The sequence below is a fragment of the Drosophila simulans genome, chromosome 2L, assembly GCF_016746395.2.
Source record: "Drosophila simulans strain w501 chromosome 2L, Prin_Dsim_3.1, whole genome shotgun sequence".
Taxonomy (NCBI): domain Eukaryota; kingdom Metazoa; phylum Arthropoda; class Insecta; order Diptera; family Drosophilidae; genus Drosophila; species Drosophila simulans.
In genome coordinates, this window is record NC_052520.2 from 9,023,819 (window position 1) to 9,240,261 (window position 216,443).

General features: G+C 40.3%; 11 protein-coding genes, 1 long non-coding RNA gene and 1 other non-coding gene across 28 annotated transcripts; 7 read left to right on the forward strand and 6 right to left on the reverse strand.

Moving 5' to 3' along the window:
• Positions 1 to 5,189: 5,189 nt before the first annotated feature.
• LOC6731602 (kunitz-type serine protease inhibitor PILP-2) lies at positions 5,190 to 5,810 on the forward strand. Its single transcript, XM_016179835.3, has 2 exons — positions 5,190 to 5,347; positions 5,404 to 5,810. Exons 1-2 carry the CDS (start codon positions 5,263 to 5,265, stop codon positions 5,688 to 5,690), a joined length of 372 nt encoding a protein of 123 aa, XP_016024277.1. The 5' UTR covers positions 5,190 to 5,262; the 3' UTR covers positions 5,691 to 5,810.
• Positions 5,811 to 14,373: 8,563 nt separating this feature from the next.
• Positions 14,374 to 21,400, forward strand: LOC6731603 (odorant receptor 30a). Of its 3 annotated transcripts, none has more exons than XM_039297106.2 (7): positions 14,374 to 14,547; positions 19,316 to 19,957; positions 20,011 to 20,281; positions 20,334 to 20,433; positions 20,493 to 20,594; positions 20,652 to 20,759; positions 20,821 to 21,400. In XM_039297106.2, exons 2-7 carry the CDS (start codon positions 19,408 to 19,410, stop codon positions 20,920 to 20,922), a joined length of 1,233 nt encoding a protein of 410 aa, XP_039153040.1. In that variant the 5' UTR covers positions 14,374 to 14,547; positions 19,316 to 19,407; the 3' UTR covers positions 20,923 to 21,400. The 3 variants fall into 3 exon arrangements, with proteins under 3 accessions (XP_039153040.1, XP_039153037.1, XP_039153042.1); XM_039297108.2 differs by lacking the exon at positions 14,374 to 14,547 and having other exon boundaries at positions 18,197 to 19,764; positions 19,819 to 19,957; XM_039297103.2 differs by lacking the exon at positions 14,374 to 14,547 and having other exon boundaries at positions 18,193 to 19,957.
• An 11,886-nt stretch (positions 21,401 to 33,286) lies between these two features.
• Positions 33,287 to 71,087, forward strand: LOC6739228. 10 transcript variants are annotated; one of them, XM_016169043.2, is made up of 10 exons: positions 33,287 to 33,519; positions 34,481 to 35,069; positions 42,630 to 42,896; positions 56,160 to 56,204; positions 61,968 to 62,074; positions 63,761 to 63,857; positions 68,457 to 68,594; positions 68,730 to 69,357; positions 69,439 to 70,071; positions 70,654 to 71,087. In XM_016169043.2, the coding sequence occupies exons 2-10, from the start codon at positions 34,626 to 34,628 to the stop codon at positions 70,806 to 70,808; spliced, it is 2,514 nt and encodes an 837-aa protein (XP_016024285.1). In that variant the 5' UTR covers positions 33,287 to 33,519; positions 34,481 to 34,625; the 3' UTR covers positions 70,809 to 71,087. The 10 variants fall into 10 exon arrangements, with proteins under 10 accessions (XP_016024285.1, XP_016024286.1, XP_016024283.1 ...); XM_016169044.3 differs by having other exon boundaries at positions 70,500 to 70,671; XM_016169041.3 differs by having other exon boundaries at positions 70,503 to 70,671.
• LOC123327300 lies at positions 47,335 to 47,949 on the reverse strand. The gene is made up of 2 exons (XR_006541947.1): positions 47,810 to 47,949; positions 47,335 to 47,749 (listed from the first exon to the last, which is right to left on the reverse strand). It is a non-coding gene; the product is annotated as an uncharacterized LOC123327300 (long non-coding RNA).
• A 446-nt stretch (positions 71,088 to 71,533) lies between the features above and the next one.
• Positions 71,534 to 72,749, forward strand: LOC6731607. Its single transcript, XM_002078712.4, has 2 exons — positions 71,534 to 72,154; positions 72,347 to 72,749. The coding sequence occupies exons 1-2, from the start codon at positions 71,654 to 71,656 to the stop codon at positions 72,557 to 72,559; spliced, it is 714 nt and encodes a 237-aa protein (XP_002078748.2). The 5' UTR covers positions 71,534 to 71,653; the 3' UTR covers positions 72,560 to 72,749.
• LOC6731608 (coiled-coil domain-containing protein 43) lies at positions 72,725 to 73,856 on the reverse strand. The gene is made up of 3 exons (XM_002078713.4): positions 73,541 to 73,856; positions 73,261 to 73,482; positions 72,725 to 73,161 (listed from the first exon to the last, which is right to left on the reverse strand). Exons 1-3 carry the CDS (start codon positions 73,700 to 73,702, stop codon positions 72,919 to 72,921), a joined length of 627 nt encoding a protein of 208 aa, XP_002078749.1. The 5' UTR covers positions 73,703 to 73,856; the 3' UTR covers positions 72,725 to 72,918.
• Positions 73,857 to 84,452: 10,596 nt separating this feature from the next.
• LOC6731609 (neurogenic protein mastermind) lies at positions 84,453 to 152,115 on the forward strand. 3 transcript variants are annotated; one of them, XM_039295195.2, is made up of 14 exons: positions 84,453 to 84,961; positions 98,818 to 99,016; positions 135,831 to 136,515; positions 136,958 to 137,119; positions 140,861 to 141,665; positions 141,725 to 143,163; positions 143,270 to 143,443; positions 143,500 to 144,817; positions 144,888 to 145,073; positions 145,136 to 145,446; positions 145,513 to 145,801; positions 146,163 to 146,477; positions 147,261 to 147,587; positions 147,650 to 152,115. In XM_039295195.2, the coding sequence occupies exons 2-14, from the start codon at positions 98,988 to 98,990 to the stop codon at positions 147,679 to 147,681; spliced, it is 6,072 nt and encodes a 2,023-aa protein (XP_039151129.1). In that variant the 5' UTR covers positions 84,453 to 84,961; positions 98,818 to 98,987; the 3' UTR covers positions 147,682 to 152,115. The 3 variants fall into 3 exon arrangements, with proteins under 3 accessions (XP_039151129.1, XP_039151130.1, XP_016024289.1); XM_039295196.2 differs by having other exon boundaries at positions 145,549 to 145,801; XM_016179838.3 differs by lacking the exon at positions 146,163 to 146,477.
• On the reverse strand, positions 138,396 to 138,469 carry Trnat-agu. Its single transcript has one exon. It is a non-coding gene; the product is annotated as a tRNA-Thr (tRNA).
• Positions 151,091 to 152,921, reverse strand: LOC6731611 (borealin). The gene is made up of 2 exons (XM_002078715.4): positions 152,610 to 152,921; positions 151,091 to 152,543 (listed from the first exon to the last, which is right to left on the reverse strand). Exons 1-2 carry the CDS (start codon positions 152,863 to 152,865, stop codon positions 152,149 to 152,151), a joined length of 651 nt encoding a protein of 216 aa, XP_002078751.1. The 5' UTR covers positions 152,866 to 152,921; the 3' UTR covers positions 151,091 to 152,148.
• Positions 152,922 to 152,985: 64 nt separating this feature from the next.
• Positions 152,986 to 155,094, reverse strand: LOC6731612 (borealin). 2 transcript variants are annotated; one of them, XM_016178592.3, is made up of 4 exons: positions 154,569 to 155,092; positions 153,866 to 154,274; positions 153,142 to 153,804; positions 152,986 to 153,084 (listed from the first exon to the last, which is right to left on the reverse strand). In XM_016178592.3, the coding sequence occupies exons 1-3, from the start codon at positions 154,918 to 154,920 to the stop codon at positions 153,606 to 153,608; spliced, it is 960 nt and encodes a 319-aa protein (XP_016024291.1). In that variant the 5' UTR covers positions 154,921 to 155,092; the 3' UTR covers positions 152,986 to 153,084; positions 153,142 to 153,605. The 2 variants fall into 2 exon arrangements, with proteins under 2 accessions (XP_016024291.1, XP_039151171.1); XM_039295237.2 differs by lacking the exon at positions 152,986 to 153,084 and having other exon boundaries at positions 153,428 to 153,804; positions 153,866 to 154,262; positions 154,569 to 155,094.
• Positions 155,095 to 156,098: 1,004 nt separating this feature from the next.
• LOC6731613 (accessory gland protein Acp29AB) lies at positions 156,099 to 156,920 on the reverse strand. The gene has a single exon (XM_002078717.4). The coding sequence runs from the start codon at positions 156,862 to 156,864 to the stop codon at positions 156,193 to 156,195; it is 672 nt and encodes a 223-aa protein (XP_002078753.1). The 5' UTR covers positions 156,865 to 156,920; the 3' UTR covers positions 156,099 to 156,192.
• Positions 156,921 to 158,634: 1,714 nt separating this feature from the next.
• Positions 158,635 to 193,947, forward strand: LOC123327026 (guanine nucleotide-binding protein subunit gamma-e). 2 transcript variants are annotated; one of them, XM_016182999.3, is made up of 3 exons: positions 158,635 to 158,775; positions 174,646 to 174,787; positions 193,215 to 193,947. In XM_016182999.3, exons 2-3 carry the CDS (start codon positions 174,675 to 174,677, stop codon positions 193,318 to 193,320), a joined length of 219 nt encoding a protein of 72 aa, XP_016024293.1. In that variant the 5' UTR covers positions 158,635 to 158,775; positions 174,646 to 174,674; the 3' UTR covers positions 193,321 to 193,947. The 2 variants fall into 2 exon arrangements, with proteins under 2 accessions (XP_016024293.1, XP_039151185.2); XM_039295251.2 differs by lacking the exon at positions 158,635 to 158,775 and adding an exon at positions 159,036 to 159,284.
• On the forward strand, positions 193,552 to 197,390 carry LOC27207278. The gene has a single exon (XM_044923346.1). It carries the CDS (start codon positions 193,552 to 193,554, stop codon positions 193,804 to 193,806), a length of 255 nt encoding a protein of 84 aa, XP_044779281.1. The 3' UTR covers positions 193,807 to 197,390.
• Positions 197,391 to 216,443: the final 19,053 nt, after the last annotated feature.

Genomic DNA, 216,443 nt, shown 5'->3' on the forward strand with positions numbered 1-216,443 from the left:
CATAAGTTGATATTTTTCGAGTTGTTTCACTTTGACATCCCTCCATCTAGACTTCGATTCGTGTTCGTGTTTTGTGTGCTCAGTTATTTGTCCGCCTGAATAAAGTCCTCGGAAGAATAGGATAGGGATGGTACGGTGTAGATTTACAACATGGAAAGCATTTTGATGCAGCGGAATCAGACTTGCATTCAGTCTGCCACTTTTCTCCCACTTCACATCTACTCTGGCCAGATTTCATTGCTTCGGGGAGGTAATGACAATTGTCTTCGGAGTCCTCTACTGAGTGGTTTATTAATTCCTGTAAGAGGAGCAGGACGAACATGTCTTGGAGCCGAACTGAAATGGAGAAGACAATAAGTCAAAGTTTAGAAGGAAAGTGAAAAGTGAAGGAATGAAGGAAGTAAGTGCATCAAACTGCGTTAGGTAAAAAAAAGTCACAGTCTAAATATATAGTAGATTCTTTATTCATTTTGCTTTGACAATTTTTAAACCCAATCTTTTAAACTCTCGTAATTGTAAAGTGATTAAATTAAACTTAAATCCTTTGGATTAGATTGCTTTAAGCCTTATTCGGGTTAATTAAATTTTAAAGTCATTTTCTAATAACATCCTGCTGTCAACATGTGGCGTAAACTCTCATTCCTGGCTTACCAAACTCATACCTCCGCCTTTCCGAATTTTCCCAAATTGCCCACGTAAAAAACAGAAAAACAGGATGCTCTTGGGCAATTGGTGAATGAAAATAGAAAAAGTGCCAAAACATTTGCCTTTGAAGAGGAGTCGTCCAATGCCGCACCGATTGGCCTTCCCATACTCCTTCAATCGAGCGTGTGCAGAAAATCAAAATAAAACGCTTTTCGTTTCATTTGCAATGAAATTTTCGCAAGTGCTGGCTGGGCCTGTCTTTGTTTTGTCTGCTCGCCTGCCATTGAATGGAAATTGTTTTCCAATACAGTATTGAATACAGTATACAGGATACTACTGTATGGTATATAGAGTCTACCACCCATAGCAGTTTTGGGTATTTCCTATGCACGTCATGTGGGCAATCAGCGCTCATGTCCATGGGATACTTTCTTCTGGTTTTAAGCCCCATTCCTTTCTGTTTGGGATATCTATTTCCAGTTTTATTTCTCACTCGGCTCATGAATATTTAACTGCCAACAATTGACTATGATTGTTATGTTTGTTGCTGCCTTGTGTTTTACAATTAGAGGGGATAGAGAGGAAAGAGGGGCTCGGGCGAAAGCCCACAGGGATTTTGGGGATCGGGATTGATTTTCTCAATGGCTTTATATTTTTCATTTATCAACTTACGTTTTCCTGCTTTGCCTGGCAAAGAAATTGCAATTTTAACGCATGACAGGACATTCTCAATGCGCTCCAAGCAAAAAATACAAAAAAATTCGCTTACAAGCAGTTCAGCCATTCTCTATTTTCCTACTTAGACATCGTCGCGTAATCGAATATAAATTGAATTTTTCACAACAAATGGATTTTCCTCAAGAGCTTTTCTTTACCAGGTTACCCCTCGTCAGCATTCAAATGAAATAAGCATAAGATTAATAATATGCATTAAATGTGAGCGGACTTTTATTTCGTTTTGCTGACAAAAAAAAAATAAAAATTGTGGCAAACTTATTATGACTGGAACATATAAAATGGAAATTGCAATAAATTTCAATTTTATAATTTCAATAAATATAAAATAAATAAATGAACCTGTAAGTTTTTTATACTTACCATATCTTTAAAGAACCTTATGATTTTTTTCATAGATATTGTATGTCTTGGGTTCAGTTAACTTATTTCTAAAAATATTTCGCAATTTTGCTCACGCATTTTTCTTCGTACATTTTTACTTTTTTGTGTCTGATTGAATATTTTGTTCGTTTTCCATTTTAAGCTGTCGCCAGTACTTGTAATTTTTCTCTCCACGGCGTGTTTTGCACTTGATGCATACATATACTTTGCATTTATTGTGGCCAGACCAAAAATAATGTAAGCTAGTCACGTCTAGCCACTTGTGTCCTGAGCCCAAGCTCCAGCCTTTTCCAGCTTTTCCCAGGTTTTCCCCTTCTAAGGACGCCATGCTCTCGTTTCCAGCTCGTGCCTTCACATTCACTTAGTGCAAGGCTGTGCCAAACCTCTTTTGCATATTGATATGGCTCCTGCGAACTCCGCTTACCTTGCACACATTTTTGGTGCCAAATTAAGACCTATTTTTGCAAGAATATATGAGTTAGTGTTTCGACTTATTACTGTCCCTGAAGAGAACATTTCGCATTAATTGTTACACACCTCAAGTATTTTTAGAGCTTCGTGCTCAAGCGCCGTGTCTAGACGAAAGTTTCGTCAGGTAACAGCCGAAAACAAATTAAAACAAACGAAAACATTTTGGAAAACTGACCAACCCCAAGCACCCGATGCCCAAATAAATGGTGCCCTTTGAAATGTTGTTGCAAATTGTTAGCTCGTGTCCCATAAAAGTGCACATAAAATCAAAAAGGGGAAAAATGTGCGGGCCTCCCCCTACCGATTCCCAAACATTTTCGCCTGGCACGCCAAGCAATTAAAGCGGCCCATCCAAAACTCCAACTCCCGGGTTGCATGTGGCAAACTTCTGGTTCCAAACTGGCGCCCAAATGGCGGACATGTCGACGGCGGCGCCTCAATGTCAGGCCATTAAAGTTTAGTGGGCGATTTTGCATAGCGTTCTGCTGAGCCACCCAAAATCGTGCCAAGTAAGAAGCCGGCGAAAGGATACCGAAAGTGCAGCAGACGTTTTGCTCATGCCACGCCCACACTCTTAGGCTCCCACCCATCCCCAAAAAGTTTGGCCGAAGCTCATCAAGCCGAAAAAGTTTTGCCAGCGATAAATCAAATTTTTTTGGGTGCTTGTTAACTCGTTCGTTTAAATTAAGTTGAACATTAGGGCGCAAACTGCTTGCTAAAATTTTATGTAATTTTAAGAATTTCCTGCTGGCAAAGAAAATTGTGTGGAAATGCGGCGTCGCGGCTGACAGCTAATGAAAATATTTGCCGGAAAGGGCGGTGAAAATTCTTGAGGGTTTTCTAATTAGCAGAGTGTTCAACTGGGCTTGACTGCGCATTAATAAATATTTCAAGCAATTGTTAATGGTTTCGGAAATCTTAAAGTTAGTGTTAATGAGGTATTTTCATTAATATTGGAGGGCCTTAATACTTATTTGTTTAGTTCACTTACCGTTGACAATGATGCAACTGAAACACAAGTAATGTATGCGTATTTGCAATTTAATCTAAAATCACATACTTGATCCCACATCTCAGCTCGTCTCGGATTTCCCCTTGACATCCATCAAATCCAAGCGACCCCACTGTGTGCAATCCCACATCAGTGCAGCCACTAACGGGTCAACAGTCCATTTCATGTGATTACTCACAAAACACAGCTCTGGGAGGATAACCTCTCCGATTCGCAGGACCCTTCCCCTAATCACAACGCCAACAAGTCCCTGGGCGCAGGACGCTTGTTATTGTCATTGTTATCAACGCTGTCACTGGAAATGGCGACACCAAAATAGCAACAGCCACAGGAGCAACTGCGACAGGACATTCTGGTCCTGCTGGTCCTGCAGTGTCTCATGTGGGCATATGTTAAACATTTTGACACTTTTGCGCACGGTTTAACCGAAAGCCTCCGACATCCGCTGAACTTTGACACTCTAATGGTAGTTGATGAGGGTTCTCCTGCCTCCGTGGAATTCCACACTTGGCAACTATTTAAATTTAGAAATGCTAGATCCGTATTCGGAAAATCGGTTACAGTTCGCCATAGTTGTAGTACACATTGTAATTTGTGTTGTCAGTGCGACGATAATCAGCGAACTGAAATCAACTGCCGACAGAGTTTTACATCGAATTTCCAAATTGTGGCTAGTGGACGGACTAAACCACTTTGGTGGTTCGCATCGAGCTTTGCCGTGGTTGCTGTTCGATGATTTTGGGGATAGCACACGGCATGAAGCTATATCGAGACTTAATTAAGTGCCGGGTCCAGAGGAACTAATTCAACTGGGTCCTGGAGCTGGAATGTAAAATGATTGTACGGCGGTTACTAACAAATTCTAACGTATATGGGTTTTGTGTAACAAACTCCTAGTTGATTTTTGGGTTTTACATTTAAATGGAAAGAAAAACAAAGAAAACAAATTTAGGTGCTGAAAAAATATATTTTAAGCACCACTCTGTGTAACCCAATGATTTCGATGGCTTTATCTACATCTCTGCCGCCTCACACCTAAAAATGATTAATTTTAAAATTTCAATGTACTTCGATATAATCTTGGCGTTACTCATCCTCCGCTAAATATCACCTTTAACGTGCAATAAAGAATTATATAGAGACAGTTAATACCCGCGAGACAAAAAGCGGCTGGCTTATCTTAGCCACCACCCCAAAATTCGTGTGCAAAACAATTTTCAACTCGCTTCCTTTTGGCTGACGACGAAATTTTCGGGATATACCCCTCCTATTCAGACATTTCCCCCACATTGTGTCTGCCAATTTACGTTATCGTTTTCAAATTGAAAATTTGCGTAATCACATTTTAAGTGAAAATCGCTTTGCAAATTAAATTAAATCGATTTCTTCAAGACGATAAAATCGGGCTGAGTGAAAATTGTTATACCAAGAGTTGCAGGGTTTGTAAATATACATTATGGCTTTCCTTTTATTTCCGGTTTCCGGTTTGGCACTTGAGCTTTAAGCTCTGAAATATGCATCTGCAGTTTTACTTTGGTGTCTGCATAGTCGCGACATTGCATCTCAAAGACCCATCAACGTCATCAAATCGTTAGTCAAATACGAGAAAAGAAAAAATATTTAAGTTCTTTGCTCTTCGCCCAAGTCTCTCGTGGCAATAAAAATGATGAAGTACTTTGAAAGTACTAGTAGGACTGGGCTGGAAAAAATAAGAGAAGAAGTTAGAAAAGCTTGCATTCCTGGCATATCCTTTAGTTTTTATGCATACCCAACAAAGGAAAAAAGGGTACATTGAGATTTCGAACGGATTGAATGATTGGGAGTAGTTTTGAATCTTATCACTTAAAATAAATAATAAATAAATTTAGAAAAATCATTTCTAGTAAATCAGATGAAATAAAATATTTAAATATCTCTATCATATTCGTCTTCTGGCATAATAGCCTTGAACTTTCATTCAATATAAAAAAAAAACCATTTATAACTTGTGTCCGTAATGTTCAAATAATTTTATCATGTATATTTATTTTCCAACAATCTTTCTCTTATTTTTGCATCCAGTGGCAGCAGTTAATCCTCAAGGATTCACAATTAAAGAACGTAGGTCTTAGAAGTACCGAAGCTTGCATATGAATCTAAATTGTATATATTCTTAGCAAAATGCTGGTATGTGGCGAACCCTGGACCCTGTGATGATTTTGTAAAAGTCTGGGGCTACGATTATTTGACTAATCGTTGCATTTTCTTCTACTATGGAGGCTGTGGTGGAAATCCAAATCGATTTTATACGAAAGAGGAATGCTTGAAAACATGCCGGGTGTACAGACCTCCAAATCGAAAGAAAAGGGAAGAAAATTTGGACGAAGAAGAGGAGGAAGAGTTTGAGGAAGATATTGATAACTGGGACAAATGGGACAGCGAATGGGACAGGATGGAGCTATGACCATATCAATAGTAAGGGTATTCAAGACCCGCCATGCCGAATAGACATTGGCTTCAAGTTAACTTTTGATTCGTTGTGCAAACGCATAATTTCAGTTTGAAAGAAAGAACTTCCCGTCGAGTTGGTTGTAATGCGTTTTCTTTTAGCCGTCTCCACTGCATTTTCCATCTTACTTACGACGGCTATATGTATATCTCTCTAGACGTCTGTTTGCTGCCAATCTGGGCGACGGCCATTAAGTCAAACCGTTTGAAGCAATTTGAAAGCTACCCAGACTATGCAACATATATATTTTTACAGACTCCCTGGGTTATTTATCAACAATTTTATGTGGATAGCGTTGCGATTCTGACAATTTTTGACATGCAATTTGCCATTTTCCATCTGCTACAGCCGTATTTTGGGTGTGGAATTTGGCATTTTTCCGCAGGCTGCAATAAGTTTTGGCAGCGAATGCAGATGAGGCTCATGATGAGATGAACTCGCTATTGTCGATGCCTTGCCCAAATCCCCAGGGAAAATTCGCAACTGTCTGAGGAAGTAAACTTTCTAGTTTCCAGCTCAAATTTATGCAGTGCCGGATAATAGTGACAAAAGAAAATGCCTTGCTAATTGGAAAGAATTTTGTTTGCCCATTCTGTCCTCTTTACATGGACACTGCTCGTTAGGCTTAATTAGCAATCATAAAAGTTGTTCCCAGTTAAATGTCGAACATTCCCATTTGGTCATGTGACACTTTCGTTGCCTGTGGTGTCGGCTAGCAGGACCTGATCCTGAATTGGAGGTGTTCCCAAGCTACCTATTTTACTTTCTGCTCACGTGGCTTTTCCGCTCCATCCCAACTTTGTCAGTCCCCCAAGACTTTTATGACTGATTATGTTGTGTTTCGGCCATTTAATTGCCACTTGGCTCTGGATGTGACTACTTTTATGGTTAATGAGCAACTTGTGGTAATTTAGGGGGCTCGGGAGCTACGGTGATCAGGTGTGCAGACAATGTCTGGGTTTGATGGTCGAGCCAATTAAATGGGTAATATAAGAAGGTGTCGGGTGGAGGACATATAAATTAAAAAGAATTGCGTTGAACTTGATCCAAAGGCGAGGACTTCGAAATAGTTTTGGTTTTATAAACGATGAAACGCAAAGTTATAATAATAATTTTACATATAAAGCTTAATTTTCCATAAAGTCAACTAGAAATGGTTTTTGGTTTATTTAACGTTTATCTTTTGATATGTAAATCAACAACATCCAACTCTGACATCATCTGTTGCTGGTGTCCAACATCATTTGACTGTTCTGTCAGTTCAACGATTTGAAAAATCGTTCACAATAAATTAAATTTCAGACAGACTTGTTTCCGTCTCGACACTCGAGCTGAAAATTTAAATAGGTCAAATATGCATTTAATTTCCGCACGAATGAAATGAATTTGTCTGGGGCTTTGTAAGCGCTCTGCCTCTCGTTTTTCCAGCCCCAGTGCCTCCAGCTGTCAAATACATAAAGCACAAGCAAAGTGTGCCTGGCTGACTGACTCGCAGCGAATGTCCTGCCCTCCTACCAGATCCTTGCCATTTCCCACTGCTCTCGAGCTCAAGAGAACACGTGTTCGGGCCACCTTCCGCCTCGACCATGGACTGCTCCGTACACTTAACTTATTTGGCTCCATTAAAATCTTGCTAAATAAATATTTAATGCGTGAACAACTGGAGAGGAGGTTGTGGGCTTGGAGGCACAGGGACCTCCCCGTGGAACCATCCATGGAGCAACAGCCTGGCCAGATGATTTATGACCTTCGCTCTTTTCCTGGCCTTTTGTTCAGCCTCTTCTTCTGGGCCCGACTAATGGTTCATAATTGATTTTTATGCCTATTGTGTTGGCCATCTTGCCCCAAGTCGACCATTGCTGGTCTCCTTCAAATGGCGCGTTCATAATGCGACGCACTGCACCAAGGCCCCATTACAGATGTTTTGTGTGGGTTGGGGGCGTATTAAAAACTTATAATTTCAGCCATTGGTGGTGCACATAAATTCCATTTATTGCCACAAAATGTTGGACTAAATGAAGCAGTGGCTTTCAAATGGCTTCCTGGTTAATGTTTTAATTTGGTGCTCAAAGTATACGCATAAATAATGAAATCGAAAATCAATGAACATGGCGAAAAGTAATGTTCTTTACTCCGCATTTAGGTTAATTTTTTTTAAATACACTATGAAACAATCAGGTCCGCCAAAATTTTTTTAAGGACTCAAATACACTATAACATAATATATGGTTTATAAAAATCGTAGCCATTTTTAGGAATTTAGATCTTGTATAATATTTTCGAACCCACCCTCAGTTCACTCACCTTCTTCCCCCCAATCCACTTGATTTAATAACACCAATAAGATGCCAAAGCCAAACACCCAGACCCCAACGTAATTCCTTCCATGTTGCCTTCAACTAAAATCTAAATAAATAAATGTCCATTTTGGACACCTACGAACGTGGCCAGTAGCAATTCCAGGGACAGGTGATGGGGCGGGCTACTTGGGGAAGCTGTCCATGTGGAGACTCCTTCTTACTAGGGGAGTTGGGACCCAGCATTCCGGGCATATCATGCGTTTACTTTAATAATGCGCATAAATTGGTAGTCGCATTCGGACCTTTTGACTGCTTCATTCCTCAGACACGAATTTAGAAATCGAGTGGGGAGCACGCCAGCGTTTCATTTAGCTTTTGTTTGACTTGGCACCCCCAGCTCCAGTGACTCCATCTGTCTGCCCGTCTAGTCAGACATTGTTTTCGCATCCCAGTCTGACCCCGAGAATATTTTTGCCAGCGTTTAATCTTTAATTTTCCGCCACTATGTGGGGATGCCCCACCATCTGTCTGTCTATCCAACTGTCGGACCGTCCCCCAAGCCCAAACTCAATTTATTTGTTTTAGCTTCTGGTCGTGGTGAATGGTAGTAAGGTATGCCGCATTAAATTAAATACTTAGCCGCTTCTCGGCAACGCTTGGCGTAAAAATTATGCCAGCATTTAAGTGTTTAATATCCGCCGGAGACTTCTGTGGGTCCTTTTTCCTTGGCTTTACTCTGTCGGTCCGCTGTGGATATTTATTAGTTGATTTTAATGGAAAAACCCCGGCGAACACTTGGCATACATAATTGTTGCGGGCGGAGACTTATGCCAAGACATAAAACTAGGGATTGTAGGGGTGGTAGGAAAGCTGATGTCATGCAAATTACTATGAGCTTAGAGCAAATATTTTTGGATGGCGAATATTTTGGTATTAAAGTGTGAGGATTATTAAAGCTCTTTTAAATCTTAAAAGACTTTCCATAAGTAGGAATTTTGCTGCACGGAGTGCAGAGTTGTGAATCGTTCGACAGCTAAGAAAGTTCGTATGATTTCTTTTTTTTTTTACTTTAAATTGTGCCCCTCCTTTCCATTTATCTCTGCTAAAACTGGCATGCATCCACACCCCATCCATATTCCGAACATAGTTCTCCTCATTGCCAACGCTAACCTGCAATTCGTAAGCCCCCTGGACAACTTTAACTATACCTCAAACGAGTCCCCACCCAATTCCTATAGACCACAATGCTTGCCTGCATTTGTTAACCAGAAAAACCCCCAAAGGAGCGACCAGCAACAAAGCTGCACTCAACACAAATGCAACCGGAGGAGGTATGCAGGACGAAAAGGACGAAGAACTCGCCCAGACCGAGGGCAAACCCAAAGTGGTATCCTATCCATTCGGCTGGACTTGCTTCTGTGGCCTGCTCCTGGCAGCAATTGTTAATAAGATTTGCACATCATTTCACGTGTCCCGGCCAACTGTCTGTCTGGGTGTTGTGCTGTATATTTGCATGCAATAAAGCCGCACGGAGTTTGGAGCTCCTTTCCCATCACCAGTATTCATTGTCTCACACTCCTCAGGGTCTATTGTCTGTTTGGCATTTTATGGCGTACATTTAAGCTGGCGACTGCAGCTGGCAAATATCAATAGGGATGGGCACCGAAACCCCATCCGAACCCTTGACTCGATTTCCGGCCGGGCTGCATGTGCAATGCCTGCTTCGGGTCTGACCATTATTGCATTTTTTATGGCATTTTTTTGACACATTTCTAATGGAATTTCCAAGGGCCAAAAGGAGTCTTGTGCCTCGAATGTCCTGGCCTTAAATATTGATAAGCAATTCGGGACGGCAACAACGTAATCGGGCAATTTGTTATAAATAAATAAGAGAGTTCTCAGTTGATTCGGATTTCCTACGTTTTTCATGTTTCTAACTCCCATTTTACTTATTTATTGCAGCAGAAAACAAAATTAAATTGCTATAAAACAATGATTTGCGTATTTCCCAAGTAGGGTGCAACCCCCGAAAAAAAGAAAGATAATAAAAGGCGAAGGTCTGGGAAGATAAAATGCGACAAATTAATTGGAATTTATGGCTTGGAAGCGTGTGAAAAACTTCGAGGAAGAGATGTGTTGGAACCCCGCAGAAGATGAATGTCGATGGGGCGTCAGAGGAGGATTTAATGAACAATTAGAGAGGATTAGAGGTATCTCCCTTTTTTCGAAACTGACACACGCTAAAGTCCCATAAAGCCGGAGGGAAAGTTGCGATATTTTTTATTTGCCCCTTTTTTCCATCGAGCTTAACTATCCATTCGTAGCTTTCACAGGCTGACAGAATTCACCGGCTGTTAACTTCATTCGAAATTCAAAAAGCCGAATTCAATGTGACAGCCTCCAGGCCACGGAAATTTTCTCGATAGCAAATCCATTAAAATATCAACAAAACTCAACGATGTAGGACATCAAAATGTAATTTTCGGCTTGGGCACAGCTTGTGCATAATAATGAGCTTGGGTCTGAGGTGGAAATGTGCTGAGATTTTCTTTTTTTGCCCCTAAGCCTTTTGCTTAACCGCAGGTGTTTTCTGCTGGGTTATTTTCATAATAATTATGCATAGATTAGATGTACTCAAGACAGCTTACATGGCATATAAACGAGCTTTAGCGCGGTCTAGACTTAAATTTATTTTAAAGAATAACAACTGTGCAGCATATTTTATTTATATTTCTCTGGTACTTGGCACGTTTCATCTGAAAACTCGATGACTCAATTTAGATCCAGACACATTTTTTCTACACGATGGAGAGAAAATGGAAAAGGAAAATTCGTTCATTGATTTTCATTAGCCAAACAGAATTTCCGTTTCCTTTCTCGATTCAATTCCAAGTCCAAAACCCGACATTTTACCAATGCCAGGGTTAAGCTAGACCGGAGCCCAAGTTCAAGGGGAAAGTGAAAAATCTCAGACACAAATAAAGCTTCCACTTGCATACCTGATGTCATTTTGTCCTCATACAATGTTTTTGGGTTTTTGACTTTAACTTTCCAGCAGCAGTATCTCCATAGCTTGCCACAGCCCCTGACATGAACTAATTGCAAGTTATTTTCCCCAACTCCGCCTGTGGCTGCCACTGCTGCTCCTGCAGCTCCTGTTGATGTCCTTGCATGCCTGTGGAGCAGTTTTACATTATTTTATTTCTGACCGGGTCTGCAGTGGTTTTGGCTTCCCTTTTCAGCTGCCGCGCGAATAATTTGCTGTCGTCGCTGCTGTCGACACTACCGAAAGGAGAAAATTAAAAATCAGTTGCGCATTATTTATAAATTCTTTGGTTAAAAGTCAACCGCGCTGTAGAAGTAGTTTTTTTAACCCTTTAACACACACGGCTTAAATGTTCGGCACTACGAGAACTATTGCCCACAGTGGTGCTTTTTGGTTTTGACTTAAAATATTTCAGAATATGTAGTTTCTGTATTTAAATCGTAACTTCAAAAAAAGAAACCCAAAAGAAAACAGAGCAATCTTCGTCATGTGGAGCGAAGCCAATAAGTTATTGCCGCCCTAAAGACGCGGCTTTAAGACATTAAGTATACGAGGCGTGTACGTGTTGCTGTTCCCATCCTCAAGTCTTCTGCCCGACTCTTACTCAATCTTTCGCTCTGTGAGCTGTCATTATTAATGCGTATAATTAGCGCACTTGATAAAGATTGATTGGGCAGGCTTTATATGGGGCAGAACGGGAAAAAGGAAACACGCCAGACATGAGACGCTCGCACACAGATGCAAACCGGAAACCACAGAGTAAGCAAATACACACACGCACAGATTGCGGCACTTGTTTATGTGGCACACGCATGACTTGAACTTAATTTCCTTATTTTAATATAAACAACAAGAGAGTTTATATCCCCACTTGTTTTTTCATCTCGGACTAGGACTCGGCTAGACAAAAACCAGGATGTACAGGCACTAAGAAAAGATTCACCGAAATAAAGCAATCATTGATATAAAGTATTCTCGAAGGTATCTACTCGGCTTATTTGCTGTTTATCTTTCGGTTTGCCCAGCAAACGTTTTCTTATGCTTCAGTTGCATATTTACGATTATTGTGCTCACACATTTCGTTTTATTCTCGAGCATATCTAGATTTAGTTGGAACTGCTTTGGACCAGCAGATCACTCTATATCCTGAGTTCATTATTAAACCACAGATTTAAGGCTAAGCTAGTTTCAGATACTCTACGGAGAAGCAGATGTGTTTTTTGAACTAAAAATTTGGGTTAGCAAAGTAAAAGCAATGGGAAAACTGGCTTGGTCTTTTGTGTTTCGGTAAAATAGATTAGTGTATTATAATATGGCAGGATATTTGTGAGTCCACGAAGCTTACTTCTTACACATTTGCTGTCTTAAGCGATTTTCTTTGTACCATTCCCCTAGTTATTTCTATAGGTTTCATTCAGTCCCACCATATGTCTCCTACTCATTTCGAGAGATTCGTTTACTTTTGGGCCTACACAAATAATCCCTGACCAGGCCAACACATGTGTTTGCTGCGGTTTAGTTGGGATGTTTTATGGCGAGGGCATTTACACTAATCATGCAATTCTTGTTACAATTTTATTGGCCTCTCCCAAAAGCCTAAGCGGGCTCATTAGCACGTTGAGTGCATAGCTAATGAGCGCCAGTTGACCAGCTTTGCGTGGGACTGTACTCAGCTCCTCAAAGTAATCCGTGGAATTTGGTGGAAAATTAGCATTTCCTGGTTAAACAAAATCAGAATGAGACCAAACAAAGCCAACGAAAGTGGCAAACAAAGGAGGACAAGAAATTGAGACAATTGGCTCAATTGTCTGGCTTGACAATTGTCTTTGCCTCGAGGCTAGTAAATTGCAGATTTTGTCAACTTTTTGTCGGAAGTGTTGAAGCTGCCAAAGTTCCAAGGAGAACTTTAAAGTTGCCTCTTTGTTTTGTGTGAGTGCCCGGGGAGAGTGCTTTGTTCTGAACTGAGTTTTTGCTTTCATTAGTCAATGCAAATTATTTGCAATCAAACAAAAGTCGGAGCTACCTAATATAAAGCCAGCCAGAACTCCTCATATAAATTAAATCACAGAGGTAAAGGCGAATCACCGAGCTCATTGCCAGTTTTGTGGCATTCAAATGCAAAAAAGTAAGCAAACCAAAGGCCACAGTACAGCTTCGTCCTTTGTTCCTCCCGACTACGGTGGCATTTCATCTAAATGTTAATAAGTCTTCTGGCCCGGTTGTCTATCTTCCCCTAACAAGGTGTCAGAGGGCGCTACGCCAAGGCATTTTCCACTTGGCCGCCCTGATTGAGGAGTGAAGTTGCTCGAGGGGACGCTAAATCCTGGCTACTGGCGCTCTCAAGCATACATCCTGTTTATTGGGCTGGCTTATTGATGAGTCTGCCTGGATTTTTTCCTCCCCGTCCCACTGATTCCCCTTCGGGTTTTCTTCGGTTTTTGTGTATTTTGTTTGTGGATTTAGGTTGACTAAATAGTGGCGAGCCCAAATATGCTAGAAAAGTGGGACAAAAGTTATTTAAGGCCAAACAAGTACTTGACACATTGAATGTATGCGAGTCCTCCTGGCTTGATATTGATTGATTGACTTATGGGGACAGATTTGAAGATATTTTTTTTAAAGCGAGCTGTGTATAAATAAATCAATGAGTTTGGTCCTTACACGGCTTTTTTAAATTGTACACACTTTATACCTCGTACTTCATCCATCAGTCAATATTAACGTTAAAATGTACATGTCAAAATATTAGCCTTGTCAACGTAAATTTTTTTGGGCATCATATAGGTAATAAAAAATTCATGTAACTAATTTAAATGCATGGAAAAACGGGCAAACATACTCACTCTCGCATCGAAATATTTTCACCGTGTCTGGTCATTTTATGCTGCTTTTATTATTTGTAAAACGTTTTTAATTAAATTATGCGCATTAAATATTTATCAATAATGGGTAAGTTTTGAAATTTTATTGAATTCCACTCGCGAGAAAATGCAAATGCAGCAAATCGCTGTATTGCTGCATCAACAACGCGACAAAACAAACAATTAGTCCACGAACTCGATTAAAATTAATTTATAATCAGTTTGATGAATAAAAAAATCAATAAATGGGCACACATTATGTTTATGGTTCCGTGAACTTTAGGCATATTCTTTGCGGTGAGTGCGGATGATTTAAATTTGATGTGAGAAAGGTTGCCTTCATCAATCTTAACCTTTGCCTCAAATGCGTAGAAAATCGACACGAAATCGAAATCGCTTTTGGCTTGGCCATGGAAAGTTTTCCCCTTTTAGGCAAATTTCCCTGTTTACGCCTACGAAAAGTGTGTCAAGGCGAGAAACAAAAAGGACGGAACTAAGCTGAAAATAAACACAATTTCCGAACTTGCTAATCAAGGATAGCTGTCTATCGATTGGTGGTCGGCGAAGGTAAAATGGATTGGGTAACCTAAATTATGCAAACATGGGTAAGTCATCTTGAAAATTGGGTACAAATGCCTTAAGGCCACATTTCTTTAAAATATAACACTTTAGTTTTTCATTATTTTACAACTACGGAAAGCGATATGAAACCAGGTCACCACATAAATTTTAGCTTACGTTTCGGCACTGTTCGTGCCAAAAATGCAGTCTCTTGGCATTAACATGGCAAATATTTGCCTAGTGGTATGCTGACAGTTTTATAGCAGGCCTGAGAGTCGGCCAAAAAAAGGGATACATTATCTGTATGGTAAAGAAAAAGTTGTTCAACGCCTGAACCACGACCTGGGCCAATTACAAGACAAGCGGCCATAAATTACGCACTCAAAAAAACATTCGCAGACTGCACTTGACCTCTTTGATTGTGGTCTGCTGGTCTCGACATTTGTAATAAGCGTCTGGGAGCCGACAAAACATGGAAACAACTTTTAATTGCATGGCAGATAGTACGGTAAGCCCTCGAGTTGATGGAGGGAGTGTGGCATACGAGGCTAGACACACACAGCAAATTGAAATTTTCAAGCCTTGGCGCCCAAAGTTATGCGGCAAAAACTTTTTGTTATTTTCCATATAGTACACACACATGGACTTGTACACACAGTTGTTTGTTGGTGTCGAGTTGAGCTGATTTGATGGCCACCCATCTGCATTAATGACTGGCCATGAAGAGTCTGCTTCGCCATCTCACCGCTGTGCCAAATTAAATGCATAATTACTTGGTAATTGGATTTGTGGCCGGCTCAACTGGCTGTGCAAAATTTTCTAATTAAAATGTTTAGTGGCAGCTCGCCGCCTCACGATCGTCCCTTCATTCGTTCCAATATTCAAGTCTGCGGAGAGCTCCTCGATTGCCACTTGATGGCGCCAAAGCCTCAGGCACGTTTTCCACTCGGGGGTTCCCCGCCAAGTAGCTCAAGTCCCGCCCGCTGTGAGGGGCACAAACTTCAGTTACCTGCGCAACGTGGAGTGTTTTGGCTGCCATGGACCATATTAGAAATTCATAGATTGAAATTGAACAAATTAAATAAATACCACACAGAGAATGGTATTGCTAGTTCTTACACAAAAATACGAATAGTTTTTTAAGGGATTTAATAAAATATTCTCGCGATTGAAAGCTTTTCACGATTACAGGGTATCCATTCTGCCACAAGATTCCATTACTTCTACCCGCTTCTCTTATCTCGGAAGAAGTGGTCTTGCTTCGCTCCGTGGGAGTTTTGGAGGTACTACCTTTGCTCTAAATAAGTAATAAACACCTTGACTGGGCCTCCTCCTGCACGTTTCGTAGTAATAAATTTCTATTTTCCTGTTGTTCTGGCTTGTAGTGGCTGCGGGTGGTAAAAAGGACACGGTTTGGTAAAACGGGCAGCCAGGATGGAAGCAATCACAGTCGGGTGCATAGTTTGGCGGCTTTTAAAATTTTCATAAGGAGCGCCGGGCGTCGCATTCGTAATACAACGAAATTTATTGCACACACTCAGGCGGCATTGCCTGCCTGCTTACTTATTCATATGAAATTGCCTGATTACCGTTGGCCAAATCGTTTTGCCCAGAACCATAGTGTGTACATAGCTCTGTATTGGTACGTGTTTGAATTATATGCCGGTCATGCTGGGAATCAGGATTTGGATCCCGAATTGGGGGACCCCCAATATAACTCCACCGTCGTAATGCGCCTGTTTGTATGGCAATTGCTGCTCTGGGCCGAATTTTTTATGAACTTGCCGGGTCATGACTTTTATGATTTGTAAGTCCATGGGTTCATAAAGCCTTTTGGTAAGTAAGCACTTACATGTCTGCAGTTTCACTCACAAGACTCATTGAATTAAGCAAAGTGAAGAAATGACTATCGCAAAAGACAGAAACTAACTGGAATGCTGTAGGCTTTTGATTTATTTATAATTTAATAACTCCAATACATAAGTAAAACACTTAAAGTTTTTTCTCTTTTAACATTAGTTTTCAAACTAACAATACTGCAATTCTATTTTCCTTAGTATATAGATTTCTTCTTTCCATTTTTCCAACGATTTCCTCTATTTTCCCACACAGCGAATTATCAACCAAATGTGTTTTCCTTGTCTCTCACAAACACTTCAGGCTGTATCAATATTTTTGTTCGAATGAAAATCTCCACTCGGCTTAAAAAAGCGAAAACACACAAAGTGTGAAAGCCTTAAGGACTAGCACGTGCTCAAAATCTCAGCAGGGAAAGCACACACTCTCAACTTGCTATAAACACCTTTGCCGAGCACTAAAATATAACTTAATCCTAACGAAATTGATATGAAATTTTACAGACACACCAGCGACACACGGGGCGTATGAGTAACAGACAAACACACACAGGGCCGCACGTCAAGAAAGTTCTGCGAGGCAGAAATTTAAATTCCACTCATGAGGTGTGAAAATGTTTGTTGTGCTTCGGCTTGTAAAAGTTTTTGCTGGTCTCCCTTTCATGTTGACAGTTTTTCCCCGTTTTTCTCTTTTCATGCTCTTCCCATTTTGCTAATTTGTTGACGCTTTTTACTGTTGTATCAACTTTGATGTTTGCTTTGATAATTTTAGATTGAAAAAGTTTGGTCCTATAACGTATCGGGTTTTTTAAAATAAACATAGGACTTTCACCACGAAAATCAATAAGACTATGCTTCTGTTTTGTACTCGGATTATGTTTTGGCCGCTTTTGAGGGGACAACTCAGGCTAATTACACACATGGAAAACTAATTCAACCTTGTTCCACATTTTCCGCTCACTGCCGCCTCCTTTGTATCTAGTGAGGACAAAACAACAAAAAGGAAACGCATCTCTTGAGGCTGTCAAGCCACGCCTCTTAGCATACTTTACAATTACTTTTAGCTACCACCGCCCTTCGTTTTCCGGGTAATTTTATCTCACTCATTGCCTCTCCCCCTAGCTGCTTAATTTTTACACTTGCCGCCTTCAAATGACATCCCCTGAGGTATATATATATATATATACATACATATAGGCGGAAAAGCGACAGCAACAATGCCAAGAAAAAGAAAAGTGGCACAAACATTCCTCTCTTACCCTGCCTTGAGGGTTGCTTGCCACCGTAGCCACGTGAAAGGCATAAAAATGGCTGAACAGAATTTAATAAAACCTATTTCCATTTATTAAATTCTTCTCTTCATCGTCGCCTCTAATTTTGTTTTGCCACAAACTTTTGCCGGTTTCCCTGACAGCCGTGGCAAATGTTTATCTTGCGCATCCACGACTACTGGCGCAATTCATAAAGCAAACCTCAAGAAATGCAAATATCTGTAGTTGGTCTGGCAAACGCAGCAAAGGCGTCTTAACCGCAACTAAACAAGTAATTTTGCGCACATTTCACTTGTCATATGACACGTAGTTTCCCGCCAAGCCCCTGCCCCTTTTCGTTTCCTTTTTTTGCTGCACTGTCTGGGAGCGATTTTCCTACTTAGCAGCTAGGAAAAGTTGCAAGCTCGTTGCATTTTCTCCAAAACCCCAACGGCGAGTCCTCATAACGCGTGTTAAGTGCTTCCCCGACGTAGATACAAGATACAAGATACTGCAAGTTCAACTGTTTCGTCCTTTTTGCTTGTTAGTTTCCGCTTTCGCAAAAAGGTGCGCCCTACAGCTTGCTTTTCTTGGATTTCCTCTACTCTTTTTCTATTTTTCGGAAACACTTAAAGCATATCGGTTAATATTAAGATATTTTTCCCAGCAAGTGGTGGTAATTTTCAGACATTGTCTTTATGCCTTTTATAGTTGCCTCTGTTAATGGCCACGTTCAACCAATTAAAATTATAATTGGCCAACGTAAAAGCTAACTGCCAAATACATACCGCCTTCCAGAGAAAATCTCTCTTTAAGCCCTGTTAAGTTTTCGCAGTGCACCCGACTAACTAAGTTTCATATTAAGACAGCTACCAGACTGAGAAACGCGGGGCAGGGGTGATCACATACATCATAAAGCAAATCAAGCGTAAGTAACACCTTGATATAAAGCTCAAGTGACGGCAAAACTCGGGACAAACAGGGCGTATACGCAATTTATATCTCTCAGCCAAGAAATGAAGTAATTAAGGTATGTCTGGTTCCTTTCTTTAATAACTTGTTTGATTGATCACATATTTTCTTTGCTTTGTCCACTCAAAAGTATTTCCAATTGCAACTCAATTAAGATTCCCTATCTCGGTAATAAAAGGAATTCCGGAGCCCCCGTCTTAATGACAAATGATTTGGTTTCCTTGCTGTTTATATGACCATAAATATAAAGTGAAAACGCCCAGTGTGAGTTCAAAGTTCAAAGAATGTAGAGGGTCTACAACTTGTAATTGGCACACAGATTGGGAGTCTGCAACATGTGTAGTGGGTGTTGTTGGGCTATAATGAAAAAGGTTGCTCTTTGAACGCCTTTTGTTGGCTTGAGGGTTTTGGGATTTCTATAGGTTCGTCCGGCTGGGAAACAGACAAATTGCCACCGATTAAGATTTTTTATCGGAGTACACAGGGACGGCCATGAAAAATGAAGATGTTGGGTTTTTTTTCTTGCAACTTGAGGTTAAATGAAGTCCTCGAAACTTCCCAAACCAATTACTCAAACTGACTTTAAGTTTAAGAAATTTAAGGACCTGTATTGCCTAAAAACTGAACATGTCCTTTATCCAATGACCTCAATATACAATTGTATTCTTTACACCTCTAATAATACCCTTTGGAGGGCTAATTAACACATTTGCTCCAACACAATCACGATGTAGCCCCATTAATTAAGTGCTAATTATGATGACATCACGACAAGACAGACAAATCCCACCCCTAATCATTTGAGCACCTATATAACGAAGCCGGAATGGGCTGTGAAATTCACAACATTGTGGATATTGACACAGACAATATGGAATTGAAATCGATGGATACGGTGGAGATGCCCATTTTTGGGAGCACTCTGAAGCTAATGAAGTTCTGGTCATATCTGTTCGTACACAACTGGCGCCGCTATGTCGCAATGGCTCCGTACATTATAATCAATTGTACTCAGTATGTGGATATATATCTGAGCACCGAATCCTTGGACTTTATCATCAGAAATGTATACCTGGCTGTATTGTTTACCAACACAGTGGTAAGAGGTGTATTGTTATGCGTACAGCGATTTAGCTACGAGCGTTTCATTAATGTTTTAAAAAGCTTTTACATTGAGTTGTTGGTGAGTACGAAAGATTATCTCAAAAATACATATTGCATAAATGCAGTTTTAAAGCAATCAGATGACCCCACCATCAACCTTTTGGTCGAGGAAACCACACGCCTATCAGTTTTCATTAGTAGGATTAATTTATTAATGGGCTGCTGCACGTGCATTGGCTTTGTTACATATCCCATTTTTGGTTCGGAAAGAGGTGGGCTATATAATTTCGTTGGATGAATTCATTGTCAATTTCTATTCTTGCAGTTCTGCCATATGGCATGTATTTGCCCACCATTGATGAATACAAATACGCATCACCCTACTACGAGATTTTCTTTGTGATTCAAGCCATTATGGCTCCAATGGGGTGTTGCATGTACATACCCTACACAAACATGGTTGTAACATTTACCCTTTTCGCCATTCTTATGTGTCGAGTATTGCAACATAAGTTGAGAAGCCTAGAAAAGCTGAAAATTGAACAAGTACGTGGTGAAATCATATGGTGCATAAAATATCAATTGAAATTATCAGGGTAAGCTTTTTAGGAATTGTTTTTAAAAGTCTTTTAACATTTTAAAAAACAGATTTGTGGACGCAATGAATGCCTTGAACACCCATCTTCATTTGGTTGAGTTCCTTTGCTTTGGTGCCATGCTATGTGTTCTTCTTTTCTCCTTGATAATTGTGAGTGATGGGGTTTTATAAAAAATTTAAGTTTTATTTTTATTTCCACCATCCAACAGGCTCAAACTATTGGTCAGACCGTCATAGTCATCGCATACATGGTAATGATATTTGCCAACAGTGTGGTCCTTTACTACGTGGCCAATGAACTATACTTCCAAGTAAGATTTTCCCACCCACTTTCTTTTAAATTTTTGTATAAGTATGGCATTTCGCAGAGCTTTGATATTGCCATTGCTGCCTATGAAAGCAATTGGATGGACTTTGATGTGGACACACAAAAGACTTTGAAGTTCCTCATCATGCGCTCACAAAAGCCTTTGGCGGTGAAGTCTTATAGACATTTACTCAGTTATGTCCTATTGCTAACCATTATTTTCTCTTCAGATTCTGGTTGGTGGCACCTATCCCATGAACTTGAAAATGCTTCAGTCACTACTGAACGCCATTTACTCCTTCTTCACCCTTCTGCGTCGCGTTTACGGCTAAAAAACACTCGCTTACAAGGTTATCCCCTCTTTGGTGGAACAATTGCCACAATTGATTGCATTTAAGCAGCAAATGTTCCTCTCAAAGGATATTGTGGAAGGGCAAATGCTGTGCAATTGGATTGTTGCAAATGCATTCGAGGCAACTGCAACACGTCTCCGAAATATTCGAAAGGAGCGACCAACGAAATAAACTATAATAAAATTGCTTCTGTTGGATCCTTTGTTGGCTTTTCGACCACATCTTGGCTGGCAGTTGACCACGAGCGCTTCCTTTTGTTGTTGGCTCATTGTTATGCCCGGCACGTGCCATTCAGATAACTTCTATTTAAGCAAATATAAATCTAAAGTGTGCTAAATTAGATTAAAATGTTCTCGTAAAATAAACGTTGTCCAGTCTGCCGCCAGCTGATACAGGGATTCCAGGACCACGGAGCCACCTAACATTATTGTGTCCGAAATTGCTTACAAATTCCCGCTCTGAGTGCCAAGTAAGCCAAATTGTTAATTAATGCTGGAAATTGGAAACTCCGTTATTTATCCCCAATGAGGTCATTGTATAGATGTGGGGGATGAGAAGTTTTGTTTCTTTGTTTCCGAGAGCTCGAAAAGGATTCTTTAAGTAAGGCAATCCACAATAATATATTATTTTATAAAAGATAATAAGAAGGCTTCTTTATAAGGTTTTTATATAATCATTGTAAAGTTCATTTGGTTATCTTCCACCTTGTTTAGTCTTACCAAATATTTGTCACGCCGTGTTTCTCCCTTCATTTAAATACCTTTACTTGAAGTGAAGCCCCCATAAGTTGCTAGCATTATCACTTCAATTTCCCTAATCAACATTAACTTTCACTTCAGAGTCAAGCCCCCTTTCCAAAACCTCCCGTCATCCACATCCGAATTCGACGCAAACTCGTCTTCGAATTGACTTTAATTTAAGAATTTTTTATATGCCCCTCAGAGATCCAAAGGCTAACTGAAGTCAGGAAGCAGAAGTCGCTGGCAGACCTACAAATGGAATCGCTTGACGAGCCTTCAGGCATTGTCTGCGTCTGTGTCTGAGTTGGTTGGTTTAATGGAATTTACCTCCTTCCCTTAATCCAACGAATCATGACTGGCGCGTTTTACTGCATACTTTTTGGCTCTGAGACTGAGGCGGAGGCCGGAAAAAATGCTGATGCGACAATTATAGTTATTGTCTGGCTGGTCTGGGGTGGATAAGATCAGCCAAGATTCCCCCTAATTCTGCCATCCATGAGTACGTGAGGTTGGCGAACACCTCAGGACCTACTCATTCCCTCTTTTATACGGAAGCCAGCTGGCTCATCTTGAATTTCAGATGGTTCTGCGCCTGTTTTATTGCTAATGTAAACATGTTGTTGCTCCGTCAATGTCTTTGACGCCAAATTGACACATTTCTAGGGCGGATATTCCCGCATCCCGCATCCCAAATAGTGTGCTAAAAAGTAGTACGTGCGAGCATGGAGCTTATCGACACTAACAGCAAAAGGCAGCAGAGATGACAGCTGTAGGTTACAAAAAAGTTACTTGCAGTAAAAATAGCAAAGCGTTGAACAAAAAAAAACCTTTTTTAAAATGCGTCTGAAAGCATTCTACGTTTTATTTAAAGTTGCTAAATCAAATAATCAAATACAAGCGGACGGCGCACTTCTTTTCTATCATAATTTTAAGTACTTAAATAAAAACTAGCCAACTTGGCAACACTTTTTGTCAGCCCAACGGAATCTTTAATTTCCCAGGCAGGTGGCAGCTGAAACAGCGCTCCCCAGGCATTCGAAATTTATCCGGCCTCAAATCAATTTACGTCCATTCTCGCCTCGGGCCAAGTTATGTGAGTAGAGTGCCTGAGTGGAAATCATGACTACTGGCAGGTTTAATGAGGCGACTCAGATATAACCCTTCCCCATCGAATTCTGCAACCCTCCGTTTCGTGAATGTTCTTTCATAGTTTTCGCCCTCCAAATTCCATGCTTGCTTTATGCGCATCATCCAGAAATTGCCTACGTGTTGGAATTTTTAAAACATTTCTCGTGTTTTCCTCCGCTTATTTTGTTGACATTTGACTTTTGACCGGGCCAAAAGGGACAGTCAACGAGTGTCGTTGATCCTGCTCTGGTTGGGAAATTTAGGTCAAGCGGTCAAGTGTTTTATGCTCTTTCTGTGAGTGTGCTAAAAAAAAAACCTTTCAAGGGTTTTATGATGTTTGCCTGCAGCGACAAAAAAAGTTTAATGGGAAGGGCAGGGAATCATGGGAATCATTTTGCTCAAACAAAACTCAAGTTGAGTTGTAATTTTTGCTACAAAACTAGATATTTCTTATGCTTTAAGTGGCTATAACAAATGTGTATCATGTTTTTGTCTTTACAATAGAAAGTTAAGAGAGCAAAAAGCATTTTAAGTTATTAAAAACCCAAAAAATAGAGCTTTTATCTAAGCCCAAAGCATACATTGAATATTCGTGTTAAATGCCAGGAGAAAACATAGAGATACAGGAAATGTCTTTAATTGGTTGCACTATCAGCCACAATCTATGTCAATCCTTTGGACATTAGATTCGATTTCTCCTTCCATTAGTTGCCTTGACCCGTGTCCAAATGACATCAATGCCAATAAATTATCTAAGGACCGAAGTTTTCCATTAGAGCATGCTCTGAATAATTAAGCGCAATTTCAGTTGCATTGCAAGGGTAATTGAAACTAAAAGCTCAACCTGCGATGTAGTTCCTCTTGCATAATTCAGGGCAAAGTGGCTTTTGTGTGTGGCCAAATCAAATTTAATTAACTGACTAAACAGCTGGCCGTCGTGTACGCGGCGGCGTTTGGCTTATGTGTATTTGCCAGGCTAATGAAATTAGTTTGGTCAAATGAATTCTAGGCATTTATGCATTTGCGGTTCGAAGACCGGCTCGAAATGACTGCCAATCAGAATCAAAGTTGCCAATTCTTCGATAAAAATCGCTTAGTTTGGACTAAGAATGCCGATTGCTCTCTGCTCGTTGCCTGTCTGGCAAATTGCTATTTACGTTCTGGACAGGTCGGCAGGATCTGCCGAATGCCATCAAAATTGCTGCACAAATCTGGTTAGGATTTTAGTTCGGTAAGCGATTTATGAATGCCAAACGAGTGTGCGTGACCAGTGCTGTTGCAGGAATGCCTCCTTTTTGGCCAGGTTTATTGAGGCGTTTGCCGCCCACTGAATGCTTCTCTGTTTGACTAGTGTCGTTTTGGGCTGCAGGCCAATTGCACTCTGAAAGCCTTTCACATCCTGGCAGAAACAAAGTGCAAGTCTCATAGTTTTTGGGATTGTGTCACATAAAATCTGAAAAAGAAAAGCTTCTGGCGTCAACATTGCTGTTATGTCCTGTAGACGTTAAGAACATTTCAAAGTGACAATAGTGTATTTACACATCTGAATCGGATTTTGTGTGTTTTACAAGGGATTTTATTTTAAATATTGCCAAACAGTGTCAAAAATATATGCTTTGAAAACGTTTATCAGTCAAACACTGCCTTGTACACAATTATTGAATGGTCCAGAAAACGAGGAACTTTATTAAAGTTTTTTCTAAGCCACTTTGTGGCTTTGTAAACCAAATCACTCAATTTAAGCTAATTTTCTTTCATTAACCAATTTCTATTGGCAATCATGCCTCAAGGACTATTTCTTTGTTGAAGTTTCTTTTCTCGTTGCCATTTTCAGTTGTATTGTAGTTTCTTTCGATTACTTTGTGTTATTCCAATTTGATTATCTTATTTTCACTTTATACTCATCCTATTTTATATACATTATAATACTTGCCACTTATTTATTATCCATTTCTCCTTACTGCAAGTTGTCTAACAAAATGTTGGCTGTTTTTGTAAAGCCGCTTGTCTGGTGGCTTTGACACTTTGTTGTGGTCTGTCGCTTTTTATTTTGCCCCTGTCTTCTCCATTTCCTCTTCCTTTCAGTCTACTCCATTTGGGCCTGTTTAGTCTCCTGGGTGGATTATCACCGTCATGGCCAATGGAGCTGGGTGCCGTTTGCTTTCCTTTTTGCCTTTTAAACATTTCAATTCTAATTTAAATATTATATTGGGAAAAGGAATAAAGCTATGCTCACACTTTTTCTTGAGTATAACTTTGAGAATTAAGGAATTTAAGCAGCTCGCATTTAAAGCCCTATTTTATCTGGCGGGTCATAAATAATTTTTACAACTTGGCCATGTTGACATTTGCCAACTCATTTAGTCACGCCATACTCAGCCAATTAGCTAATTTAACCTTGAATGCGACCAGCCCAGTTAAAGCCCCCATCACCATGTGAGTTGGATGTTAATTAACATTTCCCACTCTTATTTGCATGGCTGATTGGAATAGTTGGTCGAAACTTTTACCAAAATTATGATGCAGTCAACTTCTGGTGGCTGCCTTCTGTGTCCTTTGTTTCGATTTCAGTACTTTAGCTTTAGCTTTGTTTACATTTTATTTGTCTGGCTGTCACAGTCGCTGTCACATGTCAAATGTCAAGTTCGCTTTTTTGGTCACAGCTGCTGTTGGCAAACTATTTTGCATTCCGATTACTTTGCACTCTCCGTGGAAATTTCACTGCAGCAGTTGCCAAACACTTGACGTGACTTCTTATGATAATTCAGTTGCCATTTATACGGTATATATATATATTTACAATGACCAAAAGATATATACTGTAAAATCCCCCGACTCTTGACGTTTTTATTCTTGTTTAGAAGACAGTTTTCTTATTTTTACAGCTTTTTCCATTAAAGCACTATATCCACAGATAAGAACTACAAATAAATAAGAAACAATTTTAGTAGTCATAATCTAGTTTTTATATTTAAGATGACTGAAATTTAGGTGCAAATATGCTGCACAAGTGCTAATAAACATCTCACTCATAATTCTTCAGATGAGCCATAACTCTAGATTCGTCGATCATAAAAATATCACTCATACGCACCGTGGCTGAAGTGAAGCCTAGACAAGCCAAAAAGCACTAAACGAGCCTCGCCAAATGGCGCATAAAACGAGAATGAGCTGGGCATAAAAAATGAACAAGAACAATGTAAACAGGTAGAAGCAGTCCGTGGGTGCCCTTCCAAACTAAAAACCAAGAAATGTTGCCATAATAATGATTTAATATGCTTTTTATATGAGAAAAGTTTTGCAATTTTTGCACATTAAATGTCAGGCACTTACTTGACATTTGACGCTGCAGTGGACTTGTTAAAGTTTTCTTAAACTTTAAGACTGCGCATTCTTAGTTAATTATGCCCGACAACCTGAGTGAGTAAAACTTTGGTTCTGAAGTTTTGTTGCTCTCATCCCCTTGAAATTATTTCACTCCCTTTCGTTTTGGTTCACTGCAAAGTTGCGTAAATTAAATCTAATTGAATTTACAACTTCCATTTGAGTTTGCCCAAATGTGATTACAATAAGGGTACGGCTATGGATATGTTTGCCCAACCGACTTGGGAATTATTCATGTCACTTGCTTACTTGACACGCCCCCATTCCGAGAAGTAGGAGGTGCCAGAGGGATATCCAAGAAGCTACTTGGATAATCAGCGGCTTTGTTGCGACACTGAAAAGTTTCCCTTTGCTCTCTTGGCGTTTTATTGAATTTAGAAAAGTGCGGGAAATGTTTCGCTTGTTTATTGGAGACCGATCCTGGGAGATGGGCGGATAATGGGAGTGCATTGAAATTCCATTGCCAGCACTGAAATGTCCTTTGTCTAAGTCAGAATGGGCTGGATAAGGCAATAATGTGACATACATAAGCAATGCCAGCAACACAACAATGGACAGGAAATAAAGAAAGTTTTCAGCTGTCAATCGCAAATAGAATAAAACAAATAAACTGAAACCTATAAAAAATGGGCACCAGGGTCCAGTACAATAAGTTACGATGCTGTGCTTCAATTATCTTAAACAGCCAAACTTTTATGGAATTTAAGTAACTGTATTCTATTCTTCTGGATATAAAAGTAAACAATTTTCATATAATTTGTACTTTCCTGATTAATTTCACTTGCAACCTATTTCCAGCCAGTCATTTTCTACTTGATGTTTTGGTCATTTCCACAAAGCTCCCACAATATTTGGCAAGTTCATTTTCATGCTCATTAAATGCGTCTTCTCTGGCAAACAGTGAAACTCATCAAATAAATCAAATTTTCCTTGTTAACCCTTCATTGAGATTCTTTTCATTTGCTGTTCAGCCAACCAAAGGGAAAACTTTTTTCCTACTTTGGCCTAAAGGGTTTAACGGCCAAGTCAGAAGGGAAAAAGTTGCGCCAAAAATGGCGTTAAAATGTGTAATCAGAGAAGCGACACGAAAAGGGGATCAGCTCTTGGCTGGAGGTCAGAGGTGGATTGGGAAAAGGCAAGTCAGCAACTGTCGATGACGGCGACTGACTGTTAATGAAAATTGTTTTGGCTGCGTTGAAAAAATACGCGGGAATCCGTGAATTTTCCTCGGAGCTGGTGGAACGAAGAAAACGGGGTGCTGCTGTTGTAAATGATTGGTGAAAGTCACACGCCCGCAGCCTTGCCAAACTAATTAACGCCAAATGGGGCTGAGGCCTTTGAATGATGGCTGCAGGCTAGCTTATGAAAAGGGGTTGAAGACAAGTGGAAAAATTGGTAGAACGGGATTTTCTCAAGATGCCAGGCGATTTTTTTCCTTTCCACAATACTCTTCCCAAGTGAGCACAATCTTTTTTAGGCTATTCTTTATAAATTATATTTTATCGCTTTTATTATCTTTTTACTATATAATTAGATATTTATTTATATTATTTCTTTTTTCATAAACAGAAAGTGCATCCAGTGTCCAGTAATTTTTCATACATCAATCCTTCTATTTGCTTCTTTTGATTTGCTTCGTTAAATCCCAATGCAGTCAGGTCCAGACTCGAGGACTCCCTGAACGGTTTCTTTTGGTCCTTTAAGTTTTTCGCTTTTTCCACCAAAAATAAGCGACAACAAACAACAATGACTGACGTTTAGCAGTGGGCCATTCGCTTCCCTGGGAGCACTCCTGGAAAGCCTTTTCAATTACTCACTAATATTTACCTTGCTCGTTGCGGGGCGGATAGAAATTTATTTCATTTGACATTTGCTAGTTGAGCAGTCTAGACAAGCGGCACTTAGGCACGCGCCTTATCCCCTGCCACGCCCCCAAATAGTCGTTGCAACTATCACGTTCTAAAGTTTTCATTTTGGCTGATATCCGGCGGTGGAATATTTGTGCGGGTTGCCTAAAAGTGCATCTCTGCGACTGTTTGTCATCGAATATTTATGGCCACTTAAAAGTATGCTATGAAAATTTGGAATTTATAGTTGCTTTCCTCAAAAGTGGCAATTGAAACACCAATGAAATGCGAATTTGTAGCTTCCAAAATAAAAATTTCGGTTGCTTTTATACGAGGAATTAATCAGTCATTTATAAGGCCCCATCAATTTGTCCTGCTTGCTGTGTATCTTCAATGATCCCATCTTTATCGTTATATCTTCCACGAAACCGACATCATGACTCAGCCTCTCCTTTTGCACCTCTCACAAAAAGTCACTGGAGAGGCGATTTTTTTATGTTTCGTTGGCGGTTGAATAAAACCCGAATTATTATTGAAAAGATGCGATAGACAGGCGGGCGTCAATATCAGAGGCACAAAAGAAATACCGGCGAACATCGAAACCATTTTAATGAAATGCGTTGGCTGGAATGGGAAACCTTTTTCTCTTCGAATTCAAACGATTGCCGTGCCGCAATCGAATTCTAATAAGATTATGAGTTTTCGGCTACCTGTGAGCCAAAATGACCAGGTAGTCAGTCGGCCAAGGAATGTGTATTGGTATGCGAACTAGTTGCCGAGGATGAGTAGAAAAAGAGTTTCAATGAAGATAAAGTCAAGGCTGTATATGATTTAATATTATTGTGGTTAAAAATCAGTCAACTATAAAACAGTATAGAGTTGATATTGATATGTTGTGATTGAAATGGGATAAGGATGGCTTTGGATAAACAATAAAATGTTAAGCAAGTTTTTAGTTATGCATAGATTAATAAAATAGAAGCTGACATTGCTGTCGTTAAGATTGGTAATTTAAAGATAAACTTGATTCACAAATCCTTAAGTTTACTAATAAGTTTAATTGATAATGCCTGACTGCCCCCATATTAGTTTTCCTAATTTCTAAATGTTCCCTCATCTTAAATGCTCCACTATCCAATCCAATCTGTTCTCTTCACAATTTACAATCAAAGTCTAGTCTCCAGTTGATGGCCAATAAAGTTGTCAACGCCGATAAAGTTATTAACATCGCTTAGGCTAATTAATTTAATTTTCGTTGACCACTTTACACAGCTAATTAAAAGTACCCCCGGTCCGCTGAGGGGACGGCCTAATTGAAGTTGTTAGACGAGAATGCGTGTTTTCGGAATGCCTTTATGCGGAATGGGGATAGAAATAGGAATTGAAATGGTAGTGGCTATTAGTTTCTATTACAAGCGCCGCACGTTAACTAATTGCCCATGGTCAGTGCCTCGAAACGAACATTTCAGACAGAAATGCGCAATCAGTGGCTGCAGCAAAAGGCATATAAATTAATATAAATGAAATTGGTACTTGGTCATTTTATCAGTGATTTATGAGTGGTTGTTTTGAAAACAAGCCATCAGCGCAGCAAGATGAAATTTGCAATCGGAAAAATATGCAATCTGTCCATAAAATATAAATCAATGGGGGAATAAAAGTGTGCAAGTTTCTTGCAATGATGAAGAAAAAAAGAATATATTTATATGACTTATAAGCAGGAACTTACTAATCATGCGAGTTATTTGTAATATAAAATTCTTACTATTGGAAAGTAATGAAGCAGGAGATATACGCTTACTCCGGTTGATTTATATTATAATTATTTTGTTTGATTCGTGGTAATAAATTTTCTAAGGCAAATACTAATTTAATTTTTCGAAACCAACTTCTGCTATCCAATGAGGGTATTTCCGACACTATGAGAACATTTCGCAATCATCAATTGCAGCTCATCGACAATCGGCAATCGTCAGTTGGCAATCAGAGCGCAGTTTGCTCTTTTGACTCGGCAGTTATTTTGCTTATTATCACTTGGGTAGTGAGGCTTATCGAAAGTCCAGTCAGGCGATTGTAGGAGTATTAAAGACCAACTGACTGACAAGGCAGAAGTGGTGGAGCGGAGGCGGATTGGAAGTGGAATCAGCAATCGGCATCCGACAACCAGCATGTTGAGCAGAGCTCAGCCCAGCTGCTTTTTCTTCGCCAGCTGATAAGAGTGAAAGGCGAGTTGAGGAAATGTCACTTTTGCATTGTTTTATGCAGTGCATACAAATCACATGACAAATCTTCCCCTCATACACTCGAATAAAATTGAATAAAATATGAAAAAATGAGGAAAAAGACAGCAACGCCAAGTCCGAACGCGCCTTTTCCTGCCCTGCCAAAGTTTGCGATAAATGGAGAAAAAACTTCTCGAATGCGTCGAATGCATACTAAAGATATGGCCAAGCCGATATGCATAGAAAAGAATCGGGTAGATTGAGCAGGAGAAAGGGGGACGGAAACACACGGCGAAACAGAGAGGGAAGAACAAAGCCGTGGAAGAACAGAAGAAACTTTAGTCTTAAATGGCGGCCAGACGAAACGGCGTCGCCGGCATTTTGATAAACCATTGAAAATGATAGAACAAAAAAATCATTAAAACGAAGCTTTTTCCAATACGGAACGGAAATGCGGCACAGAACCAGAGAAGCAAAAACCCAAGAACGAGCACCGCCTTCTATGGAAGCTATTGAAAGACATGGAAGCACTTGAATGATTATGAGGAGACGCCACAAATGGCACACTTAGTGGTCTATTAAATGGGTATATATATTCTGATTAGATAAGCATTAGATTGATAATGAGATATTTTTAAGAATTACAACAAAACATAAGTAGAATACAACCTATGCGGCATACTATGTTTAGTTATAAGGTTAATGGTGCATGATATTTGGCAACGAAAATTAGATTTGATTTTAAGGCATTTGTTTATAAGACTTTTATTTAAATTCAATTAGTGAATGACTAATTAGATAAGGAATTCTGAGCAATTGGCAAAAACTATGTTAGTCATGAGACGTTATGAAATAATGATTTCACTTATTTACCAAGAAGATAAAGCTAAAGCAAATTAACGTTATAATTGCATGTTTTTTTGACATCCCGAGTTATATTTTTTACAATACCCCTCCATATACCCATGTTCTTCTAATCCCTCAATGATTAGATAGGGGCTGACACAATGGTCCCTCAATCATAATTTTGATATGTTAGCTCCAAATGGATTTCCAAATGTGTGTCTCTAAGGAACTTTTGTCTCCCACTCCACGATCACGTTTCTAAAACCCCCAATCATGATCCGATAATCACAACAAATTACAAGAACACAGGCCAGACAGGCGAGCATTGAGAACACAGCCAATAAAGTTATCAAACCACTTGTGACGGTCGCCAGACACAAAATCAAAAAATAAAATCCATTCGAAATCTACCCGAACAACACGTCAAATTCCGAGAATCCCCAAAAAACACCAAGCATATAAACATAAGAAGCGATGCGCGAGACACGACAAATTTTCATCGCATTTATATCCGAAATTAAAAAATTATGCCTGGCGCCAGACCAAAGAACCCATCCCAAAAAAGATTTCGAGACTCATGAATGGCGTGTCAATTTGGTAATTGGAAACTAAAATCGAGGAGTAGCCAAAAAGCTTAGATTGTCCAGAAGTGGCACGTTCCATCTTGGAGTTTGTCGCAAAATAAAGACAGATAGCGATTTAGCGATTCGCCGATGATTTGCATAATTGCGTGATTCGCATACCGCAAAATTTACATGTGTGCCAGTATGTGAAACTCACTGTGAATCATCTTTATGGAAGGCAAGATGGAATCCCAGACAACTCTTAGACCCGATGAGTCCACCGCTATTCCCAACTTATGGTAATTCAATGATACAATGAGTCAAGTGCTGGTCGCTTTCGCCTCCATTGTCGAGTGTTCGATTATTTCATTCGAAAAAAAAAAGAATGAACGCAATTCAAACGATTCACAATCCGATTCCGGGACGTCGAACTGGACCAGCATGCAACAATTTGTGGTTCGTCTGTAGGAGAGGCTGGTAAACCTCTTAGATCTCCAGTACACAGCGAAGGGAACAACCTGTTTTCCCACCACCATAACAATAATAAATCTTTCTACGGATGATGAGTTAAAAAAATAAATAATAAAAAGACATTTGAATTAAATTTAAGGTTTAAAATTAAAATACCAGAGATACATATGTATGTATTAATTGTTATGTATCAAACCGATCATAATAATGCAACTTAAGCTTAACTTTTATCTCACGAATTCGCATTCATCGCATTAATAATATTTTATTCCTGTTGTGTGAAGGAATTTCTCTACTGCGCGTTCGGGTTCAACATGCGTGATGTTGCAAGTCGGTTTGTTTTGGGAAATTAAATTTCCCAGAATGAAAATCGTAATATTCTTTCAAAACAAATCTATAAGAAAAAAGCAAACCATATAGAATTTAATTGTTTAACTTATATCCATATTAATATTGTAAGCATTATTTCACTTTATAAATTCTTTTAATTATACAATATAATTCACAAAAAAACATTCTTTAATAATCTAACCAAATCCAAATTTAGTTCTCAGTAAATATATTATACTTTTGTATAATTTCATATATTCTCATTCTCAAATTGAGCTTTCTATTAAAAGATATTATGCTTAAAAATTCCTGGAAGCAAAAGATTACTTTTTATTAATTTGGGGTGATGCACTGCTGACTAAACGAAGAAATCAAAATACAGGGAAATTTTCTACGCAACTCGAACGGCACACAGTGGGACAACTTATATATAGTAATAAATAAAATATAATATAAAGCAATGACATTTATCTCTAGCAAAATTAAGCTAACAAATTAATTTTTTATTTGTCAATTTTACTTGTACATTAGTAACCAACAAAGTATTAAAACGGATATATATCTAGGAAAAATATTCAAAAATTCTAGTTATCAAAAAAAAATTACCTTTTTTAAGATTGAACCTATTTCTAATTGTTTAAAAGTATTATTTCGGGCTTTGTAGCAGTTCTATAACAAAAGTTGGGAGCATAAGATATCCTCTTCAATGCTTAAATGATTATGATTAAAAACCCATAAATTTGCTGGTACTGAGAGACCCACTGTGCGCATTTCGAACATGTTCGAAGCGAGCCCCGCATGCCGATGCATGGGATTGGGTGGCAAACCAGTTTTCGTTGCGCCAGTCATCGACGGGCAGCTCGCGTGGATAGTTCGCCTTCGCTTCGGTCGCTCGTTTGCTTTGCGCGACCAACTCAATTTGAAAATAAAATTTTGGCCAATAACAAAATTGGTTTTTTCAATTTGCTAAGCCACAGCCGCACCGAGAAACCGCAAAGAAATGCGACGCGACACGCTGCCAACAAATTAAATTTAACCTAAAGAAGTATGTGCAATAAACCAACAAACCAATTACCAACGAAACCAAATTCAAGAATTAATATGTCAGCGGAAATATCAAAACAAACGTGTTTGGCATCCCATATGCGAAAGCAACGCGCCAAGAAAATATAAATAATAAGCCCCATCGACGTCAGCAAACAAACTCAACCGACCCGGCCAATAAACAGCTTGAAAAGTGCCCAAGAATCGTTGCGAATGCGAAAAGATACATTTGTATCTTTGGCCATGCACTTTGCAGTTACCCCTTCCATTTCCCTAAAAAAATACGCAGTGTTTTGTTGTGCGAAAGTAAAAACTACCTGCAACAGACTTTAGAGACAGACCTGCCCAGACCGAAAAACCCGAAAAAGAAAACCAGTTTTGTGAAAATTATTGACTGCGCTCTTGTGTTGGTTTTAGTTTAGTTTATATATCTCGTTATGCTTCTCTTTTTTTTTACTATTTCTTGGCTGCACTCCTTTGTGGATTGCTGAAAGGAAAATGGCAATAATAACAAGCCGAAATTGGCGGCTGCCAGCGAACAGATAGAGGAGTCATAAATAAAGTGAGCGGATGGATAGCATTGATAAGAAATGCAATTGAGGGAGACATAAATTACCGAAGGTGTCAAGGGGTTCTAGCATAAAATTGAGGTGTAAACATTTCATTGTGGATTGAGTGGTTACGGTTTTTCGTTAAATGCTGTTAGATTACGAACAAATTTATAGCGACGATTTTTTGTATCTTATTTTGATCCATTTGAAATATAGACAGACTGAATTATTCAACTAATTCTTAAATAGTTTGCTTATAAATTAAAGTCATTTAAAGATTCTTAAAATCAGACTACTCAGATACGCTTTGAGAACCAAACCAACCCAAGTGTGTAACAAGAGCCGCATTAAGTAATAATTAGCAAAAGTACAGAACCTAATGCAAGCCACTATTTAATTCTCCACCCACAGTCAACTCGAAAAGTGCAACATTCCCCCATAAATAATAAGCAAGCGTTGCAGTTAACTTACCGCTAAATTCAACGATCCAACAATCAAGCAAAAAAAAAAAAACAAAAGAAAAATCATCAACGTAGGCTAAGAAACAGAACGGAAAATGCTCATGCACACCACATCAATTTCCACAACGTCGACGGCCACCATGACCAACTCATCGTCCTCCGCCACGCCCACACCCGGGTCGACTTCCTCCAACAACAGTGCCACGCTCGACGCGCTGCACCAGCAACAACAGCAGCAGCAGCAGCAGCATCAGCTGCAGCAGCAACTGCAGCAGTTGCACACGAACGCCGCAAACAATTCACGGCCCCCCTCACGAGCCCCCTCCATCCTGGACAGTCCGACCCTGGCGCGCGTGGAGCGGGCTCGTCTGCGACTGGAGCAGCAGGAGCGGGAGCGGGAACGGGAGCGGAGCAGCCAGCGGGAGGTGGGCGGCAGCAGCGGAGGGGGCGGCGGCGGTGGTAGCAGCACTGGCACCGGCAGCACCGCCACAACCATGAATCGTGAGGATAGCCTGGAGCGCAGCATTTTGGATCCCAAGGTGAGCTTGCAGCAAAATCTGCACACAGAACAAAATAACAATCCTGAATCAACATAAGATAGTCTTAAAGTAATATTTCGAAATTCTTTTAAAATATCAAAGAAACTGAAGAAGGCAATAATTTTTTTCTGTGTGAGCCTCCACATACTCGTAGGATATAAATTACAATTAGGAGGGGGGATCGTGAAAAAACCTACGTGATAATGACGGCCCAAGTAACCGAATGTATTATCGCAGCGAGTCATCTGAAAACATCTCGGCAATCTGCTCAAAGCATATATTTTAATCTTTTAATTTATTGAAAATGTTCGTCAGATAATTCTCGCATACCTTGAGAGCTTGATAAATGTCTTCAATCGGCCCAAAGAAATTGTTTATATATGAGACAACTTTCAAAAGTTTACGCCATAGAAAATACAATCTTATAAATGGCTGAGAAGATTATTTTTTCCAGCTAGAGAAATTCTTTAAATTTCACGATTCTGATTCTTACGTCATCCCATACGAAATATTCTTAAGAAGTTTCTTAGTGGCATGTGATATATAAAATTACTAAAACACTATTGGACTTAATATTTTTAAATACCAAGATGCCACATTTTTAAAGTGTGCATTAAATACTTATTTTAAAATATATGAGATAAATAATTAGCCCAATCTCCGTATTATGTTGCCAAATCCAAGTACTCCCCATAGATACCCGATTCCTTCAATCTCATAAAGCTCTTATTAGATTTGGTCCATAACCGAAACAAATGCCTTCATGATGCTGCAAATTAGTGGCTACCTTCTACTAAAACCAAATGAAGCACGTTGAGAGAGGAAAAGGCAAATAGAACAGACATTAGGAGGAGGCAGTGAAAGACGAGGGCCTAAACCGAATAAGCCATACACACATTTTTTTGCTGGCCCAGCCGCAGTTCTTGACGGGGCCATTTCACTAATGGCCCAAGTCCTCCTTGCGGCCTAAAGTAGCCCCCTTTAAGCTATAGGTTACTGACTGCCTAGCCAGCTGAGGAGATGGCTACTTCTCGCTGTCCGAACACGACCTTCTGGCTATATGTAAATGCTTTTTATTTTGTTATTATTTTGTTAACGCTCTTATCGCTGCCAGTTTTTTATCTCGACTGTGCTGGGGTCTCATCATCTGGCAAAAGCCTCTTTAGGCTCTGCGCATTTTTATTTCTTTAAAGCTTACTGAGGACTACAACCGAGTTCCCTGGTACCTTTGCATACATGGAAATTGTCGGAGTTGGGTTGGCTGTGTGTCCAGGTAGCTTAGAACCTAGTTCTCAGGTAGCTGGCCTCACCTCATGGTTGAAAACATAAACTCAGATAATGAATTGCGAAATGTGGATATCTACCGGGTAGGCAATAACGATGTTATGCTCGTAGATAGCAATGAGCTAACATGTTAGATAGGATTTTGTGAACTCTTATCTCGTATATATAGATAGTATTTACCTAAGAATGAATGGAGGTGATTGAAAAGATAATATTTGCGAATAAACTTCCTTTATATTTCCCCCCACATTTGACGCTTTGATTATCCTGAGTAACTTCCTCTTAGTGCAGCCAAGGTTCAGTTCCTCAGCTCTTATGTCACATCATCAATTCTGTTTGGCCCTTTGCCAGCAGTCAAGTCAAGACTGATTACCTGATACAGGCTGAGCTTTTCCCTAGTCAACTTGTAACAAATTGTACGTAAGAGTTTTTGGGCCAAATTGCCTGCATAATTTCTGTGGGGTTAACCCCACCTTTTGAGAAACTGCAGCCAAAATATTTCGCCAGCTTACTTGGTTGAACTATTCCTTTGCACATATAGGCTCCTCTTGGTCTCCAAAATCTTTGCAGGATTTCCTCTTGCCACACGAAATCGATACAAATTGCGCAAGTGGCATGAAAAACGGTTTCGGGTCAACCCTTTTCTGCAGCGCCCGTTTGGGGCAGATCGTTGAACTCGCGGCAAGAAATAACACCTCAGCCGAGTCATAATTAGTCACACTTAAAAAGGCATTGGCCCAAAGACAACGCGGCCCGTTAGTTGGCCATGCGAAATATGAGCAAAAGTGAGGCAGACACCGCGAAGTGAAGACAAAACCCACTTCGGTAACCAGAGACCAAAAATAAAACCCGAGGAGTTGCGAGTGAAAAGCCAGAAAATGCTTTGCCATGTGCCGGACTTTGAGATACATAGGTAGCTGTGTAGGTATAGGTATGTTTGACCCAAAGTGGAAGTGGATAGAAAAGATACCCCCACCATTGTCCATCTTGCAGCGGCTCGTTGCACTCGGCTGCAATTGCAGAAGGGCCCAGTTGAGGGCGCATCTGGAGCAGAAAGGTGGTTCCAGTGAAAAGGCTTCGAGAGGAGAAATCTCTTTCATATTTCTATGGCGAAAAGTTTCTCATAGCGACACACGACCATGTCAGAGGACCCACTGCCACGTAAACCATTTCAATAAATTTTACATTCAATGTCAATTTATTTTCTGCTCTTTTTAGCGCGCTATTCAATTTAACGCGGCACACATTCCACACGAATATGTGAAAATGTTCTGCGGCGCAAAGTCTGCTTTTGCAAACAAATTACAAAAAAATCTGGCAAAAAAAATAGAATGATAAATGAAAAATACATGTTTTTGTATTTTACATGCCTGAATGCGCCGAGCGGCCTTAGAAATGGTCAGCAAATGCGAGTGTTTCGATGTTGAGTGGTCGAGTGTTTGTTTGGTTGAGTTGAGTTGGTCATTGGGCCTTGGGCGATGGATGAGTCAGTTCTTGGGGGCAGACAGGGAGTAAAAATGGTATATGGCGATCTCTTGGCATAATGTGAAAGCAAAGATTTAGCAAAATGTGGGATTTAAGGATTGGTCAAATGGCAAAAACAATAACGTGAGTCAGATACTGCACTCAAAATCGATTCACATAATCTTTTCTTTGCTAACTAATGCTTATCTATAACGCAATAGATTTTACTCAAATTGAACAAATTGAATATCGATGATTATTCATTGTTTTTGAGCCCAATGCCATTTATAAAATGAGTAAACATGGTTAATCTATTCCTATCTACACGTATAAATAGATCTGAACCCATTTCTTCAATTAGCCAGCTATAAATTGTTCCAAAAATACAAAAACCTCGAGAGAAAGGGGAGATTGTTGGGGAAGAATAAGAATAACAGTAAACCTAGTAACCGCCGAAAGGTAAATAAATAGAAAACAGAATTTCCGTGGGGTTAAGCCAAATGGTCGTTTGGCCATTTGCCGCTTGGAATTGCCTTCGCACACGCAAGGCCCCAAAATCGTGGAATAAATCGAGAGACAAGTGAGCGTAGCACACACAAACACACACATACATATATAACTCTTATCAGCGAAGAAAATAGAGCAAACCCCTCCGAAAAAAACCCTCGGATAAACTAAAAGTAAACTAAACAACTGAATTTTTTGGGAACCCAAAGAGACGAGAAAGACAAAAGCGTCGCAAAGACGACACGCAAGAAATGCGTAAAAATAAAAATGAGACGAAAAAAATAATACAGAGAAGAAAATCATTTCATTCAACCCCAACCCCCACCCACACCCTTCCCCACTGACAACCCCTCGATGTTTTCATTCATAAAGGCGAAAAGAGAGGAAAACTTTAGCGGAAAATATGCTCAACAATAAAATATACAAATAAATGGCCGAGCTTAATGCAAATAAAAGGGGGGATGGGTTGTTTGGGAGGCTGTGTAGCTTTGATAGGCTCTTCGCAATGGCTGGAAGGGGGAGGTGGGGGCAGTTGCTGTCGGGGCTACGCGAGGGAATTTTCCAGTCAAGGCGGAAAAACCAAATGGCACTCAGAAGTGCAATTTTCGTCGGCGAATTTGGGGTAAAAGGGGAGCAAATCACAAATGCAAAAAGGAAATGCCAATGGAAAAATGTTTTCCTTCTGCGGATTGGATTGGCAGCACCGCCTTAAAGCTAATTTTTCTGGGTTACATTTTTGGGGCCGAACAATTGCATTTAATATTTTGTGGCTTCTGGTTTTATTGGGTCTGTCGGAACGTTTTGAAGTTCCGTTCTTGTTTTTTGTTTTACATACATATCTCAATTTGGTTTCCCTCTTCGGTCGTGTAAAGTGATATATCACAATTAAGCTGCTACACAGTGACCCACTAAATTTCACAGCAACAACAGAAAAACCACAGAGAGAAAAATATGTATGTACTTTGCAGCTATTTAAAATTTTTTATAAATTTTGCCTTCTTATGAATATGTATTTCTTCGAATATTGATATTGTTTGTCCAAAAATTCCATTGCCTTCCAGTGCAAAACAGCTGCAATATTTCTTCCTCTTTACTTAATGCATTTTGATAGATTGCATTAAGTGCATGGAGATGGCATAATTTGGAGCAACTTTTAAATTGATTGCATTCGGGGACAAAAGGGAGGTAATGTGGGTGGGATGAGAAGTGAGTGTGAAAGGGCTGACCTCGAGCGAAGATCACAAAAATTTGTTAAGTAGCAAATGGTTCAATTTGTTTCAGGCTTTCATTTTAAGATTCTATAAAACATACGGAAGACGCATTAAAAAACATCTGGTAAACTTTCATTCTGCGTACATTGCATGCTGCTTATTAATAACATTTGTTGTAAACAAATGGTAAAGACCGCGTTATTTACAAAAAAAAAATGCAGTTAAAAATTAAAAACATTTTATGACAAATATGTTTTTTTTTTTTAAATTACTTTTTTTAAGCTAAAAACGTATTAATAGAATTTTCGTTGTTCAATTTATGTGTATAATTTAATCTAATTATTAGTAGAAGAATTTCTGACAGAGTTAATAGCCCTAACAATTTGTAGAACTCATTTATTTGCTGGTTTTTCATCAATTACGATGAGTTAGAACAGCATTTTCCGCGGATTTTCCCAGATCATCGGTCTGACAGTTACTTCCATGGCCGAAAGCTTCTGAGATCCCGCTTTTCCCAGCTTCCTCATTTTTCGCGACGACAGCAATGCGGCAGGAGGAGAAATGTTTCTTAGGAAATCTGACGAGACAATGGCAACTGCATACAATTTGCATATTACATCAACATGTTGCATGCCGGCACAGTCAAGATTGCAGTTTGTAGCAGCAGCGAAATGTTGCATATGCAATTGAGTTAAGCGCCCTGCACTCCCCCAGCTGCCACGCCCCTCGAAGTTAAACGAGGCGTGGCAACAAGATGCATCCAAAGCCGATGATGACGATGATGATGAAGACGATGTGGAAGACACAGCCGCATTGCAATCAGTTTTTGCTTTTGTTTTCGCTGCATTTTCTGTGGCAAGTCGAATGCGTGAGTCGGGCAAGCATTTGTTTCCCAAGTTTGTGCAACCAACTATGTGGGGGGCTCCATCGTGCACTTGCCACACTTAAAGCCTGTCTTCGCATTAAATATTCACAAAACACAGAGCGCACAAATAAGCAATATCTACTTAGGCCTCCGGGCGCCACGCCCCCTTCGCCCACCGTCGGAAACAGAAAAAAATTATTCATTGCTCTTTGTGTATAATTTCTTTATAATTGCCATTTCCCGTTTTAATGAATTGTTTATACTATAAAGAGAAATATACAGAGAGAACAGCCGTACAGACAGGGGTCATGGCAACAACAGCAACAATGCAAACACTCATGTGCCCCCGAATGGGGCAAACTAAAATACGGACCCAAACCCACTCACTCATACGAACACACGCATGGTGCACATAGCATGGTGCACATAGCACATAACAAAAATAAAAGTTATATGATAAATTGATGTAAATCAATAATATCTTTTAGGACCGATCTTCAAAATGATACTTTTCAACGAGACATATAACTTAACTTTTAAAATGCTTAATATACATATTTATCTAATTTTATACAAAATTCCAAATTTATTTCGGTGTACTGACAAAAACGAACTGAGGGGCAATAATGGGCTGACCATTTTCATTGCTTCCGTTCTCCACTTGCTATGGTTGCTGTTGCAGTTTACTCTTTTTTGGGGGTAGGTTGCTGCAACTGTTTGCATGACAAACGGAAATTGTTTTCATTTGATTAGTGCGAGTTGCGTGGAAGGTGGTACACATGTGAGTGTGTGTGTGAGAGGCACATAGGGGGCTTTTTTGTGGAAAAAAGGGTATGTTGGATACCCAGGGTGCGACCCCCAAACCATAACCACATTTCGCCACAAGGGCACGAACTCTTAATGCATTTGCCGACCGCATTGGGGGCTCCCAGCGTAAATTGCGTTGATCTAAGATAATGACCATGATGATGATGGGGATGAAGGTGTGTTGTCCAGCCCAGACTAGGTTTTTTACGAGCTTTTAATGGTATAATAGGACCAAGGAGTGCTGCACTCACACATCATTAAGCCAAGTCGCGTGGGGCGATGTTTTATGAGTGCTTGTGGATAACAGGCATTCATCCATCATGGTAGCCACACTCTAGTTACCCACTTTTAGCTTTTGTGCCGGAAAATGTTACCCGATAAAAAAGTCTTTATGTACGTGCAAGATATAACTATCAATTTCTTAAATGCATAATTTAAAGTATCAAATAAACTCCCTTTTGATTCAAACTCCCTCCACTCGAGAATGACTCATTTAAATGGATGGATTATTTCAACACTATTAATAGTTCACCTACCTCAACAACTGTGCTCATAAATTTTCTTAGGAATTTGATTTCTCTGTTCGTTCTCTTGGAGCGAATTAGTCAACGCTATCAGGAGAAATAGCTATATTCATTTCAAAAAACTTATCAATCGATGTCGTCTAATTTAGCGTCTTATCGGGGAATTCTTGATACTTTAAAACACGGCGCCGGCGACAATGGGCAGCTAAAAGTTGACATCATACCCTGGTATTTACAGCCGATGCAAAAAAAAAAAAACAAAATTAAACAACCAAGGCAAATAGAATTAAAATTGGTAGCGCGTTTGGCTTCGTATGACATCATAGTTCGGCGAATGTGTGGGGGAGGCAATAATTGTGGAGTGGAAAGGGGGTGCTGAGTGCCAAGTGGGTGTTAAGTGCGTGTGGCGCTTATATAACTTACCCTCTATTAAAAAAGACATACCCATGACAGAAAAAACTTGAATGTAACTTTATTCTAGTAAGTAAGTGCAGTACCGAACTTGGTTACAATTAAATTTAGCGTTACCAATATACTCGAAATATTTTCACAAAACATACAACTTCTTGATTCAAACCAAATATGTTTCCTCTTACCAAATACAAGTTTTATCAATTATCTAAACAATATACTATATATTTTAGTTATTCGAAAATTGGCAAACAATTTAATTGACAATAAAATTCCCATTTATTTCTGTTTTTTCGTTCCCACACAAAAACTGCAAACAAAACGATACCTCTCTCTTACATAAACGCAAACCCAATATGTTTACTCAATCCTGCTCCGCGTTTCTACCTTTCCCCCCCAAAACAAAAACAACCAAACACACCAACCACAACAACAACCAAATGAAAACCAATAAAAAACGATCGGGAAAATACGAAAAACAATTTAGAAAGAAACGGCGCCCTGGCATCAGATGTGGACGCACATGAAACGCCTCTCGCACGCCTCCAAAGTCAATTCGACGAGCAGTCTGACCGCCCAGAAAACCGATGTGGGCGTGGGCCATCATCCAAACATGACACCAAATGCAACAACAACAACAACGGCAACGGGAACAATGACATCAACGCCCGGAAAATGCATTCTATTTCCGGATAAGACGGCCTCCCTGAAAAGCTCTATGTATACGCAACAGGTGTACTTCAGGCCCGATATGGTACGAACTTTAGCTAATTCCTAGATAAAATAGAGTTTACTGGCATGGTTACGGATTGACTTGGTTTTGGTTCCTCTCTCAAACAAAGTAGATATTGCTAAATCTCGCTTATTGTTTATATCTTGATTTTATGGCACTCTCCATCCATCTCGCCAAAGTTATTTTTAGCGCTAATTTACGTTAATTTCCTTTCTTGCTAATGGTTTTATGGATCTTTGACTTTGGTTTCGTTACACAATAGCTTACGCGTTTCGTTACCCTAGCAAAATATTTTCAGCCCTGATTTTTCATTCCATGGCGAATTTTTTAATGCATCCAAGACTCGTTGAAGCTCAGCGTTGCATTAAGCGCAATGTCGAATGCAGTTATCGTAATCATAATAATAATCGTCATTAACCAGCGACATAGCAAAATGCCAGCAATTGACTTTGCCAAGGCAACCCCACACACAAAAACGCAAAAATAAAAAGGACAAGTGCACCACAAAATCAGTAAGCTCAACTTTATGGTGCATGCAAAGTTGAGCATTATGGGGGTTGGCATTATATATGACGTAACATGGTAATATGCAAGTGAACTACAGTAGAGATCGAGTACAGGAAAATAAATAGCACTAAGTTCGTTTAAACACACATTTGTGTGTTTAGTTAGGATTAAACTAAAGAAACTTAAACTTCAGCCATTTAAAATCTATTTTTGTAGGCAACACTTGTTCTTTAAATTAGGATGCCATTATTTTTAGATCAATGCAAATGTACTGCATACCATGCACTATTTTTCGTTATATAAGACAAAGGAAAAAGGTCTTTGGTAGCTTGACATTTCATAAAAATGTCGTATAGTTTTTACTGTGCACCACATCACCACGGTTCCCCAACTCCATCTACACATAAAAAGCTCCAAACACTTTCCACCCCATGGTTCAACCCCCGCTTTTGAAACGCACCGCACTTCTTTTACTATACATTATTTTACTATACAATATAAAAGTATTTTCATGCTGTGCCAGCAGCAGCACAACAAATTTAGTTTGACATTTTGCATGGCATTTTGTGCAACTTTAGGAAATGGCTTACAGAAAATATTTACAAGCCCTCCGCAGCGGACAGCCATTTAATGTCAGCTACGTGCGGTTGTCATAAGCTTTAAGATAAATCAGCTCAGGGTCAAAAGTATCTTTAGCCGCTGGAAACATAAACAACGCTCCAAACGAGAAAAGCTGCCAAGAAACGCCGAGGTTTTCTGAAAAGCGTGAAGGTGTCGTAGGCAAAGGTCGGCGTATGCAAATTGCATTTTAGGATCTTACTGGTTCTAGTCGATTGTGGTTCATTGTTAAGCAGCTGGCATTTAGGTGGACAAAGGAAAACCGGCTAAAAGCCAAGCCGGCCGTTATATTTTCGATGAAAAAAACCTGAACAACTCGGCGTTTTTTTATTTTTCAATATCAAGACACATTCGAAGCTTCATTAACATAATTGATGCGCCATTGGAAGACTCGGCGGCTGCGACTCTTCGAGCCATTATATTGTCTTCATGGCTTGGGGGCAGAGCGAATCGATGGACAGGTTTTCCGGCGCATGCGCACCGCCTAACCGGTTTTCGGTGGCCAGCTACAACCCAACGATCCGTGGTCCACCATCCCCAGCTTGGAGCTCTCATCTCCAATTCTGTCTGCCCCGATCCACACTGTAATTTTCAATTTCATTTCGAGATCTCCGGCTTGACGTTTGTTTTTTGGCCGCCAGCAAACGACTTGCTGTCAGCTTTTGAGCCAACATAATAGGAATTCAAGCTGCGTACTGAGGAAAAAATCACATACATCACATATCACATGGAAAACGATCGAGTTATCGAGTGGCTAGAGAGCTGGTGTTTATCTAAATAGAGTGAATAGGGGAAAAATTATGATTGATATGTGAATGTAGAACCGGCGAATGGCAATCGATATCTTAACTGGGCGATGCAAGTGGGTCATTTGAATGAGTGTGATGTCAGAATAACCAGATTGGATAATAAAGAAATATCAAGTAAATGTAAAGAAGTTATTTAGGATCCAAGACAGAAAGTCGGTGCGACTCATCTCCGATTAGCAATTCAGACACGCAAGTCCTGTAATTATAATTTTGCCAACGGCTCGCTGTCTATTATTTATATATTCGCCACTAAAACAGAAAGGAAAAAAAATTATAACCAACTCCGCCACATGGCTATTAATTATGGCATCTGCTGTTTGATATGCGGGCAGCTGCTGAAAGTTAATGAAATTTTGCGGTTCAAGCTTTTGACTTACATAAAACGGCTAAACGATATCAATCAAATTCCCTTCTTTTTATGTTATTACATGATTCGATTTATAGAGCAGAAGAAGGAGAGTGAAAAAGCCTGCAAGGCAAACAGGTTTGCCCCAGACAAACTCGGCCGCAGGAAAATAAATGGCTGTAAAAAAAAAAAAGGAAAGAAAACGTAGAGGAGATGGAGTATAGTCATATCCCACATAATGCAGTCGCGGCATCAGCAAAATCTATATAAAGCCAATTTATATTGGAGTGGCAAAGGAAGCGAGAGACCTGCGACATAAAACCGAATGCAATTCAAAGCCATTTTTCTCTGTGCCAGCTCGAAAATCATATTTGATATTGGTATATGTATGTATGGCCCTTCGGCGATTCGCTCTACAGATATGCCACATATAAATCAGCACCAAAAACCCGAATCTGGAGAGCGGAAGTAAAATTTTGAAAACACATTGGAATAGGAATGACAGAAATACACAATCTGACAGCTGCCGTTGGATGGAGAACAATGGATTGGACATGGCTATTGATATTGGTACTGGGTATTTCCACTTGATTTCTTTTGCACTTTTTTTCTCCGATTTTCCATTTGTTGACCCGAGTGCAATTGTCCCCGGGAATCGAGCTGAGGCCACAGATGAAGTTTTGTTGCATTTTGGGCCAGGGCAAGGGAATGTTTTCCTCATGCCCGGCGACATCTGACATTCGAATGGTGAACAGCAAACGAAGAGGAGTTGATTCAGCCACAACTCAACTGATATTAATTCTGTTTACCTTGATGACTTCAGTTGGAGGGGAAGCACAGAGCAGCAAACTGCATTGGAACTTTGGCCAGCCACATGTTTTTCGCTTGTAAATATTTAATTGAAATCGATACGGGGCGCCAGAACACAAAGTAGTTTGTCGGGGGAAAAACTGAACAAAATGGACAGATGACGAAATTCTAGTAAACTCCAGAGACCCCGACTATTTGGTTAAATTTAATTTGAGCTCCCACTGCAAACTTAGAAGCGGCACCTTTTATGCCACCCCAACTCACCCACTTTCGTTTATTGGTCTGCCAGCAAATTAGCGGCCTGACCTTAATCACTTAAGAGTTTACATAAAGCCAGCAGCTCCAGAACTGATACATATATACATATATAGCCGCGAGTTCGGTGACGCAATTAACACAGAATTCTGTATCTTTGAAAATTGCATCGAGAGAGTTTAAGTTACAAACGTTGCACCAGCTACGATAAGATAAAAACTCTAACGATAAGTTTGTGTTCGCAAGCCGAACCAAAATCAGCGGCAATCGAACACAAAAAAACAAATAAGCCAAAAACTTAAACAAATTTTTCTTAAAGTAGATCTCAGAGTTTTTATTTGGCCACGCGCTTAAACACTGAACAGTCACAAAAAATAGTTTAACCATTTTGGGACAGAGCAGCCAAATATGGAAAAATTACTCGACAAATATTTCAAGTTTGGTTTTATTTTTTATTTGTTTATTGATTTTTTTTTTGGATGTGGGCCGACTTTAGAGGCGACATTTAAAATGTTCGCCTGTCAGCTGGTATTATTTTGGAGTTATTTATGGCGATGATCAGACCTTGTGAACTGAAGACATGACTTCGGAGGTGGAGTGATGTGCCAACCTGCAGGTAGAATGGAGTAAATTCTTGTTCAGCCAACCACATTGGAAGTCCGCCACTTCCGCCTTTCGAAACTCATCTATTAATTAAGAAAGCCGCCATCGGATCGAAGCCCCCAACCAATTACAAACGCCACTCTCTCATCGGGCGCGAACAATGCAACGCTTTGTTGCCACTCCAGGGTCAATGTGTTGCACGTTATGGGTTATATATGCAGTATCTGTGTGCTTATGCCATACGTCTGACATCAGAAATCGAAGCTGACTGGGCGAAACTCTTTTCCCATCACACGCACAAAAGGATCCATCTTCAGATACTTTATTTTAATGCTAATTACCCCATTATGAGAGACAAGTGCAACGATCTCTATGGGTTCCATTTCTAGCATTTATTTGCCGGTTAATTAAGGCGCCTGTCCCGCTGAAAAGAGTTCGCTAACCTCGAATGAAAAATATAAATAATTTCGCACTCAATTAAATGTCCCACACTTATATACATATATAGATATTCTTGTTCCGCTTGGTGATCTGGCTGCATTTTTTATTATATCTCGCACTTGACTCATTTGCCAGCAAATTGACATTATTTTTTCCCGATTTCCTCTATTTCTAGGTAAGTTCTCGATTTGCTCGATCGACATTGATCTTCCGGTGACGTCAGTAAGTGGAAAGCTTTTATTAGAATCCAACACTCATCTTAAGTTCAGTTTGTACTTCAGTTTGGTACCTCGATTACGTTATCGCCGTGAGTAATGCCCCTTTAAAATTCCAAGAGATCGGTGAAAAAGCACTTTGGCTCATATCAATGGGATTCCATTACTCCTTAAGGTCTAAGATGTATCGCGTGAATGTGGCTCCCCACCCTCCAGTTTGTTGATGTTTTTCCAGTTTTGATTTTTGATTAATTGGGTGGGCTGAGATAACTATGCAGGAAGTAAATTTGTTCGCTCAGCAAGCATGCAAGGAAATATAAAACAAAATACCCCGTCGAAGGTGCTCCACATGTGAATGATGCACTCGAAAGCAGAAGCTTCACCGATCGTGAGAAATGAGGAAATTGGACAGTGTTGATGAGCCCTGATGGCAATTATTTCCTGTTCATAATTTAGAAAAGAACTAGATTTGATGGGAAAAACACAGTTTTATAAGAAGGCTATTAGAAATGTAACAGATTTTCCGATTTCACAGGTTGCTAAGGCTGGTAATAACGTTGTACAATTGTCTTGTGGAAAGCCAAATGATTTACACTTTAAAAATCATGTAAATTATTGTATAAACGCCTGGCTAATTGTGCAACAATGCACTGCAACTTTTTAAGTTTCTAAGCCACGTTCACCAAGTCCGCGACCTTATCTCAGATTAATTCGAGCATTTACCAGACTTAATCGGGAAATCGCCAAACTGGCTCCAAACTGGCTTCCTTATTTGTCAGGTTCTTATCTCAGTCTGTCTGTCACTGTGCACTCCTCAGCATTTCAATTAAGCGCCAACATTCGTCCCAATTTACCGGCTTCGCAATGAGACCAACCAAGCCAAGTCGGAGCTAATTTCATTAGCCATCTAGTCTGGTCTTTGGACACACTTTCGTTGAGACCCGGCCTCCACAACTGCGATCCGTTCCGATTGGATTCGATCCGATGCGACCCTCGGCGACTTTCACATACTAGTATCTGCACAGAGAAAAACTAAAAATGGCTTGTAAGCCCACAAGGCCTGATCATAATTCAAAATTGGTAGTTCTGGTTAATAGGTTGTTATAAAATTTGTAGTCATACAGTTAACTTTTAACAGAAAAATCTATAAGACACTCAGGAAACTACCTCTAGTTAACGACCACTTTGACTTGCCCAGATAGTTTACTCAAATAAATGAATAGTTATGATAAAAAAACAGCCATGAAAATATTATACCTATAAAATATTTTTTTAATGCATTGAAATTGCTAAATATGTAATCATAATATTTTTACTTTCTGTGCCTCTGCCTCATGCAACTCGTCTTCCATTGACCATCCGAGCACACGATCTCTTTGTGTTGATTAAAGAAGACGATTCGTGGCTTTTGCAAATTACTTTCATTTTCTGCACAAAAGTTGCTGGCTCGGCTTTTAGAAATTGCTGTGGCTGTGGAGAAAATGCCATGGCTAACAAGTCATTGACAAACTGCCAGCCAAAGTCGAAGTTGTGGACACACTGAGGATTAAAGCCACCCCTTCACCGCTCCCTCCAGAGTATTCAGTCTGAGTATCCGAGTATCTTAGTATCCGAGTATCTCGACTGGGCCTAAGTGTGTCATGCAAATTTTCCAGCTGCTCCGCTTGTAATTTGATATTGTCATTAGTTTGGTGTGTGCGCACTCGACTGTGGAACTCTCGGCACTCTAGGTTTAGCCTTACCCACTTGGACAAGGAAGTATCTTTGTATCTTTTCCTTCTCTTTTTTTTTTTTGCCCCATGCGAAGCGCTGCACTTGACAGCGGCGATTATGTTACTTGCGGTGGGTGGTGGGCTTTTGCATTATGCATGCCATGACGCTCATTAGTGCGGCTTGTTGAAGATGAGAAAGGGCAGTAAAGTGGTGAAAATGTGGGGGAAAAGCGGTGGAAAAGCGAGGAAAAGAACAATAGCACTAAATTGCCCTCAGGGCAAACTGCTCTCTTTCTCTTTAAATTAACTGGAAAAATCCGAGCTGGCTCACTTTCGGAATTCCATCAAATCTTTGGCACTTTATGTTCGCCATCGTCAATGACAAAACTTTTAAATGGTACACTTTTGAGCGATTGCAACAGTTTGCCAGTGGCACACCACTTAACTTAAATGTCAAATGTCAGTTTGTTATATTTCAAAAGAACGAAACTTTTATTCTAAATAAGTCCACACCCGCGGAATGATTTTGCAAAACCATTGAAATTAGCTCTTTAAATGAAGAATGACACTTTTAGTGCCCCCTCGCGGGTTAACTAAAAATACTGAAATATATATGCCATTTCGGGGGGATTTCGGAAGAGGAAATGGGGATAAAGGGGAAGTGAGACAAGTGTTGACAGTTGCTTGATGGCGTTGAAATGTGAAAGCCAAGTGGGGAAAGAGACTTTTTGACAGTTTCCTCACGGAGATCCCGTCTGATAGAGGATGGCAAGTGTGTGTTTGGTAATTAGTTTTCATTTCAGGCAATCCTGCTCCGAAATTATTATTCAGCACCAGAATTTGCAATTTAAAACTCTAAAGGGGTAATAAAAATGTTGTTGCTATATGTTTGCATTTCAAGTAAAAAGTACAAATTTGTATATGTTACTTATCTATATTTTCAAACCACAACCAATTTGTATTGCGTAACTTAAATAATTTGGTTGGGAAGCTGCAAATCATGCGTTGAGAAGAACCGTTAAAAACGACTGAAAAAACGACACAATAAACAATGGCAACGGCATCAAAACACGAATTTTACGATAAACTGACCTATCAGCCGCAACAACTCGACTATTTGTCCACTTTACGATTGGCCACATTAATGAAATTTATTCACTCCGGAGTCCGGAAGACCACAGCGAATGGCGCAAAGAAATCGAGGGGAGATGGGAAAACCATAAATACAAACCGCAGGCATTTTAATTTTTATGTTTTAACATGAAAAACGCTGTGCAATGTCACCCAGCATCAGCGCTACAGTAATTTGCATCCATCAGATACAGTTTATTTTGGTGGCCGCTTATTAAAAAATCACAAACAAAATGCGGCAAAAATACATTTAAAAGTTGCAATTTGCATACAAATCACGTTTCTGATACAAATTGTATTTTTGATTCGTAATAAGCAGAAATTTCTTGAATGAACTTGCGTCAGTTGTTTTGTTTCGGCTGACGGCGAACTTGCAGATACGTAGATACTATACGTAGATTTGCGTATTTGGGAAAGATCATCTGATGATTCACTTGTCGCTCGATCTGACCGGCAGACAACTGTGAATGAGTAAGCTCGCTTAGCTCGTTTTATGCAAATTTATGGCTTATAAAAGCACTCAAAAAGAGCGGCGAGAAAAACGAGATACTTTCGCTTAAGTGCTGGATGCTATTTTGCGCTGGAACTATATCTAAATTATCGAGCAGCCAAGTCAATTAGTCAGTGAGTGGGTAGGACTGCCATGTGCCTGGTAATTGTTTCAGATATATTTCGCAAGCAATAGATACGGGAATCAACGGGCTCAACTTGCTCGGGGGTTTATTTCTCAATCTGGTGCACAGTTTGGCCTCTGTGGAATTTCAACTTACATTCTTTTGTAAACGTTTCATTTTTTCGTTGAACAATTAATTTAATTAAAATTTACGCTTATGGCACATTTTAATTACTGATGAAAACAACTGTATGTTGTGGTTCCATTTTACGCCAAACAGCGCAATTTTCAACTTCAACGCATCTTTTAAACACCAAAGACTCGCTCCTGGCGACAATCTTCGGTACACAGAAAACAAATGCATTCATAATTTTTTGAAATTTATAACTTCTCCCAAAAATCCATCGTTGTTCCGTTGACTTTAAAGACTTTTCTTTCCGTCCCGTAATTATAAGAAAAACAACAATTGCATAAGTCTCAAATTTGAGCTCGAGTATACCGCACCCTTTACACCCATCTTCAAACTTTTTCTTGGGTAATCGTTGCTCAAGTAGTTCAAGATACACATTGTGATAAAGACCAACACTAATTTGGTTTTGTTTCTGTACCATTGCCATTGTGCTTTCGTGATTTCATTCATAATTTTCTGACTCTGACACATTTCCAGATAGCCCTCGAGAAACTTTCCCAAGATTTTGTTTTGTTTATATATTCCAAAATTTGGCAATGTCTTTGAACCCATTTTGAAACGTGTTAATGTGCAGTTGGGCTTCTCGCCCGCCGTCCATTACGAAATCGTATATAACTCTGAATTCAACTTCAAATCCGAGTCACAAATTCAGCTCTCTAGCTTTTCTCAGACCGCTTTCGCAAGTGAAATTGTTGGCACAGCCAACGAAAAGAAAACCGAGTTGAACACTCTGGCGTTTGGTTTATATACATTACATTTTTTGTTGCTCTTTAATGGGGAGTATAATTTATTTTTTTGTTTATTTAGTTTGCAGTGGATTACTTGAGTTTCTGTGTTAATTAGATGAGTCCACTTTTTCCGTAACTACTGTGAAGAGGGTCAGAGTGGAACTAAGCTGGGTTAATTACAAAACTTTAGAAAATACTAGGTGAAAGACTAGAAGTATAATTGGATCATCTGAGTGAACCTCCAGAGTCCCATTAAATTTGTTAAGTTTTTGAAGCGTCGCAGGAAACGACATTATTTTCCGATTGACAAAACAGCAAATTGCCATTGTATAGATTTGCTGACTAATGGATAAAACCCTCAATTCTTCGAAGAATGGTTTATTTCGGCTTACAAAAGTGTCAAACGGCATTTGTGTGGACCAATTCCGTTTCACTCTTGACATTGACACCAACATTCAACGAACAACAACTTTTCCCAACCTCAATTACAATCAATCACACATGGTGTCTGTTGGTCAGCTGGCCAAATAGCATTTCTGGCCAGAGTCCAACTGAAACCGAAGTCGTGCGTGTTTTGTTCGAAAATTACAATAATGATGGAGGCCATACATTCCCTCACTCCTTTTGGCCTTCTAACGGACAACAAAAGAGGACAAGTTAGGCAAAACCGCTTGGTGCAAAAATTTCATTTATCATAAACTTTCTGGCCCAGTCCAAGGACCTACCCCCCACTTTTGTGTGATAAAAATGACAAAGGACTGTCGTGGTTAATGATGATGATGCCGCCCGGCAGGAGGCCAACTGATAAATCTCTTGAGCCACATGCTCCAGCCACTTGTCTTGCTTTTCCCAGCCAAGATTTCACTCTCTAGGCGAGTTATTGAGCACAAAAGCGGTTGGGAGCTGCCAAAGCCGTTTTCGCCACATTTGAAAATGTCATTCACAAACGCTTGACCAGTTTTTCATTTTAATTTGGCGGAAAAGCAACGAGTTTTCTCGCCGCACAAGAAACCAAATATTTGTGTATCAATTATTAATTTGCTGCCAAGTGAGGCGGTTGAATTAGCAGCAGGTTTAGTTTTTTGATGGGCGTTGATTGCAAATTTATGATGCAGGAAGTCCTTATAAGTAAATAAAGTGACAATGTCCACTAAGCCATTTTACGAAAGTAAGACGTATGCTTTGTGTATTAAGCCATTCATCATTTGCCTTGCATGTCATTTGGCTTCTTCGTTCTACATGACCCACTTGAAGTATTTCCCCATACCCAAGCGAATGCATGAAAATCAATGAAGCTTACAAAATATTTACAGCCCATTAGCACATCATAAAAAGGGGGCGGGACAGTACGAAACCAGAGGGCCGTAGCTATATTTCCCACACAACCTTGCCCCTCGGATGACAAGGGTCCTTCAAGTACCTACGCTAATAAGCAAATGTTGGGAAATACGAGACTTCTTTACTTTGCTTATGACATATGTGACAGGCGGTAAAAACAAAAGCGCCCGAACAACACATGTAAGACTTCTGTTTGGCATACCAGGGAAGGGAGGAGGTAATATACATATATCTTCCTGAAGCGTAAGTAGTATGGCTTTGATTGGCGGAAGTGCTGGCAGTTTTAAGGCAAACCCTCTCAATGTTCCTGAGTTAGTCTTTTATGGGTCAGACCACCCTCAATGAATATGCCAGACCGTTGGGCGGCAAAAAACCACAGTTAATCTATTATTAGGCTGAAGATTGTAAAAATAAAAAAATCGAAACTAGCACTATATTTTAAGTACACAATCTTCTAGAAACTCCCTTTAAGAAATCAATAACAAACTACTGTCCAGAACTCGTTGCACTTTAATTATTTATAAATAGTTAAGAGCCCGAGCTCTGTGGAAAATCTTTTCCCTACCTGCAGGATATGGTAGCCGACAAATGAGGGTACATTTTCTTAAGAACTGCAGCAGGTGCTAGGCGACAGGCGTTCATTAAGAACGTATCCTGGCATCCCATAGATACGCAGATACTCGGATACATGTGGGTGTGCGCCAGTCTGGATCGCAAAATGTTTGTCAGACGGTGTGTCTCCCTTTTCAATCTTTTTGTTTCACCCACCTCCGTTCTTTTCTTCCTTTTTTTGGCATGCATTACCCTTAATGAACTCAGGACCTGGAGACAGTGTCTGGAGTAGGAACTTTACCTGCATCGAGGTAGCTACCCGGGCATTAATGTCTGAAACCGGGCGCTATTATAAATAATTGCACAAGAAAATAGGTAAAAATAGTGCAAAGTTTCCCTGCCACTGGCTGTTGACAATGGTCTGGATGAGATAGAGGTAGAGGCATATACACCTGGCACAGTTCTCACGGCCCGGGACAAAATCGCTGGGCTTGTGGGCAGGCCGACAAAGTGCGCCGACTTGCTTTTGTCTTTTGTCTGGCGAAGATTGGGATCGGATCGGATCGGAAAGTGGGCGGAAGAAGAAGTATGAGGCGACAAAGCCAGCGACAAAGGTGTAAATCGATGATAAATGGAAAGCAAAATATTCAAGATCAATAATCTTGAGCCGATCTATTTTAAAGAAACGGAAGTCCAAGCTGAAAACAGATGAGAACGGAATGAGAAAATGGAAATGAGTTTACTTTCCATGCCCTATAAAGTTATAGAACATAAGCATACAGAATCTAAAATGCAAGCACTTAAACAAAAGTCTTTCCACAATATTTCATTTTCTTAATCTCCTAATTAGTTATAACATACTCATAGCACTAAATTGATAAATCGATTTCCTAGAAAAATTCTCTGTTCTTTTCAACCCCTCACGTTGAAAAAAATCAAAATATCCCATTTAGCTGGCAGACACCTTTCAGTCATTTTCGCCTAATCAAAACAAGTCATAAAATTGTTCACGATTTTTTTAAACAAAAGTGTGAAGCTCGAAAAATGATTGACAGCGGGCTTAATTGAAGCGTTGAACCTGAGAGCAGGGAGCTGGCCAAAACATGATGGCCAAGTGGCGGTGGATGGAGGCAGGTTTCCTGGCCACTGATGCTTGGTAGTTGGATGACCTGGCAACAGCCGTGACAGAGATGTCTCTTGTCATCACAGCGCTCAATCAAACGAAAGTCTAGACGAGTGCGACAAAAGCGAGTACTGAAAGTTGGCTAACTAACGGCTGGCAGGCAAAGCTAATTTGACTGAACGGGCCAGGAAACGGAAGTGGAAAGCGTAGTGGTAGCTGGATGCATATCTGGACACATATGAAGATGAATGGACTTGTGGCCCAACTACCTGCCGATCCAACAACTTAACAGTTGACAACTGGCAGCCAATTTGGCTACAGTGCCACCAAAAGCTGTTCAAGTCGGTCGATGTTTTAGGAATTTAGTTTGCGGTTTAGACCAAGCCCCTGCTCAACCGAACATCTTGTTAATATTGACTGGCTAATGTACTTCACACCTTTGTTTGCCTTGTGAATCAGTTGAGAGTCGTGCCAAAAGTAGCCAAAAGATTCACTCTGCTTCAGTCGATGCGCACATTCACTTCCTCGTCGTGTGTATTTAAATTGCTCATCAGCGAGAGGCGGCAAAATAAAAAAATACAAAATTCTAATTTACATAAACAATTAAAGGCAGCGAAGCGAGCGAAAATAACAAGACCCGAAATAACAAGAGAAAATTGAAATGCAAACAAAAAAGATTATTGCACTTGAATGCCGCAGAGAGCGAGACCCATCCTGGATAATAGTGTATTTATAGAGCGCGCCGATCGTTAATTGTTTAACGCGACAATTATGAACTTATTACTCATACGCACTGGTGAACGCCTGACCTTAGCCAGACCGGGTGTTGACGGACCGCCAGAACGAGTGCTCAATCGCCCACACTCGATCGCGATCATAATAAACACAAAACAGCTCTAGTGACAAATAAGTCGCTGGCACACTTGACTGTCTGCGGGCCCAACTCGATTTTGTTTTATAAAACTCGTTTTTGTTGCTCAGATCCGATAAGCCGTGTCAGGTTGTGAGTGCATATATATATTCTCAAGCTGACTTGGAATTTTTGAACAAATTTATAACATAATTAGAAAATGCAGGTGGATTGAATAGAAGTTTCATTTTAGATTCCAACGAAATATTCTGGCAGCTCAGATTTTTAATCCCCCGATTATAAGTGCTCCAAGCATTTCTTTAACTAATCTGTGTGGTCTTTAATCTTTGTGTAATAGGATTTATAATTCTAATGGGGCTTCAAATAAGCCTAATCTTTAATTTTTACCAAATACACTACAAAATGTGTTTTTCTCTTTCCAGGTGAGTTGCAACAAACAAACCAATTGGCTGAATTTCAAACAAGACGTAAGCAATAACATTACTTTTTCCTGCCAATTCTCTGCCAACTCCCGTCCAGTTTTCTTTTCAACTACCAATTTAAGCCATGAATAGGTGCCACTAACTTCTCAAATGTGGGCAGCTTATTGCCAGGGCCAAAAGAACACTACAATGTGGGGGTAAAAGTAAAGAAAAGATGTGAAAAAATTCGCTGGATTGCAGTTTTCTTGGTTACTGCCAGGCGTGTCATGCTGTGACCGGCGAAAGAAATACCAAAAGACTGCGAAAAATACCAGAGCTGTCGCTCGCATGTGTTGCACTCGCTACGTGTTCATGTTAAATGTCATAATCAGGCATGGCAAACAACTACAGCTCGCACCGAGTTTATCTAGATACAAAGTTGACTTGGAGCAGCATGTGAAATGTTTTTTTAGGGGGCGGTCCCATGCTAGGCGTGACCTTACATAGTTGCGGCTAATAGATACACATAAGATACAGAAACATGTGAAGCCAGTTCAGTTCCTCCGCCGAGAGTTGGCCATCAATTGCAGTCCCCCCAGCATCTCGCACATCACCTCTGAGCGCTTTTGAAGTTGTCGGAATAAAAAGGAAACCTCATGATTTTCATCGAGCCCGCATGACGCCATAGTCCCCAAGAGGGAGATGGGGATACCACAAGAGTGGGATGGAGGGCTTGCAAAAATATGCATAGAATTTTAAAAATAAAACAGCCAACGAATTTTGCGGTCTGAAATATTGCGAGGTAGGAATACCCTTGGAATTTGGATTGAAGAGTTAGCATGGCCGTTCTTGCATTTAAACAGGCATGATAAAATATAATATTAAGTTCCCTAACATATAATATTTGTAATGGGTAAATTATTGTGCCGTATACTTTTTTCCAGCGCTAATTCATTTCAGAACAAACACCACATGTGTTGCAACTTCGAGGCACCCTGATCGTTTCCCTTTCCCCTCAGGATCAAAGAAAAAATACCATTTAGGCTGGCAGCCAATGGGCCAACACTTCCTGGGCCAAGTTCAAGGGCTGCTCTTGCTTCTCCTTCGCCTTCCTGTTCTCGTTTTCCCGCTGCACACATGGCACACCAAATTCTCAACACTTTTTGCGTTAGCATTTATATCATTTAATTTTTTTTTCTTGTTTTTGGCAGACCTAGAGTCGCCGGGCCAGGGACACATCTAAAATGATGCTGAAGATGATGGTGATGATGAATTTCTGAGAAGCCACCAGAAAACAACTGAATTTCTCGTTCTGGTTTCTGCTCTTTTATTCTTTTCATTTCTTAGTGTTGCGCGGCAGGATCTCGTCTTTTTTTTGTGTTTTTGGCCGTGTGAACATGGCTCGTTTTGAGGTTCTTCTTGGGCATAAAATGGGTTTTTCGGGCAGCCACCCCACTGAGAAACGGGCAGGCGCAATTTTCCATTTCCCGTTGGCAAATGCATTTCAAAAGAGCTAGGCAATTGGAATTGAAACGCAGCTTGCCATTCTGAGTGACTGACAGTCAGGCACCGAGAAAAATATAGAATGTACAATGCGGCTAGACCGGAGGGAGTCTGCTGAAGGTCGATAGGGTGAATTGGTTGAGGAGATTGTTAGTTATGGCTGCTGAGAGCTTAGTGGAAAAGTGCACAAGTAGTCAAACAAAAGTCACAAAATTTGAGTTTAATCGCAGGCACATAGGAACACTGACTATCGTTTAATATCTAATAATTGCAACATTTAAATTTATTTTGTAGGTCACTGAAAAATGTTTTTCATATTTGATTTCCTAAGACCTAAATAACACCCAACGCGAATTCTTGAGAAACTTGGCCATAAATATCTTTGATGTGGCAAGACAGATAGAAACTAATTTCTCATTTTTTATTCACTTACCACGCCCATTGCCACATTGGCAGCCAGTTGCGTTTGATTTTTTTTTCATTCCACCCAAAAAGCCAGAAAAATCTCAGCTTTGTGGTCATGAAGGTCGCCTTATTAACACATAAACCATAAAAGCCAAAAACCGTAGGCACATGTTTGGCCAAAACAAGAACGGCAATACAGCGCCGAAAATCTTCATGGCTTGCCTGCTTAGAATTGCCCACATGTGTGTCACGTCACGGCAGACGACAGTGCGCCGCAACATATACTTAGATACAAAGATACCCACAAACTCAGATGCTCGGGTATTCAGATACTTTTTGCATGTGCTCACGAGCATGTGTAGAACACACACAGCCAGACCCCTTGAACTGGGCTTGTTTTCGCCATATGTGATGGGGAAAAAATCAAATAAAATAAATGTTTAGGCGGACTCTGTCATGAAAATCTTTGCTCAACAGAATTTTGAATAGTCGTCAATGGAAGTTGGTACGTTTCGGTTCGAGCTGATCTTAGCCAAAGTATTGTGCAGTGTTGAGTGTCAGTGAAACTCCATCGAAATTCGAATAAAAACTAACCAATAACGAGTTATACTAACTGTTGAAAAGATTTCTTAATGAAATTTTCAATCAACAGAAAACGAAATTTATTTAAAGTTCAATTTACCTCAGCGCGAAATGATTTTTTCAACGGATTCGCATTGGGTAAGCAACTTTCAACTTTAGTTGACTTTCAATTAAAACGAAGCAGTTATTTGAACATCGAACATTTTAATTTTGGCCCTGCTTTTCCAATTGTTTCAACATGACTTGTTGGCAAATTGAATTTCATTTTCAACTACGGATTATATTTGACTTTTGCTCAACATTCAACGAAAAAAAGCGCACCATTGTTTTTCTTCAGTTTTTATTTTGTTGCCTTTTGATGTTAACTCATCCAACCAAAGTCATAAATACTTGCTGTGCTCTCAACTGGCAAAAGAGAAAAAAATATTTATTAAATAAAAAAGCAACTCCTGGCCCACCTTTTCATATGCCATTTGATGCCATTTTCCTTTTTCTTTATCGGGTTGCCGGGCCTAACTTCCCTCACATTTCCAGCTGTTGCACAAATTTTCACTTTGTGTGTTCTTTTCACTGAACCCGCCAACGCTGAAAGTAGTTTGTGTCTGTGGATGCGTGTGCATAATTAAATTAAAAAAGTTTTTTATTATTAAAGTCATTGACTCGCGGACTGCCTTTTAAAGCGGTAATTGTTTTAAAGAGCCGCCTTTGATAATGCCACTTTTTATGGCACTTTTAGTTTAAAGATATGGATTTGGTATTTTAAGAATTAGCTTAAAAGTTGACCAATAACGATGGGTGAATTGTGAATTACTCAATATACATATGCTGTTGGCGATGACACACATTTGGGCTTGTTGAGCGGAAATCAAAAGTCGTAGTGAAGACTTAACAATTTATACTTGTCTGAAGAGGCTGCATTGTCTGTGTTGGCGTATTGGTGTACAAAAAAATGAAACAGGGTGTGAATCCATCAAAATGATGATGTGTGGCAGAGATTTTCAGTCCTCATACTCGTCCAGTGCAACCTCAATTAAAAGCCCCCATAAATGGGGCGACGGGCAGACCAAGCCTGGTCAGGTAATTATATAAGCCCAGTTGAGTGCAATCAAAAAGAAATACCAGAAATATATATATTTTTTCACCACTGTCTGCCTGAATTGGCGGCAACAAACAGTGAAGCCCGCATAAATAATCAAAGTTGTTGTGGGGGAAATGAAATTTCTGCAATTGCAAAAGTTTTCACACACGAAAAAATGACATGAATTGCAACGAAAATGAGGGCATTAAGACACTGAAGTCATATGGGTTATATAATCACATCAGAGTTGCACAAAGACATCTTTTTGAATTATTTCAAAAAAAAAAAGTAACTTTTTTGCTTGGCTCACTCGACATTTAAACTTTTGTTCTCAGCTTAAGTTGATTTCTTTGTCTCGTGGGGCAGAGTAAAATAAACACCTATGATTGCTAATTAAAAATACATTTATTTATTTAAATGAGTGTTTAAAGAACGATAAGAAATGATAATTCATCTTTAAAAGTACATAAATACAAAACAAATAGGTAGCTGAGCAGGAAGATAATACCTGAATCAAAGGCAAATATAGGTAGGTCTCAGTGATGATAAAGAACTTCTTTGTGCTTAGCCAAAGTTGGATTTATCCAGTTATTCAGTTTACATTTCCGCTAATTGACAATTTTAGTTAAAAACTTTTAAGTTCTTACTTCGACTGCCACCCTATGCCATTGATTTGACACAGAATTGTATTTATTTTGGTACCATAAAACTTAAAAAGAAACTATTGTCTCTTAATTTTCGCCCACAGCAGTGGAAAAAAAAATGCTACAAAATTGGGGCCCCAATTGCGAAAAGGCAAAAGCAAACTCATTTTCCTCATTAACTGCAATGGCTGAAGCACGTTTCGTCCTTTCTCTTTCCCGCAGCATCAGTCGCTCTCTTTCCTTGGCATTCCGAGCGCACAATAGTTTTTAATGCGCCAAATTAAGTTTCAGCCGAGTTTTTTAGACCCTGCCTCCCTTCGCTGGGAATTATCCGCACAAACTCTTTCATTTTCCTCCGTTTTCCGCCATTTCAGCCAGCTTTCCTCTTGACCATATTGAGCTTGAAGTTGGCTTTTGTCTGCTCGTAGCTCGTGACTAACATTAATTTGACCAGAACTGGCTAAGAACTTCATTCCGTTTATAGGATAGATGGCTCGTAGCTGATAAAACAAGAAAAGTATCTTCAATTTCAGCGGCCAGAAGATTTATTGCCTCGTTTCGGGTATTTGCCAGATTTCGGCAGAAATTGTTTCTGCTACTTTGTAGCTACCCAATTCAGTCCGTCGCTCTTCATCTCAATTATAATTCGATTTTGGAATCCCGCTTTTGTCAATTCGCAAATAAAACGAACCGTTAGCATTTTGATAGATTTTCTCATTTATGTTTTTTTTTTTTGTTTGTTTCGACAGTGGCTTTTGCCTTTTGCCATTGGCATTTGAGCATCTCATTTTGAATCAATTCGTTTCAGATTCAGATAGCTTTGGTTTTATGACTTAAAAATGTTTGACATTTTTCGTTGGAGACGCAGCAGATAATTTGCCAAAGGGGTCTGTGAATAAAGTTCAAATTGAGTCATTAAAGCGAATATTTGAATATTTGCGAGCATCGAATGATGGACGATTTGTCTTTAATTTATTCTTCTTCGGTTAAAAAAGTACTATTCTAAAAAATGTATCTGTATACAGATAACCATATCCATCGATTGCGGATGGTAACAGCTAATTTAATCTTCAGCCGCAAAAAAACACATTCAGATACAGATACAAGATAATTACGGCAAATAAACCAGGACACGTCGGCCAACATTTGTTAATGTAAAATATTGTAACACTATGGTTGATAATAAATTGCCTTAATGCTCATAAAGCCAAAACAACAAACCGCACGGCAACAAACAGAATTTATGGCAGAGTAATGGTACAAGTCGAGAATGGGGATGCATAGGAAGGCGGTAGGCGGTGGGCGTGGCAGAGGGGCCAAAGGGCGTTTGGGGTTGAAATGCTGGGCGCAAGTGGCAGCGTTTTTAAAGCAACATTAATCATGAGCTCACGAGAGTGCCTCGCTTTCTCCCTGCCGCTTTCTCCGCTCCTCGTCTAGTGTGTGTGTGTGTGGGAAATTGGCTTTTCCATGCCGGGCTTTTTAATAATTTATAAAAGAATTTACGAGCAAAACAGCTGAGGCATAGAAGTGCGTTAACTACATGCACACAAAAATTCCCATAATTAAATTTGAAGAATGCACAATCAGCAACAATTTCCCGCTTCTCTTTCTCTGCAGCAATCCTTGCTGGCAGGACGCATTCCGGTGGCCTCCATGACAGGACCCATTAAACGCGGACTGCTCTGGCAGCAAAGGGATCGGCTCTTCTCTCGCTGGAAGGAGCGGTAAGTACACTGAAAGAAAATGCATTATTCTTAAAAACTTAATTACACCAAACATGTAGATCTATCTTATCTGCGAAATGTTAGATACTTCTTTAAACTAACATATGCTATGAATAATATATCATGCAACCTCTTAATTGTGATATATTAAAGTGATTAGCTGCTGATTAGAAACATATAATTTTTATCCATAGGAACTGTGTCCCAATCTTGTCCAATAATTTTCTATATTTTCATAAAATGCCATTTAAATTTGATGCCCAGTTTCTTCTGTGGTCGAGTGGGGATGCATAAATGTTAAGCGCTTTTAAATTTACCTCCACCGCAATCTGCATTGGCTGAAGGACCAGACATGAACGCACCCCCACTGCCCCGGAAAATATGCAAAAATATTTCACAACCAAGGGTTGTTAATTGCGAAAAAGGGCATAATTGACAGTGGCTGCATGCTGGCCCGTCCTTTTTCCAGATAATGCTAATAGGGGGAAAATGGGGCTTCGAAATCCAGGGGGTAGAGCATTCGACAGCTCTTTTGTTTTTGTTTCCCCCAAGCTGCATTTAATTGAAATTTAATTATGTTGCAATGCAATTCGGTGTTTTTGTTTCACTTTCGGCTTTTGCCCTTTCGAACCGATAATTACGTTTATCGCTTATCATTTAACGGCGCCATTTTAATTGACACTTAATGACCAACTAAGCCCGGTATTTCATTGGTCAACATTCGATTTGCTGTTTTGCATCAAGCTTAATACGATTTATTAAACAGCTCTGAAAATACATGCCACAACAAGCTTAGCAGCATGTTTTAAATAGCTCTGAATTATCATCACACAGTTGGTTATTTTTCATGTTCCTAATCGATTAATGGAAAATAATAGTGTAGACCTAAATTTCTATTTATATATATTTTTTAATCCGAATCATCTTCATTTTGTAGTATTCAGTTTACAAAAAGACTCCACTTATTGCATATCTTTGGCTTAGATCTCGGCATTCACCATTAAGTTGCATGCCTCCGACATTTAACAAGCTAAGCTAATAACAGAAGCGCTTATTATCCACGGCAAACAATCTTTCCCTCTTCTAAAAAGCCACCCACTGAAGAAAACCGAGAAACCCGCAAGCCATTTAACTCTTCCGCGGAATTGAACACCAATTTTCTTGGCTCAATTTACTTGACCACGGTAATAAGCCTAACAAAATGAGAACTTCCACCTAGGAAGTGAGCTATTAGGCGATCCGAAAATCAAACTAAAAACCGTTTATAATTTCTGTTCAGCTTGAGAACTTTTTGGCTTGTACGCTTCATACATAATAAACAAATGTGAAATTTATGTGCATCAAGAAAATGGCTGGCCACATTAATAAAGTCGATTTTCATTGCTGCAAAATAAAAAAAATAATACTATTATCGTTTGAGGAAGTCGTAAAGCTTGAAGTACTTAAAATCCGAGCAACGGCTTTGATTTTTTGGCGCATGATTTATGATTTATTAATAACATATCGAAATGCCATCATCGTTGGGGAAGGGCTCAAACATTTTATTGCCCGGCTTTTTGATGCCGGTTTTTGATTTGGAGTATCTGACCTTTAACTGAAGACTGTCGGCAGATATGCATGAATTTAAAGGTCACTCCACCAATTGTGAACGGATTCGTACTGACTAAAGCCAATCTCCTCTTGCAGATACTTTGTGCTCACTCGTGACTACTTGCACTGCTTCAAAAGAGCCTCGGGATCGGCCAATGAACGTGCCTCGGATATGGGACAGTTTATCTTCAAGGTAAGTGGATGCAAACTTTAAGATAATCTATAAAAAAAAAGTAGCATGCAAAAGCTTGACAAAGGGAGAGTTCCTTAAAAGTTTCGAGTCCGCGCTTATATCCCCTTTTCAAAACGCCTCTACTCCACCAAAGTGTCAAGCGAACTTTTATATTTACTGCGCATTGTGTTAAATTCTATTGCAGCCGGAAAGAGATTTATGCCCAGCATTATGAACAACCCATGAATAACCTGTTCGTGGTTAAGAGGGGGCTATTTTTTATAGAGTGGGGCCAGGACACACCCATATGCCTTAGAAATGAAGTCTTTTTCGGTTGACAATGCCCGACACATGAAGTCACGTTTTGCAATTGACTTCTCAGCCAGATAGATGAAAGATACCCGTCCATGTAGGGGACTCAATTGATAGGTAATCTTCAGTGGAAATCCGTATAAACTATGCCAATTGTCTGGGTATTATTCCTCTTTTTTAGTCAAACAAATCCTGATCGAAGGGGGAATAAAAACGAGCGTACAAACTTCAACTAAGCTCAACTAATTAGCTAAAACTTGCATCCACTGCATGTTAATTTGCCCAACCCCTCGCCCCGCCCGCCTTCTTGGGGCGCCACCTTTTCGAGTGCCCCCCGTTTCACTCACTTCGCACAACTTTTGCGATGAAAACAAGGCAAATAAGAGAAATACTAAAGGCAAACGGGCAAATATTGCACAGAGGCAACAACAAAACACAAACAGGAACAACTGCAATAGCAACAACAACTGTGAAAAGCACAAAAACAGGAAAATGCTAATCGCGAAAAGTCGATGTGTAAACACTCTAAAATAGAAATCATTGTGGTTTCTGTGAAATGTTTTGAAAAATCTTAAAAAAAACAGATCAAAACAAAATATTTCCAGTTCAAAAGCAAAAAATCTATAAGATATTTCTCGGAATTAATCATTTGAAAATGAGTTCATCGTGTAATATATTGTTATTATTAAATAACTTCAAAAATATTTAATTTTTTGCAAAACATTTAAATCTAAATTTTTAACTTCATTATTCGAAGATTCATTAATTAGTATCATATATATTTATTTATTTATATATACTTAACTTTTAACCTTTTAGAAATAGCAAGTGTTTAAGTGAGAGTATTAGATACACGATTGCCGTGAAATTGTTCATTACCTCAGCTACCGATGTGTTTTGTTGTTGCTGATGACATTATTGTTGTTGCTGCTTAAACAAATAAGGAAAATGCACATAAAACTGCAGCAAAACAACAATGGCAACGCCACTGCAAAGAGATCATGGGAAAATTACTTTAGCGCTTTTTCCCCCTCCTGAATTTAATTTTATTTTGTTTTAAATTTGTCTCGTTTTTTTTTTTATTGTTTGCTGGCACTTTTCTGCTAAAATCTCTCTCTTAAAAGCAGTGTCAATACACAACCAGCAGCAGGTTGTTGTTGTTTACAGTTTAATTTAAAATTAAAATACATTTTTTTTTCTCGCAAATAAAACAAAGTGAAAAACGCTCCGTTGCTGTGCGGGCAATTTTCCAAAGTAAATAAGCAAGAGTGGCAAGGGAAATGGGAAAAGCAGGCACGGGGGAAAATAATGACATAGGTGGAACTAAATGGTGAAAAATCCCGCACCATGCGGGAGATTAACTTATTTAATGTGAGGGAAAACATTTATAAACGAATTACGCGAAGAATTCGTTTGACTAGATACATATTACATAATACGATTTACAAAATTGGATGTTTCTTTTGAAAATTCCATACCATTTTCCGGAAATTTCAAATGAAATAAACACCGAACTGACCTTCAAGTTAAAGACCTTAATATTATAAATTCAACCATTTTTGGTCAGCGAAACCACATCAAAGACACCCACCCACCCACACTCGTGTGTAGCCAAGACGCGAACCTGGGATGTCAGCCGTGAACGAATCATTGAACAAAAAGGTGTGAAAGAGAGGCGAACGGCGCGGGTGTGAAAGAGACGAAAAATATCTGAAAATGTTTGACTCATTAATGAGGGAAGGCGGCATCTCATTTTATCGCTTCTTTGTGCTTTTCGCTTGTTCATTGATGTTTTACTGACACTACAATGATTCAATATTGCCTCGTCAAAGTAATCACCTTAATCAATTAGGCGAAAAGAGAAGCAACTGGGCTGAAAGACAGATGGTTTCAGACTAATTATTTAATTTGATTTTAACGCAATTTTCAGACTGTTTCAACCAGGCAGAAACTACGTTTACAAATATAAAAAACCACATATGCTTATAAAAAAGAACTAGATCTTAAATCCCTTAAACACTGAATAAATAATAAAAGGAACACATAGCTGGTTTTTGTTCTAAAATGTTCAATTAAAAGCTCTAAAATTCCTATCATCAATCAGAGATTCCAATTTGCATATAGAGGACACTAAACGTGGCAAAAGTGATGAAACTGAATTTGTCTGATTGTCTGACATCTGTGTACCTGGGGGAAATCAATCGGGCATAATTACAGGTGATGAAAGTGCAGGTGGGAGCTTGGGAAAATTGGTGGTATGGTTTTGGGGCTGGTGCCTCGATTCACCTGCCTGCGGGTGGATAAAGTTTTCCGCCTCAGAATCTGCAGTTTTGCACTCCGACAGTGATTGAAAGCTATATTGATTTTTGTCCTTGGGTGGGCGGAATGTGGATAATACAAAAAGGGGGCGGTGGCTGTGCCTGTCGGGAAATGCAATTTCCGCCTGTTCAACGTTAATGAGCATTATTAATTGGGTTGCACTGCAGAGATTGGATATCGATGCTGAAGTATTTAATTATGTTCAAAATGTGAGCACGCATAATTAAAAGTAGATGAAAGAAAGAAGGACAGAAATTCAAATTAATATTGAGAAGTTACAGTTCTGATAGGAAAAGATGAAGTTATACTGATGTTTTTAAAAATGTAAAGACACGCGCAAAAGTTGAATTTTACTTTCCCAAATTGCAATGCCAAAATTTGAACCAATGACCAGTTAAGCTTCTGTTAGTTTTGACAGTTCATGCTGTTAAACATGTCAAAATATAAAACGACATCAACAACAATGGGATTTGTTCATAAAACCCATAAATAACAATAATAAATAATAACAGGCGAGCCAACAAGCCGATCAATATCGACCTTGAGCACATTATTTGTGAACCAAAGGTAAAACGGAAATTTGGAAAATATTTAGCCATCGATTGTGGGTTGGCACACATTATGAAATAGTGAGGTCAGAGATTGGGCAGGGAAATAGAGGTCAAAGTGACTATATTTATACAAAATAAGCGCAAACGAAAACGGTGAAATTTGTAATAGTATTTGTTGTAATGTAAATTGTGTCATATTGAATTCATCTATATGATGTAAAAGCTTATATCTATATATCTTACTAAAAATCTACTATTAAATTTGATTTTATCTGGGTCATAAATATTTAAATTTGATATATTTCTTGCATGTCACCACCCACCACAGAGCACTTATGTGTACAACTCCCAAATGAGTTCTGATTTCGATCTTTGATCTCAGCACGAGCAGGCTCACTAAATCATCCATCAAACGAATGGAAGCTTTATGCAATTCTCCATCTGCTGCCGCCACTATTTATCATAAAAAACGATCCGAATACTTTAAGAACTTAATTATGTTGGCCATTAGAAGAAGAGAGATGGAACCAATGAGGGAAATGAATAAAGAAAGAAGGAGGCGAACTTACAGGGGCCGCATAACTTGGCTAATTGCCACACGCGGTGGCTACCAGTGACTCTCGGCCCAGCTTCTTGATTTTGCCCCTCTTTCTGGGCCTGCTGACATATTTGCCTAATGGCCTCGCATAGTTCTTGGCCATAAGCGAGCGACAGCACGATGAATCGGTCGCTGGCAGAGTTAAAGTTTTCCTCATAAACAAGAGCATCAGGCTAAAAAAAAAAAAAATTAAGTTCAATAAAAAGTTTAGCATGCTGAAAAGTTTGCGGTCCCTATAGGAAAAGCAGCAGATGTAGAGGTTGGTGGGGGACGAAGAGTAGAGACCTTCTGGCCTAATGACTTTTAACCGAGTTGCAAAATGCAAAAGGAAACGGGCCACGTACTAGAGTAAAAGGCTCTCGCTTAATTGGTGCATTATTTAGATAAAGTTGTAGGGTCCTAAGTTAGTGCTCGGCTTTTTTAAGCAGTCATTAATTTTACTTATTTCGGGAACTTTTATTCCAAAGAGACACATAGACACTTCAAATGATTTTTGTTATATTAACAGTCTTTTACATAAATCGTTCTATCGAAAACATCGAAATAACATTGATTGTTCTACAGTATTTCTTTGTACTGATTGGGATCTAAACATAAATCATACTTCAGAGTAATTAGTTATATTCAAACTCATACTTAACTTAACCATATAGACATGAAACTTAGCATTAAAAATGCAGACCCCTTTCCCAACCAACAATTGTGAACCATTCTCCCAGCGCCCCACTGAGTGTGACCCGGGCAAATCTTTTGTTGTTTTACATTCGGCGGAAAAACGTTTACATAACCTTTAACTTGATTGTTTAATGATTTGCATTGTCTTCTGCGGTTTCGCTTCAGGTCAAGCTGGTGGACGTGGAGAAGGTGGAGTGGCTGAATCGGCGCTCCTACAGCGCCATTGGACTGCTACTGGGTCGCGAGGGTCGTGTTCTCCTCCGCTGCGATGATGGCCTCGAGGATTGGTTCGAGCTGCTGGAGGTGAGTGGCCATGAAATGGATAAATAGTGGAACCAACTTGGCTCAGAACTAGACAAGAATTTTCATTAGTTGAAAAATGGATCCACATAAACTTTAAATAAATCTATATAACTAAACATTCGCTTTCCTTTATAGGAATGTACAATGACCTCCAAGGAGCGCAGACGAGCCCTGAAGATTGCCCAAGGACCCAGATCCCGAGCCTCCTTGGCTGCTCCCGTTTCGCATGCTTCGCTGCAGTTCCAGCACTTTGGACTGGGAGGCACTTACTCGAGTGCCCTGGACGACTGGCTGATGACGAATGGAACCGGTGGCCTGGCCCGCCACAAGATTGGAGCTGGCAGTCTGAACGGCTATGGCGGGGCCAATCCCTTCCTGTTCTCCGATTCGGTGCCGGATCTGAGTGCTCTTAACAACGAAAACCACAATCACCACCTGAGCGGCATCAGCACGAACCACTCGACGCCGCAAAAGATCCCGCACCACAGCAATGCGAATCTCAGTCGATACTCCAATGGATATGTGTCGGCCCAGAACAGTTTCACCCAGGCCGGAGCACTCTACGGATCGCCCAGGAGGATCTTCATCAACAGCAGCTTCGGTTCCAACCAGGTGGTGGATGAGGAGACCGAGGAGACGGAAGTTCAGCTGCGGAGGCCCAGACTGTTCCGGGGAGTTAGCGCTACTCCGGATAATGGCAACGAACTGGACCGCGATTGGCTGTATCGGAAGCCAAGGGCGCCCACTGATATGAGGCACTCAGGTGGGTTTTAGTCCATAAACCTTTACAACCTTTGCTTTGAATGAACATGATATTAATATTGGCTTATTTATTATTATTTAGTTCAACCAATGTTACCCACTGGCGGCGGCAGCAACATCGGGCTGGCCAAAACCGAACTGGACTGTTCGGCCCATGATAGTGGCCTGGACACGCCCCCATCGACGCACCGCCCCTCGAGCTACCGGGAGGCGAGCAGGGACAGCACGGAGACCAATGGCAGTTCGTCGAGGGGAACCCTGCTGAACAACTCATCGCCAGGTGGCAGTTTTCGAGCCAAGAAGCTGAGCACCCAAGTAAGCAATCTCAATCAGCTGAATTCCCTGAACGGATCGAGATACTCGGTGCAGGATCAGCGCATCCTGAAGATGCGCAACAACGAGGAGGATCGCTGTGCCTCCATCAAGATGGCCAATCGGCTCAATCAGAATCAGGAGCCGGCCACCTACGATCCCAACCAGAATCGTTACTATAAGAACGGAAATGCCACGCCCCCCACTTCACTGACGCCCCAGCATACGCCGCAGCACAAGCTGATGATGATGCACCATGGCAATGGGAACGGCAACATGGGCACCCTGAATGGCAACACCAACGGATCGGATCGCATGAACGGATCGGCCATTTTCCGAGAGCGCTACCAACATCCCGCCCTGGCCGCCATCATCAACGAAGCCCAGGGCCTTAAGTTTCGAGGTAGGTTTGAGGATTTGTACGGTTTTGCTTGCATTACTCATCGTTCATCTGGCATGGTTATGGGATGGCTTTAGGATCATATTTGGACTGGTTTCGGAAAACTTAATACCTGGAATGCTCATTAACTAGTTAAGATAGTTTTGTACCATTTTTAGTTTTAATGCATTTCATTATTTCTTATATTTTTATTTTTTACTTTTATTTTTATTATATGTTTTCCAATTTAAGGAGTTCCATTCTTAATCATGTTTAGAATTGTGTAAGCTTATTATTTAAACCCATCTTAAAGGAGATGATTAGGATTTTTGTATAAAGCCATTGTTTATTTTTTTTAAATAAATCATCCTCACTCCATTTTATCATTTGTTATCAAAGACAAACCTTCTTATAATGTAAACTTTTTACTTTTGCATGTTATCAATATAAAGAAGAATCAGAAAATATGTGGTAAACTTACCCAAAGCCCCAAATTGTGCATGTTACACAAAGTGTCCAGCCGACTGGCCCCATAGTGCATGAGAAGATCGGGAAGTTGAATGGACCAAAAGATATAGATAAAGCGATCCTTTCCCCAACTTGTAGAGCGGGCCTACTCGGACAGTCAGCAGCGTCGCCTCAACAACAACAATGGACCGACCCCCCAACCAGCCTCGCCCCTCGCCCAGCGCCGGAATAATGGTGGACTCGGATCCGGAGTCGGATCGGGGGCTATATATGGCACGCCCACGCGTGTATAGCGCCTAAAGGTCTAAACATAATCCAAATCGATGGAGAATTGATTGCTCCCCCACTAGTTTAATAATGATATAATGATTAATAATGATAAATTAGTCGACTTGATACAAAGTTTGGAAATTATTTGCATAGAAAATACTTCAACGAAGGTAGAGAATAGTAACTAAATCTTAACTATGTAGTAGTACTCGTAGTGTGTGTGCTCCAATGTCCAGCTTTATGTAAATGTTTAAATAAAATATACATTAGTAAAAAGCATCTTAATAAAAGATAAAATAAAATTGGATACTATTATTGGGAAGGATGGGTTTAACTATGAAGATATGCATTAGAAAACCATAAATAATAATTTGTGTCTAGAAATGATAATAAATCATTAGTGCATTATTATTGGGAATAGCAGAAAAACAACTGTTGATTAAAAATTAATTCATTTCGGAAAGATGCATAACGATGCTGAGCTTTGACCTAATTTGGACGTGGTCCGCAGATGCAGAGATCGAGCTTCTTGGGATTTGACAAAAAGCTTTCAGGATGTGCCGCAGGACTTCTTTCGATAAAGCTCGCTTTCGGAGAACTTTTCGGAAATGTCTTATAAAAGATGCAACACTAAAAAGCTCCACAGCGCAAAAGCTTCAGCCGAAAGAGAGGACGAGCTGCAACCCCTTTAAGGATAATTCCGGGAGACCCCCTTGTGCGGGCAATGGAATGGGCTTTTCGGAGTCAACAATAAAATTTTCAGTCAGCTTTGAGACGCAGCAGCCACAGCAGCAGCAGCAGCAGCCGCTGCAGGATTTAGCGGTCGGTTCAACCAGGAACAGCAGGAGTAGAGAATTTTCGCGTCAGGATGCGAAGTCGCACGGAACTGGTGACCACCACTTTCGAGGAGAGCGACGAGGATGACTTCAGTCCGGACGATTCTGACTCCGAGGAGGACTGGCGACCCACCAAGAAACGTCCGTCCAAGCCATCTGGCTCCGATGGCGGCAGGAAGCGGAAATCGGCGGCAGCCACTGCCTCGAAGGCCAAGCGCCGGATGGCCAAGGTGAGCGACGAGGAGTCCGACGAAGAGGATGACCTAGAAACCGATCCCAGCGACGACGACTTTGACTTCCCGTCGGCCAGCACTTCGAAGCGACCACAGAGTCTGCCGCCCAAGAAGCAATTTGTTAAGTTAAGCCAACTGGATTTGCTGGTAAAAAAGTCTGATCTTATGGAAAACGACTGGCTGAAGAACAATCGCTTGTGTCTGTGGCGCAAGGATGAACAGACGAATCTGCTCCAGAAGTATCTGCGGGTCAAGTCGGCTGCCGAGGAGGAGGAGCTGCTCTTCACCTCCAGTTCTGTAGTGAGTGGGATTATTTGTATGACAATGGTGGTCACAACTATGAGGTCTCAATGTATACTTAAGCAAAACTGCATATTGATTATGTCAATTCAAGTTATTTGCATCAATGTGATAATTTCAGTATACCTCCTGTGACAACCGTTTTATAAAGAATAATCAATAAGAATTCTATTAATATACTTAACTTTGCAGTATTCCAGTTGGGATGATCAGCAGACGAGCGACTTCATAGAGGTCAAAGTCAACTGCTTGGATCCCAACAACAGACGCATTAAACTGCACGATCTGGAGGCGGTTAAGAAAATCTCCGTGGAACTACAATCAGAGCGAAATAAGAAAGCGACATCGGACAGAGAAGACACTTCGGAGGCGGAGGAGGATAAGCCAAATGAAGCTGATTCTTAAAAAAACTACTAATTATACACGGAACTAACATTTTCATTAGTATTTACAACTAGTTGGCCAAGTTAGCGTTAAACAACAAATTTCCTTACAACAGCTATGTGAAAACCACTTTAAATTTAATTTAGAAAATTAAAGAAACTAAGAAAAAAGAAAATCAAAAGGAAAAACATTTGAGAATATCAAATTAAAACTTTGGCGTTTCAATTTAAATACATTTATATTCAACAGTTCGGTAAATCTCCTCAAAGTTTACTTCGCTTTATGCAAACATGCAAACATATAAGCGAAATGCACTTTGCAAAGTTGTTTGTTGTTTGTTGTTTATAGAAAGAGTCTAAAAAATATTCGCTTGGGGACGGTTATCGACGCCGTTCGCCTTTGACGGTTTTGCGTTTCTCCTTCTTTTCCTCGCGCAATTGCTTTTGCTTTTCCCGATCCTCCTTGTCCTTTTGCTTTTTGGCCGCACTATCCATTCGCGCCTGCTCCCGCTTCTCCTTGGCAAGCGCCTGGACATCCGATTTGTTGGTGTTCCTGGTGAGGGTCCCACTGTCATCCTCGCTCTCCTCCTCGGAATCCTCGTCGTCCTCGTTGGCAACGACAGTCTGCAAAAAGACAGGTATTAGATACTAGATACTCCTACTTTAAAGCTAGTAATAGATATCTGGACACAATGTGGACTGGTAACCAGAATGGATAGCAACCTGGGAGTATTGAGCTAGGATCTGCTGCTTGATGCGACGCTCCTCCTCGGTGTATTCACGCTCCTTGTTAACGGCGGGTTGTAGCTTCTGTTGCTCCAGCAACTTGGCCAACTGGGCATTCACATCGATGTCCAGACCCTTTTTGGGCGGATCATCGGCGCTGGGATGGCTCTGTAGCCACTTTTGGAGTATGGTGGCCACCAGTTCGTCAATATTGGCGGACTGCAAAGATCACGGACCTTGATTTATGTAGTTAGTGCTATTATTAAGCAAAACTTACACCTGTTTCGCTGAGGATTCCCTCGAGAGCTTCGGTTTTTTCATCTGTAGTTTCGTCGCCCTCCAAAATTCCAACGATATACGAGCCGAAAACGTTCTCGTCGGTGTTCAGTTTGCGCAGCTGCTCGTTGAGCCAGCTCTGGAACTCATCAGTGGCGCTCATGGTTGCTGGCTAATTGGTTTAAATATCATGTGTGGAGGGTTTTTACTTGTGGAATAAACGGGCAGTGACAAATCAGCCGCAAAAGGCAACAAAAAATTTTGTGGAGCATGTGGCGCAGTGTTGGTGAGCGTTGACAGAGGAACAGCTGCTGTTGTAGCACTGCCAACTGACTGGAAAAAGAAAGTTTAACAGAAAATACAATTATCTTACTAAAATAAAATATTTGTTAATATATTAAGCTTAAAGTATTTGGTAAATTTACAAGCTTATTAATTGGTATTCCTATTTTATAGTTTTTATTCACATTCATATTTTCAAAACTTGTTGCTGGCAACACTGCCACCTGAACACTACTGTTAGCCAACTGTTAACTGCCAGCGAACAGCTGTTGCCGCAGTGCTGGTAAATACCCGCACACCTTTTAGTTGTTTGCCGATTAAAAAATCTTTACGCTTTTTGTTTGAAAACGAAATATTAACTGCTGTGCTATTGAAACTCTGTCAGAATAATAAGATATGCTATTTGGCCTGCCATCTCTTATTGTTATACAACAACAAGTCTTGTGACGACGCAGCTAAGTGCGTCAAATGCAGCAATTAAACTTATAAACAAATTGTGTTTGTTTCTTGTGACTGGAATACTTGTACGGTTTTGTGCGTAAATGTGTGCTCGTGTGTGTTTGTGTTAACTATGTGTTTGTGTGTGTTGGTGATTTTCTGATAACTCACATCGCAGCAAACAGCGAAAGCAAAAGCAACAATAACAAATTGCAGCAACAACGTCACACGTCTGCGACACCTGCGTCGCTGTCGCCAAAGTTGTGTTGTTATTGTTACACTCGCTGCTGTCGTCGCCATCGGCTTTTGTTTATTTGTTGTTGCGTCGCGTCGTAAAGAAGGAAAAGCGCACACACACACACACAATCGCGCGTGTGCCGTTGGCAACAAGTGGAATATATACAAACGAATTTCATACGGGATTTATGTATGTTTGTGCGTGATTTACAAGTCGTCGAGAAATCCCTTCCATAATTTAATCTGAGGTTAGTGATATCCATTGGAAAATACATATGTACATATGTAAATATATATGTATGCCAGTTGTGGCAGGTCTGCGATTTCAATATTTGATTGATTGTCAAAATAAGACTTGCTAATTGATAACGATATAACAAAATAAGAATATATTTCTTCGAAAAATTTTTTAAAAAAATTGTTATTACCCTAGTATTAAAATACTGTATAATTTGTGTTAAGCATAATGCTAATGCTCTTTATAATTTTTTTTTTTTAAATAAATCTGAAAAAATTATTCATAAAAAACGACATGAGCTTAATTACAAAAACAAATAAGTTAAATAAAATTAACAATATACAAACATAGGTCATAGGTTTCACACAAAGAAATATTTTGAGATACCTTTATGTTTGCGCACTTTTGAAGTGCTCCTCCTGCAACATTGAGTTGCTCCTGCCACATTCTTGGCATCCTGCCGCCCACAAGGACCTCCGCCCTCTTTGCTCCTTCGCTTATCGACTTGCGGCCGCAACCCGAGAGTTGTGTTGACTGTTTTTTTAATGAGCCAGGTTTGTTTATGGGCTTGTAAATGTGAGTGTTTTACACTTTCCAATCCGTGTGCATATTCATGCGAGCTCCTCGGCGAACGCCTCTGTGTTTGTGTATGCATAATAAAGGCCATTAAAATTAAGTAATTGACGCAGGCAGCGAGCAGACGACACCAGTTAATGGGCCAAAGGGGGGGAGGGGTTTGGTCTTGACTGATTTAGCGGCAGCGGAAAGGTGAAAACCGGAAAATGAAAAGCACGGCAAAACGAAGAATGTTTCGGCCTGAAATGTATATAAAACATCAGCTTTTCTTCATCTATCTCGCTCTGTTCTGCAAGATTCGCGCTCTCTTTCGCCAACTGCAGAATTCGTCATTAAATTGGAGACCCATTTGAGTTTGAGCGAGCTCATAAAATTCACACGTTTCATTGCTTACGATTTTGCAATAAAGCACAGTGGGATAAAGGTTGACCATAAATATAACAAAAAAAAAAAAAAAAATAAAATGTTTAAGCCACTTTTATAATGTTGTTATGGGCTGTTATAACATTCAAAAATACTCATTACTGTTATGCTTTTGAATTCATTGTTATTTCATTTTCAGCCCACTGTGCGCATTCTTCATCTGGTGGTTCCTTGTGTTTTTACGGCTCTTTTCAACTGCCAGTTGGTAGTGGTGGACACGCCCTCGCCCATAAGAATTTCTTGTTCGCTGGTTTATGGCAGATTTGCTCGATGGCTCTGCTTTGGGCCGCTGCAGTGGGCCAAAGTCTTGGCCCTAATTGTGGGAATGAATTAAATTGATTTCCATATCATAAACCCAGGCTTGCGGCCGAGCGGCAATCAAATGGAAAACGCAACAAGTCAAAGGCAGAAACAAAACAATTTGGCAGGGAATTTATATGCACTTCACATCTTCACATAGCGAAATCAATTCAACAACGGGTGGGTGGGCTTTTCGAGGATGCCACGGGGCGCTTATCCTGCAAAGTGCTTTCCATTCTTGTGGCTCGTGGAATTTTCCAGGACCACCCACAGTGAAAGCGAGAGCTAATTCCGTATGGAGTGGTAATGGGTGGTGCTTTGTGGGGTGTGTGGCTGTGATCTCTATAATACCATTGCTTATTTAGTTGCCGCTGGTTCCGTGTTGTGTGACTGAAAACATATGCGTGCTTTTTGTTTTTCGAATTTAGTATTTGCTACATGCGCTTTAAATTAAGGTGAGCTATGGAAAAATGTGAAAAATTTATCTGATTATGGGATTTTTAATAAGAAAAAAGAGAAATGTATTGATGGAAAGTACTACAAATTGAAGATTTTTTCATATTTACAATTATTTAAGTGTTGAAAAGGACATATTAACCAGGCTCTATCTGTGTTGCTAACACCTATTTAAAATTAAGTTGTTCTCATTTTGCTGTAATTTCTTAAAACAATAAATTAAATAAAAACCATTAAGTTTATATCCTTATTTCACGGGAATTCATTAAAATATCTTTCCAAACTATAGAGCTGTGATAAAGGCCTCCTGTTATCTTAAGGAATCTATCTGTTACATTCCATTTGATTTTCGTGTCCTGAAGGGTTCGGCTCTTCCAGTTGGGATGCTAAGTAGCTCCCTGGGTTTCCGAACCCAGCCCATTCGCCCCGGAGGACATCGCCTGGCACTCAGTAATGTGATTGGAAAGGCTTCGTCGGCTGGGGCTGCCAGTTGGATACCATGGCGGTTGGGGGGGGGATCACCATGGGCGGTTGATGGATTCCATTCACTGTGCCCTCTCGTATCCACTTAACTATTTCGATGGATTGGGGCACGTCGTTGTTGTTGCTACTGCTGCTGCCGCTGCCGCTGACATTTTCATTTTGCTACAGTAGGGCTACTGTTTTTCCCGCTGTCGCTTTTCCTTGTGCTGTATCATTGCCATGTCGTTGACAAATTGTCTAGATGGGTGGAAGTGTGGGTTCGATCCCTGGGATCCTGGCAACTAACCGAGAGTGGGAGACGGAGATGCAGAATGGAGCCCTTAAATGTGTGTCAATAAATGTGTGTTAAAAATACCGTTAGGCAGTAGGGTCATGGTGATATATAAGGTTGCGAGCAAGCGAGACTCCTGTTGCGACCAACAATCCCAGGCGGTGGCCACCGCCTGCTCCTCGCATTCGCTTGTTCCGCGTCCAGATGCTGGCAAACAATTTTCAATTAAGCGCACAATCACGATAAATAAATCTCATTGTGCAAAAAGCCAGTTTCATCTACACGAGCTTAGCTTAACGTGGCTTTTCTCCCGATGTACAGCAATTTTCTGCGGTTTTTCATGCCACTGCCAGGGCGATTTTCCGTGGGCGGTGGGAGGCGTGCTGCCTGCAATAAAACTCCACCCAGGTAGCGACTTCATTGCAATCTTCACAAGCTTTTCCTCCAGCGATGCTAACACGCTTTTGCTTCTAGCTGATGGCTAATGCTCTGCCACACAAGCGGGTTGGTCGGTTTTAGCCAAGTGAGTTGGATGGTTGGTAACCCATGAATCAAACAATTAATTACTGGCTTATGGTGTGAACTCGCATAAATTAATTCAACATTTGCACAAGAGGTGAATGCAATTAAATGAAATCAAACTGAATAATTGTATTATATGGATAGGTAATATTAAAAATTAAATATGCATTTAAGTACAATTTTGAAAGACACTTTCACACAGTCAAAGAAATAGATATTTATTATATTTAAATATCCAAAACAGCAATAATAAATCATTAATACATGTTTTGTTATTATTTTGAGTTATTTGTCATAAGTGCATTTGTAATTCGCATTGTTTTAGCCACTTCCCCTGCTTGTTTACGTTTCATTTCCTAGCCATAAATTCTGCGGTTAAAATGGCAAGTATTGAGAGAAATTGAGAGAAGCGTAGCGTTAGTGAGCAATATGTTTTTATAATGCTTGCATCTCAATTTATGGGCTAGCCCACAAATATTCATCTAACCGATTGCTGCGTGTGGTCCAAATTGACAAAATACAAGCGCACATATAATGCTATAAAAGAGCGGTATAAATAAAATAAGAAAATGCAAGCGCAAATTCAATCAAGCGAAATTTAACAAGATTTCCGTGAAGCGTCTGCCATTTCCCCGCATCCCCCGCCCCTCACCCGTCTAATGGATAGAAGCTGCTCATCCCCGGCCACAAATTAAGCAAAAGTTTATACACCCCCTCCGAATTTCGGATCCTCATAGCTGCCCTATCAAAATATAAAGGCAGCCGTGAGCCAAACTTGATTTCGCTGCAGGAACATATCTTATAAAGTAAATAATAAATCAGCGACGAGACGATATATATATGAAAATGAAAGAAGTGTACATAATGCTGGGATTCGCACACATGCTTTTCGGGGATTGAGATGCTGCAAAGAGAGGCTCCTATAACCTACCCATAGAAGATTTAGTGGCTTCGTCTTCTGGCTCTCGTTGCTTAGGTAGCTCAAAAGGAAGTAAACAGGATTTGAGCTTTACCAGGAATCTTTTCTTTCTTATTTTCGTGTTTTTTTGATATATATATAAATTTTTTGTATTTTGTGTCGTGTTGCCTGTGTTTGTTGTGTCTTTAACCTCTCGGACATTAGGTACCAAATAGTTTGATATTTGGGGGTCTTCTGCTCCCTTTCGGTTAGGATGGGTCTTAGCTTTGCCTTCGCTGGTATTTACTTAAGGAAATTCGATATATTTAAATATGTATATTATTTTATGGGGTCTTTTCTGCTGCTGTTGGCGCTACTCGCCCGGGGGTTCTCTTAATAAATTCTGTGAATTTTAATAAATGATAAGACTCGTGTAATTTGAAGACATTGTACATAATTTCTGTCATTTTTTCCCCCACTGTTTATGTGCTTATGTGTGAGAAAATTTTAGAAGATTGGTTTGGATATTTATGCGAACGCTAATGTATATTATTTTGGTTTGTATACAAGAGACAGTCACTTGATGCCCTCGTTTCGGAGAATTTATTAGCACTAAAATCGGTTTGTAAAGGGGGTTTTTTATAAGCGGAAACCCTTAACTTTATTTATTCGGCTAAAAAACATGATAGAAATAAAGTTATTATTATTTGTTGTAGCTAGCATAAGTGATTTCCTTCAAGCCAACTTAAATTTAAGCTCCTTTTCCTGCTTTTATTTTGCCCTGTTAATCCATTTTGAATTTATAATCACATTTTATAGATACGAGAGAAAAAAACGCAATTTCCATAGGGGTGGCATTCCGCATTTGATAAATTATTCATTAAAATGCACTTTGGACTCGGTTTTTATGGGCATTTCCTATTTACACCTATCGTGTTGTTTTCGGTTTTCATTTGCCAGCCATCCATGCTTTTCTGCACAAGTGAGCAATTATTTGTGCAACATAATTAAAATTTTATTAATTCATAAACAAATGCGCAGAGAGCGTACACAACTGGGTTTCGAAGGGGGCAGGACTCCACATTGCAGTTGCCTTTCAGCACTTCATCAACGCCAAATGTTGCTGCACTTGCTGCTGTTGTTGCCTCTGCATCATTCATAAAAAATGCCATAAATGCAGACAGAGCAACAACATCAGCACGTAGAGTAGCCTCACCTCACCTCTTCAGGTGCGAATTTGCCACTCAACCCTTCGCCCGGCCCCTCCTCTCCTTGCCATCGGCCCCCAAAAGCCGCCTTATCCATCGGCCTCGTCACCTTGTCAATTTTACATGTAGAGCACGTGTCGCTGCTCGTGCTCAGTTGTTGCTGCTGCTGTTGCACTTGCTGCTGGCAATGGGAATTTCTTCCTCGACTCTAATTAAAGAGCTCTTCAGTGGAGCTCCTTGAACCTGCAACACCATCAAATGAGTAACTGCCATATAGAAACTTTTAATTTGATACGAAAAAAACAGCAAAATATATATAGAAAATATAAGAAGAAACGCTTAAGTCGATAATCTCGACTAAAAGATACTCGTTACTTATCTGAAGATAATAGTGAAATCTCGACTGCAATACGGACAAACATACGGACAGGATGGACACTCGTATATAGCTAGATCGCTAAACAGACTTATATCAACTCAAAAACTCAATAATATTTCATATTAAATGAAAGTACTTTTTTAGTATAAGATATAACGAGTACCTCGACTATCAGATACCTCTGACGTAGCAAAGGAGATTGAGATTTGCAAGCTTATACGTTTCTAGTACACCCTTTTACTCCACAAATTAAAAGCACAAGAAGACATAAATACGCTTTTTCTATCTTTCACGGTTGCAACACCTGTCGAATTGTGGACATCAGCATAAAATAGAATCCAAATAAAACAGAGCCGGAGGAAATATATATAGTATATGAATATATTAAATATAAAGCTCGCTGCGAGAGCAGACACAGAGAAAACCCAGCAAAAAACAAAAAATAAAATAAAAAGCAGCGAACACCGCAAATACGAGCCAGAAGAAATGCACACAGCACAATATTAAACAAACGGCACGAACAAAATATTAACAAAATATAACTCTCGAAAATAGGTGAGAAAAAAAAGGATAGAAAGTCGAAACAAAGCCATGTGTGCTGAAACTTAGACAAATACGAGTATAAGCAAATAGAGCGAGATTCAATATTTACTAAATGCCAAATGGAATTTTCTGTCAGCACGAATTTGATACGCGTGTGGGAAACAATCGTTTGAATAAATAATATAAAATAATTACATTTGACATTTGAAATGCAAGATTAAAACAACGTTCAATTGAAGAAAAGAAATATTGGTCATTTGCAGACTTAAAATTAAGAAAAGTTGAGTCTGCACTACTTTAAAACGGATATTTTGCTAGTTAAGTTAAATGCCATGTTTGATTATTGTACCTTTTTGTAAGTATGTGTCGATTTTTGCCATCTAATATCCATGAAAAAGTCCGTTCAATGTTTTCCGCAAACAAATTCAAGGCAAAGGCCCTGGCAAACAAACAATCAAAAAATAGAAACACAATCATTTTCGCATGAAGTTTGGCCAAAACGCCTTCGTTTTTTGGGTTCCCGGCTTTGATTTTAATTTTTTTTTGCTGGTCTATCGTGGCCAACTGAAGTTGTGGGTCTGCGAGGGGGGTTCAAAAGGGGGGAAATTTATGGCGTCACGTTAGCAACTACTGGTTTTGATTTTTATTTTTAGAGTTTGCCTTCTCCGGCGCTCCAACAATTTGCGGCTTTTTAATTGCTTTTTTCAAATTCACTTTTTTAGCTGCTCTTTTTTTCTGGCCATTTTATACTGGAGTCGAATCAGGTAAATGCTTAGATCAGGGCTAAGATCTACGAAAGCTTGGGGAAAACTAAACACACACCTTTCTGCACTCCATTATTGTTTTGAGTCATTTTGTATCTAATTGTTGGCCACATTAACAGAATAAAAAAGCCAACGTAGACATAAAGAAAATGGCAAGTATAAAGTTTTTAAAGAGTCAGCAATTAAAGTAGCTCTTCATGTTGCTGACAGTTTGGCAATGGTTGATATTGTTGGCCATTATGTGCATAAAATTATTATTAAACAACATTAGGAGGTACCAGCAAACACAAAACGTACAATTGTCATGCATAATTACGGCTCGGAAAAATCCAAGGAAAACCTCAAGTGTTGACAAAAAGAGTTAACGGGCACAAGCTTTGCAAGGGTTTTTCCAGAGGGCTAAATCTGAAACTCGGTTGCCATTTTCTCGGCTTATAGCTTCATTTCTAGAACTTTGGAGCTAGGGAATGCCAAAAAAAAAGTATCTAATGATGTCATTGGCAAGGGCAGTTAGCTCCATTTTCTGCTCGGTTTTGGCAGCGTTCTATTCACTTAAAAATATTATTTAAAAAGTTTACACATTTCTGAGATATGAATCTCAAAGATATTTACGGAATAGAAGTTTTACAAGACACGGAGGGGTATGGTAAATATAAATGCGAAAATGTCAATATATCACCTGTAAATATTTTAATCAAGAAACGTACATATGTATGTAAAAGTTAAAAAAATAAATAAGTTTAAAAAACAAATAAATAAACAAATCGTGTATCAAATCTCATAGACTTAAATAAAATGTAGGAAATAAACTAATATTTCCCAAATACATACATATCTATTTTGAAATAAATGATCTTATGATGTGTTTTAGTTGGCAAGATTAGGAATTACAAATGCGATATATTTTATTGACAGGATTTGTATACTTTGTTAAAATTTAGGAAATAAAAACCAATTTTTAAGTGAAACTAGGCACAAGAAATCCGTAAAAGAGCCGTAGAAGTAGCTAAGTATCTGCAATATATATAAGCTCGTTCGTGCAGATATACGTGGTCGGCAGTCGCAGAGCTATCTATATAGGTATTTGTGTAGGAACAGCTCTCTAGCACTGGCTGCTATTGAAATTGAAGGCGACAAGCTTTGCCATCTTTTTCTGTTTATTTTTGTGCTTAATTTTGTTTTGCGTTTTGCGCCGGCTACAAAGCTACAACTGAGAGTCCAAAATCGCCGCTCTTCGCTACTTTTTGTCTCTTCTTTGCGGTGAGCCCCAAACACAACATGTGTTTCGTCATCAAAATGGGTTTGTTGTGTTGCTAAAAAATCAATTTTTTATACGAATTTTATAGAAGTTGTAGGTGGTTCAAAACAGTCTTGTTAAAAATGAATAATTTAAAGATAGATTTTAGAACCAAATTTTGAAATATAATATATAGAAAAGATGGTCACTAAATTTCGTTAAGAAGTATTAAAAAAACATAAAATGTTAATAGCTATAGTTGTTACTTTGTATATATACTTATGTATCCACACATTATATTGATACTGAATAACAATTATTAAATCTTAAATAAAACAGTTAAGAAATTAATTACTGTTTTGTTACTTGTATAAGAAACAAGTTCAATAATTTAAAGACGTATAATGAAAGTTTAATTCTATTATGAATTATATATAAAACTGACATTATTTAAATGTTTTTACGAAATTTAGCACTTATGAATTTTGAGACAGAAACGTTTTTTAAAAAAATTCCAAAACTGGGATCGGTTGTGGTTTGATTTCGCCAATCCGCCATTAAAAGTCTAAGTTACTTTTGATTTTGTTTTTGTGTTTATTTGTGTTTTGTGTGTGTTGGGGAGCCCAAGCGAAAATGCCGGCAGTTGAAGAGCGCCAAAGAGCGCGGCCAGGGCCGAAGGCCCAACTAGCCGTCCCGTTCTATTGGGGCCGCTCCCCGTCGGCAGAGAGAATGGGCCGGCAACAGTGCGATACCATGGTCTCCCATCTTGACACTTGACACAGCGCAAAGAGAGGGCGAAGAGAGCGATAAGAGCCAATCGAAGAGAGGGCCAGGCACGTCACACAGCTGGTGGATATGGATGTGCGTATCGGTGAGATGCATTTCAGTTCGAGTTTGTATTTCGTTTGGTGAGGTTCACTGTTCGCTACAGTTCGTTTTGTCCACTGTCGACGTGTCTCTCTCTCTCTCTCTCCGTTCGCCTCTGTTCGCCGTGCGTGTCTGTCCCGACTTTATTTACCTTTTAACTCACGTTTCACAAAGAAAAAAGATCAACTCAATAGTTGTAGCCATAGAAAAGTGCGTAGAAAAGGCACCGAAACGCAGGGGAAGAGTTGGCACAGCCCAAAAAGAAAGAAGAAAAAAGCAATGCAAAGTGCGCGTGTGTGTTTACGTGTGCGTCCGTGTGTGTGAGTGCGTGTCTTATCCGTCGCTCCCATTGCAAAAACAAAAAAGTATCTTTCAGATACACGACAATTATCCAAGACCAAAACAGCAGAAATCTAATAATCAGCTTAGGTTCTCCCGTTTATTTTTTTAACAATTAGGGTTTTGAAGAAAATTTCCTCGTTTCGTTGCGGAATTTTTGTGTGGCGTTCCATTGCCCAAACGTTCCCCGAACTCTCTTTCGCGCTCGCTCTCTTCTTCTTGGCTCTCTCGTGTCGCTTTGCCGCTTTCGGGTTTCATAATTTTGTCGCTTTTCGCTTGCGTATCTTTATTTATATTTTGTTTCGTTTCCACTGCGTTTCGCTCAGTGTGAATCTTAATTGCCCACTTTTTGGAAAATTCAAAATACGAAATTCCCCCCACCACTGTCAAAAAATAGTTGAAAAAGCACACACAATATTAATAGTTTTACATTCTTCTCGTCCCCCAAGCAGTTTCTCTGACAAAATACTATATGATTTACCCGAGATCTTGGTGTATATATTTTGTGCAAAATAAATACAAATAAAAACCATAAATAAATTCAAGCTAGCCTTGGAGAAGTCATTGAAAAAAATATTAAAGAAAAAGAAAAAAATACGTAAAAAAAGAGATAAAAACCAAATCGATTTAAAGATATATTTATACACACAACGGTTTCACTTTGCGAGTTGTATACAGAGTAAATAATAATGTAAAGATAAAACAAAAAGCGATTTACAGTTATCGACGCAAATTGTTCAATTGTTTGCCTCACGGTCTTTAAAAACCTCTCAATATAAAGTATAATACACAAAGAAGTGCAAATCAATGTGCAAAATCAAATTATATATTCAATAATTAACACGTATAATGCCGCCTAAAAAACTAAACAAACATGGATTAACGCATTTATTGTAGATTGTTATCTATTGGATTGAAGTCAACGAGAAAGGTTTGATCAACGTAAATCATCAACTGAAAGGTATTAACTAATTTTGACCTTACCTTAAAGATTTATTTTAGAAATGTAGCAATATGTGTGGGAAGTGACATTAGCTTCTGAAAGCGAACCCAATTGTAAAGTCTGAAATACAAATATAAATAAGGTTTAAAACCCTATTGGATTAAGACAACGAAGACCCTATAAGATATTATTTTCAAATTAGATATTATTTTAATCCTTACTTCGCTTTATAGATTGGTTATATTTCCTTGAGTAAATTCATCTAAGAAACGCATTTGAATTGAAATCCAAAGCTTTTGTAGCTTTTAAAAGACTAATAACGAAATCATAATCAAACCGTAAGCGTGTCATTATCTGAAAGATTTTCTTGGTTCTCCGCTGACTCTGCAACTGCGATTAATTCTTTGGAAAGGTAGCCATTTGTCCATTTGAGTTTCCCAACATTTCGTCATGAATCGTCTTTTGCAAGAACACTTATCAGAACTCTGGTTCGAATGGTAGATCGCCAATGGAAATAATAGTCGCAGTGTACAGAAGTGTGGAAGTGCAGGCTGTTACATAAGAAAACGTGAGTCGAGTCGCGCTGCTCGGTTCAGTTAGAATTCTTTTGCTAATACACGAGCAAACATTGTAAACTGCCTCGGTGTTTGTCATTCATTCTCGTTCGGTGCGATCCGATCTCTCGGCGGCAAACAAACCCCAAACTCAGTGCCCAAACCCAAAAGCAAACGCAAACCAAAATCAAAACCGAGACCTAAGCCCAAAAGAAACTTATATCGCTATCACCGGGGAGCTGAGAAAACCGACTGAAAATCGGCTCACACGAATCGAAAAGGTTTATTTTATTCTCCGTTGCGTTCTTGGTTCTTAACTCTGGTTCTCTCTTTCAGCGCTACGTATCTCACAGATACATTTGTCAAGCGAGCGAGCGCGTGTCTGCTGTTTTATTTTTCTTCTTTATCAACGCCAAGTTTTGCATATGATATTGAAATATTTATTTTGAGAACATTTTATTTATACCGTCAATGAAAATCCTCAGCTATTTTTACCTAATCACTCTCTTACATGCGAGAGAAGCGAGCTCTTAGAACATTTTGCGACGTATTTTGGTTTGATTTAATTAGTTTATTGTTGCTAGACTTGGTGTTTTTGAGTTTAGCTATTAACTGGCTGTCCGCAATTTGGTGTTTTTGTTTTGTTTTTTTTTTTTAGACTGGTTAAACCAGTTTTCCTGTTTGGCGGCTCTACTCAAAATTAAGAAAAAAACAGAAAACACCTCAAACATGCCACATTATTTCATAGTTTTAGATTCGTTCGCTGTGTTTCTTTTGGTTTTTTGTATTTGATTTTTGGGCGCCCCTCAACCTAATCTTCGCTGCTCATAATTCAATAAAAGAATGAGGAAGAAACTAACTAAAATTGCTGCGCTTAGGCTTATCGCCGATGCCCCCACCGCTCACAAAAACCAGCAAAGAACCCCACACACACGCTGGCAGTAAAGCGGCGATTAGATAATGGCATTTTAAACGGTGTCTCTACTGTACAGTAGAGTCGCGAAACACACACGAGCAGTGACCAACCAACAATGGAAATGGACTTTGTTTTGAAAACTGAAAACGGCTGATAAGACAGCCCAATGCCCACAGAGACAGCCAAACTGAGAGAATCGGAGAAACCGAGAGAGAAATGGGTAATCAGTAGTGCGGACGAAAAAACCTAGACAGAAGTTTGACCAATTCTAATAGACTACGGAGAGGAAATAGATTTTTTTGACATGGTGTGGTTGGGCAAATGCAATCTTGATTACCTCCAAATGGATTGTTGTAATTTGGGAACTGCCAAATAATCATCGACTAATTTATTTGTGGTCAAATTATAGAGATTAGAGAGCGAGCTGGAATAAGGTTAAGTCTTAATTGGGATCAGTTTTGAATGTTAAACCTATAATAAATTTAAAGAAATTAAGAAAAATTAATGCAAATGTTAAATAAAAACATACATTTTCTATAAAGTATTATTATTTTTACTGCTCTTTATATCTCAAAACAGTAATTACTGCACATACTGGATCATATCCTGGAATATCTCAAATTTTCTGACTTTTTTTCCTGTGGGAAAAAGTCGCACGTTTTTTGGACATACTTGTGTTTCCCTCGCGCCAAAGTTCCTGTGAAGCGTAAATGAATTTGTCCCTTTGATGTTTTCCATGTTAATTGGGAAATTAAGCTTGACCATTCGTTCGCTTCACTCGAAATCTTCGTCGTGAATATAAGACATTTTTTTGTTCAACTTCTTTTTTATTCTTTTTGTATCTGTTTTTTGTTGTTTTGTATGTGCTGCACATGATTCTTGTTGGCCGGGACTACGTTTATAATTACGTTAACTTCAATTACTGCTTACGTACAATATCAGACCAATTTTTGTTTCTTTCCAGGTAAAACTGGTTTCTGAATGCCTCATTTTGTCCGTATTTTTTTTTTTAATTTTTTTTCTGTATCTGAACGTAGCGCTGCACGAGTTTTGCTATAATTTTAATTTCTTTTTGAAGTTGTGCGCAAATGTGCTGAAGATCTCTTAACTGCTATTTAAATAGTAGTTAAGAAATTGTTGCCATCTTGAAACTATTTCTGTTTTAAACTCATTACAGTTGGGATCAAAATGTATTTTGAAATACACTTTAAGTTTAAAATAAATACTCAATAAACCTAACAAAATAACACGTGATAATAGTTCAATCTCAAGAAATCACAATCAAACGAAAGATTAACAATTTTCTCGTGCAAACCTAACAACAAATACACTTTAAATTGTATATGATTTTCGATTGGAATTCACAAAAGTCTTTGGCAGTTTTCTTAGCATGTTAGTGCGATTGACATTGTTGGATATTTTGATATGTGGTTCTCTATTTCCTCCACACATCCACTTATCCACATTGTTGTGTTTTTTATTTGATTTTGCCTGCGCTTTTTTGTGTGCCTTATTTTGATTTGTTTGTTGTGTTGCTTTGCCGACTGCTCCTCTTTGGGGCGTTTGCCGCATTTGAATTTCATTTTTAGATTTCAATTTATTTTCGGCGTAGTTTATGCCAATTTGGTTTTTGGGTGCGATTTCTTTAATATTATGTATGCCATATATTGTTCCCCGCTTCTCAGTGTGTTGGTATCTGCGTATCTGTGTGTGAGTGCTTCTTCAAGCGAATTTGTTGAATTGATACTCATTTTTCTGTGCACCGTCGCTGGCCCCTGTATTTGTTGTATAATAGGTTAACCGGGGAACGCAAACAACAAAAAAATTAAATAAAATAAGCCCCATTAAATTGCATTTTTTTGAGCCATACTGTACTTGACCGAAAGAAACGTGTGATCATTATGGTCTCTATCTGAGTTTTCTTTTCTTGTCATGTGCTTGGTTGGCTTAGTCACAGTCAAAATAAAATACAGCGAAATATCGCTCTGCGGTTCCTTTTTTTAAAAGCATATTAACTAATTGACGTCTGTGTTTATCTATAGGCAAAAAAAAAGAAAAAGAAACGAGCTTCCTCGACCCACAAATATTTGACGGACTGACATTTGGGACAACAAATGTTTCAACTCATTTCGGGTATCCAACCATTCATTGAGGTCTGCACTCTTTTTCCCAACCAGATCGCGCATCACTTGCTCGAGACCAACTATAATTATCTTAATTAAAAATCTAAAGTCAAAGTTGGCCCAGTAGTCGAGAGTCGGAGTCAGAGTAACCCAGCCGGCGATTAGCTCATCTGGTTTTCTGGCGAATTGAGCAATCAACGTCGTTTAAATGGCATGGAAAAGCTTGAGACAATCTCGGCTTTTAGTCGAGAAAGAGCTCCTTGGTCCCCCCGGAAGCCCCTCTGACCACTCGTTACTTGCACATTGCTCTGTTGAAATTTGAATATACGAAATAAATAATTTTCAGCTGGCTTTTTTGGCCGAAATAATGTTGATGTCATAGGTTCGTTGGCTGGGCGTAAAAAATCGTTGGTAGGCATTCAGTTCGAAGCTGTGTGTGTGTTGTGTTTTGTGTTGTGTTTGTGTGTGCGGCTAATGCAAGCATCCAAAAGACGAAAAAAAAACAGCAACAACATTTGAAAACGACTCAGGAATGCCCATTATATATGCCAAATATTTGTTTTGTCAAAGTATTTTTCTGGTTTGTTTTATGGGTATTAGTTGATTTCGGAGTGATTGAATGGGCCAACAGGAAGGAGGGCAGTGGGAAGTACGAAAAGTAGTGCCTATAAACTATAGCTTCGACTGATTAGGAAGTATGAGTCACGGATTCGAAAGCAGATACCGAAACCGGGTCCCTTGTAAGCCAAGATAACTGCGCATTAGTTTGAAGAGTTTGCAAACTTTTAAGTAACAACAATGCCATAAGAGCTTAAGCTATAGCTATAAGCTATCGTGAAAAGTTCATTTAATATTAATTTATCTATCGCTATTGGATTCCCCAATATATATATTTGTAAGCTTAAATTGCCGAAGACAAGATAATTGTGAAATAAATAAATTTATGAGTCATGCTTTTGCATTTATTACTACCAAATGGTAGTATTTCTATTTCTAAGGGTTCGAGTTCCGGTTTTAACTGCATTGATATCACTCAGATAGGAAGCCCCCCGAAACGAGTACGTTTAACTTCTCACCCATCAACCTACCGACCTGTTGCCTAACCCCCAATCGAAAATCCACACACATAGCAATTTTGGGTTGCTTGGCCAAAGGCTTTGAACCAAAACTCTATTATTACCAACACAAAAAGAAACCGAAACCGAAACCAAAAAGATGCCATAAAGCGTGAAAACAAGAGCGGCGTTTGACCATCGGAGCGACCACCTTTTGCCCAGATACTCTCGCACACTCGCAGATACTTTGGGAACCTGGGGATCTAGAATAATTATTATGTGCGGTTAGCCCATGCTCGGGGTCTCCAGAGAGCCAAAGAGCGCGAGCGAACGAGCTCCAAGACTTTACCTAACGCGTTATAACGCTCGATTCTTAAAGCCCCCTACGTGTGTGTGTGTGTGTGTGAAATGTAGGGGAAACGCCAGCGAGCCTGTGTGTGTGTGAGTGTTTATAAAGTTGATTGCACTCGATTTTTAGATAAAGCTTTTCAAGGTCATCAACGAAAAAACGACGAAACGTACCCAAAAAAAAAAAAGGCAGCACCATCCGAAAAAACGCGGGAGATTCTTCCAGCAGAATGAAGAATCTTGATCCTTCGTCTCTTTCGCTCACAGCTAGGATGGCTTTTAATTGAAAACTATGGGCTGCTCTCTTCAATGCGACACATCTCACCAAGTTGTACAAATATATAAATCAAAACAAGATTTATGTCTGCGCTGCGCCGCTGTGTATTCAAATCTGACAGTCGAAAAAAAAATGAAAATAATGCCGAGGAAGCCCCACTACACACACACAATAATTTGAATCCCGAGACAATGAGAGACGCTGGGTTTCGGTTCTCCAGATCTGCAGATCTGCAGCCTCTTTACAAATTATTAGACGACGACGACGACTCGTTTGCTGGCTCCTCGTCTTGTTTTTGCCTCTTTTTGGCATATGCGAAAATAAAAACACACATTTTCGGAATGATTTTTTGATTGTGATGGGTTTGCAGCTGTTGGAAGTGAGCCGGTTTGTCTTTTCCTCTCCTTGGCATCGAATTATTTTCGGTTGTGGCACAAGGAACCTGAAGAGCTGGTCAGATATTAGTATCCTGTAAGTTGAGAGCAGTACTTCAAGTGTTGTATATGGATTTTTGAAACATTTCTTTCTAGAAGTATTATAGTTCTTGAAGTCATTACACATTTAGATTGCAAAAATGTGCTTATTTATAGATAGTTATTTATAGATATCTCTTTTTAAGCATAAATGACTCAAATTTAGTTTATTTATGTTTCGGCAACTAACGATTACTCATAAGCTTTAGCTCACTTTAGCTGAAGTTAGGTTGTGAAATTCCAAGAATAATGTTTTCTGCAGACAAATCAGTTTTTCGCATGACTTGAGTTCAATTTATTGATTTTGACGAGTGTCCATGTAATGGCGCCTCAAAGTATGCAATTAATGGTGCGTATTTTATTCTATTTCGCGTCATTTCATTTCGATAAAATCGCAATGCAGGACGTTGTATACGCCCTACTAATCCGCTTTGAGCACTGAGACTGAGATGTGTAATTAAATTCAGCAATGTCCAGAAATAGAACAATAAAGGTAGGGCAGCACAACACCTGTTTGATTGAGTGGTAGCTCGATTCATTTATTTACTTTTTCTTCTGGCCCACGATTTCAATCAAATTTTGGTCCGGAATTCCGCGTGCCAAAGTGATATTCAATTAAAAATGTATAACGCGCAATAAGCACTGAAAAAAGCGACTATCAAATTGTTAATACCTCGCAGATGAAACTTGCAAACTTTATTATTAAAACCAGACTTTACTCATTGAGTTTTAAAACCTGCACATTTAAAAGCGCTTTAACCCATTTAATTTTGGTAAATAGTGTTTTTTTTTCGCTTATTTGCATACAACTATGCCTTACAAAAAATATAGAGCAGATCGGCAAGCGAAAAGTATCTGTGCGCGAATAAATATTTCTGTGCGTCATCGCGCAGCTGAAGTAGAAAAAGAATTTGTTACTTTTTATTTTGATGACCATCCAACGTTTTTGAGAACTGGCGACGTGGTTCAGTTTAAGTCGAGTGCTCCATAAAATAAGTCCACACTTATGCAGCCATTGCAAATGGATTCGGATTCGTTTGCGTGCATATATATCTTGAATATGTACATAGTATATATAGTATATATACATATAAAGCATCCGCATTATGCAGAAAGAAACTGGCTAGAATCGAAAACAGTTTGGGCATGGAATTTTCTGCGCCATTTCGGGCACAAAACTAATTTGCATCCAAGTGTAAACAATGTGAAGATATATATATACGAATATGAAGAGATATATATGTAGACCGCAATTCGATTGCCTGATTAGTATCACAATATTGGCAATCTGAAATTTCCTTCGATATATTTTCATATTTTCTCACTGACCTGAGCTTTCCGCTTTAGTTGTTGTGAAATTGATTGTATCTTTAATAGAGACATCTGCAGTCTATAAACAAATGCCTACTTAGCTGCTCTTTGTGGTGGGCCTGTCTGTTATTTATTTAGCTTTTATGTAAATTTTATTCGATTGCTGAGTATTTTTTTTTTTTTTTTGTGTTTCTTGCTTACTTCATAAATTTACTTTTTGTTTGGTGTCCCATCTTGACGTTTAGCAGTTGGAGATGGCTCTTTTATCGAGGGCTTGCTGTTTTTGTGTGCTACTTGCTTGAAAAGTGAGTTATTTACGTTTTCAAAGAATGGCAATGGTTAAATGATGTCAGACCCGTGTAATTTATGATGAATGTATTCCTAGTTTCAGTGAGAAATATGGAAATATAGGACTGTGATTTCTTTGAAATAATTTGCGCAACATATTTACATTTAATCGTGTTTTATTGCTGTATATGCATTATAATTATCTGTGTTTCCTACCAACTCTAAAACTTCTGGGTCATTTCCTGTAAAATGCTCGCTTGACTTACCTTCTAAATGTTGCCCGAACTAATTAAGTTTTATGACTACAAGTTAGCTGGCTTTAACAACGTTTCCTGATCCTTTACGACATTATTGTTTATGACAATTTACACACTCATACGCCGGGAAACATACTTTAATGGCGAACTAATAAAAATTTCCCGCAATGTTTACTGAGGGAAAACCTATAAAAATGTCGCTGACAAATGAAAGTTTCAAGCGTATTCAGGACAGGGAAAATGCGTGACACCTAGACATAAGTATATATACATAGGAAAACTGTGCTTATTAAAGGGAAAAAAAAAAATGAGAAAAACGTGCATATGTATAAATATCAACACTTCGGTTTTGCTTCAATTTTCAATTTTAACGACCGAGACTAATTTTCACACCAGCAGCTAATGTCAACACAATCGTTGACATTTTGTCAGTGAGAGCAACTAGCCAATTTGAAAAAAAGAAAATACATTTCAATTGGCAAGCCAGCGAAACAGGAAGCAAAGTGCCCAAATGGAAAATGAGTAATGGAAAATTAGCAGACAGCTCCTAGGTGTATCGCAATCCCGCGCTCCCTCCTCTCGTTTGATTTGATTAATTACACAAATTTGACATTAACACGTTTCGGGGCGCAAATGAAGCAGAAGGCAGCGATATAAACAGCAGCCTCGCCAAAGAACAAAAAACTCTTGTCCAGATTCTCTGGACCAAGTGATTAATGAAATGATTGAAAACAAAACGCACAGCAGTAGAATCTCGCTCCGTTTTGTTCTTTCATTCTTTTTTTTTTTTGTTATCTCTGGACTTGGGCCGAACCGAAAATCTGACCACCAAGGAACTAAAACGCTTCCGGGCATTTGTTCTTGAGGAGTTTCGATGATGCTTTTCGTCTTTGCTTATCCAAATTTCTCTTGGGAAGACGGATGACAAAGGGAATAGAGAACCTAAGTTTCATTTGGTTAATTGATCATTTAAAGCCACTTTAGTAAAACATAAGTATGATTACCTAACTGGATTTTCAATGGTTTCATATATAGTTTTGTATGGGTTTGATGTTTCATACTCTAAATAAGAACATGAAAAGATATGTATCTATAATATTTGTTGTATTTCGATTTGTTTAAAGAGCATGCCCAAATTCGTCAAAGTTCTTTATATATTATATATTATTCTTGTCGGATTTTCTGTTCTGTTCGTTGGATGGTTAATGATTCTTGTAGCTATTCGGCTTGCATGCTAATAAGCAGTTTAGGCCCGAACGAAATATATGAAAATTAATGCTTCGGTTTTGCCTAATATACGACCTAATGTTCCACACCGTGTCGAGGGGAATTTTCGTGGCTTTAACCGTATTGATTTATGCCAACATTGTTGCTGTTGGATGGGTTAACCTAAATTGATCAGTTCGGTGGTGGCGGGTAATTCCCACATTTGTGTTTGCTCAACTTGAACGCACATTTGGCCAAGTGCTGAGGATAATCTCGAGCTACATATGTATGTATTTGGTGTCTTTCCGTCGATCGTCGAAATAATACCCATGTGTACATGTTTTCTTTCGTCTTGCTGGCTTATCAGTGGCATTTAAACAGCTGCGTGGTGTACCCTGGCAACTATGGAAAACGCTTAAAAACGGACTTCAAATGGTTCATTTTGCGGCTAATACATTCCAGGCACGTAAACCCGAGCATACGGATTTTGGCCACTTGTTGAAAAGACTCCACGGGCGGGTTTAACAGTACTGCTAGTCGAAGCTCTCTCCCTGCGATATGCAAAGCATGTGTCTGCGATTCAGATAGTTTCGGTTCGGTTTTATGTGGCTAGCCCCTATGGAACCTCCTCATTACTTCACGGCCCACAGCATTTGATAGCGGCACATTACACGGCAACATATACATATGTACATAAGTGGCTTCTTGTGCAATTCTCCCCAGGCGGAAGCACTTTCCCAAAATTGATAAACTTCATACCACTCCAAACTACATGTGAAGTTTCTTTCAGGGCTATGGTTATAAGCCCCATTCGCAAATAACTGATGAAAAATGTTTTTTCGGGATGAGATCTTTAGTTAAGCTCTACTTAAAACGCATAACTTTCCAATTTCCAAAGATTCTAGTTATCCCAAAACAAGTAGATATGAAAATATGATCATATGATCTCTGTTGATCTTAACTTAATACGAATCTTTTCGTATATGCCTATATTTCATTTGCCTTGACTGCCTATCGTGTGTTGATTTTATTTTCGTAAATTTCTCTATTTACTTAACTTTATTAATGTGTCATTGTTATTTTTGCTTTTAGCTTTATTTTTTTTGCTGTACTTGTATTCCTTATTTGGGCCACACATTTTTGTACGTCGTCTTGCGTACGCGACAATAAAATAATTTTTACGCCGAATGTTTCTTTTTTACTGTTTGTGTGCACAGCCACGAGCTCGGCAAAAAAAGAAAAAAAAAATACGAATAATGAGTTTATGTATTTTAAAACTGACCTCATTATGGAGCAAAATTGTTTTTGCACACACAGCGTGGAAGGAACAAGTTGTTAACAAATGGCACTTTATAGAAGTTTTGGATAGCCCAAAACCAGAATGCCTGACACACAAACGACCGAGTACAGTAATGTTAATAATTATTCAGGGCGATAAGCTAACAAAACAATCGGAACCAATAGCTGTAATTTAACTGGCTGATAAAGTGAGAATTTCGCTTATCGCGACACCCGATTCGAGGTCTTTTTTATCGTCAACTTCGATTTTATTCGGTTTCAGCAAACCGCATATCGGTTTTGCGCGTGGTATTTTTGCTCCTTAAAGCCCAGGAGAAACCAAAGACTCAATTAATCATGTGCTGAAAATCTGTTTATCTTTGAGCTGCAGAGTTCATAACTTACGCACGATTTACGGTACAAGTCTTTTCCGTTTGTACTTATATAAATAAATTTTATTTTCGTTTATTTATTTGTTTGTTCTGGTATCGGAAACGTTTGAAAAAAGTGTCACGTAATATTTGTGAAGTGAGTTGCAGGGAAAGAAGGTATTTTTGTGGTGTTAGGAGAAGGGGAGAGTCATAAATTAATCAATTATAATAAATTAAGAAACTGAATTACTGCACAATTGTTTTTTGAGTTTGAATGATAAATGTGTGACAGGAAATGTGGAAAAGTGTTTTTATTAGTGATGGAGTTGAAACTTTAATTTGATCTTGATTTAGCTACCTTTTGGAAATTGCGAAGCCGCGGCATTATCTCATCTCCATCGACTTTTGCCCCAACTTTTGGCACTCACTGTAATTTTAATTTAATTTAATTCTAAGCACGTCTGGGAAAAAATATAACCAACAACTGTAATTACGTTTTTGCAAAATGCGAAGCAGAGAAGAAAAAATGCTGAAAGAGACGAAGAAAAATTGGCAAGAACGAAGAAGCGAGGAGAATTCTTTTGAAATCTTTCCTTCCTTTTTTTTTTTTTGCCACGAGTTGGAGTCTTTCTTGGCCAAAACCCCGCTCACAACCACCCCCTCGCAGCTACAGCGTCATCTTGGCGGTTTTCTAAACGGTGATTTAGCCATTATGTTAACGGTAAAATGTGCAGAATCTCCTGGCCATGCGAAATGGAGTTTCTTGTCTTCTCTTCTCGCAATGTGGCTACAAAAAAAAAACCGGTCTTCAGGTAAAGGGGGCCTTTGGGCCGTTGGGGCTTTGGGCCTTTGTCGTCGTTTGCTTTGTGCAACTGATTCGCTTCTTTCGTGTGCGCGAGTGTGTATGTTGCATAACCCGCGTATTAAGTTGCCTCGTTGTCATCGCCATCGTCTTGGCCAAGTTATCGCGTCTCTGGGCTTCTGTTGTCACATTGTTGGAGCGCTTAGCACGGTTCTAAGCTGGTTTTCCAAGGCGAGGCGGCGGCTAATTTGCTACGCTGCACTCAATCACTTACACATTTCCAGCGACAGTTGCGGAAATACAAATAAATATACTGTTTACTTACAAAAATTTAAAGGCTATAAATAAAAATGTGGAAAGAAGAAAAAAAAGAAGGAACGCCAGGGAAGGAAATGAAGATAAGTGAGCCAAAAGGAACATTTACCATTATCACAAATTCATTATTTCTTGTTTACATTTCGCTCTCGCTCGCTCTCGACAGTTGTGTCCTTGTCTGCGCTGATAAAAATAAAGTCCAGTCCACAAACAGAAAGAATTTCAACGCGACGCGTCGACAATAAAGTAAACAAACTGAAATTGTTTTCCTTCGTCATATTTTCCTTTCTCTTGTCGCGTCTGCGACTTGTTGAAACTATTTCAAGCGCAGAAATCAACTTAAGCCGCAGCTCCCCAGCTCATCAATAACATGGCAACATCTCTGGCGTTCAATTAACATGCTTTTGTGAAAATTTATTGAATCCCTTCTTTAATGAAGTGCCGAATGTCCGAAGGCTGTTACTGCCCTTCCAGCCAAACGTGTTCATCGATTGGAAACACGGTTTATGGCTGTTTAGTTGGGTGCTGATAAACCTAGATTCAGAATCTTTAGAATTACACTTTCTTGTGTAATTGCATTTTCTAAATAGCTGCTGTTTTGTATTATTCTACTGCTCAAGTAATGGAAATTCCCAACAAAAACATGACGAAGGCAAGGATATTGCTTCCTTGTTTTAATCAATCAAACGGCAAGCGGACTGGAAGAAGTGATATCAGAAATTCTGTAAGTTGTTTTTGCGCTCGCAGTCGTCACTTGACGTAATCAGCAGATACATGTGTATCTATGCATCTGCTAGGCTCGCACAAAGCAACAATTATAAACAATGACAAGAGCAGCAAAGCCAGCAGCAACAACAATGAAATGCATTATTATTATCAGCAAAAATACATGACAAAAGAATGGGCAGGCGAGAGGGATTTTGATGGAGATATATGTACTCGTATAGGGAGAGAATAAGACGGGAAGATTATGCTGCTGCTGCTGGCTTTTGTGCCACGCGTACAGGAAATTATATAAACAAGTTTCTGGAGCCCGAAAGGGGCGACGGCGACGGGGGGGAAAAACAATGAGAAAAACGCAATGCAGTCGCAGTTGCTGCAGTTTTATCCACCTAAGTGTGTGTGTGTGTGTGCGTGTGCGTGTTTTACATACATATACATATACATCAACACATGCATATGCATGTACTTCGTATGGCAACAGAAAATGTTGTTGATGTTTAAAAAGCAAATACAATAAAGCATTCTCCTCATGCCACGAACACTTGCATACATGCATAAGTATTTCCCGGCCGAGAATGCTACATGCGTGTGGAAAACTCTTTTGGGTGGTGGCTGACGAGTTGAGTATACGACACGTTGGCCAAGTGAAGAATACGAACATAATAACAAAATAGCCGAGCGCAGAGAGAGGCAACAACTGAAAAATGAAACTTTAATTTGCGCAGAGTCTGCGGATTATATATCAGCTCATGGGCTTATAGCAGATAATTCTGTTTGTTTACAAGAAGCTTACGAAAAGAGTTCGCCAGGGGTAAATCGGATTTTGTCAAAGGATTTTCCAGATAGTTATTAACAGCTTTCAACTGTTATATAAAATGTCTAAAAAGATACATTTAAACATTGTTAGTAACAGTTACAGTACAAAAGTAATGAGCTATATTATTGGTTTATCTGTTGTTTAATATTCAACAACATATAATAGATACTTGTTATAACTGAAGAACGAATTTCGTTGTCTTCAGTCCCTCATTTAGGCTTAAACCGTAACCCTTGCTGGCCGAAAAAAGCTTGGGGGAAATGGTGAAGATAGGGAACTTACACTTTGCCCTCGGCAACACAAAAGGGGCCTCAGTACCTCCCTCGTTTTTTTGTAGCCCCATTTTCCCTTCACCTTGCACAGACACACACTTGGCGCCTTTTACTCATTTCATGTCTTGGGTTTTGCTAGGGTTTTCTTCACTTTTTTTTGGGGGTTTTCATCATCAGGCGGATGGAGGGTGATGATGATGATGATGACGATGATGGAGACGGAGAAAGGGGGCTCGGCTCGGCTTGGCCCTAAGTGTTTCTTGTAACTTGAGTCTTCAAGTGGCCAGCTGGCATTTGCTTTTGCCAGTTTTTCTTGTTTTCTCGGGGTCCCCCCTTTTCTCTCTGTGTGTGTGTTTCTTTCAAGTGCGGCAACTTATGTCAAGCCTAGCGTTTTGTTTGAAATAATACTGTAAAATGCCCGAACAAAGCGAGATGTACAAAAAATGTTAATAAAATTTTCTTTTATTTTCCCCTCTCTCTTTTTGCAGTGTTTCATTTACGTTTCGTGCGCGAATTTTATGTGTGTAGACATCAAATAAACGACAGCAAAACAAATTAGTAGCATCATCATCAGCGGCACCAGGAACAACAATAACCACTGCAACAACAACGAAGGGCACATCTAACGCTGCGGCTAACAGATGAGCCCCAACAACAGATGTCAATTGCTGCAGCCGAAAATGCAGGGTAAGTTTGGATGGAGGGAGGGGATACGGAGGTATCTGCATGGGGATCCCATTCCGAACTTCGTTCGAACTTGTGCCTTATGGCTAATGAGGTAGATTGGATGAAACAGAGGCAGTCGAATGTGGAAAGATCTAAGAGAGCTTTATTGGAAAGGGAAATCTTTAAGGAGAAAACTTCTCTTACTTTAAAAAATGTAATAATTGAAATTAAATATTCTAATTGTTTAAGACACATTTCCCCAAAGTTTCTTGTATTTTTGAAGACCCTCAAATGTTTAGTATTTGCAGACATGGCTGCTGGCATCCAGGTTTCAGTGCGCAAAGTGAAAAAAACAGCCATCATTTATCACAGAGGCGATAGCTTCTTACTTGCCCTGCCCCCCCTTCGGTCTGTCTGGGCTAGACATTTAATCTAAAGTGCTATAACTGGGGTCCTAACACTCATGTGCCAGTCATTAGGAGCTCATTGAATATTGCGACATCACGCCCCGACAAAATCATTAATTGCACGCTCCGGTCGGCGAATCTCTCGGATACAGATACAAATACAAAGATACAGATACAGAAACCAATATACCTCGAGGCATACCACGTAAAACTCGTGCTCTCCCCGAAGATTGCATTCTATCTCTAAGTGACCCCTATTTCCCCCCGGCATTCCCCGTATTTCCTATAATATTTGGCGCATATTTCGGCATTTGATTTATGGCCTCCCAATTTGCTGGCTGCTTCGTCTTTGGACTTTTTTGTGATGTCTCCGCTTTCGTTTCTTTGCTTCATAATTTCTCGCGTTTTTTCGGTGGTATTTATTTTACTTTGGTATTTTGATTGAAATTGATTTTATTACTCTTTTTATTAGTTTAACTTGACTCGAGTTGTGTGTGAGTGGGAATTATGTGGCTGGATTTTTATGCTTTTATTTTCGCCCTCGGCTCGAGTTTTACTGTCGTACGAACTTGTTTGGTTTTTGGATATCCGAAGTGGAATCTATGACAAGTGCCATTTGTGATTTCAAAAGCAGTTGGGTCTGTAGAAAGGGCGCCTGGCAACCATGGGTTAATAGTTGGTTTTATCGAAGCTTTGGGTTAAAATTCCAATGCAACTTACACATTTTTCACCCACGGGTTTCCAACTTTTCCCTCCAATTAAATCCAAATCAAGAAGCACTCATGCAAATCATATTATATGCAACCGTTCAGGCCCAATAACTAATTAAAAGTTTTCCATATTTAAGTACAGTTACTCTTCATTTTGGGGCCACAATTATTGTAACACTAAACAGCTGGTAAAAAAAAAAAACAATTAAAATTATATTATTCAAAGCTTTGGCTCGCAATTAAAATGAGAAACGTGAATCGCTGTGACTTCAGCTTGGTGTTTATGTTTTGTTGCCACTAATTGTCATTGAAAAAAAAGTGAAAGTGAGCAATAAGAGTGTCGGTGCGGTACTTTTTTATGTAGTCTAGTGTAGTCGCATCACTTGAGAGCGCAAAAATGGCCAGAAAAATGGGAAATCCATCAGTGACTACGTTGCGATGAGCAATCGCCAAACATTTTTCTTTGCCAACCTGGTCTAAAATTAACTTTTTGCCCATTGTTTTAGTTTTTCTTTGCAATAATTCGTAGGCCTATACAATATATAGGTTTTTTTTTTTTTTTTTTGTCTGTCAGTGCAGCAACCATGAAATGTGAAACAACTTTATTTCATTGTCAGTGGGTCTCTCACATCATGGCTCTCTGGAAAACCGGCTCAAAAACGCCTGAATATCAAAAAGAGAAAAACCAAAAATGATTACGCTTGTAAGCCGAAACTAGAAAATGAAAGTGAAAGTAGGCCAAACTCATCAGCATGCTCGATTCCCCGACTTTGACTCCGACTTGAGCTCATCGGGTCTCCGTGTCGGTAGGCCTATCTAATATCTCCATGTACATGGACGTCGAAAACAATGCAATCACTCCACACCATTCCAATCCCTCTACTCCACTCCGCGCTCCAGTCCACATCCATATCCACATCACTCCACTCCGGTAACGGTGGCTTCGATGGTCGCTGGGGATTTGACTTTGCTTCACTTTCGTTTTCATCGCGTCGGCCTATGAAGAAAAGTGAAAATAATTTAGTGAAAATCGTTTCTCTCTGCGCCGCAGCGGGAAAGCGAGTTTGGGTTTAAAGAGCGCGCTGGTTATGAAATTGGTCTGCTATGGGGAATAGTTATAAAGGGATGTATGCATAACACATATTTGGATAATAATAACGATTCTTTTGTTTTTATACCCGTTACTTGTCCATATCCGTCCGAGTGTCCGTATGTCCGTCCGTATGAACATCGTGAAACAACAAAAGCTAGAGAGCCGAGACTTAGCATACAGATTCCAAAGACATAAACTAAGCGCAAGTTTGTTTTCTGATGTTGCCACACCCACTGCAACGCCCACAATCCAACAAAATACCACTTGACCATCGGTAATTGCCTAAGTGACCCCAGTTTTCCCACCATACCCAGTGATTAGGTCTATGCTCTAACCCGGCTTAATCCATCCTCTTTTCCAAAAGAGATCCCAAACTTTTCTCACAGCCCAAGTGAATTTGTTACTTTGTCCACTGGCCACAGAATAGGACTAACTACGTGCGACAGGCAAATAAATGGGGGGGGACTCTACGATGGGCAAAAGGAAATGGCGCAGTGAGGACTGGACACACCATCTATAATTTACTTTTTAAGCGCCTGAAAACATACTTTTTCCATTTGGCAACAGCAATTTTCAGGGCAGCACAACAACAACAACGATGAGCCATAGTCCATAGCTGCCCACACACACAAACTTGACATGGGAAACGGCAATCGACACTTGGCTACGCCCGACAACAAAAATTAAATTCGTTTCCCCAACATCCGAAGACAGGCGCTCTCTCGCCGAGAAGAAATTATAAGCCGCTTACATAACAATCAATGCGACTAAGACTGCAGGCCCGCTTTTCCATATCTGCGGTGCTCCAGGGGCAGCGGCGTCCTCGAAAAGGGGTTAGGTACATATCACCTAAAAACATATGTAGATCTTGAGTTAAAACATTCAGTACAAAATATTAAATAGTTGAGATCCTATTGGAACATATTGGGTACACTGATTTCAACTAATAACCTAAACTTGTCTTATTTGTACAAACCTAAATTTGAACATGGTTCTTAAGCACAGTATCGATAAGTAAATCCCCCATGGATCACCTATGCGAACTACGCCCCTGTTTCGTAGGCCTCCAGTTGAGTGTGAGAATGTTGCGATGGTTTTTTGCTCGCCCTAATTGTGCTGGGCGTGGCAGGCAAATCAAATTTGTAAACAGATTTCGTTGCCACGGAAGGGGGCAATATATAAAGACCCTCACTGGGTTGTCTTGCTAAATTTTCCCTTGTTGGATGCAATCAGGCAACTGGCTTGAGGAAAATTCCTAACACACAAAAAGCGAAAATACCAAGAAAATGGGAGAGAGAGAGCGTTCGTCGTCTCGTTGACGCCTCATAGGAAACTTTTTTTATGACTTAAGCTTTGTTGTTGGCCAGATACTTTGTCATTCCGTAGCTGAAATTCTCTGGATCCCCCATAACCACTCGCTCCCCATCCCCAAACCCAAATGGCACCCACAAACTGTCCGTTCCATGAAAAGCATTGGCGCAAAAAGAGAAAAAAATTATCGCATTTTATTTTCATCCTTATCAGACGCATTTTCCCTCTGGCTCCACTGCCTTTGTGTCGCCTAACCAAAATTTATATGCAGACAGCGCGATATTGCAGTTTGCGTTCCTTTTTTCCCAGCTCGTACATTTTCCGCTGTGAGTTGGAAATATAATTTTCGCTTCTGGTGATAGCATACATAGCTCTGTTCTTTATTTCTGCCTTTCTTCTTGGCAAATTGCTTTCAATTCCTTATAGTTTTTCCAGAATGCGTGTGGTGAAACTAGACAAACACTAGGCTACAAAAAACTTCTTAAATATTTTCTTAGCATTTTTATGACTGTAGCTTTTCAATGCATATAGAAAATAAATTCGTTTGTGACTCATATAATTATACTGGCTTTGTTATAAGCTTAATTTATTGGCTATCAACGGACTCTATAACTTTTGGCTTGTACAAAAGGCTACTAACTGAGCTTAGCTTCTTGAAAACTAACAAATTTTATCACTCACATTTTCCATGGTGTTGGCATCCAATTGATTGAAAAGTTACATCAGAAGGAGCTGAGCAGCCAGCCAAACAACATTTGATATACAATCCGTCTATGTCATTAGCCTAATATAAATATAATTATTTTTGGTGAGAAAAACCTACACAATGAAATCGAATCTTATATATATATTGCCTCCCATTTGAGAGGCGGTGAACTGCTTAGGGATACATGTCAAAATATTAATTACAAGCTGCTGGAAATTTGTTCATGCTGACAAGCAGAAAATTTGTAATGCGATCCTCGTTGTTTGCAGACAGTCAGCAGACGAGTTGAAGTCCTTCAGGTGGAATGAGCTAATTACCCAAGCCAAAGATTTCCAATATTTTTCCCTCTGTTCCGACACTTAAACGATTTTCATGGATGTTGTTCAAAAACAATCATTTGTCGAAGCTCACACATTGATTAAGCTCAATCGAAACTGCAAAAACGTTTAATTATTAAACAGTGGCACAATTTGAACCCTTAAACACCTTACACTTCCGCAGGCAACTTTTAAATTATTGAATATTTTGACTTGAGTTACTGCGGCTCGACGTTGTATCTATCGATTTCCAACTCTGCCAATGCAGGGTATTAATTATTAATTCAGGTTTGCATGGCTAAACGGATAAATAGAGCTGTTTGGGGAAAAGTTTTCATTTAATTTGTTTCGAAATGCGCCGATGGGAATTGTAAATATTTAAGTACATTCTTATGTCATCACTTGGAAAGCAAAAGATATTGTTTAGCATTGGATAGAATTAAGCTCGGAATACTGAGTCACAGCTATTAACTTAAGAAGAGTTAGTCTAAGATTAAGCTTACCATTTGGTCTCTTAATGAGCTTATCCTTGCATTAAATGTCTCCCTGTATTTTTGCATGGTCTATGGTAATATTTACCTTTCCTTGGGCAATTTAGAAGGCTCGGCTCAACCTCAAGCCCAAGGTTTTGTGGCCAAGAGTCTGCTTAATTACCCATCGAATACGTCAGGTTTACTTCTCCACTCGGTACTCCATCAGTTGGCATTCCTACCTCAATAAAGACAACTTCACCTTCAAATCCAAAATGTTTGCTTGTGCTTTTTTTTCTGCAAATCAAGTTTAAGCCCAAAACTAAAAAATACGTTTTTTTTTTGTCGTTTTCGTTGCGCCGCCAAAGTTTTTGATGTCTATAAATGTTGGTTAAGGTTGGTTTAACTTTGAAATCAAGTTTAGACTAACACAGCGAGCGACCGTTGGTGTAGTAGCTGCTATTAAATTATGGTTTCGTTTGGGGTTTTTTTCTGTTTTTTTTGTATTATTATTTTTTGAGGGGGTATGAGGTGGTTTTGGGTGGCAGGTAGCAAAACATTAGCTACACTTCTGTGCTGCTTCGTTTGCCAGTTGTAATTTAATGCCTTTGTCTTTATGGGCTGGCTTTCGTATCCGTGAGTGCGATCTTGCTGCCATGTTGGGGTTTCATATGGGATGTACTCTATAGCGACGTGGGTATAGATATATACATAGATATACAGATGGTTCGTTTTCGGTATCATTGCCGGCATTAGACACGGTCTGATTATTTGATAAATGCACAGATATGTAAGCGATGGTATTAATATAATAGCAAATTATGTTCAAAATGTCATGCGTTGCAGTTTGTTAAATTTTCCATTGTTTATACTCATTATTTTTCCGGAAGAATATCCATTTAAAAGGTAAATCACATTTATATTCTTTTCAAGTGATATTTATTAATGTGATTATCCTGTTAGTCGCAAGATTCAAGTTTCTTGCAATTTTCTCAGTGCAAAAGTTACATTATCTTTTAATTGATATTTATCCATTGTGATTCACAGGACATGTTATGGCCAAGCGGTATTGTCTTTGAAACTAACCAAGATAAACACATTTCTTGGCCAGCATTTTGGGAGACAAAGGTTCCTTTAGTCGTGTGCTGTGCAAACTTTGTTTTTATTACCGTATTACTCATTTATTGCTCGCTGCAGTTTGAAACAATGAAGTGGGGCATATGGGGGATATCGGGGTGGAAGGACTGATTGGGGAACGGAATGCCGTGGCATGCGTACATATATAATTTTACGGCTTCATTTCGGCAAAACCCAACCCAGAAAAGAGCGGAGAAGCCCAGAGCGAGAGTAATAATAAAGAAAATCATATAAATGAAAACGAGGGAACCAACAAAAAAGTATATACGTATATATGGAATCGTATAAGAAGAAGAAGAAAATAATAATAATTTTTGCCTTGGGGTAGGTCATGTCTCGTCTCGGTCTCCATCTTCTCCATCATCTCCATCGCCGCCTGCTGCATCCACACCAGCGCAAGCATATGTAATAAAAGCTAAAAGGCATCTCTGAATCTCTCCACACAGACACACACTGCATTCTGAGCATCTGTATCTGTGTATCCGAATCTGCGAATGTATCTGTATCTGTCTGTCTGTCCGACTGCCGCTTCGTTTCATGTCTCATCAACGCTCTGAAGACTTTTCGGTATGCATCAGCATCTTGGGGCCATTGAAAGCCCCAAGTCCGCAGTCCCTCTTCTCCCCCAAAATCCCAAAATCCCACCCATCGGTGCACATTTCGTTTTCGTTTATAATAAAAATCCATTCCATTCCCCTTCCCCATTATCCCCATCCATAAACCGACAAAAACTTTTACGACAATGAGCCAGGCATTTAGTTTTTATTGTGACATGAACTTTCGAACGTTTTTACATACAGATATTACTTCAATATTCGATATGGAAAAATTAGCCACTTCTTCGCCAGGTTAGACTTTAATCTTGGTGACCATTAAAGTATTAGTCTCAATTATGCAAAATGGCAGCTTTCTGCGTTGGCCGGCCATCAATTAATTTAATGATAGCAACAATGAGTTTTTATTGCTGCATAAATTATTATTAAATAAGTAGTTGACATCGTTAAAATCATAGCACGAGTTATTTGTACATTTCGCTGAGTGCTACAAATATTTAAATAAATGTTTGTGTATGCAAATTAACAATTCATGAAATAATAAACCAATCATAAAAATAGTTAATTTAAAATTCCTTACTATTGCTAATTTTTTGGGGCACAAATCAATCAAATATCCTCTGTAAATCAAAGTATGTTTGCAAAAACCATAACAAATTGAATATAAGCCCCATGAGAATCAATTAGCTATTAACTACAAAACAATTATGCCAAGTAATCTATATACTTAACTAGAATTAGTTATAAACCATTCAACACGCTTAATAATTGAAGGCTGGAACAAACCAGTCGATGTTCTCATTAAAAGCAGTATTAATTAGTGTTTTTTTTCAGAACCAAATCATAAACTAAAAAAAAATAACCTTTAATAACAAAAATTGCTATTGCTAATTATGAATGTTTTATGGTCGATTTTTGTAATTTCATAGTTAATTTATTTATAGTTTCTTGCCTGCTTTTTGCCACATTTATTTGAACATTCATGTTAATTACTGCAACTTCCGTTTCACAGAACTTTCAAGTTCGACTCATTACCATTGTTGGTCTTTGTTCAAAGTTTTCCTTGTTTAATTTCAGCGGCGGAAAAAACAAACCGAACAAAAAACTTTAATGAAAATGGCATTTAATGCGAATTAAATTATTAATTGGATTTTAGCATGTAAGGATACTTTTGTCTTTTGTGACTGGAGTTTTCAGTCTTATTCAGAGCTTTTTTGGGTGCGGTTTCATTCATTCCCTTTGATTAAACAGCGGGAGGTGGATTTTCTTTCTGCTATCCCACTCGCGCTCTGGCTGTGCATTGAAATTTCCCCATTTTCCATTTTCCAACTGCACTTTGCTGCAGCTGTTTTGTGTCTTTCAGCTGTGCGCGAAATTTCATGAAAATTGCTTCTGTATTTTCTCTCCACCGTGGCATTGTTTTTTTGTATGTTTTTTCATCGTTTTTTTTTTTCGCGAGCGTTGTTTCTTTATTGCAATTAAACATGCAATTTGGGGCCAGACCATAAAGCATACATAGGTGCAGTCTGCCCATTGTATCTCAATTCGAATGAATGCGGGAATGCGTTTCGAGTGATTCACAGATTTTACTTTCATTGTGAAATAAAGTCAGCTTGAATTCTATGGTGGGCATAGAGTGCTAATGAACAATGAAGCAATGAATAAAATTTGAAACTTTGCTCCCAAAACTTCATAAAAAACCGTGGAAATTATCTCTTTACTTACTTAGGTACTTATTTTGAACTAAAATAAGTCAAACAAACTTAAGAATTAATTCCTTTAGAATGCCCCATGGAATGTTACCAATTTAAATTTTCAAAGAAATCAAAAACAAGCGAGAACCAGTTTGCTGGGAAGAATGCCATCTTATTCTTCATTATAAGACCTCCTTTTATTTTATAAAATGCCAAGAGAATTCCTTAGTTTGTCTGTAAATTATTAGAAATGTGGCGATTGCCTGGCAGCTCTTTCAAGCGTCTGGGTCTGGGACACCACGCTTCAATTCCCGACTGCACACGCGGCGTATACGCAATGGCGAGCGGGGAATGAGTTCCTCTTGCGGATTTTGATGAAATGTCTGCGCTGTTCGGCTGGCATGATTTATGACGATACTATTGGCAAGATTATGGACACACGGAGACCGAGACAAATGTGCGGCAGAGCGACGACAGCTGCAATTTAGAAATTAAATTTGCCATGCAACATTAAAAGAACTTCGAGTGCGGGCAGACGGGGGAAATTGTAGAAATTGGGGGAAGAAAAGACAGTGATTCAAAGTTCCTAAGAACTTGCAACGCCTTCGCCTTCTGTTGCTGCGGCTGTTGCACGTTGCATGTTGCTGGAGGGGCGACACATGTTGTCGCTTTGTTGGCAGTGCTCTAATATCCGGCAGATACAGCCCGAGATTCGGGATAAAGATACTCTGGCTGTTGCCCTGCTGTTTTTCGCTAATAATTCATTATCGCTGGCGCTTTGTATCTGTATCTATGTATCTGCAGCTGGTAGGTGTTGCCATCCAGAAGGCAAGGCGAACGCTCCCCTCCTCCCGACCAAACTTTTTACGTTAATTAAGTGCAATAAACTGTAAAGCTAAGACAATGAACTTTTTCGTCTGATGCGTTATTTTTCTGTTTTTTATCTCATATATACTTTTTTGTATATACCCCGCGGTGACGTCATGGGCGCCACATTCATTTGCTGACTTTTTGTTTTATCAAAAGGCGCAGAGTAGGTGGCTATTACGCTATTAAAGCTTCAAGTTTAATGTCCTCTAAGAGGGCATAACAAAGGTGAAATATTTCCCAGTATTCCAATGTAATTTAATGGTTAGAAATATATATATTTTTGAAGTAAATCCATACATTTTTTAAGTAGCTTTTTAAATAAGATGTAAGTTCCAACGAATTTCAGCAATTTATTAGAGCTGCGATTGAATGAAAAAATAAATGCAATGGGTCGCAAAGTGAGCTAGGAAAATTTCTCTCGCTTGGCAACTGTTCAATCATAAGAAAAATTGAATTGCGAAATTCAGTGTAAATCTTTTGAATTAGCCAAACATCATGTTTCACTCAAAACGGCACGAACTGTAAAATATTCTAAGCAAATCGACAGAGTGAGTGTGGAAAATGGGGAAAATAGGGAGCAAGTGTCGGGGAAAATCGGAGCTCAGCGAGGACAGCCATCGAATTGACACAGCCTCAAAGCTTTTCGTGTTGCCATTATTGTCAACACTTGTGGAGCCTTGTTGTTGCCGCCGAACATGTTGGTCCTTAATTTATGCCAATGCCAGTTGTTGTTGTTGCTGCTGCTGCTGGCCAGGCCATCGTGTCCTTGTCTGTGTGTGCCAAAGGATTTTCGAGGGCTCGAGCTCGGGCTCACCTTCGACCCAATAACAAAGCCACCTACCAATCGACCACCCCTCCATATTCCAGTCTCATTGTCAACTTTATTTTTCATTTGGCCGCATTGGCAGCGTCTTGTTTATGATAATTTTTTATGGCTTATTGTATTTGATTACACGTGCAGGTGTAGGGCGAACAACAATAACAAAATCAGCCAGTGGCGACAACACCAATGTCGGTACTTACGTATATTGGTCTGTGGCTATTTGTGGGTTTCTCATTGTTCGGGCGCCTCTTCCAAGAGGTTTCCATTTCTTTAGAATTGTTTTCCCCCAACGCATTGCTAATTCAATTTGGTTTTCTTCTCATTGCAGGTATGTATCGGATGAATTCGAAGAAAGTAAATGCTACCGTGATTAGAGTAAGTTCGTATAAGGATATGTGTAGGATATGATCAATGTTTGGAGGTAACACTCAAAACACAAAAATATGGTGAAACTATTTAACTTTAGTACCTTTTCTTCAGCTAGGAAGCCTTAAATCTTTTTTGAAGTTTGTGCAACATTTCCTTGGCTAACTTTTTGGCCGCAGGCGAGGAACAAGTTCCGCCAACATCTGTTGGCAAAGCCGGCCAAAAGTTGTTACCAACTTTCAACTGGCCAATTGCTCTTTGCCGGCTGCGGTTGCTGTTTATCACAACTATAAATCTAAAATGGCATTTCCGTTTTTCATTAAGTATTGGCTCAACAAGAACTCATTTCATTCGAATCGCCCCCGTTCTTTGCCAGTTATCGGCGCTTATTAAAAAAGTTGCTCCAACCAATGCAATATGGGAGGAGCACAAAGATGGTTATGGATACCAAGGCTCGGACAAATGACGTTATTTGTATTTGGTATTTGCTTTGGATTTATGACGCGCGCGAAACTCTGAAAGAAACTTTGCAGAAAGTCATGCAGTAGAATTGTTTACAAAGGGCCTTAATGCATACTCTAAAATATATTATTATTATACACTTTTTAAACATATTCCAAATAATATACCTACCAATACATATCTGAATCTCAAATAATATCCCCCTGAACTTGGACAAAAGATACTTTTTGCTAGAGTATCTTGGGCAAGCTTGTTTTGCTTACTGTTTATTGGACAACGTTTAAGTAATATTTCCTTTAATTATATGTAGTCTAGGCAATTTAGTTTACTCTATAAGTTGTTGATGAACTTGTGTCCGGAATGGTGTTATACCCCTTAAGAGAAGAGAAGCCCCAAAGAGGACTACGCACACATGCGAGTCCCCCGTAATCCCCACTTCCCCATTACTTCATTCCACACTCTCTTACACACACACACTCATACTGGCTCCATTCCAGAAGTCCACGCTTACGTTCGTCTTATTTTTTCGCTTCTGTTGGCTTGCATCGCGTTCCATTCCGGCGTTCCGCGAGAACAGTTCTGCGTTCTGTGGGCAAAAACACAAAACTGCGACGCAATTCTGACGCTGAACTGTACAGTGGAGGACATTGACATTTTGCATTTTCGTTTCGTTAGCGTTTTTCGTTCGTTTCTCTGAGCGAACCGGTGAGAGAGGGGAACGCTTGGGAATGGCCAGAACACGTTGCCTTCTGACAGTTTTTATTTTCCTTTTTTTCCCCCTCATATTTTTATTTCCTTCCAGCCATAGAACAACTCATTAAAGTTGTGATAATGCGCGGGTTTCATGTTCTCACTTTTGAGAAATCTCGACACTTTTATGGAGCATTTTGTGGTGTACACTTCGTAGTGGGGAAGCTGTTAAAATCCTAATCCTCGTTTATTTCAGACTCATTCCCCCGATCTTTTTATGCGAAATTAATGATATTCCTGTACAGATCCCAAGATCTGCGGAAATCCCTGAAACCAGCAACAAAAACTACTATATTCTATATAAAAAATAATAATCCTTAGAAAGATTTAGGATTTATTTTCCAAAAACAGCTGTGTCCTATAAATTTTGCTTCGCCCACAAAATATTTTCATTAATCGATTTGTTTCCGTACTTCGTTTTTATGGTAATCAAAATAAACATCAATCGCCTAATGTGGATGTGTGAATAAATAATACCCATTTGCGTGCCTCTCAATCCGAATTTCGCATCTGAAAAATTCAGCAAACTATTTTCGCTCAATTGCTGAAAGCTCTCATTCTCATCTACACTCGTCAGTTTTGTGTGTTAATTAAAAATGCGATCTCGGGTGTTCATAAATCTTTCGGCTTTCAAAAAGTCTTTTACTTGATTTGATTGGCCCATTGAGAGATTTATGAATGGGTACGGAATTGTGTTTGTAGAACATTTAATTAGTTACTCGCTCTACCCACTTCATAATCGTGTGGTAACCTTATTTTGAGTGTACTTTAGTTTCCACATTGGGTTATGATTGAGTTACTTGTCGTTTTTCATGTTGATAAGCCCATTGGCGGGGAACAAATATACACCTAATGGTTGTGGTTCGTATCTCAGAGATATCTCAGATTCGTATCTCAGCAGCAGATCGCCAATGTTTTCGGTTGCGGAAACCAGTGTGCAGTTCTTTGAAAAGAAACACATATTTATGATTAGGCGAATTTCACGTTTTAGACCTTCAAAATGACCTTCAGCTGTGGCTTAACTACAGCTCTAACCATTCCTTGCATTAGCATAAAAAAAATGTTGTAATTTTTAATTTTTGCTTCGACATTGTAATATGCAAATAATGGACTTAAAACATCAAAAAGTTTCAAAGAAAAACTTATAAGATGGACGCAAGTTTTTAAAATAGTATGAAAATGGAATAAAATACATTTTAAGGAAATTGCACTGAAATGGTATAAAAAGAAAGTAGTAGAAACCTAAGTAATTACAAGAAATTAAGAGGTTGAAAATGAGATAGATGGATAGAGGGAGAGGTAGGGGCAGGGAATCCCACATGGAATTGAGACCCTATCCCAACCGGCGTTTTCTTTCTGCTTTTGATTTTGCTAGTGCTGTTGTTGCTTTCTTTTGGCGTCATCATGAATGAGGCGAGATGACAATGAAACACACTGTGAAAGCTGCACGGCGACAGGGCGACACAGCCACAGCAGCTGTTTGGGTTCCCAAAGAAAAGCTTTCTCCGCGCAAAGAAAATACTGGCTTTGCAAAGGCAAAATGACGCAAGCGACAAAGCCACAAGAGCGGGACAGAGAGCGAGAGAGAGCGAGCGAGTTGCTAATTGGAGCAAAACAAACACAAACAAAATGGCAATGGGAATGTTCCAATATCCCGCTTCCATTTCGTTCCCACTTTGTTGACGTAGTTTCTGTTTCTGTGTGGAGCTTCTCTTCGTTTTTTTTTTTGCACTGTGGTTGTTGTTGTTAGGTAGGTCGTTGCTGTGGAATTGTGAAGGTGCGAGTGAGATGCAGAGAGCGTGGAGGTTGTCTCCACTGTTTTCAATTTATTATTTTTTTATGTTGGTCCTTACACAACTGTAACTGTAATGCGACAGGATTTTATGCTGCTCTTTCGGGACTTACACGACCCCCTCTCTTTGTTGCTTTCTTTTTGCACAGTTTTTGGATTCTCTTTCGCCATCACTCTCTCTTCGTTCTTATCATTGCATTGATCTCGCTACATTTTGAAATGAATTTCAATGTTTGTCTGCGACTTTTGCCGCTCTCTCTCTTTCTTTTTCTTTCCCGCCTTTCTTTTTTTTTTTTGCCGCCTTGTTGTGATGCTATTACGTCACGTGGGTGTTGCTTCTGTGTGTGTGAGTGCTGTGCATTGTTGTGACTGTTCAGAATCTTTTAGGTGCGTTTTTTTATCAACTTAGGTATAAATAAGCTCACCGAATATAGGTAGATTTGCGAGGTATATCGTAAATAAAGTTGTAAAAACTTTTTTAATTAAGCGATCGACAGTTATATTTTTAAATAAAATACATTTTTAGTCCCTAGTTTCAATACAATAAATAAACGTCCTCACCTTCAACAGCTAAAAAGCTTCCTTCGTTTCACTAAAATATTAAATTATACTGCCCTCCAGGAGAATAAATCGCATTTAAGTCACCTTCGGCTTTTCTCATGCAAGCAACAAAATAAAATCCGATAGAAAGAAATAGAAGCAGCGTTGCGAGGCCCCCAAACTTGGCCAAAGCTTTGAAGTTTAACTTTATCGACAGGAAACTTCATTATAAACGACATTGGCACACACACCACAGCCCGACTAACGGCAATTGCAGTGGGGCAAAGCGGCAACAACAATGGCAAAAAAGCGCCAACAACATGGGCAACTTCAACTTGACTTGGGGCTGGCTGTGTGGTAATAGGCCGTCTGCATTGTTGCCAGGGGCAGGTCGGCACCTACCTAGAAAACAGGCACTGAAAGAGATGGATAACGATTGAAAGAGAAAAAGAAAGAGCTACACGGACAGAAAAGAAGTTTGCTTGTGCATATTTTATGTATTCGGGCGACCCAAAATGAATAATTTGATCAAGATAATCAATTTTAGTACCTCTATATAATTTCATTTTATCTGTATATAATCCATAACTATAACCCCATTGAAGGAAGAATTTATATCTATTACTTCAATCTATAACAATCAAATCAAAAATAAAGGAATTTATTGTGATAAATTAAGACTGCTTTTTAACAATCTTTGCGCTTTTTATTGCCGTGTATCTGGAGAAAATAACTGTGTGAAAAAATTATGGTCTATGGGCGCGAAGTCGTTTGGTTGCCGCTAGTTGGAGATACAACAACGATTGCTTGGGCGGAGGGGGCGGTGGATGTCTAACATTGCAACGTGACCATCGCGCATTGCCTTTGCACTTGTAACATGTTGTTGGAGTCGCGTTTTTTTCGTTAGCCCGGTTTTTGTTGGCTTTGTTGTAGCTGTAAACTTGTTCGCGTTGCATGCCAATGAGGCGCATTCGACGTCAGGCGGATTTGGTAACACAGAAACTGGATTAGAGGCAACAACCAATCAACCAAATGAATGAAAAAAAATCTTGGAACCCGAAACTAGACACTAAGCCATGAAAATTGTGGGACTCTAAGTATTTACTTTATGATTCAATAATTGTAGCTCTTAAAAAAACAGGTTTTGGCAAAGTAAAAAATTTGGGCTTACACAAATTGCAATTTGTGTACGGTACTTAAAGCAAAAAAATACCCATTGTAAATGATTTTTTAAAGTTAAAACAAGTTTATTTTCCAATAAAATAAATATATAAATTAAAAAAAAGGTGTGCTAAAATCCAAGTATTTACTTATTATTATGGTTATGTAATTTGCTGAGCATCTGCCCACTGTGCGCACGTCATCGGTTTGCAATGCCTTGTTGTTGTTGCACGCTGCATTTGGGGGTTTCTTGTGTTTTTGGTGTTGCATGCCTGGTGGCATCCACCACATCACTCTATCCCCATCTCGATTCGGACCTCGTTGTCGTTGCCGTTGTAAAATGGGCAAAAGTAGTGAAAACTCGTTTTCATGCACAGCTAGCCATATTTTTTTTTGTTTTTCGTTTTTCCAGCGCTTTTCGACTGCTTTTGCGTCTTCTTCTTCTTGTCCGACGGCTTTTGAAGTTTAACTACTTTTGGAGGCAAGCGAAACAGCGAAAAAAAAACTCTTTATGGCCATCCCGGCTGTTGTTTTTGTAGTTGTTTCTGCTCGTTTCGTATCCTTTCAGCCAATGACGCACCACCCCCCGCCACCCGCTTCCTCCCACCGCTTTTCCTTTGTTTTCCCGCCTATTTTCTATGCGGCAAGAGAGTGTCTGGCTTTCAGGTGGGCGGCAGGTGGAAAAGGGGGCGAGGCTGGTTTTGGCCGTTTGAAGTCAATGTAAAGTTGCAGAGTAGGTCAGGAATGCAAACGGTTGTTGTTGCTGGTTGTTGGTGCTGTAAGTTGTTGTCGCTCGTGTTGCCAGTTGTAACTGGTTGTTGTTGCTGCCTTGTTGAACAAGGCTAAAAACAACGAGACGCGCCTACTTTGCGACTGCACTTGCCTATGAAAAAAAAGTGTTGTGTGTGTGTGTGTGTGTTTGTTTGCATTTCTGTTTGTTGTTAGGTATTCATTTTCCGCCTCTTTCTCACTCTTCTCATATTTATATTTACCGTTAGAAGCCGCTAAAGTTACTCGTTTGACTTTGCCAAGATGGCTCTTTAGTTGTTGCCTTTTATTCGCTGGTTAGGGCCACCTCATCGACCAGCTTTTCTTTTTTCCATTTGACAGACTGTACAAAGGTAGTTTTGGATGTGTGCTTGTTGTTGTTGTAGTTTCAGTTGCTGTTGTTGTCATGTCATAAAATTTAATTAACAACATGGCTTTTTGTTATTTTTAGAAAAGTGTTACTTTTTTCATCCTTCTTTTGCATGGATGTGGAAATGCTTGTTGTTACCACTTTTCGTTGATGAATGGCAGTGACAGTTTGACATATTTCGAAAATGGCGGGTAAATTTCTTCGTTGCCGCCATTTTTAGAAGAAAAGAAAAAGTTTATTATGTTACATAATGAATGTATGTACTACCTAATGTTTGAGGAACATTTGTTTAAAGAGCAAAACAGTAGCTGGGTTTCTAGTTTTTCAACTGATTTAATTACCCTTAATCAAACTACCATTTCAACTTCTAAAATCCAAGCTAATCCAACTCATTTGAATTTTTGCGACTTGATGGGGGATTTTCTCCCAAGGCACATCAAAACGAGCTGTGACAACTCTTCCACGCCGCTTGGCAGGCCATTAGTGAACGAGTTTTTGCGCCCAGTCATCTAACAGATACATTTGTATATCTATCTGTCTATCTATAGATATCCATACAGCACATATGTATCTGCACATGTGCATAGATTTCTAACAGTAAGCCGCAATCATGCAACATCCCATGCCATTCCGCCGAAGTCGTTAACTTGTTCTTTGGCGACAAAATAGCATGAAAACATAACTGGCCATGTAACTTTGTATCTGCTAGATTCTAGCTGTATCTTCTGTCGACTGTAATTAGACGAAACTAATTAATGTTGCATGGAATGTGTGCCATGTTCACGGTGTACGACCAAGTTATTAACATCCTTCAAGATTAGCGGCGCAAGAAACTCACTTCACCTTTCCCTTTCTCCTCACTTGCAATTAGGTATTCCGTAGATTAACCCAAAAGTTATTAATTTTAAAGGAAACGTGGGAGAGGTGGGTTAGCTGATGATTACGTCTAATGAGAGACTTTAATTTTTGTTTTTACTCTTAAAGATTTACGCTTCAGGTATCTATTTGTTAAGGCTGAAATATCTTGTTTACCATTTTCTAATTTTCAGCACCAAGATGCTAGACTCGTATCCATTTGTTGAATAAATCATTGGAAATGTCTCAAGTACAGTTGTGCTCTTTGCTTGCCAATTTTCTGCTCAGCTGTTGCTTTAACTGTCGAGTTACAGCCATGTAATATTCCATTATCAAATAAACTAAACGATTCAAGTACGTGTGTAATTTTCTAAAAAATAGAAACCCATTTCGGACCTTCCTAGTTGCCAGACGTTGTCGAAAAAATTAGCATAAAAAGGATACGACAATGGTGGGCGGAGAAAAAAAACATTTTGTTGCGCGGGAGGTGCCGTGTAGATTTTCTTTTCAGCACCATTTTCTCTTGACGTTTTCCTCTTGCTTTGCTTTTCGGCAGACTTTGCAACGCGTCTCAAGTTCAAGGTTATTCGAGGCCGCTCTCATTTGGCCATATTCTCTCGCACGTTCTGCTTTTCGCCGAGTTTTTGGGCGTGAATTTTTTTCTTTTTTTTTTGCAAGGATGTCATGTGCTTTTGGGCCAGGATTTCAGTTTTGGCTGCTACTGCTGCTGTGCTGCTTTTGCTTTTGCTCTGCTTTTTCAGGGTGTTGTCGCCCAAAAAAGCAACATCAGTGAGCGAGCGAGAACTCAACGCGTCCGATTCGAGGTTATTTACCCAAAACGTAGAATTCGTTGAACTTGAATTTTTATTGTTCGCAAAAGGTTTTAGCCTGCCAGCCCAGCCCCTCCCACTTTGCTGGTGGGCGGTGGCAGCTGCTCGTCGGTTTCCAAAATAAGAAAACTGGGCAAACAAATGTTTGTTGCCCTTTTGCCGCTGCCCAAATGTTTACATAAAGCCTCCGGAATGCTCAAGTTTTCCATGAAACAATCAATTATGTGGGCGTTTTAAAAGGGATTTGGGTGACCTTTTGCAATATTGGTTGGAAAGTTGATCAAATCTTTGGTTAATTGAAGGAAATTAAAAAGATATATGATATGCTGACAACAACAAAGTTGTTAGTTTAGGAAACCTTATCATTATTTGTTTTCTGTGTTTTGTGAAGCATGTAAAATATTATAATATACAGCTTTTTGCAGTCAATTGTTAAATGTGTGCTATATAAATGGATGTGATAAATTCGTAAAGTGTTTCATTTAATCACCAACAGCCCTTCCAGCAAACTGAATGGCATCCTTTGATAATGTCGAAACCCTTTTATTTCGGCACAGCAAAAGTGTCCACAGTCAATTAACTTGGCCGAAAAGTCCCTTAATTCGGCCAAGACGCCTCAAAGTCGACCACAAATTTTCATTTAATTTGACGGCCGGCAGGGGACACAACTGAACTCCCAACGCACGCGAATTAGAATAATACCCTGCGTAAAATACAAGATGTCAAATTATTGTTTGACAGCCAGGCGCCGCAAGTCGCCAGCGAAATCTACCCGAAATTTGCAATTTTCCAGCCAGTCGACCGAAAAGAACAGTTAAAAATGTGCTGTGAACATCGGGCAAAAAACAGCGCGAATGGCAACAAAAACGGCAAACAGTAACTAAAACAATAATAACACAATGTGTTACGCAGCATTACAAAAGCAATGCTGGTGCAAAATCGAAGCGCTTTTGGGACGCAGTTGAACGTCCGCAGGTCCTGAGTTCATTCACCGTCGAAACCAAAATCAAGATACAAAACGGCAACTGCGACGCCGGCAGCGCAGTCGTAAGACGCAGCGCAAAGCCAAAAGAAGTAAAATGCAAAAGGAAAAACGTACTAAAACGAACGCACAAATACAAAAGTACACTGAGAAAAACACACAAGTCGAGAGAAAGAAAATTTAAGTCGATGCAGGGAAAAGTGCATAGATACAAGCTAAATACACAAATAAGTCTATTGACTAACACTTAAAAATATTAAAAATATTTATATAATATGTTTAAATAGTGTGTTCAATTCTTCTATATTTTATTACAAAAAATACCAAGATACTCCAAATTACAATCTTAAATAAGCTAGTTGTACGTTCGTTGTAAGCCCAGGATAAAAAAATATGTGTTGTTTTTAGCTCAGTGTAATACAAAAAATAAATAAGAACAAATGGCACGAGAAACAAAAATAAAAAAAAAACAAAAACCGAAATCGAACAAAAGCTTTTAACGCACTTCGCGTGAAAGTGAGAGAGAGATAGTGCGACAGCAGGGGAAAGAGATGCAAATAGTGCGAGCGCCGTTTGCATGTGTGTGTGTGTGTGTTGGTGTGGGCGTAAATGTATGCAAATAAAATGCGTGTGCGAGACTTTTGAAGTGGGTTAATATTAAAACAACAAAAGCAAACCCAAAGAAAACCCCTTCGTACCAAAAAAATAAAAAAAATAAAAGCGAAAACAAAAAACAAACAAATTCCCAAAGAACAATTGTTGAACCACATGAAAACACTCCGAAAAGGAAGATATCGAAGGACAGGAGATCATTGACCGCAGTCAATGAAAAGAAACCACTGTTTTGGTCAGTCCATCATGGGCGAATGGCATAAATATGTCTAAATCCTATAACAGATAAAAACGCCATTTGATTCCGCCCAAGAAGTCAGTCGTTTGAAAATGAATTATGCTAATTTCCATGCGGGCTTTTCCAGCTGCCCCGGGGAAATATGCTGCCGAAGGCTTAAGGCACTGCGCAGCGCCTAAAAGTAGGCAATAAACTTTTCACTGGATTAGTGTGTCTACGAAGAAGGACAACAAAATGATGTTGCTTTGAAGTCGACAGCCAGTCTAAGTGGAAAATAAATTGAGAAATTTCAAATATATTTTTTTTAAGTTTAAAAATCAATTTAAAATATTTTAGAAAGAACTATTTATTATTTATATATTAATAGATATTTCTATCAGTACACAAATGCTGTAATCAAAGTAGAAAAGTACAGATACAATCTAATCGTTTTCTGCTCCAATCTCAATTTTCCGTGAAGCGACAGGAGCGGCAAACAAGCGATGTCCTGCCGCGGATAAGGACACGCGCACTCATAATTACACAATTACACAACAACGGCGACATAAGCCAACAGCAAACACAAACAAAATACCGAATTCGAAGAAGGACAGCCGAGGCAATGTAAAAGCAATGGGGATGATGAAACGTTGCTCACATGTCAGTGATAAATGAACAATTTATTAAATCACCACGTAGCCAAATAGAAATCAAAGCAAATGGGGCCACAGCAGAATGAATTAGATGGATAGATGGCGACACCAGTGGAAATGGTGATGGAGACAGATGGAGCTGGCATGCTAAGCTGGATCTCCCAGTGGAAAAGTGAGAGTAGTATGTGCCTACCGCTGATTTATTGTTCGAGCCAAGTGCCTGGAAAAGTAAAGGATATCAGCGTGGGGAAAATGCCGAGAAAAGCGCAGCACGGAAGTTGATATATTGTTTGGGCATTACGTGCACATGTGAATCGAAATATTTTGTTCACTTTCAAATTGAAACTATGAATTGAAAGATATTACTTATAATAGTATATATTTCTACGATTCCCATTATTAGCAAGCTCTTTCAAATAAAAAAGCAAAACTCAATTGGAAATCGATTTTTCCAAGTACTCGAGGCAAACGACACGCGGCTATAATAATTAAATCGAATTGAACAGGAGGCCAAGAAACTGTCGACTTTGGAGTCAACTAAAACCAGTCCAAGAACAAGTTGGAGTGCCTCCACCACCCCCCTTTTGCTTCCTGCTCCATTTCCAACGCTTTTTGGTTCTGTACGGGCATTTCCTAGGCTCCCAGAATGACGTCAGCGCATAAATTGAACTATTTTTATAACCAGCAACGTGTAGGAGCCACGCATATCGAATAAAATGTGGGCATGTTTGGGACATTTGTTCGTGGCTTCTGGCCGAAACAGAATTTTGTCGTACTCTAGCTGTTTTTCTTGGCACACACACACACACACACACACTTCATTAGGCGTTCAGTTCAGTGAACCCGAAGTTCGTTAGCAGGACATTAACCGAAATCCTTTTTCGACTTTTATCCTAATTGATTAGCCCTCCAACTGGCGCTCCTAACACCCCCGAAATGGAAGGTGTTATTTGTGCGTGGTTCTTATCTAATCATTTGATAAGTTCCATTCAACACGTGTGCCCCCTGCTCCCCAAAAAGTATCCAACTCTATTGAACTCTGCGATATCTTCATTCATTTGCTGCGGTTCATTGGCATTGGCACCTTTCTTCCGCATTTCCCCATGGCGGCTTACTTCCTCCATAGCTCTCCTTGCCTATATATGGGATACATCTGGGGGTCTATCACACAATTTGATGGCATAAACTGTCAATCGAATGTGCGGTTCGTTCAATTTGATTGCATGACGCGACCACTTTTCAGATACTTTTCAGATTATCAACCAGTTCGAAACCGTTAAAGAATATTTTATACGTAGCTCAATTCATTAGGGATTAATTGTGGAAATTGGCTATCGCAGAACAAATATCATTTAAAGTGATCAGATGCAGTTCCTTAAAAAGAATGGAATTAAAGTGACGAATATGGCTGGATTTTTTTCATTTTAAGCATACATTTTTTTAATTTCAAGTTTTTGCTTTTGCTGTGTGTATTCACGCTCGATTGGCTTACTTAACCCTGAAAAATCGAGCTTAAATCTATTTTTATCTAAACGACACACGAAACAACACGAGTGCAACAAAACAGATTCATCAAACCAAGAAATACTTATTTTTTTCGGCTCGAAAGTTGAGCATTATTTCAATTCACTTGCCTCGCATGTTTACCAAAAACTTTGTCCGAACTGTAGAAAAACAATTTGCTGATGGCCAAGTGATAAATCATTTTTAATAAGTTCAGAGACAAAATGTTTATACATATGTATGTTAAGCCAAGTACACTAGTCTCTTAAGCCAACTAATTTAACTTATTAAAGTAAGTTGTCTAACTCAACTAACTAAATGTAATTCCTTTTTTCTTTGCAGGTAAGCAAACTTTGATATGCATCTTATTTGTGATTCGCGTAAGTTTATAATTATTTTCAGGCTTAAAATGTTATTTATACACTTGTGTTTTATCTTCCCTAATCCTTTTGAGTTTTTGCCTTCGTTAGATGATAAATTATTGCAAGTTCTAATGAGAGTTTTCAAGATGTTTCTGTCACCCCTCTTCAAATTATGTTGAAAATAAATCAAAACTCCTTTAAATGGTTTATGTCAACACGATTTTCTAACCCCGGAGAGCAAAATTTGTCCCTTATTCGCTATTCGTGCTGCTTGATTCGTGTTTAATTTAGCTTATTGCCATGTAATGAAAATTAATTGCGGTCGTAGCAAAAGCATTTTATCGCAGCTTCGTTTCGTCTTCTCTTGGCTTTGATTTTGCTGCTTTTTCGGGCATTAAGAAAATTGTTTGTCCCCAAAGTAATGCCACTTTTTCTTGGCCAGCTCCACTCGTTTTCGTGTGGGCGCCAAATACGTGCGGAATATTTACCCAGCAGATTAATTATTTTGCTTTTTTTTTTTTTATTCCGCGTGTAATGGGCGATGTAAATGCTGATAGATATTGTGTGGGTAGACTTTTGCTGGAAAGGGTCTATTGTGGGCGAGACAGCAAAGATATATGGTCTGAAAAGCAAAAAAAAATAAAATAACAATTAGCGTGCAAAATGAGATATATGTACATTTCTTGAACTGCCCTCGCATCCTTCTAAATAGATTTCAATCCTCTTTACAGTACATTTTTCCAGTAATCAAACACTTGTGGCTACTTCTTTTCGAGTTATTTCCATTCTAAACCCACTTTCGCTGACTTCGGTTTTATTTTCAGCCGCTTTTATTGGGCTATTTTCACTCACACCTACCAATCCATTTCCCTTTTTATGGACCATTTCCAGCGAATGCACTTCATCGATGGCCAAGAGGAGGGTGGGGGAAACGGCTTCTGGCTAAAAAGATATAACACTTGCGGTCTTACGACCTTTCCTAGTAACCCAGAACAGACATTCGTTTTACGACCCACATACTAAAATTTTAATTACCCAAACGGGTTGACCAAGTCATCTATAGATACCACGTTTATTTGCATCCCTGCAATATACCATTTACCATATTATATCTTGTTATTCAACACTGAGTCATAAGGGATCACATAAACATTTGGCCAAGATTTGTTTGGTGCGTTCAAAAAAATGGCGCATTTCCTTATTGCATATTTACTGATACATTTTTTATTTTGTGTTTATTCTTGTTATTTTTTTGAGTTTTTAATTTTCTTGTATTTATGTTCTGTGCTTTTTTTCGGCGCGTGCGACTCAAATGCAAATATTTGCCGATGAGGCAGTTCACTTGGCTTTGCGTACATTAGTCATAGAACCAAAGGTTCGTTGGCCCCACTGCACAGATATTTATATTGTATATATATATTTTTGATATTTAAAGTTGTAAAGTCCGTTAGTCGAATATTTGTTTGTTCCACATAAAATGGCACTCTGAAACACGCGTTTTTTTTCCTCTTTTGTATTTATTCCGAATTAACGAGAAACATTTTCTTTATAAATAGCAAAGACCTTTGGTTGACTTCGACTTCTGGTTGGCCCCTGCGATAATCTCCATTCCCTTCAAAACCCCCTTGGGTCCACGATCGCGAATCGGAGAGCCAACTGTGCTCTATATAGCGAGCTGATTTCGCGAATATATAATCGAGACTGGTCGAATTTGACGTTGTGGGGAGCGAAAAGGAAAATAATTTGAGGAGCGTGTTCGCAATTAGTGAAATGTTTGTGCAGGTTTGACGACGGGGGCACAGGGCTCGCAAATTGCTGGCAAAGAATGCAATCCACCAAAATTATGCACCCGAGATTGCAAAATATTCGTAATTTGATAATTTGCAGCCTTAATATTCAGAAATTCAAATTATAAGATACATCATTCAGATTTTCTATGATAATCAATTATTTCATAATTGTAAATTAAATGAATACTCTTTGAAAGCTATTAATTTTTTGCATAGAAAATATTTAAGTAATCGATTTAAATAAATTCAAAATGTGTGTCACACCTGATTTTCCATTCTGAAGTGACATGCAATTTCCATGGCAATACACTGTTCATTTGCAGCTTAATTTTCCACTTGGTTTTGAGTGCCTGCACCGCCTCAATTTGCCGTATAATTCAGAAAACTGCCGTTGAATTTTCATTTCTGGTTTTTCCATCATAATGATAACTGTTTGGCAGTGGCAGGGGGAAATTACAGCGGTTGACAGATTTGCATGCGAGTTGCGTTTTGCCAGTTCGCATTGTGTTCCGTGGAAATCTCTTCTGCCGACCCACCGACCGACCGACCTTATAGCTTATGGCTAAATGGGATTTACAGTTGCATTGCTGTTTGGGTCACAGTTCCCATCGCTTTTAATGCCTCTCACGCTTATTTCCGCCCCTCAAACAGTCGCCACTACAGTTTATTATTTGGCTAAATGTTGGCCCGATGGCAGCGATAACATTTAACATGTAGTTGAAGTCGTTTCGTGGCCAATTTGCATAATGGTTAGAAAGAGGTGGGTGGGATTTTGGGTGGCGCTTGAGATTTTTCCTTTGAGATCTGATGTAGGAATCACACAATGTTAATCTGTGGGGTTTTTCATATATTTTTATGGCAAGAGACTTTTACACTTTTACATTTCAGGCTCTTTGTGTTTTTGCTTTACTTTCAGAATTCATCGTAAAGTAGGGGAAACATTAGGTAACGTAATTTCATAGGGTCATGTGCAATTTATTTCACTACTTAGATGGTGAACCCTTTTTTCAACTCCCATATTTAACTTTCAGCCCAACCGATATGAAATAATTCAAATTCGAAGTTCATTCGAGTTGTGAGGCGCTTGACAGTTCCTTGACATTTCCATGATGAAGTTACGCCTGCAACCCCTTTTGAGCTCGAGCTTCTGGCTGAATACAACTTCGAGAGTCCTTGCAAACATATACTGCCCATCAATCTGCCCGGCATCTCATTCCAATGCATAACCACCATGCCCCCTCCCCTCGTTCTTCCCTTTACATTCATCTTGGTGAAGTTTTAACATATTTTTGCATTTACGTCACATGGAATTACACTATGCGTGACAACCTTTTATGTGGCTGAAAGTGTGTGTGTGTGTGTGTGCCCGACTGTGAGTGTGAGTGTAAGTGAGGTCCTGTGTGCGAACATAACCTCGGCTAACGCAAATGCAGCGATGAAGATGCAAACTTCAACTTCAAAACAGCAGCAGCTGTACAGGGAAAAACCAAAACTGCTCACGGCAAAAATATCAGTAAATAGTTAAAAAACAAGCTTATATATTTAATACATTTTTAGAATACATATTATTCAAAAATATTCGAAACGCAAATTCTCCAACTGAAGTAATTTCCAAGGTACTTTCTTCACTGTAGATTTTAACTTCACATTTTTGATGGATTGTATTAGTTAGTGGAATGCAAGATTAAATGTGCTGTTAGAATCTTATCATATGCATAGTATCTACTCTAATTTTGGCCAGTGTACTTAGCGGTGACATATTTCCGCAATATCACCGCAGGCCAAGCACAAAGCACCAGCCGGACAACTTTTCATTAAAGAAGAAATGAAAGAGAGGGTCTGTTGCACAATTGAGAATTTGTTATGCAAGTCTTTGCCACTGCAGCTGCCGCAGGCTGAATGCATCATGTTGCATTGCATTGGGGTAGGGCTATGGCATTATATACTGCTTACTATATATATTTGGTACATATGTATGCATGTATGTAGCTACAAAGAACTTTTCAACCCTCAAGTGCGAATAATAAATTTGCGAAAAAAAGAAGAAGGAAAGTAACACCGCTCGGGATCTGTCAAAACTTGTTGCTGTCGCCCGTTCTTCCTTCCTTCTGACTACTTTCTTCGCATTTTCCAGCAATTCTCCTCCGCCCATTGCCGTGGTGAATCGGAAAAAAAAGCGAACCTAACGAAGCATAAAATTGCGTAATTTACTGCGCATTTAATTTCGTGTTGCGCTCTGCAAAAGAATAAAACGATACGAAACCAGAACACACCGAGCACAGAAAAGAACAGAAAGCCAGAGAAGCCAGGTAAAAATTGCTGATTCTGATTCGGAATGGGTATCTGTATCTGTATCTGTATCTGAAGCTAAGCTTTCGATTCGCTCGAAGCTTGAGTTCGAAATTATGATGGCGTCGCTGTAATTGGATAGGACGATGATAAGGGAGGGGTACCGTGGGTGTGCTCCCCCATTAGAAAAATAACCAAAAGCATTACAACAAATTACGCACCGGTTTGTTTGCTGGAGAAGCGGAACAGAACTCGACTTTTATGGGTAGCAAAAAAAAAAAAAAAGAACTGGCAACGACAATTGTCGAAGCAAATTACGATAAATTGGCTTTCTGAGTGGTTAATCATATTGAAATTGTTACGAGACCTGCTCTGAGCATATTGTATTCCGAATACAAATATAATATAATAAAAACTAGATACAACTACAAATGAAGATTTTTATGAATGTCTACTACTTTCCAATTAAATTTTACGTATAAAATATCTGTGATACATATCTTTAAGATACTTAAATTAGCTATTGATTTATATATGCATTGTTTAAGCGGAAGCTAAAGAATAATCTGTATCTAAACCTTAAAACTGGTTGGTTAACGAAGCAATTTAGCATAAATAATTCGCGAAGATATTTTATAATTCATTAATCATAATTGCCGAATTTCTATAACGACTCGTGATTTGTGGGCAGTTAAGCTTGAAATCCCCATGGCACAGTTATCGATAGCTGAGGAGTGAGGTGACCAGGAACTATCTTCAAGATTGAGATACCTCCTCGGTGCCCTCCCTTTTCCGCCGGCTTTGTAATCGCTGATCGACAGCGACGATGGCCTTTGGAACCGGTAGACAAAAGGGCTCACTGCAAACAAAGGACGTCGGGCTAAAAAGCGGAGGTAGCTGCTAAAAAAAAAAAAAACAGCAAAAAGCGTAATAAAAAACCTGGAGAGAGAGCACCGTAATAGACCTACAAACCTACAGCTAAAGAGTACAGCAAACGAGGCAGACAACTCGCCTCACCTCAACTTACCTCAGGTAAATCCAGTTTGGAAACAAAAAGCCGCAGCCAACAGCCAGTTTAAAGCTGCCTCGCAGTCGGGCGGTAAAGGGTTAACGGGCGGGGACTAAAGGGTTAAAAGGGGGACGCTCTCTGCATACAAAATATAAAAAAAAAATACCAAAAAAGGTAGAATAAAAAATCTCAGCCGGCTCTGTTTGTTTGTACTACAACCGCCCACCCACTTCCCTCCGTCGCTTCTGCCCCTACCCTTTTTTTCTCTCAGTGCTCTCTGTGCGTTGGTGCAGCGCTCTGTAATTAATTTGGCAGCTACACACACACACAACCACACACACACACACATCGCAGGGCAGGAAAAAAGAGAATTTTTAAAACCGGCGCAATATCGAATTACCATTGACGGACAGGCATGCCAAACATACAGGGTGTGCTTCTGTGCGAGTTTCTCTCAGTGTATCTCACAAAATTTAAGCTTTCATTTATAAATAGAGATAATGAGAACTATGCGTAATTAAGTCATAACTCTTTTTTCATTTTATATGCTAAATTAGAGAATAGCTTGAAATAAAAGTATATGTGCTTGGAATTGTGATGTTTTTCCTATAATAGAAATATATATTATTATATATTGCCAAGCTTCTATGTACTTTGTGAATCATGCTGCTCTCATAATAATAACATTTACCTTTACGGTTTTCCCTTTTTCTCTGTAAATCTTGCTCAATCTGGTGGGCTGTAGATGAGCGTGGGCAGTTTTCACCAATCCGATCATAATTAAATTTCAACAACAACCAACACACCGAAAATAAGTATCGAAAAGATTTAAGACTTTTCCACAGATCCAGTTGGATGGATAGTGTGTGAAAAGGTCGTTGGGGAATCGAGGGGCGTGGTGTGGCACGGCCCTAGGATTCGAGCTCTGTCCAACTTAATTACTTGCTGGGCTGCTCACTGCTCGGCTTACAAACAAAACAGAAATGGAATGAATTAAAGAGTGAGCTGTGCTGGGGAAGGGGAAACGTTGGGGGGAGGGGTGGTGGGTTTTGAAGCCGGAGAAGAAATCCATTTAATTAAATTTGCATGAGCACAACAACGCAACACAAATACCAACACAAATGCAAACAACGGAGCGGCAAACCTGCGAATGCAATCTGAGCGACGGCGTCAATGCCAGTTGCTGTCAAACTGTGACAGCCGACTGAGCGGCGAGCGTTGGAAAAGGGTTAAGGATTCGCGGCCAGAAAGAGAATATGGTAATGATGGCCCGGCCAGAAAGTTGCAGCAAAAAAATGAAGTGATTTTTATTGCCCACGTCTGACGAGCTGAAAGAACCGGAATTAATTATGCTGAGCGTTTTAAAATGACCGAAATAATTTGACATTTTGAACTTACTTGGCTTGGAATCTTTTTCAAGTTATTAATATTTTGAAACTGCTTACTTTTTATTATTCAATTATAAATCTATGACCAAATCATCACAATTTCAATTTCAGAAAGCTAATTGTTCTATATTTTATTTACTTCACCAATAACTTGTATCAATTCACACTTTACTCCTTTTGACGTATAAAGTTTCAATTGTTAACATCCTTATTTGTAGCCCTTGACTCGTTCTGACTTTCATGTAATTGTTTACAAACCCCAACTCGAGCTGTCCGAGTGAATTCAATTTCAAACGCCCCAATCCACATTCCAGTGCCATCAGAACTCCGTCCAAGCAAATAGAAGACCTGCCACAATATGAAGGCTCTTCAATAACTGGACTTATTGCACCTGCCACAGCCATCAAGTCAAACAACTGTCAGAAACTGTGAAACCAATACGAGATTTTGTTCGTGCCAGTGTGTTTTTGCGGATAAAACCGGAGCTCAACTGATAATGGGAGTACCCACATACCATACCATGCCATACCGTACCATCTCATCCTCCGCCATTCTCGCCTACCATTATCGGTCAGCAAGGCAAACAGACACAGCAGGAAGTCGCATGAGCGGAAAATTGGAAAAACTCTGGAAAAATACTGAGCGCAGGATAGGCGAAAAAAATACATATGTATATATGTATATCTGAAAAAAACGTGGAAAGGAAGAGAAAAATGGAATAAAATGCTTGCTGACTGGCAACGTAAAGTGAAAAGCATACAAAACGCCGGGCAATTGCGGTGGGCGGAGGATATACGAGTATAGGGGGCGTGGCTGGCATATAGAGTGAAATGTTAGACAAAGTGGCAGCACACACACACACACACACACAACGACCTGCATGCAAATCAGTTTTTGCCGCTGTAAACTTATACTTTTGTGCAAACAACAAACGAAGGCAACGTCAGAGTTGCCAGAGTTTGTCACATGAAGACGCACAATTACACGAGGGGGCTTAAAAGGATATGCCATGGCTCCCATGTGGGGCCCGAGGAGATGGGCTGGAAAAGGGCGGCGCGGGGGCTTGCCTCGTGGAACAATTGCAGCCGTCGCCGTCGTGGAAACTGTGACAATGTTCAGTCGTGTGTGTAAACAATTGTAATCCGGTAGAAAAATCACAAGCACCCCATCAGCCAAGGGACAAAAAAACACACGGGCACAAATCCGCCCATTCCCAAGTCCAGATTTAGGTCCTGAACTAGGACTATGACTAGGCCTATCTATGAGCGGAAATGTAGTGGAATGCCAGACAGCCAGACGGGCAAAGTAGCTTTAATGATTGGGCCAAACACAGCGAATAGAGTAACACGATAGAATCAATCTATCAGATACTTTGTAAAGGTGTTTTGCATGAAATATCTGTTTCTCTGCAGAATTAACTTTACAGCATTGGCAAACTTGGCCTTTCTCAACACATTAATAATATGTATCGAATCCGATAACATAATGCACCTTGCAACGAAATGGTTTAATTCCCAACCCTGAACCTTATACACTTTCATATTAATGCAACCCCTAATCTGGCTTATCTCGCAGCTTTATCAACCCTTTTCCACATGTGCTAATCGCATCTTTCTCCCTCTGATTACAGGTGAGTAATGCACGCGAAACGAAGTAGCACGCAACTGAGGAAATACTCAAATACTCAGACAAAAAGCTCAGAAATTATCCGAAAAACATCACGGTTACGCTGCAACTAAGTCTACGTAGTTGAAACTCTTGCCTGCGACATGTAAACAAAATGCAAAGTGCGCAAAGCCAGCAACAAAAGTCGAAAAAACAACAGCAGCAACGGCATTGCGAAGGTTAGCTTAATACATTTTATTTACTCATAAATTAAATTTTTGCAGTCTGGCTGAGATTTCATTGAAACGCAGCCAAGACAGCGCGAACAAGGTAGAGGAAATCAACTTGAGAGATTGCTCAAAGATTAAGCGCACTTGCACACACACATTCGATTTTAAAGTGCGTTCGCAGTTGTAGGACAGCCGAAGGTTTTAATTAAATTATTTGACACCTCATAAGTCAATCAGATATGTGACTTTATGATGTCATGGAATTTAACAACTTGGAATGAATGCACCTTATGATGCAAGAGGAAAGTTTCCAGCACACTTGGATAGTAATAAAAGTGCTAGAAAAGATAGATAGATTCTTTAAAGATAATATTCTGCATAAATTTATCAGCACACACTTTTTACCGAAAATTGTTTACTCCACCGCTCCAAACGATTGCATACAAATGCGCTGTTTACACCGAATGGCATCATCTATATGCATATGTCCCATATGTCAGCACGTGCAGCAATGCACTTGACCATTGCCACCATAGAATGCAGAATGCTATCGAAATCTTTGGGATTTCAACCCAAATACAACCGATAGCCAACTGCTGTAGCTTTAGTTAAGTAGGACTGTAAGGCAGTTGGGGCTTAAACAGCTGTTTCAGCTGCTTATGAGCTAACCTTACCCACAAAACGTAAACAAGTGCAGCGTGGGGAGAATAACAACAACAACAGCAAAATGCTAAATCGACTCTGACCCACTGACATTATTTCGCCGACATAGACGGCAAAAAAAAAAGCAGCAACAACTGCGAAGAGTGCATTCAGTCGGCAGGTGAAACACTCGAAATGCGAGACTCAGAGCGGGGCATTACAAAAAGTGCCGGAAAGAGAGACTTCTGGTCTATAAGGTCGGTTCGGATGGGGGAAGTATGTATGGATGAGGAGGTGGGGCGTCTATGGAGGAGGAAGGCCGCCGATTGCATAGCCGTTCGGCCGGTCGCTCATTAGATGTTATCATCCATGTTTTTGCCGTAGTTACTGTCTATTGAATCATTCAGTTACAGTTCTGATATAATAGAGCCCCGTTCTGGTTCACTCAGATCAAATAAATTGCCTGGCAAGTTAAATGGTGATTACTGGCCTGGGGAAATGGGCTTTGAAATGGTAGCAATTTTAGCTATTATAGCGACCATTTGATTGGTATTCTATTAAAACGCTGAACTTGCTTATAACTATGTATTCACATTGATTTTGGAATTTCCCTTAGGTATGCAAAGTAGAATTGTATTCATTGTATTTAACTATAAAATAAATTAAATTAAAGTAGGTGTTTATAATCTGAATTAATTTCATTGAAAATTCGTGTGCCAGCATAGTTTCATAAACAGTTCAATTTTACAACTATTTTTATTGCACAAATGGGCCTTCGCCTTTCACAAAGTTGTTTAGCAGTGTTATTTTGACGCCGTTCAATGGAAAGTGAAAACTGTCAATGCCTGAATTGGCAATTAGTCAGTGAAAGTGTAGCAGATGGCACGAGTCTTTCGCCGCCCCCTTTCTCGTGGCGCTCTTTGATGGGGCAATTAAAGTGGCTAAACGCACAAGCGAAAGACATAATAAAAAATAAATAAAAAATAATTTAAGTATGTGTCACATAAATCAATGCCAATTAATTGAATCGCTCGATTGAAACTGATTCATTGAGTCGAAAATAAGCATTGAACGAGATAAACTAACAAACTGAATTGCATATAATATTGAAAAAAGAATACGCATTTTTCAAACATTTTTATATCCTAATTGGGCACTTAATTTATATTCCGCAACTTTGTTTTCAAGTTCAAAAATATTGTGGAAATAAATTTAAGCTGCTCCCAAGCGAAATAGACTACCAGCCGAAACCTGAATCATACAATTTATCAAATATCAACAAAGTGTATATAGAGAAAAATATATAAAAAATCAGCAAGCAGCCGCAGTAATAACAACACCAACAACAACGGCGAGCGGCAATCGAAATACACTTGAACGTGAGTGAAACAAAATTCATGACCCACTTTATAAAACGCTTTTTCTTTCATCCATGACCCACTTTATTATTTGTAGCAATGACTGTAGCCGAGAGCGACCCACAAACAGACTCAGACTGAGAGCATTGTGTCTCTCCGAGCGGAGAGACCCGAACCGAGCGAACATATGTTTTATTCACACCATTCACACAATTAGTTTGCTAAAAATGCAGGCTTACCCACACAGAAGTCTGAAAAACACAGCAGCAGCAGCGGCAGCTGAGCAAATGGGGCTTTCGAGGTGTACGAGACGGGGTGGGGATGTCAGCTAGACCAGACTAGACTTAGTTAACTTGGCTTAAACAAGTGCACAGGTCTCTGCTTATGGCGAACAAGGCAGCGCACACAGCTGAGACCAGTCAAGAAAAACTCTGGCGACAAAAAAAAACAATGAAAGACGAGTTTAACTAAAGTTACATGTGCTCAATTATTTTAGTTAAAATACAATAAAACACTGGATCAGAACTTGAAACTTTAAATGCAGGAAAACTACAGATATGTGTCAGTCATGTTGAAAACCTTCGGGAATTCCCCAAAATATGATAACCTTACCTCGAAAGTCAACCCGCACATTTGGTTTAGTCAGAATGAATCAGCATTTGCTGCCACTTAAATGCCATAGAAACTCCATTCCGCATGCACAAATAAGCCGAAAAAAAATATTTACAAATTGTATTTGTTTTTGAGGGTGATATCAATTTGCAATTGATGTCAAGGATACTGTGCGGTATGCGGAAGTGAATCAAAATGTGAGTCAGGTAAATGTGATTACAAAGAAATAGAAGATATCCCAGGTTGAGATCACTTATATTAAATAATTAGTAAATTTTTAAAACAATCCCCATTTTTCAGCTAAAAATTCACTTGCTTGTGGTACTTTTTTTTACTTTAGCATATTCCTCTTTGAATTCCAAATTCCAAGTTTGAGGCGACAGGCCAAAAATCACGTATACCTCCAAAAACCCACAAAACTCAAAACAATTTTTTGAGCTTTGCCCCCGGGCAACGTTTTGCACTTTCTTCGCTTCCCCGGCTTCATGGCATATACGTATGTATACGGTGCGTATGAGTGATGCGATTTTGAATTGCACAGCACACTCTCCATAAGAATCATCATCACGTGAGTCGTGACTCAATTTGTCTAAGCTCTCGCATAGGTGTAAACAAAAGCTTCGAAAACGCTGAAGCCAAGTTCCAAAACTCTGGCTGACATAATGATCGACATTAAATGTAATGAGTAATTTGTTTTCTCTGTATATATAGTCTGCATTTTGTTGGCCAACACATTCGAGAGCTGTGATTCATGTGAAATGGAACGACCTTGCCAGTGGGCTTATGTCTCCTCCATTGGTATGCAAATTCATCATCAAAGAGTTTGAATGGAGAGGAAGGGAGCAATCGTTAGCAGAACTTTCGGGAATCATTGCTGCTGACAGGTTGTTATATGAATTCAGTGGAATTTTATTGACAGCGGTGATAAAACGCATTTATTTCACCATTACGTAATTTATTGAGTCAATTCGGTTTGTCTTATTTTATTTAAAAAAAAAACAATTAAGTGATACAATACAATGTATCCTTAAGTTCAATCATTATGGAAATGTATAAAAATAGTTCTTAAATATTTTGCTTTTCACAAACGAAATAAATACATATATATGTAGTAATTTCTCCCCGATAAATTGCCGCAAATTCACTTTGCAGTCAGACGACCCATTAAAATCTGTATTATCCCAACCACTCAATTTTCCCGATGATCAAACAAATGCCGTTCATTGTCATTTTAAGGCACATTGTTTGTTTTCTTTTGGGGCGAAAGTATTGTGTCTTTCTGTCTCTTTTGGCCACCCTCTCACACAGTGGGTTTTTTTTGCATATATTTGGCTGTTTGTCTATAAATACGATGTGTCTCCCCCAGCTCATGACGATAAAATGGCGAAAATAGCAAAACACAGAGGCAGACTGAAAGCCCAAGCGGCAAAGTGCAAATTGATAAGCCCAACAAGAGCGCAAAAAAAAATAAAAACAAAAAAATTAAAGAGGAACTGAAAAAAGCAACGCAAACAGCGCGAATAAGTCAACTGACTTGCTGCATTAATTGTAATTTCATTAATTTACGCTACTCGCTACTCTGTTTCGCTCTTTTCTGGCTGCCTTAATTAAGCGCGTCAATCATACGCCCTGTGTGGCAGGCGAGCGGCAGCGATAGAGCATTGGATGGGAATGCGACCGATGTGGATGATTATGATCATAGCGGGCTGCCACATTTAAGTGTCGCCCTGTCAAAATAGCCAACAGCGAACAGAAGCAGCAGCAGCGCAAAGAATTCGCACAATTATATCGCTCGAAGCGGCGAGAGAAAGGGGGCAGGGTATCTGGTAAGCGGTACGTCAGTCATTTTGGCACATCGCAGCTCACCCACATTCTTGTATACCCTCAAACAGGTAGTTTAAACTTGTGCAAATCAACGAGGAATTAAGTAATTCTCTAAAAAATAATATAATACTAATCTGCTAGTCTGCTTATCTTAAATAAAATAGAATAATTCAAGTTGTTTATATACTACTTTTTATTGCGCTTTTACTATCTTTTCAAAACTTGTATGCTAGTTTCTACCATGATAAGAAACAGTAACCAAATTTTGATCATTTTTAAGAAAATGTTTTAAAGTAATATGTTTTAGCTATATTTTTTCGTAGTATATATAGTTACGCAGCTACCGTAGCTACCTTATTCTGCCTGTGTTTTCCCTATTTTTTCGTTCTCTGCGCTGATTACATCTCCCCATCATGTCCAGTTGCCTGTAATTATTTGGTTGCAGTTCTCAGTTCTTGCCCGCTCCCCAATCTCTGGGGTTCTCTTCATTATGCATATAATGTAATTAAAAAAAGTGGAGGAATAAGAAGCAGTTACTGCACCACCGGGTGGTCCTCAATTTGGAGTTAAGGTTTCACGCTCAACTGGTTGGGTGAGTCTCAGTGGCAAATGAGGTTCATGAAAAGGGGGATACAGATACATAGTTTGCTGCAATCGGATTGATGAGCTCGCTTGTTTTTTGATTAAACATATTTCCGACAATTCTATATATTCGTTTCCTGGCACAACGGTTCGTCAAGCGACACACAGATTGGCAAATGTGTAATTTATTCCGCATTTTAAGAGAGTAAAACAAACAATTAATCATTTAGCCAAATGAAAACTGACATGAAAGAGCCCAAATAAAAATGTTGAATGTGGAGGGGACACGACACCAGGGCAACAAAAGAGTAATGGCCATGATGACCAGTTCAGGTCCGGGTTCTAAGCCCGCTGACAACATTAATTTGGCTCACGTTGCGTTGGTAACCCAAAGCCCACCTCGAATCTCCGAAATACTTGCTAAAATTCCGGCTAACAAATGATTAAGTTTGTGCGGGAAACAAGTAACACATCTTAATATCCTTTGAAGTGGCTACCATTGTGCAAACTGAAGACGTCACATTCCACCGGAAAATAGTCATTTTTCGTGGAAAGCCAATGGAATGCTATCCGTGGAAATAGTTGAGATTGTAAAGTGAAACCGCAACAATTAGTTGTGAAATTGTTGTGAAAGCTTACGTTTTAATAGAAATAATAATAAAACAGGTGTAAAATTTAATATATTATCATATTTAATATAAAATATATTTTATATTAATAATAGCATTTCTTTATAATAATATAATAGTAAAATATCATATTTAACATACAGTCTAATATAAATATGATTTTACTTTAAATTAAGCATCTACTAATTTTTGTCGGTGCTTCTAGCGCTGCTCAAATGCAAATTAATTGGGCAATAAAGAGTAATTTAGGCAGCACATTACCCAAAGTAATTCAAGTCAAATATATATAGAAATAGAAACACAGGGGCATAGGAAATTTTACATTCTGATAAGAATTCGAGGCCAAACCACAAAAACCAAGTCTATGACCAAAGACAAGGTCATATACAAAGGGTTTGCTCGTACTTTAAAAAAAAATGTTTTAATAAAACATTTGTTATGGTTGTAAAGAAAGCTATAATATTATATATATTCTTATATCTATAGCATGTATCTGAAATATTCTACTGTGTTCCTTTACACAATTTCCTTGCTAATTTCAACTTTGACCTCTTCTTTGCAGGCTTAGCCCAAGTGACTTACCAGATCATTGGGCCTCAGGTACATCAAATCCATCGACCTCGACCAGCAGCAGCAGCAGCAGCATTAGCGCCAGCGGCAGCAACAACAGCGGCAACCACAACAACAAGTACAACAGCGGCAACATATCGGTCTGCAACCTGCCGCGCTCATCGCCGGCCGCTGCAACAGCAGCCGTTACACTATCGTCGGCCGCCGGCGGTATTGGCAGCAACTTGTTGAGCGGCTTGCATCACGGTCTGGCGCCCGGTACGCATCCACTGCAGCGCGCGACGGCAGCCAGCGGAGGCGGAGCTGGTGCTGGGGGCGTGGCAGGCGCCTCAACAGCAGCGGCACTTACACTCCAGCAACATCAGCATCAGCAGCAGCAACAACAGCAGCAGCAAGCGCAACAGCAGCATCAGCATCAGCACCAGCATCAGCAGCAGGCGCAACAGCAGCAATTGGCCTACCAGCACCAGCAACTGCAGCAGCAGATCATCTCGCATCGTTCCATACAAAACAAGGCGGCGGCCACCGCTGCCGCACAAACGGCAAATCTTGCTGCTGCCCTGCAGCGCTCGGCTGCCATTATGAATGCGGTGGCATCGCCGATCTCAGCCAACTCTGCCAACTCAGCGACGTCCGGCCGAAAGATACGGCGCAAGACGGATTCAAAGGTCAATCTGGTAAGTTTCGGTCGGGGAAGTACCTGCTAACGCAAACCATTAAGTTTCTCTCTTAACGAGAAAGGAATTTCGAACACCCTATAAAACCTATAAATAGACATGCGAATATTACGTATACGCCACATGGACATTCCTATGCTGGGTCCAAGGCATATGTTTTGCTGCTCAACTAAAATATAATTTAATGATTTATCTAGGCACTAATTAACATCAAAACGATGTATATATGTTAGGAAATAAATATTTGTTTTTTTATCATTTTATCACTCCAATGCAAAATGAAATGAACAGATTATTAATATTTATAAAACCTTTTTATAAAGTTAATATGCAAAAACATGCAAAATTGGCCATAAACTATGCTTAATTGAGGGCTCAGACTTTCATAAGTATTCATATCTTAAGTGGTACACATTTATTAACAACATTGTGCTCTTTGCAGCCCCAATCACAGATCAACAAATGCAACAATGAGAAGCGACGTCGCGAGGCGGAGAATGGCTATATCGAGCAGCTGTCGGAGATATTGACGCTGAACAAGCGTGGAGATATGACCTCAACGAAACCGGACAAGGCGGCTATACTAAACCAAGTGGTTCGAACGGTATGAAATCAATTGATACGTGTGTACATTTGTTTATCCACTCGCCCCCCCCACGCATACAAGTTAATTACCGACAAGACCCCAATGCATAAGCTCATCAAACGAAACTAATAAAGCCCGAAACGCGACCAACTGCAAAAAAAAAAGCAATACAAGTTGTTATAACACCCTGGGAATGACTGACTTGGTGGACTTGGCCAGTCGATTCCACTGGTCTGTCCGGAATACCAAATGATCAATTACAGCGCAAAAACACAGCCCAGTGAAATTCCCCAATGTAATTTCCATGCAGTTTCCCCGCAGCTTCAGCTTCGTCTTCGTTCTTTTGGATATTTTTCGTACAGAGAGAAAAATGGGTGATATTTTTACCACTTTGATTACCACATTATTAATGTCTATCTCAAAACAAAATATTAAGTACGAGTACTTTATAAATAAGTTATCATAAGAATTTTGTAATTTTCTTCAAGATCTTATCACAAACTTTCTTCCAACTCACCTGAGTTTTCTCTCTGTGCATCCAAAAACGCGTTCCAATTAAAAAGCAATTAAAAGCTCAGCCGAAAAAGAGCTTAAAAGAATTTCGCGAAAGGGAATACGAGAGGTGCAGAAGCGGCTATGAAGAGTTGGCTGACGTAATTTGGCCCCCGCCGCAACACGATTTAATTAATATTTTTATTTAATTTACATAAATTTATTTATGTTTCAATGGCCCGACCCGACTTTATGTTGTTTTAGGCATTATTATTGTTGTTGCCGTATTTCTTTTATTGGTTTCAGGTAGCCTAAGCACTTTATTATGCAAATTATTTTCGAGCCAAGCGCCACGCTTTGCCGAACATCCAAAAAACCGACAAAACCCAAAACCAAAAAAAAAAAAGCCAAACAAAAAGTGGAAAAAGACACAAACCAACAAATGGCTTTTTAAATGAAACGCGGCACACAGCCAACGCCAAAATACATAATTTTATTTTGTAATCCGTGCGGGCAAAAACAAAACAAGTCGTCGGGCAGTGAAATGCAATTAAAGGGTACAACAAGCTCACACATCAGTTCCGTACATAATAAACAAATTGAATTAAACGCGTTCGTGTCATGTTGGTTTTTCCCTAATGAGAAAAGCCAACGAAGGGATCGAACCGAGACAATTTTCAGCGCTAATCCAATTGCTGGACCCCTCATGACATATTATTATTCACTTGGCAAAACACAACTCGATTAGCTGGCTGACATGGAAAAAGATATAGTGTGGAAAAAAGATACATCCCGATTGGAAAGGCCCCGGCGAGATTCGAACTCACGATCTCCTGTTTACTAGACAGGCGCTTTAACCAACTAAGCCACGGCGCCACTTGTCTTCACGCGTTCTATAAATTCTATTTGGCTAGCTCGTCTCGCAACACCTCTACACTATCAACTGATTGGCTGATTAGGTTCGACGAGGTGTGTGTGGTGTTTATTTTTAGCCCCATTCGTTCAAAGTAGCAATACTAAATGTTCACTTTAAAATGAGAAAATATAGGGGACTAAATATTCGATACTAATGGACTTATAGCTCTAATCATAAGCTATCGAGCACGATTTATAGAAAGGTCCTTAAAGGACACACTAATGAAAATATAGATTAGTTTCTTTAAAAAAATATAACATCTGTCTTCGAAATTAATACGACTCAGTTTCAAATACTTGAGCTGTACAAAAATAGGGAAAATTAAAAACAAGCCGTACATAGATCAGCAAAATCCTTACAATTATAATTTAAACTACACTGCTCCGATTAGTATGCTACGAAATATTTTTAAATATGATGAAGATCTAATAATACAAAATGCTAAAAAAAGATTGATTAAGTCATTTTGCTTAACACCACACACCCTTGAGTATTCAGAACCCAAAAGTATCTCAAAAACTGCCATTCGCCTCAATTAATTTGAATCGGAGCTTTTTATCCCTCGATCGCGGAGATACGGGTGTTGACAAACCCCTTTTGCGTTGCACAGCTGCTTACTTTTATCTAACGCTCGCATTTTACCTGATTTGATCATTTTGGCAGAGTCTATGGGTCACAGCGCGCCAAAAACGAAGCATAAGACGTTTGCGAAAGGGGAGGGGTGGCAAAGAGATAAAGCCAGACACGTTTTGGACATTTTCACGACTGCACGCGCCCCAGGCTTTGTTGTTTCTTTTTTGCAACGGCTACCGTTGCTCTCATTGTTGTTGTTATTCTGATGTTTACTTAATCATTTGACTGATATTTTTCGGAGTGCCTTCACCCCGATATTCGTGCTTTTCCTGGTCAAGCTTCCCTTCCTTCCAATTCCAATTCCAAACAACAAAAGCTCGCTCTCCATTTTTTGGGAGATCAACGAACTGCTTTGAAATGCTTTTGCACCGATGACGTATCGGCTATTTGCAATTTCACATAGTTGCGATTGCGTTTCGTTCTATATTGTTCTAAATTGTTGTTGCTGCCCCCACATACACACACACATACGCCCGCACAAAACAGGTGCACAATGTGATAACACACACACACACACTGCCGCCATGCAAGCCGGTAAACAAAACTGGAAAGAGAGAGTGCCAGAGAGCAAAGCTTCCTTTTTTTGGCAAAGAGCGCGAAGAAGCTTCGTGTTGCCATTGTTGTTCGTCTTCGTGTGGTTGTTGGTGTTGCTGTCGTTGTGCGTTTTTTAACACAATTGCATTCAAAAAATGTGTGCTTAGTATTTCGGCAACTTTGTGACTGTGCGAACGTTCTGTGTTCTCTGCTTTTCATTATTTCTGAGATTTTTCGTAAGTCATTTACGATTTCTGGCCCGAATTGAGTCACACATTTAGAGCCTAGACTGCGATAAGACCCGAAAAAATATTAAACAAAAAACGCAAATAAGAGGAGACACGAGAAACCAAAACAAAAGTGAAATGCCATTGACATTTGTCCATGCGAAGTTGAAGTTGACTGACCTTGAATTCCCATGTGTGAGAGCGAAACTGTTTCAAGAGAGCCAGTGAGAGCATGGGGAGCCACTGGAAAGTGGGTGGCAGTGGGAGGTGTGCTGTGGAAATCCTAAGGAAAACGAAATCCTAACCATAACAATAATATTTGAATATGACGAGCGCTTTTCGCGTATTTTTTCGCAAATGTCAATGACTTTATTTTCAAACGTGCGCGTAAAAATAACACAAACATAGAACCCTTGCACACACACACGCCTTCGATAAAATGCCGTTTATTGCACTTCCATTGTGTCAATACAATGATATTACAGATATAATAATATTCCCGAGATTCCCTCCTCTCTGCCGTACTTACTACTACTCCACACAAAGTGTGCCGATCTTTGTGCTATAATTATTATTATTATTATTACTGGCTGTGTGTCATATTATGCATGAGTTTTTGCTCGGGATGCTTCCGCATCATCGCCAAATAAATAATGCGCGCGGTTTAAATGTCGCCGATAAAGTGGGCGCGATATGAATGAAGTTTTTATATTCGAATATGTATCTCACAGATGCGATCTGAGCAGATGATGTGTCTTTATGAGGCTCGTCACAAAGTAGAATTTAAGATGAATATTTCCAGTTGGGAGGCATATTCCCATTGCAACCATTTGATTTTGTCAAGTAAATTCTATTTTAATAAGATCTATTTTTAATATTTAAACATTTTTTATGTATGCCACATATTTAAATGTATCTAAAGCTTTAATATTTACCACAATACCCCATTTCTTTCAGTATCGTGAGATTTGTGACAAGGGCCAAAACCGTGATATATCCTCAACGTCGACGAACAACAACAACTCCACGACAACGACCAACAACAACACGAATAGCAACAATAACAACAACACCAGCAAACCGCAAGCAACTTCAACACGCTGCAGCCGCTGTGCCACGGACAACTGCTCAATCCATCCGGTACAACAGGGCGAGGTCTCGTCGACGGAACCACCTCTTCCAGAGCCATCACTCCTGCTCGGCCAGGTGCCAGAGATATCGGCGTACTTTGAGGCACTCGAGCACTACATCAGCGGCGTCGGCTGGGTCCTGCTGCAGGTGAACGCCAACGGCATCATTGAGTCCTGCACGCAGAACATCCGCGACCTGATCGGCTATGAGAAGCAGGAGCTGTACCACCAGCCGCTCTACATGTACCTCTATTCGGGGGATCACGCCAAGCTAGAGCCGATCATCAACACAATGTACAACAATCCGAATGGCGGAACTAGCAATTCCGGCAATAATTCTGGTCCAGGTGGCAGTTCTGCTGGCACCTCAGCGGGCGTGTGGGGCGATCTCGAGGAGCTGAACAACGGCAATGCCTCACAGGGCTCCAATTCCAGCGGAGCGGGCGGCCTAGGAGGAGCAGGTGGCGCTGCGGCCGGCAAGAAGCGCAGCATCTCCACCAAGGTGCGCATGCTAGTCAAAGACACGCGCACCGCCACCCAAACGTCGTCAAACTGCGAGGAGAAGCCACTGAGGCAGTCCGGCCATCAGGACAAGTACGAGGAGGTGGTCCTTATAGCGGCACCAGTCAAGGGTGAGTACTAAAACACAAATAAACCGGTTGAAACACCCCATAAACCATATTATTTTCAGACGATGCCGATGCCAGCAGCTCGGTGCTGTGCCTGATCACACGGCCGGAGGATGAGTCGCCCTTGGAGATCAACATTCAGCAGCACGTGCAGCAGCAGCCGATCGAGCAGATGACCTTCAAGCTGGACATCCACGGCAAAATACTCACTCTCGATCCCACGGCACTGCGGGAGCCGTTCAAGCAGCACCTGCAGACGTGGGTGGGACGCCTGTGGCAGGACCTGTGTCACCCACACGACCTATCCAACCTCAAGTCGCACCTCCGCGACATACAGGACTCGGCCAGCGCCAATTCGCCGGGTGCTGGGGCGGGTACCAGTGTGGTATCGCGTCCGTTTCGTCTAAGATTAGGAGCACCGGATGTATACGTGCATGTAAAGGCAAACTCGAGACTGTTCCTCAACCAGACGCCTGGTGAGGGCGACTTTATAATGTCCGTGCAGACGCTGCTCAACTCGGAGAACGACATGAACAGCAGCAACACTGGAGCGGGCAGTGGAGGACTGGGCTTGGGTCAACTGTGCGCCATGGCACCGAGTCCCTCACTTGCCAGCTCACTGCTCAGCAGTCTGTCCATGGATGGTCTGCACGGAGGAACCGGTTCGGGATCCTCGTCTTCGCCAGCGGCCTCTGGCATGTTGCCCACCCATCTGCTGGGCGGACTCGTGGGCGGCGGTCAACAGGGCGGCGGTGGCAACAGCACGCAGACTACAAGCGTGGGCGGACCGCTGATGAGTAGCGCGATTATCAACGGCACCGGACTGCAGCAGCAACAACAGCAGCAGCAGCGATCCGGCGCCAGCTCATCGGCCAGCTCGTCCGCGAATGCGCTGGTTAACGCGTTTACCGCTTCGCCAGCGCCAGCGGAGCACAGCTTCTACGGAAGCGATACCTTCGAATTCGACATTGCAGCACATTCCTCCTCATTCGAACTGGATCCCAGCGGCGGTGTGGGAGCCTGGACGGATTCGCGTCCCAATTCGCGAGCCTCTGTGGCCACGCCCGTTAGCACGCCGCGCCCTCCGTCTGGACACGGATTTAGTCCGGCTGTTTGCGCTTCTCCGGCCACGCCCTATCAGCTCTCCTCGCACTCCGCCGCCAGCCTGCCCTCGCCGCAGTCAAATGCCAGTGCCGGCGGAGGCAACTACGGTGGCTTCAACTTCCACTCCTTCGATTCAAGCGATGTAAAGCCCGAGAAGGATGTCCAGCAACAACAAAACCAGCAGCAGTCAAACAACAATAGCAGCAGTAGCAACCCACTCTTGGGCGGCGGTTTGCCGAATGGAGTGGGTGGAATGCTGCTTTCCCAGCAGCAGCAGCAACAGCAGACACCACCGCAACAGCAGCAGCAACAGGAATCCTCAGAGCGATTGCGCCATTTGCTGACCAAGTCACAGAGCATGGCCGGCGGTCTGGGAGGACTGGGCGATGATGAGAAGGTGAGTCCCAATGTAAGATTTAGGTCAATAACTTGGACTTGGCTAAAACAGGTTTTGCACATGAAATTCGCGGATCTATACTAATGCAAGTATAATTATTTCACAGTACTTCAAGTCAGAGGGCAGCGAGGAGGAGAAGCACACCAGCGGTGGCTTCAAGATGGGTGGCCAGACCGGAGGGATGGGAATGTTTGGACCCATGGGATCGATGGGGCGTGGTGTCGGCAACTCAAGTATGCTGCACAAGGCAGGCAATTCCCAGAACCCCATGCTGCTCAAGGTATGATTCTAATATTGTGAAATCGAACACCTTTCAAGTTACATATTTACTTGCAGCTACTCAACGAGAAGTCCGAGGACGATGATGGCAACGGATCGGGTGGTGGGCCAGGTTCTATGAACAACTCCCGGCAGAGCGAGCTGATGCGCCAGCTGAAGAATCCGGATGGTGGCAGCCATGGCATGCACCGTAACAGTGCCAGCGGCAACATGAGCACCGAGGATCTAAAGGCCATGCTCAAAATCCAAAGCGATCCATCGCTGAACAGAAAGCGATCGCTAAATGAGCCCGATGATGATCCCTCTGCCAAGCGATCGGAGGACAAGCCCAGCAAATTGTGCACGCAGAACAAGATGTTGGCCAAGCTACTGCAGAATCCGCCAAAGATACCCAAAGCACCCAATCCCGAGCAGCCACTGCAAGTGAAGACGCTGCCGGACATCACCAGCTCCACGGTGAGCAGCACGCTAGCCGCTCCGGGTAACCTCATTAGCGCTGGCAGCACGGGACCCAAAGCGGCAGCCAATCGCAACCGAAAGCAGCAGCAGCAGCAGCAACAACAGCAGCAGCAGCAACAGCAACAGGTCGCCGGCATTCCTTCCCAGCAGCAACAACAGCAGCCAAACGATGTCTACCTCAGTCAGCAGCAGCAACAGCAACTCCAGCCGCCGCAGCTGGCCTTCCAGCACCAGCAACTGGCGACCACAGCAACTACCTCAATTACCACAGCGGCCTCCACTTCGGCTGCAGCTGCGGCAGCGGCGGCCATTCTGGGCGAAGGCGACTCGGAGCTGTCCAAGTTGCTGGACAGCGTAATGGAGTATTATCCAGATGATACTCCCATCGTGACCAATGCCCCATCCGAGGCCTCGGCAATCAACGACATTCAAAAGTCGCTGATGCTAGACGTGGAGTCGGCGGCCTTTGGAAACGATCTAAACCAGCAGCTTATGATGAGCCAGCAGCAACAGCATCAGCAACAACAGCAGCAGCAACAGCTGCTGGCGTTGCAGCTTGCCCAGCAGCAGCAGCAACAGCGACAGCAGCATCTGCAGCAGCCCCCTGCCTATCCGGGAATGCTCAACATGCAACAGCAGCAACACCAACAGCAACAACAGCAAAATCAGCAACACATCATGCAGCGTCTGGAAGCCATGCGGAATCAGGGCAACCAGGGTTTCCAGCGACCTCCACCCATGTATCCCGCCCGCGGTCGTGGACCCATGAATGCGGTGGCCACTCCGGGAGGCGTCGTGTTGCCTGCCCAACAGCAACTGCGGAACATGCGGCAACAGCACTTGGCGGCCGCACAGCAGAAGGAGCGTTTATTGCAGCAACAGCAAAAGCAGCAATTGCTTGTTCCTGAGAATGCGAGTGAGTATTGGGGAATGTTAAAGCTCTAATTTACAATTTACAAATATTCGTATTGTGTCTAATATTTTAGCTGGCATGAATGCGGGCTTGAACAACATTGGCTCGCTTCTCAACACGACGGGAGCTCCAAATGTGTCCCTATCCCGCACGAATCTGCCCTCAGATGCCCAGCTCAGTCCAAACTTTGCTCAGACCCTGATGCAGCAGCAGCTCAGTCCCGGTCGTAGCGCGCCCTACAGCCCGCAGCCCAACCAAGGTATTCTGATTATGAAAATGACATAGCATTGATAGTAACTTATGATGAATTTGGATTTGTAGGCTATGCCCCTCAGTTCCCGCAACCTGGCCAACGACTCTCCCCGCAGCAGCAGCAGCAACTCAGCCAGCAGCAACAGAACAATGTCCAGCAGCAACAGTTGGCCTACCAGCAGCAACAGGTTGGCGATGGCGGACGGTCCAACACTCCGTTCGGTTCAAACTCGGGAATGCAGTCGCCGGGCATGCAGAATAGTCCTCAGCAGTGGGGAGCTGGCGGCGGAGGAGGCGGTGGTCCCGGCGGTGCACTGCCGTCAGGCAATGCCGGTAGAACGCTGCAACAACACAACCCGATGCTCATTGCACAGCTGCAGGTGAGTGTCTGAGAATTGATCCAGCCAAAGCAGACCCACTAACACCTTTCCATGGCCGCGCTGCAGGGCGTGAGTCCGTACAATGCGCGTCAATACCAACAGAACCAGAGACGAGGCCTCAATTCCCCAGGCGCAGTTGGACCCGGCGGCAATCCGGCGGCACAAGCGGCTCTGCAGCGGCAGAACTCGTTCCAGGGGCAGGGCGGTGGCGGGGCCACAACGCCCGATGGTTCCGGCGTGGGTTTCGGCGGTCCACAGTCCCCCTACGGCAGCAATGTAAATGTTTTCCAGCAGCAACAGTTGCAGCGACTGCAGCGACAGGGCAGCGTGCCACAGGCCACCCAACATTTGCCAGGTAAGGAATGGAACGGGGAACAATGCTGGATCAACAACCATTGAACTGAAAACTAGGCGTTTAGTTTATTTATGGCGAATAAAAAACCTTTTTTAGGAGCAAGTAAGGGGGAGTACAATTAGGATATCAAGATTAAAGTACCTTCAATTGCCTCTTAAAAATCGAGTATGAAGAACAAATGTAGTTGATATATCTCTTGTGATTTAAGCACCCCTTAATCCACATACTAAACATTAAACTACATACTTAGACAGCTTTACACACACTCACACATAACACACACACACACACACACTTGATGACCTGAACTAGTTTTAATCAAAGCCAAACGAAACCAACCAAAACCGCTTAACCAAAACAGGCTCGCCACGCTTTGGCTCCTCACCGGGCAGCAGCAACAACACTGATAGTTCAGCTGCCGCCGGCAACCAGCAGCAGCAGCAGCAGCAGCAACAGCAGCAGCATCAGCAGCAGCAACATCAGCAGCTGATGAACGGGCTGAGCATGTCGCCACATCCGCATACGCACCCGGCGATGATGGGCGTGGGCGGCATGGGCAGTGGCGGTGGCAACGGCATCATTGGCCTTGGCGGCGGGGGCGGCAACTATGGGGCCACCCTTGGCGGCTACGGGCAATCGCAGCAGGCGAATGATTTCTATGGTCGCGCCCAGACCGGTAAGCCTGTGTGCTCTTCTCTCTCAAACTGAAACCATCATTTAAATATCTCACGCGATCGCTGTATAAATCACCCCGCCTTGAAATCTGTGTATATATATGTATATATAATATGGCTGTATAATCCATTGCCACGCATCGTAAAGCAATCAAAATTTTGGGAGCATTCTGTATATATATACATGTCAAAAACCTACATTTGAGCTGGAAAACACACGTATCAACACCCCTAACCCACACATATGCGACTATATCTTTGTATAACTCTGTACGATCATTGTAATTAACCCAATATCTGCCCAATAAGTCAAGTTGGTTGAACTGTACATAATATCTAGCATACATAGTTGCAGGCGCTGCACCCCCACGAAAACATTTGGTGTACCTAAAATCCCCCAACAATGTTTAGCCCTAAGAACACATTTCGAAAACCAAGACCCAAGATTTTTCTTTATCAAAAATTAATTATACATAAACAATAGATTATAAAAAGCAAGACACTTTCGATATGCAAAATTGAAATTGGTCACTGCTGTAGGAGTTTAGTACGTTTATCGGTACCCACCTAGCAAAATTAATTCCCAAATCCCAATTTTCAGTGTGCCTCAACCTTTGTGTTCTATGTTGTATTTCGTTGTGTATGTTTTGTATTTATTTTATGTTTTATGTTTAGTATTGAGCCAAACCAATGTGACTAAACCCTATATTATATTGTGGCTTGGAGCCCAGTGTACTGGGTCATAGACCTATAAGCACTTAACTGATTCCCTTTCAATCTTTCAGCTGGCGGTGGTGGCAGCGTAGCCGGTGGTAATGCCAACTCCGAATTCGTGAAGCAGGAGCTGCGCGCGGTGGTCAGTGTGCGGGCCCAGCAGGCGGCTGCGGCAGCCACCGGAGGAGCTGGAGTCGGAGGAGGCGTAGCTCAACGAGGACAGACGCCGCAGAGTCCGTTGCAGCAGGGCTCAGTGATCGGGGGTGGCGGTGGCATTGTGGGCGGAGTCAACAGTACAAACACCATGGGCAACGTCACGCCCACGGGCAGCGGCAATGTCAGCAACACCATGCTCAACACGCCGCCGGACCCAACGCTGAGCTTCAGCTTCGAGACGCGTAAGTACTGGCACACATATTTATTTTGGATATAACTTCAAAATTCCTTTTTATTACCATAGCGGACTTCTTCACCAGCAGCGCTACGAGGTGACCCTAAGGTGCCTAGTTCAGAACCAAGGATCACGTACAACCAAAACTTCTCTTGCGCACGCATTTATGGCTCTAGATACGAAAAACAATAGGAAATCAACGGATGAAAGGCGAAGCATGTACATCTAATTAAGAATATTAGCAGCACTATTTAAAAAATATATACCTAAATATATTTATTTTATAATACTAGCAAATATTAATTTTAAAGCAAAATGGGAACCTCGTCTAAAAGAAATCGCGAAAACATAAATACCAGACACAAGCTCTAGTTAAATATTTTGAAAACAGCATAATAACTTCAAGAGAAGATGCAAACATGATATAAGTAATGCATATTTATTACGTTTAAAGATAAAGCCTAGTACTAAGAGCTATATATACAAAAGAATGAAAGCAGAAACAAAGCAAAAACATAAATAATTATGCATTAAGTGCTGGCCGTTTCGAGGTGTTGTTAAATTGATATATGTATATTTAAAGAGAATTAACATTAATATTGCATAACATTTGGAGAGGCGTTGGCAACGGCAGCAGTTGGCTAAGCTCTAGATATAACGACAAGCGATTATATAATGTATACAATTGGAAGGGAAAGCATGTAACATGTAACACACAAAAACACAAACTTGCTGTACATTTAAAAAAGTAGTGTTGAATTTTTTCAGTGTGATAATTTGTTGAATTTTATGTACTAAATGTTGCTAATTTGTTGCTGCAAAAGCACGAGGACCACGACCTCCAAAGGCTTTGCTTTATGTATACCTTCTAAACCTTTTCAATCATCTTCAAAAATTTCTTTTCAATTCACCAATTGACCAATCAGACCCAAATATATCACTTTGACTATGGTTAGAAAAACTATCCCTTTGCTGTAAATATTTTCCCTGAGTATCTTTTCTAAGTTGAGCCGCCTTAAATTTTAAATTGTAATTTAGTTAATGCACGTTTAAATTTATTGTAATTACTTTTAAATACTTTTATATCAAAGCGAGAAAGCAAAGCGCGCAAAGCAAAGTTGGCGTTGCAATTTCATGTGAAGGCTATTTTACAGGTTTTGTTTAAACTAATATGTAATTTTAACCATTTTTATATTAACTATTACACATTAAATATACAAAATTGGCATGTATGATTCAAAACACTTTCAAATAACATTTTGCAAGCTAGAGCTAGGCAAAAACGTTTCACGTTTTCTATTATGTAATTTTTTATTGATTTTTGATTTTGTTTAAATCTTTAAGTCTATTAAGTTGGGTTCAATCGTTATAAATATTATTTTAAAGAAGAAACGATACAAATGCTATACAAATATTATTGATATAAATTTAGTTTATAATTTTATTAAAATACTGTTTAAACTGCAAAGCCCTAAATAAAAATTTATATACAATATTTTAAAAATTTCATGTTTTCTTTATTTTAAATCGTCTTTCTTTATCAAATTTTTACACTGAAACCGGACGCGAAAACAACGACAAACAACACGAATAAATGAAATAAATAATAAATGGAAACGGCGATATTAAAACTTGGGAAAATAGAAATACCTCTCGTTAAGTTCAAAAACGTATGAAAAAAATACAAATTTATTAAAAAAATATTAAACGTAACCGAAAATTCATTATTAGATATTAAGACGACTATGGTAAATTGTAAATAGATTGCAAATGGTTCAGATAAAATTACTTCAATATCTATTAACGAACAAATTTCTAGACGCTGCTAGCTAAATTATAATTGTCACACTTAAAACTAGCTTAGGACGAGATTTTCTTTAAGAGGCTACATTTAATGCAATTAAATTAAAATTATAAAACAAAAAATTCAAAGATGGTGGCCAATTTTCGGCCCCCGGCTCTCCACATAGTTTTTATACTGACAAAACCTCAAACCAGGAAAGTATAAGTATGACAAATGAATATACACAAGTATACTGCATTTAGCATTATATATACACTATATTAATAGTTTTAATGCCAGTTATTCATATATACCAATTCATAAATATATATATATATTTATACTGGGTAAGGATATAGCAAATTTCACACACAGCAACACAAAAAGTACATATAAAGTGCATTAATGAATTTAAGCATTTAATGAAATTAATTAATTTATAAGCATGAACAAATATTGGGTTTATTTCGAATATATTTAAAATAAACAGATATTTACAAATGGTATAAACTTCATGGAGTATACTAGGAATTAACTAAGTACTACACATAAAGCTAACTAACCTAATGCAAATAATATTTACGTGAGTGCAAAGCGGAGTTAGTTTTGATAAGATTACCTACTAATGTGCATATATGATTTGGTAAGTTGTTCTGTTATCACGCACGTTCAATTGATCAAGTTGCGCATACATTTTTGTAAATACAAGCATCTTAGAATTTTATAAGCAAAATTAATCTAGTTTTATACCAGCTCTCGATCTAAGCTTTTTTGTCGAATTGTAGATACAAATTGGTTTCGCTGGACACTTCTGATGAGAAAGTTAATTTTTTATTCCGAATCTGACTAGCGGACGTCCCTAACTAAACCGTACTTATTTGTTCATACTGTACAGTCATAATTAAACTTAATTTCTATGCAACCTAGTACCATAAAATTTGTACCAAATCACACACTGGCGATTTAAGATATTAGCCGAGAATGGAGATGGAATGAGAATTACAAAACAAATAATGCAACGCCCTGTACCCGTGCATAATGCCTACAAAGATTTGTTAAACTTGATATTACAAATAAAATACTATTTACTAAATACAAAAGATGCCCTGAACCGCAATGAGTAGTGCCCAAACATAAGAATAACGAAATACAAACCTAATATATAAACTAGCATTTAAAGGTTATAACGAATTCTAAAACAACAGCCTCAAAAAAAATAGTTTTTAAACAAAATAGCGAAAATAGCACAATTTTGTAAAAAAAGCGAGTAGAAATTTGTACGAACTCAAAATAGAACAGAACCGCGAGCAATATAACAACAAATTTCACCCAGCACAACTACTCAATATTTAAATTAACTTCTTTTCAGTCAATGCAAAAATGCAAAAATAGAGGAACGAAAATATCGGTTTGATGGAAGAAGGCATCGTTGATTGGCTGTGTTACCAAATGGAAAAGAGTTGAAAGACCGAAAAACGTACGACGAAATAGGCCTAAAATTTGAAATTGAAAAACATTTTCAAAAGTAGCGGATGGGTTTAAAATAGTTGGTCGAGGTTAGCGTAGTTAGAGGCGTAGGAACCGAAACCGATATTTATAAAGGTTGGTTTTGCCACGTATATAGGAGGTTGGATTAATGCTGAATTTATGGAAGGGGATCAGATCTTTAAGAGCAGGCAACTTCAGTTCAAATTGTCACATATGTATGCATCTAATTTTGATCACTCATCAACGATTATTTAGCGCTTAGATAAACACATAATCGGTAATTTGGGTATGCTAGAATACGTGATTTGGAGGGAAGACTGTACTGAAGAAAACGGCAAGTTGTTTTAAGATTATCATGAGCATTTTGATTAGATTATATTCGTTTATTGCTGGTTTTGAGTCAGGGCGACTGTTCATCGCACTACCCGTATGTTTAATTCTTTGAAATCGTTTTACGAAAACTCTCAAACCCTATCCACACAAACATAATGAATGTTAAAAATCTCAGTGTTATGTTGTTGTCATCTGTCACTGTTTACACGTATCGATTGATTGTCCACATATATGTTGTCTTTGTCTCTAAAAATCGTATTGAATAATTCAGTGAAAAGAAGCGTATTATAAGTCTCTATATATGTACCTTTTGCTATGTATTGTATTTTTATGTATCTGTAACTATATAAACGCGTACGACACGCCCCACTCCCACTCACATTTCACACTCTAATGGGAAGCCCAAAAAACAAATGCTAAATTTAACACAATACACACTAAAAATTAATGATAATTTTTAATAACTAAATCTGTATATGTGTAAATGTAACGTTTGTCTAAGGATTCACACAACTGAAAGTGAAGATGAAAAGTTAGGAAACCAAGTAAAGTTTCACTTGAATTTTCATTTGAATGAAAACACAATACACTTTAATTTAACTAAGTACTATACTTACAAGCATAATTGAGAATGTTCACCCACAGACACACAAAACACACACATGCAACACAATAGAAAAATGTTTAAACAATTAAATTTAATGTTAGTGGAGACGGAATTCTGTACGCTATGTTTGTACTTACAAATCGATATATATATACATACAATTAATTAAATTTATTAATTAATTATACAACAAGAAGCAAGCAAAAAGCAGCAAACAGCAACAAGAACAACAGACACGTTCACTTAATGTTTAACAACTGAACAAAAACATTGAAAATGAGAAAATGAAAAAGACTAAATAAAATATTAACGAAATAAGCGTAATAGATGAGTTCTTGAAGTTTCCTCTGATAGCTTTTACGGTTTTAATTTCCCCAGTTTGTTGGCCATGTCCACGATCAATCCGAGATTGGCATTCAGTGTCTTCACCTGGTTGAGTGTGTTCTCATCCAGCTGCATCAGTACTTCCCGCTTCACGGTGTTGATCTTGTGCGGCTTCACGGTGATCACGCCGCCCTTGGTGGGAATGTGAACGTCCGCATAGCGATCCGGACGCGACTGGACGGCCAGCGGGCTTCCCGCCTTCGAGAGCACCATCTCTCCGGCGCGGGGCCATCGCACAAAGCTCATGGTGTCGCCAACCAGAGCCCTGTCCACCGAATGCGCCTGATGCCTCGGTAGCTGGGCATTCTGCGGAGTCCGGGTTCGACCACGACTGATGGACAAACTGCGAGTTGTGGGCGGCTTAATAGCTGGGAAGAAAGCATTACAAAAGGAACATTTACTCTTGGATTGCCGACTGTTAAATTGAATCTTACCTGCCCTCTGATGTTCGGCGAAAGTTTTAAACCCGAGAGCCAAGAATTCTGGCATCTTCATTTGCAGCAGCTGCTTATCGGTCCTTCCACGGATCAACTTAATTTGGTTGTCTACCTCTTGCTTGTAGCGCTTGCTTATCTCGTCGATCTTCTCCAGAGCCGCATCCATCTTGATTTGGGACAGGCGCACTTTCTCCTCGCGATCAGCTTTCTGGCGCTGGGCCTGACGACGAGCTGAAATCTTGGTGCGAGGCATATTTCTAACGATTTTTGTATTCCAGTTGACTGGACCTAATTCTAACAAAGTCAAAGGGCGCTTTGGTGAACAAACGATTCAAAACTATATTCATATGAACGTGCGAAAATACATTTTAAATATTTTTAACATAACAGAATTTTATTGGCTACGTTCGGGAATCTGGGAACATAAAAGCGGTTGTCTCTTATGCAATTTGCAGGGTTCTAAGAAATTTACCTAATAACTAAACATATTAATGAAATATCCAAAAATGCAGAGCATAAGACATTATACATTATAACAAAGATGTTATTTGGAATAAGTTGTTTTTGCTAGAGCCATAAAATCCGACCACTTCATCTGCAGCAAGCGAGCATCAGTCCTGGCTTGAAGCAAACCCAATTGATTGTCCACATCCTGCTTGAACAACTTGGCCATCTCATCGACTTTATCCATTGCAGAATTAAATTGGATTCTCACTTTTTCATCTCTTTCGATTTTCTGTCGTTTTGCTTGAAGGCGAGTGACCATCATTGAACGCTTCATTTTTTTTGGTTAAGCATGTATTTAAAACATTACATTTAAGTCGCCGTACACTTGGATATGAACATGTATTGAAATTTATGTAAATACGATAGATTTTTATGAATGAAGACAAAATACTTGAACTAAATGAGTAAAATAAAAAATGAACTTAAACGAAACGTACTAAAATATATGATATAACATTATATCTAGAAAAGCGTTTAAAATGACAGTTACTTGAACACCGCCTGGCTGGCCTTATTAACAATCATCTGCAAGTTCTCGTGCAGCGTTTTGATCTGGTTAAGGGTGTCCTCGTCCAGGTTGTCCAACAGATTTGACTCCACCTCGTCGGCATCCAGTTTTTTGGGCCGCAAGCTAAGAACTCCGTTCCGAATGGGTATGTTCACGTTGGCAAACTTGTCTGGCATTCTATCGGGTGGGAAAAAGGTTTTAACAAGTTGGTATCGACATGTATGCGATGAAAACTTACACTTGAGCCACCATGGGGCTGCCGTACTTGGATAGGGCCACCTCGCCGGGCTTGGGATAGCGCAGGAATGCCATCGGCGGTGTGGTTGGCGATCCTGGGCGCATTTGCTTCTGTTTCAAAGGAGTGCGGTCGGCACTGAAGGCCTTCGCACGCGAGGCCATTGGTGTGCGCAGCTTGCTGCGCGAATTGCGGCTGCTGCTGCTGCTGCTCGATATGGACGGCGGTTTGGCCGAGTGCAATATGTTGAGATCCCCGCAGGCGGAACGACTACGCCGGGCTCGACGGGCCCTCGCCGAGTGCAGTGGTCCGGGAGTTCGCATGGCCTTCGTGGACCGCAGCAGGGAGCCTGTGTGGGCGGCCAGGATGCTCCCACCGCTGGCACCGATGCTGCTGTCCTCTGTAAGGTAGCCTAGATACAGTGACCGGCACAGGGTGTGGATGTGGGGATATGCATTTTGCGTGCATTGAAATGTGCGGTGCGGAGTTAGAAAGCAAAGTTGAGTTAGTGACAAAGCCGGACACCAGTTAGATTAAAATTAAAAGTGAAAATGGCAACAAGAGCGTATGATGAATACCAAATATAATATGGATTTCACAATTTTGCGTGTAAAACCGGAATTCCTCTGTAATTCGGGTGATCTGCTTGCCAGCAGATTGGTATAACAACATACATATGTATATAGGCCCCGTGGGGCGGACAAACCTTCGTCATTGCGACTCCCAGTGGTGGAGGGGGCGTGCCCCTCGGTGGCGCTGCCACTCATGGACATCGAGGCGAGCAGCTGCGTCTGATCGCTGGCCTTGAAGTCGCTGAAGCGGTCCAGTTCCTCGAAGAGGCGCAGCACCTCGGGCATCTTGAGGTTGGCCAGCTCCTTCTGCACCTGGCCCAGCAGTGTCTTCACCTGGTGGTCCACGGCGGAGAGGAACTTGGTCTCCAGCGAATCGATGCTGATCAGGCGGGAATCCATTTTCAGCTCGTACAGGCGCACCTTCTCCTCGCGATTGGCCACCTCGCGGTTGCGTTTGGAGTTCTTTGGTATCTTGGTGCGCGGCATCGTGGCAGCGGCCTTTGATTACACGTCGTTTATTGTTAAAACTGCTGGGTTTTTGCGAGGAGTAACTATTTTCGTAGCAAGCGTCGGCTTTTTGTAATTTCTTTTCTAGTTTGTCCGCTAAAATTCAAGCGTCATGGAACAGTGTTGCCAGACGGCTTTGCACTGCCCAGTTCTCGACCGATTAAAAATACTAGAAACATTTTGAAGGTTAAGTGTCAAATGGTAACACTAATGCGCGGTAAATTCAATTAAATAATTCGAACCTAACTTAAGTCACTCCAAAACATCAAATTGAAGTATCTATTGTCTATAATTATTTATTTATATTTTGATTAATTTACTCTCCGACTACACTTCATTCCAATGAGCTCTGCAACTAATTTCGCTCCATGAACTAGTTCCCATCATAGAGATCGATTTTTTTTATGTCTTTATTTTCGTAAGGCATACGGGAATTCCAACTAAAGTATAGTCTAAAGAAATTTCACGACTTTAAATCCAAATTAACAAACGTAATGTAAATATCTTATCGTATTATCTTATTATAGTAACAAAATACAATGTTGGTATGTATATTAGTATTGTTGAATACTTGGAACAACTGAGTGTATAATAACGTAAGTGAAAACTGGAGATATAATTTTGCATCGTACGTGCGGAGGTATCTGAAATGAAAAGCCCCAAAAATTGGAGCCGCAATCCTATTAGTCCGTTTTCAAATCTCGCCCCTGGTCATAAATTGCGCTCTGCTCCACATTGTTGGATGTTTGCTATCTGTCTCTGCTAGTTGCACTTTGGCTGCCACAATGGCAGGATTCTAATAAGCGTGGGTGGGTATGGGTGTGCGAATGGCCCACAAATCAAAAGCATTTTTGTCACCATTTGGGTGGCTTCCTTGGGGAGGGGCGCACTGGCCGCCCTTATTTCTGCACAGAACGTGGACACGTCATGTGTGTAAGGCATTTTGAAATACTAAGCACCGCTTTCTGTGCACTTGATGGTTTGCTACAAAAGAAATCCTATATGAATATCTGTATTGGCCTGGTTTTGTACTCAAGGCGAAATATTTCAATTTCCATTACCCAATAATCTTAATGATCCTCTAAGAAAACAGTTATGTACTTCATATTTGAGTTTTCAATATCGATATCAATCATGTCCCATCATAGTAAAATAAATATGACAATAGGCTCATAACTTTATTAAAAGCTGACGGTTAATTGCTGAGATGCAAAATGAAAATAACTTAATTAATTTTTTTTCGCATTCGCATTAATCCCACTGCTCGGCTTGACATATGAACAAATGCGTGTTGAAACATTGTTCATTGTACATTTCCTTGTTGTATACATTAACGCAATCGTACTTATTGGCCTTTTCTTCTTTCTTCCATTTAAAGAACGGCGGCGATCTGCCGGTTAGTGATGATGCGAAATGGCCGTTCTTGAACATAGCACTGATATCTATCCAAAAGACACCGGCCGGCGTTCTTGAGAAGATCTCATTAAACTCCTGCTCATCCTGGATGGTGGCTATGTGACCGCCCAATTGACGGCAGACGTTTGAGGCGCCAAACCAATTTTGCTTGTTTTCCTTCTCAATGTAGAAGCGTCTTGTGCCTATTTTCTGGAAAAGCGCCGGATTGATCCTGTGCGAGATTCGTAGTTTCTCGAGAGTCTCCACGCTCTGGTTGCCCATTATGGTCTGCAGCTCATGCAGTGCGTATGCCAACTTGCTTTGCATGGCCGTCAATCGTTCTTCAATCGATCTTTCGATCCTCACAATTTTCTGTTGTATTTCACTTTCCTTCACCGCATTGTATGTGAACCATTGTTGCTGATTTATAGCCAATTGATCAATTAGCAGCGGATTGTCCGTTTTGTTAGCAAGAACTTCACGAGAAGCCCAGGCTAGAACGACGACAACAAAATAATACTTGCACATATTACTATTTATGACCTGCTAGTCCAAATCTTTAAAACGGACTGTTTCTGGATGTTAACATCTGTATCACACGGCTTAATGAAATAATAATGCGCATCTAAAGGTATTTTAAAGCGTTAAAAACTGTTTACAACTTCTGGCAAATAAGCAGGTGTATAATTAATAAAATTTATTAATATAATTTATGGCTTGCCAATTAGGAAAATCTTTCTTGATACCGTACCTATCGCTCGCCGCATTTTTATGATAGTCGCATAATTTCGGCCTTTTGTTAATTAAGTTGATGGGGTAAAAGTTTTAATTGGCTTGATGCTCGTGCTCGCCCAAAGCCGCAAAGTGGATGAACCTAAAGGTTGGTGGGTTCTGCCAAACGTCATTACCAATCGATGGCTGTGTTAATATCACGCGGAAAAGGAATATATCCGAGGCATTCATCCGGACATCTATCTACCCATCCGTTTATCTATCCATCCATCCATCCATCTATCCATCCGAGAGCAGATATTTCAGCAGCAGCAACGACAACGAAACTCAATTTGCGCCGGCCAAACGATGCGTTGAGCATATAAAATGCAAAGCGGAAGCGACGTTCATGGATAGATTACACAACTACTTACAAATGTGCGTTTAAGCACCCAACACACGCCACCTACAACCCACAGCCAGCCGTATTTCCCATTTCCATCGCTTTTCCTGCGTGTCTGCAACTGTTGCATATTGCAGTGCGTGCGCTGCCTTTATTGTCCCGATGTTAATGGAAACACCTGCTGGCGGCGGAGAAGTCAGCCCCGGAGTCCGTGAACGAGTGCCAGTCATTGTCAGGGGAATCTGGCCGGGATTGCGGGGTGGGGCTGGCTGTGGAGCTGGTTGCGGACCTGGTGGTGTACAGCCGCCCTTAAGCTGCGTCATCATCTCCACGCCGGATGACAGCAGACGGACCGAGAATGGCATCTTTTGGGAGCGCTTTCAGGTAATGCCGGCGAGAGATCCATTTCACAAAGTGCAGCCAGTAAAAGTGTTTCTATGTCAGCTGTTGATGGTGCCCAGATGCCCTGCTAATGTAAACGTGCCACGAGGGACACAAATTATAATTATGTTGAACTCTGATACATATATGGCATATATGGGAAGTCAAATCCAATTCAGTATAATGACATAGCTCATAAGCTCCATTGGTGTACTATTTCCATAATATATATTACAATTTTACATTCATGCTTTATAATATCAAAGTTGCCTTAACTTTTCTGCATTTTTACGTTTTCAATTAGAACAGCTAGCACGTATTAAATGTGTTATCTGTAGTAAAGATTCTGTACTACTATTGAGTTTATCGATGTTAGCTTAGAAACTCATAAAAACCGGAGAAAATGAAACAACATGTGCGTGGGATAACATTTAAAAAAAAGGAAGTTCTAGAACTGCAACTACCCTACGAAAAAACCAAGGCAATCGTAACGAGTTTATGTCCCACCGAAATAGTTCCAACCCTCCAGGTTAATAAGCTCCAGGTGGGGGAGCGGTTCAATTGAATTGTGTGCCGTAAGTTGGACAAACCCAATTAAAATTTCGACTGCCCGTTTTTCCGGCGATAAAGAAAGAATAGGGCTACCCAACCCCATTTACACCCCCCCATTGCACAGGTGTTGCACAATTCCACTCGTTCCCGGGCACTCGACAGTGCACTTTGCACTCACTCAAAATTTACTCCAGTCTGGCGTGTTCCACATTCACTCGTTCCTCGTGGACTCAACGTGCGCCTTGGCATATGCAACGCATTCAGTCGCTTGTGGGAGGCAGTTGCATTCGATTGCCAGCATTTTCATCAGCGGAAAAGCCAGAGAGCAGCGAAAAGCCGGACAAGGAGTGAGAAAGCGAGAGCGGAGAGGGAGAGGCAGAACACATTCGCTGGTTGGTCTTGGTCTTGGTAGCACTCATTCGACACATTTTCCTTCAGTTTTCCCTCGGCAGCGATACCAGCCGTCGCTTACTTTTTCGTTATTCTGTTATTGCTGGCCTTTGTTTATTAGTGCGTGTCTTCGCTGCGAGCGGTTTTCGTAATTGAAACGAGAGCGACATAATTAAATTAAAATATACTCGCACACAGTAGCGCACTAGCATCGATAGACGGGCCAACTAATCACATTACCAGCCATCAGCCATCAAGCCACCAGCCATCAGGCCATCGTCAGTCGGAAACCGAATCGCAGACCCGCAACACAAGACTCACAGTTCGCATTGCATACTTTTTGGCGCGCATCGAAATAAACACACCAATACGTACACCAATACAACACACCAACAAACACCATCAGGCTCGATTGCTGCGAGTGTGTGTGAGTGTGCCTGTGTCTGTGCGAGAGTGCCTTCTAAAGTCGCCCATCCTGCGAAGCGACAAAATTCATCAACTCTTGTGTCTGGTGAGTTGACATAAAAGACAATAGAATTGCTGGCAATAAAAGGCAAAGCTTGAAGCTAACAAGAAAATTCCGGGAAAAGTGCCTCGGGCTGGTTAATGTTTTGGCAATGTTGGTGTGAAAATGTCAGACTAGATCGTGACCTTTAAGCTACTGATCATTAAAGGTCTTACGTGTGAATACATTTTTAAAAGAGATATTAAGTGCGAATAAACAAAGATTTCGGGACAAATGCCTCGGTGTTTAAAAATATGATGAAATCATGAATATTTAATAATCATCCAATATTCTGTAGAATACTTTAAAATAAAGTAGAAACGTAAAATGTGATTACACACAAATAATACCATTATTCTCATTTTATATTAAGAATTTCCTCTCATCATTGACCTGCGCCATAAACACTTTTATATCAACTTTTACAAGATATTTTTTTGTGGCTGTTTTCCACTTGAGTGGTTTAAAGTATCTGGAATGAATGTCCCTTTCATCGTATTTATTAATGCGATAAATTTCGCAGAAACGCGATGGTCATCGAAGGTCCATGTCGTTAGAAATTTTGTAATTTGGTAAAGTAATGGGATTTTTCGAAATTATTTCATGCTAGTAATGATAGTTATGCTACTCGTATAGTTGAGAAAAGGAGCTTCACAGGAAAGTGCAGATAGCTACTACTTTTTTATATCCTGTATAAAATCCTGTTATACTCTATTCAGCTGGACGTAATGCCTCCATTAAAAAAAGTTCTCTATTAAGAGAATGGAGTATTCAAACTTTGTGATGGGGCAGTTAACCACACTTCCGGAATGTTTGTGTTAACACACACCAGTCGCTCATATTATGTACGAGGAAAATAAATATCGTATAATGGTCAACGTTTATTGTTTTTCTTTCGCACACATTAATTGCACGATCTTACTTAACGATTAATAGGATTATGATACAGAAGACGGAGGATAATATTAACCAGAAAATTTCCTTATCGATGTGAAACAAGTGAACCGAAATTGGCATTCATCCGTGGCCCACTGAATGCAATCACTTAACCGACACCACCCATCCCACCCACTTATAATTCCCGCCCATCCCTGACGATCCAAACGCATCTGTGGTTAATGTGCGACAATTGTTCGATTTCGCTGCTGCTGTCTGCAGTTGCAATTTACTGCGCTGTAATTGTTTTACGTGCATGCATTAATTTTTTGAAGCACCACTGCAATTATGGGTCGTTTTTTTTTTTTACTTTTATCAATTTAAAAATCATTTTGATTAAACTCCATGTCCTCGTTGGTGTTTGGTTCAATTGAACACATCATTCGTGTTTGCATGCTAAATTGAATGATTGAATTGCATGTGCATTAAATACGTGTTGTTTTACCTCTTTTGAGGGAACTCCTCCAACAACCCATCGAAAATCGACTAAGGCAACGCAATCACATTCGCTGACAATTCGCATTTGTCGCGCCTCAATTATAGTGGAAAATATTTGCATTCCAATGCATGGGACGCGTGTGGGGATAGGGATATTTGCCTACGTGCCATTCGAAGGATATCCCAACGAGGTCCTTTAGGTAGGGGCTTGACGTGGGCTTTTCCATTTCGCATTGTCCACGTTTAAGCGCGGAAACGGGAATTATGCATGTTGCATTTAATAATTCATTAAATGAGTGAAAAAATTAAACACGATTGCGACGTATTCATTTTGGTTGGTTTGGTGTAATGAATGAATAATATTTAATAGCATTTTTTATGCAGCTCGTCCTGCTTGGGGAAATTCATTGAAATGGAATTTGCAAATAGTCAAGCATTAAATAAAAACAATACATTTTTTCTATTTCTATTCAATTTTAAATGGGTTTTTGATCTGATAGAACTTGATGCTTCAAAATTTATTGTTTAAACGGCAGTTTCTTCTGTGACGTTCGTACACACGATAAGAGGAATGTTCACTCTACGAAATTGCCAAGAAAAACGTATACATAATTTAATATAATATTATTTTCTGCTGAGACGGCAGATGGCCACTGGTCGAGCCACAATAATGCATAGATAATGCGCCAGCCGGCAGACTGCGTCTCCAACTAACCTTCCCGATTTTCCACCGCCCCGCTGTCGTTGCCCCGAGTGAGCCAGATGAAAAACTGCATTTTCCCGGGTTCCGGCTGCTCCTGCATCAACGAATTATAATTGCAAGGGCTCCACATTCAGCTCCAGCTTGGCCGGCAGTTTGCATAGGAACAGGAATGGAGGCGGGGCTGGTCAGTTTCAGCGTGCGTTTGCAAAAGTCATAAAGAATGCTCCATCCTCTCACCCGATGTCCTTCTTGCAGGGAATCGCCGACAAGTGCCGGACAAGTTGACGTTTTTGGTCCGCGAGTCCTGCTCCTCAGCCTGTTTTTCAGCCACTATTTTCTCGCCGTAGAAAGTATGTTAATAAAAATTTTAATTTATCGCCAGGCATAAAAAGTGGCAAAGTGCTGGGTGGGCAGGCCCTTCGCTTTCCCTGCCGTTTTCCTTGCTGGGATATTTTCATATTTTCCATTTTTATATTCCCTCTGTGCTTTAACACGCACAAAACGCGTTCGTTGGCTTCGCCATCGTTTGAGCGCTCAATGGCCTCTGCACTCAGAAAAAAATGTAGTAATCTACAAAATTGCCAAGAAAAACATATACTTAATTTAAAATAATATTATTAATATTATTACATAAATATTTAATGAATTCATAAGCACTCTCCATTAAAACTATACACTAATTGAGTGTTTTTTTTTTGGCTTTTGAAATATGTTCGTTTATTCCACTAAAAACGTGATTAATTACAAATATTTTAGAGTGCACTTCCCTTTGTCGATCGTATTGACGGTGTCAGTGACGCCCTCGTCCACTTAGAAATAGCCGCCCCACTGAACGGGCGCCTCATCGATAATAGTTTCAAGAGTTTTTCGGCCAAGCCAAATAGAAATGCACGCCAAGTTCCGCCCGCAGATCCCTACCCCAATTGCAGCCCCCTTGAAGAACGCCCTCCGGTGAAAGTAAAGCAATGTGGGGCGTGGCGGTGAGGCGTCCACTTCAAAGTTCGATTTTCTGTATTGAAAATTGGCGTGCATTAGTTACAGACCTTCCAAAGAGCTTCTGCGGGGAGATGATGAAGGAGTGCTTTCCAGAGGGCGATGGGTGATTCGGGTTAAAAAAAAGTATATGTATACATATTTCGATTTTCATTGCTAATCCTTGTGACTGGGCTTCAATTGGTGGTGTATCTTAAAGCTAAACAAATATTTTTGTAGTTGGTTCGGCAGTTGTAAGCTAAGACGAAAAATTAAAGATAAAATAAAAATCTATAGGTCTGCTTTATAATCCGAAGTGATGAATGAGCCTTTGAACTCGTTTGGCTTTTAAGATACAATCAGTTCATGTAATCAATCATAGCTAGCCGCACTTATTTGTACGTTTTCGTATTTCCATTTGCCCAGATTAGCATCACCGCTGTTTTACAAATGAAATCACAAATCAAATCACATAAATATGCCCCTCCATCCGGCTGACTGCACACATTTTTGCTCAGCAGCCCCATCAATGTGCGGTGTACATAAAACCAAACGTAGTAGATAGGTCCTAAAATTGTGTCAGCTCGTAAATCGCACTGGCTAATAAACTCGTGCTGTTCAGATGGCCCTGTCGCATTATAAATAACACACGCGACATGGTGGCTGGATTTCCAGCCACGAACCGCATCATCCACAAATGCAACTATAAGCGGAAGTGCAGGCACAGAATTTGCTCCCTCCATCCGGTTTCCGTGCGGTGTCTCTTTCTTCGCTGCGACTGTCTCGCTCTGGCCCGGGTTCAGCGTAGCAGAAGTTTGATAAATTAAATTTAACAACCCTCGACTCGAATTGCGACATTTCGTGGCGTATTTCCTTTTCTTTCCCAACCAACTATTAGAAAATGTAATAATAAAATATTTAATGACCTTCTCTTTGGGGCAAAGCAAACAATCGTGTGCGGTTCTCGATAAATGTTGAATGACCAAGGAAAGGGTTCTTCTTTTCTCTATTCTTAAGGGGAAACAAACAAAATGCTTCCACTAATGAAAATTTATCAACCTATAGTAAACTGAAATCTTAAAGGTTTTGCTATTGTGAACTTGGTTTAGCTTTCAACTTAAAATACCAAATAAATTTTGTTGATAAGCTAAATTTCCGTTTTTAAAATTCGCTTAGTTGTTTTACAAATGATTTAATTTCAATAAATAATAAGATTTGCTAACAGATTAATTATATTCATTGTCATCCCTTTAAATAAACAATTTAATCCGTCGGAAAAGAAAACAGGGATTATCGCTTCCGTTTTAGTTTTACTCCAATTAAAGCCATTAATTACGCCTGGCTATAATATGTTCAATTTGCCTGTTTTCCGCCTAACTAGATTTTTAATTGCTATTTGTGCAACATATTAAAAGAATCCACCAACACTACCATACAACCAACTCGCACAGCCAAACGCGACTGGAGGTGCAGACTGGCAATAGGGTGAGAAATAGCAGCATAATTTAGCATCAACGCCTTTCAAAGTAGGCCAAAATACATAATCAGGGGGCGTGGCAGAACATGGCAAGCGGAAAAACCCAGAAATTGCACCGAATAAAAATTGCAAAAATAGCGGAGAAGGAATGATTGTAACTGGGAATAGGAAGGAAGTGAAAAAAATCGGCTGCAAAATTATACGAGGCGGTGCTCGCACACAGCTGCAATTTTATTTCTCCTCCATGTGTATGTGTGTGTGCAGGTGGCTCCTTCGTGTGTGCGTGTTTATGTGTGCTTGTGTGTGTGGGAGGCAGGTCCTGGTCTACAGATAATTTCTCTGCCTTCACCAGTGCAGCGCCGAGCATTTTCCCAATGTATTTTTCGCAAAGTTTCCGGTACGCTCGGCAGCAAATTTATTGAACCATGAAATGTTTGTGTACGTGTCCTGGCCGAAGGATAGAAACTGACAAGCGGTGTCCCGGGCACGGGGAGTATTCCGGTCCGGATCGGATTCTGCTATAGAGTCACCTACAGAGGAGGGGGATGCTGAAAGGGCGATTTTGGTGGGTGGAAGGGCCACTGTTACCCTGTAAATGGGTGCCTATGGTAGAACGCTAATCAACATATGGGTTCAGTTACAGAAAATTCACGTTTTTACCACGATCAATATATTTTATAGATTACCTAATGGTAGATTGGTAAATAAGTAAAAATCTTTGCTAAGATAACTAAGATTACAGTGAAAGTTGCATGTGATAAATCCAGGGTATCCCCAAGGCAAATACCCTGACTTTCGCGAGACTTTTCACTTGTTAGTTGTTGTCTTATTGCTTATTTGCTCAAGTTCTTTGGTCTGTCCCAACTTCTGGGGTTTCTCCGTGGCTCGTGTGCAAACTTTGCATTACTTTTAGCGATGCCCCTTGGAAAGTAACGTCCCATATCACCCACCTTTCCCAAATGGAGAATCTCAATCTCCTGCACGTAGCTGCTTTGTTTTTTAGCTTTGAAAAATATTTAGTTGAACTTTTTATTTAACGCATCAATGGCCACTTGGCTTCAGCTGTGGAATCGACGTTAAATGGATTCAGAAGCTTCTTTTGTTGATTTCGAGGGGGGAAACCGAGAAAGGGTCGCAGTTATTTTGTCTTCTTTCCCCCGACTTCCCGACGATCTCCCTTACTTTAAACTGCTTTTGCGGAATTGGTAGTTGTTGTATCTGTTACTGCCGCATGGCTCATAATTTTTCATTGCTGTCGGAGTTTCCCTCCGGCTCCGCTTTTCCATGAAAAATTGATGCCAGTTTCGATTTGATTGGATTTGAAATGCTATCGAAGTATATTGAATTGCTTTTGCCATGGGGTTGGTTGCTGCAATCAGGGGTTAATAGTTGCTGGCTGACATTGAAGTTTCTCCGATTTTCATGGCTTGGCGGTAATTGCTCTATGGATTTATTTAAACACCGCCCAAGGAGATCTGAAGCTCAGATCATTCGCAGGTCATTAACTCACCTGTACCTGGGGTGACCATCATTGTATCTGCATCCTTTGAGTGTCCTCTTGTTATCCAGAATTGCATAATAAATTGCAAGGCAAATGTGCATGCAAATTGTGTGCTTGTTTGTGTGTAAGATATGAATATCTGAAATGAGTGCCAAGGTGTGGGCAGGTGACAGGGTCAAGTGTCTTAAACGACTGTCAATGACACCCTGAGATGAGCTCTGAAACTATTTAAACGAGTGCTCTCAAAGTAATTCAAGCTTCACTAAGTTTTAAGCACTCCGCTTAAGGACCTCAATAAAAAAGCAGAGCAGCGAACTCCATTCATTAGCAAATCTCAGCTGGCCGTCCACTTTGAGCAACTCTATTCAGGCCAGTGCAGCTTGGCTAATTCAATTAACCACCTCTTTTGAGGCGCGTTTTGAACTCAGCTTGGCTTGCCCCGGACTTGTTCACCTATTGATCGCCTATTCAATTATTTGCGTCGTCATTCAGCCGTGGTCTTCCTCGGGGGCGAGGGACGTTGCTGGGCTGTGGGTGGTGGAACGGCCTTCAGCCCGCTGTGCTGTTAACGAAAATGCCAGACAAAGGCGCCAATCCCGACCCCGCCAAACCATCCGGATAATGCAACTTGGCATTTCTATGGATGCCTCGACATCGCTGCCGTGGCATTGCTTGGCACTATATCAAACCCACATCACCCCGCGTTGCCACCCAGCCACCCAAATACCCCACCGCCTACAACCACGCCCCCTGTGCGTTGCGCTTTTCGGTTGTTCCAATTTTCAGCTTTCGGCTTTTGGGGGAGCGGGAAAAGCCGTTTGGGGATTCGTTGGCCAAGGGCCGAAAAACTGCCGTAAACTAAATTCAATTAGATTTTTTTTCGCTATCTTCCTCTCTCGCTTCCACCCCCTATACCTATTTCACTCCCTCTTCGACCTGTCACAATGGATTTGCATAGTCGAAATGGTCGAGAAGGAATTTGGGAGATTGGCTAGCAACATTTGTAGCATGTGTAAAAGAGAAAATTTGATTTGATTAAATGTTGCCCGGCAACAAGTGTGTTCAATTATCCCATCCCCTGTCGTACGTCCCCCGTGGGCGCTAAGTGATTGGGGGCGTGGCACCGTTTTCGTACAATCACTTCAATTGCATTGTGCGTGATTGACTGACTGAATGAAATTGATGGGGAAGGATTTTCACATCTGACATTTGCACATAGAACAGCCAATTTGCGAAATGCTGTATGAGGATGGATGGCCATTAGAGCCAAAACCAAAGTTCGTAATTGTTTAAAATCCAAACTCATGGATTCCTTTTAAACACACTTTTAGCCCAACTATTAGTTATTATTTAATAAATGATAGCATGTTAGTATATTAGGACATTTTGACCGAATTCGCAAACAGCTGTATACTATACTGTTAGTCCAGCAAACATATTTAGTCACTTAATAAATTCTGAGCTTACGAACATATCTAATATTGAAATGTACCTGGGGAAACAAGGCTGCTAGGAATACTATCTTCGTAATTGAAATGGAAATCTCTGCACTAGCTTTTATTATAGTGTTCATAGGTGCATCTTTCTTCATCCTTGGTGTGGCAAAGCTCTATTAATTACATTTGAAAATAAATGGATACACACAAGCAAGACACAAGGATAACACAAAATTTATTTCTTATTTCCTTAAAACTTTGGGGCACTCAATTAAAAATGCACAAAATGCTCTTCCAGGCATCCTTGAGCTCTAAACTAGAATCAAAAGACTGTTCATCTGCAGTCCGTATATTTTTTTTATCTCTTTCCCCCATCCTCTATCTGTTTCTCTCTACGTTTTATATGTGTGTGGGTGATGTACAAAATTTATGGCTCAAGCTTTAAGTAAATTGTATCGGATTTAAAACTAAGCACTCGACAGAAGCCGACGAACCACTAACTAAATGGCTCTGTGCCTGTGCGGATGTTTGTGTGTAGGAATTAGGATACATGTTTCGAAAAAAATTATATTTTTGAACATCACTATTGAATAATAGGATTATTTTGCATGTTCCCTCGAAATATGATTGATATTGCACCCTCTTGTTTTCGGCTTCGGCTTTTCAAAAGGAAATGCTGTAAATCTTGTTACAGTATCATATACAAACTAATTAAATTGGTTGCTCTGTAGGTTCGTGAGCCTGTGTTTTGACGTAGTGTGTGTTGGGTAGGAAAACACATCCAAATCCGAAAAGTAACCAGACCGCGCAGCTGTTTGTTGTACTTTGCTGCATACTTTGTGGCGCACTTAAATATGCAGACACACACACACACAATCACCAGCTCGCACAGTCTGACACGCACACAGATGCAGAAGCCGAGCTGCAGTGTGCAATGTAATTCATTTTTGACATACGTAACGCACAGAACTCAGAGGAAAGGAGAAAGAGAGGGGTGAGGAGTGGAAAATCGTTTTTCTTTTAATATAGGATCTGTGACTGTGGTATTGCGTGTGATAGTCGTTATAGCAATATCCTAGTCTTCAATCATTTAAGATTTCATATGTCAATTCATAAACTCATTTTCGCATTGGATTGCAAGAACTAGGCTAACTAACCATTTCAATCAATTTTTTATTAGAGTTAAAAAAAATGTTTACATATATTCCAAAATTAGTAGCACGCTTCAATTTGTAACTAAAGTAAAGCTGCTAATACAAGTTTCCTTTAATATACTGATGTTAGCGAACGAGTCGTCAATATACCCGACATCTTCTTGAATAATGGGTACGAAAGGGAAGAGAGCAGAATGAATGAGGAACTCTCGGCAGCTGCGAACACTTTTACATATTTACAACTTAATACCTTGCCCAATGTTTGCCAGTGTGTGCGGTGTGTGTGCGAGTGTGTATGTAGGAGAGCTTAACTTTGCATGCTGCAAATAATTAAAGCATAAAAGAAGGCGCTGCAGACAGGAGCCGACTAGGATTGGGGGAAAGGACGATGCGGAAAGCCAGCAGCCAGCAGCCAGCTGAGCAGCATGTGTCATCTTCTGAAAGTTACCATCGTGTCAACCGTTGGGCGCCATCCTTTGAAGCTCTCAAGGAGCGAAGGACGAGGTGCGGGAAGGCTTGCAAAAAAGGGCGGGAGGAGGAGGGGCTGGCCGCAGAAGCAACTCCTTGTTGAATGTGCAAATGAGCTTGTCCTGGTTTGGCTGCTACCTTCCGCACTGGTGGCATATAGCCCAGCCCTGTTCCTCGCTCCAAATTGAATATTTTAATGCAAATTTAATGGAGGTTTTTGTTTTCTGCCCGGCATCCCATTTAATTTTGTCTCAAGTTGTACTTTCAGTTGCTTTGTTGCTGCTCTATGGCAATGGCTCCCCGGGGGCTCCTTCCGGCTCACATCCTCACATTCCGGCCGGAGTGTTGGGGGATATGCATGTAGTTTTTGCGTGTCGGTAGTTTGCCTGCATCTTGAGCAGGAAATTTGCAAGATAATTGCTTCAACAGTTCGGGTAGGGTATATTTAAATTCGCTCTGGGAGGCGAACTTATCTAAAAACTATGTGGTTCCCTGTGGGAAATGGTCAAGTTTTTTTATCTAGGGATCCCAAAAACTGCCTTAAACGTACGAAACTTACAGTTTGTTTAGGACTCGTTCAAATAGTTCTTCATCCTTGGTATTTATACTTCTAAGTTTGTAGGTATATTTACCATTAGGCATTTGAAATTCTTCACTTGATTGACTTTCACTGAATTTGCAGAATACTGATGACCTAACTAAGCTTAAATGGCATTTGTAGTTCCTACGCTTTGCCTTTGAATATCACTCATTTAAGACAGTTTCCCGATGAAAAAGTGTCATTAGTGCTGCACTTCTTTCTTTCCTTTCGACCCCTGACCTTTTGTTTCGTCTTACTGTGCACTCAGTGAAGCAGTTAACAGTTATCGCTTGTCCGTCGTACATCTCCATCTTCCGCCTAACTATTCATCATTGTGCTTGGCAGTGCAATAGGATATTGGGTTCACCTGCAAGGGCCGTTTGAAAAAAGGGAAAGCCATCCGACCATTAACAGGCTAGGCCAAAGCCAAACAAACACGGTCAACAGAGTGAGAGAAGAGGGGCAGTGATAGTAACTGAATTGTCACATGAAACGATTTTAATTGCATTTTTGTAGCCCGTTTTTCTTCCTTTGCTTTTTCATTCTGCACTTGGCATCAACGGTTGGCAAACAACAATAAACAAACAGGCAGGCAAACGAGAGATAAACAAACAGAGCGCCAATGATACGGCTAAAAAATGATGGTACTCCACCAACGATTCTTGCCTCTGTAGGTCGGGTAGTAAATTTAATAGCCTCTGGGCCTGACATTTGGATCGTTTGATTTATGTCATTTTAAGAAAGAAATACTGGCCAAGTTTGCCGAGTCCCTTGCTAGCTTTAAGGTGAAATTCCTTTAATACGTGATGCAATGAAATCCTCATTAGGGCAGGTGAAATTTTGGGTGGTATTGTGTAAATCACGCATACGCCACGTTGTGCGTGTAACAGCATGTTTGCGTTAGACGTGCGATGTTGTCTTATTTCTAGCTAAATATATAACTCTGATTTGAAAATAATTACCCAATGACATGATGATGTTATAAAACATCGTACACATATTTCACCTTATTATTTTAAGAGAGTATTTAGAATATACAAATCTTTTAAAGCGTATGCCATGTGTTTTTCATCTCTATATTTTACTACAGAAAATTTCATATCTACTGCTTAATTCAGACAGCACTGCTTTAAATTGTCCCCAACTCCGTAATTGCCCACTACTGTCGACTGTCGGTGTGAATTATGTGTACATTTGAAATTGTTTGCCATAATTTAACGCATTCTAAGCCTGCTAATAAGCCAGGTTAGTCCAGGCATTCAGCGACTTACCCACACAAATGGCAACAGATTGCAAGACCCAAAAACCGAACGTCATTATACCGTATTTTAATCATTAAGCTCTGCAAATTGATTTAGCAAAATGTGCGGGCTAGTTTGTTCAGTTTGTTGGTGGCGGTGGGTCCTCTGCATCGCACTTCATCGCGGCTCCAACAACTCATAGTCGGTCTGCTTGTTTGCGGTTCTTGTTAGTTGTTGTCGACACTCTCGCAAGCCCAAACCTCTCTTTAAACCTGCGCCAAAAAGTTTGCCCGTTGAAAGTTCTTTGGGACAAATTGTTGTTCGCATCGCTATAGACGTCGCTGAAAAACAGTGAGAAAAATAATCCCTATTTTTGTTTCGAAAAAGAAGTCTTCCTAAATTTCTAGTTTAAATTTGGACGATTTACTTGTAAATACTTTCATGGGTATCTAAAATTCCAATTCGTATAATCTTCCGATTATATATGGTTTTTTCTTAGTGCAGCTTCGGGTTTTGTTTCAGTTTTAGCGTTAGTTGGTTGAAGTGCTTGCAACCGCAAAAAGGTAACCGAATGAAACGTCGCTAATGACTGGATAAATATTTGTGCTTCCATGTTTGGATTGCTTCTTTAAAACGTGACAAGCGCGATTTGGACAACATAACGAAAAGTTTTGCCAACTTTCAAGTTATAATTAAATGAAAATGGGTTTAGATAATTGTGATTTGATTACTGTGGTGGAAAGTTGAGAAGTGGCAAAATGTTGTGAAAAATTAAGTGACACCAGTTGTAGAAAACGTGCTTGTACAATTTACTCTTTAAGCTTTCTAGAGAACTACATAGAATACTATACCAAATCAACATTTTAACGGGCACCCGTATTATCAGCAAGGGTTCCGCTTGCCCTCCCGAATCCCTTCCCATCCAATTAGTGCAGTCTGCTCCTTTTTATGCATGTTAATTCTCTTTACACGCTTTTCTTCAGTGAAATTCTTTGGAATTTTAGCCACCTTTCAATTTCTTGAGCCAACAATGAAAATATGCCCTAAAGTATTTCGTGTCGAGCGGAAAGTTTCCGCATTTAAAATTAAGCTAACAAGCTGAAATCGTTTCTCGCACCCCAAATGCCAGCCTCAGTCAGTCTGAGGGACATTCTTGGCTAATGCCAATTATGGTAACAATATCGGAGGGAAACAGGCTCAAAGTGGGCCCGAGGAAATGCCCAAATTGGTGGAAAAATGGCAAGTGACCATTAAAGGGGGACTGGGGCTATCTATTAACGAGCACATGGATGCTACTACCATGTTCATGCCTTTTTAGATTGAGTAACTTCTCAAGCAGAGCTCACTATTTGTATGCCTTATCGGGGGAATCCTGGGGAAGAAGAATCACTTGACTTGTCGCAGTTGTCCTTGTCGCTTTTAGAGACCCTATTTTATGAGGCGTGGGGGTGGATGGCGGTTGGCCGGAGAGGGGGTGCCAAAAAACTTGAACGCCTGTTGACACACACGCGAAAAACTTGAGCGGCAGGGGCGAGTGAGTGGGGTAAATACTTTGGTTTGTGGCTGCCGCTTGTAGCCGCCAAAAACATTTTGCTAACGATTTATGTCCGTTGCATGCTGACTTTCTCAACCCCTCGCCGCTCCCGCATCTTTCGCCTGCAGACAAATTTCTGCTAGTTTTTCAGTCGAGTTGGGTTGCTCCTGGTGCATCGGTGCTTAATGGCGCATTGCCATCATATTGGGTTTCAGGACAGCCGCAAACGGAGGGCTCAGGCAGGGATAGTCGATGGCGGCAATAGCTCGAAGCAATTAGTTTAGTTTTACGTTGAAGATTTGCCATCGATGCTAAATGGGGCTCTTCGGTGACAGCTTCCTCCCCAACCACCACACTCCTACTGTCCCTTTCCGTTTGGTATTGCACTTTAAGTGGTGGCGATGATGTCAGGGATTAGTTGGTGACTTAAGCAGCCAGGGGATAAGAGAAAACATTGGATTTTGCTGGGGTAAACTCCTGCAGAGCAAAGTACCCTTGTAATGAGAACCACCGAGGGAAACTGCACTTGATTTAATTCATTAACCAAATAAGGAAAAGTTTTGAAAAGCAAATGCGTTTTGAACTTTCCACATTGCACCAGCTTTATGTTTGCATATTGCAGGAAATCGTGATTAAGTTGGATGAATTTTTGCTACTACTTTAAAGAAAATCTAAAAAACATTAAAGTTCTTTAAAATGCAATTCATGGGGATAGGATTTGATATAAAGAGATAAACTGGCTACACAGTTTATATATTTGATTGGAGTCTTCAATTTGTGAAATGTGTAAAAGCCACTCATCAATTATCCCGAACTTTGTACTATTCAACCAGCCAGCAACATTTGCACTTTCAATCCCGCCCCCTTTACATCGAATCCCTTTGGTGGGACAACTTTGAAAAGTTTTAATTAAACCAACTTTAAAGCTTTTAGTGTTCCTGCTGGTCAGCGCTGTCAACATGTGCTAGGACATGCCGGATGGGATGGAGAGGACCATGCTCCATATAAACTTCCCCGCTGTAACTTCCCCACATAAGCCCCCAAGCCCTCCACATGGGCTATATTAAATCTGAGCTGTTTTACAACAATTTTGCCATTAACACATTTGGCCAACAGTGTCACCAGACACTGAGCTTTAAGCTTTTCTGGAAAAACAAAAATTGCAAACAACCCGCAGGTTGTCGAGAGGAGCAACTTTTCCTCGAAGCGGCAAAAGCAGATTGGGTTAAAGCCTAAAATCCTTTAGCAACCTGACAGCTGTAGAAAAGCGAGGTTGGTCCTTTGGCGGAAAGAAGAGGGAAATGGAGAGCGGGTAGTTGGCTGGGTGAAAGATGCAAACAAGCCGTGTGAAGGGGTCCATAGACAATGGACCGAGGACTCTGGACCTGTGTCAAAGTTGCCCATCGAAGCGACAAAAAATGATGTATCAAACTGGACAGGAAAAAGGCAGCTGAGGGGGGCGCGTTGGGACTGCCCAGTTCGTCCTTTTTGTATTTAAAGTTACACCTACAGAAGCGTCAGCTGTGCTTCGGTGTCATCCTCATCCTAGGGCTGTCATGTTGCGTCTTTAGACGGTTCAGTGGGTTTAGCGCAGGTCCTGCTCCTCCTCGTTATCCTTTTTCGTTTGTGATGTGGCCTATATCGAAAAACTCATCCAGTTGTTGCCGTTTTCTGCGGCTTTTTATTTGTGTGATTTTATTAGATTTTCATCATGCACTGATAATTTTTTTTATTTGTTGGTAGGTTCTATTTTTTTTAAATACAGATCTTCTTACGCTTAACATTCTGTTATAAAGTTGGAGTGCTATTTCTTTTCTCGCATGCGATTTTGGATGCCTGTTAATGCTAACAACGTCTGTAAGGGTTTGTGTCCTGGCTCAAAGATGACTGTTAGTTATCTTATACTGTTATGCTAGCTGCTATATAACATAGATGTTACTTGTTCTTAGTATTAAACAAGATGTGTAACTAAATATTAAATTACAAATTTTATAAAAAATTTTGTAAACTTTCAAATAATATAGCCCATTAACCGTTTGCTTGATTAAACCAGAAACTTGAATGCCCATTTCCCTGAATGGCTTCTTGGTTAATCTCTTTCGCCTCCCTGCCTTTATTTAAGTATCTAAACTTTTGCCCTTTATCTCACCTATTATCTCCATCACTGTCCGAATCCACCCCCCAAAAGGGCTCTCTTTAATGCCGGCCCAAGTGCAAACACCAAAAACTAATTGTCTAAGGACACGCAAAATGCTTCTTGGTTTTTCGCCCCCGCATTTTCCGCTCTCAATGTGTTTTCATAGCACGCCCTTGTGCCAGGGATATTTATGGAATACGAAAGGAGCCAAACATCTTTAGCTGGGTAAACCTAATGGAATAAAAGTTTCATAAATTACAACACGTAAGCCGGTCCAAACTGACGAAAATGCGTGGAAGCGAGGGATTTTAGTGGGCAGTGCAGTCTCAGCTGTTCGGTTTTCATTTGCATTATGAAGTTTTTAGCTAAGAGGGCGCGCCCTTTTTATGCCCTGCTCGATTTCCGTATTTTCCCCCACGCTTTGCGGTTGTAAACAAACGCTTTCCACCCTGTAAAAGTCAACAGAGTTTATGGCAGCCTTGTAGGCGGCACTGTTAGCCTGCATAACTTGCTCCCAAAATTTCTCTCTATCGATTTGTTATGCATGCTCTGCGCAATCGCCACTCGAATTTGGCTGCAAACTGGGACCGGGAAATGTTTTTTGGGGATATAGGGTGCCGAACTGCGGCTCACAGCGCCCAAAAGTCACCCTATCACCGCTCATCTCATCAAATTAGCACGCCGAAACGAGAGACAGCCTTTGCAGCTTTTTATAGCAAGGGCTCTCTCCTCACAAATACCCCCAAAGTGGCGCTCTCTCACGCTCTCTCGTACAATTTCATCTTTGCAGGGGTGGTATGTGGATAAATTTTAGCCGCCATGGATCCCAGTGCTCTACAAAACATGGATCGGGACGCATTAAAGAAGCAAATCGAGAATATGAAATATCAGGCCTCCATGGAGCGCTGGCCGTTATCTAAATCCATAGCAGAGTGAGTAAAAATAATGCAAAGAATATTAACAAAATATTTTAAACATCAAGTTGTGAAAGTTGTAGAAAAGTCGCAAAGTGCAATTATTAAATGGAATTCAGATCAGAAACTGTTCTATTTTCAGTGTCTGTGCTTGTAATTGTGAAAGTGTTGGTATGTGCTTGGTTTGACCTACGACCCCATTAGGCATTTGCATCTCGTCTAGACTGGAACCCAGTGCAAATCTGAGTTTTCCCAGATTCGTCAAGTGACTGTCCGCAAAGTATTCTCACACGTGTGCTAAAAGCCAACACCTGAGTTGGACAAGAATTTTTGCCGCTTGCTTGCTAAATATTTACACAAATATAAAGCCGTCGTGTTGTTGTCGTTGGCTCACAGCTTTTTCGAATGACAACGACTGCTACGTCTCAGACTCCCTTCTTTCGCTGTGTGAGTGCGTGTGGGTGTGCGATCCATCCATGTGTGTGTGCATGTCCTTGTGTAGACATTGGCTAGACATGAGCGGAGCCAACCCTCCTCCGATCCCCCTACACGGACTAGAGGAAAAACGTCAAGTAAAATTCTTACTTTGCTACAAGAAATTACTCAGGAAACGGATTGCAAACGGGTTTTGCCAAGGTGCGAAGGATTTAAATGATCGCCGTCGGTAAATTACTTTTGCTGGATGACAAATTCCTTCCTTCTGATGGCTTTCCTGCCATTGAATTTCTTTTAATTAGCAATTCAGTGGAACGAAGAAGGCTCACTATAAGGAGCAAGAAGCTTTGCTCAGGAGTATATATAGAATTCGTTTTTTCTTTCTATGAATAGAATTTCTGTCATTTGAGTTGTCCTAGCCAATTTTCGTTAGTTGATTAGATGAAATCAGTAGAACAAATTACACCGCACATCTCATTTTAGTTTTTAAAAGAGGGTGTAGCTGATGATAGTGGTAAAAAAACAAAAAATATTAGTGAATCATGTGAGTCGGAGACTATGAATCGTTTACCATTGAAACATACCATCATATACGATAATTAAATATGTTAAAATTAAATAGAAAAAAGATGGTATATGTCCGATGAGTCATATGATTTGAAAATTCAATGTTTTTGAAGTACAACAATAGTGAGATTTCGTTCTTAGAGAATACCTATCATTAAATTTCATAAATTTAAATACTGCTTAACATTTAATAAGTAATACATGTTGTACTAAAAATGATTACTAAAAAGTTATAGAAAGAATATTTCTGAAATTTTCTAGCCGAAATGTTAATTAAGAAATCAAGATAAATTGCATTTTGTTTTCCATTCAAACGCATCAGTTTCACTAAAATATTTGTGTTTTCTAGGTCTTTTTTCGTTTTGCTTATTTATGTGGTCCATGGTATTGCAAATAAATTTTGCAGCTATCTTTGCGGAAGCCGTATATTTTATTTTAAACTTTTATAGGCGGGAACGAAGCCTGCATCATAAATCACAATTAACACTGCTGCTTTCTAATGGCCGGCTTTTAATTTAGCTCTGGGCCCGAAGGCAAATATCCACCCACGTTTAGCCCCACGGATTGCGTTTCTAATGTCATCTTTTAAATAAACACCCAACCGAGGACCGAGCGGACGTCCTCTGATTTAGTTAAACATTTAGTCAGCAGCTAATTATGAATAATTAATTGGCACACAGTGAGTCTGCGCCCTCCGCTCCACCGTTCTTACTCATCCGGCTTGGTGGCTCAACTCCGACTTAATGTGGCCCAAGCTGGCTCCAAGTGTGTGCGTTGCTGGTAGTCGCCAGCGGCTTTCATAAATAATTTAACACCCGACTTTAGACTCGCTTACCGCCCCCTTCAGGCGATGTTCGGCCACGCCCACATACGCCTACCGCCAAAGCCCCTCGGATTTGCCAATTTACAGTTGAGATTCTGTTTCTGTTTACTAATTTGCAACGCGTCGAGATGGGGCTCTTTTCAATTAGGCGAATCTGCTCACGCTTCGCATTGCTCTCAGCTTATTTGGCTGCATAATTCCCTCTTTTTTGCCAGATTCAGTTTTCAGTTTGCTACTGAGTCACGTTGCCACTTAGTTTAGAGGTGTTAATTACAGAAACGTACAAATCTAGAATCTACCAGGGATGGGTGTAAAGTGTAATTAAGCGTAATGCTATTAAATGTGGCCACATATGTGCTAGATACCGCAAAGATTATTTTTCGCAACAAAATATTATAAAATTTACGCGTTTGAAAGTAACGAGATATTCAAAATGAAAATTTGTGTTGAGTACGAACGTGTTGCATTCTACAAACTTTGTTTAAAGACTTGTGTAATATACAAAGAGACTAGCAAGTAAAATACGGAATCATATTTGGTGGCTTAGAACCATTTTAATTTAATTTTCAAGCCACAATTTGATGGAATAATCGCCGGAGCAAACTGCCAATTACAAAATAGTTTCAATTATAAAATGTCAAAACCGCAAACTCTGTTATTGTTTCGTTTGATATTCTAAAAATAAAGTGACGCCAGTTTGTCGCAGAAAAGTTGATAAACGAAATGTGAGAGACAACCAATATCAATGCTGAAGTGGCCAAATTTGCAAATTTGTTTTATCTGGTATTTCATGTTTTTTGTTTATTCATCGCACTCCATTTCACAAAACAGCAAACATTTGCCACTTAATCAGCTCACAAAGGGGGCAAAATTAGACGGTCATCCGTCATTGACATATGTCAAACTTTGCAAAATCAAAGTCAATTAAATTTTGAGAGCGGTATCGAGCGTTCCTGATTGATGGTCGCAATTGCACAAGACTGACCACAAAGTGGAAGCCAAAGGATGGGGGATAGTAGGTGGCTGATTGGTTGGGTGGACGAAGAATGTACTCGTTAAGTGCAGCAAACACCGCACATTACGCCGATTTGTTGCAGGCAACGTAGCAACGAAATGGAACCCGAAACCGGCACACACACACACACACTCTCACCAACTTATGTGGAGTCCTGCAACCCATGATTGATGGACGAGCATGGGTTTGTGTTAGAACCACAGAAACCACCGTGCGTGACAAGCTTCTGCCCGCAATTTCCCCTCATTCCGTTCCTGCCGCTCCACCCGTTTCCGTTCCGTTCTGTTTCGTTTTCGTCCTGTCGGCCGTTCGGGTGTCGTAGACAAAATGTTGCATACCTCCAGGCGCATACATTTCACCTTAATGTTTGGTCAGGACGCATGTACGCTGGTATCGTGGGGCGGTTGCCTTGGGTGCCTCCGGCGCCTTTCAGCAAAACTTTGCCATGGATCGCAGGTGTCCAGCGGAGAAACTTTTACTTTACATCGCCTGAAATGAATTTCAGTTCACTTCACTCGGAAACTTCTTCCGCTGCTGCATATAATTCTTGGCGCTTCGCAATTTATTTGTGGCTGCTGGTGCTTTTTTCCTCGCTCATGCAATGTGTGGCGTATAAATAATGCAGAATGAGACACTGGGCTACAAAATATGGGAAACGCTTTGGAGCGCATTTCAAGCGGAAAATTATGTTACTTTTGTGGCTGTTTGGGTTTGGGGCTTCTTGTTCGGAATGTTCCGTATATATCTTTATGGCATTTCATATTTTACTGCCTCTCACTGGCGGTTTATGGCCGCCCGCCACGCCCCCTTTTTCTTGAGGTTTATTATGCGCTGTAAATTTTTCCCGCGGCAGCGAATGCATTTTGCTCCCTCTAATCTTTGTTGCATTTGGGCTTCGGTATCGCGAGGAAAGTACTTTGCAAACATAAAACACAATAACTCCATATACCCGTCGTTCTTTATTCTCAATTAAATCAGTAGATTTATATCCATTTACTTACGTCGCGTACATACAAATATGGGCAATCAATTGGGAAAGTGCCCGTAAATCAACAAAAATATTCATATTTTTCTTGTATTTTTTTAGGGCTTTCGATTTGTAATTTTCGATACAAAGCACCATAAATTGTTTGCTGTCAATAATTGGGGCTGCTGATGTCCCAAGATATTAGTAGAAATTACTTGTAAATTGATTACTTTTGAATATTTCGAATTTCTTTAATACAACAAAAAACTAAGATAGAATTCGAATTTCTTTGATACTACAAAAGCTTATATTGCTACAAAAAATAAAACCTATTTTCTTGCGTTTCCTTTAACCCAATGAGGATACCCAAAATAATGCAGTATCATCGCAGCTAAAGTGATGAAAAGTTTGCCGAATCATTGGATTTTCCAGCTCGCAACGATCTGTTTTCTTCCAGTTCTTGTTAATTCTGCATTGATGGCGCACAACTTTTCAGCTTTTTGGCTGGCTGCCCCGCCAACTGGCTTTCTTGAAAAATGTCTGACAAGAATGAAAGCTGCGACAAAAGGAGCACAAACTTTGATTAAGCCAGCGAAATGAAGCTGAGTTGAACGTGGTACAGCGGGTACAAATGGAAAATCCTCTCTGGCATTTTTCCCCAATGCCCCATTACGCGCGTAAAACACTCATGCAGGCATTAGATGCGATTTCCAAAATGGCAGTTGGGAACACGGACGAGTTTCCATCGAGCGGAAAACGGCTAAGAAATGTTTTGGGATTTCCAACTGGCCAGGGAAATGTCGGAATTGCTATTCGTACGTTTAAACTCTAAAATGGCTGCGTACGCAAATTAATTGCCAGTTCGTACGCATAATGAAAACAGCAGGATGTAAGTGTGGAAACTGCTGCTTTCGGTTGTGGTTTTGGCCACCTCTGGCTTGTGGCTTAACCTTTGTTTGTTTGTGTTGCCGGCACGCCCACATGGCCACCACCGCCCTCCGGTGGACCACTGAATTGGATTAGCGGCTTATTCAATTTCATTTAAATGCAAAACATTTCGAACAAAAGGTTTTCGGTCAGTGGGAGAAACTTTGAAAGTAAAAGTTTAATCAATTTGTGGTTCTTTTTTTTTTAGGATTCCTTGTGAAAAATGACAGAGCATTCCTTTGCATATTTATTATTTCTGAAGGGCTGAAATATTTTAAATACAATTTGTATTGCAAAATATATCACTAAAAAAGCTTGAAAAAAATATTTCCGATGTCTTAAATAATTCTGTTTATGCCGTGAAAATTTTATATTTTGTTCTAGCTCAACATTAAATTTGGCGAAAGAAAACAGTTTTTGTCTTCGGAATTTTTCGCACATTTTTCAAGTCTCCAGTGCAAACACCACCCCGAAAACCAATTGCCCCACCTCCAAGTGAAAATAAACCGACCTTATATAGAGAACAATAGCAACAACCATCAGCTATGGAGAATAAATTACACCGGCTAGCGGACTGTGTCCTGGAATATGACAAACACCTGCTGATTGCTTTATGACTACGCAGTCTTCCATCCACCTTTCCCCGCCTTTCTTCGCCTTTCTCCAGCGTCTTGGCAGCTATTTATGAGAGCTTTTCGCTCTTATATTATTTTTACTTTGCATACAGCCAAGGAGTTCCTTCTGTTCCTGCTTTTCCGGCTGCCTTTTCTGTTGTTGTTGACACTTTTAATGCTGATTAATGGTTGCGAACGTTGCATGCCACATATAAATGAATTGTAATGTGGCAGTGCCATAATATTGGTTGGGGAAAACCGTCGGAACCGTAGCAGTCCTGAGTTGGCGGCATTCATCTGCCATGAGTTATGATTATTGGGTCTAATTGTATGTTTGTTTTGCGATACAAATAGAAAGTATAGCATTGGGTTAAAAGAGATAACAAGGAATGACCTGCGGCACATTATTACTGAAATGATGGATAAAGGTATTTAGCCATTCATAAAGTAGTTTGTATTCCAATTGAGATTATTTTTAATAATATGCACTTAAGCAATTAGATCCAGATATATGAAGACCGTAAGGTGTATGCACTTTTATAAATTCTTTCGTAGCCAACATCTAAGTCAACTCTATCGGCTTTAGAATGCTTAGTTGCAGCTAAGAATTCTAAGAATGTCTGAGCCTCAAAGGAAATTCTAACGTATATACTATCCAGTGGCACTTTAGTACAGCAACTGCATTATCTGCCGCACGAGTTTCACTCGCCACAAAAAGTCAATTCCGAACGGTATTTTGTGGCAGACACAAGTGCATCAAAGCAGCCACAATGATCAGCCAAAAACATTCAATTAGCTACCCCAAGAAATTCCACAAGTGCTGGTTCTGTGCTCCTCCACCACATTTAAGCAGGAGCAGCAGAAGCCAATTAAGCAGTTGTCTTATGAGAAAACCCTGCCAACGAAGGCCACGCCCTCCAACTACAAGCTGCAATTACCGTCCTCTCTTTGCTCCTTTCGCATTCCCTCGGCATTAGCTACCGTTGATTAGCCCAATGATTGAACAATTGGCCCGAGGGACAAGATGGCTGTAATGTTGGCCATAAAGATGACGACCGCCAGTCCATCAGCATTGTCGTTTGCATTAACGTTCTTTTTGTTTTCCATCGTTCATTGTAGACTTAATATGGTTTTGATTCTCAAAAAGTAAGCACGTTCAGCTTTCCATTAAGTCCCAAATTTGGAGTATTTTACTGCAAGTGTGCAATAAATATAACTTAATGTTGTTATCTATTTTGAAATATTAAAATTAGAAATACTTTTTATGACCAAGCACGACTTAAGCAACCTAAGCCTTTTTCAAGCTTTTATATCCCTGTTGCAATACTTATTCGGAAACATTTGGATCTACCCTCGCGCTCAGCGCCTGGCATTTCAAATATTTATGGCATTATTTGTACAATATTATTGCTTTTCTTGCTGTTTCTGCTTTTGTTGCCGTTGTTCTTGCAGCGACTGTCAGCTTTTTGCTGCTGTTAATAAAAACAGAAATTATGAACACATGTAACGAGGGGAGACGGTGGAGATGATGGGGCTTCTCCTCCGCTCCTGAATTGTCCTGGAAAATGGCAATGCTTTGGCGTTTCCATTTTTTTTATTGCGCGCATTTTCCCCATTGACACATGGGGGGCAAAGTAAAAAACCGACGGCTGCCGTGTGTTCTAGCATCGGCATCCGCACTGGCATCCGCATCCACATCCGCATCCGCATTCGCATCAGCGATGGCAGCACACATTATTGACATAACTACAAACAATTTATGGGCAAACAACGGTTACGTCTCGTTACCCTCAACTGTTGGCTGCCATCGAGGTCGTAATTGAATTTTGCTGCAAGCTGCCGAGCAGCGCCACAATTTCTGACGCCCATTTTCCCGCTCCACGGCGATTGCATTTTTGACAGCCCACAGTTCGCGGCTTAAATAATAAATGAAATGACTTAATACCGTATTAAAGCATTGGCCCCGTGTCCCCGATCCAATGAATCATGCACGTCCTTCTGCAAATCCCACGGCCATCTATGCTAACATTCTATATATAGTGGAAAGGTCGAAATGTTTTCGCTTCTCCGACTGTCTGGGGAATTCTCTTGGCCCGGTTCCTCCAGTTTTTGGCGGAAAACTGCCAGAATACATGATGTGTGGTGGTCGAGATCCTACTGCGAGAATGTTTTCGATGGCCTATGAAGATAGGCAGGCTTTGGAGGTTGAGGGACTTTTTTATTAATCTACAACTCATAGAGGCAACCTAAGCTTCACAAAGTTTGTGCTTAATCAAACTTTAAACTTTAATTCACTACCAAACGACATCATGCGATTCCCCTATTTTCCTCCTCACACTCAGATCAGAACTTAGATGAGCTTTTTATGGGCAATTCCCCAAAGCCTTTTGCATATTTCCCGCCTCGGCTGGCAAATCTCTTGGTCATGGTCGTTTCACTGCGCTGTCCCTTCCTGTTTGCCAGCATCCTTCCTTCACGCCAGCCCTCAATCCTTTAGGTCTTCCATTTTTTTAATTTGTTAAATTGTGTCTGGCTGGGCAAAATGAGCATAGTGAAAGGAAGGGGAAAAGTTGCCGGCAGACAATGGAGGAGCGAACAAGAGGGTGGTGATTTTAATTTTAAGTGCAGGCATGACTTTTGCCAGTCACTGTGACTGCAAATGTGACTGCGACTGTGGTGGTAGCCTCAACGTGCCACTTTTCCACGCCTTTCTTACCCGTTCGTCCTCGTTTTCATTTGCGAAATTAAATTTTGCATACGTAATGGTGGACAGTCACGTCGAGAGCCTTTTGTCGGTGACTGTACTGGACCAGGACCTTTCCCTCACACATACATACGCTGTTCATACTCACACTCAAAGCCATGCATTCATGCATGGAAGAGTGTCAGTCGGTTATTAGGAGCAGCTGAAACGGCAAGACGTTCCGCCTCCGTCTGAGTTTCATGTGCCATGTTCCAGTAATTAAAACAACTTTTACCCGGCGATGGCGTCTCCTTTGGATACTTTTTGCACATGAAATGTGCGCCATAAAATCTCTGGCTGTCTTCCTGCATCATTGTCCATAACAATGAGACAGCGTTGCTCTCCAAACACGAATGTTCCCTGGTCGGTAGGTGGTATTACGATCACACTGAGAAAAAATGCTAGAAAGTCAGCAGACTATTCTTTACTAGCGTTATGCACTTATCTGCATCATATGTATATGTATACCTTATGCCACCAAATTCTCTTAGCATTGACTAATTCAAATTGTGTCTAGAAATTCATTGTATCCATTATACATATTTTTCGTTTTATTTTGGCTCAGTGTACTTACACACAGATACACAACAGATTCGAGCACATGTGTGTGCTCCATGATGGCCATTTGGGCTTCATGGCCCATGGATAAAATCGCTTTGTTTCCGCCGCACCCAGGTGCTTCAGCGCCAATGTGGGCTTAAAATTAAATTATTGGTTTATTTATGCAGCGAAATGGTCATCAAATCGAGATTGTGATTGCAGATAAAGCGAGGGAATTGCTTTCTATGGAGGGAGGGGGCGTTAAAGTGCCGACTCACGCATGAGTTGGAAAACCCAAAAACCATTCAAAAAATCTTAAACAAACATTGGTTTGTCTATTTCGTTGTTTCACACAAAAATATTGAGAAATAGGAAATCGAATGTGTATATATTTATTATTACTTATAAATATTTACACTGTTTGATTGATCAGTGGAAATATATTCATTGTTATTTAAACAGCTGATAAAATTACCTACATATATGAATGGTAAATTTACCAGCTTCGAAATGGTGTATTTTTATTCTTGTTTATAGATATAAAATTAAAGCATGATAATATTTTACTTAAATGTGAGGCTCTTGAAATGCTTGAATTTGATTTACCAGAAGTTGTTAACCAAAGGCCAAAAACTAATTCCCACTTCTTTGCACTTCCGCTAGAATTTGACAATTGAAAACCCAATTTACCAAAGGTCTTTTGTCTAGGTTTTTTTTGGTGTCCTTCAGATGCCAGCACTTTAAGCACTTCGTGCCATGTGCCACCCGAACTTTTCATCCTGACCACGCGGCACTCATTAAGCTACCTCGACAGGACTTAACCTGCTGTCGTTTACCAACACTGCCTGCTGGTAAAACCGCAGGTTTCATCGACAATGAAAAAAACGTTAGCCACAGAAGACGATGGGGGAAAAGCAGAAAAGTTTCGCAACAAATGTCCAAAAGCCACTTAACGGCAAATTAGAGCGCAACAACAACAAGAATTGCAACTGGGTGAGAGCGAGTTGAGAGCAGCGACAACTAACTAACAAAAAAGTACAGTTAACGCTAAAAGGATACGGCAAACTTTTCAAGCGTACAGAGCAACAACTTTGTATCCTCGTTTGCAATTGACCATCGGGTGAAAACCGCAGGATGCCAGAAATGATGGACACCACCTCCCCACCACTAAAGTACCACCCCCTGGCTGGGAGGTACAGTTGTGTGCGCGGTTAATTGATGATGTCCCATCAAACTGTAACAACTTTCGGCTTGGGCCAAACAAATTGTATCCTAGTTTTCGGCGGATATTGGTGATACGGACACACAACTCACACACACTTTTGCTAACCAAAACGAGGGACAGAATTAATTGTTGCTGTGGAGAATTTGCATTTAAAAGAGCAGCAAGCTGGGCTGCTAAAAATTGCATAACAAAGTGCGGAGAACCATCATCATTTAGCTTGCAAATTGCTTTTCGGCTCTGGACATACTGGCCACCCACCCATGCTTTCACCACCCACTCATCCCTCCACATCCTTCGACTTCCTCGCAGGCAATTTGTCAGGGAAGGAATGCAAAGCTCATCCTTTCATTTTTGGAGGGTTTGATGGTTTAGGAGGTCGGAAAAAAGGCAATGCGGAAAGTTTAATTAAGTTTTGCGTGCCGATTAAATGTGTATAAATATTAATAAACAAAGTGCGTGACGAACGAACCAGAATTTGTGGAGCGAAGTGTCTTAAAAGAGATTGTGTGGTTAAGGATATTCTGCGGCAGTGGCGTGTGCTAAGCCTCGAATAACAAACTTGGTTTTCTGTGGGCTTCAGGCCTCATTAAACTCAACTTAAACTATCAATCATGGCTTTTTCGCTGACTTGGCCATCTTTTTTCCGCATCAATTAATCAGTCAGCGACAGTCTTTGGCCTGAAAGTACATAAAGCCAAAAAATCTTCTTTATATTGTTTCATAGTCTACTAAAGCTTAAGCCATTTGTCATTATTTGATGATTGCCAAAACTTTTTGTTAAGGCTTAATCTTTGTAAGTTATATTCGAAAAACTGGTTGTGACTTGCCATTTGAGAAATTCCGACTTATTTCGTTTAAGAACAGCCTACTTTCAAACGAAGACTGTTGGTAATTAAATTATTCAAATTTTCTAAAATCATAAGATGGTGGCGTGTCTCCGATTTGCATGTGTTTAAGTTTTTAGTTCGAGCGACCGAAATGAGATTCATTTTCAACTGTTCCCAAAAGTGTATGACATGTGTGGCAAAGACACAGAATGAGTTAAAAGTGGAGGCCAAATCTGGTTGCAGCAGCAAAACTGGCTCTGCTGCAAATCAAATATGCAAATACACATAACAACCGAAACGGGGACAACAAAAACACTTGGGTAACCATTTTTGCATCACGTACATTGTATATGTGGAGTGGCATGGGTATTTGGGTGCTGGGTGGAGGCGGAAAGCTTCCTTCCACACCGCTCGACAAGTTTTTGATAGCAGGAAATTTGCAATTTCTGGCATTAAATTTCCGCCTCAACATTCACTTCATCAGCAGACGAGCATTATGCATTTGCATTAACCGCCTTCCCCGGGCCGTGTGTACATATCTAGAAGCTATCCGATCTGTAATTATCGAAGTGAGCCCAGGTATTATGTACTTAAGTTCTCTTAAAATCGAATCCCCCCTACCCCAAAAGTTCACCCAACAATTGTGCGTGCCAGGAATGGTAAATAAGCAAACAGCTCTCAGATATATGTACGCACATGTGCTTAGCGTTTCTGTTTCAGTGCCTTCGATTTGTGCACAGTTCTAGTTAAGTCGGTTTGTGGTCGTGCGATTGGGCGGTGGAAAATGCAAAATATTGCTTTATTCCACACTCAACTTAAGTCTGTCTCCTCCAGTCGGCACATAAAATACGTGCGAGTTGAGCTTAGCCTGTTTCCATTTACCATTGATTTCTGTTCTCCCTCTGCCCGGAATCGGATTTCACCTGGAGAATTGCTTGGAGAAGTGGGTGCAATTTAAGTGAAATTGCATGTCAAGTTTCAGTCTGAAGGATTTTGTGAAAATTGGGATGGCTATAAACTCTAATGAATGTCTTAATTAAATTATTATTTATGTATTATTCCATAGAAGATGTGTGTTCAGTTAAATCTGTAAATGTCTTAACCAACATTTTATTAAATTCATGAACGACCCAATTATAAAATATCTTAAATAAGATCAAATGAATTCCCAGTAAAGTATAGGCTTATTTACTTCTTCACTGGTAATTTAAATTGATTAATTCCAAAACATCTTTAAGTTGAGAATGAGAGACGGAATTGTTATAGATTCGTATCGACCTGTCCCGCCGACTGAAATTTCGTGTTCGCATTCACACTACTGAGTAGCGGGTATCTGATAATCGGGAAACTCAACTATAGCATTCTCCCTTGTTTTATGTCACTTTAAAGTTACATTTTCTCGGCTCACCACCACACTGAATGTTCATTCTATCGATGTTGTTGACTTTTTATCCTTTTATTTATGTATATTTGCGAAGGTGGCCTTGCCAGTTGAGCCAGTTATTTGTCAGTGCCTATTCAGAGTTGCTTTTCGCATAAATATCCTTGCGGACCGCACTTGTCACACGTCATTTGATTTGCTACTTTTGAAATGAACAAAAACGGGCTACAATTCCATGGCCTAACCTGGGGCAAACTTTGACAAACACTTGACGACGACGTTGAGAACTCTGAATCGAAAACCGAGAAGAGCTCGGCTCAAGTGTTTTTTGCACAATTTCTTTTCAATTCAACGAAAGTGGACCGGCCGAGCCCTTTCCTGCCAGCCATTTCTATGCCCAGTCCAACCACCTTCCCCATGCTAAACATCCTTTTTCTCTTGCTGCTTTTTGTTTTTAAGGCTTTCATCCTCGTCATCGTGCTCGGCGTAGTTTTCTATGCATAGAACTTGCGGCTTTTGCCCGTTGAGGCTATGGACCCCGACCTCCGGAATCCTACAGATCCTAGAATCCGGCGGCAGAATGTGGGGCTCGGGCTGGGGTGTGGAAAAGATTTTGTCTTTTAGCCTGATTTGTTATTCATGAAAAGGCAGTAGTGGCTGAGGCTGAGCCTGGGGCCAAAAGAATGCCAGCGAGCCAAGGAAATGGTTAAGAAAATGCCGAGCACACTTTTGTGGTGGGCCAAAAATGAAGACGAGAGGGGCTTGGATGTCGGCTAGTGCATAATAAAGCTGTTTCTTAGTGGAGCGAATGCAAAGGAAGGGGGGAAAAATGATACCCTTCATTGAGTGGATCAGGTAGGGAGCCATCCTTCTGGCCCAACGATTAGCGTTTTGTGCATTTCGGTCTATATGACATGGACAGATTGGATAAGGCGAAACCCACGAAATTCCCCGCTCACTTTCTTGCCAATTGTGAGTGCAAACAATGACCCAGTCAGACGAACGTCTGCTAACAGTTGTTCATTCTTGACTTGGCGTTTAGCAATTCACTGCACAATTCGGTGTTTTGTGATTCTGATTGAGTTATTCTACCTTTGGAAAGCAGTCGTGACTTGCAGTTTGCTTAAAGCCAACCATTCTACTCAGTAATCTATTAAGGTCCATGCTGTTCACTTTAAATATTTAAAACTGAGCTATAAAAAATGCACTATAAGCATATTAGAGCGCTGTCCATCATATATTTACAAAAGTTTTATTATAGCTCCGCACAAACGCCATGATTTGTGCACACCTGGCAGTATCCACCCGTTTCACTCCATCTTAGGTATGCAAATCTCGCCCACAGCTTACCTAATAAAATGCATCCACATCCATTTAGCGTGTGTAACAACGGCGAATTTGCATATCCCACATGCAATTTATTTATGCTAAATAGATAAACAAACAACGACAGCGGAATTTTATGCATATTTCTGTGTTGCAAGCACCTGAGAAATATGCAATGGGCAGCTAAATAATGCGCATTAAAATGCAATTAGCTGAGAGAGTACAAGAGCATGGTGGCTTACAAATACCAAAACAGGCACTCACATACACATGACCGCACACACACACACATATATATGCTTGTGTATGTAAATTATGGAAGGAAGACCCTCAAAGTTTTGTCTGCTGAGTTTTAAGTACCATTTGCGTTTCTTCGGCGCTGGAATTCTGTTTTTCTTGCTGTGGCGCTTAAAAGTGTGCTAAATTTAGCAGAAGGCCGTGGCACACAGTCGCACACACACACACACACACCTTGATCCGGATGAGAACGGGCACATGTGTGTGTGTGAGGGTGAAATGAGCTAGAAATTAGTTTATGGCGAAGGTCGTGCCAAGAAACACTTTCTAAATATGAGTGTATGAAAACTAGCCGAGGACATGAATATTCTATTTCCATAATGATACTCCGAAATGTCCTGCTTCGAGTTTATATACATTTAGTGGTGGTAAAAATTCTAATACATTTTTAAAAAATTATAAACCATTTTGTTTTGATAAAACATTTATAAGAACATAAAAATGTCAACCCTGTAAATAATTTTTGTTCCCCATTCGTAAATATAATGGATACCTGATGGAAGGGCAAAGCAGTAGGAATGTTTTCGGATATCCCCCACCGTCCGTGGTGTGTAAACAATTATAATAGGCTTCAAATGAAATTTTAAGCTTTTCATTTCTGTCACATGCGTGGCAAAGATAAACAATGTGTGCCAACCCAATTGAATCGAGGGGCTGGGACTGAGATAAAGGCGAGCAGACAGAGGAAAACACAAGCAGATGCAAATTGACATGTGGCTGACGCATTTGTTTACCCAAGCTGAATATGAAATGTATGTGGGAGCTGTGACAGCGTTTGGGGCTTTTTATGGGTTTTGGGTTGAGGTGAGCTCTGGGCTTTTGGAAAAGCAGGCAATTCTAATTTCTAAGCTGCTGGATCTAAGCTTAATGCTTTCGAATTCGACCGGCCTCTGCTGCTGCGGCTGCCATCGATAAATAATGCTTTTTGTAGCATGCTTTCGGGCGCTTAAGATTGCGTGTGATTACGTATACGCACAGTGGCATTTGCGTGTGCTTGTGGTTGTCATAAATCAACATTTACATCGTATTTATGTTTTTTTGTGCAGCTGACAGACCGGAACAGGTAGAAAACTTTCAAAGGTAAATGATTGCTTGGATGGTTTCGGGCGAAAAAGGGGAGGAATACCAAATGTTGATTTCGCATTTAATTATAGATTGTGCGTGTGTCTCTCATTCCGCTGGGCTTAGATTGATGTGGGTTAGCTAGACCATAAAATCGAATCGAAGTTTTTGCTGGGAGATATGTAACACAAATTACTTCATTAATCGAAATCATCAGCATGAATTTAACGTACATTTAATTTCGGTTCAATGTCAATCAGATAATGGTGCCTGGTTTTCTGTCAATTAGGGATTGATTCCAATTCCCTTAGAGATTACACAAAATTAAATACACTTTATATTTTGAATTCCATTTTTATAGTATCAAATTATATATCTTCACCCCATTGTATGCATTCAATGGTATTGTGCAAATTAATAATTAATTTCTCCTAATGCATACATCCGGCGATTTCCATTATTGTTTAATTTTCATCATCTTTTGACGTTTATGGATAGATCTTCTGTTCGTTTCATTGTTATTCGCCGCAGAACATCAATCGCCTAACCCTAAAAGCAAAATGTTGTCAGGAACTCAGTGATGATGTCGGAAAGTGCGTCCAAATGACTTTTCATTCCAGGCTCTTACAATTATTCACTTCAGAGCTCCATTCCGCCCAGGAAATACATGAACATGTAAAAGCAGAATGGGGAATGTGAGGCATTTCAATTAGCACATAAAAGCCCAGCATGGTCGACATGGCCATGTGGGGCTTGAGGTTAGTAAAAGGGGCTGCAGACCTGATAGGGAACGACTATGGTCTTGCGGTCAACATATTAAATTAACGGCTGCTGAATTAGTTTTCAATGTGTTCGCCGCTGAATGGCAGCTTGAGAGGCAATCAACTTGTGTTTGCAAAGGCACGATGTTCGGCAAAGGCACTCAAATTAAATGCAGATGACGAATAAAAGTTTTTATGTCCCTGTGGCATTTCGTCTACTTTTACTTACATTCCCATTACCTACTTGTGTTATGAGAAAAGTTCTCCAAAACAAGGGAAACGGTCTGAGCAGCCCGAAGGCAAAAGGAAAACTCAAGAGCGAAATTCTAGACTATTTCTTGGCTTCTAACAAAGTTAGAGAAGCCTCTATGATGGCAATATATTTTAATTGCTCTTACTTCATTTTTGCGTCTTTTTGATCTGAATTTGTACAGCAGATATTCCAGGGGTCCCATGTCATTGTTCCTTGCCCTTTTCAATCCGCTTTGATACTCTCATTAAAAATGCATGTTCAGCAACACGCTTACTAAAAGGGTTTAATGATAAGAGCCAGGCTGGAGTCTATATAACTTTGGGTCGGCAGAAGGTCCAAGTTCCCTAGGTATTTTCCAAATTTACTCTGCGGCTGCCAAATATCCAACGTCATCATAACAACTTTGTTTACTGCGCTTCGACCTGGCCTTGACTGCCAAGCCGAATCTCGAACCCCAGAAAACCCTTGGCCTTTGTTTACCCTTAAAAAAGAGCAGAGAGAACAGCAGAAAACCAAAAAGAATATTTCCTAAGCTCTGTGGATTTTCATCTTTACTTTTCTCCAAGTGTGTATGTGTGTGTGTTTTGAGTTTTCCCGCTTGCACGGGCTGAAACCGCAAAGTCATAAGCCCATTAGCCAGGACGAATAGGAAGGAAAATGGGGAGGGGGGCAAAGCGGTAGGCAGGGAGCATTGTTTTAGGCAGTCCTTCATGGGACATATATCCCCAACCGCTGGCATGACATTGCCTTTTGCTCTGTTGATGCGGAAAATGAGCAAGGAAATAGAGAAAATCCAGAGCACTGGCATGAGGATAACGACACCGGTGTAACAAGGACATCGCTGCCGACGACATGGTCTTGTTAAGTTAAATTATGCATGCATGCCACGCCCACTATTACACGAGAGGCGGAGCCCACCTGCGCACCCTGGCATGCGATAATTGAGATCCATGCAGTAGGCCTCACTGAAACGGGGTAGTTCGGAACAATCAGCACCACTGATGGCAAACATCTAAACACCTCGCCACATGCAATGCAAATTAATGGATTTAATCGAACAAACACGACATCAAAGTAAACCCACAATGTTTAAAGGCATTTTGCGGTCAAATGAAAGCGCACACACAACACCAACAAACACACAAATAAATTTTACTATAATGCTGCCAAGTGGAAAGGGAAGTTTAGAGGCGAGGAACATCTGCAGGATTTGGTCAAGAAGCCAAAAGAAAACATTTGTCCGATAAATAAAGCCACAAATAGCTGCCGCTTCTGAAATATGCAATTTGTTTGCCGGAAAGTGCAGAAAGCAACCATGGCAAATGGGCAATCAAAGTATTTATTTACTGGGACTGGGGATGGGAAAAGTGCCCGAGGCATTTTCCTTTTTCTGATAAAATAAGATTTCACCAGCACAAAAGAAATCATTTCTATGAAGTGTGGTATTAAATCGAAATTTTAATCGAAGCCAAAGTAAACTGTTTGAGAAAAATACTTTGCTTCTTTGAAATTAAGTGTTAAAATACTTGTTGCTGTTCATTCATTTGGTACGGTAACTAAATTGGATTAACTTAATATGCATTTTACAAATTTATGATAAATTTTACAGTAAAGTTTTCGTAGGTACAGGTGCATCACTTCTGCTCTTTTAATTTGAGAACTTCCGAAAAACTCTTATTAACAAGAAAACAATGAAGTAGATTTTCCAGTTGAGAGACTTACGAAAAAAGGTAAAAGTAAGAGACAGGAAGATACGAAACAAACAAATTGAAATGCAAAACTCATTCCCAGTCGACTGTCTCTCAAACTGTCTGTTTCTTGGCTGCCAAAGCGAGTGCCTTCAAGCTCCTTTCTGCTCCTCGCAAACACTCCCTTTAAATAAATAAATTCTTGCAAATATTGCAAATAAAATAAAAGTGGAAGGGAAAATAACGAAATGTTTTGTCTTGAGAGAAGCAGCAGGGAAAACGAAATAAAAATAGATAAACAGACCAATGGGAAGGAGTCTGGCAGTCAGACAGAGCGCATAAAGTAAGGGACTAATGCAAACGGCAGGGCCACCATTTTTATGGCCCAAAGGATAAGCGTATTACACAAAAAAAAATAAAAACAACAATGTCAAAATTTATATGCGAATATTTCGGCGAGCGACGAAGGAACCGAAAGGAGCTTTTGAATTGTTAGTTTCCTCGGCGCGTGCAAACTGTTCAAACATTTTAATGTCCATCTGCGTGTGGATTAACATAAAATCTGCTGTCCTCTTCCATTCAGACCCGAGTCCCAACCTTTTCCACTTCAAAGTGGGGTATTTACAAGTTTATGTCCGCTTAGCTTTAAGTGCGGATGGATGTCCCCTTTTGTATTTATACCTTTAAAATGTCTTGATTTCTAACAAAGACCAGCCACACCAGGAGCTTACACATTTTATGAGCTTTAAAGCACGAGATTACCAAATTAAATTGCTGGAGCTCAGTAAAGTTTTACGGTAAAGGTGAGCGAAGTCGGACCAAATTTACAAACTGTTCTTTAAGGTATTGAGTAAACTGCGTAGTAAGTTTTCAGTAGTTATGACGAGCAGACTATGAGAGTGGGTTATGAATAAAAGTAATTGTAAATAATAATATTTAACCTACATATCTATTTACTTACTTAAGTCTAATTTATAAACAAACTTCGTTACAGAATGCGCTCGTTCATCGAGGAGAACGAGAAAAACGATCCGTTGATCAATGCGCCGGATAAGAAGAACAATCCGTGGGCCGAAAAGGGCAAATGCGTTATTATGTAATATTATCGTAAACCACAGAAATACCGCCATAATTATGATAACCAGCCAAACAATAATAATGCAACCCATTCCACGACTCATACCACAACAACAAGAACAACAACAGCAACTGGAACAGAAAACAATCCATATACCTCTCAACATCACCAGCAATTAGATACCCCTAGCCGATGTAGCAGCCAAGTTTTGGGGCAGGATTTGGGAGAATCCCCGGATCTGGTGCCGGTAGAGATGCAGCACTACAACAACAACTACTACTACTATTACAACTACAACTTGAGCTATGAGCCGCCGGTCGATCGGTCGCTGGGCGGCGGGGGCAAGCGGAGCGTTCAACGTCTGCAGAAACTGGTGCGAAGGACGCGGTACGAGCTGCAGCAATGGCCGCTCCTGATGCAGCTGCTCCTGTTCGTCCTTTGGCTAAATGCCAAGTTCTGGCAGCTGGTCAACGAACAGGTGACCTACCGCCGCAGGAGGTGGCACTGAGTGGCGAAGGACATCGGGTGTTGCTTGGTATGAGTTCGATCTAGGCTTAAGTTGTGAAAATTATGCCCACACTCTTACAATCTCATCTCAATAAAAATAATCAAAATTCGCTGCGTAGTGGAAGCAGCGAACTTCAGCCAATGCTTCTGTGTGAACTTAGCCTCCCGAAACGAATGCAGAGAAAACAGAGAAAAACATCCTGAACACCCAGAAAACAACGAGTACGGGCACAAGGTACTCGCTACTCGTTACTCCATCACGAACTCGATTCATCATCGTGCGCTCCTCATCGTTGTCGATCTTTCGTCGTTCCTCTCTCGTCGTTTTAAGCTCGTCTATTTTACTTCTCTACAACTCTACTCGCTCGTTCATCCCTCTTCGTTCTTTCTAGCTATCGTTCCTAGTCGTTTTTGCATGCCATACATTTTAAGAAGTTTCTGTTTTATATCGCTATGTATTTCTTTGCACACATTATCATCGACATCGCATTCCATCATCCAATCCCACCCGAACCGAAACCAAACCAAAAACAAAACACAGTAGTCGACAACGCTAATTCAATCATATCAGTCATAAACAAGAATATGGGCACGCGCCTTGATAAATGTAACCCACCCATCATCAGTAGAGTCAACAAGAAGCCTTAGAAACGCCCTCGAATCCCATGCGAAACCAAAAGATCTACCAACTTTTATAAAGGGTTTCTCCTGCAAAGCTTGTCTAAAAAACTACCCCCAAAACGGTTAATTGATCGAAATAGATAATACTTTGTTTAGAGAAAACTTTTTCACCATTCAAAAGAATGCGATTAAGATCAAGGGCTAACTCTTTAAGTAGATTCGTATTTTGAGTAGCGCTTTTTTATTTGGTAGCCAGGCAAACGCTAACCAAACAGAAATTCAATTGTTTTACTTAATTAAACATATAGTATATACGAATATATGGATATTATAATTTTATATACAACATACTTATAGTTATATGCTAGGCAAACGAGCTATTTAAAGGCAGACGCTGTAGTTACTCGAGGATGATAATATTATATTTAGTTTTAACAAATATGTTTACGATCAACTAGCGGGACATTATTATATACGCAGACAACATACACAAACACTTAAAACCATATAAGAACAACTAACTATGGAAGAAGACCCAAAACATTTTTATGGATCATAGATGAACCAGCTTAGTGAAAACTTTAGAGAGATCCACAAAAGTCAGCTGAAACTTTATATGTTATATGCGAAACGCGGAATGGACTTGACAAAACAAAACGAACAAGAGTAAACTATATTATATTATTAACTATTATATACAATATAAAAAGGGCGAGCCCATGTGGCGGTTGCCAAAAAACAAGGCGCTGTTCAGCTGTTTGAAGAAAATTCATAAAAATATCTAGCAAAGACGATTTATGAGTTTAAGTTAATAAAATACTAAGTTCAGCTTATCGCGATGATTTCCATTAATAAGTTAAACATATGTTTTTACCATTAAGATGAACAAGAAGATGAAGAGAAAAAGACAACAATCAAAACACTTAAACACAAAACATTCAACACGATACATACTTGAAATTAGTGAAACGACAAACTGAGGTTACAAAAAAAAAAAAAAATAATAAATGAAACAGAATCTTAATGAAAACACTTCAATTATATAGCGACTAAAATGAACACATTAAATGATAATGTTAAGTTGAGAAACAATGTAGCAAATTGAGCAGTGAGCGTAAAATTAATTATAAGTAAGTCGCGCAAAAGTCTACAAAAACTCCAATTACAACAAGCAGAAGAGGAAACATACAAATAAGCAGCAAACGATGCTGACGAAAGCCATCGTAAGGCGAGAAAACAAATGGATGAAAAGAGACGAGAAGTTCCGCAGTGAATAAAATGCATCAGAATACAATAGCTTACGAAACAGAGGTAAATCGTAAGGAAATCAAGTCATGGAGCCCAAGTTCCAACAACGAACCTTTTGGCCGGCAAAACGATGTGGAAATGGAACACGATTAGGATTACAAACAGCACAAAGTAGCAATCCGCTACGTCAAGATCGAACATCAGACCATCCGAGGGCGAAAACACAGAAGCTGCATCCCAAAATTGAGCAGAACAAACACACAAAACTAAAATAAGGTATTGGTGGTTACAAAAAAAAACGTATATAAAGCGATATATTATGTACTCATTCGACGAATTGGCATATAGGGAAGTAAATGAAATGGTTTAGTGAAGTATAATCAAAAGGCTTGAAGACTGGCAATGACCTAACACAATTGCCATGCTTCACAGATCGGTCGAATGTCATTGGATGTGAAACAATCAGTGTGGCCAGACCTCACTTGCATGCTTCATATCCTTCAGGTGTCTACGTCTGCTTGGAAGTAAAAATCAAAGCATGAAGTTCAAGTTGAATAAATAAATAAATATATATAAATATATGTATAGTCTTGTACGCAAGAGCAGTTCAGTTTTGTGCCCCAAGCTCAGTTCAGACTGATGACTTTTAGCCAGTTTCACTTAGGTTCCATGCGGAATTGTACATGCGTTCAAGAGAGCACTAAGCACGCTGAGTAGCCGAGCATGGAGTCTCGGTAAAATGGGTGTGAGGGTGTCGCCAAAATTGAACAAGTGTCGCCGACCAGTTAAGGATAAGTTCTTGAGAAGTTTCCTTCGATTAGATAACATACGATTTTCCAACAGTTTCGACTGGGCATGGGGCACCGAAAAAGCTCGTTCGAAAGGTGTTCTCGCACTTTGACAGTATTTAATCGAAAATCGTTAAATAATCGCATTAGAATTAGGCAGAAAAATGCAAGCCATAGAAAAATTAATGTTGAGGGTCATTTGTGAAAGGATAGACGGAATGATGGAAATGTTAAGCAGAGGATAAATTTAATCATTTTCCAGCAAGTTTAGGCATTATCATATGCAATTATATAAATGTTAAAATAAAATTAACTATTGAAATCTAAATATATAAATATATATGCAAGAGAAATATTACACCAACAGTTATTGCAAGTTAAATGAATCGACGCGAACTCAATTACTGAATCTAGCAGATAAGTGAAGGCAGTTGACAATTGCACAGGGGCAGGAGTACAGTATGTGCCAAAAGCTGCGATTACCGCGTGCTGCCTTGAGCAGAGCACTAGCGATGTCAGGCCAAAGTCGAACTAGGTAAATACAAAGAAGACGATTGTCTAGGCGCTAAGTTGACGTTACAGTTCATTGAAAGTGTTTAAATTATATATGGACAAACAAGTATATTATCGATTAAAGATTAACTCAATATTTACGATACGCCTTATGGCAAATATTACTATGTGTATTTATTAAATGTGTGTACTATTTACCAGTAAAAAAAAATATTGTTACAATTTAGGGTATTAAGTGACGTTATTACTAAGATATATGGACATATAGATTACGATTCTAAAACTTATATGATATGATTGATTCTTAAACTTGTCGAATTGCGAACTCAGACAAACAAAATCACGGTGCCGAATTACAACCAAGGCGAAACCAGAAACCAAAGCAAACCAAACAAAACAATTATAATTTAGAAAAGAAAAAACAAAACAAAACCAAAGCTAAATCTAGTTAGTAAGAGAATTTTAACGCAGCCATGCAAAAACAAACCACACGAATAGGTGAGAGAAAGGAGTACACCGGAAGAAACCAAACACGAAACTCAAATAGTATGATATAACGAACATGTATTTAGCTGTTAAAAACATCTACTAAAAAACCACAGTAAGCAAGAGGCAAAGAGCTAAATTGAAAAACAAACCATAAGTATGATTATCATTAAAGGAACTTCTCTAAATAAAAGTAAACTTTGAAAATCCTTAGCGGAGAAAAACTACCCTCTCTATAAAAAAAAAACAAAAACTACAAAAATGTCGATTGTGTTTTATTTCCCCCAATTTCCCGTCAGCCGATGAAGCTTTCCCGACCGTGCTAAGATCCTCCCCCGACTTGTTGATGTTGATGATGATGATGATTGTGCTTTGATAATGATGCTGTTGATGCCTTGTGCTTTCCCTCTTCCTTTGCCATGCTTTGCCTAAGTTCCATACTTATCGTATTCAGTTGGTATTATTTCGTATATCTGCTTTTTGGCCTGTACATAATTGCGCTTGAGCTTCGTGTTGAGCAAACTTAAATGTATTTCTCCAGATTAACCTCGAGTTCTCAGCGAATGCCGAAAAAAACTTTGGGCTAAACCTTATTTCAGCATTCCTGCCCTGACAATTGCTCTTGGCGTAAGTATAAAAGGATATCACGGAATAAAGAGCAGCCGGCGACAGTTTCTTAAACTGCATCTGTTGTTGCCAACTTTTGCTTCTTACTAGTTTGCCAGCTTGCCAGCTTGCCAGCTTGCCGGATAAGCATAAAACTTTCAGCCGAGCCAAGTTCCTCTTTTGAGTTTCATCAAGTTGTTCAATTGTTGCAGAACATGTTTCAAGTAATTAGCAAACGGTGCGTATGCGTAATGGATTATCCATTTAGTTGAGTCCATTGGGCTTTACAAAAAACCCATTTCCCGTCTTTTATGGGGGAATTAAATTTAAACACCCAAATGACGTCGCTCAAATAACTCACGATGAAGAGGGATCAAATAACGCTTTGGCTGAGCAAATCAATCGGGAGCCAATGACCAGCAAAGCCTGGCATCTAAATTCGTTTAGAAAATGGATTGGTATTTGCTACTCGCCTTTGTCTGCCAGAAAACAATGAGTCATGCGCCTGATTATCGCTTGGCAATGGCTGGGAATTGTTTCAAACTCAATGGGTTTGGGAAATGTGTATTATTTCAGATGCTGCAAAAATAAATAAAGATTAAATTAAACACTAAACACTTTTGAGTTTACTTTTAGTGAATCGTTGTCACTTCAGTTCTGTTACAGACTTAATTTCAGTTAGCATTTCCCTTTAAAATGTTGCCTTAAGTGACTGCCTGATATTGCGCACAAGTGGCTGTCAAATATCTCCATATTTAGACACATTTCATATGCAAATTGAGCTGGCTACTGAGCGGACCGAAAAAACCGAAAAATGTCGAATTTATATGCCAATTGCTGGAGTGCGAAATTAATGCCACCCAGGGGCCAAAGGGAAAAAAAACAGAGGAAACCCGGAAGTGTTTAAATTACCATGAAGCGATAAAAACGGACAGGAGGCCAGAACGGAAAGGTATCCTTCTTTCTCCATCTGTACAGTAGTCTGGGTATTTATTGCCCATCTCTGGTTTATCAAGTATTTATTTCCCACTCTTGTAAGGAGCACGGTATGCGGTCTTTTCAAAACAGATTGCAAACCCTTTCCCAGCTGGATACGAGTACTGTGGGTGGTACCGAGCGATATTCGTTCGATTTGGTTGCCTTTGGTATAGCAGCGTTTGAATTAAAGGGTTTAATGCGAATCTGAGGTCGGTTCAACACATTCAAGAGAATCCCCGAGGCGCAAGGCATACAGAAAATTTGTCAAATTTATTTCGCATACTTGGATGTACAATCAAATTAGCATTTCAATGCCGCAGAATGCACTGACAATTGCTGAAACACAATGGCCGGCCAATGGATGAATATGAAAATGCCAATCCCCTGGCAGCGATTATAAATTGGCTTTTGTGCATGCAAATCAGTTCAGTTCGATATTTTACACTTTATGACAATGACTTAAATGTGATTAATTTTATGGTAATGATTTTGTGGTAATTAAAGCGCATAACTGCAATGCATGAACTTAAAGGCAGATGAAAAGCACACTTTATTCACCCACAGCTATTCACTCTCTCGACCAATTTGTTATTTGCTGTTTGCCATTTCAGCGTCTCAGTGTCGCCATTTTCTACGCCATTTGCTCGACCAACCCCTGCACCGCGTGTACTTTCCCTACATTTTTGCACCCCTCTGCAGTGCTCATTAAATGCAATTTCTAATGCAATTGACATGACTTGTTCTGCTGCGGCCTTGGGTTTCGGTGACTTTCGCTTCTGTTTGATTATGAAAATGGTTTTCGGTCTGCGGCGATGCTGGTTTTTAATGAGACCCCACAATATGGCCGGAATATCGTCAAGGCCTGTCCTCCTATCCTAATTAACATGTCAGCTGGGGAATGCTTATCAAGTATACGCAGCGTATGCCAGTGGAAGCTCTATCTCTGTCGGCGTTTTTCCACCGCAAGGGGATCGCTCAGGTGAGCGAACAGGAGCCGCTAAGGCAGTCAACGAACTGTCAGCACTGGGATTTATCAGTGCTCGGAAAAAGCTGGAAAGTGCTGGGAAATCTCACCATGGGGAAAGCCAACTGTTTGACAGTCTGGCTTAGTTACCGCCCGGCTTTTCCCTTTCTGTCCAACTGACGGACTGGTGACAAGCTGTAACCTAAAGAGCACTCAGAACACCTCCATTTTTACGCCCTTCCCCTCCTAAAAAAAACACATGGCTTGATTTATATTTTATTTAAAAAGCGACAGCAAAATTATCAGGATTTACTTTCGGCTACTTTTTTCGTGAGGTTCTGTATGTTTTTTCCGTTGGTTGGGCTGGCATAAAGTTTGTTTAACGTTTATCTTGCGGTCGCTTTGCGCTTTTTCCATGGCCGGCGAAAGTTTCTTTGGGCGGTCGTCTGGTGATAAAAACAGCAAAAAGGAGGCCACCAGGAAGCTGGATTTAAACATGAATAATGAAAGGAGCTGTAAATTGGCTGAGGACCCAACCACTGAAAGGTCACAACCCCTTGAAATTAATCAGAAATGTAAAATCACAAGTTCCTTCTTAAGTTTCGAAAGTTTTTCGTGTAGTGCTTGGTTAATTTAAATGCTAAGTAAATTTCCGTGACCGGAATGTAAAAGGGGTCTGACTTTCATCTACCTACTAACTAAGGATTCATTTGGAATTAGTAGTTTCTGGACTAAGCTCTCCTGTAGTGCTTTCCTAATTCTCGATAAACAATCCAAATTTAAGGTAAGTCATTCCCCTTTTATGTTTCCTACCCATTTCAATGGCTTTTGATATTCTTTTATAATTTACGCTATTGGGCCTTTGGTACTCAACCGAGTGGAAAAAATATGGCATCCAGTCAAATCTTATAAGCATTAATTCTCATTAAATTTAATTGCAAGCGACTTGGGGTCGAGGGCAGTCAGGTGGGCGACCGGCGTATCCTTACATCCTGTGACCCGTCAGTTGGCCCGTGTTTCTGGCACAATTATGCAAATGACTTGCGGGTGGATCCCGCCGAGGACCGAAGCCGATTAACCCCTTTTGTGTGCCGAGGTGTTGAAAGGTTCTGCACTCAATTACGGATGGAAAAAAATGATCACCTGCTACCCGAAAACGGTTGGTAATGCCTAACATCCCACCAATTCGCAATGAAAGCAAAAACACTTAGCACTCAATTGTTGGCAAGTTCTCGGAAAAGCGCCAAAAAGTTTTGAAAGCTAAACTAAGCTGGGGAATAAAGAAAATTTGTTGAGCTACATTTTGAAACGGTTCCAACGACGGAAGTCGAATTAATTTCAAGTGCCAAGCGGGCGAGCGGCTCATTCCACCTCAAATCAATTAATTTGCCAGCTGCCAACAAAGAATGAGAGAATAGTTTGGGGGGCAGCCTTAATATGTGGTCGGGTATATTTACACTCTGCGGTTCGAGTTTCCCTGCAATTTGTTGAGTGTTTCGCCAATAGTTGAGCCCTATTCAGGAAAGTTCTCTTTGCGGTTGCGGCATTGCTAGAAATAATTATGCAAATGCGTTAAGGCGGTGAGTTTGAAACAAAAGTGTGTGATCCTTTGAGCTGCGAAAATCCTTAATGACTATCTCACTAGTTGAAATGGATTTTGCTGATTTAAAAAAAAACATACTGGCTGCTCAGCAGTTTCAACAGCTATCTGTACGGCAAATCGGAGATTACAAAGCAACAAAATTGTTACAATACATTTTCATTCTCCATCAAGGCCTAAAATAATATTGGCATATATTTTTTAATCCCATATTCCACTCACACACTCACGACCCAGTCGAGTGTAAAGACACCCCGCACAAAATCCGATTTGCACACGGTAAAAATAAACGCATGAATGAAGGAAAAATTCGCTCACAGAAAATCAACAAAAAATGAATAAATTCAAAGTGACGTGTAAGCAAAAACTATTCACGCATAAGCCCAGAATTCCTGCAAATAACAAAGGCAAAAATCAAGAGCGAGCACAGACGATGAATACGTAACTAGAGCGTCGCAGAGAATGCAACGAAAATGCGCCCAAATATAGAAACAAAATATAAAACGTGCAACGAAATTAAATGCAAAAAACTTGGCCAGCAGGGGTGGCAAAAAAAAAACTGCATGACATTTTTAATTATCTAGAACAAGTGCATTTAGCACACATCCACACAGACACAGTCATGCAAATAGAGACGCACACACACATACACAGCACACAGGAATGGAGATAGTGAGGGCCAAAATCGTTGCATACTTTGCGGGCTGTTGGGCATTTAAATGAAATTTCGTTTGCTAACTGCACACACAGTGCACAGGGCGAAAAGAATGCGAAAATGAGGCAACAGATGATGACAAGGGGGAGCAGTCGAACAGTCAAAAGTTAAACAAAATATTTGCCAGTCACGCAAGCATTTTTCACTTTCGCTTAATTAAAGCGAGAACTGTTCCAATTTCATAAATGTATATACCTATAATACCGGGCGCTGGAAAAATGTTTCACTCGGGTGTGGCTGTACTTTCAACCCCTTTCGGCCAGCCGTTTTTGCACTTCCAAGTGGTGAAGAGAAAGCCAATAAAAATATGTTTTTCTTTTACGGCCAACTTTTGTTCCGCCCTGCGAGTGTGTGCGTGTACACAGATTTATTAAAATATATCCCGGCGAAGAGGGCAATGAAGCAGAGTGAAAATCAGTCTGTGTTGGGCGAAGTGGCTAATACTCTCGGTGAAGTCTTAACGTAATTTCATAAACTGATATTTTATTAGTGTCTAAAGCGCTACAAGAAATTCTAAACAAACTTGTTTCAATGCGTTTTGAATTAAACAAATAAATTAAAAACAAGAAAAAGTTATAGAAAATAGAAAGCTTACCAGATTGTCAGGTTAAGGTTAGTTAACTTAATACGTTACAGCATAAAGATGTGCAAGATACTCATATTCTCCGTTATTCGTCTACATGTTTAAGTTAATTATCCTTATCAACTGCATAAAACGGCAATCATATACGTTTCAGTAGCAGTTCCTTTATTAATAACGCCAAAAGGTTTCCAATTTCTGCATCGACTGGTGTTACGTGGTGCATTCACCCTTATGGAGCCGGAAGAGCCATCAGGATCTACAGATTCTGCTGATATGTGGGCTTTTTTCAGTGAACACGGCTCGTTAGCTTGCACTTTGCACACGCAGACCAAACAGAGTGAAAGAGTTGGTCTTAATAAAAGCAAATATAAAGCTTTTTAATAATATTAAAGCGGCTGGCAGCCATCGAAAGCTGTTGCCGTTTTGGCTTATTTGCCCAACACTTTAGTCGTAGCTTACTTTTGGCTCTCCGCTCGAGCGGCAATAGTGAAAGTAATTTGTTTATTTATTTGCCAGGATAATGGTCGGGGCTTAAAGTGAAAAACGGGAAAACGTAGAACTTTCCACGCTTATTTGTGCAGCACTCGAATTTCCATTCCTGCCGTTCAAAACTTTCGGCCAGAGCAGCTCTCTAATCAAAGTCAAGGAAGAATGGATGGCAAAGGACTAGAGAATGGAAGTGATAACTTTATCGGCGTCCGGATTTTGCATACATCGCTGCGCTCGAGGGCTGACCTTTTCGTCCTGGAGAGCAAAGAATATGTTAATACGCCCTCAAAAGGGCAACAAAAGTGCACAAATAATGTTTTCGAGCTTTTCTCGAACTATAGAGAGCACCGCCACCGACCGCCCAACCCACCTCATATGACACACATTTCCGCCCATTGTTTGTCCTTGGCCTGCCTGCTCGCCTGAATATGTTTGCTCTCGTGTGTCTGCGCTCTGTTTATGTTTGTTGACATGGAAAAGCCTAAAAGTTATGGTTCGGCATCATGGTCCGGGACACGCCCACTGGGGGCGAGTACCGTGCCAGACATGACCATCATTTGCCTGCCTGCTAATAAGCGGCTCAAGTGTTGGCCCGGAATTAATGCGATCTCTCCCCAATATCTATCTCTCTGTTCCAAAAGGTTACACTAACCGGACATCAGAGTGTCGGTGTGTTTGAGTTTGGTGTTTTTGCTTGCCGAGGGCTTTGTTTGCAGTCGTTAACATTGCCCAAGGCCATATTTGTTAGTGGACTAGAGTGTGCTGGTTAAGTCACCCATGGTTACGATTTGCTAATGAGCTGGATAAAATAAAGTTGCCACTAAGCTGCATGATTAATGCCACAGGGGATGTGTGGGAATGCCTAATAAACTATATTACTAAATTAAATATTAATTTATATATTTAGGCGCACGTATTTCAGTGCTATAGGCACTGAAAGTAATTTGTGCTGTTACTGAAATTTAAAGGCCTAAAGCAAGAGTAAAGTATTTATTCTTCAAAACCACATCGTCTAAGTTTGACTTGGAATTAAGCATTTAAATGGTATGATCTGGTCCTGCTCAGTTATGTTTCCCTTTCAGCCACAACCTTTTGCCAGTCACCCTGGGAATGGACAACAACACCTCTGCTCCTTGGTGTCCTAATCTCCCCCTTCGTTGTTTTGGCTTTTAACGACCTCTTACTGGCACTGCCACTTGGAGTCCGAATCCTGCGCCGCCGCCGCCGCCTCCGCTGTCACTTACGCATTCCACTCGAATAACAAAAGCTTTTGATTGATAAGCGGCCATAATAAATTTGTTATTAGTGCGAGAGCCAAGACCAAATGAAGCATGAACGAGACAAGGATGTCGAGGTGTGGGTGTCAGCGAGGCCAGAAATAGATCGCCATTCGTAATGGATATTAGAAAAATAGGCTCTTTTTTTTCGTTCGCAGAATGGAATTTAATGCGCTTATTTGTGTGTAAATGGGAATATTTTGATGAATGTTCCCGCTTCGCTACTCTTCAATTCGTGTTGATTTGATTTGACACGACAGGACACGACAGGAGGTCCTGGTGCAAATTCATGGAATGGAGAAGGGAAATAGTTTCACAAGAAATGCTGCCCAAATTGCCAACCCCGGTTCTTATTAGGCTCGTCCAATTTGGCGCTCGTCCAGCAACACGCCCACATCCGCCCACCGCCTGCGGCGCCACGCCCACGCCCTTTTGCAATTGTAATTATAGACTGGCAGCCCACGGCATGAAATTCAGCTTTTCAGAGGAGGAAAAGCCGCAACAATTTTGCGGTTACTGGTGGAAATTTCGAATGCTAATTTCAATTAAAAATTTCTGCCGCGTTCATTGGGCGAACCATCAATTTCGACTCCTGTTGCTTTCGCTGATTGATCGAAGCGGAGTTCAAAGAGGTGCCAAATGCTGATGCTCTCTAAATATTTAAATTGGAATTGAAAGCTCCGCTGACGCAAAAGACTCTTAAGTCAGAGTTGGCCTAAACAAACAGGGAACAAAGCTGGAAGCACTTGTGCCTCAACGCTCCAATTTCCCCTCCACTTCATGTACAGTTGACAAAAGGACTGGCACTGGCATTATATTTACCTTCTGTCTCGCGCTCCATTGATAAATATTTCCCCCGTTTATTTGTGTGCGGATGTGAGCTGGAAAAATAAATACAATAAAACACAATACTCGGCAAATTGTAGGTGGCATCGTGACACGTACTAGAAAATATATTTTTTCTTCCGAATTTGAATGTTGGCTTAGCTTTGGGCTAAAGAAATATACTTTTGAGTACGTTTCTCCATGTAGAAATGCGTGTTAAAAAGTGTACACAAATAGTTAACATAATACAGTTCTATGATTTTATATTTAGGATTTCTTTCTCCAGAATCAATACACATTAACTAAGGCATGGGAGTGAATCTCACACATCCTCCACGTGTCCCAGAGCACAAAGAACGCATTAGCCTCCCTTTTGGCCCACTTCTTTTGCCATTTCAGCCATTGTTGTTCCCAGGCACTATATCGTTTTGTTATTTAGGAATGGTCAGCCATTGAATTTGCTTTCTTGGCTTTCGATTTATCGTTTGATTTGAGCCCGAGTTGTCGTGGCAATGGATCCTGCCCATCCTTCGGTTTGCTCCATCATGAACGTTCGTTTGATGGTTGTTTTATTGAAATTGATTTCCTAATTGAACCAATTTGTGCAGTCAAGGGATAATCGCAATGATTTCTGCTACAATTCAACTGAATCGTTGTCAAATGCTATTAAAGCTTGTTGTCATCTGATAAAAATTCTTTTGACTATCTGAAATGATTACGGCAGTCCGTAAAAAGCTAATGCTACGATGTCCACTAGATTCCCGTGTGAAATGCATTAATTTATTATTAACCATTAAGCGCATCGTCAACATAATCGACCCCAAACATCGCCATCGCCATCGTCATCATCATCAGGAGCAGCTGAATAAAGCTAAGTCCACAAAAAGCCGCATAAATAATGAAACATTCTTTTATGTCGACGCCAACACGAAATGAAGGTCGGGGAGAAAATAGTTGAAATAAAAATAAAAATGAATGGCCAACGAACATGACCAGAGGCGGTGCGTTTAAAATAATTGTTAGCAAAGGGGCTCTGTTGGCGGTGGCCACAAAAAAAAAATATTTATATATAAATTAATATATAAAGACCGTGAGCGAATTAAGTTTAAAGCCAGCTCAAAGAATACCCTAGAAAAAGAAGATTTTAATCTTATCTAAAGGTATTAAACAAAAATGATATATGATGAAAGCGATTTTAATTTGAATAATACAGTGACTTAACAAATTAGCAGAATTTGGAAAGGGAAGTTACTTAAAATGGTTTGTTAAATTGAAGTTACGTTTAATTGATCATTAAAATTGTTACTTTTATGTGATATAAAGCATGGTTGTATTCCCTTTCTTTCGCCTTTTGAGTTCATCTGCGACTTAAAATTTTTAAAGAAGTCGCCTTGGCAGCTGTTTTTTACTCCAGCATAACGAGATCCGCTTGATTTATGCGCCATTATGTGGGCTTCTTATTATACATATTTCCTGTTTCCGTTGCGTTAATTTGCTGAAACGACGTATGCAAGTTGCAAAGTTCGACGTGGTGAACGCCGCTGTGTGAAAGAGAAGGAAATTAATGCGAGAATGAGTAAGAGTTTTAAATTTATAACTTTTACTTGCCTGCGCACTTATTGCACTTTTCCGACTTGTGTTTATTTTTTTGTTCTGCAGCAAATGGCGTCCATTTTGTGCGCGTTCGGATTTTTCTTCTCTTTTGGTTTTCCCGCGAATAGTTTTAACAGGTCGCGGATTTTTTTATTTTTTTAATATATTTTCGTGAAAAGTTTGGCGTGTAATGAAAAGCTTTCCGCGAGACTATTTCATTTCGGCATTTCTGTCGGCGATTTTTATAAAAGTTCAACGCGATGGACATGTCAGATAAATGGTCTTACAGCCAGCTAACATTTAGAGTGGTGCATGCTCTTTGGCGATAAGATGAAATGGTTTAGATGGTGGGGAAAGTTAATTTGTTGTTTTGAACATAGTGTAAATAACTAAATCCTTTAAATGCAAAGTAAACTAACTAGTTTTCAAAATTTTTCATTTCACTTAATGAAAACGGTCGTCCAGTTTTTTAACGTATCTTGCAGGGGTTTTAGAAGAAGTGCCTGCCTTTGACTTGCAAATAAATCTCAATTTGCATTATGCTTATGCATATCTTTTTCTCGATCGAAAAGCTCTTGCTCTTTGTCTGCTTTCGAGGGTCCTTTTTAGGCTGTCCGAAAAGGACACGAAAAAAAACAACGACCAGGCAGTTCATTAGCATAGAATTCAGAACGGGGTCAGTTTGGTAGACTGCCAGCCCCCCAACGCCCCGTTCTGTATGCATAAGTCCCATCGCTTTAAGTCTCAAGTCTACTTACATTTCACTTTGCGTTGCATTTTGTTGGCCCTTTCTTTTCCGTTTTTTGCGACCAGGCTGGCTTAGCTTGTGGGTCACTTGGCGTCTTTATTCCTCTGGTGTTGCACACTCAGAAACGCCCACATAATTATCGCACATGGAGAAGATCCCATTGTCCTTTTATCATCGTGCAGAGCACACACACTCGAGTCCTTGCATATCGTCCTCTTCCCCTGGTGATAAATGCGTAATGCGATAAAAGAGTCCAAAAGTTGCCTAGGCCTTTGATGAAGGGATTTGGTGCATGACAAAAGGCGGGTCTGAAGTGAGACATCATCATCCGCTGATTAATTGAAGTGAAAAATGTTCCTTGGCCTTGTTGAGTCCTGATTGATGGCACTTGCTTTTAATTAGAATTTATTGCGGCATACTTTCAACCACTTCAAATTAAGTTTGCAATTTTTCTGCAAACCCTACTTAGGGAAAATCCCCGCCTCGGGGCAAAAATATCGAGCGTAACAAGAGTTTCCTTTTCTGCCTTCGACATCCCCGTTTTTGTTTGCCATTTGCAATTTAGTTAAATGTTTTTCCGGCTTTGCCTTTTGGGTGTGTGCGCCTTACTCGATTTTCATTTCGTTGGGCATTATTCTAAAAGCTTTTCCACCCGAGGCCGGTCGGTCAGATGGGGATTTTCTTTTGCATACAGGCAGGCAAGTCATTCGTTCATTCACTCATCCACTGACTCGTTCAATTGCAATGACAATGAGCTTTTCTGGCCGCTGCATTGTTGCCGCTTTTCTGGCAAATGTTACGCTGTCAAGCGCCTGTCGGCAGGCCATGTTTTTCCTCAGCCGCCCCCCCGTCTCACCCATTTCCCACCTGCCACATGTCTCTGAGGCATCGACATCGCCATCGCCATCGGCATCGGCCTCAGCTCATTCATGCCCATTATACACACATTCCGAATGAAGGAGGAGCAGCGGCGAGCTGACAGCTCTGCACTTTTCCTTTATTTTCCCTCGGTGCTTTCTTTTTTCCATTCACTCGCCTGACAATCACATTAAGATTCAAACACACGGTGGGAAAAATAATATAAATCTTTCCGGTTTTTTATTAACATCAAGTTCATCGATGTATGAAAAAAGGTAAATATATCCTGGCACCTTTGAGACATCTACATTTAAATAAAGAGCTCAAAGAATAATTATTCAGATCCTGCGGACATTCAATATATTTGTGCAGTGTAGAGTGGACTCGACAGAGGACTCAACTAACCATGATTGCAATGACTGTGGGCAGGATCCGCCGCAGTCAAACTGTGGCACTAACCGTAATTGTTGACTACGAATGCGAGTACGAAGTCTCCTGCTGTCTTCCTTTGTGCCCGCTGTCATTTGTACAATTGACAATTGTGATTGCATATGTTATAATGCAGTGGCTGAAGGTGCGGCGGGTGAATTGGAATTGTGGTTGGGGCAGGAACTGGGGATGCCACGGTTGCTGGTGGATTGACATTGAGCTGGTGCGTAGTTGCTGCATTTCTGCTGATTACGGATTGCATCAAACGATGAGCAGCGGATGAATGGGAATGTCAATCTAATGAACGCGCACTGATTTGAAGTCATGCACACTGAGCATTTATAGAAATAGGTTAAGCTTACTTCATAGTTAAGATGTAATGTTAAATAATAATCTAGATGGACTAGGATTACCATGGACATTATTTTTTTCTCTTGTATTAAGCATAATAACATTTTATCCATATCCTTGAACTTAAGTTCAGGCAATTGCAAAATTCCTTAAATTCTCCTTGAATTTGCATGAGTGCGATGCGCTTCCGCCCTGCTCACATTTTCCATTCATTTCCCGGCCAATCCCTGGAGTTGGCCATTGCACGTATTCCAGTTGCCGCTCTTTGCTGATATTTCATTTTGCCATTGTCCCGCAGCAAAGCTTCGACTAGTTGTGAATGCGTTTGGCGTTCGGAGCTCTGGCTTTTCCAGAGCGTGCCGCGCCCAGAAAATGGATTTTCCAAACTGGCTGCATTGGCCAAAACTAAGGACTGAGGACCGAGCCCTACAGGACGAAAAGGCAAAAGTGTCGGTCTCTGGAAAAGAGGATGAGACGCATGAAGGCCATAAACCAACTGCACTGTTTGCATACTTTTCGACCGAGCCGAACTTCTCTTCAAAGTGCAATTGGGTCCTCCTCTGCGGATGAAGGCTATCGAAAATTGGCGTCGTCCTGTGTGCCCCATTAGAAGTCCCCGTGTGGAGCCACGTTTCCCAATCAGCGCGTTCACACTTTCAGGCGCAATTATGCGCAAAAGTTTGGCTTGGACCGAAAGCACTAACTAAGCGCATTCAAGTGGCCCAAACTGGTCAATTGATTTCCGTTGTTTGTCTTTGATCTCGGCCATGTCATTGTTGCAGTTGAAGCGTGTCGAAGTTGATTTCATTTCAGCCACATCGTGTTAGCAAAGCAGAACACGGAAATTATAAAAGTTGTTTAAGGAATCGTGACCAGATGGCAAATACCTTAAATTTATGAAATCTAAGTGCTTTGATGCATCTTAGCGTGTTATGGCAAAAATGTAATACTTTAAGGTATGGAAAGAATTTTATATAAGTTTTGTAAGGAATTTGTAAGCTTAAAATTTCTTACAAATATCAAATTTTTCTAAATTCTTACGTGTATGGACAGCTCCACAGAAGGGATACAGCCAAAAAGCTAGTTTAGTTTATTTGTTCTGTCCTCAGTGTTGCTTTTGTTACTTTATTCCCACCCAGCCAGCCAGCCAGCCACCAGCAATTGAGCACAGAATTCTTGACACATTTTTGTTATGGTCATGTAAAAGTCAACGGCTATGGCCAAATAAAGGACGACACGCTGCCCCGCACTTCGAAGACCCCGCGTCCCGATCATAAGCTGGTGTCCGTAACAAGTGGGCCGCACTGTGCCACAAATGCGATTACGTATACGCAACGTGTGATGCTGTCGCCGGCCATTTGCTGGTTCAGATGGGAGGGCAACTAAACGCTGGAGAATGCTGAGGAGAATACGGAATGTTGTGTGCGTAGGAATAAAGTATACGGATCGTTGCCAACTTGGGTTTATTTGTGGGACACGCGGCGTATGTGAGCTGTCCTGTCTGCTCCAAGTTCGATTCAAGGATTCTGGAGTTCGTGCCTGGCCACCGGCAAGTCTGCGGTGCACGACACGTGTTCGTCTTAAATATTTATTTTTGTGCGGCAGCAGGTTCGCCACGAAAACTGAGGCATAGTGGCCCAAAGATTCGACAAACTTTCACCGCACTCAAAAATTTGTCAGCTGCTCAATCTTCTCTCTAAGCAAATCGCATTAGCGTCATCTGCCAGCAATTCGACTCTAGAATCCCGGCGGAGAAGTGAAAGTTAAATACGACGAAAATGAAAGAAAATTTTGCCGCTAGCTGGATTAAAAGCGACTATTAAATCAATAGTGTGGCAAGGGAAAGCAGAACAGAGGGAGAAGTCAGGAGATTGTAACAATTGCCGGTAGTCTACTTAAAAGCAATCTATTGAATACGCAAACTCCGATGCCCTGTACTTTACAGTCTCGTTCGCTTATAATCGCAACGGACTCTTATTGTTTAACAAGTGGAAAGGCTAATAAAAAAAAAAATGGGATAGGTTTACAGGGGAATACACAAAGCGAAATGCGATAGGAGAAATTGAATACATTTTAATAATATATATTTTTCTAGTAAGCAGGAAGCTAGTAACGTACTTATTGATTTCTTCCATCACTCTCTTACCAGGAAACAATACCGAAATACCTCAGGCTTAGCCTGGCCCTAACCTTTGCGTAATCTCTAGCGATGCAAAATACATTCGCTTTATTCAAAATATTCTCTCACCTTGGCATTAACTTTAAAGCGCCGCCCATCAACCAATTTCTTATCGAAGGACACAAAAGAAAGCTGGCAATCCGGCACTTCCTCTGCAAACACATCCACACAGACACACTCGCAGGCAACCCATTGAGCACATATGCCAAAATCAGGATGCGACGAAGAAGAAGCCAAAGGATGCGGAACCGAAAGGGAGCATACATCGCCCTGAAATCTGTGTCAGCTCTGGGAGAACGAGCTTCGAACGCAAAACGATTCGGAGCATTCGCAGCTGGAGCCGTGGGAATCCGGATTCCAACCGCTGTTTGGGGGTGCCACGCCCAGGTTATGGTTGGTCCCTTCTCGCAATCCTGCCACTCCAGCTTGCCTCACCACCGCCGCAGCAGCCGCCACCTGCTCGTCAGTTTGACGCCTTGCAGCTGCTTTTGGCATATTCAAATGTGGCGAGGACACTTAAAAAATGCTGCATACCTTATGGGTCTCGCACTGAGCCACAGGTGCTAGAGTTGACATTAAAAGCGGGGAGTAATGGACTGACTAGTAAAAGCAGTCGTCGACCAGCGAAATACCCAAATCATTAAGGACTTGACATTTACCGACTTACCTCAAAGCCAACGATGACAGTAAAAACGAAAGCACTAAGAGAGTATCCTTCATAGTAAATTGAGAATGTGATGCTTAAAAATGCCTTTAAAACGGAAATAAACTTTAATTGAGTCTTCATCATACCCCTGGATACCCTCTATGGAAATGCAGCTCTCATGATGACGATGATGACAAAGCCCCGTGAAGCAGCCGATGCGAAAGAAGAACCTATCCATATCGCAGATGCATTTCACATGGGTGTTATGCTAAGTGAAATGGAAGGTTATGAAAATGGAATGGGGAATCAATGTATCTTACATTGCGAAATTCCAGCTAAAGTTGGATGTCTAATAAGGCCGGTAGAATGGTGTATTTCGATCCAATGCTGACACATTATTGGCAGCTTTAATATGTCTCCACTACTTCGACATGTGGAATGCATCTCATTTTACGGTTGAATGGCACAAATCCTTCCAGGGCATCATTAAATTTAAATCTGGTTTATATGCGTTGAGATCGAACTGGAAAATGTGACGGTAACTGAGCTTTTAATGACAGAAATTTACTGCATCAGTTTCATAACTAAAAGGATATACTTTTACATTCCTTTTTCGTGCAACGTGTGCTTTAATATTAATTGGGTCCAATTAACGAATAATATGTGCTGATATTTACAGCTAGGGAGTTCTGTGCTCGTAAGTTTTTTTAAAAACGAGTGAAAAATACCAAAAAGCTGGTAGTCATCATGTTATTTCCAGCTCCCCGTAAACATTTAGTCCAAAGGGCAGCAAAATTGAGTTAAAGTTTAAAATTTCATGGGCCACTTTGGCTGGCAAACGGTTGTCAATTTGCAAAGGGAAAGTAATGACATTAATTGTCCCACCACCCATGCCGAATCCCTAACCTCCGGCAATCAAGGTTACGCAGTGGGGGCGTATTTGAGTGGGTCCGCCCCTTCCCCACGCCCTTGCCGCCATGAAACTGCCAATTGGCGACGACATTGAGGATTGACCAGGACACGAACAACATCAGGGGGCAACTACTACATCAACATCAAGGAGCCGGATGTGCGGGACCTTGGCGTTCCATTTAATTGTTTTGCAGGACGCACGTGTTTTGCATGCCAAAGGGATTGTGGGGCAAAGCTTCTAATTTCTGTTTGCGGTTACGTTTTTGGCATTGCATCCACGTAGACGCGACCGCCTTTTAATTAGCCAACTCAGCCCAGTCCAATGAACTAGCCATCGACACCGCTGTCGCCGCCGTTTGCGTCGCCTCACTTAATTAGCCAGGTCCAGGTGTCGAGCTTTGGGCCCAAATGCTGGCTCCTACCACTCCGCGTGGCAGCAATTCAATTTGGCCCGCTGAACACGTCAAAAAGTATGCGATACTAGGGGCACGGGTCAAAGTGCACGGCGGTTGGCAAACGAAAGGTAATTGTTCCGCTAGGGAAATGCCATCGATGTACAGTCACGTCAAAGAGCTGTTCACGCTTCGGAAGAAGGCAAGGGGTTATTGTTTTAAAAACATAACGATATATTTAAATTTGAAATAGCCCTTGGTATGTGCTGTTTTTAATGAAAACGAACGGAAAACCTAGTTTCACGATAAATTTTCAAGTTAGGAAGTTCCTTTCCAGCTCAATTCACTTAATGCATATCTACATTTTTATTAAAGCTGCGTAAGTTAGCAGGGTTAGTGGATCCGCTCTCCACCGGGCTGTGCAAATGGCAAAACTACAATGGGAGCAAAGTACAGTCCCAACAAAAGTACGCTTAAAACAAGGCAGTGCGGCAAGGAGGCACTGTTTTTGGGGGAGTGCCGCCTGGCAAATTGCATTCGCTTGACCTCGACGCGACTCTAGATGCTGCGAGGTGGTGCCCTGTGGGTCGAGCCGCCTCTGTATTCTCTATTTTTGGTGGTGGAGCCAAGATGGCGATGGAGGGCTCGGCAGAAGGATGTGGGGGCGGAGGAGCAGGAGCTGCGCTTGAAGGCATCTTTTGTGGCATGTGTACTCAAAACTGCGTGAAAAATTAGCTTCATTGCCAGTTGTGCAGCAAGTGCGCGTGTGTTTGTGACTGTGGATGTGGCAGGCTGTTGCCGCCCACTTCGCTCGTGTCCCGAAACTTTCTCACTTTTCCTTCACATTTTTTTGTTTTCAATTCCTCTTTTTTTTTGGCTGCTCTTTTGTCATGACTGCACGCAGCAGCTGGGAAAGCTGGGAAAGCGCTGGCAGAGGCTGCTAGTTGCCCCACATTTTGTGGCTTTGGCATTGCACCACAATGTGCTGCCTCCAAACGGCTGAGTGGCTAATAAAATGCCCCAAATTGCGAGTGCGTGCTGTTTTCCAAGTTTTTTCCGTACTCTGATGAAGGCTGCAATTTCATTCTCACATTTTTATGGAACTGAAAAGGTTTATGCTATACGGTCAGTGCCTCAGTTTATCAATAATGTTTAATCTATGAAGTTATTTACCGTCTTATAAATTATATATATATTTGTCGGCTGTGAAATAACATGTGTCACTGTGGTCAAAAAGTTGATCTATCATTTTTCGTGAAGCAATCCTTGTTCCGTTCATTTGGAAATATTTATTGCCCCCGAAGTAGATAAGTATCTCAAAACTTTTTATTATGTAAAAGCAATTTAAAATCAACGAGCAACTTTTCCTGGATTTTGTAAATCCCACACAAGCAATCGAACAGAAGGCATACACAAAATCCAACTCCTTTGAAGAATCTCCCTCCAGAGAAGGAAGATTGTGCAGGAAACTCTTGGTGCCATCTCCTGAGAATTTTAAGAATTTCCCCGTGAAATCTGTTATCCGTCTGAGTGTGTGCATTTTCGAGTGTGTGTGTGTGTGAGTGTATGCTGTTTTTGCATTTGTCATCGCAAACGATTTTACTGCTTACGAAGCAGCCAATTTGGATGAACTCTGTCCCGCAACATTGTAAGCGCACTGAGAAAAAAAACTGACGTTTTTTAATTATTGTTAGGTATACATTTTTATGATGCAATGCAGTGGTTACTTAAATCGATGTGATGGCCTTATATCATTCCATATTGGCCGCGATTCCATTACCCATGCAATTGCATTTGAGGTTATCATGATTTCAATCATTCAAAGGCAGCAATTAAAACAAAATTTATTACTCTACCTATTTATTAATCTACGAGTAAAGGGAATAATAATTTGTAAGTTTTTGCCCCAATTTATGGGGGTATCTCTGCTAAAAGGAAAATATCGCACACAAACAAACGAAGCAGAGAATCGTAACTGAAAATTTATTGTAAGCCACGTGCGATTGAAAACGGCAAACAAGTGCAGTGCCTTCAGTGTGTGGGTGTGTGTATGTGTGTGTGTGGATGCTGAAGACGGTTGGAGGAGTTTTTTGGGTGGCAAAGACAGGTGAGCCAAGGGATAACCACATGAGAGAGATTTCGGTAGAAAGTTCAAAGAAAGAGAGAGAGAAAATCGTGCCCTTGGGCAAATTCAATTAAATTGTGCTGAAACGAAATTTCGGACATCCACATTGTTTGTTTGGGAACGATATGCGAAATACGCCCGAAATTTGAAAATATTAGGTATAAGTTACTGAATCAAATACAAACAATTTAAAATAATACTTTAAATGCGAGATCAAAAGTTATGATGCGTCATCAAATTGTATTATCGTATTGCAAAACTATTTATAAGATTTTAAGGAGTGCTTTTTATAGTCTTATTGAATTCTTTTCTTTCCTTCAAACTTATTTCTCAAATTTTGTCCGAAAGCTGTCCTCATGCCAATAGATTGCTAAATTTGAAACAAAAGCATCACAAAGTTGCTCTCCAATGTTGCCACAGTCGCAGCTCTTGCTCTCGATTTTGTTTCCTGGCTCTTTGTCCCAGTTTGATTTGGTGCTCAAATTGGAAACGGTGTTATGTGAACTAGATGGAGCATAGACATTGGCCAAAAGGGGGCAGGAGGGTCAGACACATGACCAAGTGAGACAGAAAGCCGCCGTAGGCCCAAGAGCACACACATACAAAGAACGATGGAGAAGGACATGGCAGTCAGTCAAGTGTAAGAACAAAGTACTCGAGGGCATATCCCAGGCCGAGCTTAAAGGGGGCCATAATGATTCTGGCACCTGGG

Excerpts from the sequence above, each read along its gene's own strand:
- LOC6731602 (XM_016179835.3), top strand. The coding sequence starts at position 5,263 with ATGTATATTTATTTTCCAACAATCTTTCTCTTATTTTTGCATCCAGTG. Across the intron at positions 5,348-5,403 it reads AGGATTCACAATTAAAGAAC|CAAAATGCTGGTATGTGGCG; the intron begins GTAGGTCTTAGA and ends ATATATTCTTAG.
- LOC6731603 (XM_039297106.2), top strand. The coding sequence starts at position 19,408 with ATGGGCTGTGAAATTCACAACATTGTGGATATTGACACAGACAATATG. Across the intron at positions 20,282-20,333 it reads TATCAATTGAAATTATCAGG|ATTTGTGGACGCAATGAATG; the intron begins GTAAGCTTTTTA and ends TTTAAAAAACAG. Across the intron at positions 20,760-20,820 it reads GCTCACAAAAGCCTTTGGCG|ATTCTGGTTGGTGGCACCTA; the intron begins GTGAAGTCTTAT and ends TTTTCTCTTCAG.
- LOC6739228 (XM_016169043.2), top strand. The coding sequence starts at position 34,626 with ATGCTCATGCACACCACATCAATTTCCACAACGTCGACGGCCACCATG. Across the intron at positions 42,897-56,159 it reads TGTACTTCAGGCCCGATATG|GTGAGTTGCAACAAACAAAC; the intron begins GTACGAACTTTA and ends TTCTCTTTCCAG. Across the intron at positions 63,858-68,456 it reads TGGGACAGTTTATCTTCAAG|GTCAAGCTGGTGGACGTGGA; the intron begins GTAAGTGGATGC and ends GTTTCGCTTCAG.
- LOC6731607 (XM_002078712.4), top strand. The coding sequence starts at position 71,654 with ATGCGAAGTCGCACGGAACTGGTGACCACCACTTTCGAGGAGAGCGAC. Across the intron at positions 72,155-72,346 it reads TCTTCACCTCCAGTTCTGTA|TATTCCAGTTGGGATGATCA; the intron begins GTGAGTGGGATT and ends TTAACTTTGCAG.
- LOC6731608 (XM_002078713.4), bottom strand. The coding sequence starts at position 73,702 with ATGAGCGCCACTGATGAGTTCCAGAGCTGGCTCAACGAGCAGCTGCGC. Across the intron at positions 73,483-73,540 it reads GAATCCTCAGCGAAACAGGT|TCCGCCAATATTGACGAACT; the intron begins GTAAGTTTTGCT and ends TGATCTTTGCAG. Across the intron at positions 73,162-73,260 it reads TCCTAGCTCAATACTCCCAG|ACTGTCGTTGCCAACGAGGA; the intron begins GTTGCTATCCAT and ends GTCTTTTTGCAG.
- LOC6731609 (XM_039295195.2), top strand. The coding sequence starts at position 98,988 with ATGTCAATTGCTGCAGCCGAAAATGCAGG. Across the intron at positions 99,017-135,830 it reads GCTGCAGCCGAAAATGCAGG|GCTTAGCCCAAGTGACTTAC; the intron begins GTAAGTTTGGAT and ends TCTTCTTTGCAG. Across the intron at positions 146,478-147,260 it reads CTATGGTCGCGCCCAGACCG|CTGGCGGTGGTGGCAGCGTA; the intron begins GTAAGCCTGTGT and ends TCAATCTTTCAG.
- LOC6731611 (XM_002078715.4), bottom strand. The coding sequence starts at position 152,865 with ATGCCTCGCACCAAGATTTCAGCTCGTCGTCAGGCCCAGCGCCAGAAA. Across the intron at positions 152,544-152,609 it reads CGCCGAACATCAGAGGGCAG|CTATTAAGCCGCCCACAACT; the intron begins GTAAGATTCAAT and ends CTTTCTTCCCAG.
- LOC6731612 (XM_016178592.3), bottom strand. The coding sequence starts at position 154,920 with ATGCCGCGCACCAAGATACCAAAGAACTCCAAACGCAACCGCGAGGTG. Across the intron at positions 154,275-154,568 it reads TGGGAGTCGCAATGACGAAG|GCTACCTTACAGAGGACAGC; the intron begins GTTTGTCCGCCC and ends CACTGTATCTAG. Across the intron at positions 153,805-153,865 it reads AGCCCCATGGTGGCTCAAGT|AATGCCAGACAAGTTTGCCA; the intron begins GTAAGTTTTCAT and ends CCCACCCGATAG.
- LOC6731613 (XM_002078717.4), bottom strand. The coding sequence starts at position 156,864 with ATGTGCAAGTATTATTTTGTTGTCGTCGTTCTAGCCTGGGCTTCTCGT.
- LOC123327026 (XM_016182999.3), top strand. The coding sequence starts at position 174,675 with ATGGATCCCAGTGCTCTACAAAACATGGATCGGGACGCATTAAAGAAG. Across the intron at positions 174,788-193,214 it reads TTATCTAAATCCATAGCAGA|AATGCGCTCGTTCATCGAGG; the intron begins GTGAGTAAAAAT and ends ACTTCGTTACAG.
- LOC27207278 (XM_044923346.1), top strand. The coding sequence starts at position 193,552 with ATGCAGCACTACAACAACAACTACTACTACTATTACAACTACAACTTG.